General features: G+C 45.5%; 7 protein-coding genes and 1 long non-coding RNA gene across 21 annotated transcripts; 4 read left to right on the top strand and 4 right to left on the bottom strand.

Moving 5' to 3' along the window:
- The first annotated feature begins 39,707 nt into the window (after nt 1-39,707).
- Nucleotides 39,708-98,535, top strand: RUFY1 (RUN and FYVE domain containing 1). 3 transcript variants are annotated; one of them, XM_042982104.1, is made up of 18 exons: nt 39,708-40,008; nt 50,333-50,506; nt 51,811-51,928; nt 54,715-54,816; nt 56,676-56,799; nt 65,551-65,612; nt 68,549-68,614; nt 71,517-71,586; nt 73,927-74,028; nt 74,904-75,020; nt 76,464-76,631; nt 87,205-87,302; nt 89,378-89,497; nt 90,106-90,235; nt 92,746-92,840; nt 95,206-95,254; nt 96,755-96,832; nt 97,945-98,535. In XM_042982104.1, exons 1-18 carry the CDS (start codon nt 39,723-39,725, stop codon nt 98,089-98,091), a joined length of 2,106 nt encoding a protein of 701 aa, XP_042838038.1. In that variant the 5' UTR covers nt 39,708-39,722; the 3' UTR covers nt 98,092-98,535. The 3 variants fall into 3 exon arrangements, with proteins under 3 accessions (XP_042838038.1, XP_042838041.1, XP_042838048.1); XM_042982107.1 differs by lacking the exons at nt 89,378-89,497; nt 90,106-90,235; nt 97,945-98,535 and having other exon boundaries at nt 96,755-96,798; XM_042982114.1 differs by lacking the exons at nt 89,378-89,497; nt 90,106-90,235; nt 92,746-92,840; ... (1 more) ...; nt 96,755-96,832; nt 97,945-98,535 and adding an exon at nt 88,263-88,439.
- On the bottom strand, nt 48,478-50,106 carry LOC122237403. Its single transcript, XR_006215935.1, has 2 exons — nt 49,598-50,106; nt 48,478-48,759 (listed from the first exon to the last, which is right to left on the bottom strand). It is a non-coding gene; the product is annotated as an uncharacterized LOC122237403 (long non-coding RNA).
- A 2,456-nt stretch (nt 98,536-100,991) lies between the features above and the next one.
- HNRNPH1 (heterogeneous nuclear ribonucleoprotein H1) lies at nt 100,992-110,853 on the bottom strand. Of its 8 annotated transcripts, XM_042982154.1 has the most exons (14): nt 110,148-110,230; nt 109,537-109,665; nt 108,039-108,194; nt 107,683-107,826; nt 106,053-106,191; nt 104,925-105,103; nt 104,772-104,843; nt 104,582-104,715; nt 104,302-104,437; nt 103,829-103,888; nt 103,647-103,736; nt 102,887-102,979; nt 102,359-102,408; nt 101,672-101,758 (listed from the first exon to the last, which is right to left on the bottom strand). In XM_042982154.1, the coding sequence occupies exons 2-13, from the start codon at nt 109,631-109,633 to the stop codon at nt 102,359-102,361; spliced, it is 1,350 nt and encodes a 449-aa protein (XP_042838088.1). In that variant the 5' UTR covers nt 109,634-109,665; nt 110,148-110,230; the 3' UTR covers nt 101,672-101,758. The 8 variants fall into 8 exon arrangements, with proteins under 8 accessions (XP_042838069.1, XP_042838077.1, XP_042838059.1 ...); XM_042982135.1 differs by lacking the exons at nt 102,359-102,408; nt 110,148-110,230 and adding an exon at nt 110,772-110,853 and having other exon boundaries at nt 100,992-101,758; XM_042982143.1 differs by lacking the exons at nt 102,359-102,408; nt 110,148-110,230 and adding an exon at nt 110,704-110,725 and having other exon boundaries at nt 100,992-101,758.
- Nucleotides 110,854-139,526: 28,673 nt separating this feature from the next.
- On the bottom strand, nt 139,527-151,148 carry CBY3 (chibby family member 3). The gene is given in 5 exon segments (XM_042982092.1): nt 139,527-139,672; nt 145,864-145,983; nt 148,147-148,262; nt 149,010-149,887; nt 151,079-151,148. Coding segments are annotated over 2 exon segments (738 nt in total). The 5' UTR covers nt 151,129-151,148; the 3' UTR covers nt 139,527-139,672; nt 145,864-145,983; nt 148,147-148,262; nt 149,010-149,199.
- Nucleotides 151,149-168,125: 16,977 nt separating this feature from the next.
- On the top strand, nt 168,126-202,277 carry CANX (calnexin). Of its 4 annotated transcripts, XM_042982061.1 has the most exons (16): nt 168,126-168,292; nt 174,108-174,240; nt 184,554-184,727; nt 184,983-185,056; nt 185,938-185,996; nt 186,447-186,588; nt 187,137-187,218; nt 188,798-188,990; nt 190,371-190,560; nt 192,801-192,914; nt 193,917-194,073; nt 195,229-195,444; nt 196,341-196,460; nt 197,447-197,573; nt 197,742-197,821; nt 199,916-202,277. In XM_042982061.1, exons 3-16 carry the CDS (start codon nt 184,557-184,559, stop codon nt 199,967-199,969), a joined length of 1,779 nt encoding a protein of 592 aa, XP_042837995.1. In that variant the 5' UTR covers nt 168,126-168,292; nt 174,108-174,240; nt 184,554-184,556; the 3' UTR covers nt 199,970-202,277. The 4 variants fall into 4 exon arrangements, with proteins under 4 accessions (XP_042837995.1, XP_042837998.1, XP_042838003.1 ...); XM_042982064.1 differs by lacking the exon at nt 174,108-174,240; XM_042982069.1 differs by lacking the exons at nt 168,126-168,292; nt 174,108-174,240 and adding an exon at nt 179,379-179,471.
- Nucleotides 202,278-203,911: 1,634 nt separating this feature from the next.
- MAML1 (mastermind like transcriptional coactivator 1) lies at nt 203,912-247,113 on the top strand. Its single transcript, XM_042982050.1, has 5 exons — nt 203,912-204,560; nt 234,794-236,206; nt 239,049-239,288; nt 240,983-241,079; nt 243,630-247,113. The coding sequence occupies exons 1-5, from the start codon at nt 204,207-204,209 to the stop codon at nt 244,607-244,609; spliced, it is 3,084 nt and encodes a 1,027-aa protein (XP_042837984.1). The 5' UTR covers nt 203,912-204,206; the 3' UTR covers nt 244,610-247,113.
- A 12,857-nt stretch (nt 247,114-259,970) lies between these two features.
- LTC4S (leukotriene C4 synthase) lies at nt 259,971-273,253 on the top strand. Of its 2 annotated transcripts, none has more exons than XM_042982041.1 (5): nt 259,971-260,049; nt 272,323-272,422; nt 272,529-272,599; nt 272,687-272,768; nt 273,001-273,253. In XM_042982041.1, the coding sequence occupies exons 1-5, from the start codon at nt 259,992-259,994 to the stop codon at nt 273,140-273,142; spliced, it is 453 nt and encodes a 150-aa protein (XP_042837975.1). In that variant the 5' UTR covers nt 259,971-259,991; the 3' UTR covers nt 273,143-273,253. The 2 variants fall into 2 exon arrangements, with proteins under 2 accessions (XP_042837975.1, XP_042837970.1); XM_042982036.1 differs by lacking the exon at nt 259,971-260,049 and adding an exon at nt 270,328-270,478.
- A 1,001-nt stretch (nt 273,254-274,254) lies between these two features.
- Nucleotides 274,255-283,941, bottom strand: MGAT4B (alpha-1,3-mannosyl-glycoprotein 4-beta-N-acetylglucosaminyltransferase B). Its single transcript, XM_042982026.1, has 15 exons — nt 283,783-283,941; nt 278,548-278,733; nt 278,322-278,462; nt 278,098-278,231; nt 277,660-277,706; nt 277,276-277,389; nt 276,973-277,048; nt 276,726-276,840; nt 276,260-276,390; nt 276,009-276,116; nt 275,696-275,889; nt 275,219-275,297; nt 275,049-275,136; nt 274,852-274,964; nt 274,255-274,756 (listed from the first exon to the last, which is right to left on the bottom strand). The coding sequence occupies exons 1-15, from the start codon at nt 283,877-283,879 to the stop codon at nt 274,733-274,735; spliced, it is 1,647 nt and encodes a 548-aa protein (XP_042837960.1). The 5' UTR covers nt 283,880-283,941; the 3' UTR covers nt 274,255-274,732.
- Nucleotides 283,942-284,578: the final 637 nt, after the last annotated feature.

The following is a 284,578-nucleotide window of genomic DNA, read 5'->3' as shown; positions in this document are numbered from 1 at the left end:
CACAGAGCCTGCTTGGGATTCTCTCTCCCTCTCTGCCCCTCCTCCGTGCTTACTCTTTCTCTCTCTCTTAAAATAAATGAACATTCTTTTTAAAAATCTTTTAATAAACTAAAATTATGCATAAACTTATAGGTTAAATCTTTCTTCTCCCCCTCCCTAAGCCCTGTGCCCCCAGGACCTGACCCTGAGAGCCACGAGTCAGTCAGTCACTTGTTGCTGGAGCTGTTGTCCCACTGGAATAGAGGCCATCAGTCACAGCCAGACTATAGGCCACGAGCAGTGCTCATATGTTAAATTTTTGTATAACAACTCTTGTCCCCTCCTGTTTCAGGTGGTTGTTACTTTCCTACTATGTAGAGCAGGAAGAAAAAAAAAAGTTTATAGCCCCATCTCTCCTATTTCTTCCCTGTCCTCTATATCCCAATTTAGGACATTGGGCTTCTTTTTCTCTACCTTTGTTTGTCTAATGGTTTCTTTATTTTTATTTACCTTTGCCTTCTTAAATATGCTTAAATTCCTACCACTTGGTTAGTTAGTTTTACAACTAACTAGGTATTTACCTTTAACTCTTGGGGCGCCTGGGTGGCTCACTCAACTGAGTGCCCACCTCTTGATTTCTGGGGTCATGATCTCAGTGTTGTGGGATCAAGCCCTGCGTCAGGCTCTGTGCTGAGCATGGAGCCTACTTGGGATTCTCTCTCTCCCTCTGCCCCCCTCCCTCACTTCTGCATGCTCTCTCTCTGTCTGTCTCAAATAAAATTTAAAAAAAAATAATAGTACTTTCAAAAAATTTTTTTAATGTTTATTTATTTCTGAGAGAGAGAGAGAGAGACAGAGAATGACAGAGTGCAAGCGGAGAGGGGCAGAGAGGGAGACAGAATCTGAAGCAGGCTCCAGGCTCTGAGCTGTCAGCACAGAGCCCAATGTGGAGACTGAACTCAAGAACTGTGAGAACATGATCTGAACCAAAGTCGGAAGTTTGAGCCACCCAAACGCCCCATAAAAAAAAAAAAAAATACCTTTAACTCTTAACTATGGAGAACAAACTGATGGTTACCATAGGGGAGGTGGGCAGGAGGGGATGGGTGAAACAGGTGATCAGGATTAAGGAGGGCACTTGTGATGAGCACCGGGTGATGTATGGAATTGTTAAATCACTATAGTGTACACCTGAAACAATATCACACTGTATGTGAATTATACTGGAATCCAAATAAAAAGCTTAATCAAAAAAATAAATAATAAATAATTTTTTTAATATCTTGAACTCTATTGCATACAAGGCAACCCTCAAACTTAATTCTACCCTCTACTTTCTTTGTTTATTCATTCTACACCTTTTTTTCTTATTCTACTGCCCCTTTTCCTCCCATGTCTTGTAAGTTGATTCTATCTACATTGTCAGGACATACGACATTGGTATTAGCTCGGCAATTACTCATACCCAATACCCTCCATCAGACCTTTTGCCCAAGTTTCCTGTCATCTCAATCTTAGTGAACCTTCAGCCAAGCGAACCCTGTGGTTTCTGCTATTGAATGTTTAATACTTTCTAGCCCTCATACAGTTTAACTTAGCTAGATAAGTCTTGGCTCACATTTTCTTTTATTGGCAATCTTATGGCTGTTACCTCCCTGTCTTCTGACTTTGTGTTGACTTTGAGTGATAGAGAAGTGTGATGCCAACTAGTTTTCTTTCTCTCAAGTAACATTTTTGCCTGACCATGCAAGAGTCTTCCTTTATCTTTAAAGTCCAGTCATTTTCTAGGACAGGTAGCAGTACTGACATTCTGTGTCAATTTTCCCTGGAATATTGTGTGTTCTCAATGTATAGACTAAAATCTATTTCAGGAAAGATTTCTTCAATTATTTTTTAAATGTTTGTTCTGAATCACTCTTTTGATTTCTTCCCTGTAGATTCCAATTATGCATATAAAGAACTTATCAAACTAAGCATCCCCCCAAAAAATAATCCAGTGAAGAAATGGGCAGAAGACATGAATAGACACTTTTCCAAAGAAGACATCTAGATGGTCAACTGACACATGAAAAAATGCTTAACATCACTCATCATCAGGGAGATACAAATCAAAACCACATGGAGATACCACCTCACACCTGTCAGAATGGCTAACATTAACAACTCAGGAAAAAATGCAGGTGTTTGAGAGGATGTGCAGAAAGAGGAACTGTCTTATACTGTTGGTGGGAATGCAAACTGGTGCAGCCACTCTAGAAAACAGTATGGAGGTTCCTCAAAAAATTAAAAATAGAACTACCCTACAACCCACCAATTGTACTACTGGGTATTTATCCAAAGGATACAAAAATGCCGATTCAAAGGGGCACATGCACCCCAATGTTTATAGCAGCACTATCAACAATAGCCAAAGTATGAAAAGAGCCCAAATGTCCAATGACCAATGAATGGATAAAGAAGATGTGGCATATATATAATGGAATATTACTCAGTGATCAAAAAGAATGAAATCTTGCCATTTACAACAACGTGGATGAAACTAGAATGTATTACGTTATGTGAAATTAGTCAGAGAAAGACAAATAACATACGATTTCACTCATGTGGAATTTAAGAAAGAAAACAGATGAACACAGGAGAAGGGAAGGAAAATAAGAGAAAAACAGAGAAGGAAGCAAAACATAAGAGACTCTTAAATACAGAGAACAAAGTGAGGGTTGCTGGAGGGGAGGAGAGTGGAGGGATGGGCTAGATGGGTGACAGGCATTAAGGAGGGCACTTATGATGATAACTGGGTGTTTTATGTAAGTGATGAATCACTAAATTCTACTCCTGAAACCAATACTACACTATATGTTAACTAACTTGTATTTAAATAAAAAATAAAAAAAGATTCCAATGATGTAGCTATTGGGTCTCTTTTACTGGTTTTCTCTATATATCACTTTTTATTAGAAGATAATTTTTATTTATTTTATTGTGATAAAAAGTATATAAAATAATATTTACCATTGCAACCAATTTTTTTAAGTAGGCTTCACACCTAGTGTGGAGCCCAATGTGGGGTTTGAACTCACAACCCTGAGATCAATACCTGAGCTGATAACAAGTGTCAGATGTTTGACTGACTGAGCCACCCAGGCACCCCCTGTATTATAACCATTTTTAAGTGTACAGTTCAGTAGAATCAAGTACATTCATTTTGTTGCAATCATCACACATCTACAGAACATTTTCATCATTCCAAACTGACACTCCAGCCATTAAACACTAATTCCCTACTTCCTCCTGCTCCCAGGCCCTTGGAACCACTGTTCCACTTTCTGTCTCTATGAAACTGACTACTCTGGGTACTTCATATTAGCAAAATCACACAGTATTTACCCTTTTGTGCCAGGCTTATCTGACTTAGCAAAATGTCTTCAATCTATGTTGTAGCAAGTATCAGAATCTCCTTCCTTTTTAAAGTTGATAATATTTCATTGTATACCCACATTTTCTTTATCCATGCATTCATTCATGGACACTTGGGTTGTTCCCACCTTTTGGCTATTGTGAGTAATGCTGTATGAACATGATGCACAAATATCTGTTCAAGTTCTTGCTTTCAATTTTTGGGTATATACTCAGAAGTGAAATTACTTCATCAAATGATAATTCCACATCTAATATTTTGAAGAAGTGCTCTACCACTTTCCACAGTGTCTGCAACATTTTCCATTCCCACCAGCAATGCACAAGGGTTCCATCCATACCAACATGTTGTTTTCTGTTTGTTTTTTTTATTATAACCATTCTAATGGGTGTGAAGTGGTATCTCATTGTGGTTTTTATTTGCATTTCCTTTATGATTATTGATATCAGGCATCTTTTCATGTGCTTACTGGTCATTTAAATATGTTCTTTGGAAAATGTCTATTCAAGTTCTTTGCCTAATTTTGAATAGAGTTGTTTGACTTTTTTGTTATTGAGTTTCAGAAGTTCTCCGTATAACCTGGATATCAACCCTTTACCAGATAGGAGATTCGCAAATATTTTCTCCTACTCCATGGGCTACCTTTTTATTTTGTTGGTTCCGTTTTTAATTTGGGGGTGCCAGGGTGGTTCAGTCAGTTGAATGTCTGACTCTTGATTTCAGTTCAGATCATGATCCCAGGGCCACTGGGTTCTATGCTGAGCATGAAGCCTGGTTAAGATTCTTCTTCTCTCCCTCTGCCCCTCTTCCCCACTCACTCTCCCTCTCTCTCTCAAATAAATAAATTAATAAATAAATATTTTTAATTTTGATGGAAATACAATTTGTCCATTTTTTCTTTTGTTCCCTGTTCCTTTGGTGTCATATCCAAGAAATTATTGCTAAATCCAATGTCATGAAAATTTCCCCAGTGATTTCATCTAAGGGTTTTATAGTTTTGGCTCTTACACTTAGGTCTATTACTCATTTTGACTTAATTTTTGCATATGATTAGATAAAGATTTTGCATATGATTAGATGTGGATATCCAGTTTTCCCAGCACCATTTCATAACACCTTTGCAAAGACCATCTTTTCCCCCATTGAATGGAAACACCATCAAAAATAATTTTTTAAGACTGAAATAATGAATTCATAAAAATAAACACATTTAAAATAGTTTCTTTCACTCATTGATTAATGATAAAATCAATAAAACATTACAACCAGTTCAAAGGAGAATTCAAAGAACAGAGACCTATATAGAACATAAAATGAATTTACAAAGAGATATAAAATTGATCTTTTTTGATGCAGTGTGTATTAGTTTCCTATTGCTGCTATGACAAGTTACCACAAAATTACTGTCCTAAAACAACAAATTGATTATCTTACAGTTCTAAAGGTCAGAAGTCTGAAATGTATTGGCAAAGCTGTTTTCCTTTTGGAGACTCTAGGGGAGAATCGCTCTCCTGCCTTTTTCCAGTTTCTAGAGGCTGCCCTTATTCTCTGGTTTGTGACCGTGCATTTCTCCAAACTCTGCTTCCAACATCTCCTTTTCTAATTCTGACTTTCCTGGTTATAAGGACTCTCATGATTACATTGGGCCCTCCTGGATAATTCAAGATAATCTCCTCATCTCAAAATCTTTAATTTAATCATATCTGCACAACCCCCTTTGCCATGTAAAGTAATGGCATTCACAGATTACAGGGATTAAGACGCCAGTCTTCTGAGGACCATTATTCTGCCCACCACAATGGGACATCAGTGATTCTTTCCATCAGAAAGAGTTCATTTGCATATAAAAATCACTTGTGTTGCTATTGGTTATCTTCCCTTTACAAGATTATAAAACAGCACAAAGACAATGAAAGGCACAGACCCAGGAGAGAGCAAATCCAGAAGGTGGTGCTTAGTTTTTCATTACATTCCAAAGCAGAGTTTTCTATTGAACATGCCCAATAATCTTTTTGGTCCCTTTCAAAGTCTTTCACAATTGATCCTGGTATCTTTAATCTTTTTCATCCCTTTATTTCTATTTCATGGGTTTTTTTTTTCATTTCTAACCTCTGTATGCCTTATTGTGCTTTCTGCTCCATTCCTCTTTTGCACTCCTTTTAATTTAGTGTTCATTACTTTGTTGAAATTATTTTGTTTTTTCTTCTCTTTCCTAACTTCTACCAGTCCCTAATGTCCACCCATTACCCATCCATCTCTTCTTCTTGTCTTCTTGTCTGGTTATTTCTTTCTTTTTTTTTTTTTTTTTTTAGTTTATTTATTTATTTTGAGAGAGAGAGAGAAAGAGTGGGGGGGGAGGAGCAAAGAGAGAGAAAGGGAGAGACAGAGATTCCCAAGCAGACTCTGAACTGTCAGCAAGGACCCCCACTTGGGGCTTGAACTCACAAACCATGAGATCCTGACCTAAGCTGAAATCAATGGTCAATCACTCAACCAGCTGAGCCACCCAGGCACCCCTTGTCTGGCTATTTCTATCCCAAGATCCTAAATTTCTGCTTTGTGGTCTTTTGTCATAGCTTCCGCTATTTCACTGAGGTATTTATTATTAACTATTATTATTATGTTAGAAAATTAGGGTATAACTTTTCCTCACCTTTGGCAACATTTTTCTTATGTACTTTCTTCACCTGCAGAAAAATTCTATTTTTTCTTTTCTGATGTTCTGTATAAATATACAGTTATACCTATTGTGTTACTAATATTTAAGTGAGCTGTATGGGGCGCTTGGGTGGCTCAGTCAGTTAAGCGTCCAACTTCAGCTCAGGTCATGATCTTGTGGTTCATGGGTTCAAGCCCCGCATCAGGCTCTGTGATGACAGCTCAGAGCCCAGAGCCTGCTTCAAATTCTGTGTTTGCCTCTCTCTCTGCCTCTCCCCAGCTCATGCTCTGTCTCTGTCTCTCAAAATAAATAAATAAATAAATAAATAAATAAATAAATAAATAAAACGTTAAAAATTAAAAAAAAAATGCAAGGAGAAATCACAAAATACTTTGAGATGAATGAAAATAGAGACACTACATACCAAAACTTATGGTGGGCAGCTAAAACGGTGCCTAGAGGGAAAGCTATAGCTGCAACCACCTATATTAAGTAAGAAGAAAGATCTTGGGGCACCTGGGTGGCTCAGTAGGTTAAGCGACCATTTCCACTCAGATCATGATCTCATGGTTCATGAGTTTGAGCCTCACATCGGGCTCACTGCTGTCAGCCTGCCGGCACAGAACCCACTTTGGATCCTCTGTCCCATTCTCTCTGCCCCTCCCCTGCTTACACTCTCTCAAAAATAAGTAAATCTTTTTTTAAAAAAAGAAGAAAAAAGAAAGAAAGAAAGAAAGAAAGAAAGAAAGAAAGAAAGAAAGAAGAAAGATCTCAAATCAATAACCTAATGTTCTACCGTAAGATACTGGAAAAAAAAAAAAAGAGCAAACTAAAACTAAAAGAGGGTTCTTTCCCAAATCCTGAGCCCCTCTCGCTCCTGCACAAGCAGCTGTCCCCAGGCGATGCTGTGGCTGCCTTCCAGGGATGCACTCTCTTCCCAAAGGGGTTCTTTCTAGGTTGGCTACTTCTGAGCCCACTGGAGGCCCATCCACTCCTTCTCTCATCCCCTCCCACTAATTTTCAGTCTTGTTCACAGCAGTCCCCCCTCAGGGTGGGGCCCTCACCTTCCAGGACCTGACTGTTAGACTCTTCCCCACTCCCCTTTCTGGTCCTGTTGCCCCACTGAGACAGCGTTTGGCTATAGCTAAATGTAATTTGATGCTTGGAGCTTTCCTCTGTCTCCCAGATTCTCTAAAGGTACAGTTTTGTTATGTCATTGGGGGTGGGGGGTGGGGTCAGGCTCCTCATTGCTCTGTATGGATTTTAGAACCAGATGCATAGAGACCTAGAACTTAGCTCCTGCCTAAACCCTCCCCCACCCAGGTGCTCCAAGGAGTTTTATCACCAAGTAACTCAGGCTTGACCACAGCTCATGCAAGGGGACACAGGGAGCTATCCCAGCCCAGGGTACTGGGGGGCCACTGGGCCACACTGAGAAGCAGAAGATACTGCCCCCATGCAAGCTCAGTACCACATTTTTTCTGGGATTATTGAGCCAGGATGCGATACTGCAATCCAGTTCTGGTGCTCACCATCAAGAACTACCACCGGACTCCACAAGTTAAAGCACAGACCCCAATGAGCCTTCTCTCACCTCTGCAAGTCTGGGGTTCCCCAGACCACCTGCACTTCTGACCAGCAGGTTACAAATTTGGGGGTTCCCATGACCCCCTCAGTTTCAGTAATTCACTAGAATGGCTCACAGAACTCAGGAAAGTACTAGGCTTAGTTTTATTATAAAGGATATAAATCATAATCAGCCAAAAGAAGAGTATACACATAAGGCAAGGTCTGGGAAAGACCAAACACAGAGCCTCCATGTCTTCTCCCCCGACATCAAGACACAACACCTTCCCTGTGTTCACCAACCAAGAAACTCACCTGAACCTCCACATCCAGAGTTTTTATTGGGGTTTCATTACACAGATGAGGTTGGTTGGATCATTGGCCAAGTGTGATTAAACTTCATCTCCAGCACCTCTTCCATCCCCAGAGGTCGGGCAGTTATGCTAATATCCCGGGGCTCAAAGCCCTGATCCTCAAATCACATGCAGGGTCTTCCTGAGTCATCTCTTTAGCATAAACTGAGGTGTGGTCCAAGGGCCACCATGAATAACCTAAACTCTCCTGTCACTCAGAAAATTCCAAGTGCTTAGAAGCTTCCTCCCAGGAACCCAAGACAAAAAAGCAGACAAATTCTTTCTTATAGCACATAAGGACTTTCGGGTAAGTGTGCCCAAAACAGTGGGAGGCTAAAACCTGTCATCAGAGCAGCCAAGGAGACCAAGAAAGGAGGCCCCGGAAAGAGACGATGGCAGACAAGAGAGCTATTTCCATAAAGAGCTACATAGAGAGCTGTCCTGAGACTTATTCCTCTGGCCTCGGAAGACAAACCAGAAACAGGCAATTCCAAGTCCAGGAGACAAGGGGCTCCTTAGGGAAAACATTCTTCCCATTTGAAGTGACTTTGGAGAGTGGCTGCCATCCCTGCAAGTGCCCCAGGCTCCCATGTGATGCAAGGCTCCAAAAGAAAGATCCTGCTTGGAGGAAGGGACCACGTGCCCTCTGAGCGTCCCTGCAAATCACAGGGGCCTGGCACATCGCCCCCACCTCAATGCACACCCAGTTAACATGCTGTCATTCTGTGTCACTGCCCCTCGAGATCTGGGTATATTATGGGGGGGGATGGAGGAGTAACAGGGGAGCCCACCATCATATACCACAGGATGCAGCATCAAATTGAGTCATAGACACTGTCTGCAAAAGGCCCTCTGGGAAGGTCTCACTGACCATCTTTCCTCCTCATGTCTCCTCATGCCATGGGCTGAGTCCATTCTGCTCTTTTCCCATAACCCAGCCTCTTATCCTCAATTTCTTATATGCAACCCCACATGAGGCTCCAGGACAAACCTGTTCAGCTGGAAACTCACTAAGGTGAATGTTGAGCAAAGTGCCAAGGACCCCTGTTCTCTGCAGCCCAGAGCAGAAGCTTTGACTGCTCCTTCCTCAACATCCCTTACATTTGCTATTAGCAAAGCCCTCACCTGGCTGGGATGAGGTTATTCCCCCCCGCTTTGCCAGCTAGCCCAGGCAAGCTCTCTGTCCCTCTGCTGCCCATCCAGTCTGTCTTCATGGGCACTTTCTAGGGACTCACCATGCACAAGCTCACTGGGATTCTGCAGAGCAGGGCTCCATGATATCCCCACCTGTTCTGTCCCCTATGCATGGTGTCCCCAAAATGTGCCCTTCTCTTCCTGTGTCCATGACTTTCATACTCTCCTTAGGTACTCCTCAGACCCATGGCTTCCCATCCTACCCAAATGCTAGAGCACCCCAGTGCCTACTTCCCATCCAAGTCCTTTTCCTGTCTATGCATGGAGACACTCTTTTTTTTTTTTTTTTTTTTTTTTAATTTTCGAGAAGAGAGAGACAGAGCACAAGCAGGGAAGGGGCAGGGAGAGAGGAAGACACAGAATCCAAAGCAGACTCCAGGCTCCAAGCTATCAGCACAGAGCCCGACACGGGGCTGCAACCCCATGAATCCAGAGATCATGACCTGATCTGAAGCCGGACGCTTAACCCACTCAGCCACCCAGGTGCCCCTGGATGGAGACACTCAACTGTGGTTACATTTGGGATGGGAGGAACCCACTTTTTCCTTTACTCATCCCCGACTACTTGAATATTTCACGATTCTGTGATTTGCCATCTATGATGCTTAGTTTTATGTGTTGACGTGGCTAGGCTGTGGTACCCTGTTATTCAGCCCTCCACTTGCCTAGATGTTGCCGCGAGGGTTTTTAGCAGATGTGATTCATCCCTACAACCAGTTAGCTTTGAGTAAGGGAGATTATCCTCAATCATCTGGATAGGCCTCACCTGATCTGATGAAAGGCCTTAAGAGCACAACTTTCCCTGAGTGGGAAGAGATTGCAGCTGGGGACTACAATGTCAGCTCCTCCCTGATGGCTCCAGTATGCCCCTCCTCACAGCTTCTCCTGCAGATTTCAGACTTGCCTAGGCAGCCTACAATCATGTAAACCTTTCAGTAAATCAATCTCCCCCCCTACCGCCGCCCCCCAACTCTTTGGTGTATAAGCGGATTCTGTTTCCCTGGCAGGCCCTGACTGATATACTACCTAATACCCTTAGTTAAACTCAACCTCGGGGCACTGAGTGGCTCAGTCAGTGGAGCATCTGACTTCCACTCAGGCCATGATCTCATGGTTCATGAGTTCAAGCCCCAAATCGGGCTCTCTGCTCTCAATGCAGAGCCTGCTTTGGATCCTATGTCCACCCCCCCTCTCTCTCTCTGCCCCATCCCTGTTCACACTCTCTTTCAAAAATAAATAAATAAAACATTTAAAAAAAAACTTCAAACCCATCATTCTCCTTCACTCTGCCCCACCATCGTGCCCACCAAGGCACCCTCCCACCAGGTCTTTATCCTGGTGAACTGCATGGCCTGCCTTGTGGCTGTCCACACCAGAAGTCCAGGGGTCTCCTCCCTCCAACTCCCGGTCAGCCGGCCCACCCCAGGCGTTTCTCAAATCTGCACCCAGCTGTCCACCCTCTGCCCCTTCCTTTTCTCCTTCCTGCTTTGGCAAAACCATCTCACTGGATTCCCTGTCCCTATGAGAGCTTAGACCTCCCCATTCCACCCATCAGCCACATGGCCTCTGAGAAGCCCCTCTCCCCTGTTCAAAGGCATCTCCCGTGTGCAACACGGAGTCCATCCCCCTAAGCCGGTGGGCTCTGCCCGTCTCTCCCCACACCTCTTCCTCCAGCAGCGTCCCCCCAGCTCTATGCCTGGAATGGGCTTCCCTCTCTCACCTCCGTACCTCTGTTTCTACTTTCCCTCCTCCCCAACCACTTCACCTACCCAAGGCCGGGTTCTCAGGCCTCTAGCTACCATCTGGCTGGCTGTTTGCTTCTCCAAATCCCCAGCTTAACTCAGCTTCACCTGGTTCCTACCTCCAAGCCGAAAAACGTGATTAGGTGCTCAAAAACATTTGCCCCAGGAATAACAGGACAGACTGATTTCCCCAGTCTTTCCTTCTTGCCTTGTCTCTTTCCTAGTCATCATACAAACCAAAGAGATGTGTTTAATTAGTTTGGGGGTTTACCAAAGGGAATTTTGTTGTCTCTGTTCATGACTTAACTGCAGATGATTAGAACAAAGGATATTTTGCGCCTTAAGAAGATGAGATAAATCTGCTTTGACTCCTATTCGGGCTCCAGTGGAGTTTTTCTGTGTTTGTTTCCCAGCTCTGATGGGTGATTCTTCAATACGTCCAAAAAGAACGCATGGCTTCAGAGCCATTTCTCTGGGGTCTCAGGCAGGTGACAAGAGCTTTGCTGTTCTGTGTTCCAGTGGCTCCTTCATGACTGGATCAGAAGGAATTCACTGAAAGCGTCTTCACTTCCCAAGACAGAGTCCTTGTCCCTGACCTTGAGCCTTTGTCTCCATCCCTATCGTGGCATTAACTCATTAAATAAACTTCTGGCCCACCACCATGGCCTGGAGGGCGAGTCCGGAGGCTGGCGTCCTCCTTGCTGGGCAGGGCCAACAGGGTCCTCTGCGTGACAAGCTGGCCAGTCCCAATGCCATGGGACAGCAAACACAGCAGGCACAGCCTGCTAACAGGGAGACAAGAAGCACTTGCTGAGAAAACACAGATGAACTTGCACCTGACTTTGACTTCCTTCTCCACTTGAGATCCTTCCCTTCCCTCCCATGACTCTTAATTCCTGGAATCTTGTGATAACGTGTCCTCCCTGGAAAACCTGAGACAAAGACGACACCGGCATTTCTAGGCTGCAGGGAGTAAGTACAACAGGATCAGTGTCCCGGAGTTAATTAAATGAAGAGATCAGATGAAACAAAGATGGGCAGACCCTGAATTCTAAAAGCCTGTGCCAGCCACACCCATGCAGACAATCCTGGGGTCTTTGTGGGGGGACAAGCCCCCCTTTTCACCGTGGAGGGTTCCTCCTGCCCCCCTTTGCCTGAAGCTCAGCTATCAGAGTCAATTTCACATCTGAGTTCTAGCCTTGCTTCGGAGAGACATGCCATCGCCCAGTACTTTTCCACCCTGGCATTCTGAATTCCTGCTATTCAATCTGCTTAGAGACAAAGTCACACTTTTTATATGCTCAGAACTTTAAGGTCCTCTCCCACAGAGATCAGACTTATAAAGGGGTAACAAAAGACATTCTAAAGCTCCAGGAGCTAGGAGGAGCAAAGGGGGTAGCTGCCAACAGCAAGACAGGTGAGCCAACACAGAGCTGGGCGAGCGAGCCACCTGGCTGCCAGTCCCCACGGCCCACTGCCATGGAAACCGCACACAGCATCGCGGCTCCCAGCACCCTCAAGGAGGCAGGCGACGGTGTTTGGCAAGGCCACTCTGTGGGTAGAAAACAGCTGAGCAAAACCTCAGGAGGCTGGCCTTCCTTTCTTGGGTCTGACACCTGCTCTTCACAGGTGTCTGGGATGAGGGGTAGCCCCATAAGGACTGCCTCTCCCTCGAAGGTGGGAAATAATATCACAAGATTAGAGGGTAAGCAACCTTGATTCAAAAGCTCTGGCCACTTTGTGAGCTTGAAATGCACTGAATGGCAATGATGAGGACAGCTCTCTAGAAGCCAAGTGGAAAAGTGGCCCCTCACTGCTTGCAATCAGCAAACATAGTAGAGAAAAATCACCGCTCCCGCCCCCAGGGCTCAGGAATTCTCTCCCAGAACCCCTCCATGCGATTTAACAGACAACTGCCAAATGGCAATATTACGCGTTTATTACCATAGCAAACCCCAGCAGGTCTGCGCTAAAATCAAAAATTACGGTCTCTAATCTCTTCTGCATCCTGCACAGACCACTGGAATTAAAATCTGCCTTGACATGGTTCTACCCATCTCCTCCCTCTGCTCTGAAACCTTCAGTGGCTGCCCATGGCCTGCAGGAAAAATCCAAAGCTCTTGGTGTATGGCAGCCCAAGTTCTCCACAATCTGTTCCTGATCCTCCCTCCCACTGCTCAGCAGCCCGAACCTGGCCCCCAGCCACCCGGTGCTTCACATCATCCCTGAAACATTCTGGGTTCCCTTCAACGATCCCTCATCTGGTGCACCACAAAGCAAGGAGAACACACTGTCCACTTAGAAGCAGCTTCACTTGTGCTAACAGAAACCTGGACAACACGCGAGAACAAACACAACACTGTGGGGAGAAGGTTGGATTACTTGGTACTGGAATACAAGAAAAGATTAGAAATCTTCTCCCTGGGGAGAAAGAGGTGCTATCAGATATTGCTAGGAGAGAATCAGATGGGTTAACCCCTATAAGGTGACAGCTGACAACACCCTGCCAAAATTATCGATGCAAGTACCCTTTGAGGCAGCAATGTTGCCTCTGGAAATCAATTCTGCAAATCCCTCTGCATGCATACAAATGGCAGATGTACAAGATTATTCACTGGGGCATTCATTGTAATGGCAAAAGATTGGAACCATCCCAAGTGGCCCCCGATAGGGGTGTGGTTAATGTGCTATGACATCCACACAGGGGACTGTAAGGATCTGTGAGCGGCAACAAGGGAGATCTCTATGGACCTATATGGAAAGATCTCCGGGGATATATTGGCATGTATATAGCATGCCACCAATTTTAGGACAGGAAAATTAAAATACATATTCATATATAATTGCATAAGGAAACATTAGAAGTAGAAACAAGAATCTAATAAAAATGGTTACCCAGAGAGGGTGTGAGCAGAGTTGAAAGAGCGGATGAGAATAACTTTGCGTGTCACTTGATTTTTGAACCCTATAGCTTATCTCCCTTCCAAAAATTAAAAAAATTGTAAAAGGGTTAATACTGGGGCACCTGCGTGGCTCAGTCGGTTAAGCATCCGACTCTATTTTTTTTTAATGTTTATTTATTTTTGAGAGAGAGGGAGATAGAGTGCAAGCAGGGGAGGGACAGAGAGAAAAGGAGGACAAAATCCAAAGCAGGCTCCAGGCTCTGAGCTGTTAGCACAGAGCCTGATTCAGGGTTTAAATTCATGAATCATAAGATCATGACCTGAGCCGAACTCAGCCACTTAACTGACTGAGCCACCCAGTTGCCCCAATATCCAACTCTTGATTTCAGCTCAGGTCATGATCTCTCAGTTTCATGAGTTCAAGCCTCATGTCAGGCTCTGTGCTGGCAGCTCAGACCCTGCTTGAGATTCTCCCTCTCTCTCTCTCTGCTCCTCCCCTGCTCACATCCTCTCTTTTTCAAAAATAAATAATAAATTAAAAACTATAAAAATAAAATTTTAAAAAAATAAAAGGATTATACCTACACAAGCAGGAAACATCTTTAAGTTCAGTAACTACAGTAAAGTTGGGGTCCACTTTGAACCACGGAATCTGTCTTTTGCCTTTGCTGTGCCTATTTTGATGACCCACAGAATCCACGTCTTTTGCTTTTTCTTCCCTGTAGAGAGCTTCCTCGAGGGAAAGCATTTTGTCCCTTCGGTCTGTGTGCCTCTAGGATCGAGCACATAGGAGATATTCAACAAACATTTATTGACTAGATGGCTGTTGTTTTATGGAAACTGACAGCCACAGGAAAAATGACAGATAAGGCGCTGGTGCCCATGATCGGGACTGTTCACTTTATTTAACGAGAATCACCATAGTGATGGCAGACAAGTGAGGGAAACGGCACTGTGGTTGCTAACAGCAGCAGCTTGAGGCCGACGGGCTCTCTGAGGCGAAGCCTGAACCATATCCGAATGAGGGGCTCATTGCTGGCTGGAACTTTATGCTTCAGGGGGATTTTATTGTAAAGTTTTATTCATCTTAACAGCAAATGCTGAAAATGTTTAAATATGCATTATCCCTTAAAATGCGTAGCTAAAATACAGGAGACTTGGTTTTCTTGCCATTTTTTCTTTGCTGATTGAAAAAAAAAAAAAACAACAGGAAATGAAATCTGGTTTATATATAATTTGTCACACATGTAATACATCCAACTTTGTAAGCACTCCAAGTTTTCATTAACTCTGCTGAAATATATTTACATTAAGAAATCTCTCAGCCCTAATGTCGTTAGTTTCAAACTTCCAAACTTAGTTGTTTTGCTAAAAATGTAGATCAGAGCCAGATGGAGGACCGAGCACCCCCATTTGACCTCCCTCCTAAACAAAATCCTATTAAATGACAGAAAAGTCTTGTTTAATTAGAAAATACAGAAAAGGGAAAGAAAAGTAAAGGGAAAAAAATTCACAATGGCATGGGAAAATAAGAAAGATCACCATCATTGGAACATAACGTTTGTCCCCAACCTAAATCCGAGAGTGTGCATACTTGGTTCAGAGAGGCAAGGCAGTGACTACCCCAGTGACTACTGATGCTCCAGAAAGGACAGGTGACTTCTACACCCTCTGAGGAGTAGAGCCCACCCCACCTCAATAATCATCAGAGGCAGATATGATCCCTAGAATAAGCAAGCTAGTAGGAATTCTTAGACATAAGGACGGCAGATGGCCAAGAATCGCCAAACATTTGAGGAAACCAACACCACGACAGAGTAACATCAAACATAACCTGGAAGAACTACAACCAGAGGAGATCAATAGAGAAAATAAAGAAAACATTATAATAACTACAACTTTTTTTTTTTAATAAACTCTACACCCAACATTGGACTCAAACTCACAAACGCAAGATCAAGGTTCACATGCTCCACCCACTGAACCAGCCAGGTACCCCAATATCTACAATTTCTGTCTTTAGAGAGAAAACGGTGTGTATTTCATCCACAAAAAAATTAATTGCAATGATAAAAACTGAATATTAACTTCAAACACTCAAAAGATGGGATGAATATTGAGACAAATGCAGGTAAGGGGAAATATGTGACATGGAAAATCAGACCAAAGAATTTCCCTAAAGCTTAGTGTGAAATGATAAAGAAATAGAAAACGTGAGTTAAAAGTCATGAGATATGGAGGGTAGACCCAGAAATGCCAATAACTGTATGACAGAAGTTCTAAAGGGAGAACACAGATAAGAGTGAAGAAGTACCCAAAAGAACAAATAGGACGGCAGGTGGGCATTCAGAGCTGAAGAAAGACATAAGCCTTCAGACCGATAGGGTTCGCTGAATGCTAAGCAGGACGAATGAAAATGAAACAGAATTTCAAAAATCTAGGGGCGCCTGGGTGGCCCAGTCATTAAGCATCCAACTCTTGATTTCGGCTCAGGTCATGATCTCACACTTCCTGAGATTGAGCCCCACTCTGTGCTGACAGCCGGGAGCCTGCTTGGGATTCTCTCTCTCCCTCTCTCTCTGCCTCTCCCCAGTGCATTCTCCCTCTCCCTCTCTCTCTCTCCTCTCTCTCTCTTTCTCTCTCTCTCAGCAATAATAATAATAATTTCAAAAATCTAGACACACTGTGGTAAGATTTTGGAATACCAAAGATGAGAGGAAAATCCTACCAGCTTCCAAAGAAAGGAAATAGGTTATCACAATAGGATGAAAATCAGCTTGACATTGGGCATCTCCATCATTAACCCTCAATGCTGGAAAATAGTAGAGCAAGTCCTTTCATGTTCTGAAAGAAAAAAAAAAATTTTTAACCTAGAATCCAATACCCAGCTGAACTGGCATTCAAGTGGAGATCAAAACAAAGATACTTTTAAGCACATGTAGCTTCATACCGCCTGTAAACTGCCCCCAAGAATCCAAGAAAGTGGAAGATATAGGGTCCAATAAATAACAGAGGGGGAAACAAAGTAAAAGCTTAGAGTTGATGCATACATTTTTTTTTTAAGTTAAATTTCAATCTGGAATTAAAATCTCAAATGCACACAACGTGGTAGGGATAATGGGAGTAGCAGGGAGGAAAAGAAGCAAAATCATGATCAAGGTCCACATGGACTGTCCCATTGCAAGAACGGATCTTTTTTTTTTGGGGGGGGGGCAAATTATCCCATTAGAACTGCCATACTTCTGAAAATAACTTGATTTGAGATTTTTACTAAACTGTACTGATTCACTCAATAATTGGACAAGAAAGCCAGTTTAGCTTTTCTAAGTTAATGAAGGTATTTATAAATGTTTTGCCTTTGAATGTACTCAAGGGCAAGGGTAAGGTGGGAGCACATCTAACAGATTCATTTCAATTACCACCTGTCGTTTCCAGCACCATATTAGCTGCAGTAAGTCAGATCACACTATGTGGAGAGCCACCTGGGGTGGAAGAGAGAGCATATACGATCAGGAACTGTGCAGAAAACGCTGTATCCTGATGCATTCTCTTAAAAAGAGTACTGAGTTGGGGCCCCTGGGTGGCTTAGTCAGTTAAGCGTCCAACTTCAGATCAGGTCACGATCTCACAGTTTGTGAGTTCAAGCCCCGCATCACATCAGGCTTTCTGCTGTCAGCACAGAGCCCACTTCAAATCCTTTGTCTTCCTTTCTCTTGCTCCTCTCCCCCTCCCCTTCCTCTCCTCTTCCCCCTTGTTCTCCCCTCCTCTCCCTCCCCCCTCCTCTCCCCTTCCCCCACTTGCATGCATGCTTTCTTTCCCAAAAATAAACATTAAAAAATAAAAAGATTTTTAAAAAAAGAGTACTGAGTTGATTAAACATGAAAAACAGGAATTCCTAATATATCAACATATTGAGTTAAACAGAAATCTCCCTTTTATCACTTCGTATCCAATAAACTCCTTTTGTACAAGAAATAAGTGTTGGCAAGGATGTAGCAAAAAGAGAACCCTCATGCACTGTTGGGGGGAATGAAATTGATACAGCCACTGTGGAACACAGTTTGGAGGATCCTCAAAAAATTAGAAATAGAAAAACCATACAATCAAGCAATTATGCTTCTGGGTATTTATCTGAAGAAAACACACACTAATCCTAAAAGATACATACACCCCTGTGTTCATTGCAGCATAATTTACAAAAAACAAGATATGGCAACAAGCTAAGTATCCATCAGTGGAGGAATGGATAAGGAAGATGGGGAGTACATACACAATGGAATATTGTTCAGCCATAAAAATGATTGAAATCTTGCCATTTGTGACAACATGGGTGGACCTTGAGGGCACTATGCTAACTGAAATAAGTCTGAGAAAGATAAATACCATGTGATCTCATTTATATGTGGAATCTAAAAATTTTTTAAAAATTAATGGAGTTCATGGATACAGAGAATAGATGGGTAGTTGTCAGAGGCAAGGGGGTGGGGGACAGTTGGCCAGATGGTTGAAGGAAACCAAAAGTTACAAACTTCTAGTTATAAAAATAGTAAGTTCTGAGGGGCCTGGGTGGCTCAGTCAGTTAAGCATCCGATTCTTGGTTTTGGCCTAGGTCACGATCTCACAATTTGTGAGTTTGAGCCCCAAGCCGGGCTCCACAATGACAGCATGAGCCTGCTTGGGATTCTCTCTCTCCCTTTCTCTCTCTGCCTCTCCCCTGCTCGCTCTCTCTCTCTCTCTCTCTCTCAAAAATAAATAAATAAACTTTTAAAATTTTTAAAAGAATAAAACAAATATATTCTGGGATGTAATGTACAGCTTGGTGAGTGTAGTTAATAATGCTGTACTGTATATTTGAAAGTTGCTAAGATGGGGCGCCTGGGTGGCTCAGTCGGTTAAGCATCCGACTTCAGCTCAGGTCACAATCTCGCGGTCCGTGAGTTCGAGCCCCGCGTCAGGCTCTGGGCTGATGGCTCAGAGCCTGGAGCCTGCTTCCGATTCTGTGTCTCCCTCTCTCTCTGCCCCTCCCCCGTTCATGCCCTGTCTCTCTCTGTCTCAAAAATAAATAAACGTTTAAAAAAAAAAAAGAAAGTTGCTAAGAGAATAAATCTTAAAAGTTGTCATCACAAGAGGTAAACGGCATAACTATGTGTGGTGAAGGATGTTAACTAGACTCACCACGGTGATCATTTTGCAGTATATACAAGTATCAAATGATTATGTTGTACACTTGGAACTAATATAATGTGATACGTCAGTTATACCTCAATTTTTTTTAAGAGGAAAAAAGAAACTTCTTTTAAAAAGTTTTTTTAATGCTTATTTTTGAGAGAGAGACAGAGACAGAGCATGAGCAGGGGAAGGGCAGAGAAAGAGGGAGACACAGAATCCAAAGCAGGCTCCAGGTTCTGAGTTGCCAGCACAAAGCCCGATGAAGGGCTCAAACTTACAAGTTGTGAGATCATGACCTGAGTCAAAGACGTTTAACTGGCTGAGCCACCCAGGCACCCCAGACACTTCTTCCTTTAATTTACAACAGTGGAAAGCTGGAGTAGTAGTCTGAATTATTGGCCCCAATTCTTCAACCTTCCCTCCACCCACATCCTTGCCACAGCCTCATTGTGGGTGAGACACACTTTCTCACCCCTTGACTCAGCCAATAGAATGTTAGCAGATAGGACACCAGCAAAAATTTGAAATGTGTCTGTGTGGTCGAGTGGGCCCTGTCTCAGGCTCCTGCCATCACCCAGTGATGAGCATGTCCCTGCTAGTCCCCAGAGGAGGATGAGAGATATGTGGAGCACAGTTGCCTGGCCTACCTTCAGCATGAAGCAGAGCCACACCAGCCAACCTGCAAACTCATAAGTAGGAAATAAATACTCATTGCTATACACCATTGACATGTGGGGGTGGTTTGTTATGCAGCATAACTGTGGCAATAGGGCAATAGCTAGCTGATACATGGAAAGGCAGGTGGCAGCTGTCACTGGCATAGATGTGAGGAGTGATTCCTGAGTTGCTGCCTCATGAACATGGTTTCCCTCACTTATAGACAGAACAGTCCAGGAGCACCTGGGTGGCTCAGTTGGTTGAAAGTCCAACTTTGGCTCAGGTCATTATCTCACAGTTCATGAGTTCAAGTTCTGCATTGGGATCTGTGCTGATAGCTCAGAGCCTGGAGCCTGCTTCAGATTCTGTGTCTCCCTCTCTCTCTGCCCCTCCCCTGTGCACTCTCTCTCTCTCTCTCAAAAATAAATAAGGCACACACACACACAAAAAAAGAATATTCCACTCTGATAAAAGTCACCACTTTCCAGGAATGGTGTGGTGACATGGGCATTCCCATATGCTGCTGGTGGATGGGTAAATAGGTGCCTTTTAGAGAGCAATTTGGGGATAGCTATCAAGATTCTTAAAAACACTCCCATCTACTGACCCAGTAATTTCACTTCTGAATATTGATCCTAAGGGAGTAATCCTAAAAAGGGAAAAAGCTTTATGCACAATGGCAATGTGGTTTATGATAGAAAGGAGCGTTTATTGCACACTTACCCCCTTAAGGTTTTCGCATGAATTTTCTTACTCAATGCTTACAACCTCCATGAGACTTTGCAGAGAAGGATTGAGAGCTTGAGTCACCTTCCCAAGGCCTTCAAACACAGACCTCTGGCTCCAGGGCGCCCGGCCTTTACCTCCATGCTCTACTGCCTAAAATGGCCAAAAGAAGATAACATGATTCATTCACATTCTGGAATGTTATGCAGCCATTTAAAAATAAAGTACACAATCATGTTTTAAATGCTTCAAAAATAGATTATGATATAAGTCTCTACAGGAAAAAAAAGGAGAACACAAATTAACCATCTAAAATCTTTCTTGGAATAAAGCAGAGTATAAATACATTCATAACTAAAAACAAAATAAATATGTAAACAATAAAGTTCATGTGCAAATGAAAACTACAAGGTATTCCTACACACCCACTAAGATACTCACATTTAAATTACTTAAGGAGGGGCACGTGGGTAGCTCCGTAGGTTGAGCGTCAGACTTTGGCTCAGGTAACCATCTCATGGTTCCTGAGTTCGAGCCCCACATCCGGCTCTGTGCTGACAGCTTGGAGGCTGGAGCCTGCTTTGGATTCTGTGTCTCCCTCTCTTTGCCCCTCCCTCTCTCTTTCTTCCCCTCTCTCCCTCTCTTTCTCTCAAAAATAAATAAACATATAAATAAAAATAAAATTTAAAGGAATGATTTGCTGATACATGCAAAAACAAGGAAGGACTTCAAAAAAGTGTTTTTAGCTAAATGAGCCAGATTCAAAAGAGTGCATGGTTTATGCTACATTAATATGAAGTTGAAAACCAGAAAGGAAACAAAACACAAAAACCTAATAGTTTGGGGGGTTTTTTAATGTTTATTTATTTTGAGAGACAGAGACAGAGAGACAGAGCACAAGTGTGGGAGGGGCAGAGAGAAAGGGAGACACAGAATCCAAAGCAGGCTCCAGGCTCTGAGCTGTCAGCACAGATCCCAACACGGGGCTTGAACTCACGAATCATGAGATCGTGACCTGAGCTGAAGTCGGACGCTCAACCTACTGAGCCACCCAGGCAACCCACAAAAAAATTAATATTTTCGAATAGAAATCAGAATAGTTGTTGCCTGGGGAGGGAGAACAGATAGACTGGAAAGGAACAGGATAGAATTTTCTGGGGTGATGACAATGTTCTGTATCTTGACTGTGGTGTTGGCTACACAGATATATAAATAGTAGTCAAAAATCACTGAACTCTACGTTTAAGATCTATGCCTTTCACTGAACTCAATTTGTTTAATTTTTTTTTGAAAGGCCACAAGCAGGGGAGTGGCAGAGACAGAAGGGGACAGAAGATCAGAATTGGGGTCCACGTCAGCACAGGGCTCAAACCCACGAACCACGAGATCATGACCTCAGCCAAAGTCAGACGCTCAACCAACTGAGCCACCCAGGCGTCCCTCACTGAATTCAATTTCCAAGTGAGTTGGAATTTCCAATGCCCAAATACTAGAATTTCCAATGTCCAAATATCAGTGGGTTTGGATACTGTGTCCAGCTAAAGCAGAGAGGCAGATCGGCCAGTCTGTAGAGTTGGATAACCCCCAGGACCCAGCGGGCTCTGGGCACACCAAGCTCTGCACTCTCATGGACAGTCTGGAATGCTTTTCATGGGGCTTGGGGTCTAGCCACATCTCTAGATTTTCAGAGGGCCCAGCCACACCATGGGGAAGAGCCTCAGTGGGGCTCACAATCACAGTCAAATCTGTCTGCCGGATGGTGGGGAAGGAGGCCAAGGACGGCAGGTGAGCACCAGGAGCAAGGCACAACCTGGACAGCTGAAGCAGCAGGGGGCTGGCCTGAACCCACCTGGGCAGCCCCTCCTGGAGCCCCATGGGCCCTGGGGAGGCAGGGTGGAGAACCCCTTCACTGGGCACTCAGCTCAAGGCCCCTCCCTTCCCACCTGGGCTCGCCAAGGGTCTTCTCCACCTCTGTGGCTCCATGGTCCATTCCTTCTGGGAGCTGAATGTGGCAGCAGGCAGGCTTTCTCGGTGCACTCAGAGGAGAGACATGCATGGGGAGGTCTTGGGTCACTGTGCAGAGCTGGCCCCGCCACAGGTGTTAAAGAAGTGGACACCGTGGAGACCCACACAGAGCCTAAAAATAGTAGCAGCATGGCAGGTCAGGACAGAAGCCTTGACCCAGGAAAGCAGAGTGAGAAGAGATCAGGGGAGCAGGGGCGGGGTGCTACAAGGCCTTGGCCACCTCACAGGATGAGAGGCGCCCTCTACACTTCACAGAAGCCAGGAGGGACCAAGGTGGGAGGGTTGAGGGCTACCGTGTGGCAGGAAGTGACACCTGGAGACATATCTTAGCCAGAGCTTGTAAGGCGACAATCAGAGGTAACTGGGATTACTCAAGTAAGGCTCCTTGAAAGCTCTAGAAAGATGGCGAGAGATAGCCAGCCCCAGGAGCCTGGGCTACACACAGCATAAGCAGGTGAATATATGGAGCCTCAGAGCCCCAAGTTCCTCTGTGGACAGCACAAGACACTTGGATCTGCAGGCTGGTGCAACCTGGAACTCTGAGCTTGTATTCAGAAGGCATTAACCGCAGACAAATACTTGCAGAAACATAATTAGAAAACATGACAAAATGCCAATAGCAATTGTCTTTAATCTCTTAACAATAAGATTACAAATGTTTTTTCCCTTCTCTGTACATGTTGGTTCTTTATAAATTTATAATTTAAAAACACTGATGTGTATCTATAGACATGTGATGACATACAGAACAATGATTGTCAGGGGGCCCTGAGTGACTCAGTCAGTTGAGTATCCAACTTCAGCTCGGGTCATGATCTCACGGTTCGTGAGTTCAAGCCCCACATCGGGCTCTGTGCTGACAGCTCAGAACCTGGAGCCTGCTTCGGATTCTGTGTCTCCCTCTCTCTCTGCTTGAGCTCTGACTCTCTCTCTCTCTCTCAAAAATAAATAAACATTTAAAAAAAAAAGAACGATGATTATCAAACATTTTTGCCTCATATATCCTCGTACATATATTTATAATACATACCTATACATCTTGTACATGTATACTCACATACATGTATTTTTGCCTGATGCTCTTAAAAAAATTATGCAAATCCCCTAAAGAACTTTTGCTTATGTGAGGTATATCTATCAGTTTTAACTGCATTAGATATTAAGAGAGAACAGAGAAGATTTCAAAATTTTTTTAAGTTAATTTTTTTCTATTTTGAGAGACAGAGAGTGCAAATGGGAAGGGGCAGAGAGGAAGACAGAGAGAGAATCCCAAGCAGGCTCCACACCAGCAGTGAGGAGCCTGATGCGGGGCTGGAATCCACAAACCAAGAGACCATGACCTGAACCAAAGTCGGACACTTAACTGACTGAGCCACCCAGGTGCCTCTTTTATTTTTAAATGGCGATTTAAAAAAACATTGCATGTTAATATAAATAACATTTCCATGAAAAATAATGATATCTCTGAAAATCTTAGTGAGCAAAGTGGCATTCTGCTCACATTTGCAAATCTCTTTAATGTCTGGCTTAGCGAGACAGCTGGATTCTCAGATCTGCTCCAGCCTTCAACCTGCTGCAATGTCACCAGGAATGTGGTCTCTGGAATATTCCACTGTATGCTCAAGAGAGAAAGAATGAAAAAGGCAAATGACATCTTAGCATTATTATGAAAATAGTTTTGGCCACACTTTGAGAACTGCTAATATAGACTATAATCACAACTGTGTAAAAAGACATAAAAATTTCTGAATTAAAGTGTCATGATGCCCCCTAGTGGTGTTTCTAATTATTGCAATTCCTTGCTACCAAACTGTGTGTGCGCGCAGTGTGGTGCGTTGCATGTATGTGGTGTGTCTGTATTTGTGTTCTGTGTGTGCATGTGTATGTAAGACTTGCAAGTAGGAGAATGGAAATTACTACTTCTCTGCATATGCGCCTTGCCTTGCACTAACTAGGTGCTTTACTGTTAAGAAAACATCTACAAGGGGCACCTGGCTGGCTCAGTAGGTTGAGCGTCCAACTCTTGACTTTAGCTCAAGTCATGATCTCAGTGGTCAAGGGATTGAGCCCCATGTCAGGCTCCATGCTGTGTGTGGAGCCTGCTTGGGATTCTCTCTCTCTCCCTCTGTCCTTCTCTCCCTCTGTCCTTCTCTCTCTCTCCCTCTCTCAAATAAAATTTTAAAAAGAAAGAAAAATCAATAAATCATCTGTGAAATTGCCCAGCACAGGGCCAGGCAGGTGTAAGTCCTCAAGAGACACTCATTCTTCTCCACCAGCCTCATGAATCAGGCATTACCTCCCTTGACAGGGAAGACTTTTGGAGGGGCAGTGCCTTGCTCAAGTTTCCACAACTAGTAAGTGGTAGGCCCAGGATTCAGACCTGGGTCTTCTGACCAATGTGGAATTTAATCATCTTGTACTAATCATTACCTCTAAGTTATAAAAATCACCAATATGGTGTGTTCCAAAAATTGTTAAAAAGCAGGCACATTTCTGAATAAAAATAATAGGACAGCATCACCTTGGCATTCTCTCTGCTCCATTACACTTGCCAATGGGTTGTGTGCATATATTTAGGCCATGTGCAGACTTGGAAAAGCATGAACCTACTGGGTACCAAATATACACCCGGCACCATGCAAGATACTTTCACATTCAAGTATAAATTGGTACTTGTTATAAGTACCAATTCTTAATCTCAAAAGTCATGTGTGCAAAATGTAACTCCATATTTCACAACTCAATTTTAATTTTTTTTTTTGAGGGGGTTGGCAATGGGCAGAGAGAGAGAGGGAGACAGAGTATCCGAAGCGGGCTCTGTGCTGACAACAGCAAACCCAATGTGGGACTCGAACTCATGAACCTCGAGACCATGACCTGAGCCAAAGTCGGACGCTCAACCGACTGAGCCACTCAGGCGCCCCACAATTTTAATTTCTAATTCCAATTTCTGTAAGCATAATCTAGTCCCTCCCAGGAAAACTCAGCCTAATCTATGGTCACTCAACATTTCAGGCAGAGTTATCCTACCTTGTCCTCCTGCTTTCCTCGGGTGGGGCCAGGACTGAGGGTGATGGACACCTGGTCGCAGTCCCCAGCATCCTCCTTGGCAGCCCATGACAAGTTGGCACCTGTGCCCACCAGCATCCACTGAAATCCACCCCACCCCAGCCATGGCCACCTGCTGGAGAGACAAGCACTCTGCATGCTTTCATCAAAACTGTGAGCACTCCTGAGGCTCTCTCTCAAGAGATCCAGGGACACGCAGCTGCCCTCCCCTTCCCAGCCCCGGGGTCCTGGGACCTTGTGGCCAGCATGTTCTCCGGGCCAGAGCCCTTCTCAACACACACACACTGCCCACTGGGGGCTCCTCCAGCCAGTGGACTCAGCTCTCGGCTCCTACCTCAATCTCCATTCTTCCCCACTCTGTTCTTCTCACAGAAGAACGTTTAGATAGAGTCCTTCAGGATTTGTCTCTCGATAGCCAAAGCAAGTCAAAAATATCTTGATTTTCAAATGAATGTTCCCTCCGCTGTGAGTTCCTGAAATCCATTTAGAAACTTGGCTGGCTTTTTGTTCTCTCTGAGATCTCAGTGTCCTCCCTTGGCTGGGCCCAGGAAGAGCCCTGAGAAAGCCCACAGGGACCACAGCGAAGGTGAGAACAATAATTAACATGCATGGGAGTGGTTGCATGCCAGTTTGACCCAAAATGTATATTTGGAGACCCCAAGAAATGGGGAGGCAGATCTTTTCTGGCCAGCTTGCCCACCATTGTCTCCCCCCCCCCCAATGCCTTTAAGGAAGGAAGGATTTGCTCCCATGCCTCGCACCAGCTCCCCAGATCCTGATAGTGCAGGTCTGGAAGGGCCCACGGTCCCTGACATGAGTAGGAAATCAAAGGTCACAGGAGATATAGACAAAGGTTCAACAGAATCTCTGGGGAGCTGGAGTATATGTACCTTCCCGGACCACACCTCCAGAGCTTTGATTCAGGAGGTCTAGGGAAGAGCCTGAGAATCTGCATTTCCAAGAAGCTCCCATGTGTCGCTAGTGCTGCTGGTCCAGAACCACACTGAGCAGTGCTGGTGTGAAGGACCCAGTGGCTTGAGGGAGGGGGACAGAGACTTAAGGAGAGACAGACTTCTGAGAAGAAACAAAATATAATATTGAGAGAAACAATTGGGTTTGGGGAGGAGGATTATTTTTATTTTTTAGAGAGAGAGAGCATGGGAGCTGGGAAAAGGAGCAGAGGTAGAGAGACAAAGAAAGAGAGAATCTCAAGCAGGCTCCATGCTCAACACGGAGACCAATGCAAGACTCAATCCCACGACCCTGGGAACATAACCTGAGCCAAAATGAAGAGTCAGACACTCAACCGACTGAGCCATCCAGGTGCCACTTGAGAGAAACAATTTTAATGAGAAGTCTTAAAACGAGATTGATGTATCAATATAGATGGAAATGGATGGATAGGCATACATATACATATACACATGGGTTAGATATACATATAGATTAGAGACAGAGTAGATACAGTTATAGACATGCATATAGATACAGATTTAGATTTGGAATAGATGTATTCCAGAATCTTTGCTTGTTTTTCTTATTGTTTCTTGGTAATATCTTCTTCGCTCTCCTTAAAAGTTCTCATTACCAGGGTTCCCTGGGTGGCTCAGTCAGTTAAGCATCCAACTCTTGATTTCACCCCAGGTCATGATCTCACAGTTTGTGAGTTTGAGCCCCAAGTCAGGCTCTGTGCTGACAGTGTGGAGTCTTCTTGGGATTCTCTCTCTCTCTCTCTCTCAAAATAAATAAACTTAAAAAAGAGAGAGTTCTCATTACCAGTATTGTCTAAATTTTTATTACAATTTTAACCTTTTTATTTGTTCATACATGTTCACATATTTTTATAGTTTGTATTTATTTTTACTACAGTTATTTACTTTATCCACACCCATACATACATTTTATACCTAAACATACATTCAGGTTATAAAATTCAGTAAAGGTAGTAAAACATAAACTAGATGTTGCTGGTAACATAATTCATGATCCCAAAGGTCAAAAAAAAGACCCAACATTATCCTAATTATCACCCCCTTCCCTGCACACACCCCAAACTCCTGAGCCCTCATTTCCTGGGACTCTCTTGATGAAACATCAGCTGGGTTAAATCTGATTCTCCCACTGAAGGGGGCTGGGAAAATCACAAGCCACGTGGACCTGACGGGTCTCACTTCAGTTTCTGACCATGAACCTCAAGAGGCAAATCGTCCTGCCCAGGCCACACTATGCTTCCCTCTTCTGTCCACTACCCTGTGTCCAGAAAGCCATTTCCTTCTTCCTCCTCTTTCCCCCAGAGCTGCCCCATCTTCTTTACCTTTCTACCTACTACCTGAGATCCATGGCCAGTCCCTCCTCACTCATTCAAGGCATGGCTCCGTAACTCTCCTCTCTGGCCTGCATCATCAGTTTTCACTCTACAGAGATCTTCTTCAACAGCTGTTACCTCTCCCAGCTGAGAAGAACAAACGAAAATGTCCTTGGCTTGCACCCACTTCTTCTGCCAACATCTGCCCCATTTCTGGTCTACACTTGTCTCTAATTCCTCCCCACCCACCCTCGCTCATTTGCAGCCATGCTTTTCACACACGGTTCTGATAAATTGCTCTTCACAAGGTTGCAGATCATTTCCACCTAGATCTCACTACCAGCCCTAAGTCACCCCCGTCTTGGTCAGTCTCTTCTCCTTGTAACATTTCCCTCCTTGGATTCCAGGATACTAACTCCTAAGCCTCCTTCTTCCACCTCCTTAAACATTCCTTCTCTGTCTCCTTTGCTGGCTCCTCTTCTCCATGACCTTCTTTTCCCCTCTACCTCTCCTGGCTTCCTTGGCGACTGCTCATTCAGAGCTCCTCCCACCCCTTCCCGGCAAGTAGAAGACCATATGTGACTGGCTCTTGCCAACGGGCTGTGAGCAGAAGAGACAGGTCACTTCCCAGCAGAGCCTGCCACACGACTCTCCAGCTGTCTTTTCTCCTGCTGCAGCTATTTGCAGAAATCCTCGTGTTGACGTGCAGGACCAAAAACCCAAAGCAGCCTGATCACTGAGTCACCCTATGAAAGACAGATGTCCTGGAAATGAGCCCAGACCTCCATCAGGCTTCATATGATTGAGCAATAAACTTCTGTGTATCCAGCCACTGGGATTTGGGAGCTAGTTGTTACCGACGCAGAAGCCTATCATATCCTGACCAATACAGTCATCTTATCCAGTCTTAAGCTTTCAAAACTATCTGTCTGCCAATAACTCACAGGTTTATAGATCCAGCCAAATTTGTCTCAGAGCCTCCAGACTCAGATATCCAAGTGCCTATTCAACACCTCCATCTGAGATGTTAAACAACTCAAACTTAATGTATCCAAAACCGAATTCTTGATTTTACCCCGTAGCATTTCTCATTCCAGCTGGTGGCAATTCTACTAACCACTGTAGTCCACTGCTACGATCCTGATCCCAGCCACTGTCACCTGTTACCTGGATCACTACAGCGCCTCCTATTAGGTCTCCTGCGTCTACCTATAGATCTATTTCTATACCATCTGTACCTATACAATCTCCTTCTAGCAGGTCAGCCAGAGAGATCCTTTTATAACTTGAGTCAGATCAAGTCATTCTTCTGTCTCAAAACCCTAGAATGACTTCCCATTTTAGGTAAAGTAAAACAAAAATCTTTACTGTGACTGCAAGACCCTAATGGATCTAGAGCTTTTAGCCACCAGAACCCCTACACACACCCAGGGCATCTGGGTGGCTCAGTCAGTTAAGCATCTGCCTTCAGCTCAGGTCATGATCTTGCTGTTTGTGAGTTTGAGCCCCATGTTGGGCTCTGTGCTAACAGCTCGGAGCCTGGAGCCTGCTTCCAATTCTGTATCTCCCTCTCTCTCTCTCTCTGGCCCTCTCCTGCTCTCTCTCTCTCTCTCTCTCTCTCTCTCTCTCTCAAAAATAAATAGACATTAAAAAAATTTTTTAAAGAACCCCAGAACCCATTCTGCACCAGTTGCCCCAACGTTCTTGCTCTTCATCCAACATGTAAGGCACACTCCTTTTTTAAGGTCTTTATACTAGCTGCTTCCTAGAACACTCCTTCTCCACCCTGAAAAATTCACTCCTTCACCTTATTTTCTTAAATCTTACCTTCCCAAGAAGTTCACCCTGAAACCCCTACTTAAAATTACAGAAGCTTCCCATCTCACTGCCTCCAGTCCTTCTGACCCTACTCTCCTTGTCTCTTTCTTCCTTAATACATATCACCTTCATCTATATTTACAAAATCTACTTCTTTATTTTTATGTCTCCTCACGCTAAAACGTAAGTTCCATGAAGGTAGGGTTCTTTGTATTGTGCATTGAAAAACCCTAAATGCCTACATTGGGGCACAGAGGAGGTCCTCAAACATTTGTCAAATAAATATGTAAACAAATAACTCTCCAGACACAATAAAATATCATTCATGAGAAGAAAAACCAACCTGGAAAACAATGGATAATAGTAGCTCCAAAATGAAAAAAAGGAAAATAGTGATACAAGATACAATACATGAAAACTTCTCCTATCTGAAAAAATATTTTAATTTTCCAGTTGAAAATGTCAAGCTAAGTACCAAGTAGACGTCACTTATTTTATTTTACTTTTTTAAGTAACCTCTACACCCAACATGGGGCTCGAACTCAAACCCCAATATCAAGAGTTGCACACTCTACTGACTAAGCCAGCCAGGTGCCCCCACAGTAAATAGGAGTGCCTGGGTGGCTCAGTCAGTTAAGCATTAAGAGTCTGACTTTTGCTCAGGTCATGATCTTGCGGTCTTTGAGTTTGAGCCCCGTGTCGGGCTCTGTGCTGATGGCTCATAGCCTGGAGCCTGATACAGATTCTGTATCTCCCTCTCTCTCTGCCCCTCCCCTCTCACTCTCTCTATCTCTCTCTCAAAAGCAAATAAACATTAAAAAGAAGAAAAGTTTTAAAAATAAAATAAAATAAAGTCATAAACATAAACATTTCCCGTGGAATTTTTAAACTACAGTGATCAAAAGAAAATCTTACAGTCTTCCAGAAAGAACGAACAAGATACTTACCAGAGAAAATCACACTTCCAATGTATTCCTCAGAAAGTCCACCATAAATTTCCTTTCTGATTAAATCATTCAAGAATATTCTTATCAACATTAAAATTAAATCAAAACAATAACCTCAAGGTAAAAGAAGACAAAGTGTACAATAAATACTGATAAATGATAAAGCTAATAAAAATATAACCTGCTTGGGGTACCTAGGTGGTTCAGTCGGTTAAGCATCCGACTCTTGGTTTTGGCTCAGGTAATGATCTCACATTCATGAGTTCAAGCCCAGCATTAGGCTCTGCACTGGTAGCACAGAGCCTGCTTGGGATTCTCTCTCTCCCTCACTCTGCCCTTCCCCCACTCACAAGGAAGGAGGGAGGGAAAGAAAGAAAGAAACTAAGAAAGGTTAGAAAGCAAATAATACATTACTAAATAACCCTTAGTAGAAAGCAAATTAAGGAATATTTAAAACTGCACCAGAGAGATGTCAAAATTTTGGGGATGCAAGTCAGGGTACTTGAAATAAAATATATATCTCTTAAAGCATTTATTGGAAAAGAAATATTAAAAATAAATGAAATAGGAGCACGGGGGGGGGGGGAGTTCGAACCCCACGTTGGGTGTAGAGATAAATAAGTGAATAAATGAATGAATGTAATAAGCATTTAATTCAAAACACTGGGAGAAGAACAACAGACCAAATCCAAGGAAACTAGAAAGGGAGACAATGAAGATAATTGCAGATAAAAAAAGATAATAGAAAAGACTCATAAAGATGACAGATATTCATAAATTACAAAATACCAATAATTTTTAAACTTAGACAAAAGTGATACACTCACAGACAAAATTTAAAAGACCAAAACTGCACAAGAAGGACAGATAATTGACTAGATGAATAATTCTGTCCCAATTGAAATGGCGGTCAAAGACCCCCTCCCACGAAGACTAGACAAGAAGCAAAAAAAAGCCTGGCTCTGGCACAGATATTTTTTACAGGTGAATCCTTTCAGACTTACAAGCAAGAATTAGCTCTTCTCTTATTAGTGTAAGTTCTCACAAAGTGCACAATGTAATGCAGGATCCACTGGTCCCTTGTGGCTGTGAGCCCTTGAAATGTGGCTAATAGGATTGGCAAAGTGAATTTTTACTTTTAGTTCACCTTCGTTAAGTTTAAGTTTAATGGGGTGCCTGGGTGGCTCAGTCAGTTGAGTGTCCGAGTTCAACTCAGGTAGTGATTTCACAGTTCATGAATTCAAGCCCCGAGTTGGGCTCTGTGCCGACAGTGCTGATCCTGAAGCCTGCTTTGGATTCTGTGTCTCCCTCTCTCTGTTTCTGCCCCTCCCCCACTCACGCTGTCTTTCTCTGTCTCTCCAAAACGAATAAAAGTTTAAAAAAATTTTTTTTAAGTTTAAGTTTAATGGAACAACTGATATTGAATTCCATTATTGGAAAACATTTTTAATGCCATGAGGTTCGGTATTTCTTAAACTGAGTCAGTCATGAAACCTTTTTAGTTTTGTTTTTTTTTTTTTAATTTACATGAAGTAAGGTATAATGCATTACTTTTGGCATGCAGTTCTGTGAGTTTCGATTAAATGCATCGGACCATGTAACCAACATCATATGTAGGAGGCAGAACAGTTCTCTAGCCCCACGACTGTCCCTCATAGTTCTCCTTTTTAGCAAAACCTTTCCTCCACCAGTCACCCCTAGCAACCTTATCTATTCTCTGTCCTCACAGTTTTGCCTTTTCCAGAATGTCATATAAATGGAATCCTACGTTGCAGCCTATGGATGCACCTATTTGAAATGTTTCCAGATGTTTGAAACAACTAGGTATGTAGACCTACTTGTTCAACTATAAATGTAAGAAATCTAAATGCATATCATGTATTTCTTATGAAAATATCCAAATTAATTACATTCATTCACACTTGCATAAACCAACACAAAACTAATTTTAAAAAATTGTTTAATGTTTATTTATTTTTGAGACAGAGAGAGACAGAGCGCGAGTGGGAGAGGGGCAGAGAAAGAGGGAGACACAGAATCTGAAACAGGCTCCAGGCTCTGAGCTGTCAGCACAGAACCCAATGCAGGGCTTGAACCCACGAACTGCGAGATCATGACCTCAGTCGAAGTCGGATGCTCAACCAACTGAGCCACCCAGGTGCCCCAACACAAAACTAATTTAAATAAGACACCACACACAATGGCAAATATATATGTGAATGTAACACCTATTTATAGAGTAACCCATATATACAAGGTCACAATGGAGAAAACTTTTAACGCTCTTTTAAAGGACGTAAAAGATCCTCTGAAGAAGCAGAGAAACACTCTAAGGTCTCCCTCAAATTAATCTATAAATTTAATGCAATTCCACTATAATTCCCACTGGATTTATTACAGAACTTGATACACTTACCCTGAAATCCTGATCCTAGTTATGGCAGACTAGTCTATTCAAACAAAGCTTCCCACCAGGAAAAATTTAAATGTGACTTCAAATGTCTCTTAGATTTTCTTAAAAACACTTAGGGGGTGGGGGGGCGCGCTACCTTCATGGTGCAGTTAAGCATCTGACTCTTGATCTTGGCTCAGGTCATGATCTCGAAGTTCGTGGGTTCGAGCCCCACGCCAGGCTCTGTGCTGATGGTGCGGAGCCTGCTTGGAATTCTGTCTCTCCTTCTCTCTGCCCCTCCCCTGCTTGTGCTCTCTAAACAAACAAACAAACAAAGAAATCAATAAACTTAAAAATTTTTTGAAACAGACAAGAGATTCTGTTACAAGTAAGATGGAGCGAACACAGTCCACTGTGTCTCTCCCACTGAATGCAGCTAAAACGCTGGACACAATCCATGTCACAGCTCTCTGAGGGTTCTGAAAAATAAGTGGCAGTGGACACATAGGAGAAGAAACTGACGATCAGTTGCCTGGGATCTTTTGGTCCCCATATCTCCTGGTCTGGATTCAAGGGCAACATAAATCCTAGAACTGCAACCCCGGGCACCAACAAAAATTGCTCCCAGAGAAGAAAACAAAATGCTACCAGAGAAGCCCTCCTTTATCTACAGAGCAAGCAGAGAACCCCTAAGAGACAGAGAGAATGGGGACTATCCCCCGGGTGGGTTGGTTGGTTGGTTGCTTGCTTGCTTGCTTGCTTGGTGTTTCTCCCTGGGCCCTGGCCCCTGGTAAGCTCAGTCCTGAAGCTGGCGCCCCTTGCTTTCTTACTTGCCTCTCCCCTCCCAGCACTTACCCACAAAGGCAAACCTCTTCACAGAAAGTGTACAGAGAGGGAAGACCACAGCCCCAGTTCTCCAGCCAGAGGACAGGGAAGGGGATTTCTGGGAGTGAGTGTAGAAGAGATTGTGAAGAGAGGGAGACTTAGATAATAATCCTACAGGGGCTCCGGGGTGGTGCAGTCGGTTAAGCATCTGACTCTTGATCTTGGCCAGGTCATGATCTCCTGGTTCGTGGGTTCGAGCCCCACAAATCGACACTGCATAGATGGCGCACAGAGCCTGCTTGGAATTGGGTCTCTCCTTCTCTCTGCCCCTCCCCTGCTTGTGCTCTCTCTCTCTCTTTCTCTCTCAAAATAAATAAGCCTAAAAAAAGAAAAGAATCCTATAAAGTTGTATACGAACTCCTGGGCTCACCTCCAACATACACATACGTGGATCTGACCCCAAACAGGACAGACACCAAAGGCTTTGAGAAGTCAGTGACATGTTAGCCAAGCGACCAGGACTCATGCCTCTTTAATATACAAAGAACCAGGCAACCGTGATCAATTTTCAAAAGAAATGACAACTAACCCACCAACTTCATGATGACCCAGCTGTTGGAATTATCAAATTTTTTAATTTTTTTTCAATTTTTAAATATTTATTTATTTTGGAGAAATAGGCCACTATTCCCCCTGCTCCTCCCCTCTGTTAGGGTGATAAAGGAAGTTCCACAGAATGGAAGCACTGCCAGCCCAGTCTCTCAGTGGGAAGAGGGGGACAAACTCTGGAAACCAAAGTAGCTGTGTGGTATGAACATGAAATAAACTTTTCTTGTTTATAATCACTAACACATGTTGGAGCATCTAGGTGGTTCAGTCGATTAAGCATCCGACTCTTGGTTTCAGCTCAGGTCATGCTCTCACATTCATGAGTTCAAGCCCCATGTTGGGCTCTGCACTAATAGCACGGAGCCTGCTTGAGATTCGCTCTCTCTCTCTCTCTCTCTCTCCCCCTTACCTCTCTCTTTTCTGCCACCTTCCTCCCCCCAAAATTAATAAACAAACATTTATAAAGTCACTAACACACGAGTGCAGTTCTGAGCCCTGGGAATACAGCAGTGGACTAGAGGGACAAGTTTCCCTCTGAGCTCCGTTCCAGTGTGGGGAACCAACAATACCAAATAAAACTCCAACAGGAAAATGTCAGAAACTGATAAGTACCATCAAGGAAATAAAACTGAGTGAAGTGACAAAGAGGGACTGGAGGCTGGGAGGGGTGTGTATTTTTCAGCTGTTAGGGATGGTGTCTCTGGAAAGTTGAATTGAACTTGAATATGTAAGATGTTGATTAAAAGTCGATCAGGCTGAGACTAGGAGAAAATCATTCCAAGCAAAGAGGAGAAAGCATTTGCAAAAAATAAGTGTGGTGTGTTTAAGAAACAGAAAGAAATCATGTGGGACTTAACAAACCTACATATAATGATATGAAATGGGGTAAGAAAGATTGAAGGGTCAGATCATACAGAGTCTTGTAGGCTGAGCTGGTTATATGCATGGGAGAATGGGTATTGGATGATTGGATGGAAGGATGGATGGAAGGATGGATGGATGGATGGAAATAGTCTAATCCTGGATAGTTAGAAACCCAAATCCACTTAGACCACTAGATGGAGCCAAACACTGGTATTTGTTACTCAGTTGTGTCTGTTACTCCTTTGGCTAAAATTTAAAAGCATTCATGGGGGGCGCCTGGGTGGTTCAGTCGGTTGAGTGACCAGCTCAGGTCATGATCTCACAGTTTGTCAGTTCAAGCCCTACATCAGGCTCTGTGCTGACAGCTCGGAGCCTGGAGCCTGCTTCCGATTCTGGGTCTCCCTCTCCCTTTGCCCCTCCCCCTCTCATGCTCTGTCTGTCTCAGAAATAAATAAACATAACAGAAAAAATTTTTTACATAAAATAAATAAAAGTATTCATGGTATTCCTCACTAGGAAGTAGACAAGGCTTCAACTGTCCTTAGAGCAGAGCAGAGCAGGTCATGATGTCAAAAAGATTAGGAGGTGCAAACTTAAACCTTCTTATTGCATCATTCAGAGGAGTGATTTGGCTTTAACTGGCCCTTCCTGGCAGCAGGGTACCAACTATGTCCAAAGAATGAGGATTACAAAATGCCAACCAAAGTATAAAACGTGTACACGTGAGATAGAATGACTTCAGCCCGAGAGGCTCTTAGCTGATGGGCCAACTCACAATACCAGTGAAGCCATGAGGTTCCATCTCTTTGGGCATGGCTTTGGGATGAGGCAAATCACTAAACCCACCCTGAGGTGCTGCATAACTCAATTTAAAGTCCACATTGGGCCACCTGGGTGGCTCAGTAAGTTAAGCATCCAACTCTTGGTTTCAGCTCAGCTCATGATCTCGTGGTTCATGAGTTCAAGCCCCGTGTCAGGCTCTGCTCTGACAGTGTGGAGCCTGCTTGGGATTCTCTCTCTGTTCCTCCCCGCCGCTCTCTCTCTCTCTCTCTCTCTCTCTCTCTCAAAATAAGTAAATAAACTTTAAAAAAATAATAAAGGAATAAAATAAATAAAGTCCACATCAAGGAGAAAATGAGCCATCTGCAACCACAGCATGCAGATAAGAGAAAGCCTCCTTTTAATGGGAAGCCATGAGAGATCTGTAAGCAGGAAGGTGAAAGAATCAGTGCTGGGTCTTAGGAAGTCTTAGAAAGGTTGAGGTGTTGAGAATAGAACAGAGGAAGTAAAGCCCCAAGACTCAAGATGTCCTGTAGTGTGTCTGCAAAAATTATGTGAGAATCCATGCAGGTAGGGACACTGAGCATAGAAGGGCCAGATGTGAGAGACGGAGTCTAAGAAACATAGTAAGAAGCCCTGGGAAGATTAGAAAGAAATGAGGCAGGCAATGGGCGGAGGGTAGAATCACATGCAGAAGGAGGCAGCAGACAGGTGAAACTCAAGGCATTAAAAAACAGGTCCAGAGAAGGTTCGAGAAAATGGCAGGGAGGATGTGGGGGAGTAGGAGAACATGGGGAGAGAGGATTGGGCTATATGTTTGGGGGTAGGAACTTTTTAATTGTTATAGAACATTTCAAGCGTATGGAAAATCATAGAAAATAGCAAACTCATTAGGGTGTCTCTTAAATTTTACTTTTTGTACCTAAAACAATCATACACATCCTCTTCACCAAGTTTGCTCCAAATTGCAGACCCCTCTCACCAAGTTTTCTCCAAAGTTGGCCTCATATAAAGTAAAATTTGAAAGAATTTAGAACTACAGTGTCTATTGCTAGACGTGAGATAGTTCCATGCAAATTCAATTGCCTACCCTATCAGGCCCATCAGGCCCCTTCAATAATACATATTATCGAAACAAGGTAGCCAGACACTTGTACTAAAATCCCCATGATTGTGACAGCACAGGTATTGTCTTAATACCAAAAGCAACATCACTGTAGGCAATGTGATTTTCTGAAATGGTTAATAGCTCCTGGATTCTGAACAGAGCGGTTTAACTGCATTCTGGGAAGACTCCGAGTACATTTATGGTAGTTATGTTTCTCACCAGTATTCCCAGCTCTCCTCTCCCCAGACAGTAGTACAATCTAACTTTCTAATTCCCTTGAAGTTAGAGATGGTATGTGATTTGCTTTGGTCAATAAAACGTATATGAGAGGGGCACCTGGGTGGCTCAGTCAGTTAAGCATCTGACTTTGGCTCAGGTCGTGATCTCATGGTTTGTGAACATGAGCCACACCTCTCCCTCCCTCTCTCTCTCTCTCTCTCTCTCTCTCTCTCTCTCTCTCTCTCTCCCTCCCTCTCTCCCTCTCTCTGCCCCTCACTCACTTGCACCCTGTCTCTCAAAAAAAAAAAAAAAAAAGAGGGAAATGTATATAAGTGAAGTTCATCATGTCAGGTCTGCGGCATTTAGTGTTGATGCAAAACCCTACTCCAGGGGCACCTGGGTGGCTCAGTTGGTTAAGCATCTGACTCTTGATTTGGGCTCAGATCATGCTCCCATGGTTCATGGGTTTGAGCCCCACATCAGCCTTACAGTGTGGAGCCTGCTTGGGATTCTCTCTCTCCCTCTCTCTCTGTCCTGCCCCTGCTTGTGTGCTCACTCTCTCAAAGAAATAAACTTAAAAAAAAAAAAAACAAACAAAACTCTGCTACAAAGGATACAACCTCCGAGGGCCTGGGTTCCCAAGTGGAGCCTGATGAGAAACAAACTTCTGGTACATTAAGCCACTGAGATTTGGGGGTTGTTACTAAAGCATAACCTAGCCTGGTAAATGCTAAAACTATTTTTCTGAAAGGAGTTTGTGTTTTTATGCAAAATGGAATTAGGTCCAGGCTCTGATCACCTACATGAATGTCCACGTGTATTGAAAAGTCATGAAGGATCTGGGTCTCCTCTTTGGTATTCCAGACTCCCCTGTTCACTCCAGTAAAGACTAGAAGCATCCCCTCCATCACTGTGACAGCTCAAACACCATTCCCACTCTCCCCATAGAAAACAACTGGCCTTCAGGGACCAGACACATCTGGGAGAAAATGGGTTTCTAAAGGGACAAGCCATTGCTTATTGACGTCAGGGACTATACTCTGAGCTGCCAAAGCTTCCAACTTTTCAAAAGAGCTAAAATCCAGGTTTTTATGCCAAATCTTTTTTTTCTTTTAATTTTTTTTTTTAATGTTTATGTATTTTTGAGACAGAGAGAGACACAGCATGAGCAGGGAAGGGGCAGAGAGGGAGACACAGAATGTGAAGCAGGCTCCAGGCTCTGAGCTGTCAGCACAGAGCCCGACGCAGGGCTCGAACTCATGAAGTGTGAGATCGTGACCTGAGCCAAAGTCAGACGCTTAACCCACTGAGCCACCCAGGCGCCCCTATGCCAAGTCTTTTAATTTCTAAATATCTGCAACAACTTCGTATTTTTTTTTTATGTTTTTTCATTTTTAAGAGAGCATGAGCTGAAGAAGGGCAGAGAGAGAGGGAGACAGGGGATCAGAAGCAGACTCTGCACTGACAGCAGGGAGAGTGATGCAGGGCTGGAAAGTCGGTTGCTCAGTCGACTGTGCCACCCAGGCCCCCAACTTCATTTTTTTTTTTTTTTTTTTTTTTTTAAGATTTAAACGCTCTGGGAACCAAACACAGGGTTCTCCTAGTTTGATAAGGCCCATGTGTGGCACTTTGCAAAGAGTGTCAAATGCTAATGAAATGTTCCTATTTAGTCAAATGCCCTTCTTTTCCAAGTGAAGAAACAGACTGGGAGTGATTTCCTGCGAGGGGGTAATGTGTTACCCAAGCCACACAGTTGGCTAACACTGGTCATTAACTGATAACGTCTGCCATGTGCTCCCCTCTGCAAAATCTTATTTAACAATCAGGCAGGTTCTCTTATTACCCCCATTTAACTAATTAATAGAATCTGGACCTTCTGATTCCCAGTCCTGCCAACCCGTCATTTATAGTTTTGGGGCTCTTTAAATAAAAATCCTGATTTCCTGCCTTGTCTGTCCGTTTCCTTACCCGTCCTCCTAGGGTTTGTTCTAAAGAGTGCTGCAGAAAAGTGACGAAGTAGAAAAAATAAATCATGAAATGAAAATTAAAAAGAGGAAATAGTGTCACAAAGACACCCAAAGCCATGGGGGCTGTGTTCTAAGCCAGGCTGGGGGTACCCCAGTTAGGGGAGAAAACACCAGAGTAATGTTTTGGACACAAGTCCTCCCGACTGGTGGGAATAGGGGTGCTTCTATGTTATGATTTGTACTCTCCTGAGCCGTTTTAAGGTTAAAGAAGGGAAAGGGGGGCAGTGAAGAGGAAGAAGAACTTCGCGAACGGAAAAAAAAAACAACAACAACAACCAAAACCGAGGAGGCAGAGTTGGCTGGAGAGTGCCCGCCCGCGCATCCGCCCGCGCGGAGTCCTCCGCCCGTCGCGGCCACGTGATTCAGCTAAGATGGCCGACGGGGAAAGTGGCTGCCCGGTGGGGCGGGAACCGGAGCAGGCGCCGGGACCGGAGCCGGGAGAAGAGTTCGAGATTGTGGACCGAAGCCAGCTGCCTAGCCCTAGCGAGCTGCGGAGCGCGGCCAAGCCGCGGGTGGGGCCGGAGGGCTGGTCGGCGCCCATCCTGACCCTGGCGCGGAAGGCCACTGGCAACCTGTCGGCAAGCTGCGGGAGCGCGCTGCGCGCGGCCGCGGGACTGGGAGGCGCGGACGGAGGCGCGGACGGCGCGGCGCGCGCAGGTAGGTTGCCGAGGGGTGCGCCCCGCGCGCGCCCGCGGGACAGGTGGCTGGCCGTGGGAGCCGGGCTGGCGAGGGAGTTGAACCTACTTAGCCTGTTAGACGAGTTGTTCACAACCAACCTGTTAGCACGCCCAACTGCTCGTCTGTTTTCTTTATACCGTGCAAGCCAAATCAAAATAGATAACGCGGATTTGGACGGTCTGAGATTGGGCTACTCCCCTAACGAGACTCTTCTAATTGTATTCCCCCAGACAACCTCCTTACTCTCGTTGGTGGACTTCAACAAAATGTACGAGTTTAAGGTAGTCTGTATTTTAAAAGTACTTGAGAACTGAATCCAGTTCTGCTGTCTGCTGTAAACCTCGAAAAGCCTGCCCGGCTCACGCCTCTGGGTGTGACCGCGCATCCCGACTCACTCGGGAGTCAAAGCTCCCAGGAGGAAGTCAGGAGGCGATAGTTCCCTTCGAGCCGAGTCGTCAACTCGCTTTGTGATGGACACAAATCACCACATTTCCCAGAGTGTGCAATAGGGATTTTTTGATTCACCCAGTGACCTGTTATAGTCCTTTTCAGCCCTTGTTGTCTGGAGTAGAGTTTGAGCATGTTAGATGAATGAAAATACTAAATGATTATATCATAATATCATTAATATCATTTAAGGGTGTGACTTGGGAAGCCCTATAAAGCCAAGTATTTAGAGCCGTGCTAACCAACAAAGTAACCACTACACACATGTGATGTTTAAATGTTAAATTAAAATTAAAACTTCAGTTTCATCTTCATAGAAAGTGCTGTGGGGCAGAGTTGACCAAGGACGGTACTGCTAAGAATCCTAATGATGTGCCTTTGAAGTTTCTTGATTCCCTCCTGTCTATCGGTAAATGTGCTGTAGAAGTCATCACTGACACCAACATACTGAATTGTGAGAATTTCACTAGTTAAGAAAGATTGAGGAGTAAAGTTTAAAAACTGACTTTTTTTGAGATTCTTGCAAGGGAAAGTAGGACTAGAAGGTAATGAGGGAGCCTGTTCAACAATCTAGTTCCCACTAGCTCACTACCTTTGCACACACCTTGGGTGTGTGTTCTTTTAATGTTCATTTTTGAGAGAGAGTGAGACAGCACTCGAGCAGGGCAAGGGCAGAGAGAGAGGGGGACAGAGGATCTGAAGAGGGCTCTGTGTTTGCAGCAGTGTGCCCGATGCGGGGCTCAAACTCACAAACCATGAGATCATGGCATGAGCTGAAGTCCGACGCTCAACTGACTAAGCCACCCAGGCGCTCCACACCTGTGAGTGTTTGATTGTATACCCAGCCATTGGCGGTTAGTCCCTAAAGTCAAGGCATGAGGTGTTCTGGAGGCATCTGAGATCACATAGCAAGCAAATAATAAAATGTCTGCTGTTCACTGATAAATAAAATGTACCAGTGCCTAAAATAGCATGTAGCACAGAATAATAATAAATACTTGTTGAACAAATGCATATTTGAAAAATACTTGTTTTCAATCCATAGTAGTGTTATCAATAATAGCCAACACTTACATTGTGCTTAGTAGATGCCAGGTCTTAGATCTGTACTTGTGTTCATTCATTTAACTTGCATAAAGACCCTAGGTGATAGCAGGACTGACTTCCTGGTGTGCATTAATGCAGACTTTGATCATTGTGGTCATCCAGCTACTCAGAAGTGCCCCGTACTTTAAATTCTTACCATCTTCGTGTGTTTTGTTAAGTGAAGTACGTTGGAACAAAGAAGTATGTAGGGGCCTTGGAGCCGGGCTCGTGTGTGGTCCCACAGCCTCCCTGGGACAGGTTCTTAGCCACCATAGCCCACTCAGGCTGCCCTGGGGCTTCTTCCTACCCCTCCCTGACCCCACTCCATGACTACTGCTGGTCCAGGGAGGGTTGGGGTTGTCCCCTCCGTATCTCAGGGCAGGACTGAGGGGCCTCTTGCCCACCCAACCAGATACCGACTTCATCTCTGCAGGAAATTGCAATCCCTTAGGACCGCAGGAAGGGGAGATTGACTTCCATATTTCCACCTGTGTAGCTGGCCCCATGTGATTGTCCCCGTTATAAAGAGGGAAACTGAATAAAAGAGAAGTAACTTGACCTATTTAACTTCAAAGTGACAGACCAGGACTTGAACCAAGTCTTGAACCATGCTCTTAGTCACAACACTTAAATGCCTCAATGCCTTTATAAGCAAAATGCCATGGTATACATGGATTTTTTTTTTTTACTAGCCACTTTAAAGAAAATATTAAATGAGTAACTGCCACTTAGCTCTGGCACCAGTTGGGAACATGGCTTACCAAGGGCTGCAGCGTGGGGAACTGAGTGGCCAGTCCCGGATGTAATAGAATTTGCAGCCATCAGATAGGACAGGAGTGAGGGTAGGGAAAAGGAAATGGACACTGGGCAGCAGGCTCTGCAGAGGCTTCAGAAAAGCAGGTCGAGACAAAACCATGGCCACCACTTCAGCCAGGACCAGGCAAGGGCCACCTCATTCATCTCTTTTTCTTTCTTTGATGTGTTTCCACAAGCAGTGAGGGCAGAGCTTTTTCAGAGGAACAGCAAAGGAGCAGAAATTGAATGTGAGCGGCACTCCTGCCAGGGAAAAATTTTTTTGATGAAGTAGGTTAAAGGCAAATGTGGATTATTGCAGAATGCTTCAAATACTTGTTTTACAGTGTTATCCCATGTGGGGCCTGTTAGCACAGAATGCCATAGTGATCGTGTAGTTGTCTCGTTTCAGTTCTTTGTTGTTGTTTTTTTAATGTTTATTTTTGAGAGGCAGTTATTTTTGTGGCCTAGTCGGTTTAGCACCCAACTTCGGCTCAGATCATGATCTCACTGTCCCCGTGAGTTCGAGCCCCATGTTGGGCTCTTTGCTGTCAGCACAGAGCCTGCTTTAGATCTTCTGTCCCCTTCTCTCTCTGCCCCTCCCCTGCCTCTTGCACTCTTTCTCTCTCTCAAAAATAAAATAACATTTAAAAAAATGTTTATTTTTGAGAAAGTGTGAGTCGGGGAGGGGCAGAGAGAAAGTGGGACAGAGAACCCAAAGCAGGATCCATGCCGACAACAGTGAACCCAATGCAGGCCTTGAACCCACGAACTGTGAGATTATGACCCGAACCAAAGTCAGGCTCAACCGACTGAGCCACCCATGTGCCCCCGGTTCTTTGTTGTTTTAAGTAATAAGTGCAGGTGATAAAAAAGAAATCAAACCGTGCAAAAGATCATTCAGTGTAGATAGAGTATGTCCTCCTGCACAGGAACTGTCCCCAGTCCTGTTGTATCTTTCAGTGAGCGGTCATGCATGCTTTCATCTTCCCACGAAGTTTTCTCACAAACCACAGGACACACGCCAGGTTCTTCATCTTGCTTATTCAAGTAATGCCTTCTCCTAATGGACGGGTGACAAAGTATGCATGTTCCTAAGAGTTAACGTGTCCAGCACAATGGCTTGCATGTGGGTACCCAATAAAGAGGGCGCTCTTTCAAAATCTTATAATTATTTACGTACATATTTGCCACCGGGCAGGTGGTACGTATTATGCCTTTGTTCTCTTCCATGGGCAATTTTATTTTCCACGTGTCAAAATGGCCCTCCACAATTGGTGCCACTCCTTCTAGAATGAAGCACAGTAACTTTTTCTACTCCACATTGCTGAACTCAGGTTAGCCCTTGAGATGCTGAGTGAAAATTCCTGACAGTTGGGAAAGTGTCAAAGTTTTCTTCCTCATCACTCTGCATTATAAGATCTTTCAAGATACCAAAGGGCTACCCAGAACTCAAATTTATAAAGCATCTACTCACTTCTCTATAACTTAGAGGCCAACAGCAAAAAACCCCAAACAGCCCACTCCCCGTTCTGAGTCCTTGCTCTCTACACCAAAAGTTACAACAAGCTGCCAGCCATTTGAGCCATTTGTGTCTGGAAGTTGCTTTTTTTTTCATGCCGCATAGCATAAAGGTATTAAAACACACAAAAAGATTTTTTAGTCAATTTGCAGGCTTTACATAAAAATCCAGATCTCCAGTGGTGCCTGGGTGGCTCAGTCAGTTGAGCCTCCGACTTCAGCTCAGGTCGTGATCTCACAGCTTGTGAGTTTGAGCCCTGTGTCGGGCTCTGTGCTGACAGCTCAGAGCCTGGAGCCTGCTTCGGATTCTGTGTCTCCCTCTCTCTCTGCCCCTAACCCACTCGCATTCTGTCTCTGTCTCTCTCAAAAATAAATAAACATTTTAAAAAATTTAAAAATTAAAAAAAAAAAAAACATCTCCAGCTGCCTCTGGAGGTTGGGCCACAGGTTCCCTCCAGCTCATATTCCCAGAGCGGCACTCCTTTCTATTCCAGGCCTGGCCCCTGTGCAGGAGTCAAGCTCGGGATCCCTGAACACACCATTTATTTGGCAATTCAGGAAGTGTAGAACTTTGTGATGTTCCATGTGTTGTGCTGATGTGCTGAACTATTATTAATGCAGCTTAGAGAGATGTGACCAGCTTGGCTAGAGTCACAAAGCTATTAAAATTGAGAGATGGAATGGCTCAAAGGGGCGCCTGGTGGCTCAGGTTCTCACAGTTCGCGAGTTTGAGCCCCACATTGGGCTCGTTGCTGTCAGCGCAGTGCCTGCTTCAGATCCTCTGTCCCCCTCTCTCTCTGCCTCTTCCCCATTCGTGCTCTCTATAAAAAATAAACATTTTAGGGGCGCCTGGGTGGCTCAGTCGGTTAAGCGGCCGACTTCGGCTCAGGTCACGATCTCGCGGTCCGTGAGTTCGAGCCCCACTTCGGGCTCTGGGCTGATGCCTCAGAGCCTGGAGCCTGCTTCCGATTCTGTGTCTCCCGCTCTCTCTGACCCTCCCCCGTTCATGCTCTGTCTCTCTCTGTCTCAAAAATAAAAATAAAACGTTAAAAAAAAAATTTTTTTAAAGTAAACATTTTAAAAAGGAAGAAAAGATCCACTTCACATTTTGCCTAGCTCTCTGACTTGAGCACGAATGGGAACAGGTGAATAATGAAGAGAACAATGGATGGGACCCAGCCATGTACCCAGGAACGGTGACAGGAGCTGCTGCCGCCCAGCTCATATCACCTAAAACACTAGTCTTCACATGTTTTTCTCACATGACCGCCCCGCCCCAAAAAAATCTTCAGCTTTTAAAGCTAACATATAAAATTCTTCATCATAATTTTAAAGTTTGTAATATGTTTTCTGGCTTATTGTTAAGTACTGGCTTTTTAAAATAAAAGTGTTACATCATTCTTTAAGTGGTATGTAAATGTCTAAATGATTTGATAAGCACTACTGTCCATCTTAAAAATAAATAAGTTATTTGAAAACTTTACATTTTTTTAAAGTTTTTTTTATTTTTAAGTAATCTCTACACCCAACGTGGGGCTTGAACTCACAACCCTGAGATCAAGAGTTGCATTGCGCTTGTGCCTGGGTGGCTCAGTGGGTTAAGCAGCGACTCTTGATTTTGGCTCAGGTCATGATCTCATGGTTTTGTGGGTTCAAGCCCCTCATTGGACTCTGTGCACTGACCTTGGTACCTGCTTCGGATTCTCCCTCTCTCCTCTCTCAGCCCTTCCCCTGCTCTCATTGCATGCTCTAGTGACTGAGCCAGCCAGGCACCCCTGAAAACTGTACATTGTCCCTTTATTCCTTGAACTTGAATTTCCATTTCACCTTGTTTTTTTTTTTTTTTTTTAACGTCTATTTATTTTTGAGAGAGAGAGAGACAGAGCACGAACAGGGGAGGGGCAGAGAGAGAAAGAGAGAGAGACACACACACAGAATCTGAAGCAGGATCCAGGCTCTGAGCTGTCAGCACAGAGCCCGACATGGGGCTCAAACCCACAAGCCATGAGATCATGACCTGAACTGGAAGTCAGATGCTTAACAGACTGAGCCACCCAGGTGTCCCATCCATATATATATATTTTTTAATGTTTGTTTATTTAAAATTTATTTATTTATTTATCTATCTATCTAGAGAGAATGTGTGAACAGGGGAGGGGCAGAGAGAGAGAGAGAGAGGGAGAGAGAGAATCTGCACTGACAGAGCCCCATCTGTGGGGCTCAATCTCAGGTGAGATCATGACATGAGCCAAAGCAAGAGTCGGGCAGTAAACCACCTGAGCCACCCAGGTGCCCCATCCACTTCCATATGTTTTTAAAAATGTTATTGTTCATTCTATCATACATTTCAGAAACAAATGTAAATGAATTAAAATTCAGTAAACTTTTCTTGTGACTAAAGCTCGAAGTGTATAAAATATTTTTCTTCTGGAATGAATTACCATTAAAATAATTAGAAATGCTAAGTTGACAAAAGGATATAATTTCTTGTTATTCTCTAAATGAGCTGGCTTGCTTTTTGCATTAGCATGTATCTGTAGATGAAAATATGTGATTTACTGATAAAATATGATAGGATTCAGCATCAGTTTTATTCCTGTGTTTTGGTCTTTTATAGATGTGATCCCTGAGAACCCTGGTTCATATAAAAAGAAATAGAAATGAATAATCTTGTCATAGTAATGTTGTCAAGTTTTTTAATTCCTTCCAAGTTGTGTGCCCCAAATCACACTGATCTATTGTCAAAAACTATTTTTTTGTTACTTTTTGTTCAAAGCAAAGGAAAATCACCTGACTTGCAAAGGATGCAACTCAGCAATATTGAAGAAGTTTCTCAAAAAGTTCCTTACTATGATAATCCATAATTATTAGACTTTTTGGAAGTGGCCTGTTTTAGGACCATAGCACCTAGTTAACATTCGAACAATTATTTATAATATTTCTTAAGATACTTATGCTGAAAAGCATTTGAAACTGTGGTAGGTTTTCTATAAAGTGTAAGAAACTACTGAAGTACTTGAATTTGTTCATACAGATTTAAAACACTAGCAGTAATAAAATGCTATAAACTGTATATCAAACATTAATTTGGATTGAGCAACCATCACTTTTATTAACATTTCTCACATATTTATTTTAATGGATCTATTGAAAGTAGCACTTGGTGCAGTAGAAAATAGGTATACATTTGCTTATCTTTTAAACCATTAAACTATTTGTTGCCCTTTTTTGGCTGATGTGCTTATTATTAAATATGGTCACTGGAAGCCAAGAGAATATGGGTCAAAAGACTAGTTCCTTGGGTATTTCCAGACGTTTTTGGTTAAGGCTTGGATCTCCCCAGATCTTTGGTTTTTACTTTAATTTATTAAATGTATTTTCTGTACTGAGATCTCTTTTTAATTTTTTTATTTAGTAATCTATATCTTAAGCATTTCACAGTGCCTGTGTAAAAATAATAAAACTCTAATAGGATGATATAGAATAAAGGAGACTGATCAGTTACCAAAAAAAGGTTCCCCAAAAAAAGTTTTTACCAAGGGGTGCCTGGGTGGCTTAGTCAGTTAAGCATCCCACTTCAGCTTAGGTCATGATCTCATGGTTTGTGAGTCTGAGCCCCGCATCAGGCTCAAACTGCCAGTGCAGACCCTGCTTCCTAGACCTCGGTCTCCTTCTCTCTCTGCCCATCCCCATCTCACTCTCTCTCAAAAATAAATAAACTTTTTTTTTTTTAAAGGCTTGCGGTGCCTGGGTTGGTTAAGCAGCTAACTCTTGGGTTCGGCTCAGGTCATAATCTCATGGTTTAGTGAGTTTGAGCCTGACAGTCGCTCAGCACCAACAGCGTAGAGCCTGCTTGGGATTCTCAGTCTTCCCTCTGTCTCTGACCCTCCCCCACTTGTGCAGTCTCTGTCTCTCTCAAAATAAATAAATTTTAAAAAATAAAAATACATTTTTAAGGCTTTACTAAGACTTATCAAGTGAAAATTATACTTGTAATTCTTTCATTTAGTTACATGTTTAGACCACAACACTCAAAACAGTTGGGGACACCTAGGTGTTGCTTATTTCATTACAGCTTTGCCAATACAACATTTTTTGACAAAAAGACATAGTTTATGTGTACTTCAAATCCAGTTTCATTGAAAACATGGAGCTACAGTTTTGGCCTATTTAATTTATGACACATGTCCATCAAGTTAATGGTATATCCTAGGGAGGAGTATTGAGACTGGATGAGAATAATTACATATATTTGTAGGGGAAAATTTATAACTTTCTAAATTTGGGATACCCATTAGAGAGCTAGAGACCTTCCCTCTCCCCCAAGACTAGGTTTCCTTAACTAAGTACAATAAAGCAATGAGAGATTGGAAGCTCTTCATGTTTTGGATGATTTGATGAATTTTCAAAGAAGGCTTCACCTCCATTTGGTGTGTGGGACTTTCTGGACCCCAGGTCAGTGCATAAAAAGGAAGATGTGGGATAGGGAGTGAATCTGTAACCAGGGCACAGAGGTTCAAGAGCACTGGCCTCCGGGGTTTCAAAACACACCAGGTTCGGCCACTCACCACTGACAAAATCCAAAGGCAGAGAGACAAGGGGTGGTGAAGCAGAAAGGAATTTATTTCCTTGAGGCCAACACCGGGAAGACAGTGGACTAGCCTTTCAAAAGCCATTTACAAAGTGCTGAAAATACAGATTTGTATAAGGAAAATGTGGGACAAAGGCCAGTGAGTACAGACAGGTGGACAGTAAAGGTCAAGTCTATCCTGGTCTTCGAGTCAGTCACGTGGGGTCTTGCTGGCTCAGGGCAGTCCTTATTGCCTGAGGGGGTGGTTTCTGAACGCAGTCTTCTGCCAGAGGTAACAGATAAGCTGGAAAGAACTTCAATTAGAAAGTACTAAGATCAGAATGGAGGTATTTGAAGCCCTCTTTCAAATCAGGTTGTCCTGTGGAACTGTCACACTTGAGCTGGAAACGGATTTCCTTCAAGCTCCTGGGCTTGCATAGCCCCGGGCAGGAATCCTGGATATGTATTGTGATTAGAAGACCAGTGTGGTTTACAGAACTGGGCGTGGTACCTTCTTCAGCAGTAAATCTTTACAAATTGCTTCTATGTTTATTGTTCCACTCAGGGTTCTTCCCTCCTCTTAATGAGGTTTTACAATTTTTATTTCCTTTGCCAATCATCCAGTTCATTAAAGTTTTCGAATTTATAAATATAATACATAGGATTCTCTGAAAGTAATTCACGGTCATAATTCATTATGTAGTTCTTTTCAATTTAAGCTATACATGATGTGCTCTTTTAGCTATCTTTATGTTCATATTAATGACCGTGAAATAAAACAGCTATAAAAGATTAATATCACTATTAATTTATACAGATCAATAATAAGACAGTTCAGCGAGAAACGTAAAAGATTTAGCAGGCAATTCACAGAATACTAGGAGAGGATAAACATGAAAAGCTACTTAACCTCATTGGTAATCAACAGCTGCAAACTAAAACAATACGACTCCCTCGCCCATCCAGTTGTCAAATATTTAAGACTAAATGTTGGCGTGGGTGAGGAGGGACGCGCGCGGGGCTGTTTTTTTCTGCCAGGACTCGGTTAATAGCATGGAGTCTACATTTTTAATTTCCAGGATGACAGGTTCCTGGGTATTAGGGGGACACCTGGTAAACATTTGTCATGGATATCTGATACAGCCGACAAACCTTTTTTTATTTTCAAAACAAAGCGACGTTAATGGAGCTGAAATGGAAACGTAGCAGTTCTTTTGATTCTAACGGTTTTACCTACGAATGTAAAACTCGTAATTGTCCAGTAGCTGTGGGCAACAGTTGACGGGCAACAACGAGAATTTGAGTCTGGAACTCAGGGGCAGGGGCCTCCCCGAAGACACTTGGGCTGACACCATGGAACAAAAAAGCCGGTTCAGTTGGCCTTCTGAACAGGCTGAAGACGAGGGGAACTCAGGCAGAGGATGCAAAATGGCGCCCGTGAGCTTCGTGGGCGTGGCCTCTAGCTGGGCTCGTCCAATTGGAGTGTTCAGGGGCGGAACGCTTTCCCCCAGCTAGCCTTCTACCTTGGGGCGGGGCTTCCTGGAGTTTGCCCCCTTCCATTGGTCAAAAATGGAATACTGGGTGTGGGAAAGGCCAATCTCCGCAAGTCTTAGTAGGACGGTCGCCTTAGCAACGCGCGGAGCCGCCTGGGAAAGGTCTCGGGAAACTGACCCGCGGCTTAGGCTGCCCGGGTGCATCTATGACCTCCAGGGATCAGAGGCCGTTTGACTGCGAAACCCAGTTTTCCGTCCTGCCGCACGTCCGTGCTCAGAACAGATTGCCTGGCCCCGCCTGGACGATCTTCCATCCATTGCCCTGCATCTAAAGTCCTCACCCGGGAACACACTCAGCCCACTAACGAAGCTGTCCCTGTTTGTGCCCCAACAGCTTCCAAGTGCCAGATGATGGAGGAGCGTGCCAACTTGATGCACATGATGAAACTCAGCGTCAAAGTCTTGCTCCAGTCTGCCCTGAGCCTGGGCCGCAGCCTGGATGCGGACCATGCCCCCTTGCAGCAATTCTTTGTAGTGATGGAGCACTGCCTCAAACACGGGCTGAAAGGTGAGCCTGAAGGGGGGGCGTTTGGGGGCGTGGAAATTCGGGCTAGCTGTTTGCTCAGCAGGCATTCATCAGTGCCAAACATTGTTCTTGGTGCTTGGGATAACAGCAGTGTACAAAACCGACAAGCGTCCCTGCCCTCAATAAGTGACATTTAGAGCAGCACTGTCTGGTAGGTCAGCTACATGTGCAGTTTTTACTGTTCTGCTAGTCACGTTAAAAAAAAAAAAAAAAAAAAAAGTGAAAATAAACAGGTGAAATTAATTTTAAGAACATACTTTTTTGTCCCCAGTATATCCAAAATATGATTTTTACACACAATATTTAAAAGCCTTATTAATGAGATTTTTACATCATTCTTTTTTATACTAAGGCTTAAAAACCCACTGTGTTTTACATCTCTTGCACTGGCTACACTTCAAGTGCTCAGTAGCACATGTGGCCACTGACTACCTCTGACAGCACAGTTCTAGAGGACCAGACAGTAAAGGCAGAAACAAACTTAATTACAAAATGCTACAAATTCAAGGAAGCAACATGGGTTTCTACTAGAGTGAGAGGGGAAGGCCTTGCTGGGGAACTATGAGCTGAGACCCAAAAGAGAGTTAGCCGTGCAGAGATTTGGGGCAAGAGCATTCCTGAGGGAGAAAAAAGACAGGTGCAGAAGTCCTGAGTGAGATCAAGCTTGGTTTGAGGAAGATACCAGAGGGCTCAGAGGGAGAGTGCGGGGAGATGAGGTCAGGGAAATAGATTGGGGGGTGGGGGAAGGCTGGATGGTGTAGACCTTTATAGGTCATGTGAGGAGTCGGATTTTATTCCAACTGTATCTGGAGGATTTTAAGCAAGGGAAAACATGACCTGACTTACATTTTTAAAACAACTTCCACGTGCTTGAACAGATTGTAAGGGTGGGGAGCCGACCGTATTGGGAGCAAGAAGACCCATTAGAAGATTATTGGCAGCAGGTCAGATGAGGGACGGTGGGGATAATTTGAGCATTGATTTTGACATCAGGTAGGAGGGAGAAAGGGGAAGGCTTTCTACAAGCAATACAGATATGAGATACTTGTTTTATTTCATGGGCAGTAAATACTTGGAGTGAGAACATAGTCGGGATATCAGAGAAACCCTGTCACCAGAGGAAGGGAGAGCTTGTTTGTTACCTGGCATCTGAGTCCCTGAGACTAAATCAGGATTAAGTGGTAGAGTCGTGCATTGTCTGTTTGGCTTTTGGGAGAGAGACAGTGGACACCTGAAGACATTTTGCAACCTGTTCTTATAAATAACCCTTTTGTTTTCCCTTTTAGTCAAGAAGAGTTTTATTGGCCAAAATAAATCTTTCTTTGGTCCTTTGGAGCTGGTGGAGAAACTTTGTCCAGAAGCATCAGATATAGCCACCAGTGTCAGAAATCTGCCAGAATTAAAGTGAGTGAGAAGCAGTTACACTGACTTAATGTTAAAAACAAAAACAAAAACAAAAAAAACCCTTGTATTTACCCATTTCTCAACTACTTGCTGATAAAACTTTTTCTAATTCAGAACAAATTGTAGCATGAGCCACACTCAACTTAAACTTTAGTTCCAGCCCTGATGCTCATAATCCTCAAGATCTTCAGCAAGATTTGCCCCTCCCTGAGCCTCAGTTCCCTTATCTTTCAAATGGGGTTTGAAAGATTCCTGCTTGTCACACAAGGTCACGTAGTTTGAAAAGATGTGGTGGGGCACCTGGCTGGCTCAGTAGAGCATGCAACTCTTGAGTTCAAGTGCCATGTTGGGTGTAGCGATTACTTTAAAAAAGAAAAGGTGTTGTCACCTGAGGAGCGGTTACAGGAGTAAAAGGAGTCATCATTACACTCCTGGGAATCCGTGCTTCAGATACATCTGGGCACCTTTCTGAATAGTGTAGTTCGGGCCAGATTTTCGATTCTGGGACATGAGACATTTGTGAAAAGGTGAGACTGACAAATCATTTGCCATGTCTGGGTTTGCCTCAGGATTCCCCATGCATAGGCTCAAAATAAAAAACTGGACAGAATACAAACAAGGCATCATCATGAAATTTGGAACTAGAAAGGGACCTAGAGATCCCTGGGCCGATACAAAAGAGCACCCTGCAGTCTCCCACAGGGGGACACGACTGTCCAGCCTCTGATGCTTCTCCCAAGGACCTAGCCTGTTCCATTTTGAGATAATGATAATAACCAGCATTCACTAAGGGCCTGCCATGTGCCAGGAGTTGTGCTAAGGACATTTCAGGATCTCATTTAATCCCTCTCAACAAGCCTCTGGGAAAGCTGTTGGAATCCCCACTGATAAGTACAGAAACTAAGACTGAGTAGCTAAGTAACCTGCCCAAGGTCTGTTGGCAAGTGAGTAGTAGAGCCAGGAAGAGAACACAGGTCTGCAGGACTCTGGAACCTTCTGAAGCCCATTGACCTCCATTGCTACAGAACCCTGTGCATTCTTATCAAGACGAAATTTAAGCCTGTGTCCCTGTCACTAGTTCAGTCCTCTGGGCTTGTACCACAGAAGGTGAAAGCCTTTTGTACATGACAACCTTCAAATCTGTATATGGTGATCTGTCATGCACTTCCCTCGTCTTCTGCTTTGCTTCATACTTATGTGGTCCTGTTTGCCCACCCCTTCCGACCAGCTCACTCCCTCGGGAGTGAAGCAGCTAGACCAAGTCCCAGCATGTTCAGGTCGGAGTAGAACAGTCCCTCCTACGCTCAGACCTCTGTTTCCAGTTATGCATGGGAGGCATTTTTGAAGCCTTATGCTAACAAAGAGCTCACTGTCAGCTAAACCCACTACTCTGTTCCCCTATTAACTCTGGCTGCTAAACAGGCTTAGGTACCAAAATCCTACCCTGTCTGCCAAAGAGGAAATATACAATAGTTCCCTTTCCTTGATGCCTCTGGGAGTAGCCTCACAGGGGGCTGCATGGGAAAGAACTTTTTTTTTAACTATTTCATTAAATAGTAATGAAAGTTTTAAAATTTTGGTATTATTTTGGAAGTTATGACTAGTGGGTTTTTTTGGGGGGAAGGGGTTGTTTAAGGTTGTTTGAAACTTGTAGGATGAATTTTTGCATCCTGAGAGGAATCTGTCCGAAATTCAGTTCCCCCGTCTAAAATGAAAATACCAGGGTGGGGTGCCTGGGTGGCTCAGTCTGTTAAGCGTCTGATTCTTGATTTCAGCTCAGGTCATGATCTCACAGTTTGTGGGTTTGAGCCCCTCATTGGGCTTTGCACTCACAGTGGGGAGCCTGCTTGGGATTCTCTCTCCTCCTCTCTGCCCCTCCTCTGCCCTCTCTCTCTCTCAAAAAAAAAATTTTTTTTTTAAAGAAAAAATATCAGAGCTCCTAGGTGGCTCAGTTGGTTAAGCATCTGAGTGTTGATTTCGGCCTCAGGTCATGATCTCACAATTGTGAGACTGAGCCCCGCATCAGGCTCCACACTGGGTATAGAGCCTGCTTAGGATTGTCTCTTCACTCTGCTCCTCACCCCCCAAGTAAATAAACAAACAAACAAATAAATAAATGAAAATATCTTTTGCAGTATGATTTGTCACCCAGAATTTTTTCTTTTTTTTTTTTAAGTTTTATTCATTTTGAGATAGAGAAAGCAAGTGAGGCGGGGAGAGAGAGAGAGAGAGAGAGAGAGAGAGAGAGAGAATCCCAAGTGGGCTCAATACTGCCAGCGCAGAGCCTGATGCAGGGCTCACACCCACACATCATGACATCATGACCTATGTCTGACGTACAAACCTAATCTGGTATTTCCTGGCCCCCTGTGAAATTTTATGAATATATGCAAAGGTTTGTCTGATTGTATTTGTTCCAGAAATCAGATTTTTGAGGATTAAGAGTGTTTTTTTCTCACTCTTTTGTCAAAATAGGCAGTTCTTCCTGCCCATGGGTCCTGTCCCCATGCTTTAATAAAATCATCTTTTTGCATCCAAAAAAAAAAAAAAAAACCAGACAAAAAGTACATGTCCATGATACAAAATTCAAACTGTACCCAAAGAGCTGTTTTCTGGGCTTTCGCAGGCAGTGTGTTCCACCCAACCCCCAAAGCCACTATTCTTACAGTGTTCTCTGTGTTCATGTTGATGTGCATGTACATGTGTGAATATGTGTATCTCTTTAAAGTGGGGTTTGAGGGGTTTTTGGTGTTAACACCTTAACAGTTTGATTCTCTGAATTCTAGGACAGCTGTGGGAAGAGGCAGAGCATGGCTTTATCTTGCACTCATGCAAAAGAAACTGGCAGATTATCTGAAAGTGCTTATAGACAATAAACATCTCTTAAGGTATTTTTTTACCTCCTATCTTTGCTTGTCTTTCGCTCTATAAATAATTAGAACATAGTTCTGCAGATTGTTTTAAATTGAAACGAGTATACAACATACACAGCTTTTATTTGAATTATTATTCATCATAAATTTCCTGTGGCTTAGTTTTAAAAGAGTATTTCAGTTTGTAAGCACGGATATCTGAAAGTCCTTTTGAATGAAGAGTCATACTTACTTTTCATTTTGAAAAGTCATTTCGAAACTCATTCTTCAAAATCCCTGTAATTAGGTAACTGACAGCCTACTCGGTTAAGCTTCAACAAAATGTTATTTATTTGACTTGTTGATAACAGGGAAAAAATGACTTTAAAACCAGATGCAGTGAACAACTTTAAAGTATAAAATCCTGCTTTTTTCAAGATATTACCTATCTTAGGATTCCATATCCAGTTTGTAAAATTTTATATCTCTTAGCATCAGTAATGACTAACTGGCTGTCTCTGAAATTTATGACTGGTTCATTTTTTTTTTTTAATGTTTATTTATTTTGAGATAGAGAGAGCAGGGGAGGGGCAGAGAGAGAGAGGGAGAGAGTCCCAAGGAGGCTCCGCACTGTCAGCACAGAGCCCAACATGGGGCTTGATCTCACAAACCATGAGATCATGACCTGAGCTGAAATCAAGAGTCAGATGCGTAACCAACTGAGTCACCAGGTGCCCAAGACTGGTTCATTTTTGATATTTATAAATATATAAATATAAATTTATAAAATATGTACATATAAACGTATGTAAGCAAAAATATCTTCATAAAAGGAATTTTCTCTAGAACATGAGCATTTATAAGGGAAGAATCTCTCTAGAGTTAATCTTTTTGTCTAATTGAGTTGAAAATAGCTTTTATAGTATGGCCTGCCACTCAAAATTTTCCACGTTTTAAGTCATGGCTTATTATTGATTATATCTTTAACATGATAAATGCGATTTCAAATACTTCACATACTTTGCACTTTGAGTAAAGTCACACTGAGTAACTTCGAGGTACAGATTTTGTTCTAATGAATTAATTCTTTTTTTTTTTTAATTGACTTATAGTTGACACACATTACATAGTTTCAGGTGTGCAACATCGTGATTCCACAAGTCTACACCATGATGCCGTACTCACCACAAGTGTAGTTACCCTCTGTCGCCGTGCAGAGTTACCACAGCACCATTGACTGTATTCCCTATGCTGGACCTTTCATCCCTATGACCTAACGAACTAATTCTTAAGATGATAAGTTCTCATGCACTCACACGCACACACAGCTGGTAAACTAGCACATCACTGGTGACCAGGAGCAGTAGTAGACAGGGGATGGGGCCCCACTATGAATGGCTGAGGTGACTCGGGAGGTAAGAAAGTAAAAGCATCCAGTGTTGCTCCGTGGGACACAGGGAAGAGGGAAGGGTTTTATTCTTGGATGTGGGGGGCTGTGGAAACCTGCTTCCGGCTAACATGAGTGTAGAAATAGTTCCTCACAGTGCAGAAAAAGGAGCCAGCAGAGAAAGGAAGGGCAGAGTGATGGTCAGGAACAGAGGAGCCAAGAGGAGGTGAGAAGGACCAGGGTCCAGGGTCCAGATGGAGGAGTCAGCCTTAGACTAGAGGTGGGAGGAGCCCGTTCTCAACCACAGGAAGAGAAGAGAGGCCAGAGAAGAAATAGCAGCACTTGAAGCAGGTGGGGGCAGGAGGAAATGGACACCAGGGAGTTTCTGGCTTCTGGTGAAGCCGGGAGCCCAGCTGTCAGCTGGGAGATAAAAAGGGGGGCAGGTCAGGGAGATGGGGTGATGAACATCCCTTCCTAAGAAGCCCCCTGCTGTGTCAATCTCTTTCAGTGAGTTCTATGAGCCTGAGGCATTGATGATGGAAGAGGAAGGGATGGTGATTGTGGGTCTGCTGGTGGGACTCAATGTTCTCGATGCCAATCTCTGCTTAAAAGGAGAAGACTTGGATTCTCAGGTAAAATAGGAATCTTGGCTCTAGGTGGAATGCCTTCTTTGGGCCAGGGATTTTCCATAAGATCTGAGGACATGGGCTGAGCCGAAGAAAGGGGCAAATGGCAGAGGGTGTCTACTGGAAGGCTGGGGCAGAGGGGGAAGCCCCCTGGGGAAGGGGAAGTCTGGGCCAAGGCACGGAGGCACATGAAATGAAGGTAGAGGCTGGGCTCAGTTTCCAGGCCATCAGTGTCCTGCGAAAGGGTTTGTCTTTTGTGTCTGGAACCTTGGGAAGCCATCAGAGGGCTGCCTGGGTAGCTCAGTGAAGCATTTTGACTCTTGATTTCGGCTCAAGTCACGATCTCCACAGTTCGTGGGTTCGAGTCCCATGTCAGGCTCTGCACTGACAGTGTGGAGCCTACTTGGGATTCTCTGTCTCTGTCTCTCTTTCTCAAAATAAATAAATAAACTAAAAAAAAAAAAAAAAAAAAAAAAAGGAAGCTATTGGAGGTTTTTAAGCAGTGTACTGAAATGATTGGGCCCAGGTTTGAGAAAGAGCAATCTAGCAGCCATCCAGGTCATAACTTTAGAAGGGGCCAACAGTGGAGACAGCAAAAACAGTGAGCAAAGTCCCAAAAGTTGGATGGGGACTAGGAAGGTAGAGTCACGAGAGATTTGGGAAGTGAGATGATACAATGGGGTCCAAATGAAAGCAGGCAGCACAGATCAGAGTGCCCTGACGGGTGAGACAGCCCCCTTGGGAGGCTTTCTTCCTTATGGGAGCAGGTGACCAGGGTTGAGCTCTACACTCCTGGTGGCAGTGACAATAGATGTGTGACGGGGAGAGGCACCCCGACCCATCCCGACCTCCACCCCTGTTCAGGGCATCTGTAGCTGTGGTTGGGCCAATGCCCAGCCTTCTTCCTGCCACAAGTTTGGATCTGAAGAATCTAACTTCCTCTAATCCCTCCATGCCCAGGTCAGCTTGTTTTTGTTTTGTTTTTTTCTTATAACCTCTCCCCCCTTTCTTCCCCAATAGTTTTATTGTTTTTGCATGTTGAAAATTTTTCAAAAAATACAGACAAGTATTTGAAAAGAAACAAAACCTCACACATAATCCCATATTCAGAGAGTAATACAGTGTTACATTTTGTTATCTGTCCTTCCAGCACAAGAATAGGGGGTGTATGTTTATATCTTTTATTAAAGGTATTTGGACTTTTGTTCAACCAAAATATGATTATTCCAGACACACCATTTTGTAATTTTGTTTATTTCACACTATTGTCCCACATAGTTCTCAATGTCGGTAGAGATATAAACCATTTATTTATTTACTTTTAGCTTATTTTATTCATTTTGACAGTGCGTACATGCACAGGAGGGTGGGCAGGAAGGAGGCAGAGAGAGAGGGAAAGACAGAATCCCAAGCAGGCTCTGCATTGACAGTGCAAATCCCCACATGAGGCTCAAACTCACAAACAGTGAGATCATGACCTGAGCCAAAATCAAGAGTCCGATGCTTAACCCTGAGCCACCCGGGTGCCCTGAGATATAAATCTTTTTTTTTTTTTTTCTTAAGTTTATTTATTTTGAGAGAGAGAGAGAGAGAGAGCATGGGTGGGGTAGGGGTAGAGAGGGAGGGAGAGACAATTCCAAGCAGGCTCCACACTGACACAGAGCAGAGCCCAACACCAGGCTGGAACCCATGAACCATGAGATTGTGACCTGAGCCGAAATCAAGAGTCGGACACTTAATTGACTGAGTCACCCAGGCGCCCCGAGATAGAAACTATTTAAATGGCTGCACAGTACAAGCACACCTCAGAGATACTATGAATTCAGTTCCAGACCTCGGTGATAAAGCGAGTATCTCAATAAAGCGAGTCATGGAGGGTTTTTTGGTTTTGGTTTTGTTTTTTGGTTTCTCAGTACATATACAAGTTATGTTTACACTATACTGTAACCTATCAGGTGTGTGATGTGATAACATCATACCTAAAAAACTGTGTAAATAAATAACAAAAATAAGTTAAATAAAAATTAATGTTCGTACTTTAAAATATTTCATTGCTGAGTGCCTAGTCAGTTAAGTATCCGACTTTGGCTCAACTCACAATCTCACGGCTCATGGTTCAAGCCCCATGTCAGGCTCTGTGCTGACAGCTGAGAGCCTGGAGCCTACTTCGGATTCTGTGTCTCCTTCTCTCTCCGCTTCTTCCCTGCTCATGCTCTGTCTCTCTCTCTCTCTCTCTCTCTCTCTCTCTCAAAAGTAAATAAATATTTTTTTAAAAATTAAAATATTTCATTGCTGAAAAATGCTAACCATCATCTGAGCTTTCAACAAGCCATAGTCACTGATCACAGATCATCATAACAAATGTAAGAAAAGTTTGAAATACATGATTACCAAAATGTGAACCACAGACACAAGGTGAGCAAATGCTGTTGGGAAAATGATGCTGATAGACTTGCCCAACACATGGTTACCACATACCTTCAATTTGTAAAAAAGGAATGTCCACGAAGTACAACAAAGCAAAATAAAGCAAAGTACAATTAAGCAAAGTACAAATAAAGCATAAAATGAGGTATGCCTGTATTCCATTTTATGAATGTGCCATAATTCATTTAACCAGTACCTTATTAACTTAGGTTGATTCCATATTACAACAACAGTATTGTAAACATCCTCATACCTCTTTGTACTATTGTCCATTGATTTCCTTAGGATAAATTTTGGGACTACTGTGTCACAGTAAACATTCTACATGAGTATTGTGATGTCATGGTGGGCTTTCTTGGTCTTTTTTCAATCTGATAGACAAAAACAGCTCATCTCAAATTTGTATTTTTTTATAAACATGTTTTTTATTTTTATTTTTTTATTAAAAAAAAATTTTGTAATGTTTATTTATTTTTGAGAGGGAGAGAGAGACAGAGCATGAGCCAGGGGATGGGGAGAGAGAGAAGGAGACACAGAATCTGGAGCAGGCTCCAGGCTCTGAGCTTCAACACAGAGCCCGACACAGGGCTCGAAACTTGCGAACCGTGAAATCATGACCTGAGCCACCCAGGCGCCCCAACATGTTTTTATTTTTAAAAGTAGGCTCACGGGCACTGGGGTGGCTCAGTCAGTTAAGCAGCTGACTCTTGATTTCAGCTCATGTTACGATCTCACAGTTTTGTGAGTTCAACCCCCCATGTCAGGCTCTGCACTGACAGCAAGGAGCCTGCTTGAGATTCTCCCATTCTCTCTCTGTCCCTTGCAGTCTCTCTGTCTCTCAATAAATAAATAAATAGACTTAAAAATATATTAAATATACATAAAAACAAATATATGTAGACAATAAATAAATAAATAAATAAATGTAAGCTTCATGGCCAACATGGGGCTTGAACTCACGACCCTGAGATCAAGAGTCACATGTTCTACCAACTGAGCCAGCCATGCACCCCATCGAATTTATATTTTTGAGGACTCGGGAGGTCAAGTATTTTTTGCATGCTTTATATGCCATTGGTGGTTCAGCTTTTGTGACTCCCCATCCCTATTCCTTTTCCCATTTTTGTGTGTCTTCCATTTTTTCCCACTCCTTTATTATAGATTAATGATATTAATTGTCAGAATTTTTGTTATAAATTTTTTGCTGGTTTCTTACAGCTGGTGTTCTCTGCAAGGAAAAAAATAATTTTTTTTTGGCATTCAAATTTATTTGGTTTTTTTTTAAGATTTTATTTTTAAGTAATCTCTACACCCAACATGGGGCTCAAATTCATGACCCTGAGATCAAGAGTTGCATGCTTTAACAACTTGAACCAGCCAGGCACCCCTGCTGGTGCCATCAAATTTAATGGACTTTTTCTTTATACTTTCTAAGGTATTGTCCCCATCTAAAAATTAATGTAATTTTTTAAAAACTGGTTTGGTTTTTTTTTTACATTTAAATAACGTCTGTCATTTGTTTTGACATAGTGTGAAGTGGGAGTCTAGGTTTCTTTTACAAATAGTAAACCAGTTTTCTCAATGTCATGTAGTAAATATATTTTTCTGCTAATTTGGAATTTCACCTTTATCATGAGTGAAATATCCAAAATCTACTGAAGTTTATTTCTGGACTCAGAAGTCTAGTCTCTGGATCTCTCTATTCCTATGCCAGTAACACAGTGTTTAATTTACTAGAGCCACATAGTATGTTTTACATTCTAGTCGCTCACCTCCTGCCTACTTTGTTTATTTCCTTTTCAGATATAGTTCAGGCTGTCCATTCTGCCATGTGAACTTGAACATCACTTTGTTAGATTCCAAAATAAAAACTCAATTGTGGCTCTTATCAAATAATAGATATGATAAAGCATCCTGTTTTGGTCTTTTTCTATTTTTATTTTATTTATTTTTAACTTTTTTAACGTTTATTCATTTTTGAGAGACAGAGTGTGAGCAGGGGAGGGGCAGAAAGAGAGGGAGACACAGAATGCAAAGCAGGCTCCAGGGTCTGAGCTGTCAACACAGAACCCGACGCAGGGCACGAACCCACGAGCTGCAAGATCATGACCTGAGCTGAAGTTGGATGCCCAACCAACTGAGCCACCCAGGCACCTCTTTTTTTATTTTTAATTCTGTACTGTTATGGTTACCGTTATTTAAGAGACAATCTGAGGGAACCTTTAAAGAGTCCTCTGAAATGACAGTAGTAGCCTGCTTCATTCATTTTTAGTTTTAAATAACATTGGAGCTCCTGGATGGCTCAGTCAGTGAAACCTCTGATTCTTGATTTCAGCTCAGGTCATGATCTCAAGGTCATGAGATTGAGCCCAGAGTCGGGCTCCTCGCCAAGTGGAGCCTGCTTAGGATTCTCTCTCTCCCTCTGCCCCTCCCCTGACTGTGCACTCTTGCTCTATCTCAAAATATTTTTTAAAAATCTTAAATAGCATTTCCATATGTAGGTCTGTGCTCACAGTGGAATTTTATTAAAAAAAATTTTTTTTAATGTTTATTTATTTTTGAGACAATGCGAGAGACAGAGTGCAAGCAGCGGAGGGGCAGACAGAGGGAGACACAGAATCTGAAGCAGACTCCAGGCTCTGAGCTGTCAGCCCAGAGCCTGACACAGGGCTCCAACTCACAAGCCGTGAGATCATGACCTGAGCTGAAGTCAGACACTCAACCCACTGAGCCACTCAGGCGCCCCTGGAATTTTATTTTAAATTCCAGTATTGTTAACGTACAGTGTTACATTAGTTTCAGGTGTATGATATATGATCCCACACTTCCATGCATTTCCCTGGTTCTTTAGCACAGTGCCTCTCATATGTCACCATGAATGTTTGCTACTGATGTCTGAGGGATCCTTTTTCTCATGTTCAGAAAGTACTGTGCCAATCTAATTTATTTTGCATTTTTATTATAAATGAGCATGCAGTGCCATCACATACCTTTTTTTGCCATCTTTTAAAATGTCTTAGCTTTTAACCCATAAATATAACTGAATTCATTCATAGGTTTCCTTTTGTGATATTATCCCTGCATTCCTCAAGTAAACAGGGTTTACAGGAGTGGTCATCATGTGTTACTCTTCTAGTGTCTTCCTAGATTCAACATGTTTGTGGTTTATTTGGAAATTTTGTGTTTCCCTGTATTTGTGACACTGTTCTCAGTTTTCCTTTGCTGTACTGTCTTTGCCACTTTGTGGTGTCGGAATGTAACCTCATAAAATAAGCTGGATAATGTTCTTTTCTGTATTCCTGCAACTGTTTATTAGACCAGGAATGATTTTTTCCTCTGAAGGTTTGTAAGAGCTTACTGGGATGATCTCTTCATCTTTATGGGTTTTTTGGTCCTTAGTTGTTTGACCACTTTTTCATTTAGCTTTTGGTCAATGTATTGGTTTCCTGTGTCTTAGGACATTTTTTTATTTTTATTTTTATTCATTTCTTTTTTTGAGAAAGAGAGAGAGAGAGAGAGAGAGAGAGAGAGAGAGAGAGAGAGAATACTAAGCAGGCTCCACGCTGAGTGAGAGCCAGACACGAGGCTTGATCTCACAATCATGAGACCATGACCTGAGCCAAAATCAAGAGTCACCCAGGTGCCCCTTAGGACAATTTTTTAGTAATTTATATTTTTCCAAAAGTCATATATTTCATTCAGGTCTATTGGTTATAAGAGAGTATTCTCTTAAGCTTATTAAAATCTCACTTTTCTCATTGGCAGTGTTGTGCACTTGCTAAATCTTGATCATATTTGGTGGAGGTTTGTCTGCTATATTGAACTCGAAGAACCAGCTTTTACATTTGATCTTTTGCTCTTGATTATTTCTGCTTTGGGAGGAGGGTTTTATTTGCTTTCTGATCCATTAATGTCTACTTTGAGTATTAATCCTCTCTCCTTTCTATTGTTGAGGGTTTTTTGCAGTTGAAAATGTACTTTTTTTTTTAATTTTTAACATTTATTCATTTTTGAGAGACAGAGAGAGACAGAGCATGAGCGGGGAAGGGGCAGAGAGAGGGAGACACAGAATCTCTGGTACCCCAAAGTGTACTTTTTAAATTAAATTTTATTATTTTTTTTTTAAGATTTTATTTTTGAGTAATCTCTACACCCAGTGTAGGCTCGAACTCACAGCCCCAAGACCAAGAGTCACATGCTCTACTGACTGAGCTAGCCAGACCCCCCCAATTTATTATTATTTAATTTTATTACAAAAGAAATGCATGCTTGCTGAAAAAAAGTTCATACAGAAGCATATCAAGTGAAGAATGAAATTCAAACTCACCCCCTCCCCTCCCTTGATCCCTTTCGTCCCCATAGATAGTGGTAAATATTGAGGGGGAAAATCTCTCTAGAAATAGTTCTACTTTTTCTATGCATTTATGTATACGTGGGTTTGTTTCATATTAAATCCTTTCTTGCTCCCATTTCTGGATGATGAATCAACAGCCAGGTAACCAATAGCAATCACTGTATCTCAACGGTTGGCTGGACAGAGAGAGGCAGGCGCTTCTGGATTAAGAGCTCTGTGCGGTCAGGTTGGTGGTGGCTGGGGCAGCAATCACTGAAGGCCTCTTCTCTCGCTTATCTGTCTTCGGACTGAGAAGGTTCAGGGAGCTGGGACAGGAACCGCAGAGGCTTCTCAGGCACCCCTGTACTCATGTGGTCTCTCCATTTGGTGTCCAGCATAGTAGCTTCAGGGTAGCCAGACTTCTTTTGGGGAAGCTCAGAACTTCAATGTTATATGCCCCTCTAGGAAGAGCTAGGAAGAAGCTTATGTTGCCTCCATTAATGTAGCTGCAGAAGTCACGGAATCATTTCTGCTGCTTTTTACTCAAGACAGACACTGAGGCTGCCCAGGTTCAAGGGTCAGGAATGTAGGTTGGTGGGAGGTGTGACAGAGAAGTTGCAGAAACTCTCACACATGGCTGTGGCTTTAACAAAGTGGTATTACTGTAAAGGGTTAATGCTGTATATATCACTCTGGGACTTCTCATTTTCTCCTGGAGCTTTCTTCATGTCATTATGTCATACATCCACCCACTGCATTCTTTGTGATGGGTGCATGGGGCTCCATGACATGGCTATTACACGACTGATCAATATTTCTTTACTGATGGACCCCATTTTCCCAGTTTTCATCTCCCTCTCTGTGCCCTCCCCCACTTGCACTGTCTCTCTCTCAAAAATAAAGTTAAAAAACATTTAAAAAAAAAAAAAAAAGAAGAAGAAGAAGTGGCTTCACTTACTCATGCTGTAGCAGACAGTGGCAGACCAGGCTCTCATTCTCTCTCAAGGGCTTTATTTTTGGACAAAGCCCTTGACATTCAGATGTGAGGGGCTCTGGTTCTCCCTCGTTCACAACAGCAGAGAATTTCCCCTGGAAAATGAGATGGGACCATTTCACCACAATTTAGGGAAGGAGGGGGTCAGAATGTCAGTTAAGGTTACCTACCACCTTAGTCTAGCCACCCAGACCTCTTTTTTCTTTTTTTTTCTTTATGTGTATTCTTTTTTTTTTTTTTGAAAGAGAACATGAGCAGGAGGCACCTGGGTGGCTCAGTCAGCTGAGTGTCCGACTTCAGCTCAGGTCATGATCTCACAGTTTGTGAGTTCAAGCCCCACGTCGGGATCTGTGCTGACAGCCTGGAGCCTGCTTCAGATTATGTGTCTCCCTCTCTCTTGCCACTTCCCCGCGCTCGCTCTCTCTCTCTCTCTCAAAAATAAGTAAACATTAAAAAAAAATTAAAAAAAAAAAAAGAGAGAGAGCATGAGCAGAGGAGGAACAGAGAGAGGGGGCCGGAAGGGACAAAGGATCCAAAGCAGACTCTGCTCTGACAGCACAGAGCCTGATGGGGGGCTCGAACTCATGAACTGTGAGATCATGACCTGAGCTGAAGTTGGATGCTCAACCAACTGAGCCACCCAGGCGCCCTCCCCCCCCTTTTTTTTTTTAATTGCTCTATACCCAAAGAACTTCACTGATCTTTGTCAACAACCTGCTTAGTGAATAAATACACAAAACTAGTCTTGACGAGAGGGTAAAACTTCAGAATCTTCCCTTAAATCCTGATTTGTGATAAGTTTTTCTTCTAGAAGTTGGCGGGGTTCTCTCTCTCTTGGTTTGTTTGTTCAGTTGATTACTATTTTTGTAGAGGTGGTCAGCCCGACTAAATGTGTGTAGGAAAGAGACAGGAAGGTAAATGCCCTGAATTTTAAAGATGTATGGTTTACGGAAAACAGAAAAAGTTTCTCCTATTTAATACTTGTATGTTTTGTGTCGATCAGGTTGGAGTGATCGATTTTTCCCTCTACCTTAAGGATGTGCAGGGTCTTGATGGCGGCAAAGAGTAAGTAACTGCATGCCTGCTGCTGTTCTTCACAATTTTAATGAAATTCTGGGAAAGAATGCTACGTTTGTTTTTGCTTTGTTCGACCTTTTCATTTTCAGCAGGTATTTTTTAGTCACAGAGGTAATACATGAATGTGCTCATTGTGCAAGGAGCTAAGCTCTGCAGGGTAGAAAGGAATGTCCCCATTCACATTGCCCCCTCATCTCCAGCTCAATCCCGTGCCTGCTCCTCCCTCAGAGGAAGCTGCTCATGTCTCCTTCCACACCTTTTTTTAAATGCCTTGCAGGTGTATATTTATTGGTTGTATAATTTGCCTTATGGTTTGTTTGAATATAAGTGGGATGGTACCATTATAGGTACTCCTATGTGTGTGTGTGTGTGTGTGTGTGTGTGTGTGTATAAAAGTTGCCCTTGGACTCATTCCTTGATCCTAGTGTGTCTTGGATGTCCCTCCATGCCATGCTTATTATGTTCTCCTTCCTTATTATGCTCTCCTTCCTGCTTATTATTAACAAGAGCATCCTTTTAAAGGAGTCATTCGGGGTGGGGTAGAAAACAAAGTGAACAATGTATATAACATGCTACCATTTGAGTTACGCTGAAGAATATGCATCCACATTTATATGTTGTATTTCCACACGCTTGGACCATTTCTAGAGTGGTGCGTAGACACCTACTAACAGTGGCTGTTCTGGGTGGGTGAAGGGAAGAGGCCAGGAGGCAGGCATGGGAGGGAGTCTCACTGTAAACCTTTGGGTTGTGCTTGAATAGTTTACCGTATCTGTTATCTGTCTCTCAAATGTGTTCTTGATAAGGACTCTCACAGGCCCCAAGCCCTAGCAGCACACCTTATCCGGCAGTGGGAACCCCACAAATACCTCAGGCTTCTTGAGTATAAGGATTCACCCACTTGAAACTTAAACAGAAATATTCTTTTTTTTTCTTTTAAGGTTTATTTATCTACTTTGAGAGAGAGAGAGTGCGCATGAGCACAAGTGGGGACAGGCAGAGAGAGAGGGAGACAGAGAATCCCAAGCAGGCTGTGTTGTCAGCGCAGAACCTGAAGCAGGGCTTGATCTCAGGAACTGTGTGAGATCATGACCTGAGCCGAAATCAAAAGTCAGACACTTAACCAACTGAGCCACCCAGGAGCCCCCCAAAATTATACTCATAATGTAAAGAAATAGAAATAAACTGATATCTACCAATAGGAGATAATTGAATGAATTACAGAACATTCAAAATAATCCATTCTATGAGATATTATGGAACAAATTTGACCTACTGGTTATAGTAGACTTAGAGGGATTTCCACAAGGTGTTATCGAATGAGAAAAGTATGATACTGAGAAGGGTATATACGGTTGATCCCCTGAACAACATGGGCTTGACCTGCACAAGCCCACTTTTATGCAGATATTTTTCGGTTAAGTATGGTACAGTACTGTAAATGTATTTTCTCTTCCTTATGATTTTCTTAATAAAATTTTATTTTATTTCATTGTAAGGCTATAGTATATAATACACATAACATACAAAATACATGTTAATGGACTATGTAATTGGTAAGGCTTCCCTCAACAGTACACTATGAGTAGTTAAGTTTTGAGGGAGTCAAAAGTTGCATGCACATTTTCAGCGGTGCAGGGGGTTGGCGTCCCCCACCCATGTATTGTTCAAGGGTCAACTGTATGTCATTTTTGTAAACAACTCCAAGAAATCCCTAACGTATTTTCTATGTTTTAATTACATACTGTATCTATCTGTATATAATACAGACAGATACTATGGTCATATGCATATAGGCTCAACAGACTATTAACGTGGGTTACCTGAAAAGCTATGTGAAGGGCAGAATAGGTAAAAGAAAAAAATGTGCTGAAAAACAAATCCAGCACCTGTGGCAAGAACCTGTGTAGAATGATCCCCTGTATGTACATATGTGTATATATATATATATGTAAAGAGATTGGGGGTCAGGGGTGGAGGGGGATGCCTAACTTTAAAATGTTAAAGAGGAGCGCCTGGGTGGCTCAGTTGGTTAAGCATCCGACTTCGGCTCAGGTCATAATCTCACAGTTCATGAGTTCGAGCCCCACATTGAGCTCTGTGCTGACAGCTCAGAGCCTGGAGTCTGCTTTGGGTCCTGTGTCTCCCTCTCTCTGCCCCTCCCCCGTTCATGCTCTGTCTCTCTGTCTCAAAAATGAATAAAAACATTAAAAAAATTTTTAAGGGGCGCCTGGGTGGCTCAGTCAGTTGAGCGTCCGACTTCAGCTCAGGTCATAATCTCACAGCTCGTGAGTTTGAGCCCTTCGTCGGGCTCTGTGCTGATAGCTCAGAGCCTGGAGCCTGCCTCAGATTCTGTGTCTCCCTCTCTTTCTGCCCCTAACCCACTCACATTCTGTCTCTGTCTCTCTCAAAAATAAATAAACATTTTTTATTTAAAAAAAAATTTTTTTTTTAATTAACATCTTTTTTTTTACCCAGGCTAGTCAGCTTTATGTTTTGAAAAGCCTCTGGTCTCCTTTTTTGAGCCATTTCTCTTTCCCTTGAGTATCACAAGTTTGATCTGCCACCTTGAGGGAGGGCCATTTGTATCTGGCTGTCAGTATTTCCACCTCATATGCCAGATGGCTTTCTGTCCTCTTCCCAAATGCCTGGCCTGACAAGGCAGGAGGGTGTCTACAGGAAGCCTGCCCACGTTCCTGCATCTCCAAAGGACCTGGCTGCCATCCCCACCACACCCTTGGCCAGCTTTGCTCTGTTCACTCCGGGACCAGGACCAGGCAGACATTATTACTAAGCTCTGACTGTGCCTTAGTTTCATGATGACATTGGTACTTCTTCGAGGTGCCTGGAAGGTTGGGAGATGGTTACAAGGTATTAACCATGTATTAAAGGAATTTCTGTCTTTTTTATGCTGTTTTCAAAAGGCACGAAAGAATTACTGATGTCCTTGATCAAAAAAATTACGTGGAAGAACTTAATCGGCACTTAAGGTAGGACTCACTCCCTTTTCCAGTGTCACAGTTAATTGTCAGTACCCAATAATTGTTCCGTGGAACATTTTTCAGTTGCCATAACTGACCTTTTTTCCACACCAAGTGAAAAAGGGGTATCATAGCATCCTTGTGTGTACAGACCAGAGGAGTATGATTTCTCAATAAGGAGCTTTGGGAGTTCTTTGGTTCTTTGTTTTATGCAGTTAGACATTGTAGAAAGCAAACAAATTAAGCCTTGAGTCTTCACCCCTCACCCCTCAGCCACCTGGTTGGAAGTGACTGCCATGGGAAGCACTGTTCCTACAGGGAATCTGCACACATCCCTCTGGTGTGTCGGGACAGGAGAAAAGGGCTAAACCCCGACAGCAATTCAGTAGCAACAGCAGGCATCTTTTCTGTGATTTTTTCATTTTAATTGGAAAGCTCCCACTGTGTTCCATGAAACACTAGCCGATGGCGGTATTGGTGGAGAATGGGCAGAGATTCACAGTCTAATGTGTTTGGGAGACAGGTTATTCTCTGTATCTCTGAATCCCCTCCGAGTGGGCAGTGCACATAAGCAGTGCTCCAAGGGACAGCCCCGCTGGCCCCAAAAGCCAACGAGACAGCTAAAGGAGCTGGCACATTTCACAGAATGTGCCTGGGGACAGTGCTCCAAGTTCTCCTGAGGCGTGATGTTGGCTGTTGCTTTGAGAGATCCTTGATAGATCCCTCATTTATTGACCAGTTTTGTAAGGAAGAGATGTCAGATTTCATCAGACATTCATTATCATTCAGGAAATCATGACTTTTATCCCTTAATCTGTTGATGGGAGGTTTTTTATTAATAGATTTCTTCATACAGAACCATTTCCAGGTCACAGGAATAAACTCTACTTAATCATAGTTTTAGTAACTGCATCATTTTTGATATGTGAACTAACCTAATTGTTCTGTAGTTTTTTTCCCCCCTCTGGCACGGTGTCAGGATTATGCATCTTCACAGAATGAATCAGGAGGAGCTTCTGGTTCATGAGCATTATTTGCTCCTTGAAAGCGTGAAGCATGGGGCGCCTGGCTGGCTCAGTCAGTAGATGCGACTCTTGATGTCAGGGTCGTGAGTTCGAGCACCACACTGGGTGTAGAGATTACTTTTTTAAAACAATTTTAAAAAAGAAAACAGAAAATGTGAAGCTCAAAGCCTTTACTGAGGCAAGACTTTGTCAGCTTTTCAGTTTTTTCCTGAGTTGTTTATCTGTGTTTTTTTCTCCTGAGGATGTGTCTTTTTTGGTCATTTATATTTTATTTTTAAATTTTTTTTAATGTTTATTTATTTTTGAGAGAGACATAGAGCACAAGCAGGGGAGGGGCAGAGAGAGAGGGAGACACAGAATCCAAAACAGGCTCCAGGCTCCGAGCTGTCAGCACAGAGCCCGGCGCGGGGCTCAAACCCACGAGCTGGGAGATTATGACCTGAGCCGAAGTCAGACGCTTAACCAACTGAGCCACCCAGGCGCCCCTGGTAATTTATATTTTCTAAGAAAAGCATAAATTTCAGGGACGTTTTCTATGTTACAGTTGGAATAGAACTGAAAATTACATACTTTAAAGACTTGTAATTCCCTCTATATCTTTTGTGTTCTTTTTTTTTCATTTTGTCGTGTTTTAATTTTTGTCGTATCTAATGCCTGAACTTTGGTTCATTAACCTTGCCAGGTTTATTTATTTGCCCCGCACCCCCACTGGCAAAAGGCACCAGGTTAGTGGCAAAAGGTACAGGTTCTCGAGCCAGACTGCCTAGGTTCAGATCCTGGCACCCCTCCAAACGGGGATGAAACCTGAGTGAGTTTTTCAGTGTAAAGTTATGGTTTCCTCGTCTGTGAAATAGGTAATGGTAAGATTTACTCCCAGAATTATGGAGAGGGTCACATGAGTTGATGCACTTAAAGTGCTTAGAAGGGGCACCTGGGTGGTTCAGTCGGTTAAGTGTCCAACTTCGGCTCAGGTCATGATGTCACGGTTCATGGTTTGAGCCCCAGATCCAGCTCTGTGTTGATAGCGTGGAGCCTGGAGCCTGCTTTGAATTCTGTCTCCCTTTCTCTGCCCCTCCCCTGCTCTCAAAGATAAATAAACATTAGAAAAAAATTAGGGGCTCCTGGGTGGCTCAGTTGGTTAAGTGTTTGCCTCCGGCTTGGGTTATGATCTAACAGTTCATGAGTTCGAGACCCACATCGGGCTCTGGGCTCTCTACTGTCAGCGCAGAGCCCGCTTTGGATCCTCTATGCCCCTCTCTCTCTCTGTCCCTCGCCTGCATGTTCTCTCTCTATCTCAAAAATTAAGTAAGTAAGTAAATAAATAAATAAATAAATAAATAAACAAGCACATAATTTGAAATAAATAAAGTGCTTAGAAGAGACCTTCCAAAAAGGAAGGTACTATATCATTATTGTGGCCGTTATTATTATTTATCAGATTTACATTCGTTTTACATATTTTTCAGTGGGAACATAGTACATATTACTTAAAGAATATTTGAAAAAATGAGGCAAAGTATAAAAAAGATCCCCCTTTGATCCTACAACCCCAAAGTACTATTATCTTGTTGTGGATATTATTTAGATACATGACTGCCAGTACATTTTGGTTCCCATCTACCATGTTAGGGAGAAAAAATGATTTTCTTTCCAGTTGGCTAAAGAAATGGATAGCATATTTTGGGGGAAAGACATTGAAACCTTTTCAATAAACGTATACACACGCACACATACGTATGTCTTCAGAATTCTCATCTCTGAATTAATCGGAGACCCCTCAACTCTCCATTTCATACAGGAAACCTAGGAATCTATTCTCATTGTTCAGAGGTTGGGGAAACAGCCTTCCTAAAATTCACCATTACTTAATATGTTATTTTCTCTAGCTGCACAGTTGGGGATCTTCAAAACAAGATAGATGGCTTGGAAAAGACGAATTCAAAACTTCAAGAAGAGGTTTGTAACTTACTGAAATTCTTAGGACAAAATGGCCCAAGGTTAAGAGAAACAGTGTGGTTGGTACATCTGACCAGAGCTGCTCACTGGTCGGAATGGGAATCGCTAAGTTTGGACTGAGCTGCATGTGAGACCGGTGTTCTCGGAATTTCGCATCCTCAGAATGTCTGTGGCCCTGTCCGGGGCTTCCCATGAGCCAGTGCAGCTGATCATGAGCCAGTTCTAAGTGACTTAGGTTTTATCACCTCGCAGTGAACCCTGGGCCTCCTTCGGAAAGCCCAGCTCCTGTGGTGAATGCGCTTCTCTCTTCCTCTTTCCCCACCTTCCTCTGACATAGTGTGCCTCCCTGCTGCCCAGAAGGCGCAGACTCTGTTATGAGGTAAAAGTACCCTTGCCCACCCCTTCTGTGTTTCGGCCTCTCAGGAGCCTGGAACCAGTCTCCCCACAGTGTGGTCTTTCTCTGCTTTCTCACTAGGAAGAGAGAGAATGAAAAGACAGGAAGAAGGAGGGCTGAGGCCGAGGAAGAAAGCTTGCTGCCCGCTGCCCGGCAGTCTCCTTGGTGGACACATCTTGTCTCCTGTTAGCAGGAGGGGGGTTGCTCAGCCTTTCTGAGGCTTTCCACAGGTAGCGGTCCCTGGCTGCTCGGGCCTCCCCACCAGGTCTCACTGGGGAGGAAGAGGGCTGTGAGAGGTTGCCAGGGCGTGACCCCCACCTCAGTGTGGAGGCAGGTTATGGCCAGACGAGAGACGCAGAACATGCCTTTGTACGGAGGGCCCGGTTTAAGGCTCCCTCTGTTTACACTGACTGCTCTCTCCCAAGGGGCCAGTGCTGGAAATCTTTAAGGAGAGGAGCTCAGATTTGTGTGAGGAGAAGGAGATTCAAAGGCAGCGTTCATAGATGGGCTTCTCAGGAGCAGCTTCACCACACTTAGAACTGGAGGACCCACATTGCCCTTGGGTGGGTGGGCTTTTGGGCCTTAGTTTATTAGGGAGGCAGGTCTTTGGGCCTCACTGTCCTCATCTCCAAATCGCATGATAACTCATACCTAACAGTGTTGTAAAAATGAGATTTGTGTTATATAAATGTGCCTCACACAACACTTGGCATGTGGAGACATTAGTTGATTTTAGAACAAACAGATTGACTCTTCGTTCTCCCAGGCGAGGTGGCATACTTTGAAGGAAGGTCTAATTTTAGCTTTTGAAACTAAACAGCTAGGTTATTTTTTCTTCAAAGGCCAACAGCTGTAATGGGAAACATGCTTTATAGAAAAGTCCCTCTCCTCAGGGTGTGCTCTCCCTGGCTTCAGAGAGCAGAGTGGGAATTAGCAGATGGTTAACTAGCACCTCTAGAGACTTAAGATTTCTTAGTTCGGCACAGCGGTAACGTTTAGAAACCCCAGTCGTGGGTTCTGAGTCCACGTGGACTTAGATGCAGTTGAGGAAGAGGAGAGAGGTGTTCAGTGCTTTAGCCCCCGCCCCCTCAGTGAGTGATGCCAAGAGCACAGCCCAGTTCACGTCTTCTTTCTCCTTCCCCAGCCTGCCCTTCTCTCTCCAGGCTGTGTTCAGAGGCTGCATAAGGAGAGGTTGGTGGGTATGTTAATGCCTCTACCTGCCTCTGCAGAGAACCTCCTCCCAACAGGCTTGTATACACTTTGCCCCCACCTATGGTAACTCATTCGAGGACAGGAAGATGGCTTTCTAGGGCCTGGCTTCAGCAGATTTTGTTGTGATTCCTTCCCCAGAATGTTTTAAGTCTCCCTCTAGTGATAAAAATAATCCTTGTTTATTGGCTGGAAAAGAATGAAGGATCAGGAAAAAAAGCCCATAATCCCTTTGCTAAGTAACAGCTACTGTTATTATCCGTATATATGTGCTGCAATGTTTCCTAAGCATTTGTAACATAGGTGATTTTTTTCTTTTTAATTAGAGGTGAGAACGTGCCATAGAACCTGCCTTTTGTCCCCTATTGATATTATACCTGAAGTATGTTCTCAAGTCATCAAAAGCCTTTGCAAACATTTTAATAACTACATATTTCTGCCTTATGCTCCCACTGTCTTTCAGTAAGCTTCTGTGATATTGGACACTCAAGTGCCTCTAATAATTTGTGTCCATAAATCCTTGCCCACATTAAATCCTTAACCCCATTAAGTGGTTTGCTCTCATTTTTTTTTAAACTATGTGAATGTATTCCCTATTCAAAACAAAGAAATTAAATGATAAAATACCAAATACGTGGAAGTCCATCATCAATTGTGAAGGTGCCAAATGTTAGTTTTTAATCTGAACGGTAAGATTAATTTCAACGTTAAGGAACATAAAAATCTTTCTTTATCAGCTTTCAGCTGCAACAGACCGGATTTGTTCACTTCAAGAAGAGCAGCAACAATTAAGAGAACAAAATGAGTTAATTCGCGAAAGAAGTGAAAAGAGCGTGGAGGTGAGAAACTGACCTCACAGCTGGGCAGCATGTCTCCCATGCGCAAGTGTCCGTGGCAGAGCTCATGCTCATTGTTTAATAGTGACACAGGCCTCAGGACGTACAGAGATGCCTTGTTTGGTGCCACTGTGCCCTCCCACACCACTTGCAGGCCACCTGGGCCACTTCGGGCTTCCAAGCGCACTGCTTCCTCACCTCTGGGCCTTTGCACTCAAAGGTTCCCATTTACTCTTCAACCTCTGCTCACGTACCGTGTCCTCTGTGATGCCTCCATGGCCCCCATCTGTGGCCTTGGGCCTTCCTCCCCTGTTCCCAGAGCTGTTTGTCCCTCCCTCCATTAGAGAACCCATTTTCTGTGTCATAGAATTGCTGGCTTGCAGCTGTCCTACACAATGACCTGAGAACAGAAAGAGACCATATATGATTCATCTTGAAATTCACCCACTGCTAAAGAACATGCTGGATAAATAAAAATCCATGCTGAATGATGGAATGAATGGGGGCCTTTCCCACTAAGAACAACGGTTCTGTTTTAAAGAAAATTAAATATGTATTGTTTTCCAAACCTCACTTTTCAAAAGTCTGTTGGCTTGCTGTCATCCTTCAGGTTCAAAGATATTTTGAAGTATCTTTTAGCATTTTTCTACAGTGCTTAAAATATAGAAGTTATCCTACATCTTTAAAAATTGTGGCATATTCTTTTAATGTTTTTATTTTAAGTAGGCTCCATGCCCAATGTGGGGCTTGAATTCCTGACCCTGAGATTAAGAGTTGACTCAGCCAGCCAGGTGCCCCTATGGTATATTGTAAAATACTTTGTAGTTAGCTCATTTCCATAAGCAAACCATGCCTCTTGGTGTTCTTGTTTGATATAGATAACAAAACAAGATACAAAAGTTGAGCTGGACACTTACAAGCAAACTCGGCAAGGTCTGGATGAAATGTATAGTGATGTGTGGAAGCAGCTAAAAGAGGAGAAGAAAGTCCGTTTGGTGAGTGCAAGACTGTCTATTTTTTTTTTTTTTTTTAAGTAGGATTCATGCCCAGTGCAGAGCCCAACATGGGGCTTGAACTCACGACCCTGAGATCAAGACCTGAGCTGAGACGCTTAACTAAGCTAGCCAGGTACCCATAGGCTAAGTGTCTTTAGAAGGAATTCCCCAATAGCCCTTCATGTTATTTGTTGTCACTTTTCACACATGTGCTTAAATCTGCTTTTAAAAACAAATGAGTTTTTTATGCAAAGTTTCTAAAGTCTGAAGAAATATATTCATGAAGAATCAAAAATCATCCCTTTAAAAAAATTTTTTAATATTTTTAAAATATTTATTTATTTTTGAGAGAAAGACAGAGTGTGAGTAGAGGAGGGGCAGAGAGAGAGGGAGACACAGAATCCGAAGCAGGCTCCAGGCTCTGAGCTGTCTGCCCAGAGCCTGACGCAGGGCTCAAATTCAGGAACTGTGAGATCATGACCTGAGCCGAAGTCAGTCGCTTAACCAACTGAGCCACCCAGGCGCCCTCCAAAAAATGTTTTTTTAAGGGCTTACTTAGCTTACACCTAAGTTCTGTATTTTTTCCAGTTTTATAAACCTTTTTCAAGGATTACCATGAGACCAGATTTGAGGTTGCTTTGCCAATACAGTTCCCTCAGTCAGCCTCTGGTCTATTTATTATATTCTACCTAATCTCTGTGCCAGTGACCAGTGTTTTGGGTTTGTTTTTAATGTTTATTTATTTGAGAGAGAGCAATCACAAGGGGAGGAGGGGCAGAGAGAGGGAGAGAGAGAATCCCCAGCAGACTCCATACTGCCAGTGCAGAGCCCGATGCCGGGCTTGATCCCATGAACCGTGAATTTTAAAGTATGCTCCACACCCAGCGTGGGGCTTGAACTCATGACCCCGAGATCAAGAGTCACACACTCTACCAACTGAACCAACCAAATGCCCTAACCAGTGTTTTTTAGTAGACACAACTCTTGGACCTGCTTTGTGTCTTTACGCAGATGTGGAAACATGTCTCCTGAGTTACCCAGGACAGCACTAGTTCAAAATGGTTGCACCTTTATTGCCATAAAGGAGCAAACCATACAAAAATCCAAAAACTCTCACATTGCAACGTCAGATTGCTTGGCAGACATTCTTTCAGACTGTGCGTTCTGATTTTAGGGTTTAAAGAATGTGGTTGCCAGGATCAAGGCTCACATTGCCACCTACCAACTTTCTGTTGACTGGATCCAGAGCCAGTTTTCCTTACAAAATGAGCAAAAGGGCTAAACTTAATGTAGTTATGCTCTGGACAGAATTTCCTAAATCTCCCTAACCTACTCCGACTTCCGGGTTATATTTTTGCCACTGCCCAAGATACACCCTCAGGTAAATACATCCCTGTGTCTACTGTAATAACACCTTCTTAATTGATATTCCTAATTGATAAGGAACTAGAAAAAGAACTGGAGCTGCAGATTGGAATGAAGACGGAGATGGAGATCGCAATGAAGCTGCTCGAAAAGGACACCCATGAGAAGCAGGACACCCTAGTCGCCCTCCGCCAGCAGCTGGAGGAAGTCAAAGCCATCAATTTACAGATGTTTCACAAAGTTCAGGTGGGAGCTGACTCTATGTCCCTAGCACAGCCTTACGACCTCACACCGTTCTTGCCGCAGAAGAGAGGACGGACACCTCCGTGAGGCCCCGTCCATAGGCCCCGTTACGCATTTCTGCACTTATTTTATTTGGGTCTCCCAGCAGTCCCTGAGAAAAGTTGATAACATGGGGGAAAGTATAAATTACAGGGCAGACCCGAGTGGCTGCATCTTGTGCGCTGGGTGGCACAGCTAGTAAGTAGAACTGAAAACTGAACCCTGTCTTGGCCCGTTCTTCCCTTCACTGTCTCCCTAGTGTCTTTCGTCTTCTTCAATGACTGTCTGCCCCAGGAAATGGAGAAGTGGATTAAGGAACGATAGAAGTTAGTGTCGTCTTTTCAAGCTGGGCCATGAAGTTAATCTTGCTGAGTCTCCAGCTGCGCGGCTGGCTGCACACCTCTCCTGTCACTTCAGAGCGGTTCAGGGGAGCTAGTCCAGAGAGAATCAATTGTGCCAGAGTTTGAAAGCTAGCATCTAAAAATCGCAAAGCTTCCTTGCTCAGAGGCTACAGCAGCACCCAAGACCATTCTGTGTCCTTCTTTTCTTTTTTTTGAAGTTCTGTTTCCTGGGTTTTTTTTTTTAATTTTTTTTTTAATGTTTATATTTTTATTTTTGAGAGAGACAGAGCATGAGCGGGGGAGAGGCAGAGAGAGAGAGGGAGACACAGAATCCGAAGCAGGCTCCAGGCTCTGAGCTGTCAGCACAGAGCCCAGTGCAGGGCTTGAACTCACAAACTGTGAGATCATAACCTGAGCCAAAGTCGGACGCTCAACCAACTGAGCCACCCAGGTGCCCCTGTTTCCTGTTTTAATGCCTGAACTGTCCCACTTCCTCTTTAGATGTGCTCTCAATCTGTGTCAAAGATGGTGTGAACAGACACACATGTTATCTTGTCCTGCCATTTTTTTTTAAACATAGTCTCATTTATTTATTTATCTATGTATTTATTTTATTTTAATTTTTTAGAGAGAGCGTATGCAATCGGCAGAGGGAGAGAGAGAACCTTTTTTTTCCTAATGTTTATTTATGAGAGAGAGTGAGCACACAAGTGGGCAAGGGGCGGAGAGAGAGGGAGACCCAGAATCTGACAGGCTCCAGGCTCCGAGCTGTCAGTACAAAGCCCGACAAGGGCCTCAAACTCATGAACCGTGGGATCATGACCTGAGCCGAAATCAAGAGTTGGATGCTCAACCTACAGAGCCACCCAGGCACCCCCAGCCTTTTTAAAAACTATTACATAACCAACATTATAATAATAGCTGCAGTGGAAATTAAAGCACAGGGAGAAAAAGAGGAAAATCGTTGCGCTCTCCTGACACATTCTTTATTTTAATTTGTGTTTTCTTCTGGTCTGGGTCAGTCTGTAACCTTAATATTCATGCTCGTCAGAGGAAACCATACTTCATAATTTAGCAGGCCCTAACCTAAAGCGGCTTCAAACTATGGCAGTTTGTATTTCTGTTGCATAATGGTTTCGAGGAGATCATTTCAGACCAGCAGTTTTGCCCCCCGCAGTCGCTTGGGGACCCAGGCTAATGGCAGCTCCAGCTGTCCAGGCCACTGGAAGGGAGTGGAAGGGAGAGAAAAGCAAAAGTCCAGAACCAGGATCTCCTCCCAAACAGTGAGAGAAAAGTTGCACACATCATTCCATTCACTTACACAGCCAAGGGCCAGATGTGGCTGTGAGGGGAGCCTGGGGCTGGCGTGTCCCAGCTGCGAGCCAGATGAAGGGGAGAATAGGAGTCACTAGGGTCACTAGATATAGCTGTCACTACCACCATCTGCCCCACTGAGCTTCCAGAAGTCCTGTCCAGTCCCAGAATCCTCCTGGTCCGCAGCCCCTGGGTGACAAGCAGCACTCTCCATGGAGCCCTCGAGGCCTGTGTTTGAACCAGAAGATCAGCTGTCTTTCTCACATTAACCCATCCCGCCCAGCATAAAATAGTGGAGCCAAAACAGGATTGCAAAAGGAAACAAGAGACCCACAGGGCAGACCCTGGCCTGCCGTGGCCATCATTTGCACCTCTGGGCAGGAGCTGGGAAGGCTGCCCAGGGTGCTGGGGGCTCCATTTGTTAGCATGTCCACCTACCCTTCCTCAGTCGTCAACAGAACTTGTCAGCCAACCTCCATGGTCCCTGACAAGTCCGCCATCTCTATAGCCCATTTGAAGTGGGCTCTTGGGGAATGTGGCCTTCTTGGTGGCTGCACGGCTTAAAAGCCACATTCCCACTGGTCTCGGTTTGCTGGCCTGGAGATTGTATGAAGGGTCAAACAGTCACAGATACTCTTCAGGCCTGACTCGTGGTGACACGAGTTTTTGTGACAGTACAGTTCCCTCAGTCACCATGTCTGGTCTGGTTATTTCCCTTCAATCTGTGTATTGATGACCACAGTTTATTGTTTCATTTATTTTTATTTCTTATTTTCTTATATTTTTTTATTTTGAAAGAGAGAGTACAGGTGCGCATGCATGTGATCAGGGGCGGGCAGACAGAGAAGGGGAGAGAGAGTCCTAAGCAGGCTGCACATTCAGTGGGGAGCCCAGCGCGGGGCTTGAACTCAACGACCATGAGATACTGACCTTAGCCGAAATCAAGAGCCAGATGCTCAACTGACTGAGCTAACCCTGCACCCCTATGGTTTCATTTATTGAACACAGTTCTTCTGCCTGCCTCATTTCTGTGCTCTATCAGTCTTTTCCCACTCCCCTCCTTCAGCGGCCGGTTGTCTGAAACTGCAGACAGAGATGTGCAGGAAAGCCCATACTGTTTTGATTACTACAGCTTTGTAGTATAGCTTAAAATCTAGGATTCTGTACTTCCAGTTTTGTTCTTTGTCAAGATCACTTCGGTTATTTGGGGTCCTTTGTGGTTCCATACAAATTTTAGGATTGTTTGTTCTAGTTCTATGAAAAATACTATTGGTGGGAAGGGAAACAAAAATAATATAAAAGCAGGGAGGGGGACAAAACATAGAGACTCATAAATATGGAGAACAAACAGGGTTACTGAAAGGGTTGTGGGGGGGGGGGGGTTGGGATGGGCTAAATGGGTAAGGGGCACTAAGAAATCTACTCCTGAAATCATTGTTGCACTATATGCTAACTTGGATGTAAATTTTAAAAAATTAAAAAAAAAGAAGTAAAGGAAAAAAAATACTGTTGGTATATTGATAGGAACTGCATTGAATCGATAGATTGCTTTGGGTAGTATGGATATTTTAACAACATTAATTCTTTCAATCTGTGAGCATGGTCTATTTGTGCCATCTTCAGTTTCTTTCATCCATGCTTTACAGTCTTCAGAGTATCGGCTTTTCACCTCCTTGGTGAAGTTTATTACTAGGTATTTTGTTATTTTTTCTGTAATTATAAATGGGATTGTTTTTTTTTAAAGTTTTTTTCTTTACTTTTTTTTTTTTTTTTTTTTTTTTTTTGAAAGGCAGAGAGCGAGCAGGGGAGGGGCAGAGAGAGGGAGACACAGAATTCGAAGTAGGCTCCAGGCTCTAAGCTGTCAGCACAGAGCCCGATGCGGGGCTTGAACCCACGAGCTGGGAGATTGTGACCTGAGTCGAAGTCGGATGCTTAACCAACTGAGGCACCCAGTTGCCCCATAAATGGGATTGTTCTCTTAATTTTTCTTTCGGCTACTTTATTAGTATATAGAAATGGAACAGAAATGTATATTAACTTTGTATCTGTAACTTTACTGAATTCATTTATCTGTTCTAAGTTTTTAGTCTTTTGGGTTTTCTTTATGTAATATCATGTAGTTGCAAATAGTGACAGTTTTACTTCTTTCTTACCAACTTGGATGCCTTTTTTTTTTTTTTAAATGTTTACTCAGTTTTGAGAGACAGCGCGCGAGCAGGGGAGGGGCAGAGAGAAAGGGAGACACAGAATCCGAAGCAGGCTCCAGGCTCTGAGCTGTCAGCACAGAGCCCAATGCGGGGCTCGAACTCATGGACCTTGAGATCATGACTTGAGCCAAAGTGGGCCACTTAACCTACTGAGCCACCCAGGCGCCCCGCCTTTTTTTTTTTTTAATGTTTATTTATTTTTGAGAGAGAGAGAGACAGGGCATGAGTGGGGAAGGGCAGAGAGAGAGGGAGACAGAATCCCTAGCAGGCTCCAGGCTCCAAGCTGTCAGCACAGAGCCTGACAAGGGGCTCAAACTCACAAATTGCAAGATCATAACCTGAACCGAAGTCAGACACTCAACCGACTGAGCCACCCAGGCGCCCTCCCAACTTGGTTGCCTTTTATTTCTTTCAGTTGTCTGATTGCCTTGGCTAGGACTTGGAGTCCTATGTTAAGTAAAAGTGGTGAGAGTGGACATCCTGTCTTGTTCCTGACCTTAGGGGAAAAGCTTTCAGTGTTTCATCATTGCATCTGATGTTAGCTGTGGGTTTCTCATTATATGGCCTTTATTATGTTGAAGTGTGTTCCCTCTAAACGTACTTTGCTGAACGGATGTTGTATTTTATCAGATGCTTTTTCTGCATCTATTAAGATGACCATATGGTTTTTATCCTTCATTTTGTTGTGATGTATCACGTTGATTTATCTGCAGATACTGAACCAGCTATGTATCCTAGAATAAATCCTACTTGATCGTGTGAATGATCCTTTTAACGTGTTGTTGGATTCAGTTTGCCAGTATTTTGCTGAGAATTTTTGCATCTGTGTTTATCAGGGATGTTAGCCTGTAGTTTTCTTTCTTGGTAGGACCTGTGTTCTGGTTTTGATATCAAAGTACTGCTGACGTCACAGAATGAATTTGGAAGTTTTCTTTGCTCTTCTGTTTTTTTGGAACAGTTTGAGAAGATGGAGTATTAACTCTTCTTTAAATGTTTTTATTTTTTATTTTATTTTATTTTATTTTATTTTATTTTATTTTATTTTATTTTATTTTAACGTTTATTTATTTTTGAGACAGGGAGAGACAGAGCATGAACGGGGGAGGGTCAGAGAGAGAGGGAGACACAGAATCCAAAACAGACTCCAGGCTCTGAGCTGTCACCACAGAGCCCAATGCGGGGCTCAAACTCACGGACCGCGAGATCATGACCTGAGCTGAAGTCGGACGCTTAACCGACTGAGCTACCCAGGCGCCCCTCTTTAAATGTTTTTTAAAGTTTATTTATTTTGAGAGAGAGAGAGTAAGAATGAAAGGGGGAGGGGCATAAAGAGACAGGGACAGAAGATCCCAAGTGGGCTCCATGCCAACAGCAGAGAGTTCTATGTGGGGCTCGAATTCACAAACTTAGAGATCATGACCTGAGCTGAAGTCAGACGCTTAACTTACTGAGCCACCCAGGTGCCCCTTAATTCTTTTTTAAGTAAATGTTTGGTAGAATTCACCTGTGAAGCCATCCAGTCCTAGACTTGTGTTTGTTGGGAGTTTTTTTTATTACAAATTCAATTTCATTACTAGAACTTGGTCTGTTCAGATTTTTTTTTTATTATTATGTTTATTTATTTTGAGAGAAAAAGAGTGCGAGTGGGGCAGGGGCAGAGTGAGAGGGAGACACAGAATCTGAAGCAGGCTCTAGGCTCTGAGCTGTCAGCGCAGAGCCCATCGCTGGGCTCAAACCCATGAGTGTGAGATCATGACCTGAGTCGAAGTCAGACACTCAACCAGTTGGGCCATCCAGGCACCCCTAGATTTTTTTTTTTAAGTTTATTTATTTTGAGAGGTGGGGTGGGGCAGAGAAACAGGGAAAGAGAGAATTCCTAGCAGGTTCTGCACTGTCAGCTCAGAGCCTAACGTGGGACTCAAACTCACAAACCATGAGAACATGAGCTGAAATCAAGAGTCGGATACTTGAGGGGCGCCTGGGGTGCCTGGGTGACTCAATCGTTGAGCATCTGACTTTGGCTCAGGTCATGAAATCACAGTTCATGAGTTCAAGCCCCACATCGGGCTCTGTGCTGACAGCTCAGAGCCTGGAGCCTGCTTCAGATTCTGTGTCTCCCTCTCTGTCTCTGCCTCTCCCCAGCTCGCTCTCTCTCTCTCTCTCTCTCTCTCTCTCTCAAAAATAAATTAAAAAAAAAAAAAGTCGGGGCGCCTGGGTGGCTCAGTCAGTTAAGCAACCGACTTCGGCTCAGGTCATGATCTCACGATTCATGGGTTTGAGCCCTGCATCAGGCTGTGTGCTGACAGTTCAGAGCCTGGAGCCTGCTTCTGATTCTGTGTCTCCCTCTCTCTGTACCTCCCCTGCTCATGCTCTGTCTCTCTCTGACTCTCAAAAAATAAATAAATGTTAATAAAAAAAAAAAAATTTTTTTTTTTAAAGTCAGATACTTAATTAACTGAGACACCCAGGTGCCTTGGTCTGTTCAGATTTTTATTTCTTCCTAATTCAGTCTTGGAAGATCGTTAAGTTTCTAGGAATTTATCCATTTATTTTAGGTTGTCCAATGTGTTGGCATATAATTTTTCATAGTTGTATCTTACAGTCCTGTGGTGTCAGCTGTTACTTTTTCTCTTTCATTTCTGTATGTATGTATGTATGTATGTATGTATGTATGTATGTATTTATTTATAAAGTTTATGTATTTTGAGAGAGAGAGCGCAAGCAGGGGAAGGGCAGAGAGAGAAAAGGGGAGAATTCCAACTGGGGTCTTTCTGTCAATGCAGAGCCCCATGTGGGCTCAAACTCATGAACTGCAAGATCATGACCTGAGCCGAAGTCGGACGGTTAACTGACTGAGCCACCCAGATGCCCCTGAATTTATTTATTTGAGCCCTCTTTTTCTTGATGAGTCTGGCTGAAAGTTTATCAATTTTATCTTTTCAAAGAACCAGCTCTTGGTTTCATCTGGTCTTTGCTATTGTTTTTTAGTCTCTATTTCACTTATAGCCATTCTTATTTTTATTATTTCCTTCCTTGTACTAACTTTGGGTTTTGCTCTTCTTTTTTTAGTTGCTTTATGTGTGAAGTTAGATTGTTTCTTTGAGATTTTTCTTGTTTCTTGAGGTAGGCCTGTATCACTATAAACTTCCTTCTTAGGACTGCTTCTATTGCCTCCCAAAGATTTTGGACCACTGTGTTTCCATTTTCATTTGTCTCCAGGTGCTTTTTTTTTTTTTTAATGTCTCCTTTGATTTCTTTGTTGACCAATTTGTTGTTTGGTAGCATGTTGTTTAGCCTCCCCAGGTTTTTTTGGTGTATTTTTTGTATGTTTGTGCTTTTTCCAGTTTTTCTTCTATAATTGATTTTAAGTTTCATACTATTGTGGTCAGAAAAGCAGCTTAATATGATTTCAGTCTTCTTAAATTTATTGAGACTCCTTGTGTGGCCTATCATGATCAATCCTGGAGAATGTCCCATGTGCACTTGAAAAGAATGTGTATTTTGCTAGCTTGGAATAGAATGTTCTGTATATATCTGTTAAGTCCATCAGCTCTAATGTGTCATTCAAAACCACTGTTTCCTTACTGATTTTCTGCCTGGATGATCTATCCATTGATGTAAGTAGTCCCCTACTATTGTATTATTGTCAGTTTCTTTTTTAATGTTTGTTGTTAGCTGCTTTATGTATTTAGGTGCTTCCATGTTGGGTGCATAGATATTTATGATTTTTATATTCTTTTGCTGGACATATATCCTCAAGCTGGATTCAGCTTGTTAGATCTCTTTATCATCATGTAATTCTATTTTAGTCTCACATGGGTACTGCTACCCCAGCTTTTTTTTTTTTTTTTTTGGCTTCCATTTGTGTGCGATATGTTTTTCTATCACTTCACTTTCGGTCTGTATATGTTTTTAGATCTGAAGTGAGTCTCTTATAGGCAGCATATAGACAGGTCTTGGTTTTTTATCCATTCATCTCACCCTACCTATGTCTTCTGATTGGAACAGATAGACCATTTAAATTTAAAGTCATTACTTGGAGCGCCTGGATGGTTCTGTCCATTGAGCATCCGACTCTTGATTTCAGCTCAGGTCATGATCTTAGGGTCATGGGATCAAGGCTCACAGTGGAGCCTGCTTAAGAGTGTCTCTCTCCCCACCTCTGACCCTTTCTTGGGCTCGCTCTCTCCTCAAAAATAAATAAGTAAATATGCATATGTTCTCTCATAAATAAATAATCACTGACAGGTGTGTACTTACTGCCATTTTGTTGTTTTTGGTTGTTTCTGTAGTTATTCTCTATTCCTTCTCTTGCTCTCTTCACTTGCAGTTGATGGCTTCCTATAGTGTTGTGCTTATATTCCTTTCTCTTTGTTTTTTGTGTGTCTATTATAGGCTTTTGATTGGTGGTTACCATAAGGTTCATATATAACTTTTTTTTTAAGTTTATTTATTCATTTTGAGAGAGAGAGAAGCGTGTGCAAGTGAGTGGGAGCGGGAGAGGGGCAGAGAGAGGGAGAGAGAGAATCCCAACCAGACTCCACACTGTCAGGAAGCCAGAAGCCTGAGGCTGGGTATTAGCACAGTTGCTTTCTTCTAAGGGCTGTGAGAAGGACTGTAAGCATCCCTGTCCCCTAGCTGCTGGTGGTTGCTGGTGATCATTGGCAATAATCTTTTCAAAGAACCACCTTTTTTCTAATATTCTTTATTGTCTGTTGTTCCATGTTGCATTGATTTCCACCTTTCCTTTTATTATATTCTTTTTTTTAAGGTTTTCTTTTTTTTATAAGTTTGTTAAGCTTATTATACATTATTATAAGTTTATTATAAGTTTATTTTGAAACAGGGGCACCTGGGTGGCTCAGTCGGTTAAGCGTACAACTTTGGCCCACATCATGATCTGTGAGTTCGAGCCCCACATCAGGCTCTGTACTGACAGTTCAGAGCCTGGAGCCTGCTTCAGATTCTGTGTCTCTCTCTTTCTCTGCTCCTCCCCCACTCATGCTCTGTCTCTCTCAAACATAAACATTTAAAAAAAGAAGAAGAAAGAAAGAAAGAACGGGCCTGAGCAGGGGAGGGGGCAGAGAGACACAGAATCCCAAGCAGGCTCTGCACTGGGGGGCTCAATCTCACAACCATGAGATCATGCCCTGAGCCAAAATCAAGAGTCAGATGCTTAACTGACTGAGTCACCCAGGTACCCCTTTATTATATTCTTTCTGATTTCTTTGCGTTTGCTCTGTAATTTATTTTCATCTTCTGAAATGCATGCTTAGCTCATCTGTTTTATCTTTTTTTTTTTATTTCATAAAAACATTTATTTGGGGGCAGCTGGCTGGCTTAGTCAGTAGAGCATGTGACTTTTGATCTCAAGGTTGTGAGTTCAAGCCCCATGCTGGGGGTAGTTTGCTTTAAAAAATAAAAATAAATAAAAAAGATGTTATTTGAAGTTAAAAATGACCCACACAACTACTGCTTTACCTGTGGCCCTCAAATTTTGACAAAAGTATATCACCTAAGAAGCACATTTATTCACAGCTCAGCCTCTCTGAAACCTACATGCATCTTACAGTCAATGGCACATGTTCTAAGTAGCTGTTTTTTCTTGCTTAGTGGTGTGTAAAATTAGGATACGTCTTCCACTCAGTGCATCTTCAATACCATACAATATTGCATAGTGTTTTCACTGGCTTTTACCTCTAAATATTTCTTTTTTTTTTTTTTTAAGTTTATTTATTTTTGAAAGAGAAAGCACAAGTAGGGGAGGGGCAGAGAGAGAGGGAGAAAGAGAATCCTCAGCAGGCTCCAGGCTGTCAACCCAGAGCCTGATGCAGGGCTCAAACTTACGAACTATGAGATAATGACCTGAGCCAAAATCAAGAGTTGGAGAATTAACCAACTGAGCCACCCAGGCGCCCCTACCTCTCAGTATTTCTTAATTAGTCCTCTGGTTTACATTTTTAGCTCAACAGCTTTTTAGTAATATGCTATGTAGTTTAGTTTCTAAGATATGAGGCATTTTTAGCCATTCTTTTGTTGTTAATGTCTAACTGCATTATATTAAGGTCCAAGAATACAGTCTGTATATTATATTAGGAACTTATTAGGACTTCCTTCTGTCATCAGCCTTTCCGTATCCTTTTATTTTAAAAGTGTCTATTATGGACACACAGGGACACAGTGCTTTTTGCCCGCCCCCCCTGCCTGGGCCCCCGGTACATGCCTGGATTCAGAAGTCACACAGTTGTGGGTGTAAATCTGCTGTATCGCACGTCTGTGCCAGCCTCCCTCTGTGCTTAGGGAACTGGGGCTGACCAGCCGGCCACGAGAACCTACAAGGGCTCGATGAACTCGTAGGTGTGCTTGGCATGTAGGAACAGCTCTGCAACACTGTCAGATCTCACTCTGAAGTTCTTTTTTTAAAAAGGAGCATGGACCTTTCATAGAGGAAAACAAAAAGCTTATTACTTCCTTTTTGGCCTTTCTTTGTGTGGATAAAGCTGGGAGCCTTAGTCCAGTTTGTCTTCCAGTGCTATGGGAAAGACCAGCAATTAGTGAAATGCTCCTAGAAATGTTGTGAAAGCACAGATTGAATCATCAAACCCTCTTTTAACCCTGAGCGGGCACTGCAGTGAGAGAGAGGCAGAGTGTGACCCCTCTTCCTTGCCTTTGCAGAATGCAGAGAGCTGTTTACAGCAGAAGAATGAAGCCATCACATCTTTTGAAGAAAAAACCAACCAGGTTATGTCCAGCATGAAACAGATGGAAGAAAGGTAATCACTCCCTGTGGCAGATACTCCCTAGAAGGTGCTAGACATTCCCTAGGCCCGGGAACTTAGAGTCTCTCTCAAAAGTTCAGACAACTTGGGATGAAAGTCCTTTGGAATTGTAGTCTTGCTGAGCAAGGGGGCTGGATTCCCATCCTTGCCTAAGTGTGTATTCCCTTAATCAATCTCTGGGTGACTGTATCACATTGTCTTCTCAGGAGTCAGACCCATACAGTGAGCTCCTTGTCACCGACACACTTAACCATCAGTCTATAATGGGTCAGAATAGAGCCTGAAAGCAGACCCCAATGAATATGGCAACTGATTTTCTTACAGAGGTGCAAAGGCAGTTCAAGGGAGAAAGGAAAATCTTTTCAATAAGTGATACTGGGACAATCGGACATGCATAAGCAAAAAAAATGGACCTTGGTGTATACTTCCTGTCTTCTACAAAAATTAGCTGGAAATGGATCATAAGTCTAAATGGAAAACTTAAAACTTACAACCTCTGGAAGAAAACCTAGGAGAAAATCTTTGTGATCTTGGATTAGGCAAAGAGATCTTAGACATGACATAAAAGCATGGGATCCAGGGCCCCTGGGTGGCTCAGTCAGTTGAGTGTCCAACTCTTGATTTCGGCTCAGGTCATAATTTCACGGTTCATGAGTTCAAGTCCCATGCCAGGCCCTGCACTGGCACTGCAGAGCCTGCTTGGGATTCTCTCTCTCAGCCTGCTCTCTCTTGCTCTCTCTCTCTGTCAAAATAAATAAATAAAAACTTAAAAAAATGTAATACTTTTGAAAAGCATGGTGTCCATGGGAGGAAAAACTTGATAAGTTGGACTTTATCAAAAGGTAAAACCTTTGTGCTATGAAAGACATGGTTGAGAGAATAAAAAGACCAGCTGGAGATTGGCAGAAAACTTGCAAATCACTTAACTGACAAAGTTATATATTCTGTCTCCAGAATATATAAAGAACTCTCAAAACTCAACAGACAACCCAGTTGAAAAATGGACAAAAGACTTGAATGGACACTTCGCCAAAGAGGACATAGGGATGGCAAATAAGCACACAAAAAGATGTTCAGTGTCAGTAGCCATCAAGGAGGTACATGTTTTGTTATGTTTTGTTGTAAATATTCATTTTTGAAAGAGTGCAAGCAGGGGAGGGGCAGAGAGAGGGGGACAGAGGTGGGCTTTTGTGCTAACAGCAGTGAGCCCTATGTGGGTTCGAACTCACAAACCACAAGATGAGGACCTGAGCCAAGGCAGACACTCAACTGACTGAGCCACCCAGGCACCCCCAGGGAAGTACATGTTAAAATCACCGTGAGATGCTACTACACACCTGTTAGAACAGCTAAATATCTTTTTAATGACAATACCGAGTATTGACGGGGCTACAGAGCAACTAGAACTCTCCTACATGACCGGTGGGGATGCCAAATGGTACAGCCACGTTGGGAAACAGTGTCTTAAAATAAAGCTAACCTTACTCTTCCATCTGACCCAACAATCCCACTCCTGGGTATCAGCCCAAGAGAAATGGAAACTAATGTCCGCACAAAAGCCCATACACAAATGTTTGTAGCAGGTCTATTCATTATTGTCAAAACTAGAAGCGAGTTAGAGGTTTTTCATCGAGTGAAGTAAGAACAAACTGGTACCCTGTACAGTGAAATAGTACTCAGGCAGAGGAAGGAATGAGCCACTGATCCACAAACTTGATTTCAGCAATACTAAGCTGAGAGAAAGAAGCCAGGCTTAAAACGTTATTTATAGAAAGTATGATTCCACTTATAGGACACTCTGGAAAAGAAAAAGTCATGGTATCAGAGCCCATCAGGGGTCAGGGGTGGGAAGGGAGCCTTCAGGGGTGACAGAACTGCTCTGTCTCTTGATCACCATGGTGGTTCCATGGGTCTATCCGTGTGCTAAAAACTCTGGGAACTGGGCACACACATGAGTCAATCTTACTGTGTGCATATTTACAATGCAAGCCACGAGAACAGGAAAACACGATACCTTCGGTGGCGAGGGTGGCTCCTTTCCTTATGCAGATGTGCTTGCTTCGGTGCAGGTTACGGCAGTCTGAAAGGGCCAGGCAGGGGGCTGAGGAGCGGAGCCACCGGCTGCAGCAGGAGCTGGGCGGCCGGACGTGTGCTTTGCAGCAACAGCTCTCACAGCTGCATGAGCAGTGGTAGGCGGGCGGCCCGGTGGGGGGCAGAGGGGGGCGGGCCGTGGCCTCTTCGAAGTTTAACCCTCATCTCCTACAAGGCTGGGATGAGGGTTTGAGCGTGCATGTAAAGCCCAGTGATGAGTGACAGATGTCTGTGTTTCACAAATGAGAGAGCTGGTTCGGGGGTTCAGGAACGTCCCAGGGCCACTTGGCTGGTGAGCAGCAGGGGATGGGGGGGTCCAGTAGCTTTCTCCTGCCCCCACCCCCAGTGTCCTCCAGTGGGAGCTGGCTCTGGGTTGGAAAAAGCAGAACTCGTGTTGCAACCCCCCACGCCCCAGGTCTTGCCTCAGTAGGGGATCCCACAGGTGCAGCCCTAAGTGTCCCCAGGCCCTTTTGCTTTCTTTCGGCTCACATGCAGTCAAGTGTGCACCTGCCCTTCTTCCCCTTGAGGGGTCCCGGTGTCCCCTGTGGAGGGGCAGGCAGCCCTGCTCCAGTGATGGGTTTAGATACGCATGTGACAATGCCAATTCCAATTCCCCGTTCCCTGTGTGGTGAATTGGGTTGGAGATTGTGCAGTTTCCGCGCAAATCTCCCACTGAGACTAACTCCAGTTCATTTTGGGAAAACAGTTCAAGTCTAGAGAAAGAGCTGAAATCAGAAAAAGAGCAAAGACAGGCTCTTCAACGAGAATTACAGCAGGAGAAAGACACTTCCTCTCTGCTCCGAGCAGAGCTACAGCAAGTGGAAGGATTAAAAAAGGTAAGGCAGGGGTGCCTGGGTGGCTTGGTTGAGTGTTGGACTCTTGATCTCAACTCAGGTCACGATCTCACGGTTCATGAGTTGGAGCCCCACATCATGCTGTGTGCTGACAGCATGGAGCCTGCTTGGGATTCTCTCTTTCCCTTTCTCTGCCCCTCCCCTGCTCACTCACTCGCTCTCTAAATAAATAAACAAACAAACGAACTAAAAAAAAAAGAAAGGTAAGGCAGCCATCCTTGGGAGAAAAAGAGCTACCAGTGTCTCTGGAAACTGCAACCACAGAGCCAGAGCTGTGCCCATGGAGCTGCTGCTCTGGGCGGCCGGTGCACACACCAGACACTCAGGGGTGAGTGCTGTGAACAGAACATTCCCTGCCGTGGGCAGGGGTGGTCTGGGAAGAGTGACGGGCGGATCTGAATGACAGCAAGGGACGGCTATGCACAGGTCCAAGCTAAGAACCTCTCAGGCAGATAGCAGGAAGTGTGAGGGTATGTCGTGGTCAAGGAGCAGAAAGAAGGGCCATGAGGCTGAGGTGTGGCGAGCGGAAGAAGGAAGCACTGGAGCCGAGGCCTCAGGTGGGCAGACCGATCTCGGGCCCCCAGAGCTGCACGAAGGGATTTGGATCTTCTCTTGAGCACGGTAAGAAGCTGTTGGGGGCATGGAGGGGGTGGGGGAGGTACATGGCCCACTTCATTTTAAGACCGTCACCAGCTACTGTGTGAGAATGGGTGGCGGGCTTGCAAGAGAGGAAACAGTAAGCATGAACATCTTCCACCAAGTGCCACACCTCCACCCCAGAGGGGCTTGGCCTAGGGTCAGGTATCCTGGTTCCCCAGAACTTTCTGGGCCTGGGCCACCCCTGGGAAGCCAACCGAACCAGTCTCTGCCTAGAGCCACCTCGGTCCTCTGGTGAAGGTGAGGCCTGGATCCTATGGAAAGCTTCAGGGAGAGAGATGTTGGGGTGCCAGAATGGCATCTCTGTCTGGTTGCAGAACTAGATCTCCCAGGGAACCCAGGCAGTCTACAAGTCTTCCCCGATGATAAAATCGCCAGGCATCTCCCGCAAAGGTGGGAGGTCCCCACAATGCTGGTGGGAGCAGCCGCAGCCTGCTAGGGGGTGTCCCTGACTACTGCAGCCTCTCCTGGTGGGACTGGCATGCCTTCCGCACCACACCTGCCCTGGCAGAGGGTCCTTGAGGCTGGGGCAGCTCCCAGACCTGGATCTCGTTGTGCTGAATGTGGTAATGGGTCCTGCTGCACAATCTGAATGAGCCAACAAAGGCGCTTTGGTTTCTGTTGAAAAGTGTCTAGAGCCCCTTGCTGGGGAGCCCACTAGGCCAGGGGTGGGGAGGACCCCTGGGGAGGGGAGAAGTTCCTCATGAGCCTCTCAGGCTTGGAAAAGGGAGGAGAAGAAATGGAGGGCAGAAGAGGACTCCCAGAAAGTTCTGCATCGTGCCTCCTTTATTCCACTCCCAAATACTTTGGTGTAAGATTTGAATCGCTTGCCCTCCCCACCTCCCACCCGCACTTACATACACACACAAGAAACAAAATGTATCTGACATCAGCAGGGTGCCCTGTGCTGTGTGCCTGTGACAGCAGGCTCTGGGGCGGCTGGGAGGGAAGTGCCCACCACTTAGGCCTAAGCCCTGAACCGCACTGTCCTGGGTCTTCTGTCCTAGCCCTCGCCAGCCTGTGTCAAGGTGCCCTGTTCTCAGGTTACGATGGTTGTCATTGTGTGAGCTGCTCTCCCCACATGCACGAGAATGAGATCCCAATCTGGGCCTTCATCAGCCTTGTTCACTCACTCACAACCAGCCCTTTCCAAAAAACACTATCCAGACAAGCCTTCTCTGGGCAAGTGACCTACAGTTCTATAGAAGTTTCACCTGTGTATTTTTGGAGGTAATTCTCTGTGTTTAAACAGTCCTTTAATAGCAACTCAGATGGGCAGAGCCTTGTTTGCCCTGGGAGGAGGACTGTTTGAATGGAGCTGTTTCCTGCTCCATGTCACTGTCCCCACCGCAGGGCCACCCCTGTAGCATTCACCTTGCAGTTGCCCATTCTGGAGAAACAGGCTGGTGAGAAGTAACCCACGAAGTAACTCTGTCTGGAGTGCGGTTCATACGACAAAACTGCTTTTTGTGCTTGAAAAGCATTCTGCCCTTCTTGTTGCTGTGATCGCTAAGCCTTTTTTTTTTTTTTTAATTTGTTTTAACGTTTATTTATTTTTTGAGAGACAGAGAGCATGAGCAAGGGAGGGGACAGAGAGAGGGGGAGTCACAGCTTCCAAAGCAGGCTCCAGGCTCCGAGCTGTCAGCATGGAGCCCGATGCGGGGCTCGAACTCACGAACCACGAGATCATGACCTGAGCCGAAGTCGGACGCCCAACCGACTGAGCCACCCAGGTGCCCCTGTGATCGCTAAACCTTTAAAAAAAAAAAAGAAAGAAAGAAAGAAAGAAAAAAAAAGACTGTCAGCGTATCAGGCATCTGGTCGTTTCGTTTTAGGAGCTGCGGGAGCTCCAGGACGAGAAGGCAGAGTTGCAGAAGGTTTGCGAGGAGCAGGAACAGGCCCTCCAGGAAATGGGGCTGCACCTCAGCCAGTAAGACCCCAGTCCCCCTCACCTGCCCCCTGCGCCGCCCCCTGGAGTCACACCAGCCTGCCCACCGGGCCCTGAACCAAATTGTGTTGTCGTGGAAGGGAGGGCCGGGAAGGAGGCCTGCCAGGTGGAGGTCAGGCCTCGAGGACGCAATGCTGGTTTAACGCGTTAAGAAACCCCAGATGGGTGAACCAGATGGGTGGCGGGCGGGCTGCTTGCTGGGCCTGCAGTCAGACCAGAGTGGATACTGTGGTTTGAGGGTTCCAGCCTGCCCTAGCCAAAGTGCGGTCACCTCCAGCCTTTCTGGATACTCGCACCCACCAGTCTTTCTGTCTGCTCTGCTGGCTGCTGCTGCAGGAGTGCCGATGTTGGTGCTTCTGTTTGTCCTGTAACTGGACAGCTCTCCTTCCCGATGGTCCCAGTCCTGCCAGGTTGCTCTGGACAGTCTGATAGGTCACAGCCGATACTAGAATATGTTCACCTGTGCAATTATTGTTGTTTTTCTTTTTTAATATTTCTTGAAAGAGATAGAGCATGAGCAGGGGAGGGGCAGAGAGAGACACAGAATTCAAAGCAGGCTCCAGGCTCCAACCCACAAACCGTGAGACCTGAGCCAAAGTCGGACACTTAACTGACTGAGCCACCCAGGTGCCCCTATTACTGAATTTTCAAAGCCATGGGGGAGCTTTTTCTCCTTCTGAGTCAGGACTCTTGGTTTCAGAGGGACAAAAATCCAACTCAAACTGTCTGAAGCAGAAAAAGCCATCAGAACTGTCTCTCCTTCCTACCTCTGGTGTCCTGTCTGTTGCTTCCACCACGAGGGGATCTGGCTCACATCAGGGCAGAATGGCTCCCACAGGGACTCCAGGTTGACTTGCCACCCCCACCAGAGTCCTGTTCTGGTGCCTGTCACAAGCACGGTGACCAGAGAGAGAAGGGCTGTCATGGCCAGCACAGCCTGGGCTCAGGCTCCATGCTGAATAAAACCCTGACCAGAAAAGGTCCAGAGATGAGGGTGACCAGGAGAAGAAACTAGAAACACTGAAGTAGTATGCACACCGAACAGGATGTCCCTCAGTTGGGCTGCGTGGGGGTTGCTGTGTCAGGACACGTGACACGGGCAGGGGTTCCCCAGGGAACCTTTGTGCTTCTTCCCTCCTTCCCTCCCTCCTTCTTCATGTCACCAGGTGACACCAGAGAAGACTCCCTTCAGATCCCTCCACCAGCCAGACACAGCTGCCTGGTTTCTTTATGTCGCCAAAGTCTGGGTCCTTCCCAAGCTTATTTCCCAGGGAAGTGCTTGCACAGTCAGGCTGCCCTCTCCACCTGGTGTCCCCAGGTCTCTCCACCCAGGCAGCTGCTGGTGCTGTCAGTCTGCAGGCCTGTTCCTAAGCTGGTCAGGGCAGGAGGGAATGCCTTTTTCTAAAGGACTTGATGCTCAGTTTCCTAATCCTCCCCCAGAAGACTAGCTCGTGTCTCAGAGCCCGGCCACTTTGACACTTGGATTAGGTTAATCCAATGACAGTTTAGGCTAATCTCAGCTTTCAAGGGCTCAGACCATCCCCCCTGCCCCACCCGCCCACAATTACAACTTCTTACAGTTTCATTTTATCTGGTTTAATCCTGCCAGTTTAGACTGTGTTCAGTCAGTCGTTTATGTGGACAACTAAGGAATTATTCTTACCCTAACAAGAATGGAGCAAGGACAAATGAACATGTCCTCTGAGCAGGACTGTTCTAAAAGGAGCAGGCAGCAGGAAAAGGGCCCAGAGAGCCCTGCAGATTCTGGTTCCTGAGGGGAGCACACACAGCCCCACTCCAGGACATGCCTTATGCAGGAATGGTTGCCCAGAGAAGCTAGGAAACTGGATTTCTGGGACATTATCTTTTTATTTTTTAAGTTTATTTATTTTGAGAGAGAAAGAGACACCCCAAGTTGGGGAGGGGCAGATGGAGAGAGAGAGTCTGCACTGCAGCACAGAGCCCGATGCGGGGCACGAACTCACAAAGCTGTGAGATGGCGACCCAAGCCAAAACCAAGAGTCAGATGCTTAACTGAGCCCCCCAGGCACCCGTATCCTCAATCTTTAAATGGCTGCAACTATTTCAAAGTCTTCTGAAAGCTTGCAGGATCAACAGTCTGTTCTTGGGCCACGTTCAGTCCACAGGCTCAACCTCGGAGCATGGCAGACGTGAGCCAACCTCAAGAGGTGGCTCTGGGATGATGAAAAGGTAGAAAGAGTGTTCCAGAATGACTCATGTTATGGGACAGCTCTCTCAATAAGCCCTGTCTCCCTCCCGAAGCCAGACAGTCGCTGTTGAGAGCCTCTCACTGCTTCTAAATGATTTTTGCCTTTTTTTCTTCAAGGTCAAAGCTGAAGATGGAAGACATCAAAGAAGTAAATAAGGCACTGAAGGTACTGGATTGTTGATGTTATTAGCATAAGAATCTCTGCCCAAGAGCAGCTGTTGGTCAGCTAGTGCAAACGCCCCATGTGCTCTTGGGTTTTGCCACAAGTCAGGTGACCGTGTGCGGCTGAGGCTTCAGTGGCGGTTAGCACTTGTTCACAGAGCAGAAAGTGCCGCTCAGAGCCAGGTGACCTGGTGAGAGGTGGTGCTGCTGAGTGGCGGGCCCACCCCAGAACCCTGGTCTGGATCCGGGCTCCTCAGCTGTCAGCCATAGTTCCACCCCAGGCCTGCCACACAGGTGCCCAAATGGAGGAAGCACAAAGTGGCAGAGAGATCCAGGGATTGTTGAATAGGGAGCGTGAGACCTCTCCCTGCAAGTGAGGGGCCGGAGGCCACCCTGCTATTTCTGGGGACCATTCAAGCCCTGACCTGGGCCGTGTTTCTGGACCACCTTGGGGAGGGCAGGATGATGCACCCACCTACGGAGAGCTGGAACGTGGGGACCAGGTGACTAGGTACGGGCACCAGGCTGGCCCACTAGGGTCGGGACAGGGACAGTTCAGAGAAGGGACCGCCCACCTGGGACAGGAGTTTGCGGCCTCTGCTGGATGGAGACCCTAGTACACACAGGGCAGAGGCAAACTGTCACGGCAGCTCACGGCAGCCCTGACTTAACATCATGCACCTTCCCCGCCCTTGCAGGTGGGCAGCGCCTTAGAGGAGATCGCTGTGAGCTGCTTTTCTGTCCCTGAAAAACTGCTGGAATGTCCAACAGTGACAGCAGCACTCGAGGAAGGAGCTGTTGGGCGTGGTGCTACAGCTCTTAGGGTCAGTCTGTCACCAAGAAAGTGACATCCACCAGAGGCTAAGGAGCCAGAAAAGTTTCTCAGGTCTTTGGCCCCTTTGAAAGCTCAGTCCCTGCAGCTGAACAAATCATGCCTCCTGGTTGTCCTTTAGAAAGACAGCTTTCAGAGTGGTGTCTGCCTCTGCAGAATGGAGACTCCTGCCTCCCCACCTCGCTCTGAGGGTCGGGGGGCTCAGCATGTGGAGAAGGGCCTCCCATCCCATGGCATGTTACCTTCTGTCTCAGCAGGGACTGCCATCACAGACCTGGTCTGGCTGACCAGGCTGGCCCCTCTCCCTCCTGCCAGTTCAGCAGGGGGACACTGGAGAATGTCTCAGCCAGGATCCAGTTGCAGGCATCAGATCCTGACTCTTGTTACCTCAGCCGAAGGGCATTTATTGAAAGGGGGTGGGGAAGGCTCAGGTTCCCGGGAAGCTGGGGGATCTGGCTGCAGGCCGGGAAGCCAGGGCCAGAGGGCAGACGGTCTGCAGCACGTGAGCTGTGGTCAGGGCAGGGAGGCCCTAGGAGGCCCCATCTAGCGTAAAGTGGCTGTCCCTCAAAAGGTGCTATTAGAGAAGTGGTAGGCCACTGACATTGGGCAGCCAAAGGTCCATCAGGAGCCAGGCCGTAAACTGGGATTCTGTGGTGGTCTTTCCTCCCCCAGGGCCATACTTGGCTGAAAGACGATGAAGCAACGCACTGTAAGCAGTGTGAAAAGGAGTTCTCCATTTCCCGAAGAAAGGTACGTGGGGTGGCCCTCCATTGGCTCACACAGGTGGGGCTCCCCTCCCACCAGTCCCACAGGGGCCACCGCACTGTGATCACACCTGCTGGTCTGCTGGCCCAGGGAGATGGTTTCCCAGCTCATGCCCAGAGCTAGTCTAGGTGAGCAGATCATTGAAAATTCATTTTAAGCAACAGGACCAACATCTGGCAAAGTGAGGCAAAAACAATCTCTAGAGAACCGGTGAGCAGCGAGTCTCCGGACAGGCCCCCAAGTGGCACCAAAAGCTCACTGGCATCTGGGCAGGGCCAGTGCCCTGATAAGTCTGCCTCTGCCAGTGTACAGCCTGCCCTCAGGCTCCAGGAACAGAAGGTCCTATACCTTTGGTCCAGGGTTGACAGGGCTTTGAGTGACCAGTTGGGCATGATAGGGGCAGGATATAGATGCCAAGCAAAACTGGAAACCTCTACAGCCCACAGTACCCCATCCACTACTACACAGGTGCGCATGCTCACCGGTCCCGGCTAACGGCCTGTGGAAAAGTACAACTCCCAAACCTTAGTGCCTTGCAGTAGGTCCAGAGGTAGAAACAGCCCTCCTGAGGCTACCGTTGAAATCCTGCATTTCCACAAGGCCTGCTGGACACTGGGGCCTCTCCATCCCCACCTGTGAACGGCCTGGCAGAGGTTCATTGTCTAGCCTGATGGGGTTGGGCTGTTGGCAGAAGTGACAGATTTCTACATGGATCCTGGTCTTGGCGTTCTGCCCAAGGCTTAGGCAGTTCTTCACAAAGTAAGACACCCATCAGGAGGGGCTGGCTGGCTAAAGAAACCTGGGGTCCCACCACAGGGTGCAGGGATTGCAGGGACTGAACCTGGGCCCCCAACTCCAGTAAACACATTCTGAAGGAAAAGAGCCTGATTCATACAAGCGCATGCCCCTCCACCACCACTCTGCAGACCTTAGAGGCACAGGACTGTAGAAACAAATGTCTGCAAGGACCCCTTCCAAACTGACACATCTGCAAGTCTGCCTTAGGTTTTAAGATCCCTTCCCCAAAGGCTCTAAGAACAAAGTGGGTGTACGGATGGGGGAGCACAGCACACCATGATGGCCTCTCTGTCCCGCAGCACCACTGCCGTAACTGCGGCCACATCTTCTGCAACACGTGTTCCAGCAACGAGCTAGCACTGCCCTCCTACCCCAAGCCCGTGCGTGTGTGCGACAGCTGCCACACGCTGCTCCTGCAGCGCTGCTCCTCGTCCACTGGCTCCTAAGCACACAGGGCGTCGGCAAGGCAGCCTCACAACCGTGCCAAACTCTGTGGGTCTTGGGGGATGCCCAAGGGCTTGGGGAAGCAGGAAGGAACGCGATCCTGGCCGGCTGTGCACACGGCATGGCGGAATGGAAGGTACACGCCTCTCCTTTCCGGACTGTATGGAATTAACCTATCTGCTAACCTGTCTGGATGCTTCCTTCTCACTTGGCTACATCACTGGCTTTGGCTCCAGTGTAACTTCATGATTTTGCTACTGTCATTTTTCACTTTTCAAAAAAAATTGTCCGGTTTTATGGCAGTCGTACTAGTATAATGAGCAACCAGCTCCACCCCCCCCCCCCCCCCCCGCCCCTTCCCTTCCCTGCTTCAGAAGCCAGAGATTTGCCACATCACACCCTTGTTAATATGTCTTTGGACCTGCAATAAAATCATTTATTTTTCACTCCGGTGCAGAAAGCATAGGCACTCGTGTCCGTGTCACAGACGTCAGGGTCAGCCTCTGGGGAGGCCTCAGGGCAGCCCCCATGTCAGGACTAAAGGCCCTCAAGGAGGGCAGCTGCCTTTGAGGTAAGCCTGCTGGGTTCTGGTACAGGCTGTGCCCTGTCCAGTGAGCTGAGGACGACATGGGCCATGAAGTCCACCAACAGGCACAGAGGAAGTGACCTCACGCCCATCACCAAAGCTCAGAAGTTGTTCCTTTATGCAAGTGGATTGCAGGAGATACCTGTGGGAGGCACCTGCCAGATAGTCATTCACAAACTTCAAAAGTAGGGCTAGGACAGGTGCAGTCAGCTGTGAAATTGGGCTCAGCACATGCTCACCCCACCCCCTGCCCCCAGCCAGGGGTCTGAAATGAAAGAAGTGCTGTAACACTGTCCAGACCTGTCCATCCATCTGCAGAGCCTCTGCCTTCTCCAGCCCTCAGGGGACTCCCTGTGCTGGCTGCTCAGTCCCCACTTTCCCCGTAAGTCCCCTGGCCTGCTTAGCTGTCCAGCCCCCTGCTCGAGGCCCTGGCTCTCCCTCTTCTTCCTGGGCTCTTACCCTGCAGAAAGTTCCCCACAGGCTGGCTCAGATTCCATATGTGCTGCTCCCTTAAACACATCTGTGGGGTTGGGAAGTTTGCGGGGGGGGGGGCGGGGGGGAGAGACCTGGGCAGCTCTGCAAGGTTGGGTCGATACACACGCCCAGCTCCAGAGCAACATTCCTTCGGAGCTGCAGGTTCTCACATCCTATCAGGAAGTACGATGGCAGAGAAAGCAGCTGCCAAGAGGGACGCTTCATCTGAGCAGCTTTTTAGTAAAATCTCCAGCACTCAGCTGTTCCCGTAATGCTTACATCCTGAACTATACTCCACACTGGTCTGGCATCAGAGCAGTACCCAGTTTTCAGTGCACCCAATTTGGATTCCAGCTCACTGGAGAGCCTTGGGCTCGTCATCACCTCACTTCTGGGCTCTCATCTGCCCACACAGAAAAGAATACCTGACTCCTGTTTTGACCACTAAGTAGAATGTTCCCCCTCTCCACCCAACAAGCAAGATACTGAGGCATTATTCAAAGGACCCTTCTGCCAGTTACCAAATATTTAGTTGCAATGAGACAACTTTTCTATCCACGCCACGTCAAATATGCACCTGAACTTTGGAATCCTCAGGCTGTGGTGGGGTGACCTTCCTGACCCGGGCAATGAGGGACAGTGGTCTAAGGCAATGCTTCTCAAGCTTAAATGCACAGGTTAGCCAGGAAGAAGGGTGTCCTATTAGAATGCCACCTCCCAACAGCACCTGGAGGTTCTGGTCTAACAAGCACCCAGGTGGTTTTGGTTCAAGTCCATGGAACACAAGGTTCCAAAGAACCAGGATGGTGGGTTAAATACTCCCTTTTCAAAAGCCAAATGGTTCTGGATTAGCTTAGCCTTACTCCTGCTGTCCCTTTTACCTCCAAAGAGCCTTTACTCAACAAAGACATTCCTTACGTAAAACAACTTAAAGAGCCAGACAAGCAATCTTCCTTGAGCCTTCTCATTAACAGGGGTCAGTTCCACAGACACTGAATAACTCAGCCAAGATGCTAGGGGCAGTGTGAAGTCCAGAACACAGCAGAAGCTCAAGGCTGCCTCCCCTGCAAATTATTTCTCTAAACCTGAAGACAGGCTAAGGATTCCAACAACACTTGTGTGCCCCAGGCTGATGGCAAGTTGTTCCCCTCCACCATGTGGGATAGCACCATCCTCCACAGAGGGGATGCAGCACAATACATCTGCAGGGCCTTTTGCACACATTTGTGCAATGCTGCCATCTACAGATGCTTAGAAACACCTAAGATTGTAACCAAACCTCACCAAAGATGAAAAGAGATTTTCAGCACTGACACAAGTGGCTTCAAATCCTCAATTTGGCTTAAGCGGAGTCTGCAGTGTTAAGCATGTACTAAAGGAATTTTGAGACAATCACACCTTGGCTAGCTCCTTCTAGAAGACCTCCCGTACCCCATGTAAGCAAAAACTCAGAGTGGGAAGGGTGGCTCCTGGTCAGCCACCCACCACCCCTGGCACTTCCTTCTTAGCCATGCCTGCTGCAGGCCTCCGCGAACATGCAGAACATGCAGTGAGCACTTCGGCCTCTCCATGTTTTATGCAAGCGCTTAGCAAGTCAGAGGCAGCTCAGGTTAGGTCCTACGCAGCCAGGCCAAACACACAGCCCTTCCACAAGGGCCCCACAAGCTAGATTTACCTTCAGTTGCACTGGAGGGAAGAAGTCTGACGACATCTACACAACAGCCTCAACTGCCGAGCCTCTCTGCCACAGCCAAAGACGTGAGCCACTGTCACCTACGCCCCGGGCAGGAATAGAGCACCAAGAAACAGTCCACATGACACTGAAGCATAGACAAGACAAAGTGCAGTTTTTAAAAGGAAGATTTATTTGACAAGTTTCACTTAGCGCAATACACCTAAAAGGAAATCACAATACAATGAAAGATTTAAATCAAGGCCTCAGAATTTCATACAAACACCAAGACCAAAATCCTAAAGTATTGGTATTGCGTCTCAAATTTCCCCCATTAACTTAAAAAAAAAAAAAAAAAAAAAAGAAGCTTAAACTTACGTGCCTTAGAGGTTATTAAATGAAACTAGAATTAACAAACATGCCAAATGTTTTCACTTTTAATTGTAGACACAGCTCCTATATTGAGTTTTACAAAAAAAAAAAAAGCATGTCTTTCAACATGCATCCAAACAGTGTTCAATGTAATGTGGTATAAGAGCAACATTTAACATAATTCAACTGCTTTAACCTAAATACACTTACTGCTTAAGTACATCCTACTATATAACTAGAGAAAAGCTGAAAATTGTTTAACAGTTATAGTTTACTCGGTTGTTACATCCTAGATGAAAGTTTGTGTTCAAAAATACTGAACCTTAAGTCTTTAAAACAATCCTTGATTTCCACTTAGAGTAAGCATGAATCACAAGCTTGTATTGCAAAACTGTTAAACTTTTTTCTTTAAAAAATGTTGACCAAGAGTCAGTGATCAGGATCAATTACATTCCCCATCCACCACTCATACTGGACATGCTAGACATCCCTCCCATTCCGTTCACTCCCATAGATGCACGGCTTCCACTACTGTAGTAGCTGCTGTTCACTGCTCCTTGGCTGCCTGCAAAGAGATCAATATGACAAGTCAGGAGAATTACCAGATTATCAGTCAAATAAAATATAGCATTCCAAGAAAAAGTTTAAAAAGTATACGAGTACAAATGGCTGCTGTCCAAGTGGCGAGAAGCATGTTTGGGAAAGGGGACTCCCGACTCCAAACAAGTCTCAATTAACCCCTTTTCTCTGCAGTACCAACTTGCCAGACTCTCGTGCTACCATTTAATTGGATGCTTCAGGATCAACATAGAAAATTAAGTTTAAAGGAAAACTAGTGTTTTTCAAAAATTGCAAAATTACTTCATGTTGTTTTTAAAGCTAAACAAGGCATTTAAAAAAAAAAATTTTACCATAAACATTCACAATGTGTCCATCGAATGGCATATATGAATAGGGAGGACAGGGGCAGTCTCTTGCTTTTCCTATTCATGGTGGGCAGGAAGTGAGACGACAAAAGTTGGACTAAAGGCAACTCACTGTGCCCAAAATGGCAGCCTCCATGGAGTTAAGTCAGAGCCATTGACTGCTATAGAAATAGTGTTATTACAACATATCAGTATTTGCTATTGGGAATTTAAATTATATTTTTTGAGAAAATATTTACCTATGCAATGTTTGATTGAAAATCACTGGAGTTTTCCTGTAAAACTTGGTCTGCAAAAGGATTTTGTAGGGTAAGACTATAATACCAAAATCACCATTCTTTAGACCAATTGAAAAAAAAAATCAAATAAAAGCAATCCTAGGATAAAACTGACTAGTAAATACGGTCCTGAACCCAACCACCATTCTACTTTATAAAATTCTCCCTCCATCTAAAATGGATTTAATGCTAACGAAAAGACAGAAAAAAAAAAAAAAAAAAAAAAAAAGATGAACAATTTTTTTAATAAATGGAGGCAGATGTTTTCTGGCTTGACATTATTCCAAGTTGCAATGACTAATAATTTATACAACACTCCCCCTCCCAAAGATTGGTTCTGAAAATTAAGCTATTAAAAGAACAAGTTACATTTGGATCAAAAGCATATTATTTGTTAACCCCAATTTCACCAAAAAGAAGCCTGCATATTCCCCCAACTAAAGAAACCTGCCTAAAACTTATCTCAAGTATACAGAAAAACACACTTACCATATCCACTCATGCTGCTCTGGCCGCCATAGCCGCCTCCATAACCACCACTCAGCTGCTGACTGGCTGGGCCACCATAACTGGACTGGTTTGCTGTTAAGTTAAGAGAACATTAGAACCCTGTGCCATATGTAATGTGGTACCTGGTGGTACCGGGCTTGTAATTCTAAATCTATGATTTTCCAGTCTTTTGATTTTATATTACTATAATCCTCTGTCTCCTTCTGCCTATTGCCTATGACCAAAACTACCTTTCTATCCATCGTATGAACTAGTCAAACATTTATAAACCAAAAGGCCAACAGTATGCACATCAGCAGGACTAAATGCACATGATTCCATAAAGTAGAGGCATTTTGAGAAGACCTTAGGATACTGCTTAACTGGATTTAGTGGGGTTTTACCCCATAATTTATACAGTAAGGTTATGTCAATACACAGGTATAACTGAACACCTAATTATGCCCAACTATGCCCAAGAATTTATTGATCCTGTGCTTTTTAGTAATTTTAGACTTATACTTCATAAAGACAACCGAACTAGTTTCTGCCATCCCCTCCCCCAAAAGTACTTAAAACTAGTCATCTAAACAGTTTTTACATTAACTCACAAGGATTTAAATAAGCCAGACAAAATTCAAATTGAAAACTCTTTGCCTAACTTAATTATGCTAAACTCATTAAAATATAAATTAACTTAACTTATATAATCGACTTATATAGATATGTTTTGGTTTTTAAAAAAACTAACGATATTTACACAAGCCCATGCCTCCCATCATTTGGCTACCATAAGCACCACCGCTTGCTCCTGCTGTAGAATTCAAGAAGAGTTCTACATATCTGTGTTCTGAAATGAGAGAAAAGGCATACAAGGTTAGCTTAAAAAAAAGACACTAAAGTGATATTTACACAAACCCATGCCTCCTAGCATTTGGCTACCGTAAGCACCACCGCTTGCTCCTGCTGTAGAATTCAAGAAGAGTTCTACATATCTGTGTTCTGAAATGAGAAAAAAAAAAGTTTGAAAGTCTTTGTTGGTGAAAGAAAGAGAGAGAAGCACTTTTAAGTTCTTAAACAAGTAGATCTGTGAACTTCAAATACTTTTGGTAAAAAAAAAAACAAAACCTCTAGCTGCTTCTCAGGCAATTGGACTATGCACATTTCAAAAACCAGCCTTCTGATTTAAACATTCATCTAAATTAAGTCTGTCAATTAAGGCTATAATTCAAGTCCGTGTTCTCATCACAAACCCCTTCCAATCCCACTAAACCCACATTTTTTAAACACAAACCAAAGAACTAACTCATTATCAGACCGAATTTCTCATACATCCCTACTATTTCTCTATCACAAACACTGGTCACTCAACCATCTGTAGAGACCCCCGGCCAAGACACTTAAATCTCACTTACGCATATTTGCTTTGTCTTTTGACATAGCTGCCACAGCATCTTCGTGAGTTGCAAACTCGACGTCTGCTTCACCAGTTACTCTGCCATCAGGACCAATTTCAATGTGTACTCTCACAGGGTTCAGCGGTGAAAAGAACTAAATATAAGTATTTCAGAGAATAAAGTCAAATCTCTATTGTTAGAAAACACAAATTTATAGCGTACTGTTTCACTTAGACTAAGAACCAAGTTTTTAATGCTCTCCTGAAATAGACAACCTGTAAATTTATCTTACACTTACATTATAAATGTCATTCTCAGTAGCTCTGTAAGGTAATCCCCGCATGTGTACACAATGTCCTGTTGTGCTCTGGAAAGTAGAGCCACCATCCCCGTATCTGTGATCAGACATTCCTGAAAAACAATAATTGAGGTCTAGATGGACAAGAGTGTAAGTATCCTTTAGTTGAGAAATTCAATTCTTACCTTACCTCTTCCAAATCTATCTGACCCAAATCCATAGCCATCATTATATCCATTATAATCATCATAGCCTCCGTAACCTGGAAGACAAGAAGTACAATCAATCAAATGAAAACAGTTACACAAACAACAGACCTTGTGGTATCTGCATATTGACGTACCTCCTCCATAAGCACCACGTCTCATCCGTTCAAAGCCAGCTCCCCTGCCAATGCTGTTATACCCTCTGCCAGCTCCAGGTCTGTCATAGGGACCTGGCCGCTGCATGGCCATAAGCTTTCGTGGTGGATCATAGTGAGTTCTAACTTCAGCTCGACTGCTCTTAAAGATTTCGATATACCTAAAGCATTGTTCACGAAGGAAAGGGATGGGGAAGGGAGAAAAAACATTAGTTCATTTCATACAGGTATTTAGTTACACAAGAAAACAATGTAGTCATAGCCATGAAACTGACTAATATTTAAAGCCAGATTTCTTATATTTGCATAGGCAATGACCAGAAATTCACTCAATTGTAAGATTTAATGTAAATTGTATTTATATAGTATAACTCACTCCTCTGAGGCAGAGAGCCCAACCTTAGGGGTAGAGAGGAGTACTACAAATAAATGTTTTAGGAGGGAAAGAATTCCACTCAACTTTCAACATTTCATGTCTTAAATCCATTGGCATCATGTATAGCAAGTGGGCTAAAAAGCCAGCCTCCACCAACAGTCTAGCCCACACTACACATTTTCTTTCGCCAATAATACCCCAGGCCTATGCTTTTAGTAGAAATCAGCATAGGTAAGCGCATGCTTCAATGAAAAATAGTCACAAGCAAAGAGAATAAAACCTTTTGTGACAATTTCTTGAAAGCTATGCTTATTAATACATATGCAGAATATTTATACAGCAAGAAAAAGTTTGTTGCATTTCAACTTTAAAAACAAGATCAGAAAGTATCACATTTTCTTATGGTAATATTAATTTACTAGGTGGGTGTTATTACAGCTAAAGCCAGGTTTGCATTAACATTTTTTAAAGCCATAGTCTCTCAACTCTATTGATTAGAATTAGGAATCTTGGAATCTTACAGTATCGTAAGGGAGACCAAATTAACTGGGGACAATTTTAAAACCTAAACTTTAATCTGAATGCTTTATGGGACTTTAATATAGGGAATTTGAAAATTGTGGCAAAACATCAATTGGGACTAGAAAATAGGTTTTTCTTCTAAGCAGAGAGAATATGGATTTAATTGTTTACCATAAGAAAAGTGACAAATCCAACCAACCATCCATCCCCACCTGTGCCCTATTCTTTCCTTGTGTTTCTTTAGAGCCTTTTCAGCTATTTCCTGTGAAGCAAACTGCACGAAGGCCTCCCCCGTACTCCTCCCCTGGAAGTCCACCGGCAATGTTATCCCATTTGGCACGATTTCCAACCCTTCAACCCAAGGACAAATAACCCCAGTAGGGGGGCAATATTAACATCACAAGCCCAGAAATGATTCTTCTTATAGCTTTAAATAAACCAGAATTTTAACTTTAGGTGAACGGTATGCTTTCAACAAGTACTTTTTTACATATGCATTGTAATATGAAGTTCCATTATTACAAAGTATAACTCAATTCTTAACACACCCCATGGCACAGTATGTAAGAAAAAAACTTGAACACAGGATGCATTAAGAATTCAACAATTAACACTCTAATCTATGCAAATTAATGTTGAGAATTACACAAGAATTTAATAAAGTTTCAAGCATTAAATACAACAGTTACTATACTTAAAACACCTTTTACCTCAATTTATATTTCAATGTTCTAAGTGGAACTTCAACTTTTAAAAAAAAATTACACATTTAAACATTTCATATACAAATTGAAACATTGCTTAAGTCATATAATTGACAAACATACAATCTAAACTTTTCAACAAACAACTGATCTACACAGCACAATCATGCACTCTTATGCTCTAATAGTAGTATGATTCACTTCTGGAAATTCCGTCTATGAAAAATCCTTTCCGTGGATACATTCCCAAGCTTACAAAAAGGGCTTAAAGCACTTTCCTAGAAGATATGAAATTATGTTCATATTTAACGTTGACAGATAGCATTCAATTCTCACCAATTTAGACAAAAACAATCAAAGCAGACTTGATTTCAAGAATTCTGGCAAAATATTAGGACTTGATACATATCTAAGTCAAGATTTTCATACATACTATACTGAACCATGAAAGGATTTCTTAATTCCACTTATCACATGAGTATTAAAATAGTACTTAAAATATATGATCTAACATTCTTCTACACATGCAATTTTACCAGCTCTTCAGCATAAAAACATTCAAATACTTTAGGCCCAGAACAGTTTCAAAATACTTTCTTTATTTCAGACAATGAGACTACATTCAAACTACTCTTACATTAGATTTTAATTAAGTTCATAATTCCCTGGCTACAACAACCAGTTGCTTCCGTATTTTTTTTCCCCACTAAGAGTTAGGCCATTAGAGATGTTTCTGGGCCCATGACCCAATTTGTCTTAAAACATAGGCACTTGCCATAAATCACAACAACCTAACTCAAACTAATCTAATGTTAAGGGATCTTACCTTTAACTTGAAGTACTTTGCTGAACAGCATTGTGAGGAAGTAGTTAAGCTGTTGAGGACAATCCTCAAAGATCTACTCTGAACTACAATACTAAATATAGGCAAAGTTAGCATTTTCAAAGTACTTAATTTCCACCTTTAAGATGGGCTTAAATTATTTGAAGGTCTCCAGGAAGAAGAAAACATTTAATTCACCTGTATATACTCACACCTGTTTAAATATCTAAGCTACTCAACTTTAAGGTCTATTAAATCACATGTTGCCAGAAGCTAGCCAGAACTCACTGCTCAGCAACAAACACAACTACATACCTGAGAAGAACTGAACAATTTCTTCCTTGCTACATCCAAAGGGGAGTCCTCTAAGCCGTACAAAGCCATCATTGGCCGTGTCAGGACTATTTGGACCAGTATGCTTCAACACCCAATCCATTTCAACGTTGTTTGACTTGAATACTGAAAGAGGTGCTTAGAATTAGTCAATTTTGGAAAGTCAGAGAATGAAGTTCAGACTTCCTGGGTCTTTAGATAATCTAGGAAGAGCTGCCATAAACTCCCTTAGATGACCATTTCCATGCGGTCAAATACCTAAAATTCAGAAGGGGTAAGATAGAGCTCTATGTGTTTAATGTTTTTATTTACTGTTACTAGGGCAACATAAATCAAACCTTCAACATATCTGTGTCCCATAGTTTCTCTGTCTTTTTTCAGGGCCAATTTGACTTCATCTTCTGATTCAAGTTCAACAAAAGCCTCGCCACTCGGTCTGCCTTCTCTGGTGTAGATGAAACGAATACCTTGAGCCCCATTTTGAATTTTGCAGTCTGGAAAGAAAACAACCGTTAATACAGAATTTAAAACTAAAAACGAACAAACAAAAAAAAAAAAAAAAAAAAAAAAAAACACCTCTGGGTGATATAGATGAAACGCCTATTCATGCTCCACTACAAACAGAGCTTTTGCAAAGCCTAGAATGAGCAATGTTACCAAATCCCAGAGCCGCTTTCTAGAACTTAAGCCGTTAACTTCTCCCAAACTTCCTTACTCCCTATATGATACATTCCATTACCTCAAGAAAACCCAAAATCCAAAACAGTTTAACAAAATTGATTTCCAAGTCTTCTCCATTGAACATCCTTTGAAACCCCTCATAAGTCTGGACTTTGATTTTATGGCATTTTCTGGGTACTGTTTCAAGTTTTGGTCCAGGGCACGTGGTTTTACCTTACTAGCAGCAACATTACAATTTCTCCTGTGAATCCAAATTTGCAGGGCCAATACTCACCTAAGTGGGGATCAATGTTAGCAAGCTAAAATGCTCCAAGTTGCACAGCTGAAGCCAAACTCAGTCTTGCTCACCGCAAGGTGGCTTCCAGTGTACTTGGTTCTCGTTTTACAGGTCGTTTTCCGTTACCCAGGCTAAATTCAGACAGTAAGTCAATACTACAAGTGTCCTTCCAAAACCTGTAAATTTCTTCCAAATGTATCTTTATCAGCCTAAACTCACACTAGCAATGAGAACAAGGACATTCTAGTAGAAATTATTCAGAAAACCTACATACTGGAAAAGAGCTACACAGACAAGTAAATTTCCCTGGGCTTCAGTGTCCTCAACTGTAAAGTGAGCCAGATCAAGAACTAGAATGAGCAAGAACTCCTCACAATTACCAAATCTTGATTTGGAAAATTGTCTGAAATTAACAAGTGACATTTTAACTTTCTGAAGTCAAATACCCTGCTTCAAGAACATACCAAAATTGGGAGTAAGTTGTTACACTTCAAGGTTTTGCAAAATGTTAGTATTGTTTGCCCAGCAACTGGGCAATTTTCTCAAGATGAAGAGAGAAATCCCATTTATCCTTTCGAAAAGATAGCCGTAGAAGACTAGTGCTTAAACGTAGGTAAAGCAAACAACAAAAAAAAAAAATCAGCCAGAGAGGCCGCACTCCCCCCAAGAGGACTCGGAGGGCGGGCGGGGCTTTCGCAATTTCCATTGCGTAACAGCGGCCAGCGGGGCGCGAGCAGCCCAGAGGGAATGGCTGCCTCCCGCGCCCCGCCAGGGGGCGCCCCAGGCCCCGCCCGCCCCGCCCTGGCCCGACCGCCTCACGGCCCGCCTGCCCGTCCGCCGGCTCCGGCCCCGAACTCCCGCCTCCGCTTCAAACTCACCAGAAAAAAAACGCTGCACTTCGTCTGCTGAGCAAGACCAAGGCAAGCCCCGGACCTTCACCACGAATCCCTCTCCGCCTTCGGTGCCCAACATCATTGTCTCTTAGTGGGTCCTGGCGTGCAAACAGACTGCAAGGCGAGGGATGAACGTCAGAACAGGGAAATGTTAAAATTCAACAGCCCTCCGCCCTCGAGGCGCCCGACGGTCCGCGGCGCCCGAGTATGAGGCGAGCCCGTGCAGACGCCCGAAACCCAGCAATTCCAACACCAACACCTCTTTGGCCAACGGCCGGGAGCCCGAAGCCGCTGTGGGCACCAAGTACCGGTGCCCCAAGCCGAGGGGGCCCTGGCCTAGCGCCAGCGTGGAGGCAAGGAAATGGCGGCGGCCGCTTCCGCTCCGCCTCCTCCGACATCTCACACAATAGAGTCGACGCGGCCTGCAGGCCTCGGCGGCCCCGCCGCTACTCGGCGAATTACTTCTGGCTTCTAGTTGCAGCCCGCACCTTGCCAGGGCCCCACAGGCACTACCGAGGGCTAGGGATAAGCAGTCCTCGAAAAAATGACATCCTCGGGGGCCGCTGGGTAGCAAACACAGAGCGACACTCACCTACCTGAACACACGACTTCGGCGTGGCTGAGAAGAAATGGCCAACGGGCGCCTGCGCAACCTAAATAAGGCCCTTTGAACAAGCTCTGCGCACGCGCAGCTAGGTGCCCGCACCGCCCCCTTGCGTCACACAGAGCTCAGACGCATGCGTAATTTCATGAACGGGCCTCCCTCTAGGCAACATATGATTGTGCGCACGCGTTTTGGGCTCATTCCCCCTCCCACCTCCATAAACCCGCCGGGCTTTCTTGCGCCTGCGCCATTCCGCGATTATTGAACTTCGAGCCTCTGCCGTTTATGATTTAGTTTCATGCGCATGCGTCTTCCTCCAAACAGTTCTGTCCCCTTACCCGCCAAAGTGGGGGAGGGGAATGGCGGCAATCCATCCCTGTAGTAACTATATGAAAGGCAGTCCCGAGATCCGGGATGTGGTACGGTGGCTACGTTCCTACCCCTACTCTAGCCTATTATCCGCGCTCCGGGCTGACCTGAAGGGACAGCCGCTCCCCGCCCTGGCGCCGCCTATACCCGTTTTCTCCCTAGAACCAGCCTATGACCACCTGGGCCTCTCCTGGGGGCTGCGACACCGGAAGCATGTCCAAGGCGTATGTGCCTCCGCTCCCCTTACCTGCCACCGTCGGGCCTGAGGCCCGGACCCGCGCGGGGTCTCCTGCGCGTGCTTCAGTCGCGTACCTGGCTTTTGCCCTAACGAACTCGCACCCACGCGACCCTCCCCCCCCACCCCCTGCGGCGCTCAGTAGGCAGGCCCCGAACGCCGCGGGGCGCTGCCACGAGAAAGGGTGGCCGGAAGCCGTGTCCCACTGCACTTCATCAGCGCCGGACTCGGCTCTCCTGAGCAGGTTCCCGCTTAATTCTTCCAAGGATAAGTGGGTACTATTAAGTCCCTTTCCTCGGTGGAGACGCCGGTCACCCCATGTGAGCATATGGCACAAGATGAGTGGTGTTCCTGGTCCCCACCAGCACTGCAGGGAACTTACCTGCTTGTCCTCTCCACCTCAAACCTACGCACACAGGCCATAAACAAGTTAGCAATAAGGTAGTGTTGGACAGTTAGTGAAGGCCTCTCTGAATGCCACCATGAAAGGATTTGGGCGAAATCCTTGGGCGAAAGTTTGTTCCTGCCCAAGTGTAATAATCTGGAAGCCGCATCCAGTTTTGACAGGTTTGAGAAAACTAGAGAAAGATTCATCAATGGAGTAAAGGAGGACGATGATCCAAGATAGGATCCCAGAGGTAGGGTGATCCTGACGGGCCATTTAGGTCTTGGCAAGGGGAAGGCATGAGCAGATCTTCAACAGGGAGCAATACAAGCTGTTGGTAAAGGAAAATTCCATGGCTAGGAGTGAGAGGGACACAGAAAGAACAGTCAGGGTGAATAATGCTGCCTGCCCTCAAATGAAAACGGAGCTAGAGGAAATGGCATTTTGGCTGAAGTCACCAAGACGTGGGACTCCCAAATCTTCCAGACAGGAGGTCCATTTCTGGGTGGTTCACAAGTAAGGAAAACATTTTTTTTTTTTTTTTTGCTTTTGAGATTTTTTTTTAAATGTTTTATTTATTTTTGAGATAGAAAGAGACAGAGCATGAGCAGGGGAGGGGCAGAGAGAAAGGGAGACACAGAATCTGAAGCAGGCTCCAGGCTCTGAGCTGTCAGCACAGAGCCCGATGCGGGACTCGAACTCACAGACTGTGAGATCATGACCTGAGCTGAAGTCGGACACTTAACCGACTGAGCCACCCAGCCGCCCCCGGTTTTTTGGGGGGTTTTTTTTTTGTTTTTTGTTTTTTTGCTTTTGGATGCTCTCTCCAGGATACCACAAAGACACTTCCCAGAGGTTTCTTCTAATTTTTTGTTTTAATTAAGGTATAATTAACATCCGGAGGTGTCGTCTTAATAGGTTACAGCGTTTGAGAGTTCAGGTCTTATTAAATGACCAAAGAACACTGGTTTATGATCAGATGAGGGAAAACCCCTGATCTCCTTGGTAGTGCATTTAAAAAAATCATGTTTCTACCTTTTAACAATATGGCCACACTTCTAAGATGTTTATTTTTCCTAGTTTTTTTCCTACAGTTTCCTGTGATTTTCTCCCATAATAAGAATGTGGGTGCCTGGATGGCTTAGTCAGTGGAGCATGCAACTTTTGATCTTGGCATTGTGGGTTTGAGCCCCACATAAGGTGTAGAGGTACTTAAAAATCCTTTAAAAAAATCAATGTAATGTATCATTATCACAGAAAGACTTGATCATTTCTGTAGGGTAAATTTCTAGAAGTAAAATTATTTAATGAAAGGATCTGAGTCTTTTGAAGGCCCCTAATAAAGGCTAGAGCATTTGACAAATCCTCTCTGTGGTATGTGAGGGTTTCATATCCCTTGTTTTGCTGGCACTGAAAATTTCCTTTCCACTAATCTTTGGTGATGTAACACTGAGAAAAACCATATCTCTAATTTGCACCTGTTTGATTACTAGTGAGGTAGAATAAATTTTATACATTTATAGCCAACTCCCTCTTACATAAATTGGCAGTTTGATTGCTTTCTCCAGTGATCTTGTGGTCTTTTTAAGGCTATTAACCCTTGGCCACAGCTGCCCCAAATATCTTTCTGTTCACTTACCTTTTGCTTGTTATAGTTTTAATAAGACATAAGGAAGTTTTGGGGCACCTGGGTGGCTCAGTCAGTTAAGCATCTGACTCTTGATTTCAGTTCAGGTCTTGATCTTATACTTCATCAGATCAGATGGTGCCCTAGGTGGGCTGTGCATTTACAGTGCGGAGACTGCTTGGGATTCTCTCAAAAATAAATAAACTTAAAAAAAGAAATAAGGAAGTTTTTAATTTTGATGAAGTCAAAGCCATGGATACTTTCTTTTATCTTTAAGCTTCGAAAGCCCTTTCCCACACAGAGATAAAGCATGTATTTATTCATCATCTATATCTTTCATCAATTCTAAAATAATATCTTTTCACAGTTTAACCTCTCTAATATAGGGATGTGTTTTAAAAACCAGTGGCATGTTATAGTTTACTTGGCAGCATTTTTTTAGTAGTACATAAATAGTGTGTCTTAAAATTAATGACATCATAGTTTTAATAGAAACTGGTATATTCCACTTAATTTTTGTGATGACACATTGCAGCCATTAAAATTATGTTTTTATGGATTTGTTGATATTGTGAAGAAATGTGTGTGATATAATTGTATGTGGGAAAAGAGCAGATTACAAAATTAATAAGTGGTATATGGACCATGTAAAACTATATTAACATTACATTAAAACACTGTGGCCAAAGAAATACAAATTAAAGTAAAAAACAATGCAACACCTTTCACCACTAATTTTCAAAGTAATGACTGTTAAAAAGAGTAATAATATGGGGCACCTGGGTGGCTCAATCAGTTAAGCATCCAACACCTGATCTCCGCTCAGGTGGTGATCTCAGAGTTCGTGAGTTCCAGCCCCTCATCCGGCTCCTCGAAGACAGCGTGGAGCCTGCTTGAGATTCCTCTCTCTCTGCCCCTCCTACACGCTCTCTCTCTCTTTTTCTAAACAAACAAACAAATACTATTTTAAAAAAGAGTAATAATAGAGCTGGAAAGGGAAAGAATGCAGGGAGATGCCATGCATATGCATTGCACTGCTGTTGGGATGTAAATTGGTACAGTCTGCCTGAAGGACTATTGGCAATATATATTCAAAGTCTTGAAAATATATGTCCCTTAGTGTGCCTGAGTGGCTCAGTAGGTTGAGCATCCAACTCTTGGTTTCAGCTCAGGTCATGATGTCATTGTTCTGGGATCGAGCCCATATTAGGCTCTGTGCTGACAGTGTGGAGCCTGCTTGGGATTCTGTCTCCCTCTCTCTGCCCTCCCCGCCATCTCTCTCTCTCAAAATAAATAAATAAACTTACAATATATTTTTTTTGGCTGTCTCAGTCGGTAGAGCATGGGACTCTTGATGTTGGGGTGGTGAGTTTGAGCCCACTGTTGGGCGTAGAGCTTACTTTTATAAAAAATTATAAGAATGTTTATTGCAGCCTGAAATGGGGAAATTATAGAACATAACTTTAAATGTCTATTGTTGTATTGGATAAATTGGGGTATAGCTTTACCATACATTCTTACTTGGAGTGATATCACCTCCTAAGGGTGTCAAAAATTAGTTCTTGAGTGGGGGAAAGGCAAATACAATCTTTGCTACTACCATGCTTTATGGCCACCTAAAAAGATATACCATATGTCTATGCTATTAACATTTCATGTGGGGAGGCATTAGGGGGAAAACTGTCCAAAAAGTTTCCTTTGGGTGACAATCATGAAAAAAGAAATTGAGAAAAACTGATCTCTATAATAGAATACTCCACAATGATTAAAAATGGTGATTTAGGAGTATATTTTTGAAAAGACGTTTACAATACTTGTTACGTGAAAAGCAATTCATGAAACAATAGTACAGCTCAGTTTTCTGAAATATGTATAACTACACACATGTATAGAATGTGTGTGTGTATATGTATGTATATACACACATACAAGGTATAATCTAAAATGTTTATAGGGACTTTGGATGGTGCCAGCGTGGGTGAATTGTCTTGTTTTGTTTTGTTTCTCGGTATTTTTCATCGTTTTAATGCTCAACACTTAACTATTTGCAGATGCAAAACTTTACAATTCTCTTAGTGGTAAGATTGAGAACGTCAGGACGCGCGTTTCTCCCCCATCGTCTTGGAATCTCAGCATCAGCAGCCTCCCGAACGTGCTTGCGGGCAGGGACCACACTTTGGAGCTGGACACTCAGACAGCCACGCGGGCGCAGTGGGTAGAGCCGGGGACTAGGGTCCCAAGAGCATCCCCACCTCCGCGCTGCCTGGCTTTGCCCCTCCAGCTGCGCGATCCCGATTGTATTACAGGAGATCGCCTCTCCCACACCTAGTGAAGACTCCTCAACTATTCCAACCACCGTGAATTCGTATATTTGGAGCAGTATAAACAAAGGCGGAGGCGGAGCGTCCCAGGGGAGGAGCCTGGCTCTCCCAAAGGAGGCGGTCCGCCGCAGAGCGAGGCTGGGAAAAGGGGATCCTAACACGCCCCCTTCGGTTGGCTCAGCGCACCTCCTTCAAGGCGGAATGCGACAACCGTTGGTTTTGAACTTTTTAGGTATTGACCCTGGTCTCCCAAGGCTTTAGCCTGGTCACTCACTGTGGTTGAATCCTGCAGCCAGGTGTTCAAAGTGTACTGATGGCTAACGTTATTCCTTATGTTTAAAATTTTTTTGCTGTGGTAAAATATACCTAACAAAAAAGTTACCCTTTTAGCAATTTTTAAGTGTACAATTGAATGGGATTAAATACATTCACAATGTTGTGCAAATATCACGACTATCTTTCTCCAGAACATTTTCATCTTCTCCAACTGAAATACTACCATTTAAGCACTGACTCCCCCAGTCCCCAGTGACCTCTATTCTGTCTCTAGAAATTTGCCTATTCTAGGTACCTGACATAAGTGGAATCGTAGAATATTTTTTGTGTATGGTTATTTAACTCAACACAATATTTTCAAGGTCTATCCATTAGAATAGACCTTATCAGAATTTCCTTTCTTCCTAAAACAAACTAATGTTGTTATATGTATATACTACATCTTGTTTATCTGTTAATCCATTAATGGACATTTGAGTTGGTCCCACCTTTTAGCTCTTGTGAATGGTGCTGCTTTGAACGTTGGGGGTAAAAGTATCTGTTTCATACAGATCTGGGTATCTGTACATACCCAGGAGTGGAATTGCTGGATCCTGTGTCATTCTATGTTTATCTTTTTTAAGGACCACCAAACTGTTTTCCACAGAGACTGAGATATTTTACATCACCGCCAGCAATGCACAAGGCTTCCAATTTCTCCACATCTCCAGCAACACTAGTTATTTCCTAGTTATTTTTGGTTTTAGTTTTTTACAGTAGCTGTCAAGGAGTGTGAAGTGGTGTCTCCCCGTGGTGTTCACTTGCATTTCTCTAATGAACATCTCTGAAGATGTTGAGCATCTTTCTATATGCTTCGGGGCCATTTGTATATCTCCTTTGGAGAAATGTGTGTTTAAGTTCCTTTTCTATTTTTCATTTGGTGGTAGTTGTTATTGTTGTTGTTTTGTCTGAGTTTTAAGGATTTTTTATATATTCTGGATATTAATCCCTTATCGAGTATATGATTTGCAAATACTCTCTCTCATTCTGTGGGTTGTCCCTTACATTTTTGAGTCTTTGTAATGTGATTTTCCTTTCTGAAGGTTCCTTGACCCGTTGCTTACTAGCTTCTCACATATACATTCATTTCATGCATTCAATCCACCCAGACAATGTTCCAGTACATTTCATATACCGTGCTCTTGCCTGAGCACTGGAGGCATAATCACAGGAGAAAAGATTCCTGTCCTGGAAGAGTTTGCAGTTTTAGTGGGGGAGGTGAACAAAAAAGGAATGATTATGCAACTCAGCCAATGACTACAGATCCTGACAAGTGCTGTGCAGGACAGCAAGAGCCCCTGACATAATGTGAGGTTGGAGGAAGTTGCTGAGAAAGTGTCACTCACACTGGGATTTGACAGATGAGAGGGCCTGGTTAGGGCAGAGTGATTTGGCCAAAGCAACCCAGCTTTGAGGCTGGGGGGCCTGAAGCCAGACATGGTTCTACTGGCAGTGGGAAACCACTGAAGGCTCAAGCTGCACAGTGGAATGACCCATTTTATTTTCTCAAGGATTATTCTTGCTGCTGTGCTGCCAATAGTTTGAGAAAGGAACCCTCCTTCCTCCCCGTCCCCCACCTGACATTCGCCACATCCTGCCTGGTACCCACAGGCAGGCACCGCTCTGGCCCAGGCTCTGTCATCCCTCCATCATCTGATGAAAACGGTTGATCTCCTGGGCTATCCTCTTGTCCTCTGCCTGGTCACCCTCAACCCCAGAGTGATTTCCTTTTGTCCTGCTAACAGCTTTACTGAGATATAATTCACATACCAGACAGGTTTTTTGTTGTTGTTGTTTTGTTTTTTATTTCAGTGTAATCACTGAGTTCTGCCACCATCACCACATTCTTTTTATTTTTTTTTTATTTTTTTAAGTTTATTTATTTATATTTGAGAGAGAGGAGGGCAGGGCAGGGGAGAGAGAGAGAGAGAGGGAGAGAGAGAGAGAGAGAGAGAGAGAGAGACAGAGAGAGAGAGAATCCCAAGCAAGCTCCACACTGTTAGTACAGAACCCAAGGTGGGGCTCAAACTCACGAAACTGTGAGATCATGAACTGAGCCGAAACCGGGAGTCAGATGCTTAACCGACTGAGCCACCCAGGCGCCCCACTATCACCACGTTCTAAGTTTAGAACATTTTCATCACCCACAAAAAGAAACCCCTTACCAATTATCAGTCCGGAGCAGTCTTTGACAACTACAAGTGAGATCATATAACTCACCCGCTTTGAATCTTTCATGGCTCTCAATGAGGTCCTGCATGATGTGACTCCTGTGTGCCTCCCATCTTCTTCTCATGGCCTCTTCACCCCCTTCCTTATGCTCCAGCCATGCTGACCTCCTTTCTGCTCTTTTCTATCGCAGGCCTTTGCAAATGGGGATTCCTCCACCCAGAGCACTGTCCCTCAAATGCTCTCATCACCAGCTCCTTCTCTGGGTCTCTGTCCATCAAATTCCTCTATTCAAATCTTTCATACCTTTTCTACACCCTGTGATCATCTTGTTTATTTATGTGATTACTGTTTCTTGGCTGTTCCCCCACACTACAATGTTGCTTATATATTGCTAGCACTGGGACAGAGTGCCTGGCATGTAATAGGCATCAACAAGTAAGTGTTGGATGAGAAAAGGATTAAAGAGAAGAGGGGAAAGGACACAGGAAAGTTAGTGTCCCAGAGGGACAAAGGCACCATTCGCTGAGATGGGGAGAGGGGAGAGCTGGAGGCAGGCAGAAAGGAGGGGACGTGTCAGTAGATCCATTTTGAATATATTAAATTTGAGATGCTTCCAAGATATCCAAGTGGAGGTGTCATACAAGCAGCTAGAGTGCTATGAGTCTAAAGCCAACAAGAGTAGTCTAAGCTGGATATAAAAATCTGAATGTCACTGGATATGGATGATATTTAATGCCTCAGGGATGAATAAGGGGCTTACCCTTGAGAAGAGACACTTAGGGATTCCAACATCAGGTATCACACAAATTATAGACTGGGAGGTTGTGTCAAAGAAAGAAAAACAAGAAAAAGGGGCACCTGGGTGGCTCTATTGGTTGAGCATTGACTTTGGCTCAGGTCATGATCTCACAGTATATGAGTTTGAGCCCTGCATTGGGCTCTCTGCTGTCAGGGCAGAGCCAGCTTCAAATCCTCTGTCCCTCTCTCTCTCTCTCTCTCTGCCCCTCCCCCACTTGTGCTTTCTCTTTCAAAATAAATATTTAATTTTTTAAATTTATTTTTTAATGTTTATTTATTTTTGAAAGAGAGAGAGAGACAGACAAGACAGAGAGACAGAGAGAGACACAACACAAGCAGGGGAGGGGCAGAGGGAGAGGGAGACACAGAATCCGAAGCAGAGGCTCCAGGCTCTGAGCTGTCAGCACAGAGCCCAACACGGGGCTCAAACTCATAAACCATGAGATCATGACCTGAGCTGAAGTTGGACGCTTAACCAACTGAGCCACCAAGGCGCCCCTGAAATAAACATGAAAGAAAGAAAGAAAGAAAGAAAGAAAGAAAGAAAGAAAGAAAGAAAGAAAGAAAAAGAAGAAAGAAAAGGGGAGGGAGGAAGGAGGGACAGGGGGTACAGTCCACAGCATCAAATTCTAGTGAGAGGACTCAGAAGATAGGGGAACTGAGGCCCTGGAATTTGGCAACATGGAAGTCACTAGTGCCTTTAGCAAGAGCGGGTTAGGTCAAATTAAAGGGGTGGAAACCAGAGCAGAGTGCAGAGAAAAGTCAGGGAGGGCACATACAATACCAGCACACTCTTCCTAGAACACAATATAATGAATTTGTGTTGGTTTGAGCTACTAAGTTTGTGGTTGTTTGCTATAGCAGTAACAGGAAAGCCATTCAGGGTGTATTCTAGGAAACAAAAAGGATAATTCCTTGTCTTGTAAATCAGGGAGAAAAATCTTGTGATTATATCCATGGATACTCAGAAAGGCACTTGATGAGAAGAAAGAGAGAGAAAAAGAGAGAAAGGAAGAAAGAAAGAAAGAAAGACATTTGAAATAATTCTCTATCTTTTCCTCATAAGGGCATAAATTTAAAAAGAATAGAAGAAATATACTTAAAAGTAATAAAGACTATTTACCAGAACCCAAAATTGTAAAGGAAACTTAAATCAATCAATCAATCAAACTAAATGGATATATCAAAGTTGTTTCTACTAAAATCTGGATCAAGACAGGGGTTATCACTCCTCTTTAAGATTGTTTTGGAAGTTCTAGGTAGACAATGTAGTTCTAACTGGTTTAAATGATTTTATTTTTTTAAGTAATCTCTGCATCCAACGTGGGGCTCAAACTCACAACCCTGAGATCAAGAGTTACATGCTCTACTGTGCCAGCCAAGTGCTCCTAGAACTGGTTTAAATTAAAGTTCAATTGGGGGGCCCTGGGTGGCTCAGTCAGTTGAATGTCTGACTCCTGATATTGGCTCAGGTCATGATCTCACAGTTCATGGGATTGAGCCCTGAGTCAGGCTCTGTGCTAACAGTGTGGAGCCTGCTTGACATTCTCTCTCTCTCTCTCTCTCTCTCTCTCTCTCTCTCTCTCCATCTCTCTCTCTCTCAAAAAAAGAAAAACTTCCAGGGGTGCCTAGGTGGTGCAGTTGGTTAAGCAGCTGACTTTAGCTAAGGTCATGATCTCGCAGTCCGTGAGTTCGAGCCCCACGTTGGGCTCTGTGCTGACCGCTCAGAGCCTGGATCCTGCTTCAAATTCTGTGTCTCCCTCTCTCCCTCTGCTCCTCCCCTGCTTGTGTTCTATCTCTCTCTGTCTCTCAAAAATAAATAAATGTTAAAAAAATTCCATAATAAATATTTAAATATAAAACAATGTATTAGAAAACAGAATAAAAAAATTTAAAAAGAGAAAACAATAACATTTACATAAAGGAGGTGGAAATTGCTGAGTATTAAGCCTGGAAACCAGAAAGCCAAAAGGAAAAGATATATTTGACTGCGCACAAATTTTAAATTTTCCTAGAAAAAGATGTAAGAAAACATAGAAAGCAAATGATAAGCTGAGAAAATATTTATAAAATATGTGAAAGACAAAGAGTCAAAAGCCCTAATATGCAATTGAGACCGGAAACCATAAAATTCTTAGAAGAAAACAGGCCATAATTTCTTTGACACGGGCCATAGAAATATTTTTCTGGATATGTCTCCTCAGGTAAGAGAAACAAAATCAAAATGTAACTATTGCAACTACACCAAAATAAAAAGGTTTTTGCAGGGGCACCTGGCTGGGTCAGTCAGTGGATCATGCAACTCTTCATCTCACGGTTGTGAGTTTGAGCCCCATGTTGGGTGTAGAGACTTCTTAAAAAATAAAATAAAGGGGCGCTGGGGTGACTCAGTCGCTTAAGCGTCCAACTTCGGCTCAGGTCAAGATCTCACGGTTTGTGAGTATGAGCCCCGCATTGGGCTCTGTGCTGACAGCTCAGAGCCTGGAGCCTGCTTCGGATTTTGTGTCTCCCTCTCTCTCTCTGCCCCTCTCTCACTCACACTCTCTCTCTCTCTCTCTCTGTCTCTCAAAAATAAATAAATGTTAAAAATTTTTTTAATTAAAAAATAAATAAAAATAAAATAAAATCTTAAATAAAATAAAGTAAAATCTAAACAAAACAAAACTTTTGCACAGTGAGGGACACCATCAACAAAGTGACAAGGCAACCTACCAAATGGGAGAATATACTTGCAAACGATATATCCAATGAGGAGTTAACATCCAAAATTTATAAAGAACTTATAAACCCATCACCAGAATCATCATCATCATCATCATCATCATCATCCAATTAAAAAATGGCCAGAGGCCCTCAAAAGACATTTTTTAAAGAAGACATACAAACAGGCAACAAACACATGCAAAGACACTCAACCATACTCATCATCAGGGAAATGCAAATTCAGAACCGCAATGAGCTATCACCTCACACCTGTCAGAATAAAAAAGACAAAAAATACGTGCTGGCAAGGATATGGAGAAGAAGAAACCCATGCACTGTTGGTAGAAATGGATATTGGCACAGCCACCATGGAAAACAGTTTGGAGTTTCTTCAAAATTAAAAATAGAATTGCCACATGTTGCAGTAATCCCACTACTTGGTATTATCCCAAAGAAAACAAAACACTAGTTCAATATGACATATGCACCTCTATGTTTATTGTAGCTTTATTTAAAATAGCCAAGATATGAAAGCAACCCAAGTGTCCATTGATAGATAAATGGATAAAGAAGAGTGAGATAAATACATAAATAGATAGGTAATGGAATACTATATTACACAGCCATACAAAATAATGAAATCTTGCCACTTGTGACAACATGGTTGGACCTGAAGGGCATAATGCTAAGTGAAATAAACCAGAGGTAGACAAATACTATATGATTTCACTCATATGTAGGATTTAAGGAACAAAGGAACAAGCAAAGAAAAAAAAAAGACACAAAAAAGAAAGACTCTTAAATACAGAGAACAAAATAGTGGTTATCAGAGGGCAGAAATGTGGAGGATGGGAGAAATAGATAAAAGGGATTATACTTTTTAAAAAATTTTATTTATTTTGAGAGAGTGAGAGAGCAAGCATGTGCATGAGCAGGTGAGGGGCTGAGAGAAAGAGGGTAAGAGAGAATCCCAAGCAGGCTCCACTCTCAAAACATTGATATCATGACTTGAGCTGAAGTCAAGAGTGGGACGCTTAACTGAGTGAGCCATCCAGGCACCCCAAATTAGAATATACTTATCATTTGGCTCAGGTCATGATCCCGGGGTCATGGGATCAAGCCCCATGTCAGGCTCCACACTAAGCATGGAGCCTGCTTGGGATTCTTTTTCTCTTTCTCTCTCTCTCTCCCTCTGCCCCCTCCCCTGCTCGATTTCTTGCTCTCTAAAAATAAAAAAAAAATTTTTAGAAAGAATATACTTATCACTATGAGCTCTGAATAATGTATAAAATTGTTGAATCATAAAAAAATAAGTATGAAAGGCAAAGAGTTAAAATCCTTAGTATGCAATTGTACCTACAATTTTTAACAGACCAGTAAGAAAACAAGACACATAAATGACTCAAATCTTATGAATAGGGCTCAACCTCACAAGTAGTCAGCGAAATGCAAATTAAAGCAGCAGTAGGGTTGGCTACAATTAAAGAGGGGTTCATATCCAAACTATAACACAGTCTGTTGTTTTTTTTTTTTAAGTTCATCCGTTTTGAGAGATAGAGTGCATGCGTGCACAAGCAGGGGAGGGGCAGAGAGAGAGGGAGGGAAAGAGAGAATCCCAAGCAGGCTCCAGGCTGTCAGTGTGGAGCCTGACACAGGGCTGGAACCCACAAACCATGAGATCATGACCCGAGCCGAAATCAAGAGTTGGATGCTCAACCAACTGAGCCATCCAGGTGCCCCTTCAAAAAGTCTTGAAAACCAGAAAGATGTTTTCACTTTGTTAAATTTGAGGCCATTGGGCAGCAAGACTTTAAACTGATCTAATATGAGGCTATTTGCAGTCTTGAGTCACTTTGCTTGGTGAGAATATTTTTTATATTCTGCAGAACCATTAACTAATGCATTTGATTAGGAAGTGCTGCCTCAGAGCCTGCTGGGGGTGTCATATAATTTCCTAAAATCCAAAAAGTACCGCATTCTGAAACACATGTAAGGAGCTTAAGTGCTCATAGCTCTATAATCTGCAGGGCTGGCAGGGAGGCTGAGTGAGAGAAGCATGCATTGACTGATTTTCAAACGTTAAAACAACCTTGCATTCCTGGAATAAATCCTACTCTGTCATGATGTGTTATCTTTTTACATTAATGTTGGGTTTGATTTGCTAATATTTGATAAGGATATTTAAGTCTACATTAACCTGGCCTATTGGTCTGTAACTTTCTTCTGTAATCTCTTTGCCAGCTTTCTGTCCTGGGTGGTGCTGGCCTCAGAAAAGGAACTGAGTGGCCAGTGTTCACCCTTCCTCTATTCTCTGTGTTTGTATGAGACACCATCTGGGCTTGGATCTTTCTTTTGGGGAAGATTTGGGTAACAAATTCAATTTCTTGGGGCGCCTGGGTGGCTCAGTCAGTTAAGTGTCCAACTTCGGCTCAGGTCATGATCTCAAGGCTCATGAGTTCGAGCCCCGTGTCAGGCTCTGTGCTGACAGCTCAGAGCCTGGAGCCTGCTTTGGGTTCTGTGTCTCCCTCTCTCTCTACCCCTCCCCCACTCACATTCTGTCCCTGTCTCTCAAAAATAAATAAACGTACAAAAATAAATTAAAAAAAAAACAAGTTCCATTACTTTTCCTTTGTTTCTTTTTTACAGCAAGCCACAAGGCAAGACAGATATCTACCCCTGTGATGCAGGTCAGAACTTGTGTCAGGTGCTCAGCCCCAGACACCAAGCACAGGGTGATGGCTCTGCTGAGGTTGGCTTAGCCAGTTCAGGACTGATCCCCACACCTGGGTGAGGGGCTCCCTCTGCAAGGGTGAAACCCAAACAGTGTTCTCTGTGGCCCTGGGCTAGTATGAAAGATAAAGCAAAGCCTGTGGCCTTGAAGTTGGAAACAGCGATTACGCAGGCTTGCACAGGGGGAAAGGAAGAATATTTGAAAGTTGGAAGACTAAAATAAATCCAGAGAGATCATCACCATTACAGAGCAAGTTTGCTGTTTTCCATTAGCAGGGATAGGGCTCAGAGCAGGGGGCGCTGGCAAGTCGAAAACAAAGTTAGTTTTTTCCCATTAGAGTCCTATGAAGAAGTTTGTGCACATTACCCCACTGTGCCCACCATCTCCCCTTACACATGTGTTGGTACAGATGGCGATGTTGAGTGAAGGCTGCAACCACTCCTGACCAGCCATTCGTGAATATGAACCAGAAAAACAAACAAGATAGGGAGGAGGTTGACTAACAGGTCAGGGAGAACTCCAACAGGGAGGGACAGGTTCTCACCAGAGTGGTGTGGGATGGCCGGAAGGCTCCAGAGAGTCCATTTCCAGCCTACAGCTCCAGGGCTGCAGTGCAGACGAGCACGATGAACAGGCCAGCTCTACCAGAAGAGTTGTGACCTTGGCGTCCAGGTCAGAGCCGACAAGCTCACACCATGGTCAGCTCAGTCTGAATGTCCTCGACTTGAGGACACTTGACCTGCCATTCATTGTTCAAGAATAAATCCTAGCGGCGCCTGGGTGGCTCAGTCAGTTGAGTGTCCGACTTCATCTCAGGTCATGATCTTGAGATTCATGAGTTCAAGCCCTGCATCAGGCTCTGTGCTGACAGCTCCAAACCTGGAGCCTGCTTTGGCATCTCCCTCCCTCTCTGCCCCTACCCTGCTCACACTTTGTCTCTCTCTCAAAAATAAAGAAACATTAAAAAAAATGTAAAATAAAGAATAAATTCTAGATTCACAGGGCTTACAGTCTCAAAGGGAATAATCCACCTTCCTGCCTGTTTGCTAGGTGGCCTGTACTATTTCAGAAAGGAGTTAGGATGCATTAGTCAGGATGGGCTGGGTTATGCTGCAGTAGCAACTCCAAGTCTCAGGGGCTTAAGGAGACAAGGTTGGTTTCTCACTGCTCAGACGGACACGTCTATCTTAGGTCAAGGAGGCTCTACTCCATCTTGCTTCCCTCAAGGACTCAGGCTGGTGGTGTCTCTACCATCCGGAACCAACACTGTGGCACCCAGAGGCTTCCACCCAGAAGAGACACAAACAGTTCTGTCAACAGCTCCTTAACCAAATAAGTCACATGGCCAAACCGTTCTTCAAGAGGCTGGAGAAATGAAACTTTCCCATCATCCTGGAAAAGGAACTAGAAATCTCAATGAACAAGAGGAGAGACCACCCACTCTAGGTGGGGTGTCCCTATTTATATACAGACATCAAAGAGGAAATGCCTCTTGCAGTAAACATGGAGCACCTGTTTGGTGGCACCAATAAGTTTCAGTTCATCTTTGAAGGATTCACCTCAGTCAGGTGACAGTCCTCAGTCAGGACTGGCCACATCCCCAGAGAGATTGGCCTCCTCCATAATGCCCACACTGCACCAAGGCCCTTCCTTCCCTTCTCACCTTCCATGTCCTTTCTCTGGGTTTTGCCCAGTCATGGCTGACTCTGTCAAGTGATAAGACCTAGTCATTGGGTCCTAGAATTTGACAAATAATTATTTTATTATTTTTTAAAGTGTATTTATCTTTTTTTAATATTTTATTTATTTTTAAGACAGAGAGAGACAGAGCATGAGTGGGCAGAGAGAGAGGGAGACACAGAATCTGAAACAGTCTCCAGGCTCCGAGCTGTCAGCACAGAGCCCGATGCGGGGCTTGAACTCACAAACTGTGAGATCATGACCTGAACCAAAGTCGGACGCTCAACCGACTGAGCCACCCAGGCGCCCCAAAGTGTATGTATCTTGAGAGAGAGCATGTGTGCACACAAGTGGGGGAAGGGCAGACCGAAGGGAGAGAGAGAATCCCAAGCAGGCTCCCCACTGTCAGCACAGAGCCCGATATGGAGCTCGAACCCACAAACTGTGAGATTATAACCTGAGCCGAAAAATTAAGAGTCAGACGTTTAACTGAATGAGTCGCCCAGGCACCCCCGACAAATAATTATTTTAGAGTTGTGTTATTAGTGAGTCAAGGGGGAGTCTGGGTAACGTTAAGACTTCTCTGTCGCCCTGGGCTAGTATGAAAGATAAAGTGAAGCCTGTGGTCAAGCCCAAGGGCTGGACAGAGTCACTCTCAGTGGGAGGGAGGGAGTTGGAGGAACTTCCCAACAGAGCAGAAAGAACCACTGTTGGGAGGGGCAGTCAGGAGCTGGGGGCCTGGGTTTGGGTAGGTGAAGAGGGAGGGAAAGCATGCAGGTTCAGGCGGCTGGGTTCAAGGACTATTTCAGAGTCAGACCCCCACCTGGTTGCTCCACCATCTCTGTTGTTGGGGCCTCTCAGCAGTCCCAATTCTCCAAGGAACAAGCTCAGAGATGTGCACAGAGACCCAGCAATTGGGCAGAGCAGAAGTGGGACTCCAGGTCACGTCCAAAGCCAGTGCCCTTTCCACCACTCCAACCTATCAGAAAGCCAAGGACACCTGGCCAAAAGGAATACTGGAGTGGCAAACTCCCAGGAAGACAGTGGGACGGGTACGTCAGGGGCAGGGGGCAGTTGGGGAAGAGGATTTGAGCTCCTAGCTGGTGAGGCACCCCGGGGGGGGGGGGTCACCCAGAGTCTCAAGGCAGCGGGGGGAATGGGAACATGCAACCCAAGCCTGAGCACCAACAGCGCCATGGAAGGTGCCACTCTTTCAGGAGGCACCACCAGCTCCGTCTCCGCATGACCAGCAGGGGGCGCCAGATCCCCTCCCGAACGCGTGAGACCGCGGGCGCGTGGGCTGGACCTGGGGAGGTGATTCCTCCTGAGGTCCTCTTCCTGCTTGGGCATTGAGAAACTGGGTAAAATCATCACTGGTTCCTGCAGTGGAATTGCATGGGGGAGGGGTAAGGAGTTTTGCTTTTCGTTTTAAACCCTCTTCTTTAAATACTAAACGTACTGTTTGACACACTTACAAGCTTGTATTAATCTGAGTGTATGTTCTGTATCTGATTTTGGCCTGGCTTCCCCCCAAAGCAGAGCCTGCCAGGAGTGGCTTTAGGAGGTGACAGGGGAAGGAGTGTGACCAGGAGAGGTGACAGAGCCAAGACAACTCTTGGCTACCAAGGTGGTCTCGTCTGCTCAGTCTCCCAGGACATTCTAGGCCTCTTTATGAAATTCATCTCAGAACCATCCTCCTGAGGAGGAAAGAAGGATTTATCCGTTGCCTCCTGAGCCCCTCCAGAATCTCCAGAGGGAGCTTTCTGTCCAATTGCACTTGTGCAAAGCCTGCCCAGGATGCTCTCCCAGCCAGGGGTTGGATTCAAGATGAGAGGGCTCAAGAGGTGGCCATGACCTCAGAACCCCACCTGAGAATGAGACCTAGAAGAAACAAGGGGATCCTAAGGATGTTCCCCACAGAAATTACCAAGCTCTTCATCTCAGGGCCATTTATATACTACGGTGTGTGTCTGACATAGATTCTGGGAAGTGGGGTTGCTAGGCTAAAGGGTAAAGGCACAGGCAATTTTGCTACGTTGTCACATCTTGATTTGAAGCAGTTGTACCATTTTGCATTTCCCCACAGCAACTGAGTGAGTGCCTGCTTCCCCACAGCCTTGCCAACAGAGTATGTTGCAAAGCTTTGGGTTTTTGACTGACCTGACAGGTGAGAAATGACATCTTAGTGCATTTTTATTTTGTATTTCTGTTATTATAAGCAAGATTGAGCATCCCACCTTACACACAAGATTTTTGCTTTTTTAAAAAAAAAAAGTTTATTTATTTATTTTGAGAGAGAGCACAAGCAGCTGAGGGGCAGAGAGAAGGAGAGACAGAATCCCAAGCAGGCTCCGCACCATCAGCTCAGAGCCCAACATGGGGCTCAAACTCACCAACTGTGAGATCATGACCTGAGCTGAGATCAAGACTTGGATGCTTAACCGACTGAGCCTCTCAGGTGTCCCACAAGATTTTCCATTGCAGTACTAATTGTATTATTGGAAGACAGGAAACACAAAACCACAATGAGATACTACCACCTCACACCCATCAGAATGGCTATTAAAAAACAACAAAGCAAAACAAACCCAGAAAATAACAAGCATTGATGAGGATGCCGAGAAATTGGGACCCTTGTGCATTGTTGGTGAGAATGTAAAATGATGCCGCCACTGTGGAAAACAGTTTGGTGATTCCTAAAATAATCTGACATGGAGGGGCACCTGGGTGGCTCAGTCAGTTAATCGTCTGACTTCAGCTCAGGTAATGATCTCACTGTCTGTGAGTTCGAGCCCCGCGTTGGGCTCTATGCTGACAGCTCGGAGCTGGAGCCTGCTTTGGATTCTGTGTGTGTGTCTCTCTCTGCCTGCCCCCCACCCCCCGCCCCAATGCTCTGTCTCTCAAAAATAAACATTTAAAAAAATTTTTTTTAATTTTTTAAATAATAATCCGACATGGAATTCCTATCTGACCCGGCAATCCCATTGGGTATATATGCTAAAGAATTAGAAGCAGGGCCTCAAAGAGATAATTGTACCCCCACGTTCATACAAACACTATTCACAACAGCCAAAAGGTGGAAGCAACTCACATGTCCATTGACAGTGGATAAACAAAATGTGTCTGACATTCTGACACGTGCTACAATGTGCATGAACCTTGAGGATATTATGCTAAGTGAAATCAGCCAGTCACAAAAATACAAGTGCTGTATGATTCCTTTTATATGAGGTAGCTAAAGTAGGCAAAATCATAGACAGAAAGTCGAATGGTGGTTGCCGGGAGGCTGGAGAGGGAGTGAAATGGGAAGTGGATGTTTAGTGGGTACAGAATTTTAGTTCTGCGAGATGAAAAGTGTTATGGGGATGGATGGTGGTGATGGTTGCACAAGAATGTGAATGTGCTTCATGCCACTGGACTGTACACTTAAAGCTGGTTAAGATGGCAAATTTCATGTTATGTGAATTTCACAGTCTTAGAAAGAAATAACAGCAGAAATGCCTGGGTGGCTCAGTCGGTTAAGTGTCTGATTCTGGATTTTGGCTCAGGTCCTGATCTCACAGTCTGTGAGATTGAGCCCCCGCGTCTGGCTTGTGCTAACAGTGCAGAGTCCACTTGGGATTATCTCTGTCTCTCTGCTTCTCCCCCACTCACGAGCATGTGGGTGTGTGCTGTCTTTCTTTCTCTCTTTCTCAAAATAAATAAACATTAAAAAAAAGAACAAAAAACAGTTAAGAAACTTTGAATTCATAGTGGAATAGATTATGCTCTGTTCACCCAGTAGAATATAATACAGCTATAAAAAAGAATGAGTATCTTATGTCCTGCTGAGGTGTGACCTCAAGGATATGTCACTAAGTGAAGACAGCAGGGGGTTTTACAGATTTTACAGTATGCTACAACATCCAAGAAAGGGAGGAAGTACAAATATATATGCTTATATTTTCAAATGGAAGGAGAAATAAATCAATATAAACATTTACCTAGTGGGGAGGAAACATGAGGGTTGAAGGGACAGGGGTGCGGATAGACCTCTTGGTACCTATCTTGCTTCATACTTTTGTATTTAGAAATGTGTAAATGTGTACACAATTTTTAAAAAACTTAATCAGGGGGTGCCTGGGTGGTTCAGTCAGTTAAGCTTCTGAGTCGATTTCAGTTCTGATCATGATCTTGTGATTCATGGGTTCGAGCCCCAAGTCAGGCTCGGTGATGACAGTGCAGAGCCTGCTTGGGATTCTCTTTCTCTTCCTCTCTGCCCCTTCCCTGCTCACACTGTCTCTCCCTCTCAAAATAAATAAATAAACTTTAAAACTTTAAAAAAATGTAATCAGTATAGAGTTAGATTGATTTCTCGTCAATCTCATTATAACAGCCTGATTTTTTTTAAAAGATTTTTAAGTAATCTCTACACCTGATGTGGGGGTCAAACTCACAATCCCAAGATCAATAGTTGCATGCTCTAGTGACTGAATCAGGCAGGTGCCTCACGGGGGTGGTGATTTTTGAGATCTTTTCCACTAGGATGGGTATATTAAAAAACAAACAAACAGGGGTGCCTGGGTGGCTCAGTCGGTTAAGTGTCCAACTCTTAAGCTCAGCTCAGGTCTTGATCTCAGGATCGTGAGTTCAAGCCCCATGGGGCCCACGTTGGGCATGAAGCCTATTTAAAACAAACAAACAAACAAACAGAAAATTACAAGTACTGGTGAGGATACAAAGGAACTGGAACCCTCACACATAGCTAGTGGGAATGTAAAATGGGGTCCCTGCTTTAGAAAATAGTCTGGCTTCCTCAAAAATTGAAACAGAGTTAGCATACCCAAGAGAAATGAAAACACATGTCCACACAAAAGCTTTTATGCAAATGTTCACAGCAGCTTTACTTACAATAGCCCCAAACTGGGAACAACCCAAATTTCCACCAACGGAGGAATGGATAAATTGTGGTATTTCCACATGAGAGACTACTACTAATAAAAAGGAATGTCGATGTGCCTAACATCATTGATGAATCTTGAAACAATTTTGTAGAGTAAAAGAAACTAGGCTTTCAAACAGTACATACTGTATTATTCCATTTGCAGAAAATTCTAATAAATGAAAAGTAATCCATAATGATAAAAAGCAGATCAGTGGTGCCCTGGGGAAGGGGAAGGACGGAAGGATTAATGGGCATGAGGAAACTTTGAGGGTGATGAATGTGTTCATTAGCTTGATTGTGGTGATGGTTTTGTGGGTATACAGATACGTAAAAACTCATCAAAGCATATACTTTGAATATCTGCAGTCAACTGTTCACAATATAGGAGGAGATAATAAACAATCCTTAAAATTTTTATTTTGTATTTATTTAAAAATTTTTTTAATGTTTATTTTTGAGAGAGACACAGAGTGTGAGTGAAGGAGGGGCAGAGAGCGAGAAAGACACAGAATCTGAAGCAGGCTCCAGGCTCTGAGCTGTCAGCACAGAGCCCACCAATGAACTGTGAGGTCATAATCTGAGCCAAAGTCAAAGGCTGAGCCAGCTGAGCCACCCAGGCACCCCAATGTATTATTGATGATTTTATTTTTAACTAATCTCTGCACCCAACATAGGGCTCGAACTCACAACCCCGAGATCAAGAGTCACAGTTAGACGTCCAATTTTAGCTCAGGTCATGATCTCACGGTCCGTGGGTTTGAGCCCCGTGTCGGACTCTGTGCTGAAAGCTCAGAGCCTGGAGCCTGCTTCAGATCCTGTGTTTCCCTCTCTCTGCCCCTCCCCTGCTCACACTCTGTCTCTCAAGATGAATAAATGTTAAAAAAAATTTTTTTTAAAGAGTTACATGCTCTTCTGACTGAGCCAGCCAGGTGCCCCTGCACTTATCTTTTTATTTAGGAGCGAATTTAACCACTTCTATTTTCCTGGTGAGAATGGCCTGTGTCTCTCTTTTGCATACAGTCCTTGTCTCGCTTTGCTCTCAGTTATAATGGCCTTGAGCTGAGGGACGTTCTCTCTTTCTGTTCTCTGGAAGAGTTTGTTCTTTTATGATCGAAATGATCTGTTCCTTAACAGTTTGGTGGAGCCTGCCTATGAAGCCAGCTGGGCTTGGTATTTTCTTTGAAGGGAGATTTGTAATTACTAATGAAATCTCTTTAAAATGGTTACAGGGGGCGGGGGAATTCAGGCTTCTCTTTTTTTTCTTTTTGAAAACAATTTATTGTGGAAAATATCCACCACACAAAATTAGAAATAATAGTATGACAAACCCTCAGGTACCCATCACCCAGCTTCTACAATCAATAGTTTATAACCAAATCTTTTCATTTGTACTCTCACCCACTTACCCAACCCACATCCTAGACTACTGGGAAATGAATTCCAGACATCTCATCATTTCATCTGTAAGTATTTCAGTAAGTCTCTCTGAAAGATAAGGATTTCAAAAACACAAAACATAACCCCTATATATCATGCCTACACAAATTTAACAATTCTGTAATATCATCAAATATGCAGCCTATTTTCATCTTTCCCCAACTGTCTTCTGTGTTAGGGTTTTAAATTTATTTATTTTGAGAGAGAGAGAGAACGGGAGGGGCAGAGAGAGAGAGAGACAGAGAGAGAATCCTGAGCAGGCTCCGCACTGTCAGTGCAGAGCCCAACTCGGGGCTCAAACCCACAAATTGTGAGATTATGACCTGAGCCGAAATTAAGAGTCGGATGCTTAACTGACTGAGCCACCTAGGTGCCCCTCTATCAGTTTTGGTGTGTGTGGGGGGAGTGTTTTTTGTTTGTTTTAGTTTGTTTGAAAATCAGGACCCAAAAATGTCCATACATTGTGACCGGTGGATGTGTCTCTTCAGAGGCCTGCGCACGGTGTGAAGGGCCCTGCTCCACAGTCCCATCGCTGTTGGTTTTCAGGCCACACACAGGCCTCAGTCCATGTCATCCACACACCAAGCCACTGACTGGTCTTGCACTTTCCCTGGAGAGTTGTAACCCTGCTGGCATAACCCCAGGACATGGGTCTCTAAGGTCTACACCCAGTCCACCCACTGGTGAGTGCACAGAGTCCCCATGACCCTCTGTCCCCTTACTTCTATTCAGCTCTGCCTGATCAGAGATAGGGCACAGACCAGTTGAAAACAAACTGAGTATATGATATTACAGTATTGCTAAAATTTTTGTAGGTGCGATATACTAGGAAGGGACAGAAAGCAGCAGACAGGCTGATAGGTGGTGGCTCCCGAGGGTACAGGGGCCAAGACTCCTGCTCTGTGGCTCCAGGGATAGTGGTGCTGGTCACAGCCCTGAGCCATTCCTGCTTCCCAGGGTCCCACGTGAGGCCTCCTCACTCCCTGTTGGCACTGTTCCCGGTAACCGAGCAAGTTCTTTGGGCCTCTGCTCCGTGCCCAGTCCCCTCTGGCTGCCACAGGCTGCTGTGGTATTCCTGTCCCACGTGTGCGCAGACGCACATCTTGGGCACAGGCTTCTGAGTGATCTCGCTCTTATTCTGAACACGTCCAAGATTCAACAGCAGGCAAGGCAGAGCACGGATGGCCTCCCAGACTGAACTGGAGAGGGGGTCAATCCTGGTAGGAGTGGCCCCAAGAATCTGAAAGAAGAGACACACCCGTGTCGGAACTGAGGGGTGAGGCAGGAGCAAGGGTAAAGTGCTCATGGGGAAACTGTGTGGCACTGAGCCAGATGGAAACAGGAAAAGTAGAAAACTGGGGTGAGGCTTAGCTCCCAGACAGACACAGGGCAAGCAGGTGGTTTTGTGGGAAACACCCAGGCCACCTGGATCCCCTACAGAAGGCAGGAGGCACCATCCTAGCCAATGCCAAGGCCAATGCCCTGGCCATCCTGGACACATGACCCCCCATCTATGCTCACTCAGCTGTCACGTCTGTCCCTCTCCCCTTTCATCTTAAACACGTTCTCAAAAGCGCTTGGCTCTGGGAATTGCAGGTTGTTTTCTGGAAAGATGCAACTTTTCAGACACGGTCTGTTTTTTTCTCTTCAAAGCTGTGCTGCTTCTTATGTTCCTCTGGCCAATATTCTGTTCTGGACCCCAGTCTCAGCACAGTCACCCCTAACCATTTTTCCCTCCTTTTTACTAAGTGGGAAAATACACAAGACAGAAACATTGACCATCCTAACCATTTTTTGGTGTACAGTGAAGTGGTATTAACCACATTTGCGTTGTTATACAACCACCACCCCTAGCCATCCCCTTCTCTTGTTTCTTCTGGTACAGCTGAAACCACTGACCATTCTTACTGACTGATGTTACCACCCCAGTTTCTATCCATCACCTGGGCTGGTGGGGTGGGTTCAGGTGCAGAGGGCCATGGCTACAGGTAGGGGTCCTGGGTTCAGCATTGCTCCCTGCTGAGCCTGCTTAGGATTCCAGCATTTGCATCCTGTTATGGACCATGTGTCCCCCATTCCCAAAATGATTCATGTGGCAAAACCCCACCCCCAATGTGATGGCATCGGGAGGTGGGGCCTTAGGGAGGTGAGCAGGTTCGGTAAGATCATGACATGGAGCCCTCATGACGGAATTAGTGCCCTCATGAGAGTCACCAGAGAGCTTGCTTCCCTGCTCTGCTCTCTGCCATGTACGGATACAAGGAGAAGCTGGCCTCTGCAAGACAGCCCCCGCCTTGGCCATGCTGGCATCCTGACCTTGAACTTCCAGCAAATTTCTGTTGTGTAAATTAAAGCCACCCAAAATACCGTATTTTGACAGCAGCCTGAACTAAGACACGCCCACGGGGTCTGAATTTGATCTGTCACTGTCACATTTCTCAGCGTCTCATATTGCCTGGTTTCCTTGTTGGTATTTGTAGCCAGTCCATGTCTCACTCCACATTTCCAGCGGTGCAGGAAATGCAGTTTGTAAATGTTTTCCCATAACTTAATTTGTATGTCGAACCCGCCACTCGACAGCAGTGGTGGAAACTTAACTTCAGTTTGGAGCTGTCCCATCTCCCTTGCCTTCCTCTCGGATGTGTCTACATACCGCCTGAATACGAAGGCATTTTAAACTGCAAGACTGTCAGATTTCTGCGTGCATGTCTCTCCTTGCTCCCTCATCTTTTCTACACTGCTCACTCTCTGCCTCCTTTTTCTTTTTTAATGTTTATTTATTTATTTTGAGAGAGAGCACAAGCAGGAGAGGGGCAGAGAGGGAGGGAGAGAGAGAATCCCAAGCAGGCTCTGCACTGTCAGCACAGGGCCCAACATGGAGCTCAAACCCAGGAACTGTGAGATCATGACCTGAGTGTCAAGAGTCTGACGCTTAACCGACTGAGCCACCCAGGCACCCCACTCTCTGCCTCCTTTGGCTGCCCATTTATTTTGCCCCCATGAACACCCATGGCATTGCCAGAGAGCTCTGAGAAGCAAGACGTCCCCTAGCGGCCACTCCAGTCTTGCTGCAAAGTGCGGTGAGAAGGCCCTTCTGTCCTCTGGCTGTTAAGTATCATATCACCATCGGAATAGCTAAATGCCACTCGAGAATCCCATCATCTCCAATGGCACTAGGAAGCCCCGTTCCGTGGCAGCCTCTCCTGCTGTCAATTCTGGCCCAGAGGGGACAGCCACCAACAGCTTCTAGATGACTCAATGCTGCCTTCACTGTCTCCTACCCTACTGCCTTAGTGGAGGGAGCATCCTCTAGGCAGCTGCTAAAGAACAGTCAAATGGTGGATCTTCTGGTTTTATGTAATAAAGCCATTTTAACATTCCCACTCCCCTGAGCCTTTGGTTCCCTTCTTTAAAACTCAGCCAAGGCAATGTTGGCATCTCCACCTCATCTGACTGAGGCCACCACGGTGTCCAAACTTCCGGAGTCATCCAGAAGCACCTTAGGACAAGCTCTGGATGTTCTTGGCAGCACTTTAAGTCTTCAGTCATGGGAAATGCTCCTGTATCAACCAACTTGCTCGACAATATTCTGTATCCCACCCCCGTCTGGTACCTTCAAGATCCACTCCCTGGGTATACTTCCCCAGTCCCTGCAGTCAGACCTGTCCTGCAAGTTTTTGGGTGACTGAGCTATTTCCTCCTAGAGTAGGGACTGTGCTTCACTGCAGAGGCCATGCTGAGACCCAATTCTAGTTGTTGGTCTGGAGGCAATGAGCGGAGGTGATAGTGAGAGTGATCAGCATTATTGCATAAGACATTCACCTCAAGTGAGATCTTTGCATAGCCTCCAGGCAAACTAGACTGTTCTTCTATATCAAGGCAAGGAAGCAGCTACTGCTCAGGGCTCTCAGGCTCAAGACTCTTAGATATATCCACCCAAACAACCCCATGCCAGGCCCAGGCCTCAGGATCCCACCTTCCTCCGCCCCCCGCCCCCCCACCGTCCCCTTCAAGCCCTGACTCTAGCACAGGAAAATTGTTGAGGATCCACTGGTCTGCTCCACAGCTCTGCTGCCTTTATGCTTAAATTGTGGGCCCAGTTTTCAGCACGCTTTGCTGAAAAAGTAAGTATGTCTTAATTTTGTTTATTTATTTTTGAGAGAGAGAGAGAGAGAGAGAGCACACAAAGGCAGGGAGGGGCAGAGAGAGGGAGACAGAATCCGAAGCAGGCTCCAGGCTCCGAGCTGTCAGCACAGAGCCCGACATGGGGCTCGAACTCACGAACCACAAGATCATGACCTGAGCCGAAATTGGATGCTTAACCGACTGAGTCACACAGGCGCCCCAAGTTAGCATTTACGTTGCCTCGGGAGACTTTCTGGCTTTCATATCATGCCTTCAGTCGAGTGGGCTAACTTGAGTCTTACATGCCTTCTCCAAAGTTTCTAAAGCAGGTTTAGAAAAACTAGCCACCCCTATAATCCTTGTAATTACAGTTGCCTTCCCATCTTTCAAGGGCCAAAGCTACTTCATAAGCCAAGCTTTCCCTTCAACTTCTCATTCCAATCTACCAAAGGGAAAAGTCTTATGCTTCAGATTAGGGGTTATCACCACCCCAGTGGTGGGAGGTCGCTGTGGCATTCTGAATGGGAGATGAGCCAGTTCTAGATTCCTATCCCTATAGTCTCCCTTCCATTGCTACTTCCTACTGTTTTAGCTTGAATCCCCATGAAAGCAGAGACTGAGTCTAGAACTTGGGGGCAGTTGATATGGTAGGTGAATCCAGGAAATGAGAGGGAGGGAGGAGAATGACACAGGGTAGAAGGAAAATTCAACAAAGTGTATTTTGGCTTCTGTCCCTATGAGTTGAAGGTTGCCTCAGAAGGCGTTAACTCACCTGCACTCCCAGGCTATGCCTATGGTTGAGAGAGGTCCTGAGGCTTAGGAGAAAGCCCTAAAGCAGAAAAGCAGAGAAACCTACAGTAGACACTTGAAACGAGGCACTGACAGTGTACATGGAGCCGTCTACCATAGCTGTGGCTAAAGTCAGAGGTGGGCTGATAAGATGTAACCAAAAGTTCCAACACATCTAGCACATCTTTCCTGCCTCCTAGGGGATCAGACATCTGGGCCAATGACAAAGGCCAGACACCATCTGCTCCCTGGGATTCAGGTGCCTGGTCCTATAGACCTTTGTTATGCCCAGAATTCGTGATCCCCAAAGATCACCAGGGAGCCGAGTCTGATGCAAAAGCAAAGAGCCTTTATTCGAGCTAGCTCGAGCTCAATCCCCTACCTGTACCAATGCAGCGGTGAGATGCCAGAGAGCGCGAGGTTCAAAAGCACAAAGGTTTTATAGGGATCTAGGGGCAGTTGGTGGGGTAATGGTTGTGGTCTTAGCCAATTGGCTGGGGAAGGGTCAGAGTCCTGTTGCGCAGGTTGCCAGGTGTGGTTTGAACGGGAAGTTTGAACGGGTGAGCGGGAAGTTACTCAAAGGGAGGAGGTGTGGTCTGAGGTTTGAATGGGAATTTCTTTCTGTGGTTTTCCGGGAAAGGGGGCCATGTCAGGGACGTAGTCACTCAAGATGGAGGACACAGAACAAAATGGAGTTGGCCGGCCTAGGTCTGCTCTTTCATTCCCCCCTTGTCATGTAGCTTATGGACCCAATCATGGGACCGGCTGCATTTCTATTTTGTCCTCTTCTGTTATTAGGGGCTTGCACTGAGCACGGAGGACCATTAGTTGGACGGCCCCTATGCAGTCCCTGACAAACTGGACCAGTCTGTTGATGATAGAGGGTCCGAGGGTTAATAGTAGGAGCAGGATGGTGAGGGGTCCGGCAAGGGCCCAGATGAGGGTAGCTAACCAGGGAGACCAGTTGAACAAAGACTCGTACCAGGACTGAGATTGTTCTCTCTCTAAACTTTTGTTTTTGCAGCCCTTTCCTTATGAGGGCCATAGATTCTTTTACGACCCCCAAGTGATCAACATAGAAGCAACATTCTTCCCCTAGGGCTGCACAGAGTCCTCCTTGCTGCATGAATAATAAGTCTAATCCCCTTCTGTTTTGGAGTACTACTTCTGATAAGGAAGTAAGGGATTCCTGTAAATGAGAAATTGATTTCTCAATTCTATGTCTAAGTCAATGGCTGCCCTTAGGGTTCCGTAGTTTTTGTCCTGGATGACGAGTGAGGATATTCCGGTCCCTGCCCCCGCTAATCCCAGTTCCAAGAGCGCAGCCAGAGTTAGGGTTGTAATAGGCTCTCTCTTACTTCAGGGGTTAGTAGAGCCTAACCTGTTAAGTATTTCTTCCCCCGAATGGTACACTAGCTTGGGGATCAACTGCACGAGTATGCAGAAGCCTTCTTTCGAGGAGTTAAGGACTTGGGAGTGGACGCAGGGAGCGAGGCCGCTGGAACAGGCCCACCATGCATATTCGGGGGGAAGTAGATACACTGTCTCCCTGGGGACTGTTAGGGTTTCATTACAGAGATGTGACTGCCCAGGGGGCACGTGGTGTATGCAAGTGCCCTGCCCTGTTACCGCCTGGAGAATTAGTCTTGCAGTAGCCTGCTGCCATCTGCAGGAACTAGAGTTGGAGGCTGTTGTATAATTGCCTTTAATGGCAATACCTTTGTAATATGGGGGCCGGACATCTAGACAGAGCAAAAAGGACTTGGTCAGGTCGGGTCTAGAAGTGTTTAGTACCTGGTATGCTCCGACAACTGTGCTCCACAGGGGTATCAGATAGTAAGTTGTGACCTGGGGCAGGAGATGCGGGTGATGCTCCGGTAGGGACAGGGGATGTGGAGGGCTGTGTGGCCAAGGTCTAGGTGTTTCTGGGAGTGGCTGTCCGGGTGGGGGCAGGTCGGGGAACTAGTACTTGGTTGGGTCCTACCCCTGTGGGGGACTGCTGGGCAAGGGGAGTCGCTTGCATTCGGAGGGTAAATAACGTTCCCTTGTCCTTGGCTCCCAGCCTAACCCAGTCATATATCCTGAGTCCCCAGGTTTTTCCACTCTCCCATCCTGTTGTTTTTTTTACCTTGGCTTGTAAAGGATATAACTATGGGATTACCACGCCCCCAGGCATATGGCGGTCGAGGGCCACTGGGCCGCTTTACCACAATGAGATCTCCGGAGCGTGGTGGGGTCCACCAGATGTGCCCCGTCGAGACACATGACCAGGAGGCGCAAAAGTAGTCAGCCGCGTCCCCACATGAGCTCGAGGGAGAGTGGCCGGGGCAGACATAGAAATAAAGGTTCTGCGCATGGAATCCGGGGGCATATGGTGACAAGGGGAGCAGAGTTTGGAGGTCTACGCAAAGTTCTGGGAACCAAGTATCCCTGGGGTGGCTCTGGGAAGTCTGATTAAGTATTGTCCCCGAGCTGGTGTCTATGACCTGCCAGGTGATGTTTTGGGGGGCGTGGGGACTCTCGGCAGCATGAGCAGTGACAAGCAGAGCTAACAGAGTTACCAATATCAGGTGGGTCGAATGTGCTATAACCTGAGCTTGAGCGGGTTGTGTTGGTCCCAATTGACAGCCCATCGCATGACAAAGTCCTTCCGGATCGTGGAGGGGTCCGCTGGCCGAACGTGGGTGTGATGGACCCAGGTCGCGATGCCGTCTACTTTGAGAGCGGTGGGGGTTGTCAGCACCACGATGTAGGGTCCCTTCCAGTGCGGCTCGAGGGTCTCTCGGTGGTGCCTCTTGACGTAGACCCAGTCTCCCGGCCTGTACTGATGAGGTGTCAGCGTCGGGCCAGCCTCGTAGATGGCACGGAGGTGCGGCCAAATGTCCTCGAGCACCCTCTGGAGCCCTCTCAAGGAAAGAAAAAGTTCTTGATCTTTAAACTCAGCAAGAAGTTCAGCTCAAAGGTTGGGAATAATAGGGGGTGGCCTGCCAAACATGATTTCATAGGGAGTAAAACCCAGGGTGTAAGGAGTGTTCCTAACCCAGTAAAGGGCATACGGTAGGAGAGTCACCCAGTCCCCGCCAGTCTCCATGGTTAATTTGGTAAGGGTCTCTTTTAGGGTTCTTTTCATTCTTTCTACCTGTCCTGAGCTCTGGGGCCTATAAGCACAATGTAATTTCCAGTTTGCCCCCACAGCCTCAGCTACTGCCTGCATTACCTGCGAGATAAAAGCTGGTCCGTTGTCTGATCCTACCATGGCAGGAAAACCATATGTGGGTAAGATGTCTTTTAGTAGCTTCTTAGCTACCGTCTGAGCCATTTCATGCTTGGTTGGGTATGCCTCCACCCAGCCAGAGACGGTGTCTGTAAATACTAAGATATTTATAACCATACTTTCCTGGTTTAACTTCAGTGAAGTCGACCTCCCATTGGGCTCCTGGTCTGGTGCCTCTGAGCCTGGTTCCTTTTTTATTTGATGTGGCTCTTGCATTGGTGAGTTGGCAGGTCTTGCAGGCAGATATAACTTGCTCTATTTTGGTGTCCTATTGGTGAATCTGTGTCCATCCCGCACAAAGCTGCTGCCATCAGTGGACCAAGTAGCCTCGGCATCGGGGAGGGGCCAATCGGTCAGATCTGTCCGGAATCCATGTACTTGCTCCAGGATCCCCGCACAGTCATGTAGTGGAGCATCTAGGTCAGGGTCGGGCAGCAGGGTTGCAGGATTGAGGGCCGCACTGGGGTGGAACTGCACTCATGGAGGGTTGAGTAGGAGGCTCTAATAATAAGTCATAAGTGTGTTACTCATCCATCTATCAGGAGGCTGTTTCAGTACCCCTTCAATGGCGTGTGGGGTCGTGATCCAGATCTCCTGTCCTAGGGTCAGTTTGTCTGCGTCCTTGACTAGGAGTGCTGTTGCCGCAATAATTCTTAGGCATGGCGGCCAGCCAGCAGCCACTGGGTCTAGCTTATTGGACAGGTAAGCCACCGGGAGGTTCCAAGGGCCTAAGGCTTGAGTTAGGACCCCTTTTGCTATTCCCTTGTGTTCGTCTACAAAGAGATGGAAGGGCTTCGTAATGTCTGGCAGGCCCAGGGCTGGGGCACTTAGGAGGGCCTTTTTCAACTGATTAATGGCAGTTTCTTCTTTTTCAGTCCATTTAAATGTTTTCCCCTCTTTGGTAGCTTCATATAGGGGCCTGGAGATCTCAGCAAAACCCGGAACCCGGAGGCGGCAGTAGCCAGCAGATCCTAGGAATTCCCTTACTTCCTTTTGGGAGGTGGGAGTAGGGATCTTTAGGACAGTTTCTTTTCTGGCATCTGATAACCGCTGCTGTCCGCCCTCCAGGATGTATCCCAGGTAACTTACCCTCTCCCTGCATATCTGAGACATCTTCGTGGTTGCCCTGTATCCCAAGGCCCCCAGGGTAGCCAGCAGGTCCTGGGTCCCTTGCTCACGGTCCTTGGCTGTGTCGGCAGCAATCAGGATGTCATCTACGTACTGTAGGAGGGTGAGGCCAGGGTGCTCCTTTCTGTACTCACTCAGGCCCTCGTGTAGTGCCTCGTCGAAGATGGTGGGCGAATTTTTAAGCCCCTGAGGCAGCCGTGTCCAGGTGAGTTGCCCGCTGTAGCCCTCCTCTGGATCATGCCACTCGAAGGCGAACAAGGGTTGGCTCTGGGGTGCCAGCGGCAGACTGAAGAAGGCGTGCTTTAAATCTAATACAGTATACAGACCCTGGAGAGTGCCAAGGAGCTCAAGAGAGTATATGGGTTGGGAACAGTTGGGTGTATGTCCGTGACCCTCTTATTTACTTCCCGGAGGTCTTGTACCAGTCGATAGTCATTTGTGTGAGGCTTTTTGACCGGCAGTAGGGGGGTGTTCCAGGCAGATTGGCAAGGAACTAGTCCCCCTAGGCTTCGTAGTCTCCAGATGTGTGGCTGGATCCCCTTCTGGGCCTCCTGAGATATGGGGTATTGTTTGATTCTTACCGGACCTTCTCCTGGCTTGAGCTCTACCAGGACCGGGATCCTGTGAGCAGCTAGTCCTATCCCCCCCGTCTCTGCCCAAACCGAGGGGAATTCTTGTAGCCATCTGTCTATATTATCCTCTCTCGAGAGTGCCTCCTTGTGGAGGTGGTATTCATCCTCTAGTTTCATGGTCAGGACCTGGATGGGGTGGCCCTTGCCATCGGTGACCTGAGGCCCCCTCTTGTCTGAAAGTTATCTGAGCTCCAATCTTGGTCAGTAAGTCCCGTCCTAACAGCGGGTAGGGGCATTCCGGTATTACCATAAAGGAGTGGGATACCTGTTCCGTCCCCACATCTACCGTTCTTCAGGTAGTCCATGAATACTGGCTCATACCAGTTGCCCCTTGTACCCAGGACTTCTTGCTGGCTAGCTTTCCTTGTGGGATGTGGAGGACCGAATGTTGTGCTCTAGTGTCGATAAGGAAGTCAACCAGGGTCCCCTCCACTTTAAGAGTTACCCTGGGCTCAGGGAGAGGGTCTGAACCCCGACTCCCCTAATCACTCCGTTCATCTAGCTGTAAGACTTTTACTCGATCAGTCTTGCTTCCCTTCCCGCTGGCCTTTTTCGGACAATCTCAGACCCAATGCCCTATCTCCTTGCAGTATGCGCACTGATCTTTCTGCAGCCTCTGCCTACCCACCTTGGTGGTTCCTTTACCTCCTCTTGAGTCATCCGCCAGCTGCCGGAGACGGCGGTCTCGTTCCTCGGGGAAGTCAGCAGTGGTAGCTAGTAGTATTCTGGCCAGGTCTCGAGTCTGCTTACTGCTGGCAGCCACCATGGTGCGAGCCTGCTTATCCTCAGGAGGCTCCTGATTATTATATTCCTTTTTGGCTACCACCAGTAAGTCCTGCAGACTTTTTTTCTCCTAGTCTATCTGTTTTTTGTAATTTTTTCCTAATGTCTATGGCCGATTGGTTTACAAAGGCCATGATAACAGCTGCCTTGCTTTCCAGAGCCTCTGGATCCATGGGGGTATAGGTACAGAATGCCTCCATGATCTGTTCTAAAAAGGCAGCTGGAGATTCATCTTTTTCCTGTTGCACATTTCCTACCTTGGCCAAATTGGTTGGCTTCCTAGCAGCCATTTGGAGACCCCCCATTAGAGTCTGGCAGTAGACCCGGAGCCTCTCCTTACCTTCTGCCGTGCTAAAATTCCACTGGGGCTGAGTTAAGGGGAAGGAGGCATCTATCTGAGCCTGGTTGGTGGTGGGATTCCCATCTGCGCCCAGAACTAGTTTTCGGGTCTCATTGAGGATTCTTTCTCTTTCCTCAGTCATGAACAGGACCTGCAAAAGCTGCTGGCAATCGCCCCATGTGGGCTGATGGGTAAAAAGAACGGAGTCTAACAGATCAATAAGCCCTGCCGGTTTCTTGGAAAACTTAGGATTCTGAGCTTTCCAATTGTAGAGGTCACTAGTGGCAAAAGGCCAATAGTGATAGGGCTGATTCCCCTCCGCGTCTGGGGGTCCGGTGGCTCGCAGGGGCAGAATAGTGGAGTCGGCAGCGGAGATGGATTGCTCCCTCTGAGCCCTTTGTCTGGTAAAGGGCGGGCTTCCCACTGGAGCGTTTCCACCTCCTGCTCTCAGAACAGCATCTGTCTCCCCCAGAGGAGGAGGATGGTGTTCTTCCGGCATCCTAGGGGGGTTATATGGGGGAGGAAAAATTAATTCTTCTTCAGTCCCCCCTTGTAGGACAGGGTAGAGGGGTGCTGAAAGCTGGGTAAGACTTTTCTTGTTCTCCCTCTTTTCTGTCCCCTGCAAAGCGAGAATGGGTTTTGGCTCCAGAGGGCGTGGAGCTAGGAAGGGCTTAAGCCAAGAGGGTGGGTCTTCTACAAGGTCCTGCCAAGTGATAATGTAAGGGAGCTGATCAGGATGGCCCATCTTAGGCTGAGAGATGATACCCGACTCAGTGGATGGTAGGGAGCTTGAAGGTTCCCTCTGGCGGCCATCTGACATTGAAAGCTGACCACTCGCTAGAACAAAAAACCTGCCACCGACCCTTTCGGACTTCCATACTGAGGTTGTTAGCTCTTCCCCTGACATCCTTAAAGTGATCAATCATAATACTTAGAGGAGTAGTCTGAGTCTGTCCCATAACGTCTGTCCAGTAAGTCCACAGAACAAAACAGAGAAACACAGAAACAGACAAACAGAGGGCCCCTAGAAACTCTTCCAACTCCGTGGAAGCAAAACTGAAAGCTAGACGACGGTCTCACACCGACTGGTGGGAGCGACCCACCTCGTCTCAGACCTTTGAGGGGAATCCACGTCCCTCCAGAAGGGAGGATCGGAATGTCTTCTAAAACTCCTGGCCCAAGGTCCTCCAGTGCGTCCACTTAGACCGCACCGGGCACTACCAGAATTTCAGAAATGAGCTCACAGAGAAGAGACAGGGAACGAACAGACACTAACCATGGCCAGTCAGGCTCTCTGGGTCGGGGGTCCCTCGGGAGTCTTGGGGATCCCGGACGAGCCCCCAAATGTTATGCTCAGAATTCGTGATCCCCAAAGATCACCAGGGAGCCGAGTCCGATGCAAAAGCAAAGAGCCTTTACTCAAGCTAGCTCGAGCTCAATCCCCTACCTGCACCGATGCAGCGGTGAGATGCCAGGGAGAGAGAGAGCGAGTTTCAAAAGCACAAAGGTTTTATAGGGATCTAGGGGCAGTTGGCAGGGTAATGGTCGTGGCCTTAGCCGATTGGCTGGGGAAGGGTCAGAGTCCCGTTGTGCAGGTTGCCAGGCGTGGTTTGAATGGGAGGTTTGAACGGTGAGCTGGAAGTTACTCAAAGGGAGGAGGTGTGGTCTGAGGTTTGAATGGGAATTTCTTTCTGTGGTTTTCCGGGAAAGGGGGCCATGTCAGGGACATAGTCACTCAAGATGGAGGACACAGAACAAAATGGAGTTGGCCAGCCTAGGTCCGCTCTTTCATGTTCATTCTAGGAATATTTTCAGAGGTCCTAATAAGTGTCATTAAATACTTTTCTACACTGAAATACAGGAGAGAATATAACAGCTCTATGGAGCTTGTGTCCTAGTAGTGGTGGTGGGGTAAGAGGTGGGGGGGAGGAGAAGGACGAGAAAATATACAGCTTATCAAATGGTAACAGGTGTTAGAAAACAAAACAGGAAAGAAGGGTAAGTTGTGCTGGTCTGGTTTCAGCTGGGGAGAACACATGCTCATTTAAATAGAGACATGGTGGGGGGCGGGGAGGGGTGGTCCCTGGGTGGTTCAGTAGGTTAAGCGTCTGTCTCTTGACTTCGCTCAAGTCATGATCTGAGGGTTCCTAAGATCGAGCCCCACGTTGGGCTCTACGCTGATGGTACAGAGCCTGATTGGGATTCTCTCTCCTTCCCCCTTTCTCTGGCCCTCCCCTGGTCGCTTTCCCTCTCTCTCAAAATAAATATATAAAACTTCTAAAAAAAACAATGAAAAAATAGAGTCATCAGGGAAAACTTCACTGAAAAGATGACATTTAAGCAGATACCTAGGGGCTGAGTGGCTCAGCCGGTTAGGCATCTGACTTCAGCTCAGGTCATGATCTCACTGTGAGTTCAAGCCCCATGTTGGGATCTATGCTGACAGCTCGGAGCCTGGAGCCTGCTTCAGATTCTGTCTCCATCTCTCTGCCCCTCCCCTGCTTGCTTTCTCTCTCTTTCAAATATAAAATAAAAACATAAAAAAAATTTTAAGCAGATACCTGAAGGAAGTGAGAGTAAAATCAGCCAGACACTGAGAAGGAGGGAACGGTGTGAGGGACGAAGCAAATCGGGAGAGTGCAGTGCCCCCCTCCCCCATGCCAGGTGAAGACAGTGTTTCAAGGAGGAGGAGGCCTCAACTGCCTGAAATGCTGATCGGCCAAGGTGAGGATGGACAATGGGTGAAGGACAAAGCAACATAGCAGGGTGATGGCATCTTTGACAGAGCAGAGCAAAGAGGGAGGGGAGGAACTGAGGACAGTGAATACAGGAAACTTCTTGGAGTTTCATTATAAAGGGAAGCAGAGAAATGGGGCAGTAGCTGGAAAGTAATGTAGGGTCAAGATAAGGAATTTTTTCTTTCCAAGATGGGAGACCTACCAGCTTCTCTGCTCCCATTTCATCTTTCCTCTTGCTGTAGACAAATCTGCGGCCTCTTTGACCTCCCTCTTCAAGCCCCAAAATATTTTTCTGCAAAGCTCTGATCCCCAGAGTTCTGAGCTGTAGGAGGTAAAAGCCACAAAGAGTCCTTTGTTCAAGCTTTCTGCTCTTGTCACATCCTTCCCTGGGGCAATACACTTGGCTGCCTCAGTCAGGGGCTGAAATTCCATAGCAGGAAGAACAAAGTCAGATATCTCAAAATATCATCCTGCTGCATTTATTTCCGGCCCTTTCTCCACTTGGATGGCCTCTCCCTAAACATGGGGCTCCCTGCCTGCTTGCTGCTCTGGTCTGCCAGCACAGCTACTTTATTGTTAAGTATTTTGATCAAAGCAATATTCCCTAAACTTTAGGCATTCCTGGATCATTGTTATGATTTTAGCTGTTTCCCTACAACTCATGTCGTTTTACTGCATGTTTCTTTTTTTTAATTTTTAAAAAAGGTTTGTTTATTTTTGAAGGAGAAAGAGACAGAGTGTGAGTGGGTGAGGGGCAGAGAGAGAGAGGGAGACACAGAATCTGAAGTAGGCTCCAGGCTCCGAGCTGTCAGCACAGAGCCGGACAGGGGGCTCGAACCCACAAACCGTGAGGTCATGACCTGAGCCGAAGTTGGACGCTTAACGGACTGAGCCACCCAAGCACCCCTACTTCATGTTTTTATGTAAAGCACTTTCTTAAAAAAAAAATTTTTTTTTTTTTACTGTGGTAAAATTCGCGTAACACAAAATTCACTGAAGTGTACAATTCAGTGGCTTTTAGAGCATTCAGTGCTGTACAACCATTACCAAACAGTTCCAAAATATTTTTCGTCCCTTTAAAAGGGATCCCTTTGCCTGCTAAGCAGTCACTGCCTCCTCCCAAATCCCCCCCCCCCCCCCGCCACCAGCCCTTGGTAACCACCAATCTGCTTCCTGTCTCTCTGGATTTGCCTATTATGGGTATACTATATAAAGAGAATCATATATCTGACCCTTTGAGTCTGGCATCTTTCACTTAGTTTCTCCATTAGCACCTTATTTTGGGCTTGATTTTTTTCTGGTGTTATCATTTTGACTCCCTTTCCATTTCCTTGTCTGTATATATTTTTTCTTCATTATTTTATTTAAATATTTTATTTAAGTAATCTCTACACCCAACATGGGGCTCAAACTCAAAATCTCTGGATCAAGAGCACACACTCTTCTGACTAGGTCAGCCAGGTGCCCCTTTCTTAGTTAAAAAATTTTTTTTAACATTTATTCATTTTTGAGAGACAGAGACAGGGCATGAGCAGGGGAGGGGCAGAGAGAGGGGGAGACACAGAATCAGAAGCAGGCTCCAGGCTCTGAGCTGTCAGCATAGAGCTTGATGCAGGGCTCAAACCCACAAACCATGAGATCCTGACCTGAGCTGAATAAAGTTGGACACCTCACTGACTGAGCAACCAGGCACCCCTTTCTTAATTATTTTAAAAGGAAAATTGATTTCATCATAACTATTTTAAATATTTTTTATTTAATTTACATTAATGTATACACAGAATTACTAAAATACAAAAAAAAAGCACTGCTCAAAATGTTATTAAACTTAGTGTCTAATGACATGTTTTGTGTTGTTTTCCTGATTGAATAAATAAGTCCACATCTTTGTACAAAGTAGCTGTTAAGTCGGGCGCCTGGGTAGCTCAGTCTGGCATCTGACTTCGGCTCAGGCCATGATCTGGCAGGGTTCATGAGATAGAGCCCTGCTTCCAGCTCTGTGCTCACAGTGGGGAGCCTGCATCGAATTCTGTCTCCTTCTCTCTCTCTCTGCCCCTCCCCTGCTCATGCACATGTGTTCTCTCAAAAATAAACATTTAAAATAAACAAAACAAAAACAAACCCACAGAAAAACATCTATCAAAGTAGCTGTTTAGTAATCCCTAGTCTACTGCTGAAGGAAAGTTAGGTGGAGGCAGGACACTCACTTCTCTCACAGGTATTACCTGATTCTAGGGAAAAGGGTCCATGCTCTCAGGTTTCAGTGGTTGCTGAAATGCCCTGTCTACATTCCAAGGAAAAGTTTACAGATTGCAAGGACTGGTGTCACCACCTTTTGTTGTGCAGTTACATCACCCACAAGTACAACACACTCCCTGAAGCACCTTCTACTATACTTTGTGTGTATAGGGGTTGGGGGAAAGCAGACCCCCCCATGTCCCTGATCCAAAATGGATCTAGGAGGAGAGCAAAATCAGACACCTACCAGAAGAAAGGAGTGAAGCTCACCAGGAGGTAACAGCCAGGATTCAGCTCAAGGCCACTGCTGTAGGACAAAATGAAGGTCCAGGATGGCCAAGTCTCTTTGAGAGCACAGGAAATCTGGATTTTTAATATGAAATTTCCAAATTCTTAAATGTTGGCAACTAGGGGCACCTGGGGGGCTCAGTCGGTTAAGCGACTGACTGGCTCACGTCATGATCTCATTGGTGGGTTGGAGCCCTGCCTCGGCCTCTGTGCTGAAAGCCAGCCAGGAGCCTGCTTCGGATTCTGTGTCTCCCTCTCTCTCTGTTTCTCCCCCCTCTCAAAACTAAATAAATATTTTAAAAAATTTTTAATGTTGACAACTAATGCAAAACTTTTAAACAACGCGGGTGGAGCAAATCCTAAATGTGTTACAGGCTTAGCTCTGGAGAGTGCTTGTTTGTACCCCGGGTGAGACAAACCCTTCATTCTACAGAGGAGGAAAGGAGACCTATAACGGAGAAGCTACCAGCCAAAAGCCACACAGCAGCTGGGAGAGGCTGAGGCCCAGTTTCGAGAAAGCTTCGTAAAATACACATACCCCGGACTCAGGCTGAAACCCTCTGGCCCGCGCCGCTCCTCTAAGCCAGGGGAGCCAAGAGCGAGGTCCCTGACCCTCTCCGCCTCACCGCCTCACCGCACCCTGCATCGCTGAGCTCCCAAGGTTTCACTGTCTCCCCGACTTCGTCCTCCGTTCCTTGGGCCAAGAACGCCACTGCTCACCCCTGCTTGCCATCCTCGCGCCCACTCCATTCCTCCCTCCCCTAGCACTGCCCTGTGCAAGCCTGGCTCCCACCCCGCGTTCCCAGCGGGCCGCACACACACCTTCCTCCACGCCCTATCGCGCCCTCCCGAGACGGGCTGCCGGCTGAGTCACCCGTCCACTAACGCGCACTAAGTGACGGTCCCTACCCGCAGGTCGCGAGCCCGAGCCGACCCCACTTGGCTGCCTACGAAGGCGCCGGGGCCGGCAGCGAGGAGCGAAATGCGCGTGCGCCGCACGGGCTTTATTGCGTCACCGCGACTCCAGAGCGCGCGGCTGGAGCAAGAGCACCGCGTTCGCGCCTTCGCGTTTGCGCATCCTCCTCTGCCAGGAGCGCGCCCCAGACGCCGGGCTGGCCTGGGAATCGAACTTCTTCTCCAGCAGGTGCATGCGCGCTGTGGTTTCAGTCAGCATGTCCATGAGCAGCTCCTGCTGCAGCTTCAGGTAGTTGTTCTCCTCCAGCAACAATTGGCTGTTGACCCCCTGCACCTGCGTCTTCCAGCCCGAGTTGCTGGGTGAGGGCAGCGGCGGTCGCGACCGCCGCGGCTGCCCCTCGGTGGTCCACTGGCCGCCGCGGAACACAAAGGCCTCGTCGCTCAGGCGAGTGCGCGGCGCGCCGTAGCTGAGGCCCAGCTCGGCCTGGCGCGTCCGGTGGTCTAGCAAGTAGAAGGTGGACATGGAGGAGATGCGGCGCAGCGGCGGGCGCCGCGGGGAGAAGCGCTGCGAGAAGTGGTCGGCCCAGAACTGCTGCAGCTGCTCCCACAGGCGGCTGATGTGGCCTGAGCTAAGACACCTGAAGGCCTCCAGGGCGAGGACCGAGTGGACCTTGTGGGGCGCGTGGGTGCCCAGTGCCGAGCCTCAAGGACGTGGGCGACCAGGGCTGCGCCCTTGCCTCTGGAGGCCCTGTGTCCAGAATGATGAAGGCGAGCCAGGGGCACTGCTGGGGAGCAAGAGTCCGGGTGAGCAGCCTGCTTGGACAGGCTGTCCGGTCAAACCGCGAGGATCGGTGGACAGGGCTTAGCTCTGAGGCTGGCACTAGGGTGCTGGTCGCTGAGGAGCCCATCCCTGCACACTGGCACTGACAGCAATCTCCTGAAACTACCTTCTCCAAAGACCACTGTGTGTCAGGCCCAGGAGACAAAATGTGGATGGAGGACCATATCCCTTGCTTTCTGAGCATAGGACAGGCTGCTGGAAGGGATTGCTGTCCCAGGAGAAGGGAACAATAGAGACCGGTACTTAAAAGTTGAGTAGGACTTTGCCATGTGGATTGAGGGTGGACAGTGGAGAACCTCTAGGCAGAGTGAAGAGCCAGGCACAGCTTGCATGTTCCCCATGTAAGGAAGAGTTTGGAGTAGGGTTTGTGTAGGGGACTCGGCTGGGAATACAAGAGGAAGCTAGAAAGGGGACCAGGGCATAAACTTCATTCTGTGGATAAGAGGGCACTGCTGGATGACAAAGCCAGGGCTAGATCTGGATTCAGGAAAGTGTTTGGTAGGATGTCTAAAATAAACAAAGGCATTATTGCCACGTTCAGTTATTTTATAAACTGCTCTGGGCCAGGCTTGGTCTGGGCAGGGGTTCTTAGCCTGTGCCTGCCCTCAAGATGCTACTGGTCCAGCTAGGAACCCAGATGTGTATGTAGGTGACAGTGGTGCATTATGCTCAGTGACATCTTGGGGGCCTGTGCCATGGGCTAGGACCTATGCTTAGGATTCAAAGTCATAAAGGTTATGCAGACTACACATGACTTTTCTCCCAAGTAGACTACATCCTCAAGGAAGCTAAAGTCCAGATAACAGACAAGTTTCATTCTCTGTCTCCGCCAGCGCCTATACGTGCTGACTCTATTAAATGGGAAGAGGGCTATGTGTTCTCTTTTAAATTCCTCTTCTCTCCAGGAGGGTGAAAAGGGATAGAACTCTATCATGCCTTCATCAATCCAACACACACTTATTCCTCTCGCACACAGCTGGGCTGAAGGGGTGGTACTACCCCCTAGATCTGGCTCAGGGCATCATCTCTCTGAAAGCCCAAAGAGAGCCTGAGAGGTGCAGCCAGGCCCATGTTTAAGGCTGCGTCTTCCCAGAGGGCCCTTTCCCAGTAATACTCACTGCATGTTGTGCCTCACCTGGAGGATGTGTCGGAGGTGCCAAGCTGCTGTCCCAGGCCTGGCCCCATCCCTGAACCACTAAGCTGCTGTCCACCAGCTATGACTCACAATGCCTCCAGGTTGGGCCAGCCTGGGACAGAAGGGGTGCACACGGTCTAGCTATAAAACAGACCCTGGGCTCTTCCCATATTCAGCAGTTCTTGTCTGCTGTGTTCCAGGCGTGGTTGTACAGAAGTGAAGGAGATGTTCGCTTATCAAACTATAGTGGGGGTGTGTGTGGTGGTGGTGTGTGGGGGGAGGTTTAGAAGCAGAGCCAGAGATAGGAATTTGATGTAAGGGACTGATCGAACAAGATAAGTCCCTAAAACAATAAAACAAAAACAAGATAGTTTCTAGTGTCTGGGTGTCATGGGTCAGGTTCCCGGAAGCAGAGACTGAGATGAGAATTCTTGCTTAGTAATTTATTGGGGAAGTGCTTCCAGGAGAAGGGATGGGGGAAACAGGCAGGGCAGGGCAACAAACTAAAGTAAGCAGGAGAGTGGCCTCAGGTGGAAACTAGTTTCAGCCCCATCCCATAGGTAACTGAATAAATTGCACAGTTAGGCCTCCTTACCACAAGAAAGCAAGTTTTTAACACCCTCTCCCTTCTCTCCTACCCTTCATTTCCCATGATGTATTGGCCAGGGCAGCTGTGAGTTGTCAGCCAGCACTTAACGCATGTATGAGGTGGGTGCATCACCAGTAAAAGGGATCTTTGGGGCCCCAGCAGCATAGAGGAGAGAGGAAGAGGATAAATAGTAAAAATGAAAAGAGAGGCGCCTGGCTGGCTCAGCTGATAGAGCATGCAACTCTTGGTCTTGGGCTCATGAGTTTGATCCCCATGTTGAGGGTAGAGATAACTTAAATGTTAAAAAAAAATAACTAAATGAGGGGTGCCTGGGTGGCTCAGTCAGTTGAGTGTCCAACTTCGGCTCAGGTCATGATCTCACTGTGAGTTCGAGCCCCGCGTTGGGCTCTGTGCTGACAGCTCAGAGCCTGGAGCCTGCTTCAGATTCTGTGTCTCCCTCTCTCTCTGCCCCTCCGCCACTCATGCTCTGTCTCTCTCTGTCTCAGAAATAAATGAACATTAAAAAAATTTTTTTTTAAACAACTAAATGAATTTGATTGTGAGGGGCACCTGGGTAGCTCAGTCGGTTAAGTGTCTGACTTCAGCTCAGGTCATGATCTCACAGTTTGTGAGTTCGAGCCCCACTTCAGGCTTGCTGCTGTCAGCCTGTCAGTGCAGAGCCCACTTCGGATCCTCTGTCCCCCTCTCTCTGCCCCTCCCCTACTTGTGCTCCCCCAAAAAAAGAAAGAAAGAAAGAAAGAAAGAAAGAAAAAAGAAAGAAAGAATGAATGAATTTAATTGTGGTGCATACAATGGGGGAAAAAAAAGGAAAAGAAAATAGAGAAATACAGAAAATGACCTGAGGACATGGTGTTCAGTAAAGGTACTTGACATCCATGCTAAGACCTAAATGATGAGAACATCTCAGCTACATGAAGATTGGGGGCTGGAGGCAGGGATGAGCTGGGCCTGTTTGAAGGACAAGCACCACGTGTTGGGAAAATGGAAGGTATTACCTGCCAAGCACGCCCAAGTTGACTGCCATCACCTAGCTTGGCGTTCCTGACCTCAAGGGCCTCTTCCACAGGCCTCCCCATTAATTCAGCCTCCTGCATGGCCCTCCAGGGAGTTGGACCCAGCTCCAGAGAAGCTCACATCCTGGGGGAGAGCAAGCAGGTAGTGTCACCTCCTGGGAAAGTTTCTTCTTGAACAGTTTTATTAAGGTATAATTGACAATAAATGACGTTTATTTATTTTAATTAAAAAAATTTTTTTTAATGTTTGTTTATTCTTGAGACAAAGACAACATGAACAGGGGAGGGGCAGAGAGAGAGGGAGACACAGAATCAGAAACAGGCTCCAGGCTCTGAGCGTCAGCACAGAGCCCGACGCAGGGCTCGAACCCACGAACCGTGAGATCATGACCTGAGCCAAAGTCGGATGCTCAACCAACTGAGCCACCCAGGCGCCCCTTATTTTAAATTTTTTAATGTTTATTTTTGAAAGAGAGCGAGACAGAGCACAAGCAGTGGGGGAGGCACAGAGAGAGAGGGAGACAGAATCTGAAGCAGGCTCCAGGCTCTGAGCTGTCAGCACAGAACCCAGCATGGGGCTTGAACTTACAAACCATGAGATCATGACCTGAGCTGAAGTCGGACGCTTAACCGACTAAGCCACCTAGGCGCCCCTCAAAGTAAAAGTTTTTAATTTTATAAAGTCCAGCTTATCAAGTTTCTCTCTTGTAGTTCATTCTTTTTGTGTCCTATTTAAGAATTCTTTGCCAAAAAAAAAAAAAAATTCTTTGTCAAACCTAAGGTCACTAAGATTTTCTCCTCTGTTTTCTTCTGGAGGTTTTGTGGTTTTGGCTTTACATTTAGGTCTGTGCTACATTTTGAGTTAATTTTTGTGTACAGTGTGAGGTGAGAATTGATTTTTTTTCCATATAGATGTCAATTTGACCTAGCACCAATGATAGAAAGACTAGCCTTTCCTCCCTAGTGGCAGTCCCATCTCTTGTTCATCATGTGACTATGTCCAAATGTCTGTTTCTGGGCTCTCTGTTCTCTTCCATTGATCTTTATTCTTGTACCAATACCGTATTTTCTTAATTATTATAGCTTAGTTATTGTAAGTCTTCATATCTGGTAGTATATATCTTCCAACAATGTTCTTTAAAGATCGCTTTGGTTTTCTAGGTCCTTTGGAATTCTATATAATTGAATTTCCATCCTAATTTTAGAATTAGAATGTCAGTTTCCACAAATAAACCCTCATGCTCACTGTTCAAAGCTCTCTCTTTCTATCACGAGGACACTTGAGAGCTCAAATCAGCCCTCAGAAGGTTGTCTGATGGACATGGAATCAGAACCCAGGAATATTTTAATCAAGCCAGTGATTCATTCTCTCTGTATCTCTCTCCAAATTGTATCGATATTATTAAGGCTAATTTTCATTAACAATCTCAGCATTTCATGCAGGTCATGGGTGGCCATGGTATACAGAAACTTTCAATTTCCCTTATTTCCTTACAAAAAAGGGAAAGCTATAAAACCCAAGGAAGTCTTCTCTTTAAGTTTATTTATTTATTTTGAGAGAGAGACTGATAGAGAGCAGGGGAGGGACAGAGAGAGAGGGAGAGAGAATCCCCAGAGAGGATCCCAAGAATCCCTATCAGACTGTTATCTCAGACCCCGACTCAGGGCTTGATCTCACAGTTCAAGAGTCTGATGCTTAACCAACTGAGTCACCCAGGGGCCCCGAATATGAACGTGTTTGATAGCTGTTGATACACATTAATATCAGGAGGTTTTTACCCCCTGTGGCTCAATAACATATTCATTGTCTCACTTCTGAAACAAATATCACACTAAGGTAGAACTTAAAATTGAGCCCATATTCAGAAACATGTAGATTTTTCTGAAAGTTGAAAAGGTTTAAGTAATGTTTTTCCTAAAACAAATGGGCTTTAATACTTTTTTTTAAACATTTATTCATCTTTCAGAGAGACAGACAGAGCATGAGTAGGGGAGGAGCAGAGAGAGAGGGAGACACAGACTCTGAAGCAGACTACAGGCTCCCAGCTGTCAGCACAGAGCCCAACGCAGGGCTCAAAACCATGGGCCGCAAGATCATGACCTGAGCCAAAGTGGGCCGCTTAACTGACTGAGTCACCCAGGCGCCCCATGATACCTTTTATTTTTATTATTGTTTTTAATGTTTATTTTGAGAGTGTGCCCACACGCGTGCACAGGGGAAGGGCAGAGAGAGGAGGGGGAGGGGCAGAGAGAGGGAGAGAGAATCTAGGTAGGCTCCATGCTGTCAGAGCATAGCTCAGCTCAGAGCTTCATCTCAGGAACCATGAGATCATGACCTGAGCCAAAATCAAGAGTCAGATGTTCAACCAACTGAGCCACCAAGGTACCCTAAAACCCAAGGACATTTTTACTTGATTATTTAAATGGGAGAAGTTTAGGTAAATGAGGAACAATTAACATGTTAACTCCTTTCACAAGCAGACCTTGATTTTGAGGAAATGTCATGAAAACTGCAGAATTTAAGGTCCACAATAAAAAAAAACATTGCTTCCTGGCTTTTTTAGGGAACTCAGTGCCCATGTCATCCCTGAAAAGACCAGACCTGGAGCCCCCAAGGAAAGGAGTGCTAGGTACCAACACGTCTGAGTTTAAGGACATAAAGTTCATTCTAAGGGCACAAAGGAATGGAGAAGAGGACCTAAAAAATGAATTTTTGTTTCCTCACACCACAGGCAAATGCCACAGTGGCTGTGAATGTCAGTGAATCCCTTCTCTTGGCAACTGAGAAGAATACTCCCAAAACCAAGGACACAAACTCTTGTTTTCAGCCCTGTGTCTATTTCACTTGGTTCCTGAGATAACTCTGTTAGTGTGACATTTGCCCTTCCCCAAAACAATGAGGTGTTCTCTGTGCCAACATACCGTACAAAAAAAGAATTCTGCATCTGTATAAAACTTGATAAAAGTCATTCAGATGGTACAGAACACAAGAACACCGTTATAAAGAATGCACAAGCTTTATTTGGCACCTCCATTTTTTGGATATTTGGTTATTTGCTCCCTTTTATATATTTGGTTATTTGCTCCCTTTGGTTATTTGTATATTTGGTTATATTTGGTTATTCTGCAAGGTGCCTTTTTATGGAAGAGCAAATTAAGCAGGAAAGAATGCCCATCTGCTCTGTGGCTTATCCTTCCCTTGGGCTTTTTCATCTTTTTTTTTTTTTTAATGTTTATTTATTTTTGAGAGGGAGTGAGTGAGCAGGGGAGGGGCAGACGGAGGGGAGGACAGAGGATCCAAAGCATGCTCTGTGCTGGCAGCAGAGAGCCCAACGCAGGGCTCAACCCCACAAACCATGAGATCATGACCTGACCTGAAGTTGGACGCTTAACTGACTGAGCCACCCAGGCGCCCCAGGCTTTTTCTTCTTTAGTTTCTTCACTCGTCCTCTTGGGCTTGGTGGTGACAGCTGTGGGGTGGGGTGTAGCATGCAGGGCAGGCCAGGGTAGTGGTTTAAAGGTGGCTATACTCCTGCCCTCTTTCCCATGCTGCTCTGAAGCCATTGTGCCTTAAAATTAGTCTCATCCATGGTCTTTGTTTTTGTTTTCAAGATTTATTTTCAAGAGAGAGAGAGAGGGAGCAGGGGAGGGGCAGAGAGAGAAGGAGACACAGAATCTGAAGCAGACTCCAGGCTCTGAGCTGTCAGCACGGAGCCCCATGCGGGGCTTGAAACCACAAACTGTGAGATCAAGACCTGAGCCGAAACCAAGAGTTGGACACAAATGACTGAGCCACCCAGGCACCCCATCACGCATGTTCTTTGGAATCTGCAAGTCCTCTATATGAAAAAATGTTTGAATTTTCTGTTTTAATAAAAAAAAACCTGGAAAAATGCTAATGCATGTTCTATCTGCTCTAGATAACCGCATTGTAACCAGGAAGCACCACCAAACCTGAGTCTGCATCTAGGCCTGAGTGGAGGAGGCTAAGGAGTGGGCAAGGCAAGCAGGCAGGCATGGGAACGCTGAGCTCCACTGGGGAGTGGAAGATTTCAAAGTCTTTCTGAAGAGTCAAAAGTAGGCTGAGAATGTGCATCATATCATTGCACAGAACATGTGCTAGCTGAGCTTTATTTAAAACATGTCTTGAGGGCAATTGGGACCAGATCACAGGCCACATAGTGCTTATTTTCAGCAGAAAAAAAAAACATTTTTTGTTGTCCTATTTAAATGTTAATTTGAGGGGGCGCCTGGGTAGCTCAGTTGGTTGAGTGTCCAACTCTTGATCTCAGCTCAGGTCATGATCTCATGTTCCTAAGTTTGAGCCCTGCTTCGGGCTCTGTGCTGACAGCATGGAGCCTAGGGCTCACTTCATATCTGTCAGTAGGCCCTAAGCATTCTGTTATAAGCAAGAGGTGTTCCTTCTCTTCTGTTGGTATCATGAAATAATAGAAAATGTATATACTGTCTGTACCCCACCCCCCAAGTTCCTGACACAGGACTTCTAAAAACCTTCTAGGGGCACTTGGGTGGCTCAGTGGGTTAAGCGTCTGACTCGACATTGACTCAGGTCACGATCTCACAGTTCATGAGTTCAAGCCCCACATCGGGTTCCTTACTGACAGCTGCAGAGCCTATTTGGGATTCTCTCTCTCTCCTCTCTCTCTGCCCTCACCCTACTCATGTTCTCTCTCTCTCTCTCTCTCTCTCTCTCTCTCTCAAATAAATAAACGTTAAAAAAATAATAAAACCCTTTTAATTTCCTAAGTGATAAGAGTACCACTAAGTATGCTTTGCTCTAATATTTGGTCTTTGACCCTTATTTTTTAAATTTATTTAATTAAGAACATTTTTTTATTTGAGAGAGAGTGTGTGTGCATGCATGATGCATGTGAGTGGGGCAGAGGGGGGCAGAGGGAGAGAGAGAGAATCTTAAGCAGTCTGCCTGCTCAGTGTGGAGCCTGACATGGGGCTCGATCCCAGGATTATGGGGTCATGACCTAAGCTGAAATCAAGAGTTGGACGCTTAAACCTCTGAGCCAGGAGGTACCCTGACCCTTATTCTTGATACAGAGCTTCCAAATCCCTTGAAATTTCCTGGTAATAGCAATGTCTTTTGTTCTACTGAGATGACTCTTGGTGGGCCCCTGTATGGAGGCTGGTCACCAGAAAGACCAAGCCATGATTAGAAGCTTGGAATTTTCAGCTGCATCGCCATTCTCCAGAAAGGGAAGAAGGCCTGGATATGGAGTTAATGATGGATCATGCCTACGTGATGAAACCTCTACAAAAATCCCCAAAATGTGGGATTCAGGTTGGTGAACTCATCCATGTGCCAGAAGGATGACTCCCCCGCAATGGCATAGGATGGAAATGCCTTTGCTCTGAGCCCTCCTAGACCTCAGCCAATGTATCCTTTCATCTGGTTGTTCATCTATATCCTTCATCATATCCTTTAATAAGCTGGTAAACATAAATAAGGGTTTCCCTGAGTTCTGGGAGCTGTTGTAGCAAATAACCAAATCCAAGGGGAGGGGATCATGAGAACCCCTGATCTGGAGCCAAGTTGGACAGGCATTGTGGGTAACCTGGGGACCTACTCCTTGTGATTGGCATCTGAAGTGTGGTCAGTCTCATGGACTGAGCTCTTAACCGGTGGGATCTGACAGTAGCAATCTCCAGATAGATGGTGTCAGAATTGAATTAAATTGTAGGACAGCCAGCTAATGTTGCAGAATTGTGTGGTATGGGGAAAACTCCCACACATCTAGTGTCAGAAGTGTGAGCATGGCAGTGGTGTGAGTAAAGAGGAAACATAGGAGAGAGTAGGGGTTGTTTTTATTTTAAAAGTTTATTTATTGGGACACCTGGGTGGCTGAGTTGGTTGAGTGTCAGGTCATGATCTCGCAGTTCGTGGGTTTGAGCCCCATATCAGACTCACTGCTGTCAGCCTGTCAGTGTGGAGGAGGCTTCAGATCCTTTGTCCTCCCTCTCTGTCCCCCTCCCCCACTTGTGCTCTCCAAAAAAAAAAAAAAAAAAGTTTATTTATTAATTTTATTGTTTTATTTTAAAAAGCTTAAATTTTTTTAAGTTTATTTACTCTGAGAGAAAGAGAGCATGAGCAGGGGAGGGGCAGAGAGAGGGAGAGAGGGAGAATCCCAACCAGTCTCAGCACTGCCAGCATAGAGCCTAATGCAGGGCTCACACTCACCAACCATGAGATCATGACCTGAGCCGAAATCAAGAGTCAGATGCTTAACCTACTGAGCCACCCGGGCGCATTATTTTTTAATGTTTATTTTTGAAAGAGAGACAGCACACGTGCAGGAGTGGGGGGAGGAGCAGGGAGAGAAGGAGACAGAGGATCTGAAGTGGGCTCCATGCTGACAGCAGAGAGCCTGATGTAGGGCTCAAACTCAGGAACTTTGAGATCATGACCTGAGCCGAAGTCAAGAGCTTAACCGACTGAGCCATCCATGTGCCCCAAAGGTCTATCTATTTTTTTTTTTAATTTTTTTTAATGTTTGTTTATTTTATTTTATTTTTTTTTTATTTTTATTTTTTAGGTCTATCTATTTTTAAGTAACCTCTACACCCATGGCTTGCACTCATGACCCTGAGATCAAGAGCCACATACTCTTTCAACTGAGCCAGCTGGGCACCTCTAGGTTTTTTTTCTTTATACTTTATTAATTTCTATTTTTTCTTTTTAAAATTTTATTGATGTTTTTATTTTTCAATGGCTTATAACTATTTTGAATCTCAGATGTCTAGCCATCTGATTCTGATGTAATCTTCTGGGGCTGCAGTTGGGCACTGGGATTTGAAAAGATGCCCAAGTGATTCCAATGTGCAGACAAGGCAAATGTCCCTTGCAACGTAGAACATAGAGACCAACACAAGCAAACAGAAATAAACAAATGTCTGGAGAAGACATACAGAGGAAAAAATATTCAACTAAAAGTCTATGAGGGTGGCATTCCGGTGAAGTGAGGAGATCAGCAAATTCTCTCCCCCACCAAACAGTGATGAAACTGGAGGGAAAAAAAAAAAACAGAATAAGAACCCAGAAATGGACCCACAAACGTATGACCAATTAATCTTTGACAAAGCAGGAAAGAATATTCAATGGAATAAAGACAGTCTCTTCAGCAAGTGGTGGGAAAACTGGACAGTGACAGGCAGAAGAATGAACCTGGACCACTTTCTTACACCAGACACAAAAACAAACTCAAAATGAATGAAAGACCTAAATGTAAGACAGGAAGCTATCAAAATCCTCAAGGAGACAGCAGGCAAAAACCTCTTTGACCTAAGCCGCAGCAACTTCTTACTCAACACATCTCCAGAGGCAAGGGAAACAAAAGCAAAAATGAACTATTGGGACCTCTTCAAAATAAAAGCTTCTGCACAGCGAAGGAAACAATCAGCAAAACTAAAAGGCAAGTGACGGAATAGGAGAAGAAACTTGCAAACGACATATCAGATAAAGGGTTAGTATCCAAGATCTATAAAGAACTTATCAAACTCAACACCCAAAAAACAAATAATCCAGTGAAGAAATGGGCAAAAGACATGAATAGACACTTCTCCAAAGAAGACATCCAGATGACCAATTGACACATGAAAAAATGCACAGCATCGCTCATCATCCAGGAAATACAAATCAAAACCACAATGATATACCACCTTACACCTGTCAGAATGACTCACATTAACAACTCAGGCAACAATAGGTGTTGGCTAGGATACGGAGAGAGAGGATCTCTTTTGTATTGCTGGTGGGAATGCAAACTGGTGCAGCCACTCTGGAAAACAGTATGGCGGTTTCTCAAAAAGTTAAAAATGGAACTACCCTACAACCCAGCAATTGTACTACTAGGTATTTATCCAAGGGATACAGGTATGCTGTTTCAAAGGGGCACATGCACCCCAATGTTTATAACAGCACTATCAACAATAGCCAAAGTATGGAAAGAGCTCAAATGTCCATTGATGGATGAATGGATAAAGAAGATGTGGTATATATATGCAATGGAGTATTACTCAGCAATCAAAAAGAATGAAATCTTGCCATTTTCAACTATGTGGAGGGTATTATGCTAAGTGAAATTAGCCAGAGAAAGACAAATATCATATGACTACACTCATATGAGGACTTTAAGGCACAGAACAGATGAACACAAGGGAAGGAAAAATAATATAAAAACAGGGAAGGGGACAAAATATAGGAGATTTATATGGAGAACAAACAGAGGGTCACTGGAGGATTGTGGGAGGGTGGATGGGCTAAATGGGGAAGGGGCATTAAGGAATCTACTCCAGAAATCATTGTTGCACTATATGCTAACTAACTTGGATGTAAATTTAAAAAATAAGTTAAATTAAATAAAAAATTTAAATAAATTTTAAAAATAACTGGAGAAAAAAAAGAAATCTAAAAAACCAGTTAGGGTTCTGGAAATTGACCAAAAGCAAATGAGAAATTGAGAAGAATTTATCCATGAAAAGCCACTGAACTCTGGGTGAGAACAGTAAGAGTCTGTGGCACTCTGGCCTGGGGCTGCTCACATTCCCCCACACTTGTCAGCTCAGCAGCAGCCCATGACTGGTCAGGCTATACCATCCAACAGCTTCACTGCCAGAGGGGGCTCACTGGATTTGGAACAAACCACAGTGAGACACTACCACACACCCACGAGAACGGCTATAATAAAAAAGACAGACAATAGCACATGTTGGCAATGATGTGAAGAACTGAAGCCCTCCTACATGGGACTGTGAAAAAGAACAGCTACTTTGGAAAACAATTTGGCAATTTCTTCAAAAGTTCAGTATACATTTACCACTTAAGCTAGTAGTTCTATGTAGTACCCAAGAGAAAAAGAAATGTGTGTATAAAAACTTATATACAAACATTCATGGTAGCATTACTCATTATAGCTCAAACCTGGAAGAAATCTAAATGCACATGAACTGTTCGACGGAGAGACAAAATGTGGTATATCCATGCAATGGAATATTATTCAGCAACGAAAAGGAATGAATTCCTGATACACGCTACTAGGCAAATGAACTGCAAAAACATTATGCTATGAGAAAGAAGTCAGATACAAAAAAACTACATGTTGTGTGATTCCACTTGTATGAAATATCTTGAAAAGGGAAATCAATAGAGGGAGAAAGCAGTTCAGTGGCTACCTGGGATTGGCTGGGCAAACAGGCACAAGGGCAGTTTTTGGTGGCTGAGATATCCTAAAATTGGATTATGATAATGGTTTTATAGTTCTATAAATTTACTAAAAATCATTTATTTACATTGGATAATCTTTATGGTGTGTGAATTATACTTCAATCAAGTTTAAAAAAATAATGTAATGGTAGAATAAAGACATTTTTACTTTTTTCATTTATTATTTTTTATATGACTTAAAAATTTTTAACGTTTATTTATTTTTGAGAGACAGAGCACGAGTGGGGGAGAGGCAGAGAAAGAGGGAGACACAGAATCCCAAGCAGGCTCCTGGCTCTGAGCTGTCAGCACAGAGCTTGACATGGGGCTCAAACTCATGAGCCGTGAGATCATGACCTGAGCCAAAGTCAGACACTCAACTGACTAAGCCACCCAGGTGCCCCTATAAGACATTTTTGATGTGCAAGATTTCAACAAAACTTTACCTCACAGTCTTTCTCAGGAGGCAACAGGTAGATGAAAGTACGAATTGTGGTAGTAACCCAAGAAAAAATGAAGATGTTAGGTTAGTAAGAGAACATTAAAACATACATCTGTACAAAGAGTCCATAGCCATTTAGACACTCTAGCCCCAAATTGGAAACAGCCCACCTGTCTGTTACTTGGTGAGTGAATAAATGAACTGTGGCATGCTCATACAATGGAATACTACTCAGCAATTAAAAGGAACAAAGTAGTGATAATTGTTAACTGTATACATGAAGATCTCAAGACAATCTGTTGAGTGAAAGAAGCCGGACACAAAGCACTATATACCATATGATTCTATTTATATGAAGCTCTAGAAAAGACAAATCTATAGTAACTGAAATCAAATCAGCTTTTGCCTGAAGCTGGTGTAGGGATGGACTGGGAATAGGTACGTGGGAAAGGTAGTATAGTGAAAAATTAGTGCTTGTTCTGGATTCCTGGTACAGAGCTCCTAAAACCCTTGGAGCTTCCTGAGTGATAGGAGTGTCTTTTGTTATTCATAATAACCCCTTAATAATCCTCATAACCACACCTGAGGTTATGCTAATATGGTGATTATTGGTGGACCCCTAGACAGCTTCAAGTTAGAGGCTGGTTGCTAGAAGAACAAAACCAAGAGATTAGAGGCTGGGAATTTTCTTTTTAATTTTTTTTTTTTAAGTTTATTTGAGTGCATGTGCATGTGAGAAAGCGCGTGCATAAGTAGACGAGGGGCAGAGAGAGAGGGAGACAGATTATCCCAAGCAGGCTCTGCACCGTCAGCACAGAGCCTGATGTGGGGCTTGGTCCCATTAAACGTGAGATCATGATCTGACCCAAAATCAAGAGTCAGATGCTTAACCAACTGAGCCACCCAGGGGCCCCAAGGGTTGGAGTTTTCAACTCCACTCTGGACCTCTAGGAAGGGAAGAAGGACTGGAGATCGAGTGCAGTCATCGATGGTCAATGATTTCAATAATCATGCCTGTGTTACAGGACCTCCATAAAAAACCTTAAGTAATGGTGTTCAGGGTGCTTGTGGCTAGGTTAACACATCCAAGGGCAGGGGGGTTGGCATGCCTAGAGGGAGCTTCCCCTAGAGAGAGCATGGAAACTCCACACACACCCTATCTCCCCATACCTTGTCCCCTGTATCTCCTCCATTTGGCTGTGCCTGAGTTGAATCCTTTTTACTAAACCAGTAGTAGTACTGGGGACACCTGGCTGGCTCAGTCGGAAAAGCAGGTAACTCTCGATCTCAGAATCGCGAGTTTGAGCCCCCATATTGGGTGTAGAGATTCCAAAAACAAAACAAAACAACTTAAAAAAATGCTGTCCTGAGTTCTGTGAATTGTTCTAGTGAATTATTGAACCTGAGCAAGGAGTGATCATGGGAACCCCTAAATTTGTAGCCAACCAGGCAGACATGTGGCAGTCTGGGCACCCTATTTGCAGCTGGCATCTGAAATGGGGGCAGTCTTGTGGGACTGAACCCTTAAACCTGTGAAGTCTGACACTAACTCTGGGTAGTTGATGTCAGAATTGAATTGAATTGACTGAAGTGTTGTCAGAAAAAGACATCACAATTAGTGTCAGAAGAGGACACCCCACATTTGGTGTAAGGGGAAAAGAAAAAGCTTCAGAGGAACCTTTTGGGGTAATGGAAATGTTCTAGATCTCCACTATGATAGTAGTTACATGGTTCTGTACATTTCTCAAAATCACGAAACTGTACAATAAAGTTGAATTTTAATTTTTTATTTATTTTTAATTTATTTCTTTTGAGAGAGAGAGCATAAGCAGGGGAGAGGTGGGGGTGGGGGGTGGGGTGGGGTGGGCAGAGACAGAATCCTAAGCAGGCTCCACACTGTCAGTGCAGAGCCCGATGCAGGGCTCGAACTCATGAAACTGTGAGATCATGACCTGAGCAGAAATCGAGAGTCAGAGGCTTAACCAACTGAGCCACCCAGGCACCCCAGTACTTTTTTTTTCTTTTCATTTTTTTTAATGTTTATTTGTTTGTGAAGGAGAGAGAGGGAGACACAGAATCCGAAGCAGGCTCTAGCCTCTGAGCTGTCAGCACAAAGCTCAATGTGGGGCTCGAACTCTCAAACTGCAAGATCATGACCAGAGCTGAAGTCGGACTGAGCCACCCAGACACCCCACTTTTTTTTTTTTAAAGTAAACTCTACGCCCAACGTGGGACTTGAACTCATGACTGCCAGATCAAGAGTGGCATGCACTATGGGCTTAGTCAGCCAGGCACTCCATTTATGTACTTTTTTTTTCCCTCTCAATTTGACACTGCTAGATTAGTGTAGGTGCACAGAAATGGTCATTACTAGCCTAACCAGCAAGACAGAACAGGATGGGAATGGAGAGTGCTCCTTCTGGCTATGTGCCCCCTTTCTCTTTCCGGCAAAGGAAGGTGGGGGTAAGCAAGGGTGAGGGCGGCTTCGCAGGTAAGGTAGAGAGGCAAGTTAAGTCATAAGAAGCACAGAAGGACAGAAGTTTTCAACAATTTTGTTTATGGTGCATTTGAAACATATTTTTTATTTTTATTTTTAGCTGTTTTAAGTTTTAGAGAGAGACTGTGAGCTGGGTGGGGAGCAGAGGGAGAAGGAGAGAGAGAATCCTAAGCAGGTTCCACACTGTCAGTGCAGAGCCCCACTGGCGGCGCTTGATTTCAGGAACCATGAGATCATGACGTGAGCTGAAATAAAGAGTCGGACGCTTAACTGACTGAGCCACCCAAGCGCCTCATAAACATATATTTTATTTATTTTTATTTTTATTATTTTTAAAACTATTTTTTTTAATGCTTACTTTTGGGAGAGAGAGAGAGGACAGAGCATGCATGAGCAGGGGAGGGGCAGAGAGAGAGAGGGAAACACAGAATTCGAAGCAGGCTCTAGGCTCTGAGCTGTCAGCACAGAGCCCCACGCGGGGCTCGAACTCGCGAACTGTGAGATCATGACCTGGGCCGAAGTCTGATGCTCAACCAACTGAGCTACCCAGGCTCCCCAAACATATATTTTATTTTTAAAAATGAAACACAAAAGCAGACTTTTATGTGATTTTTTAAGAAGTTCTATACCCAATGTGGGGCTTGAACTCACAACCCCGAGATCAAGCGTCACATGCTGTACTGACTGAGCCAGCCAGGTACCCACATTTATATGATTCTTTTTTGAAAACTAATATACATATGTTATTTAAAAGCTTCCTTTTTGGGGCGCCTGGATGGCTCAGTCAGTTAAGCGTCTGACTTTGGCTCAGGTCATGGTCTCGCGGTTGGTGAGTTCAAGCCCCACGAGTTCAAGCCCCACGAGTTCAAGCCCCACGTTGGGGTCTGCTGATAGCTCGGATCCTGGAGCCTGGTTCAGATTCTGTGGCTCCCTCTCTGCTCCTCCCTGGCTTGGGCTCTGTCTCTGTCTCTCTCTGTGTCAAAAATAAATTAACATTAAAACAATTAAAATAAAAATAAAAGCTTCCTTTTCACCTTTCATTTGTGGGACCATATATTGGCATATGAAGTACATGAGCCTTAAGTCAGAAAATGAATGGATCCACAAGTGTTATGGAAAGATCAACAAGGAGCAAATTACCCTGACAGATAACACTTGGATTGCTCCATCTCTTGGTAAATATGGCATCATCTGCTTGGCAGACTCTGATTCGGGTAATCTATATATACTGTTGGAAAACGCTTCAAAGAAGCAAACAACTCCTTGTGGCCCTTCAAATTATCTTTTTCATGAGTGGGATGAAGAGAAAGACCACCCACTTTGTAGAAGATGGAGATGTTGGCAACAGGGAGGACCAGATTGGCAAACTTAGTAGAAGGATGAACTGAGGTGTCTACAGTGATGATTTGTGTAATCTGGTCAGTTAATCAATAGTGACTGCTTTCAAATTGGAAAAAAAAAATCTCATTCCTCAGTGTTTTGCCCTTTGCTTCGTCCTTTGAAGAACATTAGGCTTTGGCACAAAAAAAAAAAAAAAAAAAAAAAAAAAAAAAATCCACATCAGGACTCTTAGCAGGATCTCCTGTCCCGCTCTGTCTTGGGCCCAGACAGGATCCTCAGGCTCAGCCAAGCTTGAATTCCCTCTTCTGAGGGCCTTTACAGTTCACCTCCAGTCACCCAAGCTCAGACTTTCAGCGTTAGCTTTGATTCTTCTCTTTCCCTAGCCTCCTGAGTCCACTGGGCCATTTTTCAGCATTAACATTAAATGCTTGGGGTGCCTGGGTGGCTCAGAGCGTTAAGCGTCTGAATCTTGATTTTTGGGTCCTGATCTCACAGCTCCTGAGCTCAAGCCCTGTGTCAGTCTCCCAAGCGTGGAGCCTGCTTGGGATTCTCTCTCTCTCTCTCTCTCTCTCTCTCTCTCTCTCTCTCAAAATAAATAAATAAACATTAAAACAAACAAACATTCAATGCTTGTGTTTCTACACACCCTGCCATTCCCTAATCCTGCTCTTAAATCAACCGCAAAAATTGGTTTCCCAACTGGCCTCATAGTCTTTCAGATCTCCCTGGAATCATACTAAATCTAAAATCCAGATCTAAAACCTAAACCATCTCCCTGCACACTCCTTTTTTTGAAAAAAATTTTTAGTGTTTATTTATTTTTGAGAGAGAGACAGAGCACAAATTATAATTTATATTATAAAATTCTCTTACATAGATTTGGGGGGGTGAAGAATTGGAGAATATTAAGTTTATGCAAACACCAAACTCTGACCCTTCTCTTCTCCTTAAAAGTGGCAAGAGGAAATAATGCTGGTTCTTGGGATAGGTGATACATCTACTGATTCCAATTTTTTTCCATCCTAAGATTCAGCCTTTGGGTATCCAAACAAATGGAAGTCAGAGACCAGGACCCAAAAAGGTCTAGAAAAGCCATTGGCCATTTCCATTTCTTCAACATATTAAAGTGGGTTATAAAAATTGTGGTGTGTCTGAAATCTTTCCATTGCACTATCCTTTTCTCTCAATCCTGCCGTCAGTCTCTGTGCCCTTATGTTTAATCTTATTTAAGGAAACATCACAAACTGAAAGTGGAAATAACCTTGGATTATAGTATTCTGGACTGTGTGTTGGGTAAGGAGGCGGCCGCAGGCTGCTGCGCCCAGAGAGATGACTCTGCAGGAACGGTGGTGCCTGGTTACCCAGAGCTGTGCAGTCAACTTCAGGCCGGGCCAAAGAAGCCGGTGAGGGGTTCCATCTGATCCCCGCACATGCTGGCTCTGGGAACTAGCCTTCCCAAAGGCTCAGCCGATCTCCCACTCCTTCTGCCGGCTGTCATTTGCCCCCTAAGCAAAGTGAACGGGATGCCCATCCTGGGTTCTAGGTCCAGGCACCAGCGGGGAAGAAGCCAAAGACATGGGAATGAAACATCGGGCAACTGGCCCACTAAGGCACCAGGACAACCGGGCGCGGGAACGCGTGCCAGACCATCCCCGCCCCAGGGTGCGCGCGCCCGAGGTTCCCTATTCCGCTGCTGTTCCTCCCCCTTCTCTCCTACCCAACCAACAGCCACTTCCTGCCTCACTCCTAGCCAATCCCCACACTCCACGAAGAATAGCCCTAGGGGGCGTATGGGAAGGTGCCTAGAGCGATGGCCGCACCGACCAACCGAACCCTGGAGCTTGCGCGGGGGGGCGGGACTTGGTGCCGTCCGTAGCTACTCAGGAGCGAGGGGCGGACGCAGGGCCGGGCTTTGCGCGGTGGGGCTCGCTCGCGCGGCAGCAGCGGTAGCCGAGGCCTCTTGGTTCTGCGGCACGTGACGGTCGGGCCGTCTCTGCCGCTGTCTCCACTGCAGCGCGGGGCCAGGTGTGCGGGCGGGTGGAGGCGCGGGCGCCGCCGGCGGTCCCCGTAAAACTCGAGGTGAGACAGGAGGCCTGCGCGTGTCCTCCGGCCTATGAGGACCCCGGGGGGCCCGGGTGCGCGGTGCGGCGCCGAAGGGCCGGGCGTGGCCGGGGCCACGGGGGTCGGGCTGGGTTTCTAGGGCCCAGGCCTCGGCAGACGCGCTAGTCGTGAGGGACGAGGCCCTAACCGGGGCCGTTTGGTTTGGGGAGCCAGGCCGAGGCCGCGCTGCCGGGGTCGGGAGGCGTGGCAGGTGCCCTGAAGCCTCCCTTGACCTCTGGGTAGCCAACCTTTTCCTATGGCTTTACTTCTAGGGCTTTCTAAGGCCTTTCCTGGCTACCTGGGAAGCCGCGGGGTGGGTTGGAATAGCCGGTAAAGGTCTGGGGTGGGATCAGGCCTAGTCGGTACTCCTAGCAGTGGGAAAATGTAGTACCAGAACGAGAGAGAATGTTTAGGATTAGCATTACAGGTTCAATACTGGAAAATAAAGCCGCAAAGCGAAGACTGAACCCTAGCACCCCGAAGACTATGGAGAATGTGCTAGAACACGCCATGGTTGAAGAACTTCAGTCTTAACATACACACCTATTTGGGGGTGGGGAGTAATCCAGTCGGAAATTCACCGGACATTAAAAGCAGGAAAGCCCCTGCTTTTAATTATGGTAGGTCGTATTATAGTGGAGGAAACAGACCCAGAGGTATGAAATGACTGGCCCAAGGTCATGCCATTAATTTTATGATCACGTTTGGGATTATAGTTGAGGGCAGGGCAGTTTTGGTGTAGTGCTTAAGGTTAAGGCCCTGGTTCAAGTCTTTTATGGACCCTTTGCTGCTGTGTGAACTTGGGCAATTTACTTACCCTTTGTGCCCCAGTTCTCCCCAAATAATGGGCATAATAGTACCTGATGGAGTTGTTAAATTGAGATGTGTGTAAAATAAGACAGAGAAGACACATTGATAACCCTATATTAACTGCCAGATAAATAATGATTGCAATAAATTATTATAGTCGGAATGCTGTTGGTCCACTACACTGACATCCTGCTGTTTGAATTGGTTAAGTCCTGTTTCCCAGTACCTGAAGTTACATTTTTAGCAATGGGGGGGGGGGGGGACTGGATCTAGAGAGTTAACTGCAGGGCATGGCACAAGTGAATGGTGGTTGAGGGAAGTTAAACTGAGGACTAAGGTGAGCCAAGGTTAAGTCTCTTTACCTCTAATTTAGGAAATGGAACATTTTAATTTTTTAACGAGTAGAGTTTTTTGGGTTTTGTTGCTGGTTGTTTTTAAGGGAAGAATTGTATTGATTTTTGAAATCATTCTGTATCTTAGCTCTTCCAGCATTAAAAAAAATTTTTTTGAGGGTCTTGAATAGAATCACTGGCATGTTGTACACTTGCTGTAATTGTACTTAGAGTGGACTTGGAACAGAGGTAAAGCACTGTGTGGGAGTTCTCCTTTGCACCAGCCAGGGTACATAAGCCAAGAAGCCTAGTGACTGGATCATGAGAAGCCCAGAGTGAACTGTGTGTTGGAGTGAATGTGCCCCACAACAACAGATTTTCTGACCTATCTGAAAATGGGTGTTCTCATCCGTCTCCACCTAACTTATCTTAACAGGACAGACAGTTCAACTAACAGGTTATCTTCCAAGAACCATGAGAGGTAAACGTCTGGGCAGAGGCTGTTGCTGCCGTTTTGGCAATCGTGCTGTTGCATCCTTTAATTAGAGTTCACTTTGCCCTGCTAGATAGCCTAAGGGACAAAGTGACAGTTGGAAGCAGAATGCAGAGTCTTGAATTCGAGGCCCATCATGGTAACTAGCTTAGGTAACTAGCTTGGTTTCCACATCTTTAAAATGGAAATGGGAACTCTCCTGGATGCCACACCCCCAATTAGGGGGCTACGGGGAGGGACAAATGAGATGGGGAACCAGGAACTACTTTGAATAGTATGCAAATTCAGCTCATAATGACTCCGAAGCAAAGTAAAAGTGCACTGAACATAGTTGTAACCTGTATAGCTTACTGTAGGACTTTGTCAGGAAAGTGCTGGTTGGATGCTTTTTTAACTGCAACAGATGTACTTTTAAATTAAGCTTAACTGTATGCTGTGAAAACTATTTGGAGAATTTTTTTTTTAAAGAATTTAGAGAATCTTCAATGTGTTTTGAGTATTCACATGTTAAACATACTTGGTTTATAGCAAAAAGAAAGTGCTATGGAAAAATGGATAATAATGTTCCTGTCAATGAAAAACAAAATTTAAAACTGTAAACAAGGTGCTATATATATATTTTTAAATGAATGAGTTGTATACATTTTTTAAATTTAAAAAAATTTTTTTTTTTTTTTAGCGTTTATTTATTTTTGAGGCAGAGAGAGACAAAGCATGAACGAGGGAGGGTCAGAGAGAGGGAGACACAGAATCTGAAACAGGCTCCAGGCTCTGAGCTGTCAGCACAGAGCCCGACGCGGGGCTCGAACTCACAGACCGCGAGATCATGACCTGGGCCGAAGTCAGCCCCTTAACCGACTGAGCCACTCAGGCGCCCCCATTTTTTAAATTTTTTTAACTTTTATTTATTTTTGAGAGAGCGTGAGCGCACAAGCGGGGGAGGGGCAGAGAGAGAGGGAGACACAGAATCCCAAGCGGGCTCCAGGCTCTGAGCTGTCAGCACAGAGCCTGATGCGGGACTTGAACTCATGAACTGTGAGATGACCTGAGCTGAAGTCGGACGCTTAACCAACTGAGCCACCTAGACGCCCCTGAATGAGATCTATTTTTAAATAAAGACCACATTTTATGTGGTCCCCTGCCCCACCTTAGTGCTTTTGCTTTTTGACTGGATGCATGTGTAATACAATCAGAAGGTATAAAAAGTACTAGTAAAATTGTTCATCTGTGCCTGCCTGGAATTGAGTTCCTTTTAACTGGTTCCTTTCCAATCTAAGATTTAAAATTTCTCATTTGCCTTAAAACTCGGAGTTTTAGAACCATTGAAACTTAAATGATCTCACTGGGCAATACCTAGTACTAGTAGAAATCACTGCTAATGTCATGCGTACGTACTGTAAACCAGGCACTGTCATAAGCACTTTCTACGTGCATTTTGTTCATACAATGATCCTGAGAAGTATATGGTGGTGGTGCTCTCATTTAAGAGGTGAAGAAACTGGGGCCCTGAGGTTAGTAGTTGACTTAGTGTGCCAAGTTATTGGGTAGTCGAGGAGGAATTGTGACTTCTGAGTTCCCCCTCATAAACATTACTGTATATCTAACTGTGACTTAGGACAGTTTATGTAACTTCTCTTAGCTTTATTTTTCTCATGTGTCAACTGAGGGTGATTGAACCTCCTGGGGTTCTTGTGAGGATCAAATTAGATAACCAAAGATACCTAAGACCTATAAGACTTAAATTTTGAAAAGGGTGTATTAATAGATGAGTGGATAACCTACATGAAAGAAAGACTGCCTCCTTTCTTATTATACACTGCCTTTTTAAATTAAAAGTATTTTTGAGAGAGAGAGTGAGAGAGAGCATGAGCAGGGGAGGGGCAGAGAGAGAGGGAGACACAGAATTTGAAGCAGGCTCCAGGCTCTGAGCTGTCAGGACAGAGCCCAGCGTGGGGCTCAGACTCCTGAACCATGAGATCACGATCTGAGCTGAAGTCAGACGTTTAACTGACTGAGCCACCCAGGCGCCCCTATATGCTGCCTTTTTAAAAATTACTTTTTTTTCCCCCCCTAAACAACCAAGAATATTAGCCAGGTCATTTCTTCTGTTCATCTTTCTAATTTCTCATGGATTAAAGGAATTAGTTGAAATATCTTCTTTTAAAAGATGAGTCCACAGGGGTGCCTGGGTGGCTCAGTAGGTTAAAAGATGAGTCCCACAAAGAAAAGCCTAGGACCAAGTGGCTTTACTGGTTAGTTCTAGCAAATACGTAAGGAAGAATTGACACCAGTCATCCATAAACTCTTCCAAAAATAGAAGAGAGAACACTTCCCACTCATTCTGTGAGGCCAAACTACCCTAATACCAGCACCAACTGTCAGCACCAGCCTGACATGGGCTCTATCTATATCTGTAGATCTATAGACACTATAGATCTTGACCTGATCCGAAATCCAAGAGTCAGATGTGTAACCTACTGAGCCACCCAAGAGCCCCAGTAGACCTCATCTTTTGTGAAAATAGATGCAAAAATCCTCAAAATGGTAGCAAATGGAATCCAGCAACATTAAAAGGACACTACCCAATAACCAACTGGGATTTATTCCAGGAATGCAAGGTTGGTTCAACATACAGTAATGAATGTAACACACTACATTAATGAAGGACAAAAACTGCATCTCAGTAAACACAGAAAAAGCATTAGACAAGATGCAGCTCCCTTTCATGATAAAAATACTCAACAAACTGAGAATAAAGAACTTCCTCAACTTGAATGAAGTGACAATCCCTTCCCGGGGATTTCTTCTGTTCTTCTTTTAATTTCTCATGGGTTACAGGAATTAAGGTTGACTTTCCCTAACTTTTGAGAAACAGATTCCCACAAATAAAAGCCTGGAACCAAGTGTCTTCATTGGTGAATTCTGTCAGAAACTTAGGAAAGAATTAACTTCACAAACTCTTCTGGAAAATAAGAGAGAATACTTCCTAACCCATTTAGTAAGGCCAGTATTCCTTAATACTAAAACCAGACAAAAACTTCACAAGAAAAGAAAACCATGTGTGTGTGTATATGCATATATATATTTTGTATGTATATATATATATATATATTTTAACATAACTTCTATGCCCCACATAGGGCTTAAACTTATGAACCTGAGGTCAAGAGTCACATGCTCTACCAACTCAGCTGGTGCCCCAGACCAATACTCTCTTTCCTAGGAAAAAAATAGACTTAAAAAGATAAAATATAAAAATGTAAATTTAATTAATTAAAAAATAATGTAAGTCTCCGTTTGTTTTCAAGATTTTTTTTCTAAATAGGTCTTTATTGAGGATAAAAGTTCGTGTATTACAGGGTAGAAATTAAAAAAAAAATCTTTTTATATAAGTTTGTTTTTGAGAGAGACAGAACTCAAGTTGGGGAGGGACAGAGAGCGAGGGAGACACAGAATCTGAAGCAGGCTCCAGGCTCTGAGTTGGCAGCACAGAGCCCGACTTGGGGCTCAAACCCATGAACCACGAGATCATGACCTGAGCTGAAGTCAGATGCTCAACTGACTGAGCCACCCATGAGTCCCGAAATTTAATATTCCTTTAGTGTTTACCCATTCCTAAAGTTGATCCAAGTGGTTGTCCGGATTTGCTAAAATTCAGTGCAGCATGTGTCTGTTTCTGTTAAATAGGATATTTTGTGCTCAGTTGAAGTTTCATGTACATTGTTGTGTATAGTTTGTTTTTTTTCACAATGTGTGCTGGGAACAGAATTATAATTAACCAAAAATCAATTAACTTTTAGAGAATTCATGAAGAGAAGTGATTGATGACAGGGCAGGAAAGAAAATCACAGATAAACATGGACATTTCTATATACCAATGCTAAAATTGTATAGACACCATTGCAAGGAAGAGTTAAAGAAGAAATCCTACAGTATACTTGGTGGAAAGCAGGTTTTTCTTGCGATGCAAAATTATTCAGCTTTGCTGAAAAACATTGGAGGAGTAAGCAAACATATTAGACCTATTGGTCTAGTATGAGAATTGAAGGTGTATTCACTCTGGTTGTACTAACTGTGTATCAAAGAACAAACTATTTGCATATACCTATAAAGTATTGGATTCTGATAGACTTTGTATTATCTTTTTCTGTTTTCACAGCAAGCCTTTCAGCCAGTAGTACTATTACCCACATCTATAAAATAGGGAAAGAAGACTCCTGGAAGTTCAGTCAGCTGCAAGGCCACAGAGAGGAGCAGGAGAGTCTGGAGCCCAGGTTTCTCCGACTTGACAGGTTATACCACCACATACACTATATTGCCTTGGATGTCAGGAATTAATTTTCTGATTCGTCAGCTTAAAAATAGGGAATTTCCATCTCTAGAATTCAAGATGTGTTCACTCTTAAAAGTTAAAAAGAGTAGATTGAAGTATTAAAAGTGAGTAGATTAAGTGCTTTTAAAAGACTCCTGTCCCTGAGATTTTGAGAGCCGAGCTGTCAGCCCAGAGCCCGACACGGGGCTCAAACTCACGAACAGTGAGATCATGACCTCTGAGCCAAAGTCAGACGCTTAACTGAGCCTTCCAGGCTCCCCTGGCATTGTTTTTTATGGAAAAAAAATACTAGCATGAGTCTTAAGCAGTGCTAACAAGCTGTGTGCCTGCTTTGCAAGTTAGATAAATAAAAGTCTGTAATATTACGAGTTTATTTTGATATTGACCCCAAAACCCCCCAAAATTGATTAGTAGAACTAATACTACAGTATACTCACACACTCTGAAAACACAGGCAAGTATATATAATGACATTAAGGTCACTTTAAATCTATAAAAAATTTTTATGTTTCTGGATTAAAAATTTTTTTTTAATCTTTATTATTTATTTTTGAGAGAGAGATAGAGTATGAGCAGGGGAGAGGCAGAGATAGAGAGGGAGACACAGAATCAGAAGCAGGCTCCAGGCTCCCAAGCTGTCAGCACAGAGCCTGATGCAGGGCTCAAACCCACGAACCGTGAGATCATGACCTGAAGTTGGCCGCTTAACCGACTGAGCCACCCAGGCGCCCCTTTTCTGGATTTGTTTTTGATTCCCTGGCTCCTTATGTTTCCAGACTTTATGGACAACCGTATTATGTAGATTGAGTTCCTGAGGGTTAGAGACTACTGACTTCTTTTCATACTTGATATATAGTTAGCACTCACGGAGTTTAATGTCAGCAATAAATATGCTTTAGGGTCTGACACAAGCCAGGTTTTCTAATGTGTATCAGATGCATTTTTTCCTTTAACCCCTTTGTAATACAGAATTCCCAGTCTAAGCCTGTGGCTGCCAGAAAACAGCCTTTTTTTTACGTTTATTTATTTTTGAGAGCTAGAGACAGAGTGTGAGTGGGGGAGAGGCAGACAGAGTTGGAGACACAGAATCCAAAGCAGACTCCTGGCCCTTAGCTGTCAGCACAGAGCCCGATGTGGGGCTTGAACTCATGACCTACAAGATCATAACCTGAGCTGAAGTCAGACGCTTAACTGACTGAGCCACCCAAGTGCCCCCAGAAAACAATCTTTGAACTTTGCCACCCAGCTTTTGTTATAAGCCCAACTGACTAATTATTTGAAGGATCTGCAGTTTGTTGATTTCTCTAGAACCTAGATGTTGTAGGTTTTACTTTTAGATCAAGCTTTGGTGTTGGTGTTGGCCCCATAGTATTGGTTTTATTGACTTGGTCTTTGCTTTCATTATCCTATGGCAGAGCCACACAAAACTCATATTTGTATGTAACCTAAAAGTATTTTTGAGACAGTTGTCCACTTCAGTAGACTCATAGATGTTAAAAGATTTTTATATTTGTGCTTTGGTTTTTTAATTGCTGGCTGTCCTGGAGGTTCATTCCTGTAGTGATTGTAGTTTGACCAAGATAGGAATTTAAGTTGACCCACTGTGAGGCTTCATGTAGCACTGAGTAACCTAGTTATGGGTTATACATTCATCCAGCATTTGCATCCTGGCTCAGAGGGGCTTTGCTGTAGAGTTTAAGGTAAGGCCTTGGAATGATAAAAATTATGAGAGAGAGGGAGAGAAGATGGTCCCTGAAAGAAAACCGGAAAATGAAGTGCTCTAAGAATATAATGGCTTAAAGTATGGGTTGGGAGGAATTTGCTGTTACCACATGTGGGAATGTGGGAAGCCTTGCCCTCGAGCTAATGTATGTTAGCATGAATTGTGAAGTAGAAGAGAATTTTAGGAAACATGGTCAATGTTTCTTTACTAGAGAAAAATGTTTCTCGGTTTAAAGGTAAATTCTTAATTCACTTTTACTGTCGAGCCTTCCAAATACAGGGTCCACTTGCTCTGTGACTTTGGGGAAGTTGAGGAGAGGTGTGCTGTCTATTCTCTAAAAGTGTTATTGCTTTGCTCCTGAGCTGCTTGTTAGGTATTTCATATGGATAATCTTAGAAACAGAAAAACAAAGTGATAATAGAAGTGTGAACTCTGCTTCGGATTCTGTCAGCGTAAAGACAAATGAAGACCTAAAAAGAGAGAAAACACCCCTGAAATCCTCTTCTGAAATCCTCTTCTGAAATCCTCTTGGATGTTAAACTATGTGAAAAATCACTTCATGTCTTTAAGACGAAAGCATTTGTAGAATTACCAGGAAGGGCGCACTGCACTGGGAGGCAGGAACCTTGACTTCTGATCTGATTCTGCCAATAACTGATTTGTGGCAAGTCAATGTCTGGCCCTCAGTTTCTTCTCAAAAAGGGGAGTTAGGGGCGCCTGGGTGGCTCAGTCGGTTAAGCATCCGACTTCGGCTCAGGTCACGATCTCACGGTCCGTGAGTTCGAGCCCCACGTCGGGCTCTGTGCTGACAGCTCAGAGCCTGGAGCCTGCTTCGGATTCTGTGTCTCCCCCTCTCTCTGACCCTCCCCCGTTCATGCTCTGTCTCTCTCTGTCTCAAAAATAAATAAACATTAAAAAAAAAATTTTTTTTTTAAAAAAAGGGGGAGTTAGACTAGATTCCTGTAGTATATTTCAGCCCTAGGAGGGAGATCAACCATTTGAGGCATAATAGTAGAACATCTTTTTATATATATGTATGTGTATATATACGTGGTTGTGTATGTGTATGTATGTGTGTATACATATGTGTTTATACACGTATGTATGCACATATATATACAAACTAATTTTTAGAACAACTTTAGATTTACAGAAAAATAATGAAAATAGTACAGAGAATTCCCAGATGACGCATACCCAGTTTTTTCTACTGTTAATAGAGTATATTTACTATAATTTACAATTAACAAACCGATATTAATACATAAATATTAACTAAAGTTCATCATTAATTCAGATTTCCTTTGTTTTTACCCACTATCCTTTTTCTGTTCCAGGATACATTACATTTACTCATGTTTCCTTAGGCTTTCCTTGGCTGTGATACTTCTTCAGACTTTCCTTATTTTTGATGACCCTGAGGTTTTTGAAGACTACCGTTAAGTTTTTTTGTGGAATGTCCTTCTATTGGGATTTTGTTTGTTGTTTTCCTCATGACTAGACTGGGGGTATTTGGGAGGAAAACCATTGAGGTTAAAGTCCTTTCTTTCATCATATTGTATCCAGTGTACATGCTACCAACCTGACCTATCACTGTTGATGTTGACTTTGATCACCTGGGTGAGGCAGTGTTTGCCAGGTTTCTCCAGTGGAAAGTTCCTCTCTCTTTCCCCCTTCCCATACTGTTCTCTTTAGGAGGACATCACTATGTGCAGCCCACACATTAGGAGTGAGAAATTAGGCTCTTCTTCCCCATTTGTTTATTTACCCATATATTTGTATCAGTATAGATCCATGGGCATCTATTTTATACTTTGGGGTATTATCCAGTACCACTTATTTTTTGCTCATACTGTTCCAGCTTTGGCCATTGGGCACTCTTTCCTGTGTTCTTTTGACTTACCCTCCCATCATTATGGGTATTTTAGTTTTGTTTTCTTTTTTGAACATTTTTTTTCTGGCACTGCAAGATGTCCCAGGTTTATCTTGTGTACTTCCTGCCCCAATCCTAGAGTTGGCCATTTCTCCAAGGGGGTCCCCCTTTTTTTGGAAGTGGTTTTAAAAATCAAGATCTTGGTTGGCACCTGGGTGGCTCAGTTGGTTAAATGTCTGACTCCTGATCTCAGTTCAGGTCTTGATCTCAGGGTCATGAGTTCAAGCCCTGCGTTGGGCTCCACACTGGACATGAAGCCTGCTTTAAAAAAAAAAAAAAAACAAGATCTAGGGGCGCCTGGGTGGCTCAGTCGGTTAAGCGTCCGACTTCGGCTCAGGTCATGATCTCGCGGTTTGTGAGTTCGAGCCCTGCGTCGGGCTCTGTGCTGACAGCTTGGAGCCTGGAGCCTGCTTTGGATTCTGTGTCTCCTCTCTCTGCCCCTCCCCCACTTGAGCTGTCTCTCTCTCTCTCTCTCTCTCTCAAAAATAAATAAATGTAAAAACAAAATTAAAAAAACCCCAAGATCTTGGTATTAGGTGTATTTATTGTACCGGGGTATAGTTTCTTCTAGGTCCTCGCAAGTGTCACAGCGAGGGAATGTGTGCATACTAATGGGTATAATGCACATATCTATAAATACTACTATGTGTAATCTTCTGTAAATTAAGGACAACATGAGTTTGTGCTGATGTCTCCGACTCTCTTCCATTACCATATAGAGTATTCTGGCTTTTTCTTATCTGTAAATTCCCACACCCAGCAATGAAAAGTGGCTCCCACCATCCACCACCCAAATACTCGTTCAATTCCAGTGTACACATATAGCAGTGTCAGAATTGTTAGCCAGTACACGCATAGAAAATAACTCACCAGCTAGAAAAATGTTTTCATACAGTCAAGTTTACACACCCCACTTGTTTCTGAAGTTACATAGGTCGGCATTGTCTCCCTCCACCCCTTTCGATGAGGCTGTTAAATATATGCGTAACACACATTGTCACATCTGCGTGCTATCCTTGGATCACTCGACCTCCTAAATGATTTTTCAAAAATTTTCATACTTTTGATTCACTCTGTGCTGTGAAGGTTCATGGGTTTTGACAAACGCATAGTGTTATGTATGCATAATTATAGCATCCTACAGAGTAGTCTCACTGTGTAAATTATCCCTGATGCTGACATGTTCAACCTGACTGCCTTCCCCAAACCTCTGGTAACCACTGATCTTTTTTTACCGTATCTGTAGTTTTGCTTTTTTCAGAATGTCATCTAATTGGAATTATACAGCCTGTCACCTTTTCAGACTGGCTTCTTTCACTTAGCAGTGTGCGTTTAAAATGCATCCATGTCTTTTTATGGCTTGATAACTCATTTCCTTGAATTGCTGAATAATGTTGCATTGCAGTTTGCTTATTATTCATAGAGTTATTGAAGGATATTTTAGATTCTTCAAGTTTGGGGTGGTTATGGATAAAGCTGCTAGAAATATTGGTGTGCAGGTTTTTGGACACTTGTAAGCTTTCAGATCATTTGGGTAAGTACTTAGAAACATGATTGCTGAAAATATGGTAAGACTATGTTTAGTTTTGTAAGAAATTGCCACACTGTCTTCCAGAGTGGGTATATGATTTTGCATTTTCACTAGCAATGAGTGAGAGCTCCTGTTGCTTCACATCCTTGCCATTTTTTTTTTTTTATCTCAGCCATTCTCATAGGTGCATGGTGGTATCTTGTTTTAATTTCCAGTTACTGGCAAATTATATTGAGCATCTTTTCGTATGTTTGTTTTCCATCTGAATATTTCACTTGGTGAAGTATCTGTTCAGATTTCTTGCCCATTTTTTGACTGGCTGGTTTATTTTCTTATTGGTGAGTTTGAGTTCTTTAAGTCTCAGAGTTGAAGTTCTCGGAGAGAGCAAGAGCTTGAGTGCGAGTTGAGGAGATGCAGAGAGAGAGAGAGGGAGACAGAATCCCAAGCAGGCTCTGTGCTGTCAGCAAGAGCCCCATGTGGGGCTGGAACCCATGAACCATGAGATCACCACCTGAGCTGAAATCAGGAGTCGGACGCTTAACCAACTGAGCTACCCAGGTGCCCCTTGACATTTTTAATTTTAGTAAAACCCAGCTTACCAATTTGTCTTTCATGTATTTTGCTTTTGATATTGTATGTAAAACCTCATTGTCCAGCCCCAGATCACCTAAATTTTCTCCTGTTTTCTTCTAGAAAGCATAGTAGTGCCAACATCCTATGTAAATACCCAGGCAGTCAGTGCTACCTTTGGATTCCATTTGATATAAAGAGTGTGGGCAGAGGGACTGAAATAAGATGGGGGAATTTTTTGTCTTGGTAATGTTGGATTTTCATTAACAAAACAGAGAATTAAGATCACCTTCATATACATTGCTGAATTGTTTGTGAGTATGGACAAGTCTCTGACAGAACTTGGAACATTTAAGGAGGCTTAATAGTGATTGTGGGAACTAGAATGGACTTATTGGCCGCAGCATTTTCTCGGGAGTACTGGCAGATTACTGGTGTTAAGGCAGTATATGTAAAGCTGGCAGTGGGTGAGGCTCATGAGGGCACATAAGAGCTGTGAGCATTGTGGTTTGGCCATACCGATTCCTCATAGGCTTCGTGACCTTCTGGATAATGTGAAAGTGACCGATGAGTTCCCGCACACTTCTCTTACCTAAAAAACCAGGTTCTGCAACTCAGAGCGTAGAGGAGATGGCAGTGGGGGAGAAGTGCATTTTCTGAAGTTTGCTAGAGATTTTCTTTGTTGTTCCTGATGGGACAGGTAGCCTTCTGCTACCTGAAAACTGTTTTCCTTTCAGTGGGACCATTCTGCCTCCGTGACGCAGATGCCTTCTCTCCCCATGCTCCTTGGTCCACATCTGGGACTAGCTGTTCTGCAGTCGCTCCGTCCTCACTAACCCTACCTGAACCCCCCTGTTCCGGATCACTCCCTACTAGCTCTTCCTGCCTTAGTCTTCCTGTCTTCTGTTCATTATACTCTGTCAGTTTCAACTGCGTAGTGACACTTTGTCCAGTGTAATAGAAATACAGGATTTGAATTCTTTGAGTCTCACTTATTAGTTGTGGTAATAAGTAGGCTATTTTAATTTCATTAAGTTTTCATTCATAATGTGTGAAATAAAAGAGTAATACCTTATGGGAGGTTTTACATGAACAATATATATGAAAATGTTTTATATCCTGGAAAACGAAGCACAGATGGATTATTCATAAACCCTAAGCAGTGGTTCTCAAAGTGTGATTCCTGAACCAGCAGCCTCAGCATCGTCTGGAACTAGTTAGGTAAAATTCAGGTGTGGACTGAATCAGAAACTCGGGATGAACCCCAGCAATCTGTTTCACCCCTGGGTGATGCTGATGTCTGTTTAAGTTTGAGAAACACTGCTTTACATTATACTTAAAAACCTGAGGACAGCTGTTGTAGTCTGCTTGGGCTGCCATACAGAATACTAAGGGCAGGGCTTAAACAGGAGGGAATTATTTTCTCTCTGTTCTGGAGGCTGGAAGTCTCAAGATCAAGGTGGTTGTTGGGATTGGTTTCTGGTGAGGACTTTTCTCATTGGCTTGCAGAGAGCTGCCATCACTGTGTCCTCACGTGGACTTTCCTCTGTGCATGAACGCTTCTTGTGTCTCTTCCTCTTCTGTGAATACCAATTCCACTGGACCAGGGCCCCTACCCTATGACCTCTTAAGTAACCTTAATTTTTGAAGGTCTTGTTTCTAAATACAGTCACATTGGACGTTGTTAGGGCTTCAACAGATTTGGGGGGGGGGGGGTGGCCAGGGAACGCGGTTCAGTCCATAGCAACAATATATCAACAAATTAAAAATTATTGAGGAATAAAAATCAGTCCTACCTTTTTGCACTTGATTTTAGCCAAAAGGCCGAGAAGCGATTCAGTCCTACCTTTTTTAAAGGTGAGTAGTTAGCCTACCAGACTGTCTCCCTAATTAGCTTTTTTCCTTGGAAAAGAGTGTTCCAGCACCAGTACTTACTTAGTCCTAAGTAATCCATTGGTTTTGTACTTTTTTAAGAGAGCATGCTAGAGTGTGAGGGGAGGGGAAGGGGCAGAGAGAGAGGAAGAGAGAATCTCAAGCAGGCTCCAAGCTGTCAGTGTGGGGGCTTGATCTCATGAAACCGTGAGATCATGACCTGAGCCAAAATCAAGAGTTGGAAGCTTAGGCAACTGAGCCACCAAGCACCCCTGTTTTGTACTTTTAATTACTACTAGTCTTAACCACATTTTGTTTACTTTTAAAAAGCTGTAGCCAGGGGCACCTGGGTGGCTCAGTCGGTTGAGCGACCAACTTCGGCTCAGGTCATGATCTTGCGGTCTGTGAGTTCGAGCCCTGCATCGGGCTCTGTGCTGACAGCTCGGAGCCTGGAGCCTGCTTCAGATTCTGTGTCTCCCTCTCTCTCTCTGCCCCTCCCCCACTCATGCTCTGTCTCTGTCAAAAATAAATAAACATTAAAAAAAATTAAAGAAAAAAGCTATAGCCATAAAGCTGTTGCTTTAGCTGTGTTTAGGGCTAATTTGGTTTTATAGCTTTTTGCTGGGGATCTAATCCCCCTTTATAGCATTGTTTGTATGAGAGAGAATTTAGGAGTTGTATAAAATTGATTTAGATAAAAGGGTTGAATCAGCCTGTTTACTTTCACAGAATCCCCTTATAGTTGTAAATCAAAGCAGTACTGCTAAACCATTGTATATTTTGATTGCATAAAATAAAGGTCTTTCCAGTGACTAAATGAACGATTACTGGCATTTTTTAAGTATATAAGAGACTGTAGCAGAATGTTGATACTGAGTTTTTTCTAAAAACTAATCCAGTCCTAGGAAAGGTTATGGATGGTTTTATTAATACTTGTATTTTCTGCATTGTCTAGATGCTAAACATTTAAGAATCCAGTCTACTTTACCTTCTTTCATTTTGCGAACACAGTCCTAAGATGCGTAAATAAAAGAAATACCAGGAAATGATGCATGAAAATTTAGTTCTATGTGTTGAGTTACACTAAAGGATTACAGAGTTTGTAAGGAATTGGCATTAAATTCAACATGAGAGTACATTGATTTATGTTTTTTCTAGGAACTTAACTGGTCAAAATGGCAGCCAGGGTTGTGTATTGGGGCCATTTGAAGTTTGTGAAGGAGCTCCTTCAGTTTTTTTTTTTTTTTCTTCTTTCTTCCTTTCTTTTCTTTCTTTCTTTTTTTGGACTTTGCCTGAGAAATAAAAGTCTTTATTGTAAACAAGAGACGAAAAATATTAAGCTCAGGTTTTTTCCTTGAGTTTTTTATTGTGGTTTAAAAACACATAAGATTTACTCTCTTTTTTAAAAAATTAATTTCTGTTGAAGATTTATAATCTTAACCATTATTAAGTGTACAGTTCTGTGGCATAAGGTATATTCACATTCTTGTGCAATTATCACCTCCTTCCATCTCTAGAACTCTTTTCATCTGGCACAATTAAAACCCTGTACTATATATTCTTAAATCATGCTGTGCATCTACGTGGCTCAGCTTTTATATCTTCAGATCTGTGGTCCTTAGAAAGAGGACCCACTACCAGCCATGACAGCCTGATATAATACATTTAAGTGTTTAAGAAATAAGAGATAAAAGTAGCTGGTCCTTGGCTTAGTATTTTTGTTGGTGAGCCTTAAAACACTAGTTAAAAGCCCTATCTAAACTTGGAGATCTTGGAACAATATCTCTATTAACTTTTTAATGTGAGGCTGATTAGCTCTTCTGTTACCATGTCATTGTAAATTGTAAATTAATACGTGAAAGAGATTTTTGTCCATTGTCAAACTCTTTATAAATGCAAAAAGCTAGTTTGAAATTGCATTTGGACACCCTAGGTCGGTGGCCAACATGATATTATATATGGGAACAATCGTTTTGAGTTTCATTTTGAAATTTTCTTGAAATTGAATCTTTTAACTGATTTTTAGGAAAATCCCTTGATCTCTCTGGCTCACTTTCTTTACCTATAGCATGGTTAAGTTGTTCTGGCTCTGATTTGAAAGTTTTAATTAAAAAAAAATTTTTTTTTAGTGTTTATTCATTTTTGAGAGAACAAAGCGTGAGAGGGGGAGGGGCAGAGAGAGAGGGAGACAGAATCCAGAGCAGGCTCCAGGCCTGGAGCTGTCAGCACAGAGCCCAATGTGGGCTCGAACTCAAGGTGAGATCATGACTTGAGTGGAAGTTGGAGATTCAACCGACTGAGCCACCCAGGTGCCCCTTGAATGCCTTAATTTTAAATAAGAGAGGGGTTAGCGGTCTTCACAAAATAATTAGTTTTTTATTTTTTAATGTTTATTCATTTTTTGAGAGAGACAGAGCACGAGTGGGGGAGGGGCCGAGAGGGAGACACAGAATCCAAAGCAGGCTCCAGGCTCTGAGCTGTCAGCCCAGAGCCCAATGCAGGACTCCATCCTATGAACTGCGCGAGATTGTGACCTGAGCTGAAGTTGGACACATAACAGACTGAGCCATCCATGTGCCCCTCTTTACAAAGATTTTAAAAGGAAGTGATACATTTAACTTACTTTACTTTTTTTATATGTAGATCATGGAAGGGAAGTGGTTGCTTTGTATGTTACTGGTCCTTGGAACAATTGTTCATGCTCACGAAGGCCATGATGATGATATGATTGATATTGAGGACGACCTCGATGATGTTATTGAAGAGGTAGAAGACTCAAAATCAAAACCAGATACCAGTGCTCCTCCATCTCCAAAGGTTTGAAGTGGTCTTTGAATCTATTTGTTTTACCTATTGAGATAATCAAAGGATGAAGGTAAATTTGGACCTTTTTCCAAGGGGAAGTTAAGTTAAAAATAGTAGCCTTTTGTATATCTTGCCAATGATAAATTTTTTATACGTTGAATTGAGGGCCTGCTATAAAAATTTGGGATAATTAAAAGCAAATCCTACTAAGAAGGGAATAGTGCTGCAAATTTCAATTCTTGAGTCTCATTTTTATATTAAACATAGGTCACCTACAAAGCTCCGGTTCCAACAGGGGAAGTGTATTTTGCTGATTCCTTTGACAGAGGAACTCTGTCAGGGTAAGTGTCTCTTAGGGGAAAACATCTTGGAGGCAAACCTCACATAAGTAAGATGTGATAATGGATTCCTTTTTGCATAGCATTTTATGTAGTGAAATGTCTATTTTATGTCCCCAGTGTTTGTGCTGTTTTAGGAAAATTTAGAAGATGCCCAGTTAGAAAATTTTTTTAGAGCATGTGGGTCTAATTTCCATTTCTCTTTTTCCCTCGACCCTATGTATTGTTCTTTGAATTGAAAATTTTTTTTCTCTTAAGTCTTAAAGTGGAATTGTTTCCTGGGTTTGGTATTTTTTTTTTTTTTTTTTTTTTTATATATATATACAGGTTTGTGAGTTGAATTCAATGTATTACTATTTGTGTGGCAGATTTAAAAGTTGAAGAGGGGCACCTGGGTGGCTCAGTCAGTTAAGTGTCTGACTCTTGATTTTGGCTTAGGCCATGATTTCATGGTTCTTAAGATTGAGCCCCAAGTTGAGTAGCTCAGAGCCTGCTTGGGATTCTTTTTTTTTTTTTTTTTTAATTTATTTATTTGTAAGTAAGTAATCTCTACACCCAACGTGGGGCTCAGACAGTTGCATGCTTTCTCCAACTGAGCCAGCTAGGATCCCCCCCCTGCTTGGGATTCTGTCTCCCTCTCTCTCTGTCCTTCTAAGTTTGCACATGGAGCATGTGTTCGTTCTCTCTCTCTCTCTCTCTCTCTCTCTCTCTCTCTCTCTAAACAAATAAATAAACTTAAAAAATAAAAGTCAAAGAAAGTAGAGTGGTTAAATAGGCTACGAAGACCTGGGTAGATCTTGCTTTTGTTAGTATTTCCATTGATTCTTTTCACAGGCCAGCTGTCCTTTAAATCTTAATTTGGGGGTTCGTCTTCTTAATTATAGGTGGATTTTATCCAAAGCCAAGAAAGAGGACACTGATGATGAAATTGCCAAATATGATGGTGAGTTCCATTTGATGTAGATGTAAGAGCAAATTGAGGCTTCACGTGTTGTTTCCATAGTATCTCTTAAGGCTAGTTTGAAAGGAATATGTGTACATTTTAAGATTTTCTCCTTGGGAGTTTTGCTGTGTGTTCATAGGATTAGACCTGTTGACTGTTTGATACCATAAAATGGAGAGGTAGTTTATCACCTGTGGTACTGTCAGTTGGAAGTGGAAGGTCTTTCTAGGCGTTGATGAAGTGAATATGCTACAGGTTTTTAAAAACCATATCCTAATACCTGTTAAATGTGTGTATGTTTAATAGATCAGCTCTCATAGGTAAATGGAATATGGTAAAAATTTGCCAGTATGATAGACTTAAACAACTTGGAGTTTTGTCTGTTACTATTTAAGAGATCTTCAAAGGTATAATTAAGGAATACCTGGAGTTTTTTCTGATGTCTTGCAGGAAAGTGGGAGGTAGATGAAATGAAGGAAACAAAGCTTCCAGGTGATAAAGGACTTGTATTGATGTCTCGGGCCAAGCATCATGCCATCTCCGCGAAACTGAACAAGCCCTTCCTGTTTGATACCAAGCCTCTCATTGTTCAGTGAGTGAAACATTTGCTTGATAGAAACTTCCTAGATCTCAGAACATTATTACTGTATTTTAAAGAATTATGAGAATAATTGTATGTTCTAGTAGCTGGTTTGGGGTGTATTAAACATCCTATAATCCAGTATTTTTTTCCTGCTGAATAAATTCTTTGAAACAGATTATTTTACCCCTAATATCAAATGAACTTCTGGGTTTTGTAAAAAGTGTTCAGTGGGAATCTGCATTAAGGTTTTGTTTTATTTTACTTATTTTTGGTGGGGGGTATTGAGTAGTCATTCAAAAACAAAAGAAGATGAGGCGCTCAGTTGGTAGAGGGTGTGACTCTTAATCTCGGGGTGGTGAGTTCAAGCCCCATGCTGGGCATAGAGCTTACTTAAAAAAAAAAATCTTCAAAAGCAATAGAAGATGGAATTTTTCTTAAGGATAAACGCATGACCTGTGATAAAATATGTGACCAAGACTGGGGGAAAGGGGAAGTACATTAAGAAATGTGATCTTTCAAAATGGCTTATGGTTTTCTGCTTTTCTCTTTGAAATTAGGTATGAGGTTAATTTCCAAAATGGAATAGAATGTGGTGGTGCCTATGTGAAACTGCTTTCCAAAACCCCAGAACTCAACCTGGTAGGTACTTCCTGTTTCCTTATGGGACCACCCACCGTTATCTTTTTTTTTTTTTTTTTTTAATGTTTATCTTTGAGGGAGAGACAAAGCATGAGTGGGGAAAGGGCAGAGAGAGAGGGAGACACAGACTCTGAAGCAGGCTTCAGGCTCTGAGCTGTCAGCACAAAGCCTGACATGGGGCTCGAACTCACAAACTGGTAGATCATGACCTGAGCTGAAGTTGGATTCTCAACCAACTGAGCCACCCAGACACCCACACAGTTATCTTTTAAGGATTTTAGAGAAAAGGAAAGTTTTGTTTACACTTGTGTAAATAAAGACCTCCTCTCCTGCTTTTGAAATATTTAGAGGATTGGGAATAATGACTTTGACACTTCTTTGCTTTTTATTTGAAATGTGAATTTCAAAGCCATTCTATCTTATCCTGATTTCTGTTCTAGGTAATTTTTAGTTTTGGCAAACTTATTTCTTTGTTTTATGAAAGAAGCAGTAACTAGCTATACGTATATGCATTACTTTTTAAAAATAATTTATTTATTTTTTAAATTTACATCCAAGTTAGTTAGCGTATAGTGCAACAGTGATTTCAGGAGTAGATTCCTTAATGCCCTTTACCCATTTAGCCCCCCCACCCCAAACCCTCCAGCAACCCTCTGTTTGTTCTCTATATTCAAGAGTCTCTTATGTTTTGTTGCCCTCCCTGTTTTTATATTATTTTTGTTTCCCTTCCCTTATGTTCATCTGTTTTGTCTCTTAAAGTCCTCATATGAGTGAAGTCATATGGTTTTTGTCTTCCTCTGACTAATTTCACTTAGCATAATACTGTCCAGTTCCATCTATGTAGTTGCAAATGGCAAGATTTCATTCTTTTTGATTGCCGAGTAATACTCCATTGTATATATATACCACATCTTCTTTATCCATTCATCTGTCAGTGGACATTTGGGCTCTTTCCAAACTTTAGCTGTTGTCGATAGTACTGCTGTAAACATTGGGGTGCATGTGCCCCTTCGAAACAGCACACCTATATCCTTTGGATAAATACCTAGTTGTGCAATTGCTGGGTCGTAGAGTAGTTGTATTTTTAATTTTTTGTGGAACCTCCATACTGTTTTCCAGAGTGACTGCACCAGTTTGACTTTTTTTTTTTTAACTTTTAAAAAAATGCTTATTTTTAAGATAGAGACACACAGAGTGCGAGCAGGGGAGGGGCAGAGAGAGAGAGGAAGACACAGAATCTGAAGTGCAGGCTCCAGGCTCCAAGCGGTCAGCACAGAGCCCGATGTGGGGCTCGAACTCACGAACTGTGAGATTATGACCTGAGCTGAAGTTGGACGCTTAACCAACTGAGCCACCCAGGTGCCCCTACTGTTTTGTTTTGTTTTTTAAAGCAGTTTCATATATTCTCATGTAAAGTTTCTTTTTCTTTGGTAGCTATATAAGCCTCATAAATGAATGTTTTTTCTTTAAGGTGACAAAAACTTACTGGGATTTTATTAGAGGAAATATCACACTTTGAAAGTTTGCTTTTGAACACTTTGACTGAGTCACTTAAAATAATTCATTTTTGTTTCTGAAGGATCAGTTCCACGACAAGACCCCTTATACGATTATGTTTGGTCCAGATAAATGTGGAGAAGACTATAAATTGCACTTCATCTTCCGCCACAAAAACCCCAAAACGGGTGTATATGAAGAAAAGCACGCTAAGAGGCCAGATGCAGATCTAAAGACCTATTTTACTGATAAGAAAACACATCTTTATACATTAAGTAAGAATATGCATTAATTTGGGGGTGTGATAGCATTTATCATCTTTTTAATTTAAAGGTTGTACACCTGGAGGAGACCCAAGCCTGCAAGTAAGAGTTTCTGTTGACTTAGTATCGTAGTGGTGTAAAGAACTTAATCTCTCATCACTAAAAAAAAAGGTTTCTCCTCCCATAGGTTGAATTGAGAAGTGTGGTTTGAGACATTTTCAGAGTGATCTTTTGTGTTCCATAAAGAGCTTTGCTGATTCCCCTCGTTTTCTTGTCATTATTTTCTTGTTGATAACATGTTAAATGATAGGACACAGTAGAAATATATGTACTTTTTTTTTCAAATTCTCTGTCAGTTGAACTTTGGATGCTACAACACCTAGACAGTTGAATTTAATCGTTTGGACTGCATCTTTTGTTTTAATGAAGTTTTTCCTGATGGTTTGAGCGTATATAGACATGCCTCTTTTCTTAAAGAATATAGTAACTTTTTTATTTGTAACAAAAGTAATACATCCTCAGTGTGGAATTCAAAAGCTGGAAATAAGCAAAACAAAAGATGTTTAAAATTATTTGAAATATCAATATTGTAACATATGTTTGGCTGTATGTGTATAAACGTGTCATTTTTTTATTAAAAATTGAAGGTACTATATTTCACTTGCTCTCTTAACTTCACAAAAGCAGCAGCAGCTCTCCGTGAGTACATACTACTGCTGACATTGCTGGTCTTGGTCATTACTGAGGACAGTGGAGTGGTTGCTGCTTGATTTCCATAGTATTCTGGATGTGCTGCCTGGGAGACATTTAGGTATAGGATCTGGGCTTTAGAGGAAGTCTCATTTGAGATACCTTTATGGATTTAAAATTCTACTGGGCTCCAAAAGTACAACCATAAGTGGACATGTGGTTCAATGCATAAAATAAAAAACTTGTGTACTTCGAAATTTTAGTAACATAGATGGCGGTAGTACCAATTCAAAAAATGAGGAAGAGGGCTTTTTCCACTTGGGGGGATGGTTATAATAAATAAACTTATTTGCCTGTTGACTGGTGTGTAACCATTTGTATCGGATCATCATTGCATCAGTTTATATACCTTTGGTGTTTTGCTGTTTTTAATGTCCATAATTGAAGTCTTTTGGTGTTTTAAATTTTATGTATCATTATGTTTTAATTTTAAAATCCTGAGGAACTAGTGTTTATGAATTATAGTTAAGGAAGAGTGGGTTAATTTGCTTAAAGTTTCAAGACCATGTTCTGACTCTAATGCCCTGAGGTCATTACTCTGTGCTTCTGTTTTCTGTTAGAAATATGATCTTCTGTTGTGTAAAGAGAGCTTGGGGAATGAGTGGTTAATTAACTTTTTAAAATTGCATTTAATTTTTTCAGTCCTGAATCCAGATAATAGTTTTGAAATACTAGTGGACCAATCTGTTGTGAATAGTGGAAATTTGCTAAATGACATGACTCCTTCTGTAAATCCTTCACGTGAAATTGAGGACCCAGATGACCAGAAGCCTGAGGACTGGGATGAAAGACCAAAAATACCAGATCCTGATGCTGTCAAACCGGATGACTGGTGAGTCTTGGAGTGCAGCATTTCATACATTCCACGTGGCCTAAACAACCGAATGTTGGCTAAGATCTCATAATTTCAATAATCTGTGATGCTGTCTAAATGGTAGGAGAAACGTAGACCACTGTAGCTGCAATGGGGCCATAGTGATCGTCTGGATTGCCTGACACCATTTCATAAGCCACAAAATGCTGAAATTGATGAAAGAGTTTGTGGTAACATGGTTGGTTTATAGCAGAACCTCTTCTGGCCTGGCCTTTCCAGCACTTCTATTAATTCACATCTAAAAGTCTTGAAATGTTAAATTTTAACTTGAAAAATAACCTTTTCCCATTTAAATCTCACTCAAGACATGTCTGCTCTGCTTTGGGCAGTGGAACAAAACCGTGGGGATACTAGCTGCCCACAAAGCTCCAGTTTCAGCCATGAGACAGGCAGGTGAAGTCGGCCTGCAGGTGGCAAGTGATCTAGCAGTAGGTGTCAGCAGGTGACCAGAGCACCGGGTCTACCTGATCCAGGGGTGGCTTCTTGAAGCAGGGCAGGTCAAACTGAGACTTGAAAGTGGGGTAGGCATCAACCCAGTGGTGATGATCAGAAATGATATTCCCAGTTGAGGAAGAACAGCGTGTGTAGTAGTGGGGGAGCAGGAGTGAGCTTGACACGTGTGAGCGAACTGGAGTATATAGTGTGGAGCTTTTCATGCAGTGTAAAACGGGAGAGTAATGGAGAGTGAAAACAGGCAGGGTTAGACTCTTGTGTGTGGCCATGTTTGAACTCGGATACAGTGACTTTCAGAAACGTCAGGAAGTGAACAAAGAGGAGTTAAATTCTAGCTCATGTTTTTCCTCCCTTAAAGTATGGGTACCTGAACTTTTATGCTGTGCTAGTGTAAATGCTAAGTTTGTATATTCGTGAACATTAGGTCTGGACTCCGCCTACCTAGCTGTTTTATTTTAGGGGTGGGAGTGTGAATGTTTGGCTTAATTAAAAGGGCCAGCTGAATATTATACAAGTTCTCATGCCATTCATTTAAAATAAGCATTATTCAAAAAAGAAGCCGTAATTGTGACCAAGGATAGAAGATGTCTTTGTTTTATCAGCTGAAGTGGCACTGTTATACAGTAACCGCATAAAACTTTGAAATTAGGTTCTTCTTGATGAACTTTTATTTTCAGAGTAATTGAATTATAATTCACATACTAAAATCCATCCTCTTAATTTGTACAATTCAGCAATTTAGTATATTCACAGTATTGTGCAACCACTGCCACCACGGTCTAATTCCAGAACATTTGTATCATCCAAAAAGAAACCCATACCCATTAAGCAGTTACTTCCTGTTTCTTCCTTCCACCAGCCCCTTGGCAATGACTAATCTACTTTCTGTCTCTGGATTAACCTATTCTGGACATAGCATACTATATACAATATGCGACCCTTTGTGTCTGGCTTTTTTCATAATGTTTTCATCATAATGTTTTCAAGGTTCATCCATGTTGAAGCACGTGTCAGTACTTTGTTCCTTGTTCTGTCTGATGAATACTCCATTGTGTGGATAACGACACACTTTATTCATCCGTTCTTTAGTTGACTGATGTTTAGCTTGTTTCCGTTTTTTGGAAATGGTTATGAATAATGTTGCTATGAACAGTCATATACAGGTTTTTGGGTGGTTCCACGTTTTCATTTCTCTTGGAGTGGAATCGCTGGGTCATATGATGACTATGCGTTTAACTTTTTGAGAAACGGCCGAACTTTTCCAAAGTGGGTGTACTAATTTACTTTCCTACCAGTGACGTATGGGAGTTCTGGTGTCTCCACGTCCTTGCCAACACTTGTTTTTATCCATCATTTTTCTCACAGCCAACCTAGTGGATGTGAAGTGATATTTTATTATGCTTTTGATTTGAATTTCTCTGATGGCTAACGATGTTAAATTATCTTTTCATGTGCTTATTGGCCAATTGTGTATCTTTGGAGAAATGTCTGTTTACATCCTTTGCCATTGTTTAAATTGGGTTGTCTTTTTATTACTGAGTTGTAAGAGCTCTCTCTGTATTTTGAATACTAGACCATTATCAGATGAATAAGTTACAGATATTGTCTAGAAGGAATTATTTAAAATTTTGAGGTTAAGCAAGACTTCAGTATTTTAGATTGCCCTGTTTCAGATTCACAAGTAGGATCATATTATGATTCCCTGGTCAGTGCTGTCATAACTAGCCTTTTCCTTTGTGTTCAAGGGATGAAGATGCCCCTGCTAAGATTGCAGATGAAGAAGCTACAAAACCTGAAGGCTGGTTAGATGATGAGCCCGAATATGTACCTGATCCAGATGCAGAGAAGCCGGAGGATTGGTAAGAGCTTCAGTTAATTTTTTAAATTACTTGCTTTTTTACTGAAGTAAAAATTAATAATTAAATATAGCCAAGTGTCTAACTTAAGTGTACAGCTCAACAAATTTAATTTTGTGTTTGCCTTTTTTTTTTTTTTTTTTTTTTTTTTTTTTTTTTTTTTTTTTTTTTTTTTTTTAAGAGAGAGAGAGAGAGAGACAGTGTGAGTAGGGGAGGGACAGAGAGAGGGAGACACAGAACCTGAAGCAAGCTCCAGTCTGAGCTGTTAGCACAGAACCCGACACAGGGCTCAAACTCATGAACTGAGAGATCATGACCTGAGCCGAAGTTGGACACTTAACTGACTGAGCCACCCAGGCATCCTCATATTTGTCTTTTTTTTTTTAATGTTTATTTATTTTTGAGACAATGCGACAGAGTGCAAGCAATGGAGGGGCAGACAGAGGGAGACACAGAATCTGAAGCAGGCTCCAGGCTCTGAGCTGTCAGCCCAGAGCCTGATGCGGAACTTGAACTCAAGAACCGTGAGATCATGACCTGAGCCAAAGTCGGACACTTAACCGACTGAGCCACTCAGGCACCCCCATGTTTGTCTTTTTTTTTTTTTTAACTTTTTTTTTTTTTTTCAACGTTTTTTATTTATTTTTGGGACAGAGAGAGACAGAGCATGAACAGGGGAGGGGCAGAGAGAGAGGGAGACACAGAATCGGAAACCGGCTCCAGGCTCTGAGCCATCAGCACAGAGCCTGATGCGGGGCTCGAACTCACGGATCGCGAGATCGTGACCTGGCTGAAGTCGGACGCTTAACCGACTGCGCCACCCAGGCGCCCCTGTTTGTCTTTTTTAACGTGACTGTCATGTTACTGGAAATGCAGAAACAAGATGGTACTCCAGTGTCATCATAGTATGACACCGTGAAAGAATTTCTGCAGGATTTCAGGGGAACCCTGGCGTGGCCATCAGTCCTGCATCACAGGATCCATTTGTAATTTGTCTCTCCACAGGGATGAAGATATGGATGGAGAATGGGAGGCTCCTCAGATTGCCAACCCTAAGTGTGAGTCAGCCCCTGGGTGTGGTCTCTGGCAGCGACCTATGATTGACAACCCTAATTATAAAGGCAAATGGAAGCCTCCCATGATTGACAATCCTAACTACCAGGTTTGTGCCTCTTGATGGTTGAGTTGCCTCACTGATCTGTTTGTTTGGATAGAAGTTTTGTTTGTAGTGAGGCCTTAAGGTGGATCACTGTATTCAGACTATTGAATTAAGAACAAACTGCCGAATTGAGAGAGAGTTTGTATGTTAAGTGTTGAAAAAAATAAACCTAGAAACTGGAAGGAAGAGCTTTCCTAATTGCTTTGTAACTTGTGTTTAAAAAAGGAAAAGAAAAATGGAAAACTTGTGATTTGGGCACCCTTATGTTGTGTGGTGGGGGTGTTGCAGCCACTGGATCCAAACCAGCAATCCATGGAATGGGGTGGATAGAGCCCTGACATGGGAAGGGGCTCCCCGACCCTGAGTCCGGTCATTGCTTCACCTAGTATTTCAGCTGTGAAAAGACTGTGAGATGCAAATAAAATGCTCAGAATAGAGCTAGTGATGTTATAAAGCTGCAACTTCACTACAAACATGTAACCACTTAGACCCTGGTCTGTCTTGCTGTTTCTGTCCTAGTCAGATGATTTGTCATTGTTAATTTCCACTTGGTTCCCTTTAAAATGTAAGGCATAGGTCTCTTTGTGCATACACTATGTGTGTACTTTTCCGTTTGTAAGTGTATTTTTAATTGTGCAGTCAAGCAATAAGATAAATTAAAATTGCCCTTTAATTAAAAGTGCCTTTAGCTGTTCTGTGGATGGCCATTTAGGTGGATTGCCATTTTTGCTTTCGGCGCCCTTTCTGTAGTAATCATCCTTGAACATGTCTGGTGTATGTGGTAACCATTTCTCTAGCTAGTTATCAAGAAGTAAAATTGCTGGTTGAAGGTCATGTACATTTTAAATCACTACTGGACAAGTTGGTACTTGTTCAAGGCTGTTTATTGATAAGAGTCTGTTGGAATGTGCCAGGCAGAGTGAGGTGTTGGTTTGGATCAAGGTCATGGATGATGATAGAAATTGAAAGTAGTTGGAATCCAGACATCTTAGAGGCGTCAGTAGCATTTATTGTTTTCTTCCTGTTGCTCAGTTGAGTTTTACAAAGTCAGCACTTGGCCTTCATTGATCATGCAGAATTCATCTTAGTTCTTATTTAGGTTCACCATAAGTTTGTGTTGTTCATTATCTGAAGTGATTTTTTAAAATTTTTCCTAAGGGAATCTGGAAGCCCCGGAAAATACCAAATCCAGACTTCTTTGAAGATCTGGAACCTTTCAAAATGACTCCTTTTAGCGCTATTGGTTTGGAGCTGTGGTCCATGACCTCAGACATTTTTTTTGACAACTTTATTATTTGCGGTGATCGAAGAGTAGTTGATGATTGGGCCAATGATGGATGGGGCCTGAAGAAAGCTGCCGACGGAGCTGCTGAGGTTTGTGCTTACTTGTTTCTTACGCATTTATGTCTGTTATTGCAAGTAACAAATTGTTTCTTTTGTGACAGGCTATCTTCTAGGATTTGTCTTTTACCTTATTTGGGAATAGTGGCATAAAATGTGTGACTGTATGCCTGCTAAAAACAAAATACCAGGTGTTTGGACATGATTTCACCAGTCTGACATGATGGCTTCAGATTCCCTATTTGTGTTATGTGTAGGGTAATTTTTTTTTTACTTTGTTAAAGCATATTTAACAAAATTTGCCATTTAGGGTATGTGTGTATTTAATTAAACATTTTTGTCTTTAATGTTTAAGAGAGAGAAAGAGAGCATGTGACCACATGTTGGGAGGGGTGGAGAGAGAGAGTCCCAAGCAGGCTCTGTGCTGTCCACACAGAGCCTGACGCAGGGCTCGATCCCATGAACTGTGAGATCACGACCTCAGCCGAAATCAAGAGTCAGACAATTAACCCACTTGAGCCACCCAGGTGCCCCCTAGGATATATTTTAATGCACTCTTAAATGTTGAATCATGGTTTACCAATATATGGAATTTTCACACAATTGGCCATATGGCCAAGCTGTGAGTGCGAGAGCCAGAGATAATTGAGATCAAGAAATCATTCATTCACTGGCGGTGAGGTTAAGGGGGCCTCTGGCGGGTGATTAAGAAACCTGCTTTCACACCTGTGCAAGGGAAACCACCTTGATGGTAAAAGCGGGGAAAATGGAGACTTTCTCTTATTTCCTTTTTATGTTGTATGACTGTCTTGGCTCAAACCCTTTGACAAGGGAGTAATGCCACACAGAGGTTAAACAGCAAAACGGTGCCACCTATGTATTTGGTGTCAAAAACAAGGACCTGAGCTCCGTCTCATCCTGTTTCTCAGCCAGGTGTGGTGGGGCAGATGATTGAGGCGGCCGAGGAGCGCCCGTGGCTCTGGGTAGTCTACATCCTGACAGTAGCTCTGCCTGTGTTTCTTGTTATCCTCTTCTGCTGCTCTGGAAAGGTATGAGTTTTTCTTTTTTTAGTCACTTTTAGAAAGAACTCATATTAAATATAACTAAGATCTGTTGCCTGAGATCAGTAATGAGTGGGCCACACCTGGAACCTTACTCACTACTCTCAGTGGCCATTTATTGTGCCCGGATGGGAGGAGGATTTATAGCCCTTCAGTTTCTAGTAAGTACTTAAGCCTGCAATATTGCCCTTCCATAATATTTGGCAGCAGCTTTCTGGAAAACAAAAACAGAAAACACAACAACTTAGGTATAGAACCAGCCATCTGGGCCCAAACCAGCTTTTCTTCCTAGGATAGCTGTTTTCATATACTTTACAATTCAGTCTTTTATTTTTTTCATTATGCATTCTTCCTTCAGCATCCCTACTTCCCCCCCAAAATACATTTGGGAGTAATCCAGCCTTATGTTTAGTTTTTCTTGTTTAGTCTTTGTTGTGTGCACTCCAGAAAAAAAAAAAAAAGGGCAAGAAAATTCTGTTTAAGTGCTCTACTTCTATTAAACGAGGATTATGTTTCACCTTGCACTGGGTATGTTTCGTTCTTTGTTCTCACCCTTTGTTCGTACTGTTTCTTCTGCCCTTGACCTGCACACATGCTCACTGAAGAGAAAACTCTCAGGGCAGGAATTACATCTTACCTCATTTTTAAACCTTTTTTTTTTTTTTTTTTTTTTTTTAAGTGTATCTACTTATTTTGGAGGAGGGGGGCAGAGAGAGGAGAAAGAGAATCCCAAGCAGGCTCTGCCCTGTCAGCACACTGCCCAATGCAGGGTTCAGTCTCACGAACTGGGAGATCATGACCTGAGCCGAAGTCAGGAGTTGGATGCTTAACTGACTGAGCCACCCAGGCACCCCTATATATCTTAACTCATTTTTATTTCCTTACCCCAGTATATAGCCTCGTATAGAACTTAGTTTGTAGGTGTTAACATAAAAGCGTAAGCAAAATTGTTGCATTTTGGGGGAATATTTCAGAAACAGTCAAGTCCTGTGGAATATAAGAAAACTGATGCCCCTCAACCAGATGTGAAGGAGGAAGAAGAAGAGAAGGAAGAGGAAAAGGACAAGGGAGACGAGGAGGAGGAAGGTGAAGAAAAACTTGGTAAGAAGTAGGCCCCAGAATATCTGCTTTAAGCTAAGACCCTAAGGTGTTTTCAAACAATAAAGATTGCTTTTGAATGTTGAAGCATGTTCTAATGCTAATGGTCTAATTACCAAAAACAAATATAAGGTTTCGCTCAGTTTGTTGTACTTTTGATTTCTGTCTTAGAAGAGAAGCAGAAAAGTGATGCTGAAGAAGATGGTGGCACTGTCAGTCAAGAGGAGGAGGATAGAAAACCTAAAGCAGAGGTAATACGAAGGAAAAGTACAGTTTATATCTCAACTCAAGTGAAAGTACATTTCCCTAGAGGGGGCATTTTTAAAAAGGTTTTTTAAATGTTCATTTTTTGAGAGAGAAAGAGACAGAGTGTGAGGTGGTGGGCAAAGAGAGGGAGACACAGAATCTGAAGCAGGCTCCGGGCTCTGAGCTGTCAGCACAGAGCCCGACGTGGGGCTCGAACTCCCGGACCGTGAGATCATGACCTGAGCCGAAGTTGGATGCTCAACTGACTGAGCCCCAGGTGCCCCTAGAGAGGGGGTACTTTCATAGGGTAATTTTCATTTGCTGTGGCAATTAAAAAAATGTGTTAGAATTAGTTTTATAAAAGTGGAATTCTTAGGACAGGTACACATTTTATTGGTTAATTTTAAACTATATCTGAATCTCGGAAGTATTTTTCTGTGCTACGAATGGTTTTCTGGAATAAGCAGAAGGTTTTAGGGGAAAACCAATACAGTGTTTTTAAGATGGTAACTTCAGGTTATTAATGTAACACATCTGTCTCCTCTCTCCTTGCTGTGCCCTTAAAAAGTATTTCCTTCACTAGGGGTCTAGTGGTTAGGAGGGAAGAAAAAGTATTTTTTGAGCAAATAATTGTATTCTAAAATTTTTATCCCTGTTACTCGTGGATTCATCCATTCAACAAATATTTCTGGAGTGCCCATCATGTGCTGCACATTGCCAACGAACAAGACAGAAACAAAAATACCCTGCCTTTGGGGAGCATAAACTCCAGTAGGAAGAAATAGCCAATAAGCAAGAGGCATTATAAGGAAATGAATGAATAGTATGTTAGGAAACTATAGGGCCTAAAAAATAAAAGTAGGAAAGGAAAGGGTATTAGAAGTACCGGAGGTGAGATGGGTTGCAATGTTAGGGATGGTAGGCCTCATGGAAGAGTGACACTGGAGCAGACTTAAAAGAGATACAGGACTTTGCCGTGGAGATGTCCTTGGGAAGAGCATTCCTGGCAGAAAGAACAGCCAGTACAGTGGCCTGAAGTAGTAGTCTAGAGGACCAGTGCGGCCATTGGGGGGTGGGGGGTTGGGGTGGGGAAGGCTCTAGATTAAGTGGGACCTCCCAAGCCATAATGTGAGCTTGGCTTTTCCTTCTTGTGAAATGGGCAGCCATTGCAGGCTTTAGGGCACAGGAGTGACAGGATCTGAATACTCTGGCTGCTGTGTTTTCTGCAGATGGGAGAATCAGTGAGAACAGTTAGGAGGCTGCTGTGATAATGCAGGCAAGATATGGTGGCTCTAGCCAGGTGATAGGAGAGGAAGGTCTGAGAACTCACTGGGCTTCCGGATCCAGATTTTGGGTGAATTGGTAAGAGGTACGAGGGAAAGAGAATTGTCTACACCTTTCTTAGGGCCCTTTTCCAAGCATATCTCTGTTTCAGTTTGCTCTTTGCTGGAAAACCTTACCCAGTTTCCATTCTAGCTTCTGCACCTCTGCCCCTCCGTCGATAAAGGTCAATGCTGTTTATATTTTCTATGGCCATAGCCTGTCTCAAGTAGAATGCAGAGTTTCAACTAAATGCTCTTCTTTCAGGTAGGGACGAGTCTCACATACGTATTTTATATCCACCAGTCTTCCTCACAATATAAGAAGTCGCTCCATAGAGTAGAATGAGGCCCTGGGCTTGTCATCTGGAGTGTTGTGTGGGACTGCTGGGATAGTCTTCCATCCTCTTATATCCCGTCTTTCTCAGAGAAGCCTCAAAGTGGGGCTAATGTGCCCACAGGCCAGTAGATTATTCAGGATCGAACAGGATAATGTGGGGAAAGCATGGCATCTGGTCCTTTTTAAAGAAAACGTTTAGGAGTTAGATTGAGGAAAGTGCCTGTCTGTAGAAAACAGTACAGATTAAATTAGAACGCACATAACCCCACCGCCTCTGAGACACTTGTTCTTGGTGCACTTTCTTCGAAAGATTTTTCTTCTCTTCTTTCCTCAGATGGGTTACCCTCACTCAGCCTGACAAATCTTGAAAACTTGGTGAAGTTTTACTTGTTTATAAAGTATGCTACTTACAGTGAATTTGTTATTTTTTCATCTAACAGGAGGATGAAATTTTGAACAGATCACCAAGAAACAGAAAGCCGCGAAGAGAGTGAAACAATCTTAAAGAACTTGATCTGTGATTTCCTCTCCCTCCCCTTCCCCTGCAAGTGTGGTCCTAGGAGAGGACCCTGGCACACCTTAGGTTGAAACTCAGAAAACCTCCAGACGTCACCATCAACAGGTTCCAGTCGAACACTAGCCCGTGTAATTTTAAACATCTAAGCAGTAAATAATTGCAGTTGTGACCTAAAGGACCCTGTTTCTGTAGAAAGAAAGCATTTAACATTAATGGTTGTGAAACGTAACATGAAGCAACTAACTTGTATTTTGTTTTGTTTTGTTTTGAAACATCTTTGTTTTTTAAAATAGAGTGGTAGAACTTTGCCAGTCTTTAAAAATCTTGGCTTAATTTAATATATTAATCTGTCCATGCAGAAGTAACACCAACTTTTAGAAGTGCTAGGGGGATGAATTGCAGTTTTTATCACCAAATTTGTTTTCTAAGTTTGGTATTAAGAAACCTTCAAGTGTGTCTGTCCTTTAAAATTGATAATCATGTTTAAAGTGTAGTAGTTTGTGGTTATAATCTTGTTTTGCTTGCTTCCATCACTCAATTCCTCCTAAGGAAATTGAGGAGATGGATTGGATGGCAGCCCAAATTTATAGAAGGGTTCTGTTTCAGTTGTATTAAAAATAGACATACAGAAAGAAGAAACTTTTCCTCTTGTTGGTTTAGACCATAAAGTGCGTGTGTTCTGTTGCCCTTGGAACAGCCCAGTTCCCAGACAGCTTTGCAGTCGGTGGAGGAGGTGGCATAGTGTGGCACTCGGGCGGTCATGCTTCCCAAACTGGGAGAGTCTGGGCTCCAGCCTTCTGGAGCAGGTGGCTTTTTAAGGAATGCTCCCAGGGTATGGGAGCTCCCAAGTAGATGCAGATGTTTCGTCACTTCTTCCACTGTGTTGACACTGTTTCCTTCCCTGTTTTCCCCAGTTCCCAGCTTTCTCCTCTGCTATGCATTTTCTTCACAGCGCAGCTTGCAGTCCGTTGCTGAAAATGATTATAAAGCTCCGCATAGTGTTAAGCTTTATGTGATTAAGTGTATGTTTCTTCTTCCTTTTCTAAGCAGACCCGCACCTTTCCAGGGTCAAAGTACAGAATAGAATACTGTCTTTCATTTTTATCCATTTCTTTCACTCTGTGTAAAGGCTTGAGAAGTCTAAGCCAGAGGCGAGCCAATTCAGAATTGACTGTAATTGAACACAGGCTAAAAGTATTTATGGGAGGAGTGACATATAGCATGATTTACCTGATTTTTTGTAGCTGCTAACCTTTTTTAAGTCTTCATTTGCAGTTCATGTAACATTTGTGTCTTAAATTACATGATAAAGCAGTCCTGTTTAAGCAATTTTTTTTTTTAATGTGGCTTGTAGAATTTTTAAAAAAGTGATCTTAGATTTGTTTTTTTCATGTGGAATGCAGATGGGTGCTATCGGAGCCTCTCCCCCATCACTATAGTGTGATATCATTATTACACCACACTGAAATGTATTCAGAATTGTTTTAGCTTTATTCTTTCTTCAGAGGTGTTTCAAATATACCGATGATACTGTTTCTTGCACTGAATATATATAAACACTCCAAAGTGTTTATATTGGGGAGATTCGGGGAGGAAGTATATTCGTAAGAGATGAAGGCTGTATCTGTTTATTTTGTTTATCTTAAATTTTTTACTGGTTCACTGAAATTCTTAGGAGGGTGGGATGAATTTTTCTTGCTGTTCAGTGCTTTATCCTTCTCATCTATTGTTCTGTGGTCACAGTGACCGTAGCTATGTAGCAGACTTTCCCAAATGTATTGAGTGCAAATAAACAGTTACTTAGCAAGACCTGAAAATATGTCTGTAGGTTTCTCCTTGAAGCAAATGTGTGGGATCATTGCATTTCCAGAAATCTGCCTTCCTCACTCTCTGACGCTCCGTCTCGTGTCTCACTTAACAGTTTCTTCCAGCTAATGGCAAGTATAAATTAGTGTTCGTTTGCCTTTCCAGGATTATTTAGCAGTTTGTCCAAAAAGAAAGAAAGAAAAGAAAAAAGCCTTTTCTTGGTTCTCTTTTTCACTCTTTGTTGAAGGTGCAGCCTTCTAATTAAATGTCTGACACATTAATGAACAACCAGCAGTGTTTAGCTCTTCAAAAGCACTTACATTATAATTTAACATGCTGGCTATTTGTCAAATTGTTGTAAAATACCCACTCCGTCAGATGTATTCCTCAATTTCTCTTACCCACAAAATATTCTCTGCATTTTCCTCAAGTTGTCACGTCACTAAATGGTGTTACATTAAAGGCTTGTGTTAAGTGTCTGCTTTTGACTGAACTTCTTCATGGTAACTGTCAATTCAAGTGTTTTACTGCAGAAAATATGGACAATTGAGTAATTCATCTCACCAGTGTAGACTTTGCCTTCTTTTTCTGCTGGATTGGGGGTCAGTAGTTTCTGTTGTATATATAACAGGGATAGCAGGAAAGGGGGGGCAGTAATTTGTAGATAATATTCTTTAAGATTTATTGGACTCATTGAACTTTTTAGAGAATTTGTTCAGAATCAGATTCTGTCTTTTACATATTCTTACGTATTTGAAGGATGTTTCTGAAAGTTGGGCCAAAACTGCTTTAAAATGTGCCTTTAGGCTTTTGGGTTACTTACTGGAAGAGAAGTACACAGAATGTAGTACTCTTAGTTACTATTATCTCTCCTATCAGAAAATGTATGTTTGAAGACTGGTTAAAAAAAAAAAAAAAGGGCAGGACCATGATATGGCTTTCATGAGCTCTAGACGCTTTTGTCTTGGGCCACTTTGTATTTTTTTTTTTAACTGCATTTGTATAAAATACTACTTGAATAAGAATTTTTTTCTCCTGATTTTAAAATAAAACATTTTTGTGGGCCCTAGTAAAACGTTACTGTAACAAATGTTTGACCAGTTGGTGGTGCCTCTCCACTAACAGCCTCCTGGCGCCTCCTGTTTAACTTTTTAGCAGTTAGGGTGCCCTTAATAAATTCTTAGTATGTCTTGAGCCAACGCAGGCTTAGTAGCTAGTTTTCCGTGTTTTTTGTTGTGTTTTGTTTTGTTTTAAGGTTTATTTTTCAGTAATCCCACACCCAACATGGGGCTGGAACTCACAGCCCCAGGATCAGGAGTTGCTGGCCCCACTGAGTTAGTTGGGTGCCCCTTAATACCTAGTTTTAGTACTGAGTCATTGCTCCTGTTTTTACCCCCAGTCTCTCACCCCGTATGCCTACTAGTTATAATACTAGAACGTAATTGTCCCTGGTTGGATTATTTGAGTGACTCAATTTTACCTAAGCCATCATCCTTTAACTGTCAGGCCAGGGTCCCTGGGTTTTTTTTGTTTGTTTGTTTGTTTTTAAGTAGGACTTTTGAAACTTGTTCAAACTTTTATATTAAGTGGAAATTGACAGTCCCCGTGATTCGTAATGGTGCTAGAAGAAAGCTCTTCCAGCACAGCACACTCGTGGACAATTCTGACCAATTATGAGGCCGGATGTAAGCAATGCGTCGAAAAACAGCTGACGTTGAAAAAGCGTGGCTACTTTAGAGTTCATCAAAACAATTCAACAAGGCTGTAGGAGAAGAAAATGGTGAAGCGCTGCAGTGCCAGGCAGGCGTCTGGGTCAGGCAGTTACGCCTCGCGGACTGCCCCTTTTCTCCGCGGGCCCGGAAGGGCCTGAGGGCTAGGGGTGGTGTTTAGGACCGGCTCCTGTCGGTCATACTTGGCTCGGTGCCCAGCACTGAGGCCCGCCCAGGGGCTTCCCTCCGCCCCTCACTTGAGAGTTCCTTTTAAACTCGTTCGGGAGCCCCAGCGCGCCTCTTGCGTGCTAGCCCCCGCCCCTCGGGCGGCCCGCTCTTCCTGCTCTGATTGGCCACAGTGCCTGTTCATCAGCCGTGACGCCGGGGTCGCCTGCCGGGGCCCCGCCCTCTTCCGAGGGCCCTGAAAACAATTTTAAGATGGCGGCGGCGGCGGCGCGGAAAACAATGGGGCCGGGGCGGCGGGGACAGGCCGAAGCCTGAGGTGGGCAGCGAGCGCCGGCCCGGGTCGGGCCGAGCGGGGCCGGAGAAAGACCCGCCGCCGCGCGCGAGCCCGCTCCGCAGCCCGTGGGGCCATGGCGCGGCCGTAAGGCGGCCGGGCCGCCGGCGGGGAACGGAGCCCGCAGTGCCAGCCGGCTCCGAGAGGCCCGCCCCGGGCCCGGCCCGTGCAGCCCGCGGCCCATGGTGCTGCCCACCTGCCCCATGGCGGAGTTCGCGCTGCCGCGGCACAGCGCGGTCATGGAGCGCCTCCGCCGGCGCATCGAGCTGTGCCGGCGCCACCACAGCACCTGCGAGGCCCGCTACGAGGCCGTGTCGCCCGAGCGCCTGGAGCTCGAGCGCCAGCACACCTTCGCCCTGCACCAGCGCTGCATCCAGGCCAAAGCCAAGCGCGCCGGCAAGCACCGGCAGCCGCCCGCCCCGGCCCCGGCCTCCGCCCCCGTCCCGGCGTCCGCCGCCGCCCCGGTGCCCGCCGCGCCGGCCTCGGCCCCGCGCCTCGACGCCACCGACGGGCCCGAGCACGGCCGCCCTGTCGCGGTGAGTAGGGCGTGGGGAGCAGCCACTGACTGCCCCTGACGCCGCCCGGCCGCTTTGAGACTTCCCCAGTGCCCACAAATCCTCGGGTCTGGCTCGGGGGAGGCTGACATGGCAGGGACTGAGAGGTTGTCATCTGCGGGAAATGGCACTGTGGCATTACTTTGGGAAAACATGACCGTAAGGACCTTACTCACATTAAGGCCCCGGCTGGGAAGGCTGGTGAACGGTAGCTGAAAGGTGGTTCTTCCAAACTCGATTCTGAGATTTTGATAACTTTTGGGGGGAACAGACTGGCAAAGTGTTGCCTCTGATAGTGACCTCATTTATTCTGCGAATGTTTATAGGGTTCTTGCTCTTTGAAGAGTCAGGGCTTACATATGGAAATAAGTCGGCCTTCAGTTGTCTAAATCAAACTGTTCTGAACGGAAAAATCCAAAAATCTTGGGAAATCGAAATAAAAGGCATCATACTGCTCGTGAGTTGCAAGACAATATTGCGTATTTAGGCAATCCAGAAATTTGTGAACTTGTGATTCCAGCAATATTGTTCACAATTCCCGTTTTATTTTATAAGCCTATTTAAAATCTTTGATAATATTAAGGAATTTGTTGGTTAGAGGTTTACCTCCCTGAAACTGATTTATGAAAGGAAGACAATTAAGAGGTGATTTTTGTTGTTGTTTTCTTGGTAACTTAAAGTTTAAAACAAGTGTTTAAAATCGAGTTTGTTCTGTGTGTTTTTAAAAGTTGTGCCTTTGTTACCTCTCAGCTAGGCTATTGCTGTACTCTTCTCTAGTCTTTAGGTCATTAGTCTTTCTTCCTCTCTAAATGCTGTGGTTCCTATGCTCTGGTTGAATTCTTTTCCTTATTCTCTCCTACACTGGGCTGCTGGACATTTCATTGCTTATTGTATCAAGATTAGTCCAGTCTTCTGACCTCCCTTTTCCTGTCTGTAAATTGTGGATGTGTTTAGTTTCTTAACCTCCAGGATTCTTATAAGACTCAAGTGAGTGCAGATGTGAAAATATTTCTTAAACAGAAAAGCTGCTGCCTACAGGACCCTTCTCCCCTCTAAGAATCCTCTCATTCTTCAGCTCATCTTCCTCTTCTTAGAGCTAGTTTCAGACCATCCTAACTCACAATCAGATTCTTCTTTGTCCAAACATTTACAAAAGGTATCTCCACTATTTATTTTTAGCACATAGTGGTGCTACTTTAGGTCATGTCTTGCTAACTAGACTGTAAGCCCTGGGAGGCAGGCAGGGAGGGGTTTGGCTCAGAGTCCTGTACATGTCTTAGGCCCTCAGCCTGTGTTTGTTGAGTGACTGATACTAAATTTCATAGTACTTTACTCAGTAATCTATGGTCTTATGCACTAATCTCAAAAAGCAAAATGGCTTAATTTCATGAGCCACCTTTACTAACGACTCTTGTTTTAAGGAAAAGCCTTTAAGAGTAGTGGGTAGTCATTCCAATTTAAGTAAACAATGAAAGCTCATAAAAATCCTAGTTTTATACTCAAAATAGTTGCCTCGAACACCCTGTAGAAAGTACATTAGTAGTGAGAGAAAGAACTTGGATCCTGTATGTTATTTTTAGTCCTGATTTACTGAAAAGAAATTAGGCCTGCTGTTTGAAGAGAAATAATTCTGAGTGTTAGAACTTGAATCTGGCTTGTCAGTCATTCCTTTGGGATCAGATGTGCCATGTTATGTTGATGTCTTATCACATTAAACCTTGACCCCTGGATTTCATGAGTTTAAACTTCAGAGTGGAAGTGCTCTTCCACCTCCCTACTAGGAAGGGGGGACCCTTTTCACTTTAGTCCACAACTGATTCTAGCTGAGCTCTTCAGCCTCGATGGGGTCCTAGTAATGGAAGATCAGTATCACTAAGGAAAAAAAACAGTGTTTTCCCTTCTAATGGCTCCTTCGGTTCAGAGAGGAGAGTGTCCTTGCTTGGATAGGACTTTGGTTTGGAGAGAGAGCACAGCTTTTCACAGAGAGATGGAGAGGAGAAGGTGCCTCTTGGTCATTGTTACCTTTGACAGTTCTATTATGTGTACTTGATCTAATTAATGTCCCTTACATTGGGAATATGATCAGTTCTTTTTTTCCAGATATACTGTAGTATTGTTAGGCAGCTGTTTCACAGCCAGAGTTACCATCATCAGCAAACCCTTTGTAAAACAGAAAAGGGATCATATAGATTTTGCCTTCAGGTTTTTTTCCTTTCTTAGGAAGTCCTGCAATAGCAGGCTTAACCACTATCTGCTTATTCTGTTAAGGATGGTTCAGAAACAGTGCTTCAGACTTTTTTCTATTCTACTTGTCAAGGAACAGCTATTAGGTTTTCTTTATACTGTCTGTGTATTAAAAACCAGATTGTTTTCTAATGACAGGATTGACTTCTTTTTATTGGGTATGCTAGATTATAGGGAATTACCCAACCACTTGATACAAGCATTCATTCTGTGATGAGAATAGTCTTATACATTAGCTTGAACATTTTCTTTTAGTAAAAGGCTGTAAAAGTTTCTGCCTCATCCCTTTATCCATCATTGTTACACTTTTGCTGCTTATTCCTTCAGTAGTTGTGAAAGTCTGTAGAGAAGTTTGACAGTTGCATGCCAGCCATTTGGGGCAGTTGCCTTCCCTGCTTAGTTTAGGTGTGAAAACTTTCCCTCTTTTTAACTTTTTATTTGTACATAATTTGAATACTTTTTTGACGTTTAGTATTAATTTATTTTGAGAGAGAGAGAGAGCGCGCGCGCAAGTGAGCACAAACGGGGGAGGGGCAGAGAGGGAGAGAGAATCCCAAGCCGGCTCCACACGGTTGTCACAGAGCCCAGTGCAGGGCTCGATCTCATGAACCGTGAGATTGTGATCTGATCCGAAATCAAGAGTTGACACTTAACCAACTGAGCCACGACACAAATGGTGCAAAAGACCTCTCTACACCCTTTACTTATGTTCTGCCCATTATCACTGTTGTGCTCCATTTGCTTTATCATTTCCACACACACTCTTTCTCTCCTGTTTCCACCCATCCATCCATCCATCCATCCATCCATCCATCCATCCATCTCTGTCTTTCTGTCTCTCTTAAAACCTTTGTTCTAGGGGCGCCCGGGTGGCTCAGTCAGTTGAGCGGCTGACTTCGGCTCGGGTCATGATCTCGCGGTCCGTGAGTTCAAGCCCCGCATCGGGCTCTGCGCTGACAGCTCAGAGCCTGGAGCCTGTTTCAGATTCTGTGTCTCCCTCTCTCTGACCCTCCCCCATTCATGCTCTGTCTCTCTCTGTCTCAAAAATAAATAAACGTTAAAAAAAAAAATTAAAAAACAAACAAACAAAAAAAAACCTTTGTTCTCTGAACTGGATGAGAGCACTATGTGCATACCATATGGCTCTCTACTTGCAGACACCCCAGTGTGTACCTTCTAAGAGTTAAGAAAGACTTACAAAATTTTAATAATAATTTGGTAGAGCAAACTAATGCTAGAATTATGCAGATAACAAATTACTTACAGGGAGTAGATATTTCTGAATGTAAAACAGACATTGTGCTGTAATCATGTGGGATGGTTTTAGAGAAAAGATGACTAATGTGGCTTTAGGATCCTATTTCTTCCTATAACATCCAGGACCTTGTCCTGGCACTCTTTCCTTTTTTATCTTCAGTATCCCCTTTCCCACCGGGTCCTTCCCTTCAGCGTGAAAACATGGGCAGTTATTCTCCTTGCTTTTGTCTTTTCTCACCCTCAAAATAGTATTCCATCTTTTTCCTTCCCTTTGCCCTTTCCCCTTGAACTTCCCATTTACTCATGAGCCCATTGTAATCTGCCTTTTACCTCTTCTACTTTTCCGAAGTTACCCCCCTTAAATGGCACCAAAGATGGAATTGCCAAATTCAGTGGCTTCTTAGTCATCATTCTTTTTGACTTCCTCCTTCCCAAGACTCTTCTCTTAGCTTCTACTTTCTTCTGGTTCTCTTTCCAGCTTTCTGGTTTTTTTCTGAGTCTCTTGCTTTCCTTATTAATTCATGCAACAAGTACTTGAGTGCCTACTGTGGGCCAGAGGAATATAGCAGTGAACAGGCAAGTTAAAACTCCCGCCTTCATGGAGAAAGAGATTGATAATTTTAAAAATTAATTTTTGTAGTATTAGTTATGCTAACAAAAAATTAAGAGAGTAATGTGATACTGGTGACTTACCTAGGAGCAACTTTAGATAAGATGCTTCGTCTTTATTTGGACCTGATTGACAGGAGGTCATCAGTCAGCTGAAAGTCTCAGAAAAGAACATTCCAGTTAGAGAAAACCACCAGCACAGTCTCTGAGACAGCAACCTTCTGAGCTTGCCTGAAGAACAGAAAGGAGGTCAGTGTGGCTGGAGCCACATGGCACTAGGCAGCTAGTATGAGAGGTAGGTGAGGACGACTAGATCAAGTGCAGTGGGGAGCAGTTAGGATTTTAAGAAGTGTGACTTGTTGTTTTTTATTATGTTAATTTTTGAGAGAGAGGATGAGCAGGGGAGGGGCACAGGGAGAGAGGGGGACAGAGAATTGGAAGAGGGCCCCACGTTGACCGCAGAGAGCCCAACGCAGGACTTGAACTCATGAACTGTGAGATCATGACTGGAGCTGAAGTCAGATTCTTAACTGACTGAGCCACCTACTGAGTCACCCCAGCGTGATTTATTTTTTAAGGGCCTTTCTGGTGCTATGTGGAGAATGCTTGGGGTGGCGTGCACAAGAGTGGATGCAGTTAAGGCTTTCGCAGGGGTCTAGGCTAGGGTTGGTGGTAGTAGTGGAGACAGAGAGAAGGAGATGGGTTTGGTACAGCTCCCAAAGGGAGAGGTGACAGGGCTCAGTGATGGGCCAGATGGATTTGGGGGGTGGCAGGAGAGTGGGGGAATCAAGGGGAATCCTAGTGTTTTGGCTTGAGAAGCTTTCTTTGCACACTTTTTAGATAATGGGTGTTCCTCAGGTTACTCCATTCGCTACTCTTTTTGCTCAGTCATGTTTTCCTGGGTCATGTCATTGTTTATTTCATGGCTTCATCTACCACCTATAAAATAAGATTCTCTAAATCTCCAGATCTCTCTTCCAAGATTCAGATCCATATTTCCACCTGCCTACTGGACGTTTCCACTTTTATATCCCACATGTCCAAAATGGACTCTCACTTGTTTCTGCCAATCTTCTATTCCTTGTGAATATTTCCTGTAGCCCAGTCATCTGAAGTAGAAATCTGTCCATTGTCCACTCCTTTCCTGCACTTCCAGCTTTCCTTTGGTTGTTGGTTCAACCATTTTGAGCTCCTGCTGGGAGCCAGGAACCATCATGGTACTGGACCTTTGTCATGCAGCCTAATGGGGAGTAGGTGGAAAACTAGTAATTGCACAGCCATGTTGAGGGCTGCAAAACCTGTGGGAATACTGGAGAAAGGATGCCTCTCAGGTGAAGTTTGGAAGGCTTTAAAGATTTGACTTTTTTTTTAATCGGGTTTTATTTACTTACTTTGTTAAAGTTTATTTTGAGAGAGAGGGGAGTGGGGAAGGGCAGAAGGGAGAGGGAGAATCCCAAGCAGACTCCATGCCCAGTGCAGAGCTCGACATGGGTCTTGATCCCACAACCCAGATCCATGACCTGAGCCAAAATCAAGAGTCAAGACTGACCGAGCCACCCAGGTACCCCAAGATTTGACTTTTAAACTAGATCTTAAGATTTTGCTGGGCACTTTGCTGGAAAGGTGTTCGATGGAACATTAATTTCACAGACTACTAACAGTTCTAGATTTGGAAAAACAAATTTAAACAAGTTACTTTTTTTTTAATTAAAAAAAAATTTTTAAGTTTATTTTTGAGAGAGAAGGGGAGAATGAGAGAGAGAGTGGGGGAGGGGCAGAGGGAGAGAGAATCCCAAGCAGGCTCCGCACTGTCAGCACGGAGCCCATTGCAGGGCTCCATCTCACGAACTGTGAGATCATAACCTGAGCTGAAATCAGGAGTCAGGCATTTAACCAACTGAGCCATACAGGAGCCCCATAAACAGTTTCCTTTATTTAGCGCTTTTCCAAACCTTTCATACACTAATATGCATAGGGACTTGACTTCATATCACAGGGCATCTAATAGGATTTTGATCCCTTTGGAAAACTAAGCAGAAGCACGAAATTGTGACATTGAGTAGTTCTTTGGATTTGGGGCTTTAAGTGCCAGAAGCTAGAAGGTGAAGCTGAAATGTTAGGAGTCTATGGTGAAAAGCCATATATTTGATACTGGGCATTTGGACTAAATAAATTTGCAACACTGTGAACCCCCTCAACACATGTTGACATCTAAAACTTTTCATCCCAAGTTTTTAAGCTTATCAAAAATCATAATGCATTCATTGTGTCGATTAACTGTATACTAAATTACTATAACTCAATTTATTAAGTGAAATATATGAAATAAGAAATGTACACTATGCTGACCAACTTGGATGTAAATTTAAAAAAAACAAAAAGAAAAAATAAATTTTAAAAATTAAAAAAAAAAGAAATGTATTTAGCATAGAGCCTTCTAAGTGCTACATATGTTCAATATGAGTCAACTATTTTAAAAAGAAAAGACAGAAAATGCTATTTATAGTTTCAGGGATGTAACTTCCAGAGAATTATAAATATTAACATTTAAAAATAAAATGGTTACATCACTTTTTAAAATGTAGCCTGTGGAATCTAAATACCTTAGCAATATGCTTTCATCAGCCATTTAAAGAATGCTTTTGGGGCACCTGGGTGGCTCAGTCAGTTGAGCTTCTGACTTTGGCTCAGGTCATGATCTCACAGTTCGTGGGTTTGAGCCCCACATCATGCTCTGTGCTGACAGCTCAGAGCCTGGAGCCTGTTTCGGATTCTGTGTCTCCCTTTCTCTCTGCCCCTCCCCCAATCGTGCTCTGTCTCCCTCTGTCAAAAATAAATAAACATTTTAAAAAATTACATTTCAAAGAATGCTTTTGTTGAAGTTTTATTTTTTTTTAAGTTTATTTATTTTGAGAGAGACAGCACGTGCACTCGGGGAGGGGCAAAGAGAGAGGAGAGAGAGAATCTCAAGTGGGCTCCTTGCTGTCAGCACCGAGGTTGGTGTGGGGCTTGAACTCACAAACCATGAGATCATGACCTGAGCCAAAACCAGGAGTCACATGCTTAACCAGCTGAGCCACCCAGACGCACATTTCATAGAAATTGTAAATCCTTCCTTTTCCTCCAACTTGGATTTCTTTTACACTTGCCTCACATTGTTTTATTCTAACTTAATGTATGCTTTTTTAAAAAGTCTTTTTATTTTATCACACTGGCAAATTTCTTGGCAACAAAAAAAAGGTATAAAAATAGAAATTTAAGACTTTTCAATTTACTTTGACCATAAAGCTCTAGGGATATTTTTGCTCTTTTTAAGAAAGGTTAATTTATACAAAAGAAGAATATATGTAGCATTTATAAGATTGTGGGTGTTACATATTTCTTATTTCACTAAGTTTTGTTTTTTGTTTTTTTTTTTTAATTTTTTTTTTTTTTTTAACATTTATTTATTTTTGAGACAGAGAGAGACAGAGCATGAACGGGGGAAAGGCAGAGAGAGAGGGAGACACAGAATCAGAAGCAGGCTCCAGGCTCTGAGCCATCAGCCCAGAGCCTGACGCGGGGCTCGAACTCACGGACCGCGAGATCGTGACCTGAGCCGAAGTCAGACGCTCAACCGACTGAGCCACCCAGGCGCCCCTAAGTTTTGTTTTTTTAGTGTTTGTTTATTTTTGAGAGAGACAGAGCTTGAGCGGGGGAGGGGCAAAGAGAGGGGGAGGGAGACACAGAATTCAAAGCAGGATCCAGGCTCTGAGCTGTCAGCACAGAGCCCAACGTGGGGCTTGAACCCACAGAACACGAGATCATGACCTGAGCTGAAGTTGAACACTTAACTGACTGAACCACCCAGGTGCTCCTTTCAGTAAATTTTAGGTTATAGTAATTTAGTACACAACAAACAACAAATGCATTATACATTTTTATAAATAATTAAGTAAAAAGAGCACAAGTTTATTAGAAATGTTTATCTTGGTGAGATGAATGAGTCTCCCCTGCCTCAATTTGTTCATGTAACCACAGGTGAATATTGTTGACAAAAATGAGAGTCCTCAATTCTGTTCCTATTTTCTGTTTTTATAAATTTAAGCCCCAGAAATTCTTACATAAATGCAAAAGAAAGGAGGAAATTATACTTTTGGATCTAATTATACTCTTTGATCTAATGCTAAGTGAAATAAGTCAGTCAGAGAAAGATAAATACCATACGATTTCACTCATGTGGAATTTAAGAAAGAAAACAAGCAAAGGGGAAAAAGAAGGACAAACCCGGAAACAGACTCTTAACTATAGAGAACAAACTGATGGTTACCAGAGGGGCTGAGGCAGATGGGGGCAATAGGTGATGAGGATTAAGGAGTGCACTTGTGATGAGCACTGGGTGAAGTATGGAATTGTAGAATCACTATATTGTACACCTGCAACTAATATTACACTGTATGTTAACTAGAGTTTAAATGAAAACTTTTTAAAAAAGGAATTAGAAACATTTTGGCTTATGAAAGGTTTAATCTCATCATGAGTCATTCACTTACTCATTTACTGAGAGGTATAACAAAAAGTCTTTATCAAGTCTGATCAATTGATTATTGAGTAGACCTGTTTTTTGTGTTTTTTTTAGAGGTATCTTGTTTAACCTAATATTCTCAAAATTGGTTGGGTGAATCAAAATACTGTTCATTTAGATACACCTTTGTCAGTACAGTATTTTCGATAAAATACTTCTGCTTTAAATATATTTTCATCAAAACCTTCAAACTGTATCTTGTTTAATATATGAAAAGTGTGGAAAGTGTCTATCGTGTTACATAACTGGCAAAACCAATATTTACTGTCAAATTAATCAGCCAAATCAGACTCTGTGTTCTATCAGAAAAACTTAGACTATATTTTTCCAAATACACACATAATAACGTACATCCCCATGACTACCATCTCACTTCTGAATTCTAAGGAAGAAAGTTAAAGAGCATGGGGTGTTGTCATGAGTTTTGTCACCTGCATCAAATAACACATATTATCTTCAAATTTCTTACCTATGTTCTTTCTGCTTTCTCAGGAAGGATTCCTTCAAAGAGCTGTATGTATTTTGATTACTTGAGGTTGGAAGAATGATGTCTTTATTTTATTTTATTTTATTTTTTTACATTTTTTTTTTAATGTTTATTTGTTACTGAGAGAGACAGAGAGACAGAGGGAGACACAGAATCCGAAGCAGGCCCCAGGCTCTGAGCTGTTAACACAGAGCCCAGTGTGGCACTCGGGCTCACAAACTGTGAGATCATGACCTGAGCCAAAGTCAGACACTCAACAAACTAAGCCACGCAGGTGCCCTAAGAGTGATGTCTTTAAATGGAAAATATCACAATTCCTGCTCCCCACTCTATGGTATGTCTGAATTTCAAGCACCCAGTGGGGTGCCTGGGTGGCTTAGTTGGTTGGGCATCTGACTTTGGCTCAGGTCATGATCTCACAGTTTGTGAGTTCGAGCCTGCATCAGGCTCTGGGCTGATAGCTCAGAGCCTAGAACCTGCTTTAGATTCTGGGTCTTCCTCTCTCTCTCTGAGCCTCCCCCACTAGCACTCTGTCTCTCTGTCTGTCTCCCTCTCTCTTAAAAAGAAATAAACATTAAAAAGATTTTTTTTTTTTTTTTTTTTAAATAAAGCACCCTAGGGGTGCCTGGGTGGCTCGGTCAGTTAAGCGTCTGACTTTGGCTCAGGTCATGATCTCACAGTCCGTGAGTTCGAGCCCCGCGTCGGGCTCTGTGCTGGCCTCTCAGAGCCTGCAGCCTGTTTCAGATTCTGTGTCTCCCTCTCTCTCTCTGCCCCTCCCCTGTTCATGCTCTGTCTCTCTCTGTCTCAAAAAAAAAATAAACGTTAAAAAAAAAAATTAAAAATAAATAAATAAAGCACCCTAGCTCACAGGCCAGACATTGGCCATATGAGTGCTCAAGGCCCTAAGGTCAGTGGAGAACTATTGTATGTGGCTGAGCAGAGCAGCAGGAGAGAATGGTGAACATTGGGAGCAGCATCAGTGGAACATGTCATTGATGTGACATCTGGTACCATAGGAATGAAGCCCATGTGCCACAGTCTCAAGATCCCCCCAGATACTTTGAATACAGTTCTTTTTTTCTTTTTTTTAATGTTTGTTTATTTTGAGACTGAGAGGGAGAGTGTGTGTGCGCGAGCACAGAAAGGGCAGAGAGGGCAAGGGAGAGAGAAAATCCCAAGCAGGCTCCATACTGCCAGCGCAGAGCCCGATGTGGGGCTCAAACTCACAAACTGTGAGATCATGACCTGAGCTGAAATCAGGAGTCAAATGCTTAACCAACTGAGCCACCCAGATGCCTCTGAACGCAGTTCTTTGAAAATGGTCTAAATTCTGTTGGTGTCATTGCAAGTATCTTTCCCCAGTCTTGTAATGTCTGACAGCTCCTCGTCGTTCAGAATTCTGCCAATGTGTCATCTTTTCCAGGACTCCTTATAAGTCCCTTCTCAAGCTGGGCTGGGCGCTCAACCGCTGTCACCATCACACATTGAGCTTCAGTTAGTGTGTTTGCTGCTCTCCATTAGACTATGAGCAAACTGAGAGCAAGACCAAGAGTCTAGCACCTGCCCCATATTTGATAGTCAGCAGACGTTTATTCAATGAATGTTAATGATACTGTGGATGGAGCTCTGAACTGAGAATCATAAGCTGTATGTTTTTAGGCTGGGATCATTTCAGAAGTGGAGTTGGTAGAGGTTAAGACTGTAGGCCCTGATTTGCACTCCCATGTTCATTGCAACATTGTTCACAGTAACCAAGAGGTAGAAGGAACCTAAGTATCCATCAGCAGAGGAATGAAGAAAATGTGTATATGTACAATGAAACAGTATTCAGCCTTAAAAAGGAAGGAAATCCTGTCATATGATAGAACAGGAATGAACCTTGAGAGCATTATGCTAAGTGAAATATGCCAGTTGCAAAAAAGGCAAATGCTGCATGATTCCACTTGTATGAGATATTTTAAATAGTCAAACTCTTAAAAATAGAAAATAGAATGGTAGTTGCCAGGGGCTGAAGGGAAGAGAATGGGGGAGCTGTGTTGGATACAGAATTGGATACAGAGTTTCAGTTTTGCAAGATGAAAAAGTTGTAGAGATTAATTGCACAACGTGTACTGTACACTTAAAAAAGGTTAGGATTTCATGGCATATTTTCTGATATGAGTTTTCACCACAGTTTTTTAAAAATTAGCTACAAGATTAAAGCTATGGTTTAACAAACCATATGCCCTGAAAATTTCTAGCAATTTAAGGGATTCCTTTTTTTTTTTTTTTTTTAATGTTTATTTATTTTAAGAGAGAGAGCACAAGCAGGGGAGGGGGTGAGAGAGAATCCCAAGCAGGCTGTGAGCTGTCAGCACAGAATTCAACACAAGGCTCAGTCCCACAAACTGTGAGATCATAAACTGAGCCTAAATCAAGAGTCGGATGCTTAACTGACTGAGCCACCCAGGTACCCCGCAATTAAAGGATTCTTATTTAAGGGCATATAAGTGAAATTAGAGCAGAGTCATTTAAAAACCAATCAAGGAGGGGCGCCTGGGTGGCTCAGTCGTTTAAGCGTCCGACTTCGGCTCAGGTCATGATCTCACGGTCTGTGAGTTCAAGCCCTGCGTCAGGCTCTGTGCTGACAGCTCAGAGCCTGGAGCCTGTTTCGGATTCTGTGTCTCCCTCTCTCTCTGACCCTCCCCTGTTCATGCTCTCTCTCTCTCTCAAAAATAAATAAACGTTAAAAAAAATTTAAATAAATAAATAAATAAATAAATAAATAAATAAATAAATAAAAACCAATCAAGGAAAGATGTAAGATTCTGTGATCCTCTGCTTAAATCTAAAACAAGGAAAAACTTCATATGTGTGTCTCTTTATTGCTATAGTTCATCTTTATTACTGTATAGTTAGTTATGAGTAAAAATTTGTAATCTAAACAAAACTAAAACAAGTATGTCTTCCCTGTGTCTCAGGGAAAGAAGGTAGTTCGAGATTTGCATACAAAATGGATGAAGCTAGTTATGGGCCTGGAATCAAAAAACCTGAATGCAGTGATTGTTTTGGCCTAAAGTAATTGTATAACTTAAGGCATGGCACTTAATTCTGTCTTGCTCCAACTTCCTCATCTTTATAAGATGTTAAGGAAAAAAAAAAGGAGACCAGAGATTGTAAACTAAGTGGCAAAGTGTACCTCCAAGCAGAAAACCCATACTAGCACAGTCTAGGCTCTGAGGGATGTGGTTCAGGGGAAGAAAACTAGGGTGGTTTTTTTTAAAGCCAGAAGACCACAAACCATCTCTTCCCTGACTGGAAAGCAAAGACTTTGTGTTGCTGATTGGCTAGTGATAATCAGGACCTTTCCATTAAGGAAGCCCTGGACTGGCTGGAGGTGGTCTACTATATAAAGGGGCAGCCACGTTGGGATTCCACCTTGAGCCACCTCTGGTACTTCTGTGTGATGTGCCTAGCATGGGGTCATGGCATCCAGTTGGATCTGCTTTGGTACAAGTGGTCAAGCTTGTCATGTCAAAAGAAAAGTTTAAAAGGACTGGACTCTTTAAATATATTGTCATTTAGTCTCCACAACAATCTCACATGGTAGGTATTATTGCATTCACTTTCACTTGTAAGGAAAGGGAGACTCCTAGGTTAACATGCCAAGGTTGCCAGCTCAGTGGTAGGACAAGAATTCAAACCAAAATCCAGTACCAAAGCTGTTTATCTTTCCACTATGCCATTTAGGTTGTGCAGATAAGATCATACATGGGAAAGAAGTTTACAAAAATTAGGTTTTTTTGGGAAACAAATTGCCGGTTAATACATTATCTAGTATAGTAAAGACACACCCTGTCGGGCAGAGGGGCATATATATCAGAATTACTTGGGGGCACTCTTTCATTTTTAAGTTCATTTATTTTGAGAGCCAGCGTGAGCAGGGGAGGGGCAGAGAGAGAGAAACCCACGCAGGCTCTGCTCTGTCATTGCAGAGCCTGATGCAGGGCTTATGATCTCACAGACCACAAGATCATGACCTAAGCTGAAATCGAGAGCCGGATACTCAACCAACTGAATCACCCAGGAGCCCCTGCAGCACTTTTTAAATATACACCTACTTGCTTATTGATGCCCTCCCTCCTCCGCCTGTCCCCTGACTTTTATCCTTTATCACTGCTAAAACGAGTTGCTGTTACCTTTGGGAGTATGTCATAGCCCTTAGTGGTAGGGGGGTCAGTTAAGTGTTTGGTCTCAGTTCTTCACTCTGTAGATCATATTATAAACCCACACCCTTGGCATAGCTTCATAGCAGACAGAGTATACCTATCCATCCCTTGATTTGGGGCTCGGACATAGGACTTATTTTGGCCAATGAAATACCATTGAGAGAGATTAAGAGGATGTATTACATTTATGGAACAAGAATTTTAGAAAATTCAGAAAGCAATTTTCTCAAAAAGTAAAGTAAAAAAGACAAAACAGAAAATAGAAAAGAAAACAAGAGGACAGTGTATGAAGTCCAACAACTGAATGATAGAAATTACAGAAAGAGGGGCACTGGGTGGCTCTGTCAGTTAAGTGTCTGACTCTTGGTCTCGGCTCAGGTCACGATCTCAGGGTTTGTGAGTTTCGAGCCCTGCGTTTGGTCCTGTGCTGATGGCACAGAGCCTGCTTCGGATTCTGTCTCTCCTTCTCTCTGCCCCTCCCCTGCTTGTGCGTGCACGTTTTCTCTCTCTCTCTCTATCTCCCAAAATAAACTTTAAAAAGAAATTACAGGAAAAGAGAAAACAAGGTAGGAAATGATTAATAAAGTAATTTGAGATCTGAAGGACATGAGTTGCTAAATTCAAAGGACACACTGTGTGCTCAGCAGTGGGGAAGAAAATAGACTCATACCAGTCATAAAATTTCTGAACGCTGAATTTAAAGAAAAGATTAAGTTTCTAGGGTAGAGAATATACTGGGTCACATATCAAGTATCAGAATCCCTTTGGACTTCATGACAGCAACGTATGAAGCAAAAAGACAGTGCTTTCCAAATTCTGAAGGCAAATGATTACCAACCTAGAATTCTAGACCTAGCCAAAATATACAAGAATGACTATAGAATAGTCATTTTCAGAGATAAAGATTTTTAAAAATTTAACTGCTACACATCCTTTCTCAAGAAGCTACTGCAAGATGTACTCCACCAAATTGAAAGGATAAGTCAAAAAAGAGTAAGACATGAGGTACAGAAAAGAGGAGATCCAACATAGAAAAAAATGAAGAGGGAATCCCTTGGAGGATGGTAAAAAGTGATCCCGGGACAGCAGTTCTGCACCAGATGTGGAGGGTAGCTGAGCAGTCTTGCCTCCGTGTGACGCAAGAGACAGGCGGTCATCGCTAAGACACAGGGCCCCCACACATTTCCACTGGACCATCCTCTTAACCCAAAGACAGAACACCTAGGAGAGCTTGGCCCAGATTCTCATCCATGTGCTGCTGAGGGTCTCTCCTCGTGCTCTGCTGAGGACACACGTATCACTCCTGGAAGTTCTCAGCTTTTCCCCGAGAGCCAGAGGGCCATGGCGGGCTCGGAAGTGGAAAGTACAGGGCAGGCCATTCCCTCTGACCATACTTCTGTCGAGTGCCCGGTGCACACCTCAGCCTTGCCAGGCACCCGGCTGTGGAGAGCCCTGTGTTTCCCCAGACTCCCTTGTGACCTTGCTTGCCACTTCCCCAGAAGGGGCCTTGTCACCTCCCAGCAAAGGGGAAGTCAGCCCACGACCCGGAGAGTGCTCTCCTCACCCTCTCTTGGAGCCTCTGTCCAGCGGGGACAGTGCTGCCCTCTCCTTGCACAGCTCGTGTGTGCTTGCCTTCTGTTTTTGAGACTAAGGTGGTATATTGTTTGGGGAGAGATTATGTGAAGGTGGTAGAACTATAAATAAAATCCAGTAACACAGAACCAGGGTATTATGTCTTGTGGGATGAAGAGGGAGGGTACAGAAATTTATAAGGAGAGCTTCTCAGGCTTAATGTGCATATGAATCACTTGGAGATCCTTTTAAAATGCAAATTTCTGGGGCCACCTGGGTGGCTCAGTTGGTTAACTTCCTACTCTTGGTTTAGCTCAGGTCATGAACTCAAGGTTTGTGAGTTGGAGTCCTGCATCTGCCTCTGCGCTGGCTGTGCAGAGCCTACTTGGGATTTGTATTCTCTCTCTGTCTCCCTCCCTCCCTCCCTCCCTCCCTCCCTCCCTCCCTCTCTCTCTCTCTGTCCCCCCTTCCTCCCTCTCCTCTCTCTCTCTGCCCTTCCCCCACTCTTGTGCGCGTGCGCTCGCGTGCTCTCTCTCTCTCTCTCTCTCTCTCTCTCAAAAATAAATAAAAACAAAATGCAGATTTCTAAGGCAGAGGTGGCAGAGACTGAGATTTGGCCAGGTGATGCCAGTTCTGTTGGTCCTGGGACCACACTTTGAGTGCCATGGTTCTAAAGTGTTTCTTGACCAGTTGGAAAATGGTGTTGGTTTTGTTATTATTCTTTGCACTGTTACGTATGCATATATGTATAATACCTGTCACAACAACCACAAATGTTAATTGCAAAATAAAAATATGAGAAGAATATGTTGAGCAATAAGCCTGCAGACATAAACATGTCAACTCTTAAAAGCCTTACAAACTGTATTCGGGTTTTCCGGAGAAACAGAACCCTCATATATATATGGGGGAGGAGGATATTGATTGATTGGTTGGTTGATTATAATAAATTGGCTCATGCATTTATGGAAACTAACAAGTCCCAAGATCTGCAGTTGGCAAGCTTGAGACCCAGGAGAACCAGTGGTGTGGTTCCAGTCCAAATGTTGGCAGGCCTGAGACCCCACAAAGAGACAGTGTTTCACTTTTAGTCCAGAGGCAGGAAAATCTTTGTCTTAGCTCAGGCGAGCAGGCAGGAAGAGTTCCCTCTTAACTCCATCTTTTTGTTCTAGTAGGCCTCAACTGACTGAGGGCAATCTGCTTTACTCAGGCTGCTGATTCAAATGTTATTTTCATCCAGAAGCACCCTCACAGACACACCCAGAATAATGTTTGGCCAAATAAACATTTGGGCACTCTATGGTCCAGTCAAGTTGATGCACAAAATCAACCATTGCACATACCATGGCAAGGAGCTTGCACTTGATTGTATGTACTGTGGAGAGTATATGATGTATGTACTGTGCACTTGATTGTATGTATTGTGAAGAGCCAGTTAAAGGATTTAAATAACTGTGAATGATTGAGTAAATTTGTGCCTTAGATAATGTTTGCAGGGGCACCTGGGTGGCTCAGTTGGGCATGTGCATCTTGATTTTGGCTCAGGTCAGGATCTCACAGTTCATCGTTATGAGCCCAGTCCCTTACCACCTTCTGCGCTGACAGCCCCAAGCCTACCTGGGATTCTCTCCCCTTCTCTCTTCGCCCCTCCCCCACTAGTTCTTTCTCTGTCTCTCAAAATAAAAACAAACATTAAAAACCAAAACTTTGCAGTGGGTGAGTAAGGATTGGGGGTGAACATAAGTAGTAGAGAAGGGCTATTTTATTGGTCTAGGCAAGACATAACTAGGAGGAACTAGAAAGTGGTGGTGTGGAAATAGGAGAAGGCCGGATTCCAGAGATATTGAGATGGTAAAATGAACAGGCTATGGTGATTGGTTGATTGAAGATTTAGGGATGAATTCTGATTCGTCAAGAGTTTCTGATTTTTGAGATTTGGTTTCCTGATCCCGATCAGGAGAGTCCCTGCTGGGCTAGGAGTAGCTGAGAAATTGCATTTAGCCACGTGGGCCTCATTGGTGACCTTCCCAGAGCAGTTGTAGAGGAGTGGCAGGGGACATCAGACGTGGAGCTAACCCACAGCTCCAAATATGCCGAGGTCTTGAGCTGCAGCCCCTTTGGAGCCTTGCCTAATAGGTGTACTGTTAATGTTGCATTAATTCCATTTATGGTTTCTGCCTCAAGTTGCCTCAGGTTGTCTATTTCACCTCAGTGTTTTTATTCAAGAAAGTTTAGAATCTGTGTGATAAGTTGGTGTGTTACAACTTGATCACATGCATGTGCTACACTTGATTATATGATGAAGTCTGTATAAGTCGTTATGTGGACAGTTCAGAATTTATGTGAATTCTGGGTACTATGCCAGTCTTCAGTATGGCAGGCAGCCAGCCTCCCCGGGAGCTGTGACACTGCAGGTGGATGTGTGTAGCTCACACCCCACACTGCTCTCTACTATGTCTTCAGAAGTTGTCACACACACACACACACACACACACACACACACACACACACACACACACACTGGCACTGCTTCTGAGCTATAGTTACCTCTGATCCTCTTCCTCTTTGCTCTGCTTACCCTCTCCAAGACTTAGTTCCCTTCCCTGTGAAATGGTGAAAACAACACCTGCTTTGCAGAGTTGCTAGGCCTTGCACAGAATAGGTGCTTAATAAATGGTTGCTCTTGTTGGTTTAGGAGCTATTATGTACGTATGTATTTTAAAGTAACGCACCCAACTCAAACTCATGACCCTGAGATCAAGAATCTCTTATGACTGAGCCAGCCAGGCCACCCCTAGGAGATTTCTTCATAAACGTTTGTTTATGTGTTGTTGTTAATCAGGTGTGAACTTTTGCCAGAAGATCTTGCCAACCATGGGATGTTGTTTTGGTTTGGCAAACTAGCCAGTCCCAACCAACAGGCAGAATTTAGGAGAGCTGTTTACTGAACACTGGTGATAAGTCAGGTCTCATTCTGGTGCTGGAAAGACTGGTGCTGGAAAGACAGGTGAATGAGGGAGAGACCCTGCCCTAGGAGCTGACAGAGACAGATGCAGAGACAGCCATCACTGTGCTGTCATATGTACCACACCAGAGGACTGTACAAAAAGCTAGTGGCAAACTCTCCAGTCACCTTTGGGAGTTGGGGAGGACGGTAGGGTGTGGGTACTACGTGCTCTCTGCTGTTAAGTGCAGGGGGATGCCCACAGCTCCCTGTACTCGTGGCAAAACCGACTCTCTACCAGCCTCCATCCTTAACCGCACAGACCCATGGCCTCTCCCCATCACTGGCCTGAGAGTTCATCAGGACCTCTCTGCTGCCACCTGCCATCACTCACTGCACTCTAGCCACACATGGGCCTGCCAGGGACACTGTTCTCCCGGAGACCCTTGGGCCAAGCGCTGTCAGCAAACCTCAGCAGCTCCACTTTCAGCATACATCCAGAATTGGCCCCTTCACTACCACCCTGGTCTAAGCAATCTTTTTTTTTTTTTTTAAACCTAGAATATTTCCTCCTTCTCAGTCTCCGTGTTTGCCCTAGCCCTCCTACAGTCTGCTCTCTGTCCAGCAGTCGGTATAATCTTGTTCTCCTGCTCAGTTTTCCATCTCACCCAAGGGAAAAGCCAACCCTTAGGCAGGGTCCACCTGGCTAGACTGCCCTGTGCAGTCTGGCACCCCTGTCCCTCCTGCCCTCTCTTGCTTTCACTCTCTTCCCTCTTCCAGGTCCCCTCTCCCACACCACCACGAGATACACTCCCCCTCAGCCTCTGTGCCACTCTTCCCCCAGCCTGGACCCTCTTCCAGAGGTGTAGCCATGGCACACTCTCTCATCTCCTGCTGACTTTGGCTCAAACTGCTCATGCTCTGTGAAGCCTTTCTTGAGTACCTTCTTTAAAATTGTAAGCCCTGCAAATGCCCTTTCTGTGCTTTATTTACTTGGGAGAACAAGCCAACTAGAATGTAGGTTCCAGGAGAGCAAGGGCTTTGTCTGTTTTGTTCTCTGCTGTATCCCTGGGGCCCAGATGGTGGCTGACTCAGTGAGCTCTCAGTAGCTTTTTGCAGAATACATTGAATAAGATCGTGAGAAGGAGTTTGGGAGAAACAGAAAGGAGGGGCAAGGTTGAGTACTTCAGTGAAGAAGCTGCCTGTGCAGAAGCACAAGGGGGCTTGGTGTGTTGAAGTTCAGCTTTCTGATGCAGGAGGGCAGGCTTTGAGGAGAGCCTTGTGTATGGTGAGGAGCCTGCTGCCTGAAGCAGGCAGCCAGGTCAGGGGTGCTTCCTTTTGTCTCAGGACTGTCTTAAAGACTTACATTCAAGGTCAGTTCCTAGAGCAGTGTTGTCCAGTACAGTAGCCACCGGCCACAGAGGGCTGTTACATGCTTGAAGTGTGCCTAGTCCAAATTGTATTGTGCCAAACATAAAAAACACTGAGTTTTGAAAACTTCTAATCAAAAAGGAATGCAAAATCTCTCCTTCTAAAATATTAATTACGTTTGAAATGGTAATATATTGGGTTTAAACATGTTATTAAAATTAGCTTCACCTGTTTATTTTTAATATGGTTACACCTGGAAGACTTGTTTAAAACTGTTTCCTGAGCCTGACCCCGAGTTTCTGACTCAGGGCATCTGGAGGAGGCCTGAGAATTGCATTCCTAGTAGGTGGTTCCCAGGTGATGCTCATGCTACTGGTCTGGGACCACACTTTGAGAACCAGTGCTCTGAACAAAATATTGAAGTTATTTTTGAGGTGAGCAGGGGAGGGGCAGGGAGAGAGGGAAGCAGAGGATCCAAAGCGGCCTCTGCACTGACACCAGAGAGCTCGATGCGGAGCTTGAACTCATTAACCATGAGATCATGACCTGAGTCAAAGTTGGATGCTTAACTGACTGAGCCACCCAGGCTCGGGGAGTTGTTTTGTTTTTTGTTTTTTTGAAGTAAGCTCTACACCCAGCGTGGGGCTCAAACTCCTGACCTCTAGATCAAGAGTCACATGTTCCACCAACTGAGCCAGCCAGGCACCCCTGGAGGGGAATAATTTGAAGGGAGAAAGTCTCAGATGAAGCAGATCCAAAAGAAGTAGGAAGGTGCAGGTGAGAGCAGTTAACATATGCAAGGAGAGATGTTTTCCTCTCAGAGAAGAGGGAGAGAATTAAAAACTCTAGGAAGTTTTGAGATGAAAAAGAGGCACATTTGACTGAGTCGCCTAAGTTGGACTTTGGGAAATGACTTTGAATCAACTAAATCTATGTTCAAATCCTGGTTTAGTGCTCACTTTCCAAGGGGTTTAACTTCTTTAAGCCTCAGTGCCTTGATCTTGAAATTGGGGTAACAGCACCGACCTGGTAAGTTGTCATGAAGATTAAGTGAACTAATACTGCCTCCGTTATTGGGCACAGAGAGCCCGTGACACTGAAAGACAGATGTGCTCGAGGCTAAAGAACAATTGAATGACCGTGAAGGGAAGTCACGGGGAAGGAGGAGGGAGGGTTAATCTGGAAACAGTCATTGGGTACCTGTAACTTGCTGGCCCTGGGCATGAAAAGGGCAAGGTTCTTGTCCTCCACAGACTTGGGGGGAGGGGGGCGCGGGGAGATTAAAAGAAACAGATGAGTGCATATTTACAGTATGACTCCAGTGCTTCACTGTGAGTATGGAATGTAAGTAGTGCATACAACGCTTTGTTAGAGTGCTAGGGATGGAATAAGGAACTTGACCAGGTGTGGGGCAAGTGGTCAGGGAAAAAATACTACAGAGGAGTTGATGTTTGAACTCAATCTTAAAGGATTCGTAGGTGATCACCAGGCTAGGTATATTCTCAGTCCTGAAAGAAATTCACTTGAAGTTGGGTCCCCAACGAAATGGCAGAGGACTAAATGGAAAGGCTCATCGGGGTCAGATCAAACACGCCCTTAGTGCCAGAGTATGGAATTTGAAATTCATCTGTAAGTGAGGGGGGAATAAGGGATTTAATAATGGTTCAGATGTGTGTTTTTATAGTGATCACTTTGATAACAGAGAGAATAGAAATAGATCAGCATGAAGTTATTTCAGTAATCTAGGTAAAAAAATGAGCAGTTGAACTAAAAGGGAGGTGTGGTGGTGTGGAGGGATTGGACACTGGAGATCAATTTAAGAGGTAGAGTTAGCAGAGGACAAGGATTGAGCCATGTACCTAGTGGGTGAGCATGAGAGGAAGAGCCAAGTTTGGAGGACATCCTGCCCAGTATCCATGTGGCGATGTGAAGTTTCCCAGTTTACAGTCTAATATGTGAATCTAGAGCACAGGACGGAGGACTGGGCACAAAGATGAAGATCCGGGAAATGTTCATTCAGTAAATATTTGAGTGCCCTCTCTGTGCCAAGTTGCCAGGCTGTGGCCGAGGCCCCGAGTGTGGATGGGATACCTAGGGAGAGGACAGCAGTGAAAAGGGACCAAGGCCTTGTGGGCGACAGACATCACAGGAGCAGGAGCAGGAGAAGCAGCAGCTTGCAGAGGGCAGCCATGGAGAACCGTCCAGAGAGCCATCTCATGGGCCTTAAGGGAGAAGATGTTTAGAGAAGGGAGGAGTGGTCATCGAAGTTCAGTGCCTCAGAGAGGTTAAGTCAATACAGTTTTAAAGTGTCCCTTGGATTTAAGATCCAGGAAGTCACCTTGGTTCACACGGCAAAGTAGAGATCCATCTTTGAATAAGCTCCGAAGTGAAGGGAGGGGATGGGCTGACCTGTGAGAACGTTGTCAGCTGCTCGGTAAGCAGTAGTGATGTACCTCACAGCCCCCCAGGAAGTGGTGCCCACGCCCCACCAGCAGCAGCCCTTCTTCCTATGAGGAAACAGGGCTTCTTGAGATGCTTAGTAATTTGCCTGTGAGCATGCAGCAATTAAGCAACTAAACCAGGGTTTGAACCCAGCCTCGCTATACCCTTAACACTGAGCCAGATGGTACGTAGAGTAGGATGGGGGCCAAAAGATGGGAGGCACGGAGTGTTGCCAGTCCTTAGGGGAGGAAAGAACTGGTAAACAGGGAGATGGATGGAAAACAGAGGAAAAGGTGGTGATGGAATGAGCAAGACCCTTAAAGAGGCCACATAGGAATGGGATAGAGGACCCGGTGAGGGCATGGCTTTGAAAGGGAAGGGTATCACTCTTACACACGCGGTCCCTCCATTAAGTCAAGATTTCCTCATACATGAGAACGTCATGGTGTTTATGCTTTCAGTAGTTCACGGTGCATTTTTGTCATATTTATGTACAAATGCCTGATTGCACAGAATCATAGAGTTCCAGAGCATTTTAGAGAGATCTGGTCTAATCAATAATTAATTATCTGCTGTTTTTTAAGTGAGCTCAAGTATTATTCCAAAATAACCCTCCCGGGGGTGCCTGGGTAGCTCAGTCAGTTAAGTGGCTGACTTCAGCTCAGGTCATGATCTCATGGTTTGTGAGTTTGAGGTCCGCATCGGGTTCTCTGCTGTCAACATGGAGCTGAATAATATTCCATTGTGTGGATGGCCCACATTTTGTTTCATTCATCCACTGATGGACTCAGGTTACTTCGACCTTTTGGCTACAGTGAATATGCGGCTATGAACATGGTCTACAAATACCTGGTCAAGTTCTTGCTTTCAGTGCTTTTGGAAATGAATAGAAACAATATTGCTGAATTAAATGGAAATCTGTGTTTTTATTTTTTGAGGAACCACCATATTGTTTTCCACAGCAGATGCACCATTTCATGCCCACCAACAGTGCATAAGGGTTCCAGTTTCTCCACAGCCCCCTCCAACATTTGGTGGGCTTTTTTGTTTTTTTGTTTTGTTTTGTTTTTTTGTTTTGTTTTGCATAGTAGCCATCTTAATGTCTTTGAGGTGGTGATAATAATTATTAATGTTTTAGGTGTGGCAACAGTATTGTGATGTTATACACACATGTATATTTTTAAGAAATTTTACCTTTTAAAGATACCTACTGAAGTATTTGTGGATTGAATGATACTGTGCCCAAGATTTGTTTCTTAAATAACCCAGTTTCAGGGATGGGGAGGGGGGGAATAGGGAGGTAGAAATGCAACAAAATGGCCAAATACTAATAGTTGTTTAAGTTGGGTAAGGAGCATAATGAGGGTTCAGTATACTGTTCTCTCTAGTTTTGTGTCTTTTTTTGAAATTTCACATTAGTAAATAACATTTTGGGGCCATCACAGTCCATTCGCAGCCTCTCTCTTTCAGCACTTCCTGTTGTGCCATTTACACTTAAGCAACATTAAACTGCTACTCATTTTTTCTGCTTGCCTCCTTCTGTCCACTCCTACTTAGTGCTCATTTGTGTATCCTTGCCTTTGCCTCTCAGCCTGGTATGCCTTCCTCCTATTTCTTTGTTCTTTCAGTACCTAATTCAAGTGCCCTTCTCCTTCCTCCCATAATAGTTCATCCTGCTGCCTCCATAGCTTCATCATCACGTCCCAGCTGGTAGGAGTGGGAACTATGTCGTACTATTTTTTTTTTTTTTTAATCCCCAGTGCCTAGTGCCTTGTCGGAGTGTAGTGTAGTAAAAACCTTGTGCATATCTGAATTGGCCATTATTTTATGCTCAACTTGTATAGGGCAGCGTCTGGCACGTAGTAGGATCTTGGTGAGTACTGTGTAGGGGAACCATTGGGGGAAACTAGGTGAAGGATACACAGGACCTCTCTGTACTCTCTTTCCAATTTCTTGTGAACTCTAATTCTTTTTTTTTTTTTTTTTTTTTTTTTTTTTTTTAGTATAGTTGATACATGAACCTGTAATTTGTTAAAGATAAAAAATTTTAAAAATGATGGTAAAAATGTCTGGATCCCAAACTATAAAGTTTTCTGGAAAATGCATTTCTTAGAACTTGCTATTTTCAGTATGTCCTTGTAGGTGGATTCAGTGGCAAGGAGGAGTGCTTACAGGTCTCTTTAGTACTCACCATACTTCTAAATTACTGACAATTCAGGGGTGCCTGGGTGGCTCAGTCAGCTAAGTGTCTGACTTCAGCTCAGGTCATGATCTCATGGTTTGTGAGTTTGAGCCCCATGTCGGGCTCTGTGCTGACAGCTCAGAGCCTGGAGCCTGCAGCCTGCTTTGGATTCTGTGTGTCTCCCTCTTTCTCTGATTCTCTCTCTCTCTCTCTCTCTCTCTCTCTCTCTCTCTCTCAAAATAAAAATAAACATTAAAAAAAATAAAAAAATAAATTACAATTCTGAACTATTAAGACCAATAGTATCTTAAAAGTGGAATCTTTAGTAGCAGATTCTGTGGTTCTGTGATATTTTTCTGTTTTTAATATTTTATGAAGCAGTGGGGCACCTGTGTGGCTCAGTTGGTTGAGCGTCTGACTTTGGCTCGGGTCATGATTTCGAGGTTTGTGGGTTTGAGCCCCACATCACGCTCTCCGATGTTGGCAAGCCCACTTTGGATCCTCTGTCTCCCTCTCTCTCTGCTCCTTCCCTGCCTGTGCAGTCTCACCCTGTCTCTCTCAAACATAAACATTTAAAATAAATAAAACTTAAAGTATTTTACAAAGAATCATTTATGCCCGTGTGTGTGTGCGTGCATGCGCGCACACGTGAAAGACAGAGGGAGAGAGAGAGAAAGAGGAAGGGAGGAAGAGACCATCATGGCACAGCCCGTTTTTCTGGTAACAGCAGCTTGATGGGATTCTTTGTGCTTGGCATAGGGGTGGTGTTCTTACAGTTTGAAGCTCTGACTCACTCCCTGCTGCTTGTGTTTCACACTAGACTCCTCACTCAGCTTCACAGGTGGAAGCAGAGTTACTTTGGGCCTGTCCCAGTCTGACCAGGAGGGAGGCAGGGCCAGGAGGATTGAGGATGGCAGCAGATCCTCCCCATGACCTACGAATGCTCATGTCATGGGAAGCCTTGTGTAACCTGACTTCCATCTGCTGTATAGCAGGAACAGTGATTCTCCTCAGGGTGCCTTTGCAGGTTGAGTGAGATTCTGACACCATGAGGAGTTAAGCACAGGTGCTGAGTGGTCAGCAAGGCCACCAGGGAAGTAATGATTTGTCCCTCTGGCACTTGGCTCAGATTAGTGCATTACCAAAGTTGCTACCTGACATGGATTGAGGTGTTCAGCAAGGCGCACCACTGGCTGGCATACAGCATGGGTGTGGTTAGGAAGTTGATGGGGAGTGACACTAGTGCCAGAGCTGGAAGGTCAGTGGAGCCACGCTCTGGGTTACAAAGACCTGAGGGCCAATGAACCCTCAACAGGGTGCCATTGAAGAACTGGCAGGAGGATGGTGACGGGGTCAGATTTGCCCTTCGGTGCACTCCCTCTAACCATAGGGTGCAACATGGATGAGGGTGGAGATTGCAACAGGACTAGCTTTAGACGTGATTAAAATGATTCAAGCATCAGAAGTTGGTTTTAGTGAATGGAGAGAAGTGTGTAGATCCAAAGAACCAAAACTAAGGTGGTGGGCTCAGTAGGACGCAGGGACCGACTAGATGCGAGGAGTAAAGAAGGAAGGGCTAGACCAGCTCTCTGGCTCTGGTTTATGTGACTAGGTGGATGGTAGTGACATTATCAGACAGGAGCAGAGAAAGGAAAACAGGACTGAGGAGAAGCTGCTTCAGGTTTGGACAGATTAAGTCTGAGTTAGCTGTGGTACACCCCACATACCAAGTAAGTGATTGGACAAACAGGAATGTGGAGCTCTGTAGACATGGGCGATGAGAGAGCACATTCATTCACAAATATTTATTGAGTGCCAGGCACTGTTCTAGGTACTGGGTCTCTGCTTTTCATTCTAATAGGGGAAGCTAGGTGCATTCATGTGAGTGCCTCCAGTGGGGGAATTAACAAGGAGTTAGGATGGAGAATGATTGGGAGAATGACTTTGAGGAGATAAGGGACCCAAATTATGAGCTAAGCCACCCCTAGGGAGATCAGGGAGAAGTGTTTTAGGAAGAGAGAAGAACAAGTGCAAAGGCCCTGAGGCAGGAAGGAGGGGGCACCTTTGAGGAACTAGAAGAAGGCTGGTGTGACTCAGGCATGCTGTACAATGGGGATAAGGGTGGAACACGTGAAAGGAGGTTGGATGGGGGCAAACGCTGATAGATCAGCACTTGATCCCTGGCAGTTGGGTTTATTCTGAGCGTGATGTTCAGCCATAGGGATTTGAAGCTATGGGGGTGAATAAGATCACTCAGTGTGTGCAGAGTGAAAAGAAGAGAGAGAACCCATACTCGTTTAAAGGGGAGACCTACCTCAAAAAAGACTAGAAGAAACAACCAGAAAAGTAGAAGAGAAAGCAAGATAATGTGGTAAAGAAATACAAGGAAAGAGAACTTTATTATTATTTTTTTATGTTTATTTATTTTGAGAGAGAGAGAGTGTGTGAGCAGGGGAGGGGCAGAGAGAGGGGGAGAGAGAGAATCCCAAGTGGGCTTTGTGCTGTCAGCATAGAGCCCGACGATGGGGTCGAGCCCATAAACCATGAGATCATAACTGAGCCGAAATGGAGTCACACGCTTAACCAACTGAGCCACCCAGGCGGACCAAGAAAGGAGAACTTTAAAGATGCAGGGAATTATTAACAGGCAGATGATGGAGGAAAGCACTGAAAATGTAGACTGTGTTTGGCAGCATCAAGATGATTGCTCGCCTCCGGGAAAGCAGCCCTAAATTCTCCCTTCTAACCCACACCTTCCATTCAATATCCAGTCAGCTCCCCAGATGGTGGAAGCCATGTTGCAGCGGGTCAGGGTCCTGGCTCTCTGGTGGGGGTGGGTGGTGGTTGGCTGATAGAAGGATGACCCAGGAGAGAGGTGGAGGAAGACAAATGCCCAGTGAGAAGGGTCAGAAAGCACTGGTGGCTGCCTGTGTGTAAGGAATGTGGATGAAAGAGCCACCCCACATCTGTTTGTTAGCTCCGTGGAAGATTATAGGTGTTTGGTTAGTTTGACCAAAAAGGGCACCGGAATTTCAGTGGCAGGTGGTGGAAGTCTCTTGAGACCAGGCGAGGGACTGTGCTGTAAGTCTGGCGCCTCCAGATAGGGTGAAGGGAGATGATAGGATACTGATTTGGTGTCCACAGGGTACGGGTACTCCAGCTTGACTCAGAGCGGCGTTGCTATCCAGGGCCGCTCTCCTGGAGCAGAAGATGGTGGGTGGTAGAGGCTGAGGTGGGAGCCAGGCCTGCAAGGCGCTTTGTGGGAGAAGGACTGGGTGAGCATGCACGGCCTCCAGCTTACCATCAGGCGTGTGGTGTCCTTTAACAAAACCCCCTTGCAGAAGAAAGAACACCAGATGGAGTTATCCCAGGACTAGATCCTCCTGGAACCCTGTGTACTTAAGACCATTTGGTAGTTATGACAGGTACCTCTGAGCTTAGCACTCAGAAGTACCGGACATGCTGAGAGCAAGCATGTGTGTTCATACATGGCAGCCGGTTGTGTGCTTTATAGCTTTGTGTTTGTTCTTATGTAATTTATAATCTGTTCAGGCTGTTTTCCCATCTTTGTTGTAAATTCCTAGAGATTAGTCTCCATGTTTTTTTCATCTTCATCTTCCTCTACAGTGTCCTGCACATATCAGGCACTCCTGCAAACGCTCAAGGCTTAAAAATCTGCCAGGGCCACCACATTCCACACTCTCCACCCCGCCTACATCATTCCAGTTACATTTTGTGAGTAGTTGAGAAAATGGCCCGGTGTTTCCTTTGGCTAAAAGTAATGGCATTGCAAAATTGAGTTGTTACTTTGGAACTTGACTGCAGCTGTTTGCATGTGGATATTGAAAGAGGGAGTGGTAGTTTTTATAATTGTTAGGGCAAAGAAGGATTCTGTTTCTAATCTGGGACAACCAGCTGACTCATCAAGTGCCCTGACCTCTTAGGTTTCCATCTTCCCTGTTTGGAAAATGGAAAACTGAGCTCCCAGGTTTACAGACAGCCCAAAGCTGATGCTGAGGAACAAATGATTTTCCAAAAAGAAAATAATAGAATAAAAATGCAAAAAAAATCAACAACTCAGTTTGATTTCCTTGTTTAATCATAACCGATTAAATGGTTATGAATTTACCTTCCCCAAAGGAAACTTTTCGGATCTTATAAACTTTTCAAATCTAATAGAGAGATAAAGGGTCCATTGTAAGAACCTGGTCCCCTTCCCCCCTTCCACCCCTAGGTGGCAGTAGGAAGCAGAAGAACTGGCATGAAAGTAAAGCAGACGTCCTGTTGTTGGGTCCTAAGATCACGTTTTACTTACACCTCTGCCCTACAGTTCCATTTATTTATTATTTCTTAGTTTTTCTGAGCTAACTTGTGTACCCAGATATGGATTTATTAATCTTTTTTTAAATTTATTTACTTTTGAGAGAGAGAGAGAGAGAGAGAGAGAGAGAGACAGAGAAAGTGCAAGCAGGGAGGAACAGAGAGAGGGAGACACAGAATCTGAAGCAGGCCCCGGGCTCTGAGCTGTCAGCACAGAGCCCGATGCGGAGCTCGAACCCAAAGAACCATGAGATCATGACCTGAGCTAGAGTTGGATGCTTAACTGACTGAACCACCCGGGCGCCCCCAGATATGGATTTAGAGAAATATGGACTCAGCCAGGATATATAGAGCACTGTGCAGTCAGCTTTAACAGTAAAGAAATAGGAAAGTCTTGGAAGTGGGGATTCAAAAGGAATGGGAGCATTGGAATTGGGGCTCTGGATTGAGAAAGTAACTCTCCCTGTTTTCTTGCTCACTGCGCATTTGTATCTAGGATGTAGTTTGCTGCTGTGAGCTGGTGGTGCCCAGGGAGTTGCCTTGGGCAGGACCCTCTGGTCAGAGCGCTCACGCACTCAGGCTCCAAGGCCTGCTGTGGTGGGTCAGTGCAGCCCTTCTCTGTAGCCAGAGGACAACAGCACAGAGCGCTGCGTGCCATGGATCCTCTGAAACCTATTTAAAGATAATAACGAAAGCTATTATTTGGAACTTTGCAAATAGCACAGTGTAGGTGCTTAGGGTCAGTGGGAGGGAAGGAGGGATGGAATAGGGGCTGGCAGACGGTGAAGGACAAAAACATAACAGAAGTAAACATAGGAAAGGAGCAGCACTGTGTTTAGAGGCTGGGTGTAGTAGGCACCTCTGGTAACAGAAGGGTCAGAGTCATGTCCTAACAGTTGAAAACAAGGCTGGGGAAATAGCGGAAAGATACCATGTTCTTTCTCCCCACTCACATTATTATGTTCTCTTCATGAAACTCCTGCTCCTGAACTCTCATCTCAGGGTGCTTTTTGCCCTGTTGCTTGTATGGGACATTTGTCTTATTCCGTAGCCATGTCTTTATACGTATGTCCCATGTTCTAGAAGACTGGAAGCCCACGAAGACCATGGTAACCACCTCATTTGTCTTGATATCCACACAACATTTGTCCCTGGCACAAGGTAGACCATTAATAGGATTCACTGAACAAATCTAGTTGAGGGGAATGGTATCAGGGGTGGGGGAGGCAAGAATAACAGTGCAAGACAGACTGGCTGTGTTCAAAGGAATAGTCTTGGTAAGAAGTGGTGAGCTTTGTGGGAGCTGGTGACGGGGCATGGAGGATTGGAAGATGCTTAGGGTTGGCAGGGAGGTGAGTGGGGATGTAAGGGAGCAGCCCTGCATGGGGAGAAGGGGTGGAGGCGGGCAACGACTCCTTGAAAGGCAGGGTGGGGCGTGAAAAGTGGCCCGTGCAACACCCCCCACCAAGGCCTGAGAAAGAGCCTGTAAAGCAGCCATGGCTCCTTCAGCTTAAAGCAATAGGAATTTTATTGGTTCCTCTAAGTGAAAAGTCCATGGGCATGGGTGGTCTCACATGCAACTAGATCTAGAACTTAGGTGTGATGCCCTCAAGCACATACAGGTATCTTCTGTTCTTTCTCATTGACTCCATTCTTGGGCACACCCTCAGACTAGGTGGCTGTGGGCAGCATCAGGCTTGTATCCTTCAAAAAGAGAGGGCTGCAGAAGTCCAGGGACTGATGTACTGACTGAAGCTAGGCTGTTTTCCTGGAGCTGAGCCAGTCGTCCTGACTCAGGCAAAGCCATGGGACCTAGGAGGAGGAGAGGCAGACCCAGAGGGGAAGCGGGGCTGTGTTCCCAGGAGCGGGGGGTGTAAATTGGATGAGAGAATCAACAGGAGCACACTGCAGGGACCTGGGCCCAGATTTAAGTCACCATTCAAAGTGGCGGCGGAGGTGGGGGGGCCCTCACCCATGGCATTGTGTATTGAGTCACACTTGTCCATGTTTTGCAGCATCTTCATGACACAGTGAAGAGAAATCTTGATAGCACCACCCCCCCTCAGAATGGTGAGCAACAGAATGGCTACGGAGACCTCTTTCCTGGACACAAGAAGACCCGCCGAGAGGCCCCTCTGGGAGTAGCTGTCGCTTCCAATGGCTTGCCTCCAGCCTCTCCCCTGGGGCAGCCTGACAAGCCTGGCGCAGAGGCCCTGCAGGCCAGTGGGAAGCACTCACTGGGGCTTGACTCCATCAGTAAGAAGTGTCTGGCAGACTCCAGCCTCCACTTGAATGGAGGCAGCAACCCTGGTGAGCCATTTCCTCTGAGCCTGAATAAAGAACTGAAGCAGGAGCCCGTCGATGACCTGCCTTGCATGATCGCGGGGGCTGGAGGCTCCATATCTCAAAGCAACCTCATGCCTGACCTCAACCTTAACGAGCAAGAGTGGAAGGAGCTCATCGAGGAGCTGAACAGGTCAGTGCCCGATGAAGACATGAAGGATCTGTTTAATGAGGACTTTGAAGAAAAGAAGGACCCAGAGTGTTCTGGTTCCGCCACGCAGACCCCCTTGGCACAGGACATTAATATTAAGACAGAATTCTCCCCAGCAGCCTTTGAACAAGAACAGTTAGGCTCTCCACAAGTGAGAGCAGGGTCTGCAGGACAGACCTTTATGGGGCCTTCAGCCGGCCCTGTGAGCACAGATTCACCCAGCCTCGGGGGCGCTCAGCCTCTATTCCACACCTCTGGTCAGCCCGGGGCAGACAATCCCAGTCCCAACCTGATGCCGGCATCAGCCCAGGCCCAGAATGCACAAAGAGCCCTCTCCAGTGTGGTGTTGCCCAGCCAGGGCCCGGGAGGGCCCTCAGAGCTGTCCTCTGCTCACCAGCTCCAGCAGATCGCTGCGAAGCAGAAGCGGGAGCAGATGCTCCAGAACCCGCAGCAGGCCACCCCTGCACCGGCCCCAGGGCAGATGTCCACGTGGCAGCAGACAGGCCCCTCCCACAGCCCCTTAAATGTTCCTTATCCCATGGAGAAGCCCGCCAGCCCTCCTGGCTACAAGCAAGACTTCACCAACTCCAAACTGCTCATGATGCCCAGTGTGAACAAGAGCTCCCCTCGGCCCGGAGGCCCCTACCTCCAGCCCAGCCATGTGAACCTGCTGAGTCACCAGCCGCCAAGTAACTTGAATCAGAATGCCGTGACTAACCAAGGGTCGGTGCTGGACTATGGCAACACCAAACCCCTTTCTCATTACAAAGCAGACTGTGGGCAAGGTGGCCCTGCATCCAGCCAGAGCAAGACAGCCCTCATGGCTTATCTTCCCCAGCAGCTGCCTCATCTGAGCAACGAGCAGAATTCCTTGTTTCTGATGAAACCAAAGCCAGGAAATATGCCCTTCCGATCACTGGTTCCCCCTAGCCAGGTGAGCACGTGGCTTCCCTCTCTGTCACTCTGCATCCCTGTGGTCACTAGGTCTTGGGTGGTTGGGACAAAGAGGGTGGGAGGGAGCAGCCACGGTCATCCTTCGGGTCTCTGGAGAGTGAAAGTCAGGCAAACCAGGGTTGATTCTGAATAAATGAAAATCGGGTAAAATTCCCTAGTATAACTTGGTTTCAAATTTCCATACATTTGACACTGTACTTTGTCTAGTGTCTCTTGCATGCCACACAACTTAAAGTAAGTCATTTATGGCTGTATTTTGCAGATAAAGATCACGATTACATTTAATGTGCTCCTTAGAGGCTTTGCCTTTTTTTTTTTTTTTTTTTTTAGTTTGTTTATTTGAGAGAGAGTGAGCAGGGGAGGGGCAGAGAGAGAGACAGGGAGAGAGAGAATCCCATGCAGGCTCTGTGCCATCAGCACAGAGCCCAATGTGGGGCTCAGTCCCACAACTGTGAGTCATGACCTGAACCGATCTCAAGAGTCTGACACTCAGCTGACTGACCCACCCAGGCTCCCCTGTTGTTTTTTTTTAAACCACTTTTCAGATTTCTGTGTTCAGAGTACCTTAAGATTTAGTAAGGTGAGAGAGAGCTGTTCCCCAGCACATCTAAACTGCATCTATTTAGTCATGACACTCAAGCCTAGCAGAGTCACATAGCTCTGTAGGGTGGAGAATGATCAAGTACCAGTTTTATCATGGTCGTTATTTGCATTTCTACTCCTGTTCAAGTATGTTCTAAAATGTCTCTTCCCTGGCAGCTTTCCCCTGGCTAGGGCTCATTCCTTGACTTCCTCCAAGATAGAGTAGAGCACAGTTGCTTTCCTCACTCCACAGTATGTCCCAGACTGTCTTCCTCGTCTACATGTGTAGATTCCTTGATACTTGTTAAACACTTGTGTGACAACAGTTGTGGCCCATGGCGCGTGCCCTTTGTTTTGGTGTACTTCATTGTCTCCTGGTTATAGGCAAGGCTGCAGTGAATACCCTTGTGGGTACCTTTGTGTATTTGTAAAATTTTAAAAATTAAAAAATCCAGTGCTGGTAATAATAATGAGGAAACTGATGCTCCTGTACTGGTGAGGGTGTGTAAATGGGCACAGTGCTTGTGGGAAGTAATTTGGTGTCATATTCATATATATATAATTTTTTTTCCCTTATAAGTAGGCTTCATGCCCAGCATTGAGCTCAACGCAGGGCTTGAGCTCTTGACCCTGAGATCACAACCTGAGCTGAGATCAAGAGTCAGATGCATCAGGTACCTGGGTGGCTCAGTTGGTTGAGCGTCCCGACTTCGGCTCAGGTCATGATCTCACGGTTCAGGAGTTCAAGCCCCACATCGGACTCTGTGCTGACAGCATAGAGCCTGCTTTAGATCCTCTGTTCCCCCTCTCTTCTCTCTGTGCCTCCCCCGCTTGCTCTTGCTGTCTCTCTCTCAAAAACAAACAAAAAAAATGTTGGATGCTTAACTGAGACACCCACATGTCCCAGTATTTTTCATTAGCCATAAAAGTATTAATAAGCATTAACACATGATACCTCTGCAAGAAATCATCCCTTAAAAAAAAAAAATAGGAAAGTTATATAGAAGATACTCATTGCATCATTATTTCTTATAGCCAAAAACTGGGAAGCTGTTTAAGCATGTCTCAACAGTCAGCAGGAGAGTACATGTGTAAATGTTGATACTTACACTTATTTCAGCCAGTAAACTGCTACATAGCCACTAAAAGCATCCTTAAAAAAAATCAGGGGTGCCTGTGTGACTCAGTCGGTTTAAGTGTCCAACTCTTGATCTCGGCTCAGGTCATGGTCTCACGGTTTGTGAGATTGAGTCCCACATTGGGCTCCATGCAGACAATGTAGAGCCTGCTTGGGATTCTTTCTTTCTGTCTCTGCCTCTCTCTCTCTTTCTCTCTCAAAATAAATAAACTAAAAAAAAAAAACAAAAAAAAAACTGGTGGTAACTGCCACTTCAGTAGCACTTAGGGCCTCACAAACCTTCTGGCCCATAACCTTCTGGTGCGTGGGGTGAGGAAATTACCTCAGGAGCTGTCTGCTCTAAGGTTAGATTCTTGTAAAGATTAAATGTGTAGACATACAAGGACTAGAAAGGAGCTCAAAAAGTTGAACTTGCTTAAATGATCTTTGCCTTTTACCTTTTTCCCATTTCGAGTTAAATTTTCCCCTTTTAAATTATAAGCCATGACAGGATGATATTGTGTATATAGCCTTTGACATGACTCTCACTTTTGGTCCATATAATAATTGAGAATATTTATTAAAGTTTTCATTGACACTTAGTATTTTTTGAGTGTGAACATCTGACAAAAGCCAAGCAGTCTCTTCTCAGGAAAATGCCATACACAAATGGACACATGATACAATTTCAGGCAGTTCAGGGACCATCCCACCACTGGGGACCCAAGGTTTGTACACTTGGAACATGGCATCTCCATCAGTCGTAGTCCCTCAGGGCATTCCTCCAGCAACCCATCTGTACTCACACTTTCCAGAAAGTGAGCATTTAGAGGCTCCATTTGCCTTCTGGAACTAAAGCATGCAAATATGAGCTTAAATGTAAAATCACACCTTTGCCGCTGGTGAACCGTAGGAGCCGCAGAGCTGACAGGCAGCTAGTGGCTGACTGCTGGATGCCCAGGTGTTAGCTCTTTTGGTCTCTGGCCTGGCCTGGAATGAAGCAGAGGCTTCAAGAGAGAACCTGGAGCCAGGCCCTCACCGGGCACAGCTCGTCTGCCCTGATTGGGGCTCACAGACTTCACCATGTCTCCCTGACTTGAGGCCCTCTTACCTGTGTTGACAGGAGCAGAACCCGCCCGGCGTCCCTGTGCCAGCCCAGGCTGCCAGCGTGGGGAGCCAGCCACCAGCTGCGTCTGGGGCCAGCACTCACAGCAGCACCCCCTATCTCAGTAGCCAGCAGCAGGCGGCAGTAATGAAGCAGCACCAGTTGCTCTTGGACCAACAGAAACAGAGGGAGCAGCAACAGAAGCACCTGCAGCAACAGCAGTTCTTACAAAGGCAGCAGCAACTTCTGGCGGAACAGGTAAAGTAGGAGGTGGAAGGTGACCCCCCCCCAGCACCCCCACTCTCCCCTGCCTCCCCAGTCACTGCCGCGGCTGCTAGCTCCATCGTGTATGTGTGTGTGTGTGTGTGTGTGTGTGTGCGCGCGCGTGCGCTCAGCTTCAGCGTGTTTCTGTGTGCACACAGGCGTGCTCCGCTCCAATGTGTGCATGCGCGCTCATTTGCCTGTCATTTGCCATCTTAAAGCCCTTTCCAGGAGTGTGGCATTTCTCAGACAATGGTGGCCTGTTTCAGAAGTAGCTTTAATGTCACTTGGTGATCAGTGAAGGCAAATCTCTAGCTAAAACTTTATTTGTTAGGGACATTTTTCCACGTCCCTTGTCTACAACTGCCACAGCACCGAGCTCACTGGTCTGCCAGTTCACTGTGGGTCCCAGCTTTGTTGTAAATACAGAGTTTGTCAGAAGCCAGAATACAACAGAGGGAATGAAAATGTCCCTGAGGTCCTAGAGTTCTAGAATCAGGCCCGACAATCTCTTTCCAAGTCCTGCAGTTCACCCGCTTGGTCACCAAGGTTACGAGAGTTCTCAGGATTTTAAATTACATCTTCAAAGTCCTAACAGAAAAACCATCTACCCAGAAGATGAAGGTGATTGAGGATGACTTTAAAGCCCACATCACTGCCTCAGTTCTGCCACATGTATATAATATTTGTATTTATTACATATATTTATTTATTTTTAAAGTTTATTTATTGTTGAGCAAGCAGAGGGGTAGCAGAGAGAGAATCCCAAGCTGACTCTGTACTGTCAGTGCAGAGCCCAATGCGAAGATCATGACCCTGAGCCAAAGTCTGACGCTCAACCGACTGAGCCACCTAGGTGTTCCATTCTGCCATTTTTTAAGATAACAGCTTTATTGGGATATGGTTCGTGTGACATATAATCCACCCACTTAAAGTGTACAGTTCAGTGGTTTTTAGTATATCCACACAGGTATGCAACCATCACCACAGTCGACTTCGTCAGTTTTCACCCCCTAAAAAGAAACTGCCTGCCCAATAAAAGTCATCACCCATGTTGTGGCCTGTGGCAGCGTTCCCCTCTGCTTTATGGCTGGATCATATTCTGTCGTTTGGAAAAGCTCCATTTGATTTATCCATTCATCGGTTGATAGACATTTGGTTTGTTTTCCGTGTTTATGGGCATAAGTTTTCAGTTCTCTTTAGTGTGTACGTAGGGGTGGAATTGCCGGGGCATATGGTGGCTGTTATGTGTAACCTTGTGAGGACTTGCCAGACAACCGGTTCTCCAGAGCAGCCATACCGTTTCACGTTCCCACAGTGGCGTGTGAGGGTGCCAGTTTCTCTGCATCTTTGCCGTACTTGTCTTTTTGATCCTGGCCATCCTTGTGGGTGTGAAGAGGTAGATCATCGTGGCTTTGATTTGCATTTCCCCGATCTGCCCTCCCCACATTTTTTAAACTGATACGCCACTTTTTTTTTTTTTTTTTTAAATCATTGCTCCTTAGATCTGCCCCGTCCTTCTGTTTCCTACAATTTATTAAAAATCCCCCAAATGAAACCATGAGCGTTACCTTCACAGGAACTCATCTGTGAGAAACAAACCATAGCAGTTTACTTTTCTCTGATGTAACTGTTGTTTCTGTTCCATGTGGGTCTTATTGTACTGTTCTGTTGTTCTTGGCATTTTCTAGGAGAAACAGCAGTTTCAGCGCCACCTCACGCGCCCACCTCCCCAGTACCAAGACCCAACCCAGAGCACCTTCCCACAGCAGGTTGGACAGTTCACAGGTGAGGGGATGTCTGAAGCGGCAGAGTCGGGCAGGGGAGGCAGGCATAGGACAGAGTAGGTGGTCCGTTGCACTCGTGCTGGCTTCTTGCTGTCTGCCATGCTATATGCTGGGGGCTAAATAGACTTGCTTATGTAAACCTTGGTCTGCCTATGGAGCCTGGCTTTCTAGTTCCCTTGCAGGCTAGGAGGAGAGGGTCACAGGCATACCACCTTGGTCAGTACTCTGGCTGCACGGTCTTTTGAAGCATAATCATTTCTAGCTGGAGGCTAGCTTATCAACAGGAAATGGGTTCTGTAATTCTTAAGAAGGTTCTTTGCTCCTGCCGTTATGTGCCTTCAAAAAAATGATGCTCTTATTTTCTAGATAAGGAGAGACTAAGTGTAGTTTGTGTGGCCTTTTGCTTCTGCTCTCTCTTCCTGTCCACTCACTTCAGTGTCCCAAACGGCAGCATCAGCTGCCGACAGTTGACCACAGAGGGGCAGGAAACACTCTGAGGTCTTGGCTGATGCAGCTCAGATGTGCAAGGGAACCTGACTGCCCTTGCTCAGGCCTCACTCCAGAAACTCATAGATACGCCGGTTGACAGAAGCAGTAAAACCTGGTTGCACCTGCCTTTCTAGCTCTTCTTGGCCTATCTTCAAAACCTGTCCCTTTTTTGGTCAACAACTCTCACTCTAAAGTGTCCCAGGGAAAGCTGAGCACAGCTGTGCGCTCCTTAATTTTTTTTTTAATGTTTGTTTACTTTTGAGTGAGAGAGAGAAATAGAGCATGAGTGGGGGAGGGGCAGAGAGAGAGAGAAACACAGAATCAAGCAGGCTCCCAGCTCTGAACTGTCAGCACAGAGCCTAACGTGGGGTTCAACCTCATGAACTGCGAGATGATGACCTGAGCTGAAGTCAGTCGGTTAACCGACTGAGCCACCTAGGCTCCCCATGGCTGTGTCCTGACTAGGAGCCTAGGTGGAGTTTTATGTGTGTGCTGACCAGACCGTGGAGCTGAAGTCTGCGGGCTTCTCAGGAGCCTGGGCTTCAGCCAGCCTTCCTGCCTTCATCGCGTCTCACATGGTTCTGGGCTGTCAGTGGGAGCAAAGCAGACTGTTTCCACCCTCCTCTGTCCCTCAGCCTAGTTCTTAGGTGCTGGTGGAGAGAGGGAGAGGAGGAACAAAGAGCTCAGTCATGGCCAGCCCCTGAATAGTACACCCCCGACCCACAGAAACCCATTTGGTGAGTGTTGTCACTGTGCATCCGTTGCTTAAGACAGAGCCCCAGACAGCAGGTTCCCTGAGGACAGGACCTCTCTGTCCTATTCCCGGCTGTCTCCCCCATGCAGTGCCCGCCACTGATCAGTCAGCATCTGCTGCTTTCAGTCCCTCCCTCAGCCCCCTTGTTGTTCGGTGGTGTCAAGAACAGGATCTCACACTCTCCCTCTTTCACTCCCATGTGCCATAGCTGGTACACCCCTCCCCTAATTGATTTGAGCAGCCCCCACCCAGCCCCCAAACCACTGTTGCGGTCCACTTACCCTGGGACTTTGCAACTGTGTCCTCCACATGGCAGCCACAGCTCTTCTGAGTCTGGCCACGGCTATCTCTCCAGCCGTATCTCTAGCCAGTGGGATGCCCTTCCTGCACTCCGGCCATGGAGCTCCTCACACAGACCGCCTCACGTAAATTTATGCCGTTGCACACACTCTCTTCTCTGTCTAGGATACTCTTTCTCCAAACGGTGAAATTGCTAAACTTCAACCCTTTTATTTATTTATTTATTTATTTTTAAATTTTTTTAATGTTTCTTTATTTCTGAGAGAGAGAGAACATGCACGAGCGGAGGAGAAAGAGAGAGAGAGAGAGAGAGAGAGAGACAGAATCTGAAGCAGGTTCCAGGCTCTGAGCTGTCAGCACAGAGCCCAACACAGGGCACAGACTCACGAAACATGAGATCATGACCTGAGCTAGAGTCGGACCCTTAACCGACTGAGCGCCCCAGGTGCCCCGAGAGGAAGTTTCTTCAGCCCTTTTAAAAAAGCCAGTGTGTTTGTCACCATCTCTCTGAAGCCCTCCCCAAATCTTCCCAGGCATTGACCCTTCAGACCCCTGCAGTCACATGGCCTGTTGCCCAGCTGTTGTTGTAACCCTGTTACACCACATGGAGCCTTTGCCTCCTGAAGGCAGACCCTGGGCTGGATCTGTCTGGGAGTCCCCAGGGCCGGCATGGACCTCCCACAGAGCAGAAATAGGGTGGGCTTTGGAAGGTTAAATCATCAAGTCTCCTGGCTTCTGCCGCCCTGGGGTGTTTGCCCCTTCCTCTGAGCCTGTCTTGAATTCCTCATTGCTCCAGACTGGCCTCCATTCCACCCTGTGGGAAATCTGCTTCCCTTTTGACTCCCAGGGCTGTCGTCTTTGAGATTCCATGGACGATAAGATGTCCAGTGTTCTGATTTTGCCTTTCATGCCAGAGAATAACGGCTGCATCTTGGGTCCTAAAGATGTCTCCACAGCGGCAGTCCAGGAAATGCCAGCTTGATTGACCGACTCTTTTCTGTCTTCCAGGGTCCTCTGCTGCTGTGCCTGGCATGAACAACTTGGGTGCATCAAACCCCGGCTGTTCTCGAGCGTTTCCTCAGGCCGGGAATTTGATGTCAATGGGTCCTGGACACACTTCGGTTTCCTCTCTCCCCTCAAACTCAGGCCAGCAGGACCGGGGTGTGGCTCAGTTCACTGGCTCCCAGAGCCTGCCACAGAGCAGTCTCTATGGCCTGGCTTCCGGCATAACCCAGATAGTCGGCCAGCCCCCACCACAGGCCACCAACGGACATGCCCACATTCCACGGCAGACTGGCGTGGGCCAGAGCACCTCGGTCTCCGCTGCCTATGGGCAGAACTCTCTGGGAAGCTCCGGCCTCCCCCAGCAGCACAATAAGGGGACCCTGAACTCTGGTTTAACAAAGCCACAGGTCCCAAGGGTGTCTGCTGCCATGGGAAGCCAGAACCCCTCGTGGCAGCATCAGGGAATGCCGAACTTGAGTGGCCAGACCCCAGGGAACAACACCGTGAGCCCTTTCACGGCAGCCTCCAGCTTCCACATGCAGCAGGCCCACCTGAAGATGTCCAGCCCGCAGTTCTCCCAGGCGATGCCCAGCAGGCCCATGGCCCCCATGAGCTCGGCAGCCGCGGCAGGGTCCATGCTGCCCCCTGTGAGTGCGCAGCAGAGGACCGGAGCCCCTGCCCCAGCACCTCCCCAGGGAGCCCCACAGCAGGGCTTGCCGGGCCTGAGCCCGGCCGCACCCGAGCTGGGGGCCTTCAGCCAGAGCCCTGCGCCATCGATGAGCAGCCGGGCGGGACTACACTGCACTCAGGCCTATCCCGTGCGGACCGCGGGCCAGGATCTGCCCTTCGCCTACAGCGGGCAGCCGGGTGGCAGTGGGCTGGCCAGCATGGCCGGAGATGCTGACCTGATCGACTCCCTGCTGAAGAACAGGACTTCGGAAGAGTGGATGAACGATCTGGATGACCTGTTAGGGCCTCAGTAACTGGAGGATTTGTGGTGGTCTCAAATGTTCACACAGCCTGTATTTTTATTCTCAGATTCAAGAAAGAGCAACTACATTGGACCAAAAGCCCGCGGCCCGGGGAGCTGGGTGGGTGGAGCCAGAGCCCCAGGGTGGAGGCCTGGCCTGGCCAGGCCAGTGTCTGCCGGGTGCACAGCTCCCAGCCAGCAGTTGTGGCCCGTCGGGCTGGCCCCAGCCCATCTGCTGGCTTTGTTGCCTGGTGTTGGGACAGCAGGATAGGGTTCTACGAGTGGTTTTCTATCCAAATGACCAAAAAACCAACAGTAAGAATGGTGAAACCCCACGATGGCAGGCTCATAAAAATCTCTGCCATTGTGTTGACTTAATCCAAGATTTCTCCTCTTTCCCCAGTGTTGGGGACAGGTTTTGTTGCAACTTTATATAGCAGAACTATTTGCAATTTGTAGCATAGAAAAGATTAATTTTTTTTTTTTAAGATTTTAAGACAGATTAGGATAGGTGGTGGTTTAAATTGATTTTAAGTGGCATTGGAAACCTAGGGTTTCCTTTGGTTAAGAGCCCTTTTTATTCCTGCTCTTTGTCCGCTTTCAGGGGAAAGGGAGGGTCCCTGGGCAATCATTTCTGTCAGTACAGGCTGTGACTGCATGTGCCAAAAAGGAACAGGATGCCGCGAGATAGCAGAATTAGTGACACAGATGTGGTCACTCCAGCCGCACTCCTCCTCCTCCCCCCAGAATGCTGTGCTTCCAGGACCCCAGGCCACCCCCAGGCTAAATGCCGAGATGGATTATTTGGGATTCCTGTGTCCCCTTTTGTTGTAAACCCTCCCCCTGTTCTGCAGTTTCTCTCAAAACTTGTATTTAATGTGTCAGGAAGGTGATCATTGCTGTGCACAGACGTCTTTCCTTCACCCCATCTGCAGTTCCCATGACCTCTCTGCCTCCCCTTCTCTCTCCAGCACAAATGGAAAACTTCTTTAAGGCCACAGGTTACTAGACTGGAGGAGAAAGTCATTACGATTCCTTAGGGAGCCCTAGCATTGTAGTAGTGGGGCTGGTGTCCCCTCCCCAGAAAGCAAAGGTTTGGGGGAAGGAGGGAAAGAGGTGTGCACTGTTGGGCAAGGAGGCCACAGGCCGAGCCGCAGGTGAGAACTCCACTCTGTTTCACCACTTCTGCCGCTCTCCCTCGTCAGATGACGTGCACTTTTTGAAGAGAATGACTTTATAACACTAATACATCCTTTAAAAAGACTGGAGTGGATTTCTCTTTGAAGGTCTGAATTAATGGACTTTGGCTAAGCTAAGAGTCCGCAGAACAGAGTATTCCCCGTGGGCTGTTTCTGGAAACAAAGATGGAGAGAGCACTTCGGTTAGAACGAAAGCAAAATGGTAAGTGCAGGGCGAAACCCTTCTAAACAGAGTGTTGGAGAGAAAATAGGACACTGAAGAGAGTGGCTTCCATGTAGAGTGGTCCCTGGAGAAACCGCAACCCCATTTTTATTTCCCTGGAGTCTCAAAGTGGGTGATTCAAGGAGTGTCATATGTAAAGAGTTAAGCCAAGGAAGAGATCCACGTGGGCAGCCCGAGTGGCTTTGAGGGGATGAATGGTTGCACACACATGGGTAATTATTTTGCACCAGCAGTGCCTTTCATGGGGGTAGTTGGACCCTCAGATCCTCTTCTCTAATAGCCATTTGCCACCTTGGGTGGTGTCTGGGCCATTTCCCCTTTAAATGCCCTCCCTGCCTTCCTCGTACTGAATCTAGCTCTCAAAGAAGGGAACGAATCCTAAAGCCAGTGAAGACTCCACCCTCTGAGTGAGTTCCCCAATCTAAAGGGGAAGAGGGGGACTTCAGTGGGTTTTCAACCAAAAATAGCGGGCTGCAGGCTGGTGATGAGTCCTTGTTCCTCTCCTGCTCTCCCCCTGGCCGCTCACCTCTGTCCCCTCCCGGGGAGGGCTGCCCCTGCCTTAGCCCTCGGGCCGCCGGACAGACAGCAGGCTTCTCGCTGCAGTGTCGGAGCAATAAAATGTGATGCTTGGGGTCCCCCCCCCCCCCCCAGGGAGCTGCCCATGGCTTTATTTATGAATCTGGTTTTTGGGTAGTCAAGGGGGGAGACTCTGCTTCAGTGCAAATCCCCTCTTCCAGGAGCCATGACTCACAAGAAAAGGGTGCTCGGACTTTGTTATACACATTTGCTTTGTGTAAATAAATGTTTACAATTTTATATTAAAGAGGAAATAAGCGTTAGAGTTTCTGACTGTATATTTTTTACTTTTATAGATTTTAAAACTATGATCCTTTATATGTGTTTTGGGGGAGCTATGATAAGTTTTATGGCAAACAGTTGATATTGTTAACTTTCTATTGTCATCAAAGTACATAAAAATCCTGTTAATCCCCTTATCCTCCTACTGCCCTTAACTCTGGTATACACCAAAAAGAAATCTTTACTCTCCTTCTTTTATCATTATAAAGTAATAAAAGTATTTTGCTAGTATGGAAACCGCCTGTGCATTTGGCTTCACGTGGCTGCACCCACAGTGTGGGAGGTAGGAAGTGGACCCGGACATGACTTCTTTGGTGGCTGATTTCCTTTGGCAATTTACCCCTTTCCTTCGGTGGAGGGAGAAGGGACGTCTCAGTGATGATGGGTAGGAGGGTAGGACTCAGGACCACCAGCCTCTCCCCTCTCTGGGACCCAGCCCTGCCCTTGTGTCTAATGGAGGGAGGTGGACCAGATAACTCAGGGATACTCTAGGTCCTTAGCAGTTTAAAGGTTTCACTTGAAACCCTTAGACTTACCCTCAGAGCAATTCTCCAGGTCCTGTTTAGTTGCCTTTTTTTTTTTTTAATACTCATTTTTGAGAGTGTGACTGAGGGAGGGGCAGAGAGAACGGGGACAGAGGATCCGAAGCAGGCTTGGCACTGACAGCAGCGAGCCCAATGTGGGGCTCAAACTCAAACTCACCAACCATGAGATCATGACCTGAGCTGAAGTCGGACGCTCAACCGACTGAGCCAGCCAGTTACCCCTGGTTCCATACTCAGTTTCTCTATAATGGGGGGCAGAGCCCAACCACTGCTGTCATCTTCGAGGTTAAGAGCTGCAGATATTCCCATCGCTGTGTCATGTTACTCTCAGAGCTGGAGGATCAAGGGGGTCCTTGATTCTGAGTAGTAAAAAAAAAAAAAAAAAAAATCAAAATCTCTGTTAGTTCTATCTCCCCTCAAACCCAATGCCATTTCTTCTTTTTGATACTTGGCTGTGCAGTAAGACACTTTTCTTAAGTTCTGCGTGTTAGAGTGGATGTAATTCTATATTTGTGACAGCCAAATATGCCCACCAGCCAAGTATGTTCCACAAAGGGACCCAGAGGACCTCCATCTACCAAAAAGAAAGAGGCACCACATCGTTGAGAAGTTGGGTGGCCATTCCTCTGGGGCCCAAACTGACAGAAGAAGATGTTGTAACAGAACCGGGCTCCCTGATAGCAATGGGATCTAGAGGATCCCACAGCAATAGGACCAGGTGGTAGCTCGGGCCTTTCAGAGGCCAGGAGGGAGGACCAGACTCACAGAGAGCTAGGGAGCTATGAATGGATCATGGTGTGGCCAGAGGCAAATGGCTGGGCAGCTGACAGGGGTTGGCTTCCTTTATACAACCGGAAGGACTCAAGGGATCGTTGGCCCAATGGCTGAGGGAAGCTGCCCCAAGACGAAGTCACAAAACATTACCTAGTTCCCAGACATGAGGCAATTCTCAGGCTCAGAACCCCTTGTCCAGAGGAGAGACCGGATCTCATGAGGGAGGCCTCTCCCACATTGCTGTGAGGAATGCAGTAATGGTTGTCCTGGTCCTTCCCAGAGGGACCTCCAGCCATTTATTTACTCAGAGAACTGTACATACCCCAGGGAAGAGGAATACCTGGCGTTGCTTTAGGATTGCCCTTGAACACAGGTGCCTTTGATACCAAGTCAAGTGTCATCAGGACTCTGGTTAGGTTAAGGGAGTAAAAGTGGGTACACAGTAAATGGAGTCCTGGCCCCAGGCCCAGCTCACAGTGGGATGGCTGGGTTCACAGCTCTGCCTGGTCATTTCCCTGGCCTTGATCTTCAATCAGAGTGGACACCCTTGCTTGTTGTAGAAACCTTCCATTGGTCAGGTGGAAACCTCCTGTGCTGGGAAAAGGGCTTTTGAATGGACTAGCTATGGTGGCGGGGGGGGGGGGGGGTGTGCGGGGAGGGGAGGTGCGGTGCTCTGCATGATGCCAGCAGCATGGCTCTGACTCACCGAGGCTGCTCTAGCTCTGTTACTACTGAATGTCCAGCCTGTCAGCAACAGAGACCAATGCCAAGCCTCTGAGCCCATCTCTTGAGACTAGCCACTTACTTGGTAGTATGTTAGTCCCTCCCATGCTGGAAAGGGTGGTGATTCATCTTTATTTTTTTGTTCTTTTCTGGCTTTTCGTTTCGATATAATTTTACATTTGTGAAAAGAGAACAAAGATCTCAAAACACGCCAAGTTGTAGCAGACACAAAAGACCACGTATCATAGGAATATAGGAATGAATCCCTTTATGTGAAATGTCCAGAAAAGGCAAACCAGCAAAGACAGAAACAGATCAGTAGTGGCCTGGGGCTGGGACTTACTGGGGTGATGAAATTGCTCTAAAACCAGATCATGGTGATGCTCTGCACAACTGAGCAAATATACCAGAAGTTGAATTGTACATTTAAAATGGGTGAATTTTATAGCATGTAAATTATATACCTCAACAAAGTTGCTTTTTACAATAGTACAAAGAATGCTTAATACGGTTCACCCAGCTTCCTCATATGTTCATCTTTTACAACAGTATGATTTTTTTTTCTTTTTTCTTTTTTTTTAAGTCGGCTTCATGTCCAGCACAGACCCCAACATGGGGCCTGAACTCACAACCCCTGAGATCAAGACCTGGGTTGAGATCGAGTCAGATGCTTAACCAACCGAGCCACCCAGCACCCCAACAACAGTATAATTATTAAAAACAGGAAATTAGGGTACCTGGGTGGCTCAGTTGGTTAAGCATCCGACTTTGGCTCAGGTCATGATCTCGCAGTTCATGGGTTTGAGCCTTGCATCAGGTTCTGTGCTGACAGCACAGAGCCCACTTTCAATCTTCTGTCTCTCTCTCTCTCTCTCTCTCAAAAATAAACACAACAAAAGGTACACGTAAGGAACGAGATTAATGATAAGACTTTCCAAGGAAAGGATGCCATCCTCTTCCCTCTACCCTTCCTCTAGGAAGGGGTATACACCCCAGATCAGTGACTGGGACATGGGGCTGCGGCTCCAATAGGTAGGAGACGGGAGGGGGAGGGGCAACCCAAGGGTGGAAGTAGAAGTGGCCTAGAGGTGGCCCTGCTTGCTGTCACTCCAGAGACCCATTGGGAGAGCTTGTGCTTTCTGTCCTGAAACTTTAGGCTGTGTGCATCCAGACACCCTGGCTCCCAAAGGGAGAACATACCCACCAGAAGACACAGCAGGAGTCCCATTAGGCTTTAAGTTACAGCTGCCTCCTGGGTCCTTTGAGCTCAGAGGAAGAGGCCAGGGTCCTGGCAAGAGGAGTTGACCTTGACCATTAAGGGAGGAGGGTGAGGTTCCACACTGGGGAGGCAGAGTGCATTCCACCCTGCTGACCCCATGCTGTGTCTCTTGGTATGATTTTGGTGGTGAGTGGACAGGTGCAGCCACCATGCATTGATAGTGCTGGATGACCAGGGGCTCAGACCCTTCCAGGTATATGGGTCTGGGTAGGTCTTGGTGACCCCTCCAGGTAAGCTGAAGTGCTAGCTGAGGGGGAGGGCAATCTAGACTGGGTGGTAGAAGACGGAGGTGATGAAGCCTGAAACCAGCTGTCGTGTGTTCCACCAGCCTTTTTTTCTTAAGTTTATTTATTTTGAGAGAGAGAGAGAGAGAGAGAGGAGGGGAGGGGTAGAGAGAGGGAAAGAGAGAGAGAATCCCAATCAGGTTCCGAGATATCAGTGCAGAGTCCAACATGGGGCTTGAACCCACGAACCATGAGATCATAACCTGAGCTGAGATGAAGAGTCCCATGCTCAACCCACTGAGCCACCCAGGCGCCCCGCCCACTAACCTTATTTTAAATTTCCCCAGGAAACGAGTCCTGAGTCTTAAGGTGCCACTTGCTGGGGGACTGAACTTACTGTATAAAGAGGGCCCAAAGGGGCGCCTGAGTGATGCAGGTCATGAGCTCAGGGTTGGTGAGTACCAGCCTCGCACTGGGTTCGCTGCTGAGAGCGTGGAACCCGCTTGGGATCCTCTGTCCCCCTCTCTTTGCCCCTCCCATGCTCGTACTCAATCTTGAAAATAAACATTTAAAATAAAAAAAATAAAGAGGATGAGTGGTGCAAGGTGCGGACTCTAGGTGTCGCTGTGGTGCGCCCCCAGCGCTGCGGGCCGAAGCCAGAGGGATTCTCCCTGGGACTGGCATTGACTAGGGAGCTTCGCAGCTCCACCTAACGTACCCTACGCAGGGCCGCCCGCTCTCAATGCCTGATCGCTTTGGGGGTGCCGAGGCCTGAGCTGCCTCCCCAGTTCGGGGCCACCCAGTGGGCCGGCCCGGCTGCAGGGCCCCTTGGCAGCCGGGCCGCAGCCACATCACAGCTCAGCTGGCCGCCCTGCCCTGCTTTCTACCCGGACTTCTCCCACAAGCCATGCACGTTCCGGAGCCCAATCCCCAAATCCTGTTTCTGAGCAACTCGCTCAATGCAAACAGGAGGCTTTGCGTTTAAGTGTTTTGTTGAGAAGGTAAGTTTATCAGCGTTTCAGAGACTTCTTTCTGGTCCCCAAAATGGTCCCTTGAAGGCCCGCCCTCCTCTCTCTCGGAAGAGCATGAGGGAATGAAAACGGCTGTTTCCCGCCACTGTGGTCTACCACGATTCATGGGGCTTCTGGAAATGAGCAATTTCATTGTTGCGGGGTTTTTCCTTCTAACTGATTTTAAGCTATTTTAAGAGTGTTCGGTAGAGGGGGAGGGGCGCCTGGGTGGCTCAGTTGGTTGAGCACCAGACTCCGGCTCAGGTCCTGATCTCCGTGTTTCCAGGTTCCAGCCCCGGGTGGGGCTCTGTGCAGACAGCTCACAGCCTGGAGCCTGTAAATAAACATTAAAAAAAAAAAAAAAAAAAGAAGATGGCGGCGTAGGAGGACGCTGGGCTCACCGCGCGTCCTGATCACTTAGATTCCACCTATACCTGCCTAACTAACCCAGAAAACCACCAGAGGATTAGCAGAACAGTCTCCAGAGCCAAGCGCAGACGAGAGGCCCACGGAAGAGGGTAGGAAGGACGGCGAGGCGGTGCGCGCTCCACGGACTGGCGGGAGGGAGCTGGAGCGGAGGGGCGGCTCGCCGGCCAAGCAGAGCCCCCGAGTCTGGCTGGCAAAAGCGGAGGGGCCGGCCGGACTGTGTTCCGACAGCAAGCACGACTTAGCATCTGGGAGGTCGTAAGTTAACAGCTCTGCTCAGAAAGCGGGAAGGCTGGAGGACAAAGGGAGGGAGAGTTGCTGAGCCCCCGGACAACAGAGCTCAGTTTGGTGGGGAACAAAGGCGCTGGTCAGCGCCATCTCCCCCCTCCATCCCCCAGCCAAAAATCCCAAAATAACCAGTTCCTGCCGGGAACTTGCTTGCTCCGCGCAAACACCCAACTCTGTGCTTCTGCGGAGCCACCCCTCCAGCAGCGGATCTGACTCCCTCCCGCTGCCACAGGGTCCCTCCTGAAGTGGATCACCTAAGGAGAAGCGAGCTAAGCCTGCCCCTCCTGCCCCCATGCACCTTGCCTACCCACCCCAGCTAATACGCCAGATCCCCAGCACCACAAGCCTGGCAGTGTGCAAGTAGCCCAAACGGGCCACGCCACCCCACAGTGAATCCCGCCCCTAGGAGAGGGGAAGAGAAGGCACACACCAGTCTGACTGTGGCCCCAGCGGTGGGCTGGGGGCAGACATCAGGTCTGACTGCGGCCCCGCCCACCAACTCCAGTTTTACACCACAGCACAGGGGAAGTGCCCTGCAGGTCCTCACCACTCCAGGGACTATCCAAAATGACCAAACGGAAGAATTCCCCTCAGAAGAATCTCCAGGAAATAACAACAGCTAATGAACTGATCAAAAAGGATTTAAATAATATAACAGAAAGTGAATTTAGAATAATAGTCATAAAATTAATCGCTGGGCTTGAAAACAGTATAGAGGACAGCAGAGAATCTCTTGCTACAGAGATCAAGGGACTAAGGAACAGTCACGAGGAGCTGAAAAGCGCTTTAAACGAAATGCAAAACAAAATGAAAATGACGACAGCTCAGATTGAAGAGGCAGAGGAGAGAATAGGTGAACTAGAAGATAAAGTTATGGAAAGAGGAAGCTGAGAGAAAGATAAAAAAATCCAGGAGTATGACGGGAAAATTAGAGAACTAAGTGATACACTAAAAAGAAATAATATACGCATAATTGCTATCCCAGAGGAGGAAGAGAGAGGGAAAGGTGCTGAAGGGGTACTTGAAGAAACTATAGCCGAGAACTTTCCTGAACTGGGGAAGGAAAAAGGCATTGAAATCCAAGAGGCACAGAGAACTCCCTTCAGACGTAACTTGAATCGGTCTTCTGCACGACATATCATAGTGAAACTGGCAAAATACAAGGATAAAGAGAAGATTCTGAAAGCAGCAAGGGATAAACGTGCCCTCACATATAAAGGGAGACCTATAAGACTCGTGACCGATCTCTCTTTTGAAACTTGGCAGGCCAGAAAGGATTGGCACGATATCTTCAGTGTGCTAAACAGAAAAAATATGCAGCCGAGAATCCTTTATCCAGCAAGTCTGTCATTTAGAATAGAAGGAGAGATAAAGGTCTTCCCAAACAAACAAAAACTGAAGGAATTTGTCACCACGAAACCAGCCCTACAAGAGATCCTAAGGGGGATCCTGTGAGACAAAGTACCAGAGACATCACTACAAGCATAAAACATACAGACATCACAATGACTCTAAACCCGTATCTTTCTATAATAACACTGAATGTAAATGGATTAAATGCGCCAACCAAAAGACATAGGGTATCAGAATGGATAAAAGAACAAGACCCATCTATTTGCTGTCTACAAGAGACTCATTTTAGATCTGAGGACACCTTTAGATTGAGAGTGAGGGGATGGAGAACTATTTATCATGCTACTGGAAGCCAAAAGAAAGCTGGAGTAGCCATACTTATATCAGACAAACTAGACTTTAAATTAAAGGCTGTAACAAGAGATGAAGAAGGGCATTATATAATAATCACAGGGTCTATCCATCAGGAAGAGCTAACAATTATAAATGTCTATGCACCGAATACCGGAGCCCCCAAATATATGAAACAATTACTCATAAACATAAGCAACCTTATTGATAAGAATGTGGTCATTGCAGGGGACTTTAACACCCCACTTACAGAAATGGATAGATCATCTAGACACATGGTCAATAAAGAAACAAGGGCCCTGAATGATACATTGGATCAGATGGACTTGACAGATATATTTAGAACTCTGCATCCCAAAGCAACAGAATATACTTTCTTCTCGAGTGCACATGGAACATTCTCCAAGATAGATCATATACTGGGTCACAAAACAGCCCTTCATAAGTTTACAAGAATTGAAATTATAGCATGCATACTTTCAGACCACAATGCTATGAAGCTTGAAATCAACCACAGGAAAAAGTCTGGAAAACCTCCAAAAGCATGGAGGCTAAAGAACACCCTACTAACGAATGAGTGGGTCAACCAGGCAATTAGAGAAGAAATTTAAAAATATATGGAAACAAACGAAAATGAAAATACAACAATCCAAACGCTTTGGGATGCAGCGAAGGCAGTCCTGAGAGGAAAATACATTGCAATCCAGGCCTATCTCAAGAAACAAGAAAAATCCCAAATACAAAATCTTAACAGCACACCTAAAGGAAATAGAAGCAGAACAGCAAAGGCAGCCTAAACCCAGCAGAAGAAGAGAAATAATAAAGATCAGAGCAGAAATAAACAATATAGAATCTAAAAAGACTGTAGAGCAGATCAACGAAACCAAGAGTTGGTTTTTTGAAAAAATAAACAAAATTGACAAACCTCTAGCCAGGCTTCTCAAAAAGAAAAGGGAGATGACCCAAATAGATAAAATCACGAATGAAAATGGAATTATTACAACCAATCCCTCAGAGATACAAACAATTATCAGGGAATACTATGAGAAATTATATGCCAACAAATTGGACAACCTGGAAGAAATGGACAAATTCCTAAACACCCACACTCTTCCAAAACTCAATCAGGAGGAAATAGAAAGCTTGAACAGACCCATAACCAGTGAAGAAATTGAATCGGTTATCAAAAATCTCCCAACAAATAAGAGTCCAGGACCAGATGGCTTCCCAGGGGAGTTCTACCAGACGTTTAAAGCAGAGATAATACCTATCCTTCTCAAGCTATTCCAAGAAATAGAAAGGGAAGGAAAACTTCCAGACTCATTCTATGAAGCCAGTATTACTTTGATTCCTAAACCAGACAGAGACCCAGTAAAAAAAGAGAACTACAGGCCAATATCCCTGATGAATATGGATGCAAAAATTCTCAATAAGATACTAGCAAATCGAATTCAACGGCATATAAAAAGAATTATTCACCATGATCAAGTGGGATTCATTCCTGGGATGCAGGGCTGGTTCAACATTCGCAAATCAATCAACGTGACACATCACATTAATAAAAAAAAAGAGAAGAACCATATGATCCTGTCAATCGATGCAGAAAAGGCCTTTGACAAAATCCAGCACCCTTTCTTAATAAAAACCCTTGAGAAAGTCGGGATAGAAGGAACATACTTAAAGATCATAAAAGCCATTTATGAAAAGCCCACAGCTAACATCATCCTCAACGGGGAAAAACTGAGAGCTTTTTCCCTGAGATCAGGAACACGACAGGGATGCCCACTCTCACCACTGTTGTTTAACATAGTGCTGGAAGTTCTAGCATCAGCAATCAGACAACAAAAGGAAATCAAAGGCATCAAAATTGGCAAAGATGAAGTCAAGCTTTCACTTTTTGCAGATGACATGATATTATACATGGAAAACCTGATAGACTCCACCAAAAGTCTACTAGAACTGATACATGAATTCAGCAAAGTTGCAGGATACAAAATCAATGTACAGAAATCAGTTGCATTCTTATACACTAACAATGAAGCAACAGAAAGACAAATAAAGAAACTGATCCTATTCACAATTGCACCAAGAAGCATAAAATACCTAGGAATAAATCTAACCAAAGATGTAAAAGATCTGTATGCTGAAAACTATAGAAAGCTTATGAAGGTAATTGAAGAAGATATAAAGAAATGGAAAGACATTTCCTGCTCATGGATTGGAAGAATAAATATTGTCAAAATGTCAATACTACCCAAAGCTATCTACACATTCAATGCAATCCCAAACAAAATTGCACCAGCATTCTTCTCGAAACTAGAACAAGCAATCCTAAAATTCATATGGAACCACAAAAGGCCCCAAATAGCCAAAGTAATTCTGAAGAAGACCAAAGCAGGAGGCATCACAATCCCAGACTTTAGCCTCTACTACAAAGCTGTCATCATCAAGACAGCATGGTATTGGCACAAAAACAGACACATAGACCAATGGAATAGAATAGAAACCCCAGAACTAGACCCACAAACGTATGGCCAACTCATCTTTGACAAAGCAGGAAAGAACATCCAATGGAAAAAAGTCTCTTTAACAAATGGTGCTGGGAGAACTGGACAGCAACATGCAGAAGGTTGAAACTAGACCACTTTCTCACACCATTCACAAAAATAAACTCAAAATGGATAAAGGACCTGAGTGTGAGACAGGAAACCATCAAAACCCTAGAGGAGAAAGCAGGAAAAGATCTCTCTGACCTCAGCCGTAGCAATCTCTTACTCGACACATCCCCAAAGGCAAGGGAATTAAAAGCAAAAGTGAATTACTGGGACCTTATGAAGATAAAAAGCTTCTGCACAGCAAAGGAAACAACCAACAAAACTAAAAGGCAACCAATGGAATGGGAAAAGATATTTGCAAATGACATATCGGACAAAGGGCTAGTATCCAAAATCTATAAAGAGCTCACCAAACTCCACACCCGAAAAACAAATAACCCAGTGAAGAAATGGGCAGAAAACATGAATAGACACTTCTCTAAAGAAGACATCCAGATGGCCAACAGGCACATGAAAAGATGTTCAATGTCGCTCCTTATCAGGGAAATACAAATCAAAACCACACTCAGATATCACCTCACGCCAGTCAGAGTGGCCAAAATGAACAAATCGGGAGACTATAGATGCTGGAGAGGATGTGGAGAAACGGGAACCCTCTTGCACTGTTGGTGGGAATGCAAATTGGTGCAGCCGCTCTGGAAAGCAGTGTGGAGGTTCCTCAGAAAATTAAAAATAGACCTACCCTATGACCCAGCAATAGCACTGCTAGGAATTTACCCAAGGGATACAGGAGTACTGATGCATAGGGGCACTTGTACCCCAATGTTTATAGCAGCACTCTCAACAGTAGCCAAATTATGGAAAGAGCCTAAATGTCCATCAACTGATGAATGGGTAAAGAAATTGTGGTTTATATACACAATGGAATACTACGTGGCAATGAGAAAGAATGAAATATGGCCTTTTGTAGCAACGTGGATGGAACTGGAGAGTGTGATGCTAAGTGAAATAAGCCATACAGAGAAAGACAGATACCATATGGTTTCACTCTTATGTGGATCCTGAGAAACTTAACAGAAACCCATGGGGGAGGGGAAGGGAAAAAAAAAAAAAGAGGTTAGAGTGGGAGAGAGCCTAAGCATAAGAGACTGTTAAAAACTGAAAACAAACTGAGGGTTGATGGGGGGTGGGAGGGAGGGGAGGGTGGGTGATGCGTATTGAGGAGGGCACCTTTTGGGATGAGCACTGGGTGTTGTATGGAAACCAATTTGACAATAAATTTCATATATTAATAGTGACCAAAAAAAAAAAAAAAAAAAAGATTGTCAGGATGGGGGTGCTGGCTGGCTCAATCAGCAGAGCATGCAACTCTCAATCCTGGGGTCCTGAGTTCAGGTCCCACTTTGGGTGTAGAGATTACTTTAAAAGTAAGTAAATAAAGAAAAATAAAATCATCAGGTAGAGAATTTCAGTGAATCTTGGCTATGATATTTAAATTTGTATCCATGTAATATTGATACTGGCCAGAGAACCCGTTCCGAACTCAGGTTCTGCTCGATGCTTGAAAATCAATATCCCAGAGACAAATTATGGCGGGAAAGGAAAGGGTTTATTCAGGAAGCCAGCAGCCCAAAGAAAGCTGGAGGGTTTTTAAACTTTTTTTTTAAATGTTTTATTCGTTTTTGAAAGAGAGCAAGTGTGGGAGGGACAGAGAAAGGGACAGAGGATCCGAAGCGGGCTTTGCATTGACATCAGTGAGCCCAACGTGGGACCTGGACTCTTGAGCTGTGAGATCATGACCTGAGCCGAAGTGGGAGGCTCAACTGACTGAGCCACCCCGGGAGGCCCCATGCTGAAGGGTTTGAAAGGGGAAAACCTGGGAAAAGGGAGTGGGCTCTGTGCAGGAGAAGCAGGTGCCCAGGCCACGTGACTCTGAACAGACTCACTGGCATCAGTGACAAGTGTTTTTCAAATATAGTCAGGCCTTATCTTCTGGGAAACTCTGGTCCTTTACTCAAGGCCAGTGGGCTGCAAATCTCAAGGAAAGTAAGTTCTGCTACAGACTAAGGGACTTTTGTCACCAAGCAAGGTGTGAGTTCTTTCTCTCTCTGTCTCAAAATAAATAAATAAACTTAAAAAAATAAATTCTTATTTTACTCAGTGGGTTATAATTCCTTGTTACTATGTATTTTGATGTCCACACTGTCCAGGTTTGGCCGGTGGGTATCCCTTCAAACTGGCTCCTGTGTCCTTTGGACATGCCTCCACCTGCCTTTGAGGATTTCCTTCTTTTCTTTTTAAGTTTACTTATCTATTTTGGGAGGTGGGGGGGAGAGAAAGAGAGAGAGAGAGAGTGGGAGAAGGGGAGAGAGAGAATGAAACAAGGAGAATCACAAACAGGCTCCACACCATCAGCTTGGAGCCTGCATGAACTGTGAGATCATGACCTGAGCCGAAATCAAGTTCAACCAACTGAGCCACCCAGGAGCCCTGAGAATTTATTTTTATTTTAAGAATTTATGAATTCACGATGATTCAAGTAAGTAAATAAGTGGAGAAGGGGAAGCTCTTTTTCACTACTAAATGTAAAAAGAACGATGGAATTAGAGAATCATTTGGCTACCATCACAATAAGTGATTCAGTTAAGAGCCACTAATGGTTGTTGTAAAATCAGTTGGTGGATGTTTGAGGAGTAAGGGAATTTTTTTTTTATAGAACCTCAAAGTATGACCCAGAAAGATAAGTTTCAATGGGAAAAAGAGTTATTTTTGTCAAACATCAACAAAGCCAGACTTTAGGTAAGGGAAGTAAAAACATAGTGGGAACTCCAGCAGAGTCAGGGATGTGAAACATTACCAGAAGCAGGTAAGAGGGTTGGTCATTGTCATTGTCAAAATGATGCACTTCTTTTTTGATTATTTTAGGGAGACAGAGAGAGAGAGCGAGAGAGCCTGAGCAGGGGAGGGGCAGAGAAAGAGGGAAAAAGAGAATCAGGTCAGGAGCCCATCTTCTGGCTGGAACGAATGATGAATTCTTTTGTCAGCCTTTATCTTTTCCAGACTGGCACTCGAAAGGGCTGAGTGATTTCAGTGGCTTAGGCTGCTGGAAGCCACGGCAGAATGTGGGCAGAGTCCCTTAGTGCAAAGCAAGGGGTTTGAATGGAGTCAGTGTGCTGAGAGTTCTTACAGATCTATCTCACTTTACAGTAGAGAAACCAACAGACACCATGTTAACAGTACGGCTAAAACATCTCCAGGAACAAGGCTCAGTCGGCAGAGCATGCAATTCTTGATCTTGGGGTTGTAAGTTCAAGCCCCATGTTGGGTGTAGAGACTACTTAAAATCTCTGAAAGAAAAAACCATCTCCAGGAACAGGACAGACTGATATCACGTACCTCCTGACAGTGCATCAAGAAAAACACAGGGCCATTCCCCTGCCCCTCCTGCTCAAAGCACATGATCGATTATAATCAGCTGAAATGTCAGATAAAATCAAATCAGTGGACTTCTGCAAAATAACTGGCCTGTGCTCATGAAAGACAAAGATCTGTGAACTGAAGAACTCTTCCAGGCTAAAGGAGACTGAATGCCCTTGACAGTGAACACAACACAGAATCCTGGAGTTTCTTTCACCATAAGGACAGGTAATATCTAGTTAAAGTCTGTTGATTCAGTTATGGTATTGTCTTTTTTTAAACTGATATATACTTGACATATAACATGATATTAGTTTCCGGTGTACAGCATAATGATTTGATATTTATGTATATTGATAATTGTATCCTCTCTTTTTTTTTAAGTTTATTTATTTTGAGAGAGAAGAGAGAGCAAGTGGGGGAGGAGCAGAAAGAGAGGGAGAGAGAATCCCAAGCAGGCTCTGCATAGCTTGACGTGGGACTTGAGATCATGATGTGAGCCGAAATCAAGAGTTGATTGCTTAACCGACTGAACCACCCAGGCTTGCTGGTATTGTCTTTTTTTTTTTTAATTGAGGTATAATTGATATATAATATGATATTAGTTTCACGTATACAGCATAATGATTCAATATTTGTATATATTGATAACAGTATTGTCTTTTTTTAAGTTTATTTATTTATTTATTTTGAAGAGAAGAGAGCACAAGTGGGGCAGGAGCAGAGAGAGAGAGAGAGAAAAAGAAAGAAAATACCAAGCAATTTCCACACCATCAGTGCAGAGCCCAACTCAAGGCTTGATCTCATGAACCTGGAGATCATGACCTGAGTCAAAATCAAGAGTCAGTCACTTAACCAACTGAGCCACCCAGGGTCCCTGGTATTGTATTGTATTGTATTGTATTGTATTGTATGTATGTATTTAATATTTATTTATTTTTGAGAGAGAGAGAGAGAGAGTGTGAGTGGGCAAGGAGCAGAGAGAGAGGGAGACATAGAATTTGAAGCAGGCTCCAGGCTCTGAGCTGTCAGCACAGAGCCCGATGCAGGGCTTGAACCCAAAGAACCATGAGATCATGACCTGAGCTGAAGTCGGACACTTAACCGACTGAGCCACCCAGGAGCCTTCTTTTTTTTTTTTTTTTTTTTTAGAGAAAGAGAATGTCTTTTTTTTAATTGAGATATAATTGACATATAACATGATATTAGTTTCAGGTGTACAGCATAATGATTCGATATTTGTATATATTGATAATGGTATTGTCTTAATGTTAATTTCCTGATTATGCTAATTGTATTGTAGCTATATGAGAATGTTTATGCACATGGAAGTATTGAAGAGCAAAGGGGCATCTTGTCTGCAAATTACTGTGTGTGTGTGTGTGTGTGTGTGTTAAGAGAGAGAGAGGGAGAGAAAAGACACAGACAAATCAAATACAATAAAATGAGAGAAACCTAAGTGAAGAGTATACCACAACGCTTTATATTCTTTCAAATTTTCTGAAGTTAGGTTTAAAAGCATTTTGGGGGAAAAAATGCAACCCCAGCCTGACACCATAAGCAAACCAACCCCCAGTGGATTAGAGACCTGAGTATACAAGACGAAGGTAACAATGAAACATGGATAAACTTCTTACAGTAAAATTAAGAGCTTCTGTGGGGCGCCTGGGTGGCTCAGTCAGATGAATGTCTGACTCTTGGTTTCGGTTCAGGTCATGATCTCCTGGTTCGTGAGTTTGAGCCCTACATCGGGCTCTGTGGTGTCAAGGTGGAGCCCACTTCCAATCCTCTGTCCCCGCCCCCCCCCCCCCGTACTTCATCTGCTCATGCTCTTTCTCTCTCAAAAATAAATAAACATTAAAAAATAAATTAAGAGCTTCTGTGCATTGGAAGCCACTGTAAGGACCCTCTGGTCAAAGGGAGCCCCTCTCTGAGCCAGTTTTGGCCAGTGGCTGAGGGAGAGGTTCTGGGAGGGGGCCGAGGTGGTGGGTGATGCAGACACTGATGTGTGCCCTAGCCCCCCACTCAGCCAATACCAAGCATCCCTTCCCTTGTGTGATGGTCCTCTGTTGTGACTTTTTGGGTGCCCTAGAACCACAGTCCCATAGACCAGTGACAGGTGGCTCTGGCCACATACTCACTTGGTGCCCCAGTGTGCCATGGTCCCATGGTCAAGTTTTGCTTCGTTTTTGGAATGATGTACATTTCCTGGTGGGGAAGGCATAGCCCTGCTCCGGGACCCGAGGGCTGTGCACCATGACTCTTACTGGGGCTTGCCAGAAACACATGACATCTCTTTCATTATCACAGATACTTCCAGCTCGAGGGGATCTGCTGGACCTGGTGGGCCAAGCAGGGGGGGTGCTCACCCTGCAACCTGGCCCTGCTACAAAGGCCTATCCTTGCCCTTGGTCTTTTTCACAGCTGGCAGCCTTCTGTGTCATCTGATAAATGTGTCACAGTAGGGTCCCTGAGTGTGGAATATGCCACATCCCCAACTCAGAGAGACCTACCAAGTCTTGTGTTCCTTTTTTCATGCAAACTGCAATAACCTGTATTTACTTCTTTTTTTAACTCTTTTTTTTAATGTTTTATTTATTTTTAAGAGAAATAGAGAGAGAGAGAACACAATCAGGGGAGGGGCAGAGAGAGAGGGGGGACAGAGGATCCAAAGCATGCTCCACACCGACAGCAGAGAGCCCGACATGGGGCTCGAGGTCACGAACCATGAGATCATGACCTGAGCTGAAATCGGACACTCAACCAACTGAGCCATGCAGGTGCCCCTGTATTTACTTCTGAGGGGATTTCCAATAGGCCACTGACTAGCAGCCTCATTGAGGTGACGAGTCCCTGGCCTTTCGGAATGTGTGTCTCACCAAGGCCACTGATGTACTCAGCATTTCCTGTTCACAGGTCAATCACACGACGTCATCCATATGCTGGACCAATGTGATCTTGGGGGAATGCCCAGAGCATTAAGGTTCCTCTGAACTGTATTATGACAGAGAGTGGGACAATTAAAATGGTCCTGGGGTTGGGGTGCCTGGGTGGCTCAGTGGATGAGCGTCTGACTTCGGCTCAGGTCATGATCTCATAATTTGTGAGTTTGAGCCCCGCATCACGCTCTGTACTGACAGCTCAGAGCCTGGAGCCTGTTTTGGATTCTGTGTCTTCCTCTCTCTGACCCTCCCCTGCGTGTGCTCACTCTCTCTCTCAAAATTAAATAAATATTAAAAAAAATAAAATATAATAAAATAGTCCCAGGGCAAGCCTAAACGCATAATGCTGTCCATCCCGTGTGAATCCAAACTGCTTCCAATCCTCTTTCCATTTTTTAAAATTTAAAATTTATTTTAATTTTTTTATTTTTTAAAGGATTAATTTTCTTTTTTTAAATTTTTTAATGTTTTTAAATTTATTTTTGAGACAGACAGAGTGCAAGCGGGGTAGGGGCGGAGAGAGAGGGAGACACAGAACCCGAAGCAGGCTCCAGGCTCTGAGCGGTCAGCACAGAGCCTGACACGGGGCTCGAACTCACGAACCACGAGATCATGACCTGAGCCGAAGTCAGAGGCTTAACTGAGGCCCCCAGGTGCTCCCATCCAATCCTCTTTTCAGATGAGAATGGAAATGATCACATCCAGTGGCTCTGCATCATCTCCTGTGTAACGTGCTCAACTATTCCATATCTGGCCGCTGCAGTGAGGGCTGCGATCAGGCTGGGTGCCTGTCATCTGCCAGGACTCATGTGCTCTTTGTAGGGGCCAAACTGGTGAATATAACCTGGGGGTGGTGGTGATAGGAACCACCACCCTCCAACCTTTAAGGCTTTCGGTGTGGCACTAATCTCTGTCTTTCCTCCCAGAGGCAGTATTATCCTGTAACATACTCTCTTGGTGAGTGGGTAACAGTTTCAGGAGATTCTGCTTGGCTTTTCCTACTCCAATACCTCTTACTCTATGGGCCAAGGAGCCAATGTGTGAATCTGCCTGTATCAGAGGGTCCCCAAGACCAGCCCAGGTCCCGTGATGTGCTGGCAGCACCCCCAGGACTCAGCAACAGTGGGGCTCATAGTACAGCTCCTGGCTCTCAGTCGTAAGCCATGCTGGATTACAGCCAATGGATACAGATCAAAGTCAGCAAAGGGGAGAAGACACACAGTGTGAGGACCAGGGAAACCAGGCACAAGCTTCCAAGAGCCCCTGTCATTGGAGCCACATGCTTAATTCCTCCGGCAGTAAGATGTGAGGACATGAAATGTGGCCAACCAGGGAAGCTCATTAGAGACTCAGCACCCCGGGTTTTTTTTTTTTTTTTAATGTATATTTATTTTTGAAAGAGAGAGCATGAGCAGGGGAGGTAGAGACAGAGAGGGGGACAGAGGATCCAAAGCAGGCTCTGTGCTGACAGCAGTGAGCCTGATGTGGGGCTCAAACTCACAAACCGTGAGATCATGACCTGAACCAAAGTTGGACATTCAACTGACTGAGCCATCCAAGTGCCCCAGCACCCCAGGTTTTTAATAGGGGGCTGGCATGTAGGTTCTGTCTGTCCAGCATGAACCAAAATTCCAGACTCCCAAAAGGAGTGTAGGTGTTCCACATAAACCTAAACAGGTTAGGCACAGTGAGCCATTCTTATCAGTTAATGGTGGGAACTTTCCCAAAATCTAAGTTGGCAGATGTTAGCTTAGGGCTGATCTTGCAAGGACAGTGATCACAGCCCTGTTGTGTAAACTCTTTTTTGCACAATGCCAGCTGCCTAGTAGGACTGTCCCATAATACATCTAGGAGCCAGGGAGATGCCCGAGGGGTCTTGGGCCCAGCTAATTCACTGTGAAATGGAACTTGGCTAAGACTCTTTTTGGGAGGCCCAGAACACACTTGGGTTTGTTACCTGCCTCCATGGCCCCTGTAGTCTGGGATGGGTGATAGCCATGACAGAACCCGGTGCCTTTGGAACAATGGAGATGAAAGGAGACAGAAATAATATAGGCCAGGGGGCACCTGCGTGGTTGACTCAGTTGAGCGTCCAATTTCAGCTCAGGTCATGATCCCAGGGTCATGGGATTGAGCCCTGAGTCAGGCTCCACACTGAGCATGGAGCCTGCTTGAGATTCTCTCTCCCTCTGCCCCTCTCCCCAGCTCTCTTGTTCTCTCTCTTAAAAAAGAAAGGAAGGAAGAAAGGAAGGAAAAGAAAGAAAGGAAGGAAGGAAGAGAAAGAAAGGAAGGAAGGAGGGAAGAAAGAAAGAAAGAAAGAAAGAGAAAAAGAAAGAAAGAAAGAAAGAAAGGAGGGAGGGAAGGAAGGAAGAAAGAAATAGAAAGAAAAGAAAGAAAGAGAAAGGAAGGAAGGAAGGAAGGAAGGAAGGAAGGAAGGAAGAGAAAGAAAGGAGGGAGGGAAGAAAGAAAAAGAAAGAAAGGAAGAGAAAGAAAGAAAGGAGGGAAGGAAGAAAAAAAGAAAAGAAAGAAAAAGGAAGGAAGAGAAAGAAAGAAAGAGAAAGAAGGGAAGGAAGAAAGAAAGAAAGAAAGAAAGAAAGAAAGAAAGAAAGAAAGAAAGAAAGAAAAATAGAAGCCAGGTGGTGGCACACCTATCGCAAGCCAGGTGTCAATGACTACCATGATGGTTGGCAAGATCAGAATGGCAGAGTCTAGAGTGATGGCGTGCAGAATGTGACCTAGTGACCAGAGAGATGGGCAGCCGACGAGGGTATGCTGCTTAACAGATATAACCAAAAGAGATCAAGAATGGATCAGCAGAGGGGCACGTGGGTAGCTCAGTCGGTTGAGCGTCTGACCCTTGATTTCGGCTCAGGTCATGATCTCATGGTTTCCTGGGTTCGAGCCCCACGTTGCACTCTGTCCTGCCAGTTCAGAGCCTGTTTGAGATTCTCTGTCTCCCTCTCTCTCTGCCCATCCTCCACTCATGCTGTCTCTGTCTCTCTCAAAATAAATAAACTTAAAAAAAAAAAAAAAAAAAGAATGGATCAGCAGAAACCTAGGTTAGCCAAGCCAGTGGAAACTCATGATCCCTTGCCCATTTCCAGACCCAAATCAGTTCCCAGGCCCAGAACCCACTGGCTGAAGCAGAGGCCAGGTGTCCTTGTAAAAACCTTGCAACACTATGGCAAGTGCCCTGCCCGCCCCCCCCCCTCCCATCCTCTAAAGGGATCTGTTCTATTTACTCAGGTCACTGTTTCCCTATTCTCAGTTCAATGGTTTCCAAGGGGAGGGGGCGGAAGGGCAGCCAGGCCAGCTGGGAAATCTTTGCCCCTTCATGGGTATGTTTTTTTGAGCACCTACTACACACAGAGCCAGGGATAAGGTGGAGCAGAGGCATCCCCTCACAGACACTCCTGGAAGGCTGGGTAGATAGAAAACCCAGGAAAACAGAAAGGGACAAGGGTAGCCAGGGAAGGGTCCCAGGAGTCCTAGGGGGTTGCCTAAGGGGCCCCAGTGCCCGAATAGCACCAGGTCAAGGAGGACCAAGATCAGAGCCATGAATCTGTGAGGTGTTTCTGCAGGTGGAGTGTGGGCTGGGGGCAGGTTGGGCTGAAAGGAGCAAGACATACTATCATCATAGGTATTTTCTTGTGCAGAAGGCTTAGGGGCACCTGGGTGGCTCAGTTAAGCATCCCACTTTGGCTCAGGTCATGATCTCATGGTCTGTGAGTTCAAGCCCTGCTTCGTGTTCTAGGCTGACATCTCAGAGCCTGGAGCCTGCTTCGGATTCTGTGTCTCCCTCTCTCTCTCTGCCTCTCCCCACCCCTGCTTGCACTCTGCTTTACTGAGGTGTCCAGTTGACCCCTTGAGCAACACGGGTTTGAACTGTACAGGTCCACTTATATGTGGATTTTTTTTTCAATAAATACAGTACAGTATTGAAAATGTTTTTTCTCTTCCTTATGATTTTCTTTTTTTTTTTTAAGATTTTATTTTTAAGTAATCTCTACACCCAATGTGGGGCTCAAATTTATAACGCTGAGATCAAGAGTCGCATGCTCTACAGACTGAGCCAGGCCGGTGGTCGTTCATGATTTTCTTAATTTTCTCTAGCTTACTTTATTGTAAGAATATACTGTATAATACATGTAAAATGCAAAATATGTGTTATTATGTTATGGGTAAGGCTTCTGGTCTACAGTAGGCTATTTGTAGTTAAGTTTGGGGGGAATTCTACTGATTTTTGACTGTTGCTACCTCTAACCCCTGTCTTGTTCAAGAATCAATTTCCATACCACAACATTTGCCCAATTTAAGTGTACAATCCAGTGACTTTGAGTAAATTTACTGAGCTGTGCAAACATCCCCATAATCCAGTTCTAGAACATCTTCCTCATATCTGCCCCTCCACCCCCAGGCTGCCTGTGATCTGTTCTCTGTTTCTTCTGATCTGCTTTTTCTGGACATTTCATATAATGAGAGTCATACGCTATGTGGTCTTTTGTGTTTGGGGCACAACTTAGCATAATGTTTTTAAGTCCTCTGTCCTATTTTAGTGGGAGAATTGGGGGAAATTTGAATGATACCTGTAGAATGGCTGATAGGTTTGTGTCAAGGTTAATTTCCTAGTTTGTATAACTGAATTATGGTTAAATCAGATTTTCACCTTAGAGTGAGATAGATGAAGGGTATATGGAAACTGTGTACTATTTTTGCAACTTTTTGGGTAAGTAAAATCATTTCAAAATCTTTTTTGTTTTTTAAGTTTATTTAAGTAATCTCTATACCCAATGTGGGGCTTGAACTTGCAGCCCCGAGATCAAGATTCACATGCTCTTCCAACTGAGCCAGCCCCGTGCTCCCCACCTTTTTAAATTTAGTTTAGTGTCCGAGTTCTGCACTGCTTATGGTGGTCTATTGTTCTGAAATTGTGGTTTCTTCTCAACATAATGGTTCTGCTGACTCTATCACTCTCCAGAGATCCTTGGTGAGCTCAGCTTCTAGAAGGTTCCTCGGGGCCCTGTAGGGGCTGGAGGGCAGAGGCATGTCCTGCAGGAGCTCAGGGAGGGGCTTTTACCGTTCCTTCATGAGGTGAGCGTCTAACAAGGGCTGCCCAGGAGGGTGAGTGGGTGGCCCATTGCCTGGAGGGCCCCGGGCTGGACCTCTGTCAGCCAGAGCAGGCACAGCCTAGGCAGGGCTCTGAGAGACTGGGCAAGGGCAGAGGGAGCGAGGTGGAAACTGCAGGATCTGGGGAGAGCTCCAGGGGTGGAGACCCCAGTTACTGCCTGGACATCTGCCCCAGGACTTCCTCAGAAGCTGCCTCAGCTTCCTGTTGTCAGGGAAGGGGATCAGCTTGGAAGGGAAGATGTCTAGGCCTCAGAGGAAATGAAAGTCTGGCAGAGAGAAGCCCCTGAAATGCATGCATACCCACGGACACACACGTAGGCCCCAGATGAACTCCAACATGCTAGCAAGCCCAGGGGCCCTGAGAAACACATGCCATGACCGCCACAGACACACGTGTTTCACGCAAACACACTGGCACACGGTCTGCCTGCTCCTGGGGTCCCAGCTGGGGTCAGGGGGGTGGCCAGAGCAGGGGGCTGTGGTCAGGACCACTTTCAGGGAGGATAGGAGTGCTGAGCAGGCAGAGAGAGAGCTCGAGGGCACGTCTGGCATCTGTTCCCTTGTGCTCCAGTCTCTTTCTGAGCTTCTGTCAGTCATTTCTCCACCATTGAGCACCTACCATGGTGACTGGCAAGCTGGTCCAAAGCAGGGCACAGACACGGAGACCCATCCCTGCCTCTGAGGAGCCCGCTGCAGCCCCTGGGGAGCAGCTGGTTTGCTGGGGGCAATGATGGCAAGGGGCATTTGTTGGGCATTGGCCAGACCATGAGAGGGTAAAAGGGGTTCTTGGGGAGCCCAGCAAGCAACAAAGCTCTTGGGCTGGAATCCAGGCTTGGGGACAGCAAGGAAGGAGGCCAGCTGGGTGGCAAGGATAGAGCTCCAGAGGTCATATGACCCTGACATATGGAGACTCCCCCAGAAAGACCAGGCAGAGGGTGCCAGGAGATCACAATGGCCCAAGACTAAAAGCAGTGGCAGTTGCCCCAAAGACCCAGCTGCTCTGTTCATCCCACGGCATGGCCTGTGCCTGCTTGTGGCCTTGCCATCTCCTGCCTGTGCTCAGGTATCAGTCTGGACTGTGCCACAGCTGACCAAAACCCGCCTCCAACCAGCTTGAGCCAAAAGGAGAAGTGGCTGTGTTATAAAACGGAAAGGCTGAACGGCCAGGGGCTGGGAGGGGGGGGGGTGGGAGGTGGGGGGAGTGGGGGGGTGGTGGGGGAGTGGGAGGTGGGGGGGATGGGGGGGGTCCCAGGCAAGGTGGTCCCAGGAGGCTCTAGGACACTGGCCACCTTTCTCCTCAAAGTGTGGCCTTGCGTTAGCTCTGTCTTCCTCAGGTTGGCCAGTAGCCATAAATGGCCCTCAGAAATCTTCCTCCTCACTTTGAGTTCCCCTTCCCAAGGTTCTTAGGAAGTTTCCAGAACTGCATCTTACCATCTTGTGTTAGCCTTGGCTCAGACAGTCAGTTTGGACTCATATGTTCATCCCTCAAGCCCAGGAGGGGTGGGAGGCAGCTATATCCACACCACAGAACCTGACAATAGGAAGGGTTGGAACCTCAGGAAGGAGGGACCCTGGGCAGGCAGAAACAGCAGGTGACTGTTCTGAGGTGTGAGTCCCAGGAGATGCTGGGCTCAACCACCCTGGGTGGGCTGATCCATCCTTCCGGGCCAGCAAGGTGGGCTTCGGGATGGCCTGTGTGCATGGAGCCCAGGGAGCTGTGAGACCGGCGGGCATCAGGTTTCTCGAGGGGAGCAGGGACTCAGCTGTGCCCAATTGGTCTGGGTGCCCGGACTGCCCTGCTGTCAGAATTGCATGTTATATAAGAGCCCTGGGCTGTGATCAGGGAAATAGGTAAGTGGGTGTGTATAGGTGGGAGTGGGGTCAGGGCTGGGAACCCTGGAGGAACCCATGACCTGTGTCCAGGTGAGAGATGACCGGGGCAGGGCAGGGCTTGGAAGGTGCATGGAGTGGGGGGCGGGGTGGATTTGAGAATAAGCAGGACTTGATCAATAGGAAGTGGTGTAGGCATGTTGTGTGGGGGGTGAGGGGGCTAGTTCAGGTAGGATCCTCTGGTTTCCTGAGACCAGACTGAGGACAAGGGGAGGTCTGGAGAGCCACCTAGGACCTGCTGAGGGTACAGGGCCTGAAGGACACTGGGTTGACCCAACACTATGGTGTGCCCAGGTGGATAGCTTGGGCTCTGTCAGCACAGGACTAGGCATAGAAGAGGCAAGAATGCCTGGGAGGAAGTGGTGGGGCCGGGTTGTCCCCAGCCTGCTGCTCTGTCCTGCCCAGGCTTTGTCTGGCCCTGGTTTCTGTCTGCCTAGCCTGACCAGGCTCCTGGGCTCTTGCTGGCCATGGCCACGCCCCTCTGTCGTGCCCCCTCCACTAAGTAGGGGCGGGGAGATCGAACCAGTCTTCCTCTCCCCGACCAGCCTCTGAGCCAGCCTCTGAGCCAGCGGAAAGGGGCTGATAAAAGCTCCGCAGTTCCTTTCCACACACCAGCCCGGCTGACAGACCTGCCAGCACCATGAAGGACGAGGTGGCTCTTCTGGCCACTGTCACCCTCCTGGGAGTCCTGCTGCAAGGTGCGCTGGCTCCTGTTTGGGAGGTGGGTGGGCCCTGAACTCCTGCAGCCTGTCTTCTGCCCTCCAGGCCCCGGGGAGGTGCTGGAGGGCCCAGAGTGGGTGCGGGGCAGAGGCAGGGCTTCTGGCCCAGACTCCTGATGCCCAAGCTCTTCTGCCACCAGTGAAGGCTGGGATACCCCGGGGCTGAGACGCTTGTGTTGTTCTTGGTTAGGGACAGGGAAAGCCGTGGAAGGAGTATTTGCAGGGTGAACTGTGAAAACCTTGGGCAGGGACCAAGGCTGACATGGGTGCCTGACCAAGGGAGGGGACAGTGAAATGGAAAAAGGCCCCTGAGGGACAACTGAGGTAGGCATGCCTTGTGTGGGCTGGGAATGGGATATAGAACCCTGGAAGAGGGCAGGGGCTTTCAGGGAGCAGGTGGGGCATGCAGGTGTGTTAGGCTCCAGGATCTGGCATGGGGGGCACCAGAATGAAAGGGTGATCTGGTGGTGGGTACAGAAGTGGGTCAGCCATGGGCCTGGGGTGGCCCTGGTCCAGCTGGTCCCTGCCCTCTCCAGCTATCCTCTTTCTGGGGGTCCCAGCAGGACCTGGCTTTGCCTTCAAAGGAATTCTCTCTATGCTGGGATGGCATAGAGCTAGACAGGGCTGGAACCTGCTGCCTGGCCCTCCAAAATTGCATGGTGACCTTTTAGACTGGCCCTACAGGACATGTTCCGAGGCTAGATATCTCTACCACTTGGGACACCATTACCCCACACTGTATGGGCCAGGACAAGGCTCAGCCTGGGCAGGGACCCTGGAAGGGCCAGAGCAGACAGGCTGACTGGATCTCCTGCTGCACTGGCAAGGTCGGTTCTTAGCCCCTCCTCACATAGCCATGGGACCCCCCTCTAGCTCCTACACTGTGATGGTCCACATAGCCTTGGCACCCACAGTGCACTTGGGATGGGATATTTCTTCAGAAGGCCTCACACCAAGCGCACCAGCGCCACAGGACTTGCTGGAAGATAGCTGAAGACAACCAGCGCTGGAGCTGTGTGTGTGATGGGGGCCTGCCCTGAGACCAAGAGAAGGGCCCTTGTGCACTTAGATCCATCCATCCATGCTGGAACAGGATGGGGGACGGGGGCAGGGTGCAGGGGAAGGCAGAGCCCTGGAGGCCTGGTGTTGGACTAGATGAGTCTCAGTAGCAACCAACTGGGGGGTAGGGGAGAGGATGTATGTCAGACTTTAGGGCAGAGTCCAGAGCACCTGAGCAGAGAAACTAAAGCAGAAGACCACACCACAGTTTGGAGGCACAGGGCCCCAGGCTTGAGTGATCCTGGCCGGAAGTAGGGTCAGGAGCCCTCCCCACCCCCCACTGCATCCACCTCTCTATTGGTGGGGACCAGGAACTGTAAACCACAGCGTGTGTGCTCCCCTGCACCAGGGAGAATGCAGACAACTCTGCCCTCAAGCCCTGGTGGCATGCCCTATTCAGGGACCCCCAGAGCCAAGATCATGTCTAGAGAGTGGGAGCTGGTCATTTGTCTGTGTTTTGCAAGTCAAAGGATTCAGGAGCACAGTCCTAAGCTTGAGGGCCCCTCCCTAGTACAGGTGTAACTGTGACGCATCTCAGGGTGGGGGAAGAGGGACCTTGCCCTCCCCTTGAACATCTTGGACACAGGACAAGCCCAGAAAGAGAGGGGGCACGAGGTCCCCTCGGGAGGACTTTATTTTCCATGGGGGCTTTAAAGGGGAATCATGACAAGTTCAGCGTGTAGAAAGGAGAAAAGGTGGGAACCTGGCGGAGGTTGAGGGCCTCGGGGCAGCCAGACCTGACTCCCGCCCCTACTCGCCCCCAGCCTACTTCTCCCTGCAGGTGATCTCTGCACGCAGAGCCTTCCGCGTGTCGCCGCCGCTCACCACCGGCCCGCCCGAGTTCGAGCGTGTCTACCGAGCCCAGTGAGGCGCGGAGGGAGGGCTCGGGGCAGGAGGGGAGCGAGCCCGGACAGCTGCAGGGTCCGAGGCCCCCCGCCCGCGCCCTCACGCCGCCCCGCCCCCACCTCAGAGTGAACTGCAGCGAGTACTTCCCGCTGTTCCTCGCCACGCTCTGGGTCGCCGGAATCTTCTTTCACGAAGGTCTGGGCTCCGGGAGGGCGTGTACGCCCTGGAACCACAGGGTCTCGCGCCAGCTGGCTCACCTAGCCCCGCCCGCCCCTCTCCCAGGTGCGGCGGCCCTGTGCGGTTTGGTCTACCTTTTCGCGCGTCTCCGCTACTTTCAGGGCTACGCGCGCTCGCCGCAGCAAAGGTGAGAGCAGGGTCGGGGCTCGGGGAGGTCACGTGGGTCCGGGGAAAGGCTGTTTGTGGGAGGAGTCTTGACCATCCGGGCAGCGAAACTGGGAGACTGGCTGGAGGTGGGTCCCTTTTGGGCAGGAGACGGGTCCTGGCCAAGCTGGGCGGAGGTGGGTGGAGCTGGGCGGCAGGGTAGGTGGGCGGAGCCGCCGTCGCTCCGCCCCGCCCCTGCTGAGCCCTGCCCTTAGGCTGGCTCCCCTGTACGTGAGCGCGAGCGCGCTCTGGCTGCTGATATCGCTGGCGGCGCTCGGCCTGCTAGTCCACTTTCTCCCGGCCGCGCTGCGCGCCTCGCTCCTTGGACCGTTTCGGACGCTGCTGCCCAGGGTTTGAGATGGAGGACGCCAGGTCGACGGAACGGGAGAAAAGCCAGAGCTTCCGGGAGGACAAGGGAGGGGGTGCTCTCTTTATCCTTAATCTTCAATTAAAGTGCCGGTAACCGGGCTCCGAATTCACTCTCTAGGTCGGAGGGGATCGCGCACTGCGGCTGTGGAGCCCAGCCCTGGGCCGCAGCGGTCGGGTAGGCTTCCTGGGTGTGGGGCTGCAGAAAAGGGTCCTCTCGGCCGGGCCCACGGCCGCCCTTTCCGTCGGGGCTCACCCTACGGCTCCTTCTCCCCGCGTTCAGCGCTGAAGTCGCCTGTCTCCTCCTCTGAGGCCTGCCCCTTCACTGTTCCCCAGCCGCCCTCTTCCCCGTCCCCTGGCTTTCACAGCTGACACTAGGGACTTTCCTCGGTCAGCACTCGGTCCCTGCCAGCTGGCACAGTGTGGATGTTCAGGGCACCCTGCCTCAGAGGCATGGGGGCGACGACCAACGTGGTCATTGTAGTTGTGACGGGCGCTCTCAGAGAAACGTCCGGGTGCCCTGTGGGACCAGACCTGGGGAAGGCCTGCAGGCCGGGCAGACCGTCCCTAAAGAGGTGATTGTTTTTTTAGCTGCGTCCGTGGAGGAGAGGAGCTTTCCAGGCAGGGCAGCCAAGCGTGCACAGGCCCCGAGGTGGGCGAGAGACCCTAAAATGTGTTAGCGACCGGGGGACGGGGCGGAAGGTGAGCTGGGGCGGCAGGTGGGGGGCTTCGGTACCGTGGACCAGGGCCGGGCTGGGACTCATGAAACAGGAGGTCGGGATGCCTTGGGCTTGAGAGGCCGCCTCTGGAGCAGGCAGTTGGGACGGATGATGGAAGCTAGGGGGCGCCTTTGGCGGGGGGGGGGGGGGGGGGGGGGCGGGGGGGAGATGGTCCTCAGGAAGCAGAGGCGGTTTGGGTCGCCAGGCCCAGGATTCCGCGCCGCCTCCACCCGGGAGTTACCGACCCTGCGGCCTGGGCCCTCTAGGAAATGCGGTTGAGAGCTGCACGGAGGGCTGAGATGGCAGCGGGCAGGGGTGGCATTGCCAGGCACCTGGCCTCCCGCCACCAGCGGGAGCTTGGAACACTCACATGGGAGGCTCGCGCTTCATTAACCCTTTATTACAAGTCACGCTCTTATAGAAGTATATGTGGACTTACGTGAAAAAATCAAATGTATCCAAGAATAAAAAACACAGCACATAAAGTAGTATATGCATTCCAGTGTTCGCGCCGGAGACAGCGGGCGCCCAGGAAAAAGCTCTTCTAAAACGGCCTGGCTCAAGCCGGCCGGGTGCGAACGGTTCTGGGCGGCACAGGCCGGCCTCAGGCACAGTGTGGGGGCCGCCTGCCTCCTCCCGCGGCCGGGCGGGCGGGGGCAGCACCAGCTCCTGGGGCCTCCGGGCCAGCGGCGATCCCAGGCCTGGGGATCCCAGGCTTGCAGAGCGGGGAGCGCTGGGCAGAACCCCTCAGGCTTGGGGCAGCGATGCCTGGCCCTCCAGGGGCAGTAGCCACAACATCCCAGGTCTCCCAGGTCTCATGGGCTTCATGGCCAGCCAAAGTGCACCCTCAGAAGCCCTCCGCTTAGTCGGCCTTTTTCAGGAAGATCTATAAGAACAGGGTTTGGGGTCAGCTGGGGCCTCAGAGTTCAGCCCTGGTCTAGCTACTTTGACCAGCTCCCTGTCCTGTGCCGTCTAGCTTACCTCGCTCAGAATGACCCACACTGGAGAGTCTGTCTGGATGGAGAGGCGCAGTGCTTCCAGGGGGCCAAAGGCTGGGTCCACCTCACCTTCTGCCACACCCTTGTAGAAGGAGCCTGAGGGAGGGCAGCGCTGAGAGATTGCCTCCAGACCCCAACTTAGCCTACTCCCCCCACCTCCACCTGCCCCCCTCCACTCACCTATCTGGAGGTAGCCATCAGGGCTCCGAGGGTACCTCAGAGTGGCTGAGCGGCCCTCCTGAAGGGCCTCCTTGTCTGACTGGGGGTTCTGGGAGCAAAAGAAAGGGGCTGAAGCCAGTGGCTGTGGGAGGGGCAGGCGTCAGTGTATATCCATACCTCATCACACTCACATCAAACGGCAGCACCTCCACGGATGTGTTGAAGAGCTTGTCCTCTGGGTGCTCAATGTTCCCGCTGCGGAAGAAGAACCTGCAGCCAGACAGGCCTGTGAGCTGCTGCAGGGGTGGGGTGCTGCACTGGCACACTGTCTAGCAGACCAAAGGCCACGCCTGGGCCAGGAGTGTAGTGGGTGGGCCCTGGCGTCTGAAGGAGTCTGGGTACCACCTGGGGCAGCCACTGGGCTGTGCAGGGCAATGATGGTGATGGGCCAGTGTCACAGAACTCCTGTGGGCACTGCCTGACTTCAAGTAGCTGCCACTATGAACCCCACTTTTCAGATATGGAAACTGACGCATGGTGAGGTTAAGTGATTTGCTGGGGGTGCTCACAGAGGGGCATGTGCAGGTCCAGAAATTTGTAGTGAGGCCTGTACCCTGGTGGCTACCCTGCCACTCCCCCAAGGCAGAACAAGGGGCACTGGTACTGACCGCTCAAGACGCAGCGGCTGGAAGAAGCGGAAGCGGATGAAGTCCCCTGCAGCAGGTGTGAAGGCCCAGAAGAAATCCTCGCGCAGGTAGGCCTTCTCCAGGGTGAAGTGCTGGTATGTCTTGAGGCTTGTGCTCACCTCGGCCGGTGGGTTCACATGCTCCTTCCTCAGCGCCTGCTTCCCAAAGTCCTTGTCCTGACACCAAGGAGGGACAGTGGTGCTAGGGAGGGCCCTGATCTTGCCCTGCCTCCCGCTTGCCCCACCTGGGCCTGGGCTCTGCCTGTACCCAGCCAGTCCCGTGTAGCACCGCCCACCTTCAGTTTCTGGATCTTGCCCGCCAGTGAGGAGTGAGTGCCTACATGCTGGAAGAGGGATGGCTTGAAGCGGATCCGAAGGTTGGCCTTCTGCCGGTCACAGTGCTTCTGCAGGGGGAGGGGGACACCCTAGGGCTCAGCTTGGCTCTGCTGTCTCCCCGTGTCAGGTGGCACGTGGACACGGACATATTCCATGCTGGAAGCCATGTACCCCACCGCCCCCCCCCCACCTCTGTGCAGCCCCCGCTCACCGCATCCTTCTCGGGGTTGCAGACCTTCACCCACAGGATGTGATCCAGGAGCCAGTCAATGGGCTTGTCCCGGTAGAACATGAGGATGAACTCCACAATCAGGCTCAAGTCCAGCGACTTGAACATCTTCCCTGGGGGTGGAAAAGTGTGCTGGGTGGGCAGCTCTGCCCTGCCCTACTTCCTCTTAATCCCTGGCGGGGGGGGGGGGGGGGGGCGGAGGGGAGGGTCACCAAGGAGGTTCCCACAGCAAGCTCTATGGCCAGCTGCAGGCAGGTGCAAGCACAAGGGGGCAGCCAGGGGTAGTGAGCCCCGACATGTGGAGGCACAAGGAAGGTGAAAACAGACACTCCTGGCAAAGCTCACAAGCATGACCCTGTGTGGTACCAGGGCCATAGGAGGCAGAGGTAGGCTGGACTGAGGGGCCCTGGTGGGGTCAATGGAATGGGGTCGGGCAGGGGGGGCACACCAATGAAGCCCAGCTGGGAGAACTCCAGGATCATCCAGTCCTCAGAAGGCTGTTGCAGGGCGAAGTTCTTCATGGTGCTCAGGTAGTTTGGCTTGGCGACAATGTCATCCTCCAGCTGCACAGTGGTGGGCAGAAGGAGGATCCAGACTCAGGATGGGCATGGGGCATGGTGGGGCTCACCACCTGGGCCCAGCCAGGGTCCAGGGCTGGTGGGGAGGGGGGTGCAAAGCAGGGTCTCAGTGCTGACCTGCACGTAGTAGATGCCTTTGGACTGCGCATACATCATGAGGAAGCAGTAATCGAGGTTCTGTTTGGTCCTCCACCTGTGGGGTAGGGGCTTCGGGAGCTCAGACCCCTCCACCTCCAGTGTGGTTACCACAGAGGCCACTGGGTGGGTTGGACCCCCCCATCCCAACCCCATGTAGGGGGGCCTCCAATGGATAAATGGAGGCACTGCAAGGAAGTGCCTGGGTGACTGGCACCAACAGACTGGGTTCTCAGCACAGGTGGGTGGGTGGCTGGGGCCCGGGAGAGGGGGGAATGCTAGTACCTGACTCTCTCCTTGGGGTCCCCAAAGGACTCTCGGAGGCGGGAGAAGTCAGGGTAGAAGTGGGGGGAAGGGGAGATGACCTCCAGGAGCCCAGAATGGATCTCCGTGGGAAACCTGGGGGAAAGGAAAGGCGGGTAGGTGTGCAGCGTCCAGGCACCAGAGTTAGGGCAGAGCCGAGCTAGCCAGACCCTGTCCCTTTATTAAGGCCCACCAAGCAGACACTGCCCAACACCACACCCATCCTAGAAGCAGTCAGGCTCCAGAGGGGCTAGGCCACCTCTCTGTACCCACCCTCTTTCAGCTAAAAGGAGAAGCAGGCACTTGCCTGCCCAGCACCCTGCAAAGCCCTCCCCGCACCAGCTTTATTGGACTGCCAGTACTCACAAGGCTTTGATGTTCTCTGTCACCACTGAGGTGTACTGTGGGTCAGTCTGTGGGGAGACCAAGAGCCCTCCCTAAGCCTGGCTTCAGCCTGGCCCCAAATGGCTTAGGGTCAGAAGCGTGCAGGCTTCAGATGACCCCATGCACAGAAGTGAGCCCCCCATCCTGAGGGCCGAATAAGTCTGGGCTTGGGGACCATAGTGCCTCACAAAAAGCTGTACCTGGGGCCTCAGGGGTGGGGCAGCCTAGGTAACTGGGATCCACGAGGCGGCGCTAAAACTTGTTTCTTTTTTTCCCTTCATAAATTTGTGAATGAATCTGACAGTTGAACTTCTGGTAAGTTTTTTCCTCCGGAATGTTGCTGTTTTATTTCTCCTTCTTGTTTTGTGCCGTGTGTTCTCTGAATGCCCCCACCCCCACCCTGTACCCCAGCCCACTCGCCTCGGCGATCAGCACCACGATGACCGAGTCCTCCTTCTCCTGCGGGCTCAGCTCCGAGATGAGCGAGTGCAGCGTGTCTGTCAGGTACGAGTGCACCTCCCGCCGCACGCTGGGGATGCCCATCACTACCGACACTGCAGAGGCGCGGAGATTGCATACTGGCTGGATGCTGCGACCGCCCCCTCCCATCCCCGCCTCTGGCCCCTCTCGGGACCCGCCCCTACCTCCAGTACGGCCCTGGCCCACGCGCACGGCAGGTTGCAGGCTGCTTTCCTTGGCCAGCAGGTGCGGCAGGTGATGGAAGACGGTGGGCAGGTGCAGCACGTGCTTGTGCGAGACGTTCCACGGCTTCAGTCGTGGATCCTCTGGGTGGGTCGGGAAGGGACGGCTCAGACCAAACGGCCTGCGATTAGCCCCGCCTCCCCTGCCTCGTGTGGCTCCAGCGCTCACCAGTCAGGCGGCCCCAGGTGCGATTGCCCTCCCCCTCTCGCAGCGCCTGCCTCTCCGACACAGCCCTCTTGATCTCGTCCAGCACCAGGTTGAGCTCCTTAGAGCGCTTGAGGCTCTCCTGCTCAGCCGCGTGCAGCCGGTCACGCAGCGCCAGGAACTCCCGCTGGTACACGTCCACCACATCCCCTGTGGGTAGTTCGCACGCTGTCACCAGGGGGCAGCCAAGCACTGACCTACTGCCCCTCGAGTGAGCCAGTACGCACATTTTTGTGCCCATCTGTGCGATAGCCCATCTACATCTGTTCTTGTGCCTGCCACATGCCAGGTCCGGGGATGGAGGGCAGGAGGCGTGTACATTAGGGTCACTCTGAAGTCACAATGACACTCACACCGTGGGGAGCAAAGTCTTCACTGGAAGGATTGGTCTTCTTCAGTACTCTCCCCCTACCCTTTTGTCTTCACCTTTGAGGAAACATCTGAGGAAAGGCTGCAGGATCACTTCCAGGTCGGCCAATAGACTGAATCCTCACCTAGTGGCTCCCAAAGCCCCTTCTCGCTTCTTCTTGCAGCATCTGCTTCTTCCAGAAGATGGGATGCCCAACATCCCATCCACGGCACAAGGACCCAGCTCTCTGTCCTTTCCCTCTCCCTCCTCTCAGCCTCTCTCCTCTGCTCCCCACCTGTGTTCACAGAGCAGATCATAGGCTGCCCCAAGGCCCTCTGGGGATAGCCCTCTCCAGACTCTCATTCTATCCTCCTGATGGGCCCCAGGACCCATTCTGCACTAAGCACCAACTCTGGATTCTCTGTCTCACTCCAGCCCCAAGAGGTAGCTGCTGCAGTCACGGTCTCCAGTGCTCAGAGGAGCAAATGAAATTGAGGGACTAGTCCCGGGTCACTCAGTGAGTTAGCAGGAGAGAGGGAACAAGCTCTGGATGCCCAGAGACCCACTTCTCTGGAGACCTGTACTGGACATGTGCCACATCCAAGGGTCTGCATGCCATCCCGAAGCAGCACAGAGGTGGGGCTTCCTGACAGTGGAAAGGGCTCTGCAGGGTGCCAAGTACCTAGCTCCCCTGGTTTGGCAGGGACCAGTGAGCAAGGATGAGACATCCCTGCCTGTGGCTGGTGCAGCCAGGTCCCGCAGGGCTGTGCACACAATGTCTTTTCTAATCTCGGGTTTGCCCTCTTTAGTTGCCACCACATACAACTCCTTTTCCTTGTCTCGTGTCTGTGCCTTTGCTTGTGCCATCTCTTCTGCCTGAGATCCCCTCTTCTCTTGAAACCCATGCCAAATGAAAACCCATGTAACCTTCAAGGCCTAGTTTCAAAGTTCAGTTTTCAAGTCCGGGAAGCCTTCCAGAACTCCCTTCCCATCCCTAGGCAGCTCTTCTGTTCCTTGATCCCTGGTGGGGTCGTAGCCCCCAGAATGCCCTGGGATGGTGTTGCCACCCCAACCCAGCTATGGGCACCAAAGGTCAGGACCAAGGCAAAGTTCTGTCATCTCAGGACACACCCCCTTAAACTGCACAGGGCAGAGGTCTAAGTGGTAAATCCTAGGGGAAGAGGAAGCTGTGGGGGTGGGGTGGGGGTTTGAGCCAAACAGACCCTCCCTAAGGCACTCTGCATTCATCAGCTCGTCCCACAGGGACATCCCTGGAGGGGGAGGGAGGGGAGTCAGGTTACAAGATCTGTGAGGCTCTGCGCTGGGTTCAGTGGCCGGGTTACCCTGGAAACCTGACCCCTTGAACAGGAGCCAGCCACCCCCAACAAACACCCACCCAGCCAGCCTAGGGTTGGGTGGCACCAGGCGCCAGGAGTGTCCTCCTCTGGGGCAGATGCTCGACAGGACAGGAAAGGGGGACTGGAAGTGCCGAGGCCCCCAGGAGGGAGTTCTGGAGCTGCCTGCTCTGTGACATGTGGGGAGGGTGGAGGCCTCACTCCTCTCTGACTGCTGTCCCTCCCAGGCCTTCTCTGTTCCATAGGCTGAGCTCAGTTCAACCTTAATCTGGCAGGGGCAGACAAGCCAGGTGGGCAGCAGTGGCCACCTGAGTCCCCTGGCCACCGAGGACTGGGCCCAGCCTGCTCCCCACCATGGCCTCCCTTCCTAGGGGCCTCCGTCCACCCAGGTCCTGAGCTTCCTCTGCTTACCAGCAGGTGACAGGCCCTGGCTCCTGCCCACACCAACCCTTTGTCATTTCCCTCAACACCGTAGGCCCTGTCCCTCAGCAGCCTGCCCCTGCTCCTGCCCTGCCTGCAAGGTCCCCAGACTGACCACTGTCCTTGACTTCCCTGGCTCTGGGGCAATTCTGTCCTTGCCCGTCAAAGCCAGACTCAAGCTGGGTGCCTACCTCCCCATAGGCTGAGCCGGACGTGCCAGGGCTCTGCCAGACCATCCTAGCAACCCCTCCTCACCCCCCCTCCAACCTTTTTGGGTTAGGTGGCTGGATTGAAGTGTTGAATGGGTGTGGGGGGCGGGCAGCTCCAGTGATGGGAGGGGCAAAGGCCTGGGGAGCCCCTTGCCCCTGAGGGGTGGGACAGAAGTTCCTGGGAGCTAAGGCTGAGCACTTTGGCTTCTCCTTCCCTCCACACCTTCCTGGCCCACGGAGGAGGGGTGGAGGGCCTTGTCCCTGGCGCAGCTGGCCATAGGGAAGAACTGCAGCTGTGGCCGCCCTAGTGTCACCTTTCCCACCCCTCCCCCCACCTGAAGGTGGAGTAATCAGGACATGTGACCTTGGGGACCACAGTCTCCCCCACCCTCTTCCCTCTTGATTGAAAAAGCAGACTGAAGAGCCAAGCTGGGCACAGACCCTTGCCAAGTACTTAGGGAAGGGGAAACAAGCACAGAGGGGCACAGGCAGGTGGCAGGCCCAGGGAAGGTCTGCTGTGAACCTGCAGGTGGGGGCAGGTGTTCCTCTCCTCTCCAGGCCTTGCACCTACCCCTCCCAGGAGGTCAAGGAGGGTGTCTGTGGTTGTTGAGGTTGAGGCGGCTGGGATGCTAGGGAGGGTACAGGATGGGCCCCGCAGGGTCTGCTGTTCTCCCTGGTGATGGGCTTGGCTGAGGGCTGCAATTTGAGTGCTAGTGGAGCCGTGGCACAAATCTGGTCAAGGCTGGATAGGACAGTGGGCCCTAAACCTGTATCCAGGGTCCAGCTTGCCAAGACCTAGGTGTCCTTCCTGGCACTTGGCCCTGAGCTTCCAGGAAGCTCCTGCTGCCTCCTTTCTCTGGCTCCCAGCCCACCTTTCTTCCCCATCCGGGTTTCTCTGCCTTTCCCGTATGTACTGGTGCCTGTGCCAGCCCTATCCTAAACCCCTCACTCACTGCAAACTGGAAGCTGGGGTCAAGTCTGGCCTCAGACTGGCTTGGTCTGGCTCCCCCACGCACAGGCCTAACACAGTTGTCTACATGTAAGAATGAGAAGGGTTTGCATAAGAGCCCGGATCCAGCCTTTTCTTGATGCTTCCAAAGCCCTGGCTTGCTCCACTGGGCCCCTTAAAACAGTGATAGCTCTTGACAGGAAATCCCAGGTCACACACCTTGCCCTACCTCACAGGCTTTTGGGCTTCTAAGAGCACTCCTGCAACTGAGCCCAGCACTTCTTTTGCTTGGTTGCCAGCCTCCCAGATACCCCTCTCAGAGAGTGTGGGCCTAGATGGAAACACTGGTATCTCCCCTCACTCTTCTGTCTCTGGAGATTTCATCGCCAGCTAGGCTCCCAGAGAACAGGTTGAGTTGGGGGCCTTGCCCTGGAGCTCCTGACATGAAGCTGAGGGCATGTGGCTGTTGCAAGAGGCACATAGGAACTGCAGCCTGGCTGAGGACAGGACCTGGCACCCTGTCTCATCAACCCACCCACGACCAGACAGATGTGCCCCAGCACATTAGATATGGCCCCACCCTGGCCTCCATGCCAGTCTGCTTATGTGGCTACTCTTCCAAAGGTCCAAAATGCCATCCCCCTGGTGACACACCTACCTACAGAGAACTCTGCCCTAGCCATGCCTGATCTGTGCCAAGCCCTAAGGATCTCCCTTCAGGGCCTCTGGAGCCCTAAGCCCTCAAACCCAAACAGGTTGGCAGATTGCAGTAGACTGGGCTGGTCAGGCAGGAGACAGGGGCCGTTGTGGCTTGGAGGGTCAGGAAGGTTCCAGATACTCCCTCAGTCCTCCTCCTCCAGTTTCATTTAGCACAGGGTTGGGGAATAGGGAAGCGGGAGGTAAGAGGGTGGCAGAGGGTCAGCTGGCCTCAGCCTGATCCTGCTTAGACTTCCCGCAGGAAGGCCAGGAGGCAGGAAGGAAGCAGCTTTTCCCGGAGGCTCCCATGCTGCAGGCCCAGTGGACAAGGCCTGTGAGGGCCTCCTCAGCCCTTCACCAAGGCCCCACTCAGCCACAGCCAACTCAGCCAACACCAAGCAACTCCAGCCAGTACTGTGGCCTGTCCCTACCCCCATCCCCAGGTGTGCTGACCTAGCTCAGAGGGCCACAGTGATAGATTGGCCAGCCTGCACAAACTTCAGGTGGGGGTGGAAGTTGGATGAGACCACACAAAATAAGTTCACAGGTAGCCGGGGCTGGGCTGGCTACTCATGAGGCTGTCCACGGGCCAGACAGCCACAGGAAGGCTTCCCCAGCACCCAGTTTCCTGCAGAGGAATCCTGGGGCCAGATGTCATGGAGAAGAGCTGTGGAGGTCCCAGGGAGCAGACCCCACAGTGGGATGGGGTGGAAAGGTGGTGTGGGGTGGAGGGTGCTGCCTGCATTTCTGGCTGCCCCCTTACACCTGTCTCAGGAACACCGTACCTGCTCCCACCCAGGTGCCTGGAAGGGGTACCTTGGGGACCACCCGGCTACAGCCATCGCTTGACCTTGTGTTCCTGTCCCTCTCTAGAAACTCCAAGGTCCCCGGCTCGCCCGTGGGAGCGACCAGCCCTAGCAGCGGCGTAACTGTACTCCCGGAGAGCGGTCTGGGGTCCTGGGCGCCGCACCGCGCATCCGCTGACCGCTCGGCCCGGCGGCCCAGCCCAGGCCGGAGGAGAATTTCGCTATTCCGGCAGCAAACAAGTGGGGGCGAGGATGGGAGGGGCGTCCTCCCGCGCCGCCCGGGCGGGGAAGGGGCGCCTGCGTCGGCTTCCGGCCGCCTCCCGCGGCCACTGGCCGGACCCTGCTCCGGCGGCCAGCACCCAGGTGAGCCCAGGTGTGGGACGCGGCGCGGGGCCCGGCGGGGGAGGGGGCTCACCTTTCTGGCCGCTGAGCGCCGCGTACCAGGAGAGCGAGAGGAAGGCGCACAGGCAGAAGAGCAGCAGCGTCAGGAAGGTGCCATTGCGGAGCCTCATCTCCTCGGGTGCGCGGCGGGCGCCGGCGGGGCCGAGGCCGCATGGCCCGGGGAACCGGGGCCGGGGCGCGGGGGCCGGGAGGCGGCGGGGGCCCCGGCCCCGGGGCGGGGAGGGGCTGGGGGCCCGGGGCCGGGCGGGGATGCGGGCGGGCGGCGCTGGGGACCCGGCCGGGCGCAGCGCTGACTGCTTCTTCGGGGCGCGGGGCTGGCGGCGCGGGCGGCTTCGGCTGGGCGGCTGGGCCGGGCCGGGCTGGACTAGGCTAGGCTGGGCGGCGAGAGCCGCGGCCCGGCCTGGATCCGGGGCCGCCGCGGAGTCGGCAGCGCAGGGCGGGGCGGCCCGGATTTAAAGGGGCCGCATCACCCGCTGCCGCCACCAGCACCACGAGGGGGCGGGGTGGGGTATTAGCGCCCGGGATCCCGCCCGCGCGGCTCGAGACAGTGGCCCCCACGTGGGCTTGCGCGTCCCAGGCCTCGAGCCGCCACGGGTAGGTCGAGGCTGGGGCCTTCGCCAGTGCGGGTGGGCGGCGGTGGTGGAGGCGCGCTGGGGGCCCCGGACCCCTGCTTCGTAATCTCTCCATTATGAACCCTCCCCACCTCAGATCCGACCCCGCTCCCATTTATTCGGGGGACCCTCAGGCCCCGCCCCCAGGTCTAAGCGGTGGGAGGGGGAAAGATGCGGCTGGAGCTGGTGTTGCCTCGA

Source organism: Panthera tigris, chromosome A1 (genome assembly GCF_018350195.1).
Source record: "Panthera tigris isolate Pti1 chromosome A1, P.tigris_Pti1_mat1.1, whole genome shotgun sequence".
In the NCBI taxonomy this organism is placed as follows: Eukaryota; Metazoa; Chordata; class Mammalia; order Carnivora; family Felidae; genus Panthera; species Panthera tigris.
This window is presented reverse-complemented; position numbering and strand designations above follow the sequence as displayed.

Coding starts and splice junctions, on each gene's coding strand:
- RUFY1 (XM_042982104.1), top strand. CDS start 39,723: ATGGCCGACGGGGAAAGTGGCTGCCCGGTGGGGCGGGAACCGGAGCAG. Junction 56,800..65,550: donor GAGAAGACTTGGATTCTCAG/GTAAAATAGGAA, acceptor TGTGTCGATCAG/GTTGGAGTGATCGATTTTTC. Junction 75,021..76,463: donor AGGAGAAGAAAGTCCGTTTG/GTGAGTGCAAGA, acceptor CTAATTGATAAG/GAACTAGAAAAAGAACTGGA.
- HNRNPH1 (XM_042982135.1), bottom strand. CDS start 109,633: ATGATGTTGGGCACCGAAGGCGGAGAGGGATTCGTGGTGAAGGTCCGG. Junction 108,195..109,536: donor AGTGCAGCGTTTTTTTTCTG/GTGAGTTTGAAG, acceptor TTTTCTTTCCAG/ACTGCAAAATTCAAAATGGG. Junction 103,889..104,301: donor AAAAGACAAAGCAAATATGC/GTAAGTGAGATT, acceptor TTCTCATTTCAG/AACACAGATATGTAGAACTC.
- CANX (XM_042982064.1), top strand. CDS start 184,557: ATGGAAGGGAAGTGGTTGCTTTGTATGTTACTGGTCCTTGGAACAATT. Junction 185,057..185,937: donor GACAGAGGAACTCTGTCAGG/GTAAGTGTCTCT, acceptor TCTTAATTATAG/GTGGATTTTATCCAAAGCCA. Junction 195,445..196,340: donor CTGCCGACGGAGCTGCTGAG/GTTTGTGCTTAC, acceptor CCTGTTTCTCAG/CCAGGTGTGGTGGGGCAGAT.
- MAML1 (XM_042982050.1), top strand. CDS start 204,207: ATGGTGCTGCCCACCTGCCCCATGGCGGAGTTCGCGCTGCCGCGGCAC. Junction 236,207..239,048: donor CACTGGTTCCCCCTAGCCAG/GTGAGCACGTGG, acceptor CTGTGTTGACAG/GAGCAGAACCCGCCCGGCGT. Junction 239,289..240,982: donor AGCAACTTCTGGCGGAACAG/GTAAAGTAGGAG, acceptor GGCATTTTCTAG/GAGAAACAGCAGTTTCAGCG.
- LTC4S (XM_042982041.1), top strand. CDS start 259,992: ATGCCCTTGACAGTGAACACAACACAGAATCCTGGAGTTTCTTTCACC. Junction 272,423..272,528: donor GAGCGTGTCTACCGAGCCCA/GTGAGGCGCGGA, acceptor CCCCCACCTCAG/AGTGAACTGCAGCGAGTACT. Junction 272,769..273,000: donor GCGCGCTCGCCGCAGCAAAG/GTGAGAGCAGGG, acceptor CCCTGCCCTTAG/GCTGGCTCCCCTGTACGTGA.
- MGAT4B (XM_042982026.1), bottom strand. CDS start 283,879: ATGAGGCTCCGCAATGGCACCTTCCTGACGCTGCTGCTCTTCTGCCTG. Junction 278,734..283,782: donor GGCGCTCAGCGGCCAGAAAG/GTGAGCCCCCTC, acceptor AACTACCCACAG/GGGATGTGGTGGACGTGTAC. Junction 276,117..276,259: donor GCAACCCCGAGAAGGATGCG/GTGAGCGGGGGC, acceptor CTCCCCCTGCAG/AAGCACTGTGACCGGCAGAA.